Source organism: Stegodyphus dumicola, chromosome X2 (assembly GCF_044657685.1).
Source record: "Stegodyphus dumicola isolate Sdum_Otavi_A_Nest chromosome X2, ASM4465768v1".
Lineage (NCBI taxonomy): Eukaryota > Metazoa > Arthropoda > Arachnida > Araneae > Eresidae > Stegodyphus > Stegodyphus dumicola.
This window is the reverse complement of record NC_140781.1, coordinates 10,281,532-10,516,143: the sequence shown is the minus strand read 5'-3', so window position 1 is coordinate 10,516,143 and position 234,612 is coordinate 10,281,532. Positions and strand designations below refer to the sequence as shown.

At 34.4% G+C, this 234,612-nt stretch overlaps 3 protein-coding genes across 6 annotated transcripts; 1 reads left to right on the top strand and 2 right to left on the bottom strand.

Annotated features, from left to right (window-relative positions):
• Positions 1 to 35,461: 35,461 nt before the first annotated feature.
• On the bottom strand, positions 35,462 to 36,286 carry LOC146992683 (uncharacterized protein F54H12.2-like). The gene has a single exon (XM_085808775.1). The coding sequence runs from the start codon at positions 36,284 to 36,286 to the stop codon at positions 35,462 to 35,464; it is 825 nt and encodes a 274-aa protein (XP_085664901.1).
• Positions 36,287 to 41,741: 5,455 nt separating this feature from the next.
• Positions 41,742 to 69,366, top strand: LOC118180251 (uncharacterized). Of its 2 annotated transcripts, none has more exons than XM_035349372.2 (3): positions 41,742 to 42,676; positions 52,659 to 52,985; positions 69,099 to 69,366. In XM_035349372.2, exons 2-3 carry the CDS (start codon positions 52,659 to 52,661, stop codon positions 69,279 to 69,281), a joined length of 510 nt encoding a protein of 169 aa, XP_035205263.1. In that variant the 5' UTR covers positions 41,742 to 42,676; the 3' UTR covers positions 69,282 to 69,366. The 2 variants fall into 2 exon arrangements, with proteins under 2 accessions (XP_035205263.1, XP_035205262.1); XM_035349371.2 differs by lacking the exon at positions 41,742 to 42,676 and adding an exon at positions 47,332 to 47,558.
• A 53,988-nt stretch (positions 69,367 to 123,354) lies between these two features.
• Positions 123,355 to 233,073, bottom strand: LOC118195445 (RNA-binding protein FXR1-like). Of its 3 annotated transcripts, none has more exons than XM_035366764.2 (14): positions 232,969 to 233,073; positions 217,477 to 217,529; positions 213,462 to 213,561; positions 206,138 to 206,292; positions 202,890 to 202,955; positions 188,827 to 188,920; positions 172,976 to 173,092; positions 158,215 to 158,388; positions 158,014 to 158,092; positions 150,917 to 151,026; positions 150,715 to 150,795; positions 143,632 to 143,866; positions 132,315 to 132,464; positions 123,355 to 124,043 (listed from the first exon to the last, which is right to left on the bottom strand). In XM_035366764.2, the coding sequence occupies exons 1-14, from the start codon at positions 233,017 to 233,019 to the stop codon at positions 123,718 to 123,720; spliced, it is 1,791 nt and encodes a 596-aa protein (XP_035222655.2). In that variant the 5' UTR covers positions 233,020 to 233,073; the 3' UTR covers positions 123,355 to 123,717. The 3 variants fall into 3 exon arrangements, with proteins under 3 accessions (XP_035222655.2, XP_085665932.1, XP_035222658.2); XM_085809806.1 differs by lacking the exon at positions 232,969 to 233,073 and adding an exon at positions 221,109 to 221,247; XM_035366767.2 differs by lacking the exon at positions 206,138 to 206,292 and having other exon boundaries at positions 232,969 to 233,055.
• Between the last annotated feature and the right edge of the window lie 1,539 nt (positions 233,074 to 234,612).

Genomic DNA, 234,612 nt, shown 5'->3' with positions numbered 1-234,612 from the left:
ATGACTTTGGTATTTTCTATGCTACACAGTCGATATTTAAAAAAAAAAATTCCGGAAAACATTTTCAGAAATAAGGTTTGCTTCCGCTGCTGTGTCTTCCAAGGCCTCTGTTAGCACATAATTGAGCAAACTTTGAATGTCTGGAAAAGCTATATTTTTTATTAACATCGTGTTTAAATGTAATTTAGAGGGATTTTCGCACGAGCAGGGTGACTGCACCTTCCTTTCTGTAGCACCACGGAAGTAGTATGAAAGCACTGGTTCAGCGCCAGGGAGGCGGTGAGCGGTGCAAGCCCGCAGGTGGTTTGTGGGTGCATGTCCAGAGTTCAGGGCAGAGGCATAGCTAGAGTTTCCAGCGCCCGGGGGCAACTGAAGAATTTGCGCCCCTTCCTGTGTGCCAAAAATGGAAAACATTTCATTAAAAAATTTCGTAGCATCGATTTGAAGCCCCTTGGATGCTGCGCCCGGGGAGAGATGTCCCCCCTTGCCCCACCCCAGCTACGCCACTGGTTCAGGGGCAAGAGGCGGAGCAAATATACAGGACTTTTATTTGGTTTCTTTCATACCTTTTAACCTTCATAATTTCCTATAGAGTCTTAATTTTAACATAATTTATATATTTTCAGATCCTATTCCGGACTTTTATTTAATTTTAGACGCAAATTTTGACTTTTTTTTCTAATTTTAACATTTTCAATTTCCAACATACTCTGAATTTTAACTAATTTTTTATATTTCGACACTATGTACATAACTTTCACTTAATTTGTAACTACTTTCATACGTTTTTAATACGTTTCATACGAAACAAGTTAACTTGTTTCGTTCATTTTAAATCTTCGTAAATTTTAAAGTACTCTAATTTTGGATAACTCTAAAGGATGTTCAAACATAAAGGCTCTAAATTCACACCATTAAGAGTTGGATAGTATGAACTCTCGTACTTGGTGTATTGCCTGATGTGCACCACAAGCGTTCTGCGTCAATAGATAAGCATGTACATGAAACCGGATTACAACAGAAACAGGGTGATTCACATGGCTGAGGTAACAGCAGGATAATCCGAGATGATATTGCGTGATGACGTCACGAACAGAATGCAACACGTCCATGGTTGAGCCACGCGGCCGACAACGTAGCAACCCCAGGTGCTCTTCAGTAAGTTCCCCCTCCCCGCCCTGTGCGCCACACAGCCCCAGCGCCACGTAACTTCAAACCGGCCTATTTTCTCTACTAATAAATAAAAATGCGTATTATAGTAATTATACTCCTAAAATATAACAATTAAGTTAACATTAAAAGTATGGGTTAACAGTTATGACAAAAAATACGTATACGTGTGTACTACTATTATCTTTTTCATTTCCGGGGCCGAAAACAACAGAAAGTGGGTGTCCAGACGTTCTAAGAAGTTGATAACTAACCTTCTTCCCTCGAATGTCACAGCATGTTTCATAGAGGCACGTACTGTGTTTACCAGGAAGCCAATGGACCATTGGTCCGGACATTTTTGAGCGTCAGTTATAAGATTTTACTCTTTTCTCTATGATGCAAGTGGCTTAGTAGGATGCCCTGGGAACTTCTCGCACAGGCGGGAAGAGTAGCAGCACAGAAGAAGATTATAATTGTCCCTTTTATTCTCAAACTCTTTACAAAAAGGCAAGTGTGCGAGTAAATACGGTATTTGATGTTTGAACAAAAAAAGCATAATATAAGCAAAAAAAATCTTTCAAACAGACTTTAGCTCTCAGTCTTGATATTTTTCTCCTCATTCTGTCTCCTTTTATAAATTTCACCAATGAAACGAGATTTATTCCTAACTTAAGTGTTGTAATTCAAGTTTATCTTTAATATGATATCAGAGGAAAAAAAAAAAAAAAAGGTAGGACCATTCATTTAAATTTCTTTTTTTTTTCCATTGCATATTTTATATCTCAAGTCGAATTAATCATCTTGAAAATTAAACGAGCTTGCACTTTTTTATAGCCTCATACTTTATATACACTCATGTCCATAAATTAAGGATAATTCGGAGTCACGCGGAAATGGAACTCTAAAATAAATATATCACCTGTAAAATCACTACATACATCTTCAAGAATCATATGCAAATTTCAGGAAGTAACCAGATGACACCAATGGTGCGTCACAATGACGAGAGTGATGTATAAGGAATACAGGCAAAGAAGTAAAATTGTTCTCAGGCGCTTTATAAGCATTTCAGTGCGATAACCGAATAGTTATGACACAAAGGACGCATTTGGATGATTTTTTACGTGGTAGAATTATCGGCCGTCTGGAATGTGGGTCTACCCAACTGGAAGTATCAGACGAACTTGGAATTGCCTAGAGTGTCATCTCCAGGCTTTCGCAACGATTCCAAGATGATGGTAATGTGAGTAGACGTTACAGCACAGGTCGCCTCAGAGTTACAACGCCGAATGAGGACCGGTATTTGGCAGTTACTGCCAAACGAAACAGGCGGAGCACAGCCTCAGACCTGTCTCGTCAGCTCTCTTCAGCCACTGGTACGACAATTTCAAGGCAGACCGTGTACAGACGCTTAGGGCAGATTGGTCTATATGCTCGTAGACCTGTCAGATGCGTTCCATTTGCTGCAACTCACTGTCGCCTGCGGTTAGCCTAGAGTAGAGAGCATGCATTGTGGACACTGCAACAGTGGGCTTGTGTGATGTTTTCCGACGAGTCCAGGTTTAGCTTGCAGTCTGATTCTTGCCGGACTTTCATATGGAGAGCTCCAGGTACCCGTTACCACCAAGAAAAATCATTGAACGACACCGTTACGGTGGTGCAAGAGTGCTCTTTTGGGGTGGAATTATTCTGGGTTCCAGAACTGACCTGCATGTTCAAATTGGAACCATGACAAGCCCAATCTATCGGGACGTCATTCTGGAACAACATGTACGTTTGTTTCGGGGCGCCATGGGCACACAATTTGTGTTTATGGATGGCAACGCCCGTCCTCGCTGTGCAAACATCGTAAGCGAATGCCTTCAATCGGAGGATATCACCCGTATGGACTGGCCAGCATTCTCACCGGACTTGAATCCAGTAGAGCACGTGTGGGACATGCTTGGTCGACGAGTTGCAACTCCTCCTACATGTCTACCGGAACTTCAGAGAGCATTGCTTTTGGAGTGGTATAATGTCCCCTAAGATCAGATCGATAATTTGATACTCAGCATGCCTAGGCGTTGTATGGACTGTATTGCATCGTGTGGGAGACATACAATGTATTAACAATCATACCAACCATGTAATATTGGTTTTTTGTAAATAGTTTTTTTTTTTTTTTAATTTGCTCCAGGGAGAAAAAATGGCTAATTTTTTTAATAATATCAAACATATAGCATCTTTTTTTGCTCTTTACCCTTTGTTTAATAAATAAGCTTTAGAAATAAGTCAAATTTGTTTTGCTTCTCTTCCTTTGCCTGATTTTGCATTATCCTTAACTTATGAACATGAGTGTATAAAAGGATGATGGAACTGTTTTCTTCGTTAACTATTTTCTAATACTTCACTAAATTTAGTACAATTATTTTTTATAATCACGTTAATGATTAATTTTGTTCAGTCGTTGCCCTGTTTTGTAAGATAGAATTTTATTTAATATTTTTATAAGTGTAAAATAGTTTTGAGACCATTTTAGTTATTATTTCAAAGACGTTAAAGCACATAAGCTAGTAAAATAAGATTCCTTTACCTTTTCAGTGATAAATATTTCTTTAACTTATCTTGCTTTCTTAGTTCGCGTATTCGATAATCTAGTTAAAAGCGCTATAGAAGGTAACCTAAACTTACGTACAGGAATATTATTTTCCACTTGACTGTTAGCTAAGCATTTTACTCAGTTTGTGAAAGGGATAATTCCAGAGGAATAGTTTAGAAGGATATTTTGAAATTTCCTGCATATTGTTATGTAGCGAATTTAAATTATTAATATGTGTTTTAAATTATTATTATTCTAATATTTTTATTTGTATTCATGTGTATTTTAATCTGGAAAAAAAGTATTCTTAAGCTCTTAAGGTTTTATTTAACTCATTATTCTTGAGTGGGAATTGTAACAAAGGCGAGAGACGGTTGCGAGGATACACATCTGGTTTATGGCTTTTCCAACAATGAAGGTAGTAGAGTATGTATTGTCGCCTTTTAGCTTATGTGTGTGAAACGGAAATCGTTTTTCCTGTCGCTTTGGCAGTTTTCTTACTTCAAGACAGTGGGAGGTGTACTAAGTTAAATAATTGGATACTCGTAAAAGCTAGTTTCGCTTGTTAGTTGGGGGGTCTATTTTTTTTCTCACGTTATGTGAGTGCAGATGTTTTTCGGATTGCATTGTAAGATTTTCTGGTGTTTGATTCGTCATGGGTGTGTCATTTTCTCAATTTAGATAACTTAAAATTCCGGGATTGGTAAGATATAATTTTATCATTTTTTTGAAAGCCTATGAACTCACAGAGGCGGAGAAACCGAGATTTCCTGGGTGCTTGCACCAGGCTAGAGTTCATGCTGATTCTGATTTTCAAGAAGAGTAAGAGGAGAAAAAGTGGGGGGCTTGACCCTTCAGGTCTTGCTTCTCGCGAGCCGCGTGAACAGCCGGCAGAGGGTATGATTTTTCTCTCGGCTTTTAGCTGGCGAGAATTTGTGTTGGTATAAGGCATAGAGCTCAGCAGAAGAATTTCGATTTCTCTTATCCCAAGAATTGTTCGTCAGATTCGCTTGGTGATCCTGACATCCTGATGCGGTATTCCTGTTTTTTACCGGCTTTGACTTCCTGATTAGATTTTGTTCCAAAGGTGCTCTACGCTTATGGTGAGTTTCGGGGCTTCCAGAATGAAAGAGACTCGTGTAGGACCCTTCTAAGGTGTGCATTGCTGTTTATTCTGCCTGTGCCAGCTGCGTCGATTTTTTTTCATCATTCCATGCTCTGGAATTTATTTATTGTAAGGACAGCTTCAATGGTGTTGCAACCAAGTCATCTTTAAAATTCGCAAGAACTGTCTGCCTCCATTAACGATGATTTTGTGAATAAAGGACAGCAGGAATAATGTGGTGCTCGAGTAAACTTTGGACGCTGGACGATCAGTGGAGCTGTCAAATCACCTTATTAAATCAGTATACGAAGGTATTCCCGAGTAAAGTGAGTGTTGCAGATTGGACTTCACCCCGTGAGTGATTTTTTTTTAAATTTGTTTTACTTCAATAATTATCTTAATACTCAAGCAAGAGTCGTCATGTAAATGTTTGTTGAAATTTGAGCAATTACTTAATTTAATTAATCGATGTGGAATTTATCAGTGTTCTTAAAGTGAATTACCATGATAAATACTTAAAGTTAGAAGATGAAATGGGAGAAAATACTAGTGTTACACTTATGATACTGTAGAATTTGATAGTGTTAATCTTAATTAATATAAGCTGTAATTTGGTGTAGTATTATGTGTTATTTTGCTTAGAAAAAGTATGTATTGCTGATCAGTTATCCATTATTTAATTATATAATATATATTGAAGAATTTAATAAATGTGTGTTTAAAATTTAATTGCATTTGTGTATTTATGTAGCGTATAATTTACTGTGGTCTTTCATGTCCCTCCATTTGTTTGAGCCGGGAGGCTTTTAAGAAACATGGAGTTTAATTGAATTTGGAGTTATTGATTTTCCCTTTACATAGGTTACTCACAACGCAAACCTAAAAGTAAATTGTACTATACCACTATACGATTGATTGATTGATAGATATGATATATGATTGATTGATAGATTTACTATACGAATATTTATAAGAATGTCGAAATGATATATGAATATTATGAATTAGATTTTGAATTATTTGATATTTGATTTTTGATTTTTTTTTTGTTAATTTATCTGGCACCACAGTGAGTCAGTTAAGTTTAAGTTATAATGGAATAAAGTATCAAAAATACAAACATAATAATTTTCCATATAACAATATCTTAATAAAATAGGTAAATCGGTCCCCTGAAGGCTAAAAGGTATATCGAACATTTCGGCCACCTCTGGATAAAATTTAGGCGGCTTTCTTAACGTTGAAATTAGATTTAAAACTCTATAAAATTTCATAAATTTTTGTTTGATTTAAATCTCTGTTAATTATTAGACTCTCTGTTAAATATAACCTCCTGAAGAATATTCGATTATAAGAAGTTACCTGTAGCTATTAAAATTAAAACGCTTTTTGGAATCCTTTTATAACTAAGTATCTTAGATTATAAAAAGTAAGATATAGTTATTACAGGTAAGACGCTTTAAACTGTTGTTATAGTTGCTTCGATATTTAATGTATAAATATTAGCTAATAGGTCCTTTTACTTACGTCAAACGAAATATGTTATACTGCTTTTTCTCTTTTATAAAAGAAAAAAAATACGCAGGTGGCGAATTCTATTGTTTCCTGTATCTGATTCAACACCTTTTATCTGAAAACTGATTAAATTGGAGATTAAAAGGAGGACATCGGAAAGTTTCTCAGTTTTACAGAGTACATTTAATAGAAATTATAGTTATGTATTTTTGATAAAAATTTAATAATGTGAATGTAGAAGTATTTTAATAACCGGTCTTTAGATATTTCACACAAATTTGCTCAGACCCATAATGAAAGTCAGAGTCTAAGAATGTGTACTCTTCTGTGCACTAGGTAGTATATAAAACCTGAACTCCTCTTGGAAATAAAATTTTCTAGCTAAAATCTTTACTTCATTTTCCTTATTAAGTGTTACTTCAGAGTTTTTAAACCGACACATAATTAATGTTAATTTAGCTAGTATAGTTAATTTAGCTAGATAATTTAGCTAGTCTAAAAATTAGATTTTTTATACTTTACACCGTTTGTTCGTTTAATAGAATATGGTATGCTACTCAAAAGCTATCTCCTCAAGGGAGGAATTTCTAAGTTGTTCGTATTTAGGTCACACAGTAATGAAAACGGTAAAACTTACTTTTAATTTTAAAATAAATAAAAAACCGTTAGAAGTAGAAATAAAATTTAAAAACATAGATAAAAGCTGTATTATCAATCTTTTACTTTTATTTTGTCAAGAGGAGGTCAGCTATTAAGCGACAACACATTTACCCTAGCAGAAACTTTTTTTTTTTTTTTTTTGGTACACAAAAAATTAACCCAGGTAATAAATAAATAAACATTTTAACACCTACGAAAATTAAAATTGCCACCTCTACAAAAAAAAAAAAAAAAAAAAAAAAAAAGGCTCTGCTTCATATTAAAAAAAAAAAAAAAACTAAATATTTTTGTTATATACAAAAGTTACAAAGTATAACCGATCTGGAACTATTGTATTAATTTAAGTAAAAAGATTAATTTATTTAGGTAAAAAGTTTTTTTATAAAAAAAAACCTATGCAAGCGTTACAAGTTATAAACAATCTGGAGATAATTTATTAATTTAGGTAAAAAGATTAATTTATTTAGGTAAAAAAGTGTTCATAAAAACTTATACAAAAGTTACATGTTATAAACAACCTGGAGCTAATTTATTAATTTAGGTAAATAAATTAATTTATTTAGGTAAATTGGTTTTTATAAAAAAAATTACTGACTGTATTTTTTGAAAAATGTGAAGCACAGCCTTTTTTGTAGAGCAGGTACTTTTAATTTTCAAGGGTGCTAAAAACATTTATTTATTTATTTAGTACCTGGATTAATTTTTAGAGTACAGAAAAAAAAAAAGATTCTTCTAGGGAAGCACTTCTAGGGAAGAATGCATAAGCAAAACAAAACTTTCAATTTTTGTGTACCGTTGTTTGCACCACTCTAAGCAGGAATCCTCAGTAAACTAGTAGTCTCAGTAATCTCAGTGTGAACTTAACATTAGATACTAATAATAATGAACGTGATATCAGAAACTTACAGTAGCTTACATTGCCCAGTATAATTAAATCAATGATAACGTTAGAATATAGTCACAGTAGAAACAGTGATCAAATGTAGCATAAAGAATTAATGGAATTAATGGTAAAGAATTCGAAAGCCGCGAAAGAGCTATGCGGATTGAATGACGGTGGAGAAACAAAAACAAAACACCGAGCGGAAATTATTCATAACTGGAAGAATAAATCAAACGATCATCTCCTAGACCGCTCACGATGATGTAGACAACAAGCGTACTAACCAGTTTGGTAAAAGATCTCCTCAAACTTATGAATATATTGCTTCAGTCCTCAGGAATAATTGCATATATTGTTATAAAGTACACGTTTCTAAGCTCTGTGAAATTAAAACCGTGGATGACAAAAGAAATATTTTAAAAATCAGATGTGTTATTTTTTATGCCTTAAGCGTCATCATAGAATAAAAGAATGAGAATGTAAAGAAAGAAAAATGCGTTAAATATGTAATAAAAACCCAATAGATTTATTTGTTTCCAACTTGAAACAAAATGAGGTAAAATTTAAGTCATGTCGGCAATTTTGCCCTGTAAAGAAGGTATTCAGATTAGTCAGTTCAAAGCCGAATACTCCTCTGAAAACTGTTTCTTCACACCTCGCTGCATAAAGTGTTCTCTTCCACATAAAATTATGGATTGCGCTACTCCTAGACGTCTGGAAGAACCAAGGTGCAGCAACTGCAATGGTAATCACACAGCTTTTTACCGTGGTTGTGCTATGTTTCCTAAAAATAAACCAACCACTTCAAGAAAAGATAATTCTGTCAAGAATGGACTTTCATATGCTGAAATGGCAAAAAGACTACAAGATCATAGAAATTTTAAACCCACTGAAAAAAAAAAAAAAGAAAGAAAAAAAGAAAAAAAAGAAAAAGAAAAAAAAAAAAAAAAAAAACCTTCATCGTTCTCTGTTGTACAAAATGGTAAAGTTAACGAGAAATATAATGAAGAAAATACTCATGCAAAAAATACTCTATTTAACGTTAAGAATAATAGTAATATTAATGCTAATAGAAATACTAGTAGAAGATCTGAAAAAAGTCAAGTTTCTGAATAACTTTTATTAAGCATGCTACTGATCTAAATGAAATTTTTGGTGTTAATAAAATTTCTGTAATGAATAATGTTTTTAAAAAGTGCATGCTTAAACTTAAGGAGCTTTCTGATCCTGTTGACAAAATGTTTATGTTCTTTCAAATAATTAATGAAACATAAAATTATGTATCTGAGTAATCACAGTCAGTCACTCACAATAGTTACATGGAACGTAAATGGATTGTTCCCTAAAGCTTATGAGCTCAAGGAGTTTATACAAGAATACTCACCCGATATTTTACTCATACAAAAACATATGCTTGGCCCTCAATCTTTTATAGAGTCTGCAATTATGTCACACGCCGATGGGATCGATCTACAAAAGGAAGATATGCTCCCAGAGGAAAGGCACGGGGACTGCTGATTTTAATTAAGCGCTCCATTTATCATCATATTACTCCATTACCACAGCTTTTAGCTATCGAAGCCCTACCTATTACACTCGCACCAAACACTTCACAACCATTCACCATTATTACACACCCCCCGCAAATTCTGTCAGTATAGATTTGCAAACTTTATTAAATACTTCAATCGAGTCATCATAGGTGGAGATTTTAATGCACACCACCGCTAGTGGAATTGTTGGGATATTAATCAACACGGACGCATAAGTCATAAATTTGCCCAGGTGGCCAACGTAAGCCTAGTATTTCCAGTTAAACTAACACACTTTTTATTGGAAGACCATCTATTATTGATTTTTTTTACCCTAAAAAATTTCAATGCACCGAGCTATTGAAAGCTTGTCAGAAATGTCATCAGACCACAACCCTGTTATGATGGAAATCAATACCAATACCTACAGTACAGCACACAGATGAGACCTTATTACTAACTGGGCAGGATATGCCAAAGCTCTAACCAACTCTCAGTACTCATTCAATACGATACACACGAGAGACGAGTTACACGCTTTTACGAACGATTTTACTGAGGAATTATATCTCAGCCATGTCAGACACGTTCAAAATGGAATCAACCGAAAACCAATCTCAAAGTAGGATAATTATTTATCTGAAGGATAAGCAAAACTCCATGAGATGGAATTTTTCTGTCGAGCCTCTCCAATATCAGTTCACTCCAATTCCCAAATGATGTTAGACAACCGTCCAACGTAGTCCGAAATGTTTCGGTTTGAATAGACATATTTCTCTGCCTCTTGAATGGCAAAACGAACATGAGTAGAAGCGCATTGGTTAAGAGAATGCTAAGTAGTAACAGTATAATATTTCAAACTTGCTTTCGATTTGTTTCATGCAGCCTGAATGCTGCTGATGAAATTTTAAATAGATTCTGGATTAGATAAATTTGATTTAGTATTCTAATAAATTCTTCTTAAACTGGATTGAATGTTAATTTAGACAGGACCACCGCTGAACTACACATATAGAAATTTGAATGCGGTATTTAGACTCATTGTAGAACTTTGTTAGATAAGCCGCTTCACTATTGTCTGTTGTACACAGAATTTTATATTACTCTACATTCGTAATTTAAAGTAAAAACTTTTAGATGAAAAGAAAACAGATTGAGAGAAAGAATCAAATTTGGAGTAAAACTGTTGCAACTAAGGTTTAAAATTTTCATAATAATATTTGTTTGAAAGGTTGCTTAAAAATTTTCACTCATAATTAAAAGTATAAACAATTTGAATACGTGGATCAATTATTGTATATGATCAAAGCGAATTTCAAAATTTCATAATATATCTTATTTTCATTCCATTTAGCTTCATTTAAAGCAGTTTTACTGAAATTGTGCTACTGTTTATTATTAAAACATTTCTAATTTACTTATTTTGTACAAGTTGGAAGGCCACACAGCTTTCGCTAAATACTAATATATACATTTTAAGGCTAAATCCACTTGAACAAACTGTATTCTCCACCAGTGGCCAAGAGGTGCTAGGCATGTACTTCTAAAAGTTCTCCATTCTTTGTTTAAAGGCAACTGGCCTTTTGGAACAGAGCTGAAACACTCCATTTTATTAAAAAAAAAAAAAAAATTAAATTTCATTCCGTTATAAAATTAATAATCATATATGATAAAACTATTAAGTGGAAGCTCTCAAAGTTTATTTTCACTTCGTTCTTAAAATGTTAGAATATTCTCAGAATTCAAGTTTTTAAGCAATAATCTCATTATTAAAATAATTAAAAAATTTAAAATATTAATTCAAAAGTATTTGAATAATAATGCAAAAATATATTAATTATGTTAATAACCTTCCTTAAATAAAATCTTAAAATTCTTTAATTTGTTAAACAGAATTAAGAAAATTCGAATTTCCTTTAAACTTTCATATTTCTTAATGATTAGCAATTTCTTTTTGATATTTCTAGTTCTACTAATGAAAACCATTTTAGCCCAGAAGGCTATTAATTTCCTTTTGGCATTTTGAGTAGAAAACTTTAAATGTCCGTTTAACTTTTCAAGTTGTTGCCACTAAATATTATCGCCGTGTGTTATATTTAAAGAAATTAAATAATGAAGAAATTGCCTAAATGTATGTGTGTTTCTCGCGTTGTGATAGAACAACGGTACCTAAAGCCATCAAATTTAGAATAACGTAATACTCCACTGAATATGGGCATTTGGAGGCTCTACTTTGAAATTTGTTTTATTATCGATTTCACACTTTGTAACAATTTAACGAATTTTTGATTAACAAGCTCAACGATTTCAATGTGAGCAATGGCAACACTGTACGAAAAAAAAATTATCTCCAGCGCACGAAACTGTGTATCGGAAATTCTAAAGATATGCTCATTTTAAAATTATTTTACGATATTGCTGTTGAATTGAATTTTATGGCTTAAGGGCAAAGAACACGATATTTAATAATTAAAGGTAACACCCAAAACGTTAAAAAAATGCCCCTTTGGGCGTAATGTAAAATATGAAAGCTTTCAGATTTTTCATTTTTTATACATTCTAATTCATCTTTTTCTTTTCTTTTTTTTTCTAATCCATAGCACAAAACTGGATAATCAAAAGTAGATAAATAAATTGCGCAAGAAATATCAATCACATTTTTCAAATGAGCTTGGAAAAGAAATGAATTTTGGCCTTTCCTTTTAAGGCGGTTTTTGACAAATGCCTGCCTATTCTTTCAGCATAAGCACATTTAGCAGTATATTATCACACACACACACACATAAAAAAAAAATTTAAAAAAAAATGCATGAAGTATTGAAGAAGTCTGCTGCTGCATAGAAATACATCCTTAAAATTCTGTTGAATTACAAAAATGCCATACTTTATCATATTATTAATAAATATTTGCGGAATATCAGTTTTTTAATGCGTGTTTTCAATTAGTATCACTATTGTAAAATAGAGGGCGCCACAACTCCATTCAGGCAGATAGTCAATTTTCATTTTGGGGGAACATTTAATTCTACTGCATTAAAATGGTTAATTTTTTACCTCAGGAAACGAAGTAACATTTACATATTAATTCATGACACAATTCAGTCATCAAAATTTTATTTCAACAGCACAAAATGTGCATATACCTAAATTATATTCAAATCATTTGCAAACCGGTAACGGTTTGCATATTTCACAAGTGCACATCAGCGCAGCCACTGAGGGAGGGGCTTCGAAAATGGACCAATGAGCTGCTATTGCTCTTATGACGCTAAATCTTCGTGCTTGTGAGCTTATGTTGTTTACGTTTTAATTTGCATTTGTTTCGCAGTTATAAATATATGACATAATAGTAGAAATCTTGTAATACTTTCGTTTTCTGAGTTTAATTAATCGCTGACATTTCACTTTCGAGATTTTTATCACTCATTAATATTTGGATTGATGTTCACGGCATATTATGTGGATTAAGAGAATTAAGTGTATATTTTTTTAATTGAGATGAGAACGACTGAAGGTGTTACAATGAATCTACTGTCAGTGCATTCTTTTGAATTTCAGTGCATTCTTTTGATTTTTAAAGCGTAAGATTCAGAACACATACTATCTGATTATATCCATTGTTAAAATTAAAAGTTATATGTGAATAAATTGAATATATTCGTTGCGAATGAGATAAATTCACTCTGCTTGATGAGTATTTCTTGTGTAGATAGTTCACTTAAGAGGGAGCAGTTATTAAATGTGAAATTTAACACACTAAATGTATACGAATGCAAGTTAGTAGATTTCACTTTGACTAAAATTCTGCATTGGTTATTATTATAGAACGCCTTTTTCATATAGACTGCGATAGAAAGTGGCTGACTTCTATATACATATATAACTGGTGAAAATATTTTTCTCGTACGCGTAGTTTTATGTAAAGATTGCATTTGGGATTAGATGTTTATCACATATTTCTTTCTTCATCTTATTTACCACTTATTAAGTAATATTTCACATCGATATTTTTGCGAAATATCCAACATGTGTTTGTATTTATTTCAACCAGGTAGTGAAATCTTCATAATTGCCTATATTTGATCTAACTTCGCAATGAAAAGTTTCAGAAGCAATCGACGATCCTTTAATTATTTTTCACAGAAAATTGCGTGGCAGAATATTTTCAACCATCTTGCTTAAATCTCAAAGCACGCGAAAGGTCATGTGACATGACAGAAATATTACTGGAGGCTCATTCGTCCATCCTAAAAGTCACTCCCTCGGTGGCTTCACAGATGTGCACTTGTGAAATATGCTAACGGTTTTGGTAACGTCATTGCATTTTTCGCCAACTAAGAAACTTGGTGAATTTTTTTCCACACCTGTGTGTCGTCTTCAGAATTGGACAGATTTTGGATGTAGATACCGGACTCAGTGGAGCAGTGCTTTGGTACACCAGGGTACCTGGGCCGAAGGCCCTACCTCTTGTAGAACATATTAGACGTTTCGATCAAATTATTTCAATTAACCTGATTAATTAGATGTAATTTATTATTATTATTATTATTTTATTTTTTATTTATTTTTTTTTGAATTTTTCACTAAATCGTTAATCTAATTCAATTAATTTCTTATTCATAGCTGTAAAGAGCAGAAAGCTACCGCGCTGGATGTCCTGAAAGGCAAGTTGTTATTGGCAATAGGAGTGCTAAAGTATTACAAGCCCTTGATCAGTACAGAGAGGATGCAGGTAAACAATTAAAAATATATAACATGAAATATGCAATACAGTGTTAATTAATTTAAAATGAAGGTACTCAATATTTAAAATATATGCATGATAAATGAAATGCATTACTATGCTATGCTACAAAGATAAGAGAAGGAATTACATAATCCATTCATTGAGAATGGCCAGTGGTCTGCTTTTATTTTCAAGATCATATTGGTCATATGCAGGAATTTTAATGGCAGGGTTATTAATCGTAAGCTGCCTGTTATGAAATCTTTTGGCAATATTGTAATAAAAGGATTTGAGGGGGCGTACGCCCAGTCCCTCATGAATTCTGTTGTTGCGTACATACCATGGTGCACTAACAATTTGTCGCAGAGTACAGTTTTGAGCTACTTGCAGTTTTTCTCTGTATCGATTACATGAATAGGCCCAGACAGGGCATGCATAGCATAGTAATGGACGCAAAATGGATTTATAAATGAGTAGCTTTTTATCTATTGATAAAACACTGTTTCGAGCAATTAAGGGGAAGAGTTTAGCTTTACGTGCTCGAAACCTCCTAATAATTTCTGTTATGTGTGGGTTCCATGACAAAGTTTTGCTGAGGGTCACCCCAAGGTAAGGGACTTGCTTGGCCCAGGGAATTGAGTTTCCATACAGCAGCAGGTTTTTCTTGAACTTTTCCTTCCTGGTGAAGAGTATGGCCTGTGCTTTATTGATGTTAACTTGGATTTTCCATTGTACTAGCCAAGCCTCTAATGCTTGTATGTAATTTTGTAAGTGTTGGATAGCTGAACCAGCAAATGCACTTTGTGTGAGGATTGCTGTGTCATCTGCATACATAACCAGTGTTGTGTTGTGTGTTGTAGGGATACCGTTCACGTAGATATTGAAGTAAGTGGGCCCTAAAAGGGATCCCTGAGGGACCCCGGCCCTAATGGGATGCACAGTGGAATTTGTACCAGAGACGTGAACGACAAAATTTCTACCTGTTAGGTAGGACTTTGCGATGTAATCTGGGAAGCCCAGATTGTGTATTTTGTAAACGAGTGCCTCCAGCCAAACTCTATCGAAGGCTTTAGCTATGTCAATAAACAGTCCTCCAGTAACTTTGTTGTTGGTAAGTCCCTTGGAAATCATCTCCACGACTCTGTGTAGTTGATTGGTTGTTCCAAGGCCCTTTCTAAATCCGAATTGACATGGGATGAGGATGTCATTACTTTCCATGTGGCTGTTAATTATCTGCAGTAGGGTGGCCTCGAAGAGTTTGCTAAGTGAGGATATCAGACTGATCGGCCGATAGGCTTCAGGATCAGATGCAGTTTTTCCTGGTTTAAGAATTGGAATGATCTTTGCAGTTTTCCATGGACTTGGGAAATATTGCATTTGCAGAATTTTGGTGAAGACTTTGGATAGCAAGAAGACAATCTTGATTGGTATATTTTTCAGCATGGCGTTTGTGATGCTATCCAATCCTGGGCTTTTCTTCTTTTTTGGTTTATTGACATAGCCAACAACCTCTGAAGGCATAACTGGAGGGATGTTGTTTATGTTTTTTTCTGGTGTGAGACTGTTGTGAAAGGTGTAACCAAGATTTTCTGTTGTAATGTCCTGTATGTTGTTTGTGCAAAACTGAGATTCCATCTGCTGTGCTAATAATTCTGCCTCCTCAGTTTCAGTGTAGTGAATCCTCGTGGGGCCTTTAAGGGGCGGAATCTTATTGTAGCATTTTGTATACCTAGAGATTGCCTTCCACAGTGAATTATCATCTGTGGAAAGTGAGCTTAGGTAACTCGTCCAGCTGTGTTGTGCTTGTTCACGTGTAAGAGACTTGACTGCATTAGAAAGACGATCCAGCAGTTGCTTGTCATCTCTGAGCCTAGTCCTTTGAAACCTCCTTCGTGCAGCATTTCGTTGCTTGACAAGTTGTGCCAACTCTCTGTTACGTGCAGTTTTCCTTTTTGGTACTTCACATTGGGCATTGTCTCTTGCCGTAATAATTTTTTGAATGATCTGAATAAAACTATCAATGTCCTCCGCTGACTGTATCGTAGGTAGAGTGCAGTGTATGTTGTTGAGAGCTTTGGCAAATTTTTGCCAGTCAATCCGAAAGGCTCTGGTGTCTGCTGTGGTATAACCACTAATGTCCAGAATCATCTTAACCGGATTATGGTCCGATGATAATTCATCCAGCACGGAAATATCCAGTGGGACACTGGTATTTCCGAACAGGAAGAAATCGAGGATTCCAGTAGACCTAGTGGGGTACCGTGTTGGGGTTTTTGGAGCTGCTATGTGTAATCCTGCCGTTTGGGCTAAGTTTAAAATTACACGTCCAATGTCGTTTGAATTATAGCAGTTCCACGTGCGGTGTCGTGCATTTAGTTCTCCACCTAGGATAATGTGTTTGCCAAGACTAAGTAAAATTTGTAAGTCAGCCAGGACTGCTGAAACATGACGTCCTGGTGGTATGTAAGTGGAGACGAAAGTGTATGGTGTAGAAGTGTTTGTTGTGAGTGTAATAGCAGAGGCCTCTACGACCGAAACCTGCGGAATTGTGACACGAAGATGTGCGATACAGCGTTTTATCAGGAGAGCAGTGCCACCCACCCCCCCTTGGGCGGGAGATGGTAGGAGATCTGTTGGACCTGTGTACTACATAGTTCTGCACAAAAATTGGTGAGGCAGGGCCAAGCTTGTGTTCTTGTAGGAACATAACATCAGGAGTGTACTCATTGATAAAATCTCTTAATTCATGAATTTTCTGAGATAAACCATTTACGTTCCAAGTAATCACATTCAAAATATTACATACATTACTCATTATTTACAACATTAACATATCCAAAAATTTCTTCAAATAGTTCAAATAATAAGAACAGTTTGTCAACAGTATTTTCCGTGGCCTGTAACTCAGGCATTTTGCTAGTAGTTTTGCGTAAAACATTAATAAAAGAAATACCATTAAACATATTTACAATGTCCTTAATGAGCTTGGTAACCTCAAAAAGACCAGAGATGCCTACATCATTACTAGCATTCTTATTTTTGTTTACCTTATTTTCACTGTTGGTTTTAGTAATATTTACAATTTTTTCATTTGAGACTGGAGTCTCGAGTTTTTTAGTAGTTTGTCCACCAGCGACATTGGCATAAGAAATACCTGGTTTAACATAATTACTAATTTTCATTACATATTTGTTTTCAGATAAGTTAGTTTTGTATTTGATAGCCTGGTTTTTAGTACCCTGAAGAACAGGAAATTTGGGACACCCACGATAATTCGCAGGATGCCCAGTTTGTCCTCAATTGTAACATTTGACATTTTCTATAAATTTGCTAGAACAATCTTCAGTTTTATGAGTACCAGCACACTTTACACAGCGTGGTTTTAGTTTGCAGTTCAGAAGAGTGGTGGAAGTGCTGGCAGTTATGACACTGCACAACACTTCCATTCACTTGGTATGGTTTAATACTAACATAAAATCCTAAAAATTTTGTTATGTCATATATTTTTTTCAACTTCAGGCATTTTTTTCAATTTGAATTTGAAACAAGGGCATGGGGGCCTCTTGTTTTTATTCGATGCATTTGTGCCACTCGCCTGACTTTATAGAGAAGCTGCATCAGTTCCTCATGGATGTCTTCAACCGGACAGTCGATGGGCATTCCTCTTAATACCACTTTAAGTGGCTTATCCAATTTCGAGAGAATCACATAGTGATCAATTTTTCTTTCATCCAAATATCTGGTTATGTCATGATGATCGTCTTCGGTTTCAGGAAGGATCTTTAAGAAATCCCCCTGAACCTTGCCTGCAAATTCGCATTTAACATCATTTTTAAGCACCTTCATAAAATCATTAAATTTGATTTCGGGTTTGACCATGATAGGCCGTGGTTTAACAATTTTTACATTGAGAGTATCTTCCATATTTACATCATTTTCTATTATTTGGATATCATCATCATTTGTACTTAATTTTGGAATTTGTTTTCCAAAGGGATTTCAACAGTACACTTAATAAATTTACTCGGGCGGGCGGTATTCTTAGGTAGAATAAATCCGTCCTCAACCCGGTCATCATTAATTCATCGCTTGGCCAATTTTTTGGAGGGCCGCTTGGGCTTAGGTTTACTTAATACATCAGTATTTACATTTGGGGCAGCTTTCACAGAAATTTTATCATTATCTTTACACATTTCATTTGCAACAGAACATAAATGTTTAAGAAGTACATTATTTGGAGAAAATTCATTACTACTGAGATCAAGGGAAAGAACACTTTGGCACTTACCTTGTATATGGTCTTTGAGAGCCTTTCCGACACTTCGATTTTTTTCCAAGTCCTCCTGGATTGCTGCAGCACTGGTTTCGTCTTTGACAATTTTCAAGAGATTAACACAATTATTTTCACGTGAGGTCAAGTCCTTGTCGATCGTATTCCCAAAGGCGAGGGCACGGTAAACATCATCTTTAGTCCAAGGGTCTTTTACTAGAAAATCTTGCCAGTCCAGGTCGAGCGTAATATTGCCGTAATCCATGAGATCCGAAGAAAGTCCACAAATCGTTTTCTTACAAGCCGAAGTCACGATGTCCGCATTAGATTTATCATGTAGCCGGGGAAACTCGTTTCCCTCCATGTGTAACGAGCACTATCACAGCACAGTCGAAATCACTCAAAAATGTCGAAAAAACACGCACAAAAACTCTGTAAGAAGAGCACTACACAAAAATCGATAATAATCGTGTATCCAATTTCCGAAGAACCACAATAATGTAGAAAATAATCATCAAAAATCAGTCAAATCACATTCACAACCAAGATGGCGGCGAAAATGGCGCACTGGAACACGAGGTACACGGGGCTAATTCAGAATACGTCCTACACTCACCAAGTACATCAGTCGAATCAAATCCCTCCAAAAAAACTCCTGGATGTAGATACCCTCTGCCTCAAGCAATTTAGGACAAAACGTTGAATGCTTTCAACAGCCAATCAAGCCAACCAAACGCTGAATGCTTTCAACAGCCAATCAAGCCAGCAAAACTTTGAATGCGATCTGTAGAGTCTGGAAACCATAACGAGTCAGTGGATTCAACGAAAAATTTCTCAAGCGCAATATTTGGCTCTTCGCTAAATATAATTCAAACCAGGGCTTAATTTCTAAAATTAGAAGTGCCGGAGCCCTATGAAAGACTGTCAGGAAGGAAGGAAACAACAAATAACTAAAATTTAAAATAATTAAATAATTAAACTAAAAATAATTAAATAATTAAACTAAAATTAAAAGACATTTAAAGAGATAAATAGAAAATTAATAAATTATTTAATTGATTACATATAGTTAAAAAATAAACTATCGGACCTCGTCATATTTTGGGATCTAATTGGAATTACAATTTAACTCAGAAGCTAAGAAATACCTCAGACGATCTTCGTTTCAATTTAAGCCCTGATTATACATGTAATGTACTATTTCAAGAGATGATAAATATAAAAATCATTGAAAATTTTGAATGAAACACAAATGAAAAATGATAAAAAAGGTTAAAGCGTCAGAAAGGAGAATAGTGAGATTACTAGAAACAGCCTCAGGGTATGGAAGGAAGTTTTAACGGAAAAAAAAGAGGGAAGAGTCCAAGACATTCTGATCGCGATGCCCTGTCAATATAATTCTAGCTGTCAAGCAGAAATTTTCCCTGAATACTGTCCAATGACAACGTAAGAATAAACGTAAGACTCTTCTATTTCTCTATACAAGTGACAGTAGTTGAATCCAGGCGTCTGGTTATATCGTTCAAAAGTGAACAGGAACTTTGCAGCAGGAAGTCACTAGTTTGGACGTGCATTTTCAGGGAATAAAAAAATCAACCCGCTGTCATACATTTATTGCATTTCATAGAAAATAAGCCTTTGGCATGTGGGTAAAGGATTTTTTCTTTCCTTAAAAGTCTCAATATCTGTCGGGCAAAAAGTTTGTGTCAGAGGGAAAAACAGACCTTATTTAATTTTAAAACATATTTATTTTTAAAATAAAATTCGTTTGCTGAAAGTATGGTTAACTAGCATAAAAGAAGTGCCCCTTTTATTTAGGGCTTCGGTGTGCTTCTGTTAAAATTGAAACTGATTGTCGGCATCTTTATGCAAGTTGGATGAAAATCAAACTTTCATTTCATTCAGTAACTGATTCATTAAGTAAACAATGTATTATATAAATCTCTGGAATCTTTGTGAAAAATGGAGACTTTGGATAAATGTCAGCACTTTCCAGAGTCGTAGCTAGGGTTTTCAGCGCCCAGGGACAACTGAAGATTTCGCGCCCCCTACTGCTTGCCAAGGATGGAAAACATTTAATTCTAAAATGTCGTAACATCAGTTCGGCGCCCCTTGGATTCTGCGCCCGGAGACAGATGCCCCCCTTGCCCCCCTCTAGCTACGCCCCTGGCACTCTCACTAAATCGTTGAATTGTTATAAAGCTGCCGCACCTTTATAAAAAACGGTGGATCGGCATCAGAACAGTTTTTCAGGTTGTGCTTCTAGGAAGAGTATTTTCAGGTATTGTAATAAATTAAACTTTATTTTTACCGAAATAGGTTTTCACGAGAAAAATTTTAATGGAAATAATACGGGATATAAAACAAATAGATAAGTAAACTTAAAAATATTTTTTATAAGTTGATGCGAACTAGAGTTGTCACAAAAACCGTAATTTCCAGCGTCTGTTTTGATACTTCATTTTTCAAGTCTGTTAAATTATTCTATATAAAATGTTGGACAAAAGAAATCTGAGGTAACTTATACTACTAAATGGCTATTGTGCATTGGCTATGTGGCAAGATGAAAAATTCGTAATTAATTTTTTAAAAGATTATTTATATTTTGTTTCACAAGTTGGTCACTCAGATTAATAAAAACTAGCTTTCAAATCGCATTCAAGATTAAACTAAAAAAAAAAATTATTAAAATATATACAGTATTCTCTTGATTATCCGGGATTGCATTATCCGGTTTGCGGATTATCCATGCGTACCCACGCACGCACACTCAACGCTATGCGCGAGAGTATGTAAAAGAAGAAGAAGTTATGGGCATTCCCCGTTTCGAGAACTCAATCTCATTCCGGGCCACTCCCGCTTTGGGCACGTCATGGTGGTTCAACCTCCACTATTACCCTCCAGGAGAGCAGCGCACCACCTGGGGACGCACCCCAGGCAGCACTGGTCGTCTAATGCTCCTACCAGTCGCTTGGGCGAGCCCGTCGCAGCGGGACATTACCCAGCGACCCCGGGGAAAGCCCCCGGGTTACTAGAACCACGCCACGCTAGGACGTGCCAGACTCCGGGGCCGGCCAATAAGTGACCTTTCCCAGAGCCTTCAGAACCACCAAGTTCATAAATTTTATACCCCCGTGGCCGAGACTGCCTAGGTACAGATCCTAACCAGTAGCTTCGCAGAGTTCTCTACGTCGACCCCCGGGGGGGGGAGAGTATGTAAAAAAACAAACATGCGCAAAGTCGATCATGAAAAAAGATTGTTTTATATATAGGAATCGGGTATCGGTTTTATATATAGGAATCGGAAGTATCATATATGAAACATTATGTTATACATTTTTTTAAACCCCTTTGTTTTTTTCATTCGTAAAGCCAGTCAAATTTTGCTAATTTTATCAGCTTCGCTACAAGAGATCCTGGGTGTATTGTTATACATTATAAGCTATAAATATATATTTTTTCCTTGGGGGGGGGAACCACGAAAAACTCCGATACAGACAGATCATTCGCCGGATAATGAATTGGAGTTTATCTAGCTGTTTTCAGCAATTTACCGTGGGCCGCTGATGCACCTTAACAATAGTTTTAATTCTGGTAAAAATTTGAAACTAATGCATGATTTGCAACACTGCCACTTACATTCCTTATGGTACTTATCATTGGTATTATGGCACGTAGCTTAGTAACGTTTCCTATTTTAAAAAGAGTTGAATTTTCATTTTCCTATTCGAGTAAAAATTGTAAGACCTACTTCCAAGTGCTAATAAAAGGTGAGATGCAGAAATCAGAACTTATAATTTTACAATGTATTCTCATGTCTTATAATTTACAGACACATTTTTATTAATTTTCTTTGTATTTTTCTTATGCAGTTAATTAAGGCTTTTAATTATATACGAAAATTTCATCTTTATTTCTTTAATTCATTTGATGTCAGACACAGTAGCATAGCTAGAGGGGGATGGTCCGCCACGAACGACATAATCTGGAGGCGCCAATTTCATGTGAAATAATATTTGATGGAGGATAGTTCTGTGGATCATTCAGCCAAATAAAGAACAATACGATTCAGAATTATCGTATGGAATTAATTTAAGATGAAAAACAGATTTTTCTGTAGACCAGGTCTCCAAAGTAATTATTGCGAGGTTTCAACAGCTACACACTCTTATACCATTTTTATTCCTTCAAAACTTGAAAATTGCGAATATCAACTAAATTGTGATCTCGGTGCATAAAATCATTACATTTCGGGAGTAGCGATATTAATCAATTCTTTCTTCCCAAATATATGAAATATCCTGCAGACGTATATTTGTAATACGAGCTGCGTTCGTCGGCGCCCACTGCGGTGTGGAACAGGAATATAAGCTGAGCTCATTGAGAACTATCAAAAGAATTCCTAGACAGAAGTGTTTCAAAGTTTCATTTCTGTTATTATTAATCACTAGAGTTCTCTTCTCGATATATCGAAAGCTTTTGATTGTGTATGGTTACAGGGCCTCACTTAAAAACTAATCACTCTGGGTTTCCCAGATTTCATCATAAACATCATCAATTCCTATCTTTACGATAGACACTTTGTCGTTCGTTATAACAATACCCACTCTACACGTAAAGCAACCCTTGCGAGTTTGCCACAGGGAAGCTTGCTCTCACCCACTTTATTTTCAATTTATACAAACGACATTCCACACAAACCCCTCGCCACACTAGCACTTTACGCAGACGATACTGCGATCCTCCACCAAAACGCGTGTATGGCCGCAGTTGTACAAACATTACAAGAACACATCCACGCACTAGAGTCCTGGATGATAAAATGGAAAATCAAGACGAATGTGGAGAAATCAGAAGCTGTTTACTTCACCTACAAAACCAACCTGGATCTGGATATCACCCTCAAAATGTATGTTATCAGTATGCCCTGGGCCAAGCAAGTTAAATAGCTTGGTGTCATTTTAGACCAAAGACTCACATGGGCCCCACACGTTACATATACTTTAAACAAGTTTCGGGTTGTTAAAGCGTTACTCAACCCCCTAATTGCCCGAAACTCGAGTTTGTCTATTCAAAATAAAGTTCTTGTATTTCAGTCTCTTTTGCGTCCCATCATCACTTATGCCTGTCCAGTCTGCGGTTTCCTTTGTGACACAACTATGAAAAGAATTCAAAAAGTGCAAAATATGACTTTGAGACAGATGGCAAATTGTCACTGGTTCATTGGAACGATGCAATTCATCGTGAACTCAATGTAGATAAAATCAACGTCTGCTTTGCAAAAATTTCAAAAAAATTTTTCAGGAATATTTACAAAGTGAATAACAGCTCTATCCCACAGCTGGACTATAACTATCAGGATAGAGACAACAGAAAACGACCGAAAGCGGTCCTTATACATCTAAATACGGAAACTGTGATTGTTTTCTCTATTCTCCTTGGTAACTTATCTTAAAATCTCAATTGATCATCTAATAACAACTTATTCTCAATTAGTTATACTCTGCTTTATATCGCGACATAGGTGTCGCTATCTAGGATTTAATTTCAGAACTACTGCTAGAATTTGAAATATATATTTCGTTATCTGATAGAAAGCTCTGCCACATAAGTTTTGCAATTATGTAGATTAACTCAGTTATGCTGTATCTCATCCAGCTTAATATCTATCTTAATTTAATTCCATAGAAGTAACTCTTATTACATTCCATGATCCTTTTTTATTTACTTCAAAATAGACTCACACCATTCAATAATATTGTACATTATTTTATCACTTTTTTAACCCCTCCCCCCGGCCAATGCCTGTCTTGCAAGTAGATGCACTTCCTTTTCAGATTCACCATTGGTAAAGACGACCAGTAGCTCCGCCCACTTCACTAAAGTACCTCCAGAGACAACGCCTTCAACTCAGACGAGCTCTCGCATTCTGACGATAGCACGCAGCATCTGCATTTACACCGCCGGACATCTATCGAACTAGCTCAACGCCTGCTGTATTTGAAGACTCTAAAATTGCACATTCACGAGATTTTTTTAATCTCAATTACGAACTTTGTCACGTTAGGATAGAAAAAGATATGCCTTTTTCGTACGAGTTCTACACAGGATGTGGTTTTTATAACCCGGGTGCCTGCTGACAAGTGTTTCTAACACCTGAGTCTCCTCTTCCGTTATTATTGCTAAAGGAAAAGAAACAGGAATGCGAAAGGTGGGTCCTGTTGACGTTTTGTTGTTTATTCCATGGACCTTATAAGAGATAGACTAACCCAGTAGGCGGGGCGCGCGTCACCGACATGTCGGCAAGAAAGAGTAGGGACGATCTGGTTTACTTTAACACTGAAACCTATGGCGTTTGTATCACATAACTCTTTTTAATTATTAAATGTGATACGTTGTATAGTGATAAGATCATGAAAGCCACAGTTTCTTCCAAATAGGATTTAATATATCTCATTAAAGCATTTTTTACTGCATTTCGCGCATTTTTTTCACACGTAATTCTTGTACAGACATCGTTACTTTGGTAAAATGGTAAAAACGCTAGGCACAAAATTTATGCACTTAAGTTTGCCTGCAAATAACGTAAAATTAAATAAGATTGATAGTACGTGATGCTTTGAAATAAATAAGGTAAAATTAAACAAGATCTGATAACTTTTTTTTTAAAATTTAATGACCATTTTCAGGCACTGATTTTCAAAACTATAATAACATTACAAAACAATCATTTATTTGATTATATCATCATTAACTTATTGACATTAATGTGAAATATTTATTTTAGTAATTTATAAAATTCGGAGCATACAATTTTCTGAGTGTAATGAAGGGGGAAAAAAAAGGTAAAATAAAATCTAGAAGCACTCAGATTTTATATTACGCCCAAAGGGAACTTTTTTAAGGTTTTGAGTGTTACCTATATTTATTGAATATCATGTTCTTCGCCCGTAAACCACATACATTTGAAAACAGCATATCTTTAGAATTTCCGCAATGGAGATAAAACTGTATTTTTCCGTACAGTGCTTGCTCTCTCAGAACTCGTTGAGTGTGTTAACCAAAATTCGTTAAAGTTTTACAAAATATGAAATAGATTAAAACAAATTCGAAATTCAGCCGTCTAGATGCCCATGTTCGAGTGGAGAATTACATTATTCAAAATTTGAGGGCTCTAGATACTGTCGTTTTTGTCACAGTGCGAGAAACATACATGTATTCATGCAGATTCTTCATTATTTAATTTCTTTAAATATAATACAGGGTGATAGTATTTGGTATCAACAATTTGCAAGGAGACACGGACATTTATAGTAAAACAGCGCAAAATGCCGCTTCGAAACTAACAGCCTTTCTAGGCTACCGCCCTTTTGGGCTAATAAATTAAATTAACAGTAAATAAGAAAAATCTGATGCAGAACTAAAAATAAATTGAAAAAATAATCACTATAAAATACAAGCAAAATTAATTATTACGGTTAAATACAATTTTAATATTAGAATTAAATGCATAATAATTATTAAAGAGTCAAAAGTGTTTATCACTACGATGTATTATGAAATATAATTCCTTTATAGAAATAAAATTCCTTTATAGAAATTGTGCTATAATATTCATCTATAATTTTAAAAAAGCAGCACAATTTAGAATTTTAAACAAAATTTTCAAAATTTCGTTTTTAAATATTTTAGTATTTTTTACTTATTTACACCAATAAAAAGCATAAAAATTGCTGGTTTGAAATTTTCTATTAGTTCAGATTTATAATATTATTTTCTAAAAGAAGTGGTTACAAATTTCCTTACAGCATAGGAAAAGCAAAAAAAAATATCCAGCCCTGAAAGCATGCAATAGCAGTAGGTAGAAAAGGCCGGTTTGGGGCCATGTGGCGCTGTGGCGCTGGGACTGCGTGGCGCTCACAGGGGGGAGGGAGTTGAGGACGCGAGAATTGCTATGTCATCAACCACATGGCTTAACCTCGGACGTGCTGTATCCTGTTCGTGACGTCATCATGCATTGTCACCTCGGATTATCTGGCTATTGCTACGTCAGCCACATGTTTCATCCTGTTTGTGTTGTAATCCGGTTTCATGTCGACGCTTATCTATTAACCCAAATCTGCCACATGATTGCAACATGTTAGAATTTCTAGAACATTCTATTTAGTTCAGCAACGACCGCTAGAGGGAAGTAGATTCACCCATAGCGCTTTCTGATTGGTTCTCGTGGATCCTGACCAAGGCCTATATAAAGAGACCTTTCATATCATTTCCACCTGTGTTGCATGCTTCGCTCCTGCTTTTGCCCTTCCTGTTTCAATCAAGACGTGTTATTTGAGGTACGTATTGTATCATAGATTGTGATTGTATTTAGAGATTCTATGTTAATAATTAGTTTATCTTTTATTAGATAATACTATTTAGTTTATTTTCAATAGCTGTTAATATTTATTTTTTATTAGATAATACTATTTAATAGTTTATTTTCAATAGCTGTTAATATTTATTTTTTATTAGATAATTAACATTTAACTTTTCTATAGATTATTGTTTATTTCATGCATGGTTTTATAATTTTTTCTTAATTTTTGTTTCAAAATTTTCCTAAGGACCATTTTTGTTGAACCCGTTGGGTTTTAATGTAAGTCATTCATTTTCTATACCTCTTTTATATTAATTTTAATCTATATTTTTTCGCTATTATTTATAGATTACATTTCTTGAGATTATGATACCTAATGTAAATTTTCTTAGTTAAATTAACGATACTTAGTATTTTCATGTAAATATTAATCGCATTTCATAAATTATCTGTAGCATGTTTTCTCTTTCCTATTGTAATTCTTCTTAGCTAAATTAAGGATACTTCGTGTTTTTACGTGAATTTTTATGGCATTTCTGAAATTATATATAGTATGCTTTCTTTTTCCTAATGTAATTTTTCTTAGTTGAATTAGTGATACTTTGTGTTTTTATGTCAATATTATTGCATTTATTAAACTGATGATTTATATGTTGCATTAACAATCAAATATCTTTTTTTTATTAGTTTGTGTTCGTTTTACTATTATAAGTAGGTTTCTTTTAAGCTAATATTATTATTTTAACGTTCCTGGACTTGTTTAATAGTTTTTCATGAGCATTTTACATAAACATTAATTCTTTCTTTCTTTCTTTCTTTTTTCTTTTTTTTTTTTTCAGATGGAACGTACATCTGAGGCTATGCTTTCAAATCATGAGGCTGCTTTACCACAAGCCAACGTAAGTATTTTTCTTTTCAAAAATTTTATGTTTGAGAATTTTTGAATTATGATACTTAATTTTGATACTTTTATATTTTTAGATGGATCCTGAATATGTCTTCGAACATGAAGACATGCCTTTGGACGATCAAACCATTGCTATTATGGATTTTGGTGATCTTACATCATCACAGTTGGATTCGCCTTTCGTTGATACCTCAAATTTAACTTGCTCGGAGTGTAATAAAACCTTTGCACAGCAGAGAAGCTTGACAAGACATATAAAAGTGCAGCATTCAATTCCAAGAAACATTTGTGCCATATGCAAAAAGAAGTTTTCTCGCAAGGATAAATTAATGAGGCATATGAAAATGCATTCAGAACCCCAGAAATCCGTGCCATCTCACGCAGTGAAACGAGCAGCTCCCCCTGCCACTATGCCTGCCCCTAAACGACCGAGGCAAGAGCGTCCACCCTGCCTTGGTACGTTTGCTACGGAAATCATTTATCCCAATGAAGACAGCAAGAATGACTTAAAAGTATTTTTAGAGTTGTCAAAAATCGAAATCGTTGGCAAGATTCAAGAAACTGCCACACAGCATCAAGGCATTAAATGGTACTTGAATGCTTGTATGAAGATGGTCAGAAAAGTGTCAGAGACTGAGGAGGAGACATGCACGCCTTACTTTCGGTCAACATGTAGGACCACCCTCGCGGGAGAAATGCCTGATATGCAAAGAGCTATTGAGAAGGTAAGGAAATTATTTTTTTTATTTGAATTTCAATTTATTTAAAAATGTGTTTGAAATTAGTATCACTCATGAAATGTTTTATAGGTGCTGGATTCTATGGAAAAATTTCTGAAAAAAGGTTCAGGTTGGGTTTTAGACTTCGTTCAATACCTGGAACTGAAGACCGCTGTCTACAAACCCCTGGCGGCCTCTTCTTACATACCTCTGCCGAAAGCATTGGCCAGTAAAATGGCTGTTCTCAATATACAGAATGAGGATCACAAGTGTCTCGTCTGGAGTGTATTAGCAGCTCTTCACCCCATGGAAGGTCATGGAGAACATGCATATAGAGTAGGCCATTACAAACCCTATGAAGGAGAAATCCATATAGATGGGTTGTCTTTTCCCACCCCCATTCACCAGCTGGACAAATTCGAAAAGATGAACAACCTATCGATCAACGTGTTCGGTTGGTAAAGCAACGAGAGTTTACCTCTTCGGATCACCAAGTGTCGAAACGGTAATTTATCCTTATTTTATAACTTTTAATAGACATTTTCAAGTTGTTGAATTGTTTCATGGAATGATAGTTTTCCTCTTTTAGGTGATCGTCATATTAATCTGCTGCTCATTTCCGATGACGAGAAGAGACATTATTGTCTTATCAAGAACATGTCTCGTCTTCTTGCCGGACTCACGAAAGTTTAACATGCAACATTTTATTGTGACTATTGCCTTCACCGGTTCAAAAAAAAGAGACTCTCTTTGAACATTTTGTCTATAATGTCTTTTAATTTTTAATTTTTATAATGCATGTAGAAGACTGTCAAGTGCATGGAGTACAAAAATTTAAAATGCCAGAAAATAAATGGTTAAAATTTGACAAGCACCAGTTTCAGCTTCCTGTCCCTTATATTATCTACGCCGACTTCGAAGCTATTTTAGTAAAGCAAGCTACCTGTCTAATGGATCCTTCGAAGTCCTCCACCGCCCCTGTAGCCGACCATCTTCCTTGTGGATATTGTTACGTGATCGTGAGACCCGACGGTTCATTTTATAGGGAACCTCAAGTCTATAGAGGAAAAGATGCCGTCAACCATTTTCTAGAGACTTTACTGGAAGAAGAAAGGGGCATCTTTGAAATTTTGAAAACTGTAGAACCCATGATTTTCACCCAAGAAAATTAATTGGCCTATGAATCTGCCTCCGAATGTCATATTTGTGAGAAGCCATTGAATGGAGATAAGGTAAGTGTTATTCAAATATTATAACTTCATTCAGTAATGTACTTTTGTAATAATGTGTCTTTTTAAAACTAATTTTTAATTTTTCTAGGTGCGGGACCATTGCCATCTTACGGGAGTCTACAGAGGAGCAGCTCATAATGGATGCGACATTAATTTCAAATTTGCAAATTTTCTACCAGTGGTCTTCCATAATCTGAAGGGGTATGACTCTCACTTCCTGATGCAAGCAGTAGGAAAATTCAAAGACGAGGAAATTAAGTGTATTCTGCAGAATTCAAAAAAATTCATCTCTCTTTCTTTGGGTCGTCTACGATTCATTGATTCTCTGCAATTTCTGAATGCGTCTCTAGACAATCTGACGGCTAATTTGTAGCCACAACAATTCCAACTGACAAGAACCTATTTTCGGGAAAAAACAGATCTAATGCTTCGAAAAGGTAACCAGAATTTCTATAAATGTTTTATATACGATAGTGTATTATTACTTTTTTATATAGGTTATTTATTTTCATATTTTTTTAAGGTGTCTACCCCTATAAGTATCTAGACTCGTTTGAACGATTCGATGAGCCGCAATTTCCACCTCTCACTGCCTTCTACAGCCATTTAACACAGAGTGATATCAGCGGTGAGGATTACCAGCATGCGAACAGAGTCTGTGAAGAATTCGGATTACGTCATCAAGGAGACTACCACGACCTCTATGTAAAAAGCGATGTTTTGCTTCTGGCGGATATTTTTCAAAACTTCAGACGATTGTGTCTTGATTTTTACAAACTGGATCCCGCACACGTCTATACAGCCCCTGCTGTGGCCTGGCAAGCTGCATTACGCATGTCCGACATCCAACTGGAGTTACTCACCAATCCTGATATGTATCTCTTTATATAAAAGGGCATTCGAGGTGGCATCGCTATAATTTCACATCGCTTCAGCCAAGCTAATTATGACCCAACGAAGCGATCATCTTATATTATGTATTTGGATGCCAATAACCTTTACGGGTAAGTATCCTTTCCAAATGTTTAGATATAATATTTTCTCTATTATTTACTTGTGATATTCATTATTTTTATTCTATCTTTTTAGATGGGCCATGAGCCAAGCTTTACCAACCCATGACTTCCGGTGGCACGACGGACCTCTTAACTTCATGGAGATGGCTGACGATGCGGAAGAAGGATGTATCCTTGAAGTTGATCTGGAGTATCCAAGGGAACTTCACGATGATCATTCGGACTATCCTCTTGCTCCCGAACAATTCGTGGTGACTCCTGATATGTGGTCACCTTACACGCGAGTATAACGCGGCAACTAAATTCCAAATCCCACCGAGCAGTTCTACCAAACTGGTGCCAAATCTGCGACCTAAGCATCGGTACGTGAGACATTACCGAAATCTGAAGCATTATGTTTCACTGGGGCTTCACGTGACCAAGATCCATCGAGTGCTGACTTTCAAACAATCTCCTTGGCTTGCGAAATACATTGAATTCAACACTAAGCAACGTAAACTGGCTAAATCTTCATTCGAAAAAGACTTATTTAAACTCTTAAACAATTCAGTTTTCGGAAAGACGATGGAAAATCTCAGAAAACGTACCAGCATTGATCTAGTTCATCGAGAGAAACGAGCCAAGAAGTTAGTCGCTGCTCCAACATTTCATTCCTTCAAGATCATCACAGACGATCTGGCAGCCATTGAGCGACGGAAAACCAGTTTGGTTCTGAATCGTCCTATCTATGTAGGCTTCAGTATCTTGGATTTATCAAAAACGTTGATATATCAATTTCATTATGGATATATCAAGAAAACATATGCATCAAAAGCACGTTTATTATTCACAGACACCGACACTCTTTGTTACGAAATAGAAACTGATATTTTTCAAGACATGGGAAACAATCTGAACTTATTAGATACCTCAGATTATCCAGAAAATCATCCCCTCTACAGCCTTACCAATAAAAGGACGATCGATAAAATGAAAGATGAACTATCTGGACAAATTGCCCAAGAATTTGATGGACATAATCCAAAAGTGTACAGCCTACTGAGTAACTCTACTGAGGAAAAACTGCTAAGAGTGTATCGAAAACCATCCTTAAAAGACAGATTCGTCATGTGGACTACGTTAACTGTCTTTTTACAACAACAACGCGGCCTTGCCCATGAGCAACGTATTGCTAGCTACAGTCATCAGATAAAGACTGTGGCCTATACGAAAGCTACTTTGTGTCCTTTCGATACGAAACGATATCTTTTAGATGATGGGATATCGTCCTATGCATACATTATGCCATATAATTTTTAGTTTGAATAATTTTATCTCAAAATTCTATGTACAATCAATGAAAATTCTAAAAGTATTTTATTGTAGAAATTTATGATGTAAATAAGTGTAATGATATGTCTTCAAACTTTAATAAATGTTTATTTAAATATACTGTTTCTTGTTTTGTACTTTAAAAAACTAAGTCTTCAGTAAAGAGAGAGTTCCCTTAATCTTTTTAAGAAAATGTTTAACATGTTAGAATATTTTAATCAAGTTACATGTCAAGTTAGAAAAATTAATTTTAGTTTTATCAAAAAATTGAAAGTTAGAAAAATTAAAAATCTAGTGGAACAGCTATAAATAGAATTGTTTTCCGAATAAGAATTTAGTTAAGATGGAACTGTTGAAATTAAAGCATGCTTTCACGATGTTAGCTGCTGGTCCTAGTGGTAGCGGAAAAACCATGTTTATTAAAAAATTAATGGACCACCAAATGATCATTCCTTTTCCTCCTAAAATTATTTGGTGCTATGGTGCTTATCAAAGTCTTTACGATGAGATAAATTATATTGAATTTTGTGATGGTTTGCCTGAAAACATTCACACTTTATCAAATTCTGTGATTATTATTGATGATCTTATGTCGGAACTCGGAAATGATATAATATTTCTAAGTTATTTACCAAAAGATCTCATCATCGAAATCTTAGTGTTATTTTCATTGTACAAAATTTGTTTCATAAAGCTAGTCGGGAAATGTCTTTGAATGCTAATTATTTAATGCTCTTTAAAAATACAAGCGACAAGTCTCAAATTATGCATCTGGGAAGGCAGTTATATCCAGGAAAGAACAAGTTTTTTCAAGAAGTGTATCAGGATGCTACATCTAAACCTCACAGTTATTTACTGGTTGATCTCAAATCTGAAACATCTGACTCCATGCGTCTGAGAACGGGGCTTTTTCCAAACGATAAATACTACATCTATCAACCTCGCTAGCCATTTGCTGGTGAGCTGTCAACGAGTGAAGATATCTGTGGTGATCGACTTTGAAGGCTTCCAACATTCTTCAGGACAGTTTGTTATTAAAGAACTTGCAGCTTTTGCGGTAGGGGACCCAACGTATCGCGGCACATGGACTTTTCAACCTCCATGTTCCTTTGAAGATTTCAGCAAGAAAACACAACTCACGTTTTCGTGGGTATCTCGGAATATACATCATATGGACTGGACATATGGAGAAATGTCATATACAGATTTAAATTTAGTCCTTCAGATGCTGTTTCGTTCATTTAAAAAAATATATGTCAAAGGTCTGGAAAAAAAGAATTTTTTTCAAAATCATACCAGAAAAGAAGTGATTAATTTGGATGATGTAAACTGTCCCCGTTTTTGTGACTTACCTCCAAGAGAAATAGTCTTCCCTTATTTGCATGTGAAGAACTTTTCACACTGTGCTGTGCAAAAAGCCGCCGCTTATGCACTCTTCGTAGAGACTCTATAAAAGCCAAACACTTTTTTCTTTCTTGTCATTCGTGTATAAAATGTCGAACTGTTCGCAGCACCAATTAGAGCAACTGAAACTCATCTCGAAAAGTAAATTTTCAAGTGATTTGCTTCGCAAGTGTCCCAATAGTGTCATAAAAACTGTGTGTGAGTGTGCCTTAAACTTGCTTCGAGGTCATCTTGCCGTTTTCCCCAAGCGAAAGGCTCAATTAGCGCCTTATAAACGAAGTTTACGAAAACTCGCCAATAAAAAAGTACCTCTTTATAAGAAAAGAAGATTGCTTGTACAAAAAGGTGAAGGTTTTCTCAGTGTTCTCTTACCTGCGGCTATTTCTGTCATTAGTTCTCTTATTCATGGAGTTCAGTAAAAAACTTCTCATCGTACCAGAAGAGAGACGACAAACGGTGTAACATCTTACCGAACTGGATGAGAAAATGGATCGAATTTTAAAGAAAAAAGACCTTGATGAAAGTGAAAAAGCAGCTTTGTGTCTGCAAGTACTCCAGAAATATATTACCTATCAATTACCACCACCCATTGAAAAAACAGAGAAACCTATGGAAAAGAAAGAAGACACTTTGGTGAAGAAAGAAGAAATTCCTACGGAAGATCCATTTGAGAAAAAAGGTTTGAATGTGGCTCCTTTAAAATACGAGTCTCAAGCAAAAGACATTTATCATCATGTGAAGAAACATATTTCAGATGGAGGTGAACTCATTTATCGGGATCAAGTCGTTCCAGGGACTCATGTTGTGACACTCATCAATCATTTTTTAAGAAATAAGAAAAAAACCAGTCGTTGGACAAAATGAATTTTATGCTGTGTTAAAAGAATTAGGTTTACCTACTATGTATAATGTTTATAACAAATTAAATGTCATGTATGCTCGAAGAAATGTATGGATTAGATATTAAATAAAACAATGTTAACTTGATATATGTGTCTTTATTGTGTTCTTAGGAATAAGATACTTTTCCGAAATTAAAAAAAAAAAAAAAAAAAAAAAGATAAAAAGATTTTTTTCTAAGACGGAAAAAGTTTTATTTACAGTTTTTAAGATGAAAAATTTCAGTTTTTGTTAAATCGAAAAAAATTCATTTCGATTGTTTTTAGGTCGAAAAAATTTCACTTTAATTTTTTTACGGAGAAAAATTTCCACTTTTATTTTGTCTATGGCAAAACTCATGTTAATTTTAAAATGTAAGGGGGGAAAATTACACTTCGATTTTGAAAAGTCGAAAAAAATTTATTTAGATATTTTTAGGGAGAAAAATCTCCACTTTTATTTTGTCCATGGGAAAAACCTATGTTAATTTTAAAATGTAAGGTGAAAAAGGTACACTTTGTTTTTATAAAGGCGAAAAAAATTCATTTAGATTTTTTTAGGTCGAAAAAATTTCACTTTAATTTTTTGGGGGGAGAAAAATCTCTACTTTTATTTTTTTAGATCGAAAATTGTTATTTGTGTTGTTCTTCATATGAAAAAGTTTCGTTGTCATTATATTTAAAACTCAATATGCTTTTATATAAGTTGAAAAAATTTATTCAGTCAGAAAAATAAAACACAAAAGAAAAAATACATTTTAAATATTTTAATTTTCAAATATTTTATTGTTTAAAAATCATTCTTACACCATAAGTTTTTTTCACAAATTGACACAGGTTAAAATCACTCATTTTACATAAATTTTCAATAATGGCAAACATAGATTGGCCTTGGCTTCGTTTTAGTCCATAATAAATACAGTATGCTCCACATACATTAGAAGTTACACTCTGTAATGGAATATTATTCCATTTTACATTTGAACAGTGAAATCCATAAACATCTGGAGATTGTCCATAAGAATCAAAAAATTCTAATTCTTCATCTTGGAAAAAGACTACCCAATGCGCTCCGGATTCTGTGGACTTGTCTGTATTCACAACGATGGCTGATCTTCTAATTAAGGGAGGTATTTTATCTGCTGGATAAACTCCTCGAAAGACAGCTGCTGCTTCACGAGATAAAATGTTTTGTATAATACGACCATCCATCAGTTAAAGTCAAAAATGATGTTCCTCGATTTATTAATTTCAATCACGTTATCAAATTCTGCAAAGATAATCACACACACGGTTTGCTCGAGAGGTTGGCTGAACTTTAACTCAATCCGTAGATTAGAATGCTTAATGAGATTCATATGCTCTCCATCACAAAGGTCTGGTGATAATTCGAAACCAAATAACACGTTACCTTGTAAATAGTCTTCTCTCGAGATAAAAATGCCTTTATCTTGCTGGCATTTATTGAAAAACAGGCTATGATAAGCTCGAATATAATTATTGTTATCAAAATTTGGTTCCAGTGGATTGTAAGGCACAGGCTGTCCTTCGACGTACACTCCAATGAAATTCAGGTAATAATGTTTAAACTCAAATGGTGACTTGGCAAAATTTCCGTGAAAAGCGTCATTATCAACACATCCAATTATAATTCTTTGAGGCATTTGACCAACAAAAACATTGTCTTGTATCAAGGACATGCTATTTTGGGGAATGGAATAGACTTTACATAATACTCTATTAATAGGATACTTAGCATTACTCTTCTCTAATGCTTTCGCATGACCTAGGATAACTCCAGGGCTCACACGCACTTTTCTCACGAAAAGAGATACATGTTCTAAAACCGCTTTATGACCTGCTTTTCCTTGCAAACAAAACTCCGGCTTGCTTCTGATAAGAGTTAATTTAACATCCACCATATTTAATAAAAGCCTTTCTTGATGAAATAAATCAAAATAAATGCCACCAATCATATCAACAGTAGAACTCAGTTTGAAAAAGGAAGATCGCTTCTCTAGATCTTTCTCATACATTTCAGCTGTCAGTTTTGAAGTTTTACTATCATAGCCGTGATTGAGCAAAGTTTCAATATAAGCTCTATAGGGGTATGTGTTACTAGAAGAAGACACCAGTCGTTCGTTTAATGTGAATCCACCTGAGAAAATAAAGAATGCAGGAACAAATTTACTGGGCCGATGCTAGCATCTTTATCCAGAGGTGAACCATCCGTTTTTATTATTTTTGCTCTCACGTAGAGTTGTATTTGTGACAGGTCAATATAATCTTCTCCACTGCCTGAAATATGAAATTCTAAGGGACCTCCGTCAAATACATTAGATAGAGGATGAAACTGAACCCATTGACCGCTTTGAATCGCCGTTTGAGTTCCAGGTGAATGAAAAAGTTCTAATTCGGATTTAACACATTCAGGGGAATCTTTCATGATAAAAGCTATTATGAATAGAAAATATCACGTCTTCTCTGCTTCACAGCTTTCGGAGAAATGAAGTGTTTTGACTGTTTTCGCTTCCTTTTATACTTGCCACTACCAACCATGGTCTGGGCTTTACGAATAGCTTTTGCCGCTAATACTTTTCCCGCCTCTTTGGCTCTTTGTTTAGCAGCAGACTGAATGTTTTCACCTGCCAACACATCATTTGCGATGAGAGCTCCGGTGAGCAAAGCTTTTTTCCCCACCGTTTTGGCTCCTTTCACAAACAAAGGCATAGCAGAGCGAAATAGACTGCGAAAAAATTCATCGAGACCATAGCCCTTTTGATAGGGTTGACCTTGGTAATAAGGAAGCCCCGAGCCGGTTTGATAATGATTTTCATAATTTTGAGTACAACATTCGTATAGTACGAGCATCTTGATGTCTTTCTTACAAATAAAACGCTTCCTCTTCTGTTGTCATATTTATAGGATTTGTCGCCTTCGGAAATGAAGCACAAGAATTAACTTACCCCTCTCAAAAGGAACGAATGTACCCGAATTGAGTCGGATTTCCATTTCGATTGTATTAAATGAATTTCTTGCTACTGGTACATAATGTGGTCTGTCGTATTGTACATTTACGGTATCACCATCTTTTCCGGTAACTGTCACGACTTTTAAGAGGGGAGCTTGCACATTACCAACAATCTGAGGCGAAACGTCACTATACACATAAAGTACTGTGTAAGCAGAATGCAGATCCCCCACATATGGACTATTCCACGTACCTTCGACAATCTGCTGTTCGAAACCTAATAAACTTGCCAATCCCGAATCATAAAAGATTAACCGAGCTCCATTTTGCGTGACAATTTTTACTCTTTTTGTTGAACGATCATACTGTAAGGAGATTTTATCTTTAAATGATGCTAAAGTCATGGCCTTTAAGAGATCTGGGACACTTTCGTAACATCCTGGTGGTATTTTTCTATTGGAAACTTCCCTTACACCTGAAGAGTCACCCAAATCAAAGCCAAAGAGATTGTTATCTTTTGTCAATATTGTACCAGGTATGCGGGTAAATGATCTCAGAAAACCAACTTCCCATTCCCCGTTCAAAGATATGGGTACAGGCAATTGAGTAATGAAATGAGAGATAGTATTTTCTGGAAAATAACGTTGAGAGCTATCACTAGGTAACGTCATATAGAAAGACATCTTGGCAAATGACGATTCTTTATATGATGCGGAGTTTTTATATTCTTTTCACATCGGTCACCCATGCATTAAATTTTGGTGGATAACCTACGAATTTCACATAGTATTCCGTCACGCTCTTTTCTCTTTCTTTCTCGCAACACTTTTTCAACGGGATAATATCCCGAATCTGAAATTTTTTGCAGTTCCTTTTCGTAAAAGGTTCCTTCAATGACTTCTCCGGCAAGGTCTTTAAGTCGATAAACAGGTGGATTTCTAGGAAGGATTTCATGGATCGTAAATATTTCTCTTGTCCAGTTACTTTCATAGCCTTTTTCAAAAATCATTTTTAATTTGCTAACGCGCACTGTATCTCCCACTTTGAACTTAGGTTGAGGTTTAGGTAGGTCTTTATATAATTGATTCCACACTTGTTTCTCATTGTGTTTATTGACATTCGCTGGTTCAGTTTGAATAGAGCGATGCCAGGTATGATTATAACTGTGAATTAATTTATCTATTACGTCAATATAACGATATGTATTCATTTCACTGAAGTACTTCCACATTTATCTTTTGAGGGTTCTGTGGAATCGTTCGATGATGCTTGCCTTTACTGTACTGTTCTCAGTTGTGAAAAAACGAACTTTTTCTTTTTTAAGATAAGTTTGAACGATTTTATTCTTATACTCTTTACCTTTGTCAGTCTGTAACACATGTAGTTTTCTCTCGCTAAAAATATGTTCAAGAGCTGATTTGACACTCTGACCTGTTTTATCTTTGAGTGGAATAGCCCAAGCATATTTGGAAAACACATCAATACACGTTAGCGAATATTTACATCCATCGTTGTGTTTGGCAAGAGACTGCATATCTGCCAAATCAGATTGAAACTGAGCGTCGATGCCTCTGACGAGGACGCGATTGCGACGAAAATGTCGCTGGGTAGGCTTGTGCAAAGTATATGACTCTTTGCTGGTAAGCCAATTCTTGATCGTTTTGTGACTTTCTTTGCCTTTTAAAGCACGATGCAAAGCACTCACTCCACCAAAACTGGCGGGAAGGGCTGGATCGCGATACATCTGAGTCAGATTCATGGTATGTACAGCAGTGATTTTTACTAATAGAAATGTGAACCCTCATTTATAGTTTTCTCTAAATTTATAGTTTTCTCTAAAACATACAACCTCTTATTTCTACATCTATCATCATCAATCCTTCTTATGAACGGAAAGCAAATGTGTATGAGTATTTATAGTGTTCCCTTAATTTTATATATAGTTATTTTTAACTTAATGAGACAGTAAAGAGACCTTTATAAACAAATAATTTTATTTACTTTTTAAACATTCATAATATTCAATACCATAACAGTCTATAAGTTTAGGATACTTCAAATCTCCGTTTTCTTGGATCAGCTGTTCTAGTGACGTCTTTAGAATGGTTTGAAGGCATGCTCTTCCCAAAGAAATGTCGAAGGATTCTGGAAGCTTTTCCTCGTTAATAGGTTCCTCGGATACACTTTAGTAGGCTTCACAAAAGTCCATACATAGATATATGAGGTTAGTGACAATGGTACTGATACGATTCTAATTTGTGGACAATTCTTCGAACTGGGCGATTGTAAGTCTAATACTGCTTTTCTCCACTCCTTTTACTGTTAGTTGCTTTAACGTGATGTGGTAACCATCATATTCCGCACTAAAATTCTTGGGTAGTTGCAAATTCATTGTGAAAACCTCTTGTGGGCTGTGTTGAGAGAAGGTGTTCAAACACGAAGGCTCTAAATTCACACCGTTACGAGTCGGATAATATGAATTCTCGTACTTGCTGTATTGCCTGATGTGCACGGTGATCTTTCCGTTGAAAAGGATAGGTCCCACAAAGACATTGTTGCCAATATGTGTCAGCTCCTCTGGGATTGTGTCTTCAGTAAAGCGTCCATTGCGCTAAAAGAGAAAAAATAATGATTAGTCGTTTGGTACAAGAATAATAAGTCTGCGTTATAGCAAGAATAAACTCTTTTCGTAATACTTACTTTCTTCTTAGATGTATTATCTTCGTCTATTTTTCGTTTGCCATTAGTGTTCCGCGAGATGGGTGTTTCTTTGGACTTCTCATGGTGTGGGTCAGAATTACAATCAGAATCTGAAATCTTCGGCACATCCACGTTGAGAGGCTCGTTCTCGAACTGTTGTTCCAAATCCATCTGAAAAATATAAATTCAAACTATAAAGGTAATGCTACAAATGCAGATTTTCGTACTCAAATTAAATAGTAACATCAAATATACGAACACGGAAAAGATATATGATTAAAAATAAATACATACTTCAAATAACATGTCTTGATTCAAACAGGAAGAGCAAAAGCAGGAGCGAAGCACACAGCACAGACAGAAATGATATGAAAGGGTCCAGCGTCTCTCTATATAGGCCTTGGTCAGGATCCAGGAGAACCAATTAGAAAGGTCTATGGATAAGACTACTACCCTCTAGCGGTGATTGCTGAACTAAATAGAATGTACTAGAAATTCTAACATGTATCTGCATGCTGCAATCAGGTTGCGGATTAAGTATGACATCAGAGCAGCGGGAGTTCTACGTCAATGGATAAGTGCAGACGTGAAACCGGATTACAACACAAACGGGATGAAACATGTGGCTGACGTAGCACTAGCAAGATAATTCGAGGTGATAATGCGTGATGACGTCACGAACAGGATGTTTCACGTTCGTAGTTGATGACGTAGTTGATGACGTACTCAATTCCTTCCCCCCTGTGAGCGCCACGCAGTCCCAGCGCCACAGCGCCACATGGCCCCAAACCGGCCTTTACCTACTAATAGCTTTATAATTATTTGGAACGTTAATTATGCTTGATAAATATACTAAATTTTTAAAAATCAATGTCAATTTCAAAAGTAAAAATATGTAGAAATTCTAATTTGTGAAATGAGGCGTTACAACCAGCTTTTTCTTGACAATTTTGCACGCTGCAATAGGCTACCACTGTTAAATTTCTGCAAGTCGTCCCTACTTCTTCGGATGTGATCAAGGTGACATCCGGGAACGCCTCAGACGAGGGAGAAAACACGTTTGGGTTAGTCTATTTCTTATAAGGTCCATGGTTTATTCTAAAAGACAGTTCTTCGGATAATGTAATGCTGCTGAGCAATTTTTTCCCAATTGCTGCGCGTCTATTTATGATAAGAGTTTTTTAAATAAAAATCATTTTAGAACTACAAATATTTAATTTTGCATTTAAGAAATAGTTCTGTACTATCACCACAGTCCTCTCTAATAGGTGGTTTTGCAAACAAATATAATAATAACACAATTTTAAAATGATAGAATTGAAATTTTTTTTCGGAAGAAAAGGTAGATTTTTTATTTATTTTCCTCTATGTCATTATTACATTGAGACATTTGCTTATACCAAGAGAAGAGACAAGTTCAATGACTGCTCAGGCGGACACACTCAGGGTCCGCCCCCGGCAGCAAATGTTCTAATTATGAAGACATATATATATATATATAGAGAGAGAGAGAGAGAGAGATGTAAGATAAAAACTATGTGAGTCAAAATTATAATTTAAACTAACGGTAACTCTTTAATTCTCCCTCTGTGTTCTAAAGATCGTAATAACTTCTCTGGATTGCGTCATTGCTAGATCATTCCACTTTGCATGGTCTGCGCGGCGCTGATGACGTAATAATTTGGAACTGAAACTTTTAACTCAAACCAAAACCTTTCTCTTTGTGTGCTTCCATATAGCATAACTACGCACTTCAGCTTCGCTCTCTACCCTGCTAGCATGTAATTTCGCTGTCTTGCTTGCTACTGCAATAGTATCAAAAATGTAAATGTTCTGTGAATAGGCACGACTAGAGTGCCAAGTGATTTTGACCACAAATGTCAATTGCAAAGAAAACGGGAATTAAAATTGCCTCAACTGCCAAGTTTTTTATATATTACAAAGGCAACATATTAGATTACTACGCAATCGGAATGCTTCCTCTTCAATATGGATCTACGATCTATCCTATATAGCTATTACGCATCGACGCTGCTCCATTTTTTTCTTGCTATTACTACATATAATTTAGTCGCACAGGATAGTTACCAGTAGCCTGAGACCTCAATAGAAAATTTATTCAGCTCTTCAAGTCCTCGTTTTGTGATAAATTCAAAGGGAATGCGAAAGAAGGGAATCATCAAATTTGTTTCTTCAGTATTTAAAAAATAACCTGTCATCCTTCTGCTGTGGTGCTTTGCAAATGGTTCAAAAAATAATCACGTCTCGAAAATTAATTGTTTGCAGAGTGAAAGTAATCTCCCGATAAATCCGGAAGTTCGAATGCCTAGTGAAAAGGAATATTGAATTTGCTTCGGCCATGTCTATAATATTTAGAAAAAAAAAGTGCTTTAAATCATCAGTGAATTACCGCTTAAGAGATTCAGCATTACAGTGTGTTCGTCGATCTCAGTTTTGCAAGTATATGTGCTACAGAAAATTATTGTGCTTCCGCTTTTTCTACTAGTATTTCGTCAATCGACAGCTCAAAAAGTGTTATTTTCGTGTGAATTTAACTCAGGAACAAGACAAATTATTTAGTATCTTGTGGATTCTATACTTCAATTTTGCTAAAAATTTCTGCAATTTGATTGTGCTGTTTTGCGAAAAAGTGAAATTCTTGTTAATTAATTTTTCTAATTTTTATAAGTGTGTGCGAGCAAATTAAGTAACAAAGTTTAAGCTATTTGAACTATTTATAGTGAAGGATATTAAGGTAAATAATTATATTTTTGAATTTATGTTGAAAATTTTGAATTGTTGATAAGAATTTTTAAATGAATGAAATAATTACTAAAATAGTATAAAATATAATAAACAAGTAGTGTTTTGAGTAGTATTACAAGAAATATTAAATGTTTTGGTGTAGAATAGTGTAATGTATCAGGTATCTCTCCCGCTTTCCTAGCGTGCCTTTGTGGTGTAGTACTTCTGCACCCTGAGCCTGTATTCCAGAGGTCTGTGGTTCGATTCTCGGCGAAGGCGGTTGCTAATTTTTCATCTTTTTTTGCTTCCAAAATACCTAATGTCTCTACAGTGGCGCCCGAACTAAAAGGGTGTTGGATGAGGATTCTCCACACCCAGGATTTGGCGATTGGGTCCCCTAAAAACCCCAGTCGCCCTTTAAAAAGGGGAGTATATATGGTATATCTCCCGTTTTCCTAGCGTGCCTTTGTGGTGTAGTGGTTTGTGCTGCATGCTGGGCCGGTATTCCAGATGTCCGTGGTTCGATTCCCGGCGAAGGCGGTTGCTAATTTTTCATCTTTTTTTGCTTCCAAAATACCTAATGTCTCTACAGTGGCGCCCGAACTAAAAGGGTCTTGGATGAGGATTCTCCACACCCAGGATTTGGCGATTGGGTCCCCTAAAAACCCCAGTCGCCCTTTAAAAAGGGGAGTATATATGGTATATCTCCCGTTTTTCCTAGCGTGCCTTTGTGGTGTAGTGGTTCTGCACTCTGGGCCGGTATTCCAGATGTCCGTGGTTCGATTCCCGGCGAAGTCGGTTGCTAATTTTTCATCTCTCCGGCTTCCAAAAAATACCTAATGTCTCCACAAATGTATAAAAATATGAGTAATTCAAGAAACTGAATTATTATCATAAGCAGTATGAAATTATGTTAACTAATTTTAAAATTTACGGATCACAATATATTCAGATAAACTTTGAAGGCTTTCACTTTAATTTAATTTAATTTATTGTATATATAACTGTTTTTTTAATATAATGGAGTGTGGTTGTAGAGTCATTAGGATTTTTTTTTTTTTTTTTGAAAACAAGAGAGATGAAATATATGCAACCGCCTTCACCTGGAATCGAACCACTTACCTCTGGAATACCGGCCCAGCGTGTTACCGTTACACTACGAAGGCACGCTAGGGAAGGGAGAGAAATACCTTATATACTCCTCTTTTTAAAGGGCGACTAGGTTTTTAGGGGACCTAGTCGCCAAATCCTGGGTGCGGAGAATCATCATCCCCAGCCCTTTTAGTTCGGGCGCCACTGTAGAGTCATTAGGTTCATTAGATGCTGAAAAGATGAAATATATGCAACCGCCTTCGCCGGGAATCGAACCGCGGACCTCTGGAATACCGGCCCAGCGTGCTACCGTTACACCACGAAGACACACTAGGGAAGTGGGAGAAATACCTTATATGGTTAGTTTTTTTTTTCTATAATGTGAATGTTTTAGTGCAGGTCATAACGGCCAATTGACATGAAAGAAGGAACGGAGGCCTTTATAAATAACTGCGGCGAGAGTCAAGTAACCATTGGTGAGATTTCATACACTTAATTCATTATTGTGAATTTGCCCATAAGATGGAAATGTTCGTATTAAGAGAAAGCTGTGGAGTCTTCCAGTTTGTACAAAATAAATAAATTAGAAATTTCGATAATAATAATATATTATTTCAATGAGGTTTCAAATAAAAATTTAATTACATTATAATATTTTGAAAAGTTTGTAATGTTAATGGATGTGTTTGAAATTTTTATATTTGAAAGCTATTTGAACTATTTATAGTGAAGGATATTAAGGTAAATAATTATATTTTTGAATTTATGTTGAAAATTTTGAATTGTTGATAAGAATTTTTAAATGAATGAAATAATTACTAAAATAGTATAAAATATAATAAACAAGTAGTGTTTTGAGTAGTATTACAAGAAATATTAAATGTTTTGGTGTAGAATAGTGTAATGTATCAGGTATCTCTCCCGCTTTCCTAGCGTGCCTTTGTGGTGTAGTGCTTTTGCACCCTGAGCCTGTATTCCAGAGGTCTGTGGTTCGATTCTCGGCGAAGGCGGTTGCTAATTTTTCATCCTTTTTTGCTTCCAAAATACCTAATGTCTCTACAGTGGCGCCCGAACTAAAAGGGTGTAGGATGAGGATTCTCCACACCCAGGATTTGGCGATTGGGTCCCCTAAAAACCCCAGTCGCCCTTTAAAAAGGGGAGTATATATGGTATATCTCCCGTTTTCCTAGCGTGCCTTTGTGGTGTAGTGGTTTGTGCTGCATGCTGGGCCGGTATTCCAGATGTCCGTGGTTCGATTCCCGGCGAAGGCGGTTGCTAATTTTTAAAAGCCTTTCCTAAACAGATATAATTATGAAATTAATTTTCTTATTTTATATTCACAAAATTATATGGCTCATATTATTATTGTAGGGCAGTGTAGAATTTAATATAGCTTTAATTTTTGTATATTTGTTTTTCATTTCCTTTAATTAGTTTAAAGATTTTTATGGCCATAAGTTATAAGTGTAAATTTTGATAATTATACAATACTAGAGTCCAGTTTCCTTTATTAAGGGCCCGCCAACGGCCGAGCGGTAAAGTCGCTGAACACTGGTAATTCGGCCCGAGGTTCGAATCCCGCGAACGGGCTGGCTGCATGGGTGTTTTCGTGGTTATCCCCATGTGCAACGTGTATACGAGCCAGTTCCCCTTAGAAAGTCATCCACGAAGGCATCCCTCCTCTTAAGCAGATAGCCCTAGTGTGCTTTGCCATAATTAAATACACCATACACCTTTATTAAGGAATGGAGGCTTCTATGTGTAATTGTATTTAAGCATCCCACAGCCATTAGCAAATGTCACGCTGATTTGCATTGTAAAGGATTTGCCCGTTTTTATCAAAGTTTATTTTGTTATTGTACTGAATTTTTTACTTACTATGTATTAATTTCTAAATTCCATTTTACATTGGTTTATAATTAAGAAAATGTGGATTATTTTATGAATAATTAATTCAAATTTCAGGAATCTGTGGAAAAAATTTTGGTTTTATAATGGCAACATCAATTTTTATGAAAACCTTTCAAGATATAGATTGCAAAGACTTTTAAATTCCCATAGAATTTTCAATTTCAATTTATTGTTAAAAATGATATCTACAAGATTTTTTTTATTTAAAAAATTATTTATATCAAATTCTATGATTTCTTTTTCACAATTGCATTTCCTTGTTTCGCTAATTATGTAATGCTTGTTTCTAAAAAAGGCTTTTCTGTCGCCAAGCCTTTTTTTCTATGAAGGGGGAGGGGAATATGTATGATCAAAAATATGTGAATCAAAATTATAATTTAGACTAACGGTAACTCTTTAATTCTCCCTTTGCGTTCTAAAAATCGTGATAACTTCTCTGGATTACGTCATTTCTAGATCATTCCATTTTGCATGGTCTGCGCAACGTTGATGACGAAATAATGGGGAACTGAAACTTTTAAGTCAAACCAAAACCTTTCTCTTTCGTGCTTTCATATAGGATAACTACGCACTTCAGCTTCGCTCTCTACCCTGTTAGGATGTAATTTCGCTGTCTTGCTTGCTATCGTAGTTATGTCAAAAATGTAAATGTTCTGTGAATAGGCACAACCAGAGTGCCAAGTGATTGTGGCCACAAATGTCAATCGCAAATAGAAATGAAATTAAACTGCCTCGACCACCAAGTTTTTTAGACATAACGAAGTGAAAACATTAGCATACTATATATTAGCATACAATCGAAATGCTTCCTCTCAGAGCTTAAATTGTGCCGGAGCCCACCGGAGCCTAGCTCCGGTACTTCTTAGTGTTTGGGATAAATCATAATTCTAGACGGAGCGCACCGGAGCTCTACATAAGAAGGCTCTGGCACTTCTTCTAAGTAACTGAACAACAATATTAGCAGAAATCTGATCTCGAAAATTTTATTTTTAGCAATAAAATTATATTAAAGATTGCTTATTAAATTTTAATTTACTTCTGTACATTTCATGTAATTTCAATAATTTTATTATTTTAAAGAATATTAATTAATTAATTATTAATTAATTGAACAATAATTATTAATTAAATAACAATAAAAATATTGATCATTAATATTTAATTAATAATTATTATTTAATCTGGCAATATTTAACTATTTAATTTTTTAATTTTTATGGATTTTAATGGCCATTTTATTTATTTATTTACTCTTGTTCCTCTTTCTTGGCGGTCTTGCATAGGGCTCCGGCGCTTCTAATTTTAAAAATTAAGCCCTGTAACTTAAATTATTAAATATCGTTATTTGAATCCTAATGCGGTGCTGCTATGGTTACCCGGGTCATTAGCTTTAACTTTTTGGCAAAAAATTCCATTTTCACCTCCTCAAGAATCCTGCCAATGGTAGCAGAAGTCCAGTGCAACGGTCTGTGCAATCTATTGCCAAAAAGCTGCATTCATCATTCTCAAAACTTACTCTTAATGAAGAAAATTGCTGGCGCAGAATTTATACGATGGAATACATGAAGTAATAAATTTAAGTCATAAAAAGAGCGATAACATCTGCCTTTCTGCGCCGCAGCTAAATTCGGCCCTTAATCCGGTACTTAGTTTTGTGATCTGGCAACATTGTTGAGAAGTTATTTGCGATGTTTGCTATGAGCGCGTTCGTTCAAACGACAAATAGCAAATGCGTTATTATTAAATCTACAGAACAAGTGTTTAACTTGTATTTAGATGCTTAGAAAACTTATATTTGTATTTGAAATCTAATTTCTGAAAGTATGAATCCTAGTTCAGAAGAAAAGCTGACGGCTTTACAGGATTCTCCTCATATTGGTGGAAATAAAGTAATTTCTGTTTTAAAATATTTTCTCGTTCTTGTGATTAATGGCAGTTCTTTTCTCTGGCATCTTTTAAGTAAAACTTTACGATGAAATGGTAAATATGCATTTTTCACTTAAGCAGCTGAAGAAGATATATCGGAACTAGTCCTGCAAAATTTACAAACATTACCCCGATTATTGTTATTCAACTTCCCCAGGAATCGTTATCCGGCATGTTATTTTAACCTAAATATGCAATGATTAATAAAGAGATTTCTGTAACCTGTTTGAAAGAAGCTGATTTAATCCTTGTATGCGTTGCACACGGGATTTCGCGACTTTTATGATGAGCCGTAAAAACGGGACATATACGATGAGTAGTAAACGGGTCATTCAAAGAATATATATAGTTATACATATTATATACTATGTATATAGTGATAGTATATAATTTATAGTATATACATAGACGTTCTTTGGGTCATTTTTGGTGTTGGCGATAATTTTCAAAATCGCGCCAAGGCTGCACAGTATACTGGGATTTTACCAAGAAGCTTTCTTCAGTTTTTGATTAAAAGTAATTTGGAAAATTCGTAACCGTAAATAATTACATTTGTTACATTCCATCTTAAAAAGTGATTTAATTAATAAGGGTAAGGTGCAGAATTGCCCACTATATGGTGTGTATCAATGTGTACATGGACAAAGTCAAGGGAGTGTGCAATGCCTAGTTTGTGTAATTCTTTGATTTTTTTTAAAGTGAAAATAAGTTGATGTGTACATAAATACTGAATTTCTGCAGCTCTTTGACTTGTTATTTCAAGTTGATGCAGAATCGGCCACTAATATTGTGATTATCCATGTGCACATGGATAATGTCAAGGGAGTGTGCAATGCCGAGTTTGTGCAATTCTCTGATATCTTTTTTAATGAAAATAGGTTGATTTGTATATGGACACTGCGTTTGTGCAATTCTTTGACTTGTTATTTTCAACTTTACGATTTTGCGAAACACGGGAATCAGTGAGTGATTCTGCACTTTCCTCATTAATAAAATAAGTAGTAAAATTCTAGTATATGGTACTGCCTTGGTGGGATTTTGAAAATTGTCGCCAACACCAAAATGACTCACTGCTCATCATCAACACTGCGTTTACTGATCATCATAAATGTCGCCAAGTCTGTGTATACCGTATACTAGGATTAAACCAAATAAGTACAAAAATTAATTGCACAAGTATACTTTATCCAAATTTTGTTTAGTCAAATTTTTTTGGAATTGCATAATTTTCACTTTCATAACTGAAATTTTTCTGTTAGACATAAAAATGAATCTCTTTCTTTTCATATTTTTTTACTTATTGCTTTTTCAGTACTGTCTTTATGCTTGTTCTTGAAGTGAAAATGTGCACTGTGACAATTTGTCTTGCATGTTTATTGTGCATAGCTAGGTAAGCCATGGTCAGCAGTATACATGTAGAGGCAGAGGTTGGATTAAGGCCAGTACTTGTGCATCCATGTAGGCATATAGGATATTATTGGTCTTTGCTTACTTCCATCCTAATTAGAATTCCAAGAAAGAATACCCAGTCTGATGTTCTCCCATCCCTCTTTCCCATATCACTAACCTTGCTAGCCATGTATTTTGAAGGCCTTTTGCTGCACAGGCACTGTATGCTTACAAACATTAATGCCTTCTCCAGGATTCAAGCTTGGTCATTTTGATATGGCAGTCAGCATCACTAACTACTATTCTGTATGGTCAACACTGTCTATATGCAGCAGAATGTGATATTTGACATGCATAAAACTGTAAAATGGTCACATAATATTAACTATAGCAGATGAATTATTTAAGCATATCTCCTAATGAAAACAGTATTTTAGTATAAATTTGATGTAATTTAGGAGAGTTGTAATCACTATAAATTGAAATTAGAAAAAAAAAATTTATGTATCTTTTTGTGTTAATAAGAATAAAACTGTTTCATTAGAAATATAGGTGTATTATGGAACATTATGAACTGTATACATGTTTTACAATAGGAAAGAAATATGTTTTATTAGAAAATAAAAGGTTGGTGTATTATGAAATACTGTGCACTGTGAAGTAATAAATTAGTAGGAAAATACATTATTGTGGATATAAAGAAGTGATAATGTATGCATTGTTAAGCTTAATAAGCTGTTTTGCTAAAAACTGATAGGCATAATTATTTTTTTTTATTAATTTGCGAGTTAATCTCTTGGTTAAGTTATTCTTTAGGATTGCTATTGAGAACTGTGAATCAGTTGGATGATGTATCTTGAATGGGTAAAGGTATATTTTAGGGTACCTCTCAGCGAAACTTGGCGGTATATGGATACCGAGTTTGTGCAATTCTTTGACTTGTTATTTTGGCTTGCGTGGCTACACAAAGCCAAAATAAGACAAAGAATTGCACATACTTGGTATCCATGTACACATCGACCTATTTTAACTTTAAAAAAATTGCTGAATTGCACAAAAATGACATTGCATATTTCCTTGACTTTATCCATGTAAACATTGACTTATTTTCTCTTAAAAAAAAAAAAATCAGAGAATTGCACAAACTATGCCTTATGCACTCCCTGAGTTTGTCTATTTATACATCAATATATTTTCACTTAAAACGTCAAAGAAGCACCCAATTCTACAGTAGAGGCAAAGAAAAAATACATAATCTCAATAAACTACATTTTAAACCAAACAATAAAATAACATAAAAAAGGAAAAACCTGTTATGCATTCAAGCACTACACAAAACAAATATTCACTTACCATATTTAAAAATTCGTTTGTCTTCAGTCTGTGGCACACAAAATTCCTTAACAGCATCCAAAAACTTTCTAAAGTTATCTGAACTGTATATCGGCGTCACCACGTAAATTCACAAAAATAAGAATAAAAAATATACTATGTAGTTTCCGGACTGTCCGGAAAATGGTTATAAGTAAACCTTCATGTACACACCAGTCAATGCACTTTTCCTCTTTCGTTCCAAATCGTACAGAAACTTCAAATTAACCTTACTGCATTCAGCCATTGTATCGTCTAAACAATGAAACAAGCAATGCACTAAGCAACACACACCACAAAAGCCCTTGCAAAATATCTCATCATTCAAAATTTCCCGGGATAATGCAAACGATTACGTAATAATAGGGTTTCCATACATTCAACTACTCAGGTTACCATAAATGATACAACAACTTCGCGATAATATAAGGGATACCTTAAAGTCAACTCAAACCCTTGAATGAAATACACAATGCAGTAATATTAATACTTTTAAATATAGAAATAATTTCGGTAAAATATATTTCAGGGTGATCCCCTTGATGAAAACTGTTGATTTTTAGCTATTGGCCAGCAAGGCACAATTTTAAGATGGCCACTACGCAAAACCAAAATAGCAAGTCAAAGAATTGCACAAAGTCGGCATTGCACACACCCTTGACTTTGTCCACATACACATCGATCTATTTTCACTTGGAAAAAACCAGGAGAATCATAACGTCATATAATGCTAAAACGAAGTTACTCATCACTAAAATTGAACAAAATTTGTAGCCAGTCGAAGGTCAATAAACTGAATTTTAAATCACACAGTGAAATAACAAAAAACGAAATGCATGTTATTGCATATATGCACTACAAAAAGGAAATATCGACTTACTATATTTAGATATTTCTGTGTTATCAGTCTGTGGCACACAAAATAGAAATTGTGTCTAATGTATACTGCTGTCACTGCATAAATTCAAAAAAATAAGAGTAAAAAAATATCCTCTGTAGTGGCAGACTGTTGGTGGCATTTCTTGCGACAAACCTATTCAAAGCCATCTGAATATCTTTACGTTTGACCATGCGCATTTCCTTTGTACAGAAGCTCTGTTCACAACACTATGAGTACAAACTTCCTGCAGATAATTATTCCTATCTATTGCTGTTTTGTCGGCCATATGAAAACATATGGCCGACAAAATATGTACTTTCCCCCATTCAACAGATATTATTTCTCTTGACCAACTGTAAATGAAGCAGACTGCAGTCATAAATGTGTTCTCGGACCACATTGTTTTTTGAATGGATATTCTGTTGTCACAATTTTTTATATTGTATTGCCATTGTTTATCTCTTTTCAAGTAAAGCACTGTATCGTGTCTATTAAAACTTTTTTTTTTTTTTAATGATGAGATTTCATAAGTTTGAAAATAATTCACTGCTTGCTTTTCTGTAGTAGGCAAGTCCCAAAAGTTTTTATCATTTTTTCAAACTAGAAGAAAAAATGAAGTGATAATACTTAAGTACTATCCTTGTTCACAAAAAAAGTGACTTTTCAAGAATTGACCTGGGTTACATGAAGCGAAAATACAGATGTTATGCATAGGTTGTGATGTCATGCTCATCCATTAATTGGTGTTAAATCATGCTGCTTGGTCAATCGACAAGATAATACTTAAGTGCTAAAAATTGAGTCAAGGGGATTCCGAGGAAAAGATGTTGTGTTAATGGATTACTAAATAGTAGGCTCATAAGGAAAATTAGTTCATATTATGACTTAAACTTTCTATAACGCTTCAAATTTTTTTCCTGTCTTAAATGTCAAATCTTTTTTCTATCAGTTACAAAATTATAGTAAAGAACTGCATGAATTATGCAAGTAAATATTACAAATAATTGTGTTTATGAAAAATTATTTACATCTGATTCTTTTAATTTTTGAATGTCAAATTAAAGATTGTGAAGTAAAAATAAAATGCTGAATGTTAAAATATTGGTATGAATAGTAATGAATCTTTGCTATATGTCTAGAATGCAAATTAGTAAAATGAGGTATATTTATAATATGTGTCTTTAAATAATAAATAAAAAATGAAATTTATTATTTTTTACAAAACCTTTTTGCCATAGTAGAATTTTATTTTTACTTTAAAATATTTGTTTGTAATTAAAAGCATGTTTTTTTTTTTTTTTTTTTGTGTGTGTGTGTGTGTGTGTGTGTGTGAAAGCATCATATACGAAAGCAGTGGGAGTTTATATCTTAAAAAATTATATGTATGTTTTTAGTTTTTTATTACATACTTTTTCTATTTCAGATGAGTTCAAGTCTTAAGGAACGTCTGAAACGCTGTTCAAGAAGCCATTCAAGTCCTTTAACTAAATGTATTTTACCCAGTTCTCCTGTCATGTGTAAGCCACATGAATTAAGTACAAGTTTTAAATCTGATCCAGCAACAGCTGTATATCCTTCACCGAGTGATAATATATTGAATGAAACTATTGTTCCAAAATCAAAAGAAGAAATTGAAGAAGTTCAAGATAAGTGTCTGCTTCTTCAAATGTATTGTGCTTTAAATCAAAGTATAACAGCAAACAAAGAAAAGATAAGAAAATTGAAACTGGTATTGCAGCATCATAATGAGGTAAATTTTTTATAATATAATCTAATACATAACATAATTTATACAAATAACTGTTGATGTAAAAACCAAAATAAGTTTAATTATGTACTGTAAAAGTCTGTGCATATAACCCCAAGAAACAAATTTTGTTTTTGTTGGAAGGGGTCATGTGAATCAAAATACATGAGTCTGATAGTACAGGATGGTCATAAAAACGCTTCCCCTGTATATGAATTCTTGCTGGTCTATCTGCTCAACCAATAAAAATGAAATTTCAGATAGTGTTAGTTGAATGTATGCGCTTGAGATTGTCGTGATTTTATACAATAGAGCTCTCACAATTACAGTTACAGTGTAAACACTTTGAAATTTTTGAATGGCAACCCTTTTTTCCTGCACAAATTAATCAGTGCTTAAAAAACTGTAAATGGCTTTGGGATGATACACGTATGATGACAATTACTGGTGTAAAGTATCTGCAAAGAAGAGGATTACAAAGGATCAGTGATGACACAAGAGCGTAGTGGGGGAAAAAAAACCTTTTATTGAAATTTGGATGTTTTCAATCTGAACAATGTTTAAAAATAGAGTCATCTCCCATAACTTTGCAGTTTTGTGGCCACCACAATCCTCCAACCCCATTCGAATGCATTTCGAGTTCTGGGGTTATCTGAAATGTAAGATTGGTAAATTCACCTGTGTAACCAATTCAATAAATGCATGGATTAGTGAACCACTAATTCTTTTAAATCTATTTCTACCATGATGTACCTGACCTTTGTAGATTGGGAAGATCCTGAATTACTTCATTGTAGATTGGAAGACCTTATGGGGCCACCAACAAATATCTTTGTTAGTTAAATTTTACTACAACTTGACCATTATGATTAACTAAATAATACACAAACTTAACATATATCTTATTTACAATAGATTAAACAATATATAATATATTAAATTAAATAACCTTTAATTACATTTACAATAAATTATAATGTAATGTAATCTGTGTTATAACTGAAACACAGTTACATGATACATAACTATATATACATTTTTCTTGTACAAAATAATTATAATTATTTTAATAAGCTTGTCTTTAGATTATTTAATCTTATAAAACATAATGGCAATTCTTTAACAATGACAGAGAATAATATTAAGTAACATATAAAACAACTTCATTTTTAATTAAGACACAATAACACGCCGAATAAGTACTAATTCAGAAGTCAAACAACAAAAATCAGCGTTAATCCTCAAAATTTTCACAGGACTAGTTTCGATGGATTTACCGAACCACCATCCTCAGCTGCAAAACCACAAATGAACAAGATAGGAAGTAATGATTAGATAAGATAAGAAAGCCTGGACAAGAACAAGCAAGTGGCGCCATCTGTTGGTGACACCAGAACTAAAACATAATTTCTGTAAAGGCCAAAGGCAAAGATGGATTGAAATTAGAATCGTTAACAAGAACAGAAAGATTTTTTTGAATGTGAAATGCCTCTAGAAAATCCAGTTCTCCAATGGAAGATGTTTTTGAATAATTTTGGCAGCAGAAAAATTGAAGGTGTGATTTTCGGACCAACAATGTTGACCAACAATCTGCTAGCCGAATTACACTTATGCTAGAAATTTCATGGAACAAAACTGCATAATCATGTCAAATATTAACTGCAAAATTGGGGAAAAGTGCAAAATCGCAAACTCCTTGCCGCGTTTTTCAGATTTGCACATACACAGTAACCATGTACACGTCGACTTATTTTTACTTAAAAAAAAAATCCCAGAATTGCACAAAAATGGCATTGCACACACTCTTGACTTTATCCATCCACACTGCTATTTTCTCATAAATTACAAAAACTTGCACGAAAATGCAGGAAAATTTTGTGAATCTTTAAACTCGGTAAAAAGCACATATATGAAATTACCTGATCGCGAAAAAATATATACCCTTTCCAAGGATGAACATTTCCACGTATAAAATAAATAAAATATCCAAAAACTTTTACCTCTAAATTATCTATTATAAACGTCACCAACGAATTTATAACGCAAACATTAAAAATTGTTGCAAATACTTAGTGTCAAATATTTAAATTATTTTCATGCACGTTTACTTCCACTGAAACATATACCAAATTGCTACAAACATATAATTCACAAAATAACTATCATTTAATTAAAATATAATTAAACCATGTACACGTCAACGTATTTTTACTTTAAAAAAATCCCAGAATTGCACAAAAATGGCATTGCGCACACTCTTCACTATATCCATGTACACTGCTTGTTTCTCATAAATTAGAAAAATTTCACGAAAATGCATGAAAATTTTGTGAGTCTTTAAATTCGGTAAAAAGGACATATATGAAATTACTTGATCGCGAAAAAGTATATACCCTTTCCAAGGATGAACATTTGCACGTATAAAATAAATAAAATATCCAAAAACTTTTCCCTCTAAATTATCTATTATAAACCTCACCTGCCAATTTATAACGCAAACATTAAAAATGATTCCAAATACTTAGTTTCAAATATTTAAATTCTTTCCATGCACATTTACTTCTACTCAAACGTATTCCAAAATACTACAAACATATAACTCCCAAAATCACGATCATTAAATTAAAATATAATTAAATTAAAAAACACTACTTAAAATATAAATAAGCACATACATTAAATTAATAAAAATTAGCTTACAATCCTAATTACTTTAAACTAAATTGCTAATTTCAATTTTCCAATAATACCATATTAATTTATTTACTCCTTACATTTAGAACAATGCATAAAAATAATATCCTCAAATGATTAAAAATACTAACTTACCTAATCTTCTACAAAATCTTTAGTGCATGGCGGATCACAAAATGTCCATTTTCACCAAATTTCTTGCACCACCATTCAAACTTATCTGTAATATCCTTCCTTTCACACAATCTCATTTCATTCCCACATATTGGACACTCATACTTATCCGCAATTAATCCTACACTCATACACCATTCAACCAATTCTTTTGAATTATCAGATAAACGCATTAAAAATTTAGAATTCACTTTAGATAGCGCCATGCGATCCAAAAATTAAACACTCTTTCACACAACATACAATGAAGCTTAATACAAAATACTATAGTACTGCAGATATTTTTCCAAATTTACCCCCTTTTCCGATTAAAGAACTATAATTCGTCCATTAATGTCACATGACATATCTCATGATCTCTCATTTCCTTCACACAAAATAATGCGTAATCGGAACTGAGTACTTCTCACATTATTCCCAAAGTCCTAGGTAGTAACCTTTATTGCCTCCAAAATGTAGCCAAACTACCTGTTACCATATTCCAACGAAGTTCCTTCATCTTTAGTCTGTGGCACACAAAATTCCTTAACAGCATCCAAAAACTTTCTAAAATTATCTGAATTCGAATCCATATATCGGCATCGCCAAATCTAAACCTTTCTTTCTACAAACCCATTTAAATCCATCTAAATGTTTTTTACGTTAGACTAGACGCATATCCTTCCTATATACAGGACACTTATAATGGTTACTAAATAAACCTTCATTTACACACCAGTCAATTAATGATTCATACAGAAACTTCAAATTAATCTTACTACGTTCAGCCATTCTACCATCTAAACAATAAAACCAACACACACCACAAAAGCGCTTACAAAACATCCCATGATTCAAAATTTCCCAGAATCATGCACGTCACAATAGTGTTTCCATAACATTCAACTACTCGGGCTACCATAAACGAAATAACAACTTGGCGATAAATGAAATAACAACTTGGCGATAAATGAAACAACAACTTCGCCATAATACAAGGGGTACCTTAAAGTCTACTCTAACCAAATTAAATAACAGTGTTTCAGTTTTTCAAACAGAAGTTTATGCTATATTAAAAGCCTTAGAGTAGCTTGCTACAAATTCTGGTATAGAAGAAGTAAATGTTTATTCACATAGTCAAAGTGCATTACTAGCAGTAATGTCTAAAAGACGTTTTACTAATTTGGTTCATGAAACACATCAGTGGCTGATGCAAATATTTTTAAAAAGAAATATAAAATTTCACTGCATCTGAGGACATATTGGGATTCATAGTAATGAACTTGTTGATTCGAATGCAAAAATTGCTATTGAAAAGAATTAGGCAGACATAGTTATGGCCATTCCTTTTGAAAGTTTTAAAGGAATTTTTACAAGTAAATTTATTGAAATTTTGCAGAAACTATGGATAAATGAAACTAAAGGAAGACATACTTTTATAAATTTGAAGAAATTGAATTGAAAAAGGTATTGGAAATGGTTATTTAAATCAGTTTCTTACAAATCATGCACATGTTCCAGCTTATTATTATCATTTTGCAATTATGTCAATTAGTTGTAAATGTAGAAATATAAATGGCGATGTTGAACATGTTACATTATGTGACAGTTTAAGAAACATGTGGAGTGGGCTTTAATCAACTCTACAGATAACCTGCAACTTAATTAAACTATTCCAAAATGAGGAAAAAAAAATTGTCTTTAACAAGGATTTTAAAAGAGATAACCACACTGGCAAGGAGTCTTATAAAACCTGGGCTATTCATAGGATTCCTTGCCAGTGTGGTTTAATTTACATTGGCCAAACTAAGAGAGCGCGTCAAAGAACATGAGGCACATGTTAGAAAAAAGGAAACACAGAAGTCTTCTGTTGCTCAACATTGTTGGTCCGAAAATCACACTTTCAATTTTTCTGCTGCTAAAATTATTCAAAAAACATCTTCCATTGGAGAACTGGATTTTCTAGAGGCATTTCACATTCATAAAAATCTTTCTGTTCTAGTTAACGATCCTAATTCCAACCCAAATTTGCCTTCGGCTTTTAGAGAAATTATGTTTTAGTTCTGGTTTCGCCAACAGATGGTGCCACTTGCTTATTCTTGCCCAGGCTTTCTTATCTTATCTAAAGGCGAATAAATCTAAAGGTGGCGTAAAAAAAGATAGAATGTTGCTGTAGCAGAGTTGGTCGTCAAAAAATCGCCAAGTTACCATAATCCAAAGATTAACCGGAACTTCTAAATAGGGTAAGTGGATATTTGCTTTTTGTAGAAATTTATAACATGTTTTTCCTTTTTTGTTATTTTATTGTTTAGTTTAAAATGTAGTTTATTGAGATTATGTATTTTTTGTTTGCCTGTATTGTAGAATTGGATGCTCCTTTGACTTTTTAAGTGAAAATATATGGATGTGTACATGGCCAAAGTGAAGGGAGTGCATAATGCAAGTTTGTGCAATTCTTGGATTTTTTTTTTAAAGTGAAAATAGGTCGATGTGTACATGGATAAAGTCAAGGGAGTGTGCAAGGCCATTTTTGTGCAAGGCGGAGAATTTTTTTCAAGTGAAAATATGTCAATGTGTACATGGATACTGAGTTTGTGCAATTCTTTGTCTTGTTATTTTGGCTTTGTGTAGCGGCGATTTTTGGCCAAAAAATTGCTGTTATTATTACAATTTTTAAGTTCAATTAAGAACATTTCTTTTTGTGCCACGAAGAATATGGGTTCACACTCACTCAAAGCATGAAGAAGCATTAGAGACAGTCATCTTCTTATGCCTAACTTAGCCATTCTTTGTATTTGTACCAATAAATTATTCAATCTTACATTATCTCTATACCAGGCAGATCAAGCGTAAAGAATTTTATATTCTATTCCCCTTTTATAATCACAAGAAAGACCTTTAACTGCATATAATGTTTTTAAAGCCAGCAAACACCATATTTTAATTTTCTTCAGATGAGAGATAAAAGTCAGTTGATCATCAATAACGGTATCCAAATATTTAATTTCTCTTTCACTCCTTAACATTGTACATTTCTTCTTTCTCTCGGAAAAGTAATCGTTCTTACTTTCTTTGCAGTTCCCATAATAGTGCATTTCCTCAAATCAATTTAACATTCTTAGACTAGTTGTGAATTTGGTCAAATGTATAATCTACATCCATATCAATAGTGTGTCTACCACTAGCAGAAATTTACAAAATTAAGTAATTTTCGTGGTTTTCTCCATGTGTAACGTGTATACGAGCCAGTTTCCCTTAGAAAGTCCTCCACGAAGGCATCCCTCCCTTTAGGCAGATAGCCCTCGAGGCTTTGCCATAATCACACACACACAAAATTAAGTCATGGCATAAGTCTGTAGTTTTGCATTCTCTTTAAAGTCCAGTTCAAAAATACGAGTAATATCACAAATTAAATTCCATTGTAAAGGACCAGAATTTGATCCTTGAGGACATCCTTTAAAGTTATAATTCTTTTGCATGTATGTTACCTTCATTAAAAATTATACAGTCAAAAGTCGTTAATCCGGACTCGTCGGGACTTCGGTGATTCCGGATTATGGATCATCAGTTTAAATCGCGTAAGATGGCATGCAGAAATTCTAAAATTAAAAATATGAAACCATAATTTATGAAATAAAGAACAATTATGATCTAAAGGGTATCAAAATGTACAAAAAAAAAAAGCTTAATATTTATTTGTTTACTTTATTCTTCGTTTTATGTGATAATACTTTCTCTTAAATTCTATGAACAGACATAATTTTTTGTTCAGTTACAAAGTTCTGCTGTTCAAGTCCCGTTAATTGCTGTGCCGAGAATACCGACTAACTTGTCAATCGAAATTTTTTCATTTTCACTAACCTCTCTATCACCTTCTTCATGTCTTTATCCATTTTTTGCAGCAATTCCACTTTTTGTTTGATGGACATCAAATATACTTTCGTTTTGTACGATCCTTTGGGAGCTCCAGATTCGGAAATTCTATTTGACATAATCGAAAGTTCAAGTTTACTTTTATAGTATTGCTCTTACAGTGTGCAAAAAATAATAAGCCAGATCCAATTCGAAAATTAAGGAAGAACGCAATCATCAACATTAACTGAAATAGATAATTACATAATTTTAGCTTATACCGTTCGTTATACATAAAACGCTCACGCGAAAACGTATTCTGCGCTTGCGCACACGCAAATGGGCAGTCGTAAGAGGTCTTACGCCCACGCGTAAACGCCTATGCGCATGTGTCAACGCGGTGCATGCGCAGAAAGTTTTTAGCTTTGAGGTCCGGATTATGGGTGTCCGAATTAACGACTTTTGACTGTAATAGGGTCCTGAAATCTTGAAAATAAATAAAACAGATTTTTAAGACAATTAAGCTCCTTTAATTGATAAAGCACATATGGCTACAGGCATTATTGAAAGCATTACCTTTATCCAGAGATACCAAATGCTGAGTGCTTATTTAGTTTTCTATTATTTATTTCTACTAAAAAATCTGAAATTGCCAAAGTGTGCTTTTTTCCTCAAATAAAACTGTACTGATCACTATTTAAAACCTTATTACTACTTAAGTAATACCATAATCTGTTTGTCATCAGCTTATTTAAAATTCTACCAAAAATAAGCAATAAACAAATTGATCTATAAGAGGAAGGATCTTCTCGGATCTGTACCCTCTTTATTAAATAATAACAGTTAAGCTTCTTTCCATCTTCTTGGAAAAATGCCATTTGCTAACCACAAACTGTAAATTTTCCAGAAAAATGCAGAATCAATTCCTATATCCTGAATTTCATGAAGACATAGACTATAATTTCCATAAGCTTGTGCTTTATTCATTTGATGAATAACTTCTAGAAGTTCATCCACTGTCAATTCTAAATCATTAATCTCATTTGTAGTCTCTTAACATTTCTTTTTTATGTCCTTTTGATCTTCTGAGTCCAAACATGGATCGTCATTCAAAAAGTGGTAATCTATCATATATTCCACTGTTTTAAGACACAATAACACGCCGAATAAGTACTAATTCAGAAGTCAAACAACAAAAATCAGCGTTAATCCTCAAAATTTTCACAGGACTAGTTTCGATGGATTTACCGAACCACCATCCTCAGCTGCAAAACCACAAATGAACTAGATAGGAAGTAATGATTAGATAAGCTAAGAAAGCCTGGACAAGAATAAGCAAGTGGCGCCATCTGTTGGTGACACCAGAACTAAAACATAATTTCTGTAAAGGCCAAAGGCAAAGATGGATTGGAATTAGGATCGTTAACAAGAACAGAAAGATTTTTATGAATGTGAAATGCCTCTAGAAAATCCAGTTCTCCAATGGAAGATGTTTTTGAATAATTTTGGCAGCAGAAAAATTGAAGGTGTGATTTTCGGACCAACAATGTTGAGCAACAGAAGACTTCTGTGTTTCCTTTTTTCTAACATATGCCTCATGTTCCTGGACGCGAAATTTTAAGGCTCTCTTAGTTTGGCCAATGTAAATTAAACCACACTGGCAAGGAATCCTATAAATACCCCAAGAATTCATATTCGGAATGGGGTCCTTGAGTATGGAACTCGGAATTCGGATGGGAGAATAAACAACCCGAAAGTTAAATTTCTGCAAAATATGTGCAACTTTATAGCTAATTGATGGAAAGAAGGGAATGACAACAGAATTTTTATAATCTCCTAAAACAAGAGTGTGCCTTTTAGTGTGTTGAGATGAGAATTTTTTAACTGCTTGATTAATAATGTTGGGTGAAAAGCCCCTGTCAATAGCTATTGCTTTTAAATAATTTAGTTCTTCATCAAGGGCTAGTTTGGACACTTACTAAAAGAGAAATCAGAGGGATAAAAAGAAGCTTTGTTGAAAAAGTAGCATGGAGCGCAATGCGACTGAAGGCCGAAACATCCCTGTGATGGGTGTCCAGCAAGAAACATCCAGTCTTTAATAGGGGATATGATCTCCCCTGACTGCTAGGCAGGTTTCACAGCGTCTGCCCATGCTGAGAATGAGGGTGTCAATGAGTTGTTGAGGCATTGCTGCCCATTCGTCTTGCAGCGCCAATCGAAGCTCCCGAATCATTACTGGTGGTAAGGTGCGAGCTGCCAAGCGTCTGCCTAGAAAATCCCATACATGCTCGATGGGATTGAGATCCGGAGATCGTGTCGGCCAATCCATACATTCAATATCCTCACTCTCTAAGAGCTGTTCAGCAGCTGCTGTGCGATGACATGGTGCATTGTCGTCCATGAAAAGGAACTGCAGACCCATAGCGCCTCTAAAAGGACGCACATATGGAAGAAGAATCTCGTTACAATAACGGGTCCCGTTGACTGAACCTGCGTCGAAGATGTGAAGGTCTGTATGACTACCAAGCATGATGCCTTCCCAAACGAGAACACCTCCACCTCCATACCTGTCCCTTTCAATGATGTTCGAGGAATGATTGCGGCTTCCCCGCTCTCTCCAGATGAGTATGCGATGAGAATCGCTACTCAAACTGAATCTGCTCTCATCTGTAAAGAGTACTCGTCCCCATTCATTGTCTCTCCAATTCCGGTGTTCCCAGGACCACAGAGAACAGGCAGGCGTTAGAGGTACACACCGTACAGGGCGTCGTGCAAACAGGCCACCACCGTGCAGTCTTCTGGCCATGGTAAAACGTGATATCGGTTGTCCAGTCGTCTGTGTCGTGTGTCTAGCGATTTCTCCCGCTGTCTGCCGCCTGTTTCTTCTGGCCTGTAAGGCAATATACCGATCATCTGCGGGTGTGGTTCCTCGTGGACGACCACTACTAAACCCCCGGATAGCTGTTCCTGTAGTTTGAAATTGTCTCCAAAGTCGTGAAACGATGCTGTGAGCAATTCCGAACTCTGCAGCCACACTTGTCACACTGCTGCCTTCCTCCAACTTCCCAATGATTCGACCTCGGGTAAAAGCATCCAGATGTCGTCTAACAGATTGATTATTCGCCATTTCTCGCTGAGGCAGCAACTCGGTGTGATTTTAACTGCTATATGGCGTGCAATCTCTTTGCCAGAAATACTGATCTTACACCGACAACATGCTTTATACTACTCAGACACTCCCCCATTACGTCTACCTGCATATCTGCGCATGTGCTACCGTACATCACATTACTTAATCTCCTGATTGGTCTTTCTGTCCGTTCTGCCTCTTCGTTCAGCTGATATGATAATTTTTCGACTTCGTTCTTAATTTTTGCACACCAGTGTACTTTAGAGAAGGTTTTTCTCAAGCCTATTGTTCCTAGCAATTTTATATCCATTACCCTGGGGAAGTTCTTCATTAGATCGTAATTTAATATTTTGTGAAAGATACACTGAAGAGCCAGAACATTATGATCACTTACTCAATGGCATGTTGCATGACCTTGGCCGGCAAAACAGCTCCAACTCACCTTGGCATGGCTGCTACAAGTTCTTGGTAGATCTAGAAACAGGAGACAGGTTATACCAAATGTCTAAGCAGCGGTCATGCAAAGTTGAGATATTCCGACATTGTAGTGCTTGAGCTCTGAGCTGCCGCTCCATGATATCCCAAATATGCTTTATCGGGTTAAGATCTGCTGAGCTAGGTGGCCTGGACATTAAATGGAATTCATGCTTATTTTCTTCAAACCACTCCTACACAATTCGAGCCTTGTGACATGGGCCTTCTCCTGCTGGAAGATTTCATTTCCAGTTGAAAAGACAGACGCCATGTAAGAGTGAAACTGATCCGCAAATATATTCAGCTAGTACGCAGCTGTCATGGTCTATTTTACCACAACTAAGAGCCTCAAAGTTGCCCATGAGAACATTCCCCAAAGCATAATACTGCCATTACTAGCCTGTGTATTACCTGCTGTACAGGGGAGGAGCAACTGTTTGCTTGTATGGCGGAGTACCCTGACACGATCGTCAATGTGATGAATGGGAAACTGTGATTCATTTGACCAAGCACCTTTCTTCCACTCATCCATGGTCAAGTCTCGATGTTCGCAGGACTACTGTAGGTGTAGTTGAAAATGGCGCTTGGTCAAAGTATAGAGAGATAGCCTTTTACCTCAATGTTAAATAGACGTTCCCCTCTATTCTTATTTTTTCAGTGAAGCTTCATCTCTTTCATTCATTGCATGTTACATTTTACACACACACACACACACACACAAGAGTACAATTTCACATATATGTTTGCTAAAATTATTTACATATATACGAAATTCATAACAATGTTATTTGACAGCTTGTTAGTTGGCTAAGCATTTTGGATATATTGGGTTTTAATGTAATTTTTAATTATGATCGTGATTTCTGTAGACTATGCAATTGAAAATGTTTAACCATTTTGGATCTACTGCATTTTACTGTAATTTTTAATTTTTTTATTATCATCAATGTTTTTCTAGGCTATGTAATTGAATTTGCCTGGGAGAATTACTTTCCTAATTTTATAATTACCTGTTGCGGTTACAATTAAGTTGTAATTACGTTATATAATTGCAATTATATTGTTAATTCAATTGTATAATTCAAAATATTTGCATAATCTAATTGCAATTACATTTTGTCCAATATCTTCTAGACTTCCTTTGCATTCCCATCAGCAGCTGCATACATCAAATGCGTGGTCGCCTTCTGATTCATGGAACAATTCATTCTCCATGAAGTACATGGTAGAAATGGCATCGAACTTTGCCCATTTGTTTAAATAATATAAGCCCATGGCCTAGTTTGAACTGTTACTCGCTCAGTAAAGTAATGTCTGTTAAAAAGTCTCATATAGAAGCAGAGCAGGATAAATGATGGTAAACGAGAAATCAGCATTTATATGACTTTGCTGGAAAACACCCCTTATCTCTTTAACGCTTGAGTTACACTCACACATCTCATGATATAAAGTGCTTGTTTATGTTCGTTTTAACTTTTTGCATCACAACCTTGTATCGCCCAACAGCACAGTTTAGTTATTAGTTTTACTTGCGGTTATTCACTTACAGGTTTACTTACAGTTATTCTTTTATTAATCTTTATGATCATAAAACTGATTTGATGAATCCCCCAAGGATATATACAATTCCTTAAAAAACCTGAAATGCTTTCAATTTTTTAGGGAGTTGTGTATGTCCTTGTTTCATTTCTCTTATAAGCATTTTCTTGAATTTCTCTTTCGATGTCTTTTTTTTTTTTTTTTTTTAATTGTTCCTTTTCTATCAACTCATCAATAGGAAAACAGCGGCCGCAAGTACATCAGCCCAATTGAAATAAGCCATGAATATACAGCGTGCAACATTTCAAGTTATCCTTTTTCAGAGTAGAAGAACATTTTTAACAGCAGCAAATACAACTGAACGTTGTTAAATAAGTCATTAGATAAGATTCCACAACTGTCAAGGCATTGCTTACATCCGTTTCCCTAGATACATTTTCCGTAACATGATGTAGAAAGTTTTGCATAACATTCGGAGCCTTCTGATGAATAGTGCAATGTTTTTAGGCTGTTAATGCCAGGTAAAGTATGAGTGAAATTTATTATCTATGAGAAAGAGTACTATAGTATGATCCAAGGAACTGAATGGCCACTGAAAGTGGACAAACAGAGAGAGGTCACCTAGGAAATGCAGCACATGGGATGTTCATCAAAACTTGTGTTCTGTGTACTGCGAGACCATTTTGCTGAAATTACACTCACCATATTCTTGCGACACGTCAGCTCAAGAGGGAAGATATTTGGGTTAGAGGGATGCTACCATCCAACGATGTTGGTAAGAATGGGTGAACTGCCTTACAGAGCGTCAAGAAAGTAACAGTCGACTGCGAGGGACGACAGAAGGCGAGGACAGAGTATTCGTCATATCGACTCTTACAGCCCCTGATGCGTCCTTATAAAGGACACAACATGTAACCAAAGCACCAGTGGCTGCAGTGACCAGTGATACGCGACTCGGTGAACAAGCTTAGATCACGGATGCCATTGTGTTGACTCTCCCTCAATGTTGCACAGCACCAGGCACGTTTCCAGTGAAGCCGGACGCATTCGACCTGTGATCTCCCGGACTGGAGAATTGTTTTCAGCGACGAGTTTCTGCTTCAAACTGAGCCTCGATGACCAGAGAAAACATGTCTGAAGATGTCCAGGATAGTGATGGGGTACTCACCTGAACTGTCGTCCGGCACACAGGTGACAGGTGAATGCAGGGCCCGGACGGCTTAATATGACAAATCATGTGTCGTCCGGTAACCGCACCTATTTAGAACAACACAACCCTGGCGAATTCCTGAGAGGGCTGCATCGGGAATATATTAATGGAGAATATGAGGTATTGACGTGGCCAAACAAGGGTGTGTGCATATATATGCTTCAGTATACAATTAATAAAAAGTTTCATACACAGGTACATTGGTGGTATAAGTACATTGGATACATGTGTATATTGGTCTAAGTGGTTAATGACATATGCAAACAATAAACACTTATACATTAAAAGAAATGAAACACTGATAATGCAACTGGCGCATTAATGCAGAAGATGACAATTAATGAATACACGTAATTGTGTGTCATCCTGTATGACTATACATAAACTACTAGAAATGATATGCATAAACACATGCGAATGATGGCGATAAATGAAAACACATAATCACGCATTATTCTACTGGGCTATGTACTCATCAATAAAAATGATACATACACACCTATACGTTGACAGAAATGATACACTGAGAATGAAAATTGTGTATCAGTGTGAACGATGACAATTAATGGTTACATGTATTCGTGTATTACCTTACTTGGCTGTGCATATATATTAGTACAAATGATACACTTAAACACTTAAACATTAATGGAAATGAAATACTGAAAATGGCACTTGTACATTATACGATAGATGAAGAATAATGGTAACACGTAATCGTGTATCATCCTAAGTGGCTATACATACAGTAATAGAAATGATACACTTATACATTAATATACATTTATAACATGGTAAATGATGCATTTATACATTAATAGAAAGGTTACACTGACAATGAAATTTTCACATTAATACGAAGATGACAATTAATGATAACACATAATCATGTATTATCCTACTGCGCTATGTGTACATGAATAGAAATAAGACATTTTAAACACCTGTAAGTTGACTGAAATGTTGCACTGAGTGTAATGCTTGTGCATCATTGCGAGAGATGACAATTAATGTATACACATAATCGTGTAGTGTCCTACGTGGCTATACATACATTAGTAGAAGTGCTACACTTAAACATTAATACTAGAAATGACACACTGAAGATGATACTTGTGGATAAATATGAAAGATGATGATTAATAAAAATACATGAACATAAATTATCCTACATGGCTATGTATACATTATTAGAAATGAAACCTTTAACACCTATACATTAATAAAACTGATACACTGAATTGTGTATTAATGCGAAAAAGGACAATTAATGATTATACATACTCGTGTGTTATCCTACATGGCAATATAGACATTAGTAGAAATGATACGCTTAAACACTGATACATTACTACAGAAGGTGCACTGAAAATGGTACTTGTACAGTAAAACGATATATGACGATTAGTGATAACACATAATCCTGTGTTATTCTACATGGCTTTACGTACATAGACAGAGATGGTAAACTTAAACGAATGATGTGCGTTGGATACAAAAGTGCGTTGATCTAGATATTTAAAACTTAAGTAATGGTATGCAACAATTATTGATGATGCACTGGTGATTAATGAAATAATGAATGACATTGGTAAGAATGAGTGACAATTAATGAAGGCACTATACATAAGCACATTGCCATAGGTACATTGGATATAAAGGTTGGTTATGTGGAAAGGATAGAGTTGTGGTTAAGCCGAATCACACAAGTCCTGGCCTAATGCTTGCAGTCTATCCATAATACTTTTGAGTTTTTTAAGTACTCCTGGTTGGCGAATAAAGAATCTTTTATAGGCTGGATCTGTGTTGTAAAACGGCATGTGCCACTCTCGTGTTAGTGGGCAGGAAGTGACATAATGGTCCGGGCTACCTGGCCGGCCACACACACAGATCGTCCGGCACACAGCCCGACAAAAGTTATTGTATCCGGTCACGTTTAATTTGATATCCAGACCCCTTTCGTTGTCAACCGGAACATCCCTACAGCATAGCAGTATGTCAATGAGATTCTACACCGTGTAATGTTGTCCCTTTTTTTCCACGGAAACCCGGGCTTGCATTTCAAGAGGATAATGTCCAGCTGCGCACAGCGCAGAGGTGGGCCGATGTATTTATTTATGTTTGGTTTCTAGCTGTATTTCCTTAATAAAATCTTCAATTCCTGTAATATTTCTTAGCGTTTCGTTTTAACACATTTACATCACTTCTACCGAATTTCGTCCTTTAAGGAATACTCCTTCTTGGTGCATCGCTTTTTATGTTATAGAGTGTATATGACATTCATAATGAAGTCTAATAGTTACAAAGCTGTCTCCTAAATTATTAATAAGAATTCAGTTTTTTGCTCTTTTAGTGTAGAATAAATGTATAAGAAAATTTTTATCTGAATTTGTTTTACAACGCTTATGCATATTACATAATGTATCTCTGAAATGGACTTTTTTTGTTTTAAATATCTTAAAATCTTTTGCGCCTCTGTATACTGCAATTTTCGGTCTCCACGTACATTGTAATACATAGTGCGTCAATTAGTCTATAAACTTAATTTTTAAGGTACAGTATTTTTGTCTACCTAAATCGTGCGTTCTGCCGAGTGTGCGGCGGCGGGATCAAGTACACGAAGTATCGTTAAGTGCCTTTCCCTGGTTGGCTGTAGTTTCAAGCCGAATAGTATGCAGTAATTCATGTAGCTAACACAACCCTACCTGCTCATGCGGTAATCCAGCTGAAAAGGGATATGCAGGCTTCCAAACGGATGTCGACTAACTAGTAACAGGCTGGCGCCTCTGTGCCTCAATTTTTCAGGCTTCATTGCTAACGAGATTGCATTAAAGAAGTGCTCTAGATGGAAAAGTTTCCTAGGAGATTTTTTATTTTTGCTGTGTTAAAATTTTATTCATGTAAATGTTTCTATAAAATGCAATTTAATTCTTCCTTTTCAGTATAAAAGTTATATTTATTCGGCATCCACTCAAGTGTTTTTTTTTTTTTTTTTTTTTTTTTTTTTTTGTGTGTGTGTGTATGGTAGAATAGAAAATGTTATTGTGTTTTAAATATTTTTTAGAACAAACCTGAAGCACTGGAGGCATTAATTCAGCGATGGGTTATTGCTGCCCAAGAATCACTTAGCAAACTTCATGAAATACTTCCGGAACCAAAACCTCAAACTTTTCAAGGTTTGATCAGCCATTTGCAAATTGATCCTGATGTCATAAAATATAATTCTGAAAAGGACAGTTTCGCTTAATTTCCCATTTTGATGCAAGAACAGAATTTATGTATTTGTAATATTCGAGAAATATATGTTAATATTAAAATATTCTCATGTTGAATTTATTATGTTAATTTTGTTCTATTTACTTAACTTACAAAAACAACACTGACTGTAAGCTTTATATGAATTGTTAGCTAAACCTTCTGAGGTGCAGGACCGAAACTCACCGCTGTGGATTTCCGAATTATTAAATTCAACTCGCACATGATTGCCAACAACCCTAGGAAAGCTAACTGATATACGGAAATCTGATCTGCAGGTGGCGTCCACACGAGTACGCTTGCGATGTTCTTTCTTCTGTTGTTGTCTTATCCATGAATTTCATGAGAGAATGGTTGCCACAAACTCAAGAAGATTGGACTTCTATTTCCACCACCAATTTTGAGGAAGAGCACCCGAAGGAGTCTGAGAGGGTCTCCCACCCCTCTTCCTTACCACCAATCCACACGAGAGGACTTTCAGCTCGCCATATATTTAAAGTGCGTCCATGTCGCAAAGACACTATACATTTACAAACATTCATGCCTTCTCCGACATTCGAACCCGGGCCCTTCGGTACCGCAGTAGGTTTCCCTAACCACTGTAGCGTCTGGGCGGCCGTTCATTCTTCTGATATTGTAGAATAATCTCTTAATCGTTCTCCATATATTTGGAGATTATAAATAGCTATTAATTAGGTTTGAAAAGCTGTGTTTAGCTGAGGCTGCAGTAGCTTGCACAAACAAATTCCTAGTGCAGGTGACCTATTTGGGAAAATAGTATCTCACAGATTTATTTTTTCAGATATACCGATGCCAGTTGTAATTTGTTGTAACCTGGGGAATATAACTTGTCTAATGCTCTTATATCTCTCACATTTTTTGGAAGGGGGCTTGGAGCATCTGCAGTCTTTTTACAGGTATTCCTTACTTTTTAGCAAATTCTAAATGCCACAAATATCGTTGAACATATCTGAGCAATGGCATGATTGTTCAAGCCTTTCATCTCGTCGATTTAAGAATAGTGTTTGTTTCAACATTGAAAACGTTTAGTTGTAATTGATTTTCTTCCACTAAATACGGGCTCATCCATGTTTTCAGAAGACTTACTTGTTTAGACTTCTACATTTGGTACCACTAAATTGAACATTCCCTAAAGATGTAATACATTTTTTTGGTTCTTCTTTGACTTTTTCTAATTCAGTTAACTAGAACTTCTGAATAAAACCAAGCCTTCAATTTATAAGTTTCAATGTAGTGTCTAATTGCTTGCCTTCCTGTTGAATCACTTTATTGACATAAATAAGAATATTGGACCAAATCTCAAGACGTAAACAAAATTTGAATGTTGTGCTGTCTTTTAATAAACTGCTTATCTCACTAGAATATATTGGGGGGGGCATTGACATTTTCTAAGGCGTATGTTACCTTCCAAAATTCCTTAACGGCTTCAATGCTCAGTTCTCTCCTTCCGAGTGATTTCAGCCTAAAGAACGCAATATTTATCAAAACTTCTTAGCTCTCCATAGATGCAGAAAATATAATCAACAAGCTTTGCCGCCCATCAAAAAACGTTTAGTGCGATTTTTAAAGATTTAACTGCATCACATAACAAACAAATTCATGCTATGAGCAGAGCAAGGTATGTAATACGCTCTTGAGCTTTCTTGATGTGTTTTTATGTCTCACCTGTTTTACCTTTCATGTTGTTTCCATTATCGTATGATTGCCCAACTCAACGAATAGTGATATCCCAAGTACACATAATTGTATGGAGCAATAATTCAGTGAAGCGCGTTTTAATATGTTTGGTATGTCTAATTTCATAAAATTAAAAAAAGAGTTTTAGTGGTAACTAATTTAGAACACATACATACCAATCTCAAAATTACTCCCAGTTATTCTTTACTTCTAACACCATTTTCATAACATTACTGTATTTTTCATAATATATTATTCCATTCAAAATCACTGTAATTGTTTAATTTTGAATGTCTTTGCTAAGATACATAACTAATCTTGGTTTCACTATTCGTTGAGTAAGTCGTATTAGACGTCCCAGAAAAGTCTTATCATAATGACAGAAAACAGTGTCTGTAAAATTAGTTCTTATCTTTTTTATTTTTTCCATCTTAATTTGATCCCGAGTTATATGAGCCTTTAATTTTGAGTTTGAGATTCATTAATTTTGAATTTGACAAGCTTTTATCCATTTGTAGATTTGACTCGTATGTAGATTCCAGACATTTCACTAGAAAGAAGCTTAGATTGTGCTTTCCAGTTTCTGAACACACACATTTCTGTCTCACAAGAAAGCTACAATTAGAATGAATAGCTGATAACAATAAAAATACATAGCGTCTTTTTTCAGAGCATGCAAATCAATAACGATTAATGTTCTCGTCATGTGTAAGCCGACGAAAACTATGATAAACTCTGTTAACGGAGAACGGTGGCATTGTCTATTTACTACGTTAATCAGTTTTGCCCCACGTCCACAACTATTGAGTAGGAGAGCGCCCCATAGGGAAACAAGCTTCCACAGTCAGCAAGTAAAGCCCAAATTCTTTCATATATTTGGTTCGAATCCCGCGAACGGGCTGGCTGCATGGGTGTTTTCGTGGTTTTCCCCATGTGTAACGTGTATACGAGCCAGTTTCCCTTAGAAAGTCCTCCACGAAAGGCATCCCTCCTCTTAGGCAGATAGTCCTAGTGTGCTTTGCCATAATTAAATACACCAACACCTTTCTTATATTTGGACACTATATGTGCAGTTATTTTTCCATTATTCATCTAGCAGCTATAACGCTGTAGGTTACGTAACTTGAGCGGTATTAAGATAATATAAAAAGGAATATACTAACTTTGAACAGGATACAATAAAATGCAATAGAATTCACACAAACAGAGCACAATATGTGCTCCTTGATCAGTGGGAATAAGATGAGGCAGTCCAAATCGTGAATTCCGATTTTATGCTAAGAACCCTGTGACGTTTGAAATTTCTTGATCAGAGATGGCTTAAGCTCCCAGCCATTTACTAAAGTAATCACGACAACTAGCGTGTACTTGATGCCTTTTGTTGTACGAGGTGAACAAAAGTCCCAAAATGTATCAGCATAGCCGAGCAGCATTAATCCTGAGCTACAGACCACTACTTCGTGAGTTCGGACCCCCAGACCAGTGTATAAAATCTGAATGCATGACAGTTGGAGAATTACCGAAAAATTCTCCAGGCAAACAGATTGGTGTGCCGTAATAAGTTGAACAGAATAATAATGCAAATCTTCTTTAATGGCGGATCGAATGCCAGAATGAATGTTGGTGTATTTAATTATGGCAAAGCACACTAGGGCTATCTGCCTAAGGGGAGGGATTTCTAAGGAAAACGGACTCATATACACGTTACACATAGGGAAAACCACGAAACGCCCATGCAGCCAGACCGTTCGCGGGATTCGAACCTCGGACCGAACTACCAGTGTTCAGCGACTTTACCGCTCGGCTGCTGGTAGGCCCAAAAAGAATGAAAGATAGGACATCAATTGAAGAATCTGACGTTTGCGGGTGGGATTTCTGGCTGTTTTTCAAAGTTCGATGTTGTCGTTCGATTAAACCATTAGGTGTAATCGAACGCCTAGGTAATTACTCAAGGCTTGGAAGAGTTGGCTGTCAAATTGTCGACCTTGGTCAGATGTTATCTTCTCTGGAATTTCAAATCTCGAAATCCAAGTCATGTCGAGGGCATTTGCGATGGAATCTGTAGTTTGGTCTTCCATAAGTGCAGGTTTGATCCACCGAGTGAATCTATCCATGATGGTAAGCAGATACCTGAAAACTTTGTAAGTGGTAAAGAGCCAACAATATCGAAATTAAGGTGCTTGAAACTTCATTGGAAACTTTGAATTCGGCAGCTAGAGCATAGGTATGTTTGTGAACTTTGGCTCGTGTATGCCAGGCCAAATGAATCATTTTGTCATGTGCTTCCTTGTTGCACGAATCCAGGATGGGATAATTTATGCATAGAGAAAAAAACCTTTTTCGCGAAATTCTTCAGGAATGTATGGCCAGTTAAAATTAGTGGAGGTATCACAGTAAATTTTCTTATGGCTATCCGTGATAAGTCCGTTTCCACTGTCGAATTGGAATTCGGGTTGAAAGAAGTAAGGGCTTGCCATCACACCAACGATATGGGCTCGGTCAAAATACATGCTATAACAATTACCGCTGCATGAAATATGCATGACACCATTAAACGTGGGAATATACTCACAAAAAGAAGACGGCCGAGTAAGTACGCCGTATGCGGAGATAACCATATTTCGGCACGCCTTTCCAGTTAACCGTTCCTATGTTATCAAATGAAATAAGGTGTCAGAGAATCCAGGGTTGAGTATTTGCATTATATTCTGAAGATCCAGCTCAAGTGCTGCTGTAAGCTGATGCGTAAATTGCGTTAAGGGGACGGTGGACTTTAAAATGGCTAAAAATCAACCAAAATATTGAATTTGACTTTTTACTCTCGTAATATTCCATATACGTAACCACATCGTATGGAGAAAACCGAATTCAAATATTCTAATTTTTAAAGAAGTTACAAGCATTTAAAATGTGTAAACAATGTAAACTTTGCCCTTTAAATTTTGGAGAAAATGGTTAAAAAATGTATTTAAACAGTTATAATTTATATATTTGCCCAAAAGAAGGTTTTATTTCTAAAGAAAGGGGCTATAAATGTCAGTATTGACAGCTATTGATGAATTTAACTTTGATTATGTAAATGCTATACGCGTAGAGCAGGGAGAAACAAACTCGTTTTCCCTATTCGTTGGAAAAGAGCGGAATCAACGTCGCTTGAACCAAAGCAAAAAGAGAAGTTTACCTGCATGGAAAAAAACAGTAAAAAATATTGTAAAGCACTAAAAGATGATGTAAATGTGACAAATGAAGGTAAAATATATGGTGCGGGTGAATTTTAAAAGTTTCATTGGATATAATACATAAATTGTTTCTCCCTATAACTTTGAATCACATACCTATTTGAGATATGTTTATATTTGTCATATTTAATATTATGGGATTAAAAATTGTTAAATGATTCGAAAATGTTATCCAGTGTTTACAAATTCATATTTAAAGTTAATTTGCTATTTCTTATGACCATGTATTAAAAGTAAGTTTGAAGAAAAACTTTGAATTCGGTTTTTACAAAACACATTTTGTCGCAATTCGTATGTCTTTGAAAATGCTCCATGCGACTCATTTTTATTCAAAATGAATGATATTTGGAAGAAACTATCTTGTTATATGGTACAGTAGAACTGTGTATGCATTTTTGGATATAAGGTTATTAAAAATTTTAGACTTGTGATAATGTTTAACGAAAGGTGATATTTTTCCGAAAACTGGGTTTAAGTTCACAAAAATCCTTTAAAAAAATTTTTGATCCATCATATTCAATAACGGATACACAAAAACTTTTGTTAAGTCATTGTAACTAACTTAAAGGAAGAATTAGGAAAAAATATTGAAAATTAGAGCGCAAGGACCATTTTTAATGTTTAATTAAAATAACTGATATTATAACATGTATATATGTACATTTTTTGTTGAAAACACAAAAACTTAGAAAACTAATTTTTAAAGTCCACCGTCCCCTTAACCACTTGCGCTACGACTAAACTTTACGGTTGCGGTGCTGTGCGCTACAATATAACAAGCGGTAAAGTGTCTCATTTACCCGCTCCGCGTCTGCGAGTGCAATCCAGAGCTGTAACTCGAGAAATAAACAATCTCGTTGTTAGGCGACGTGTGCACCACGCTATTTTCATTTTTGCGATAAATGCCTATCAACGTGGTGTTTACGTCACTCGCGGTTTGAGACAAAAGCATCTCAACGTGCGTGGCATGTCTTTTTAGCGCAAGTGGTTAAAATCCGTAAATGCGTTTAAACCCGAAAACTTTTAAACTCAACAGGCATTTCCTTTTCTAATTTTCGTGACTTGATGTCCGTATCTTCTAGCTTTACGCTTTCATAATCAAGGCTTTATATTGTTGTTTAAGATCTTATATCAATCAGGCCATTACAAAATATACTTTAATTTTTTGACGAAAACTAATAAATATTTCTATAGAATGCCAAGATACTAGTCTATACAATACTTAAACTTCACACAGTGGCAATAATGTATACAACAATCGAGAAACGGATAAGACAAATTACAGTGACAATGAGTGGTTGGGAAAAAATTCAGGTCATTTAATTTTTTTCAGATTTTTTTTTTTTTTTTTTTTTCAGCGCAAAGAAACTAAAAATTAATATAAATTTTTTGAAAGGCTTTCGCTAACTTAAATTTTTCTGGCACACGTAATCATGATTTCTACGATATTTAATGATTAAATACTACTTTATTTAATACACTTAAAATACTATTAATAAACTTCGTGAACAATCACATAATTTTTAAATGACATCATTAACTTTTAAGTTATCAAACATAATTAAATATTATATTGGTTTACTTATACAAAATTATCTTTAATGTATTTAATTTTCAGCGCTTATCCTTAAGCATTATATTTATTTGCAACGTTTCGGATTTACATATCTTTCATTGCTAAATTGATCTCGAATGGCAAGAAAATTACAATAAGCATAGGAAACCCTGAAAAACTGTATCCTCGTATTCCAGAAGGGTCCTTACTCCCGCCTGTCTGCAGTTCCTTCAAGGGTTGGAATGGGATTTGTTTCAAATAGCAATGCAAAATGCTGAAATTACATGTTCACAATTTAATAAGTAGAGGTTATTTCTTGAAAACTTTTATATTTCATCTAATCTTTTGAGTTAGATGCTGTCAAGTAACTCGTCACATTTTTCATGTAAAAAGAAATCTAAACTCTTGAAGAAAGGTGACATTGTAGTTTTTGAAAATACATCGTTCGCTTTTAAAATTACTAGCTGTACGATGAGAAAGGCGTATAAGAAACCTAGAATTTGCAAGAAAAGTAGAGCATACTGGAATATGCAAATGAAATACATTTTAATGCATGTACTCTTTACAGGCGGAAGCAATGACACCTCAACACAGTAAAGGCCTGTTTTTCATTCCGAAAACTTGTTGAATCTTTTTTTGTTGTGTGTGTTGGCGGTTGTGTTATGCCTCGTATAAGAAAAAACACCACATTTCAGAATTCATTAGACAACAGCAGTTTACCGTTACCGCGGATTATCGTATCACGCAACTGTTGCTCGCCGTTGTCAAAATTACAAACACTTCATTTCGTCTAAAGCCACGAAGGTGCAACGACGCGATACTTTTGAACTCGTAAAGTCTTTTCTGTTAAAAGATTCTCCAGAATGCGCAAAATCCGCACTGAATTTACACTCATGTCCATAAATTAAGGATAATGCAAAATCAGGCAAAGGAAGTGTTAGAAGCAAAACAAATTTGACTTATTTCTAAAGCTTATTTATTAAACAAAAGGTAAAGAGCAAAAAAAGATGCTATATGTTTGATATTATTAAAAAATTAGCAATTTTTTCTCCCTGGAGCAAATTACAAAAAAAAACCTATTTACGAAAAACCAATATTACATGGTTGGTATGATTGTTAACACATTGTATGTCTCCCAGACGATGCAATACAGTCCGTACAACGCCTAGGCATGCTGAGTATCAAATTATCGATCTGGTCTTGGGGGATATAACACCATTCAAAAAGCAATGCTCTCCAAAGCATGTCTCCTCCTACATGTTTTGACATGTAGGAGGAGGTTGACGGGCTGCAACTCGTCGGCCAAGCATGTCCCACACGTGCTCTACTGGATTCAAGTCCGGTGAGAATGCTGGCCAGTCATTATGGGTGATATCCTCCAATTGAGGGCATTCGCTTACGATGTTTGCACGGTGAGGACGGGCGTTGTCATCCATAAACACAAATTGTGCGACCATGGCGCCCCGAAACAAACGTACATGTTGTTCCAGAATGACGTCCCGATAGATTTGGCTTGTCATGGTTCCAATTTGAACATGCAGGTCAGTTCTGGAACCCAAAATGATTCCACCCCAAACGAGCACTCCTGCACTACCGTAACGGTGTCGTTCAACGATGTTTTCTTGGTGGTAACGGGTACCTGGAGCTCACCATATGAAAGTCCGGCGAGAATCAGACTGCAAGCTAAACCTGGACTCGTCGGAAAACATCACACAAGCCCACTGTTGCGGTGTCCACAATGCATGCTCTCTATTCCAGGCTAACCTCAGGCGACAGTGAGTTGCAGTAAGTGGAACGCATCTGACAGGTCTATGAGCATATAGACCAATCTGCCCTAAGCGTCTGTACACGGTCTGCCTTGAAATTGTCGTACCAGTGGCTGAAGAGAGCTGTCGAGACAGGTCTGAGGCTGTGATCCGCCTGTTTCTTTTGGCAGTAACTGCCAAATACCGGTCCTCATTCGGCGTTGTAACTCTGGAGCGACCTGTGCTGTAACGTCTACTCACATTACCATTATCTTGGAATCGTTGCCAAAGCGTGGAGATGACACTCTGGGCAATACCAAGTTCGTCTGATACTTCCAGTTGGGTACGCCTACATTCCAGACGGCCGATAATTCTACCACATAAAAAATCATCCAAATGCGTCCTTTGTGTCATAACTATTCGGTTATTGCACTGAAATGCTTATAAAGCGCCTGAGAACAATTTTACTTCTTTGCCTGTATTCTTTATATATACACTCCCTTACACTCTCTTCATTGTGACGTACAATCGATGTCACCTGGTTACTTCCTGAAATTTGCATATGATTCTTGAAGATGTGTGTAGTGATTTTACAGGTGATATATTTATTTTAGAGTTCGATTTTCGCGTGACTCCGAATTATCCTTAATTTATGGACATGAGTATATTTTCTTTACCTCTCACACGATAGAAAGAGGTTAGTGGGTTGAATTTGGTGCATTAACCAATGTATCCGAAGGAAATCCTGCTAGGTTGGATTGCAGCCGATAAGGTACCATTTTTAGGTAGCGTTATGCCAAGTCCTGTACATAGCCCTTCAGATATTTAGGACACAAAATGCTTACCACTGTCGGAAAGTAATTTTAACGGAGCTCCGTATTTTAAGACATAAATATTTAAAAACGAACATGTTACTATTTTAGCCGAGGCTCTTCTTAGAGGGACTATTTCACCCATTTAGAAAAATGATTTCCGATAACGATTAAGTAAAGATTTTTATTTACTTCGCTGCGCGGGAATGTTTCCAACAAGTCGCTTCCAAGTAATTCGTTAGGGAATGTTGCTTTTATATTCTTTAAGTACCCTGCCGGGCTATAGTTAACGTTATTATTTAACTTGGAAGTATAGTAGGACCTGACTTAAGCGGTTATGAAATTTTGTAACTGAGGAAAATACACCGCCTCATGAACTCGTTGTACTGTGTGTCTGATTCCCAGGTGGCCATTATGTAAATCACTTAAAATACTTAACCTTAACGTCCCTTGATTAAACGGTTCAAGTTCATAATTCTGATTTGTAGACTTTGAATAAAGTAACAGATTGTCAATAACTTCGAAATTTTTGGCTGTATTTCGTATTGCAAAACTGTCTGGGTTAGTTACCTAGTTCGTTTGTTTTAGGCACTAGCTCCCAGCCTGCCATGTGACTATGAGCGGACAGGCCAATCCAACATCAACGAACGCTAAATAACGAAACATAACAAAATAAATGGTTAAAACAAAATAAATGGTTAACGAAATATGACAAACTTAATAAACGTGATAAGTTCAGATCATGCAATTACACTAAACGAACATAAGAAACTCAAAAAACGAATTATGAAAGAAATAAAATCACAACACGTAAAACAGATACATACATCCCAAACACTCTCGGTGAAATTAGCATATAGAGCTATCGTATTGAAAACAGATATGATTGATGTAAACTTTTAAATTCAAGATGAATTTTGATAATATAAGGAAAATTTTAATAATAATAATTGAAAGTAAAACTCATGAAGATTTTAAACTTAGGAAAGAACACAGAAATGGAAACGATAATGTCTGGGTATTCAGAATATTCCGCATCCTTTTAGGTAAAAACGAATATTTTAAAATTCGGGATCCCTTTTCAATTCGGCCCACCAGCGGCCGTGCGGTAAAGTCGCTGAACACTTGTACTTCGGTCCAAGGTTCGAATCTTGCGAACGGCCTGGCTGCATGGGTGTTTTCGTGGTTTTTCCCATGTGTAACGTGTATACGAGCCAGTTTCCTTAGAAAGTCCCCCACGAAGGCATCCCTCTCCTTAGGCAGATAGCCCTCGAGGCTTTGCCGTAAATAAATAACCTAACCCTTTTCAGTTCTTCAATAATTGTCTCGCGTAAGTCAAGTATTTTCGATCAAAATAAAAGTTATTAAATAAATATATGGATACAAAAATAACTATTTACAATAATAAAATCAGATTCTCTTTGCACGTTTTTTCTCTTTAACTTTTAGAATCGCCAGAGTCGAGATAAAAGTGATTAACTTAATAGCCATCGCCTTTTTATTATCTTCCATAATTAACAATAAAGTTTAAAACGAAAAGAGTGTGAGCGATACAAAATACAACACGGAAAAGCAATCGTCACTTGAAAGGAAACGTCACTTCCGCCAATCTGAGCGATAACTGATTCTTGTCTGGCTTTCAGCCTGTTTACCAAGTGAAGATGGTAACCCGATTTCTCGGAACCGCAATTCCGAGAATTGTTTCTTCTAACATTATGTTCCGGCAACAAATGGTGTATGTGATAGAAGCATGAGGAACAAGCGTCCAGCCAAACAAGCTGCGGAGGCGCCAAGAAAATTCCAGCGTGTTTGAGTGCCTGAACGGCGCAAGAGAGAACCACCGGAGAGTTCTACGAAGCAGAAGCAAACACCTGAGCCTGCCGAAAGCCCTCAGCTCGGGACGAAAATACCAAGGTTTCAGGAATAGCAAGGAAGGGGAAGTTTAACGAAGTGGAAACCTACCGTTTCCAAAGACTGCGAGTCCGCCTGTGGAAATTATTTTGATTAATTGATAGATGGCGCTAGCGTTGCATGTTAACGCGACGCGACGTGCCTTCTGAATTTCCATAGACTCTTCATCAGCAGTTTAATAGATGGATGTCTGATGCTTCGCACACTATTTGATTAGGAACACTTCGGTTCCTATTTAAAAGATTTCGATTATGAAAGCATATAGATTTGTTTGTCAACTGAACCACCATGTTTTGATCAATAATCTGTAAGCCCTCAGGGGCTCACTTTTGTGAGTACGGGTGTGGCAATCCCGAGGTACCCTAGCCCTTCAGGGGATCATCTTCTTGGTGAGACGGGTGTCACGATCCTGGAGCCCCAGTGATCTATCCTCTTTTCCGTCTCCTCTCCTCTTGGCTGGATCTTTTTCCCTTCCCTTCTCCCTTGTGGTTTCTCTCTACGGAGTTTGGGGCTTGTCACGAGAGGCTGGAACAGACCTTGTCTCTAGTTCTCGAGTGGCGAGAAAACTGCCCACGTGTTTGCCGTGCGTGGAGACCCGTGTCGCTGGAAAGGAGGGTCCTGGTAGTTGAGGGGCGAGGTACTGTCCCCAACACACTGCTTTGGCCTCTGCTTCAGCTAAACGGGAGGCACCTTAGTCGTCCTCACGGGTGTCAATCGGCTGGTCACTAGTCCTTGTGTCAGTGGCTTGGGGTCAAGCTCTCGGGAGTACCTGCTTTCGGGAAAGCCGACTGTGGGGCTTCAGTTTGCGTATAGGTCCGGCTAGCCCTAACACAGGAATCTGTGTTCCCTTGTTGGGCTCCGTGGTGGGCGGGGCCGTCGGACCCGAATCTTTTCTTATTTCAATATGGCTAATTCTCAAATTTTTCTGATCAGACTTCGAAGTCACTCCAGTCTCTCAACCTAGATCTGAAACGTCCACTACTAAACCAGTCACTCAACCTAGCTCTGAACCACCTACTAATAAACCAATCATTCAACCTAGTTCTGAAAAGTCTACTACTAAACCAGTCACTCAATCTAGTTCTGAAAATTCTGCAAAAAAATTACGGACAGATGCAAATAAAAAAAATCATAACAATAGTCCCCGTTTCCTAGTCATCTCTAGTCCTTCTGGCGAAATGCATAAGATGTCTCCTTTCGTGATTAACAAATACATCCAGTCTTGTATTGGTGAGCCGAGAAATATAAAGCGTCTCCGCTCCGGAGACTTCCTTATTGATACAATCTCAGCCACCCAGTCTGCTTCTTTACTTCAAATAACTAAACTTGGGCAAGCGAATGTCAATGTAACAGCACATAAGACACTGAATTATTGTCGTGGCGTTATATCGGAATTCGACCTTCTGTATGTTCCTGAAGAAGAGATCGCTTCCGAGCTATCCGACCAAAATGTCTGCGGTGCTAGGCGGATCAAGATGCGTAAGGAAGGTAAGTTGATCGATACGAAACACGTGATCCTTACCTTCAACACGCCTGATCTGCCTAAGAATATTAAGGCCGGATATTTAAATTGTCCCGTAAGACCTTATATTCCCAACCCTATGCGATGCTTCCAATGCCAGCGTTTCGGCCATTCTAAGACGTCTTGTCGTGGCAGCCTCACATGCGCCCGATGCTCACAGATTGGCCACGATTCTGAAAATTGTACCGCTGCGCCTCTTTGTATAAATTGCAAGGGTGAGCACCCAGCATTTTCACGCCTCTGTCCAAAATGGAAATTGGAAAAAGAAGTGCAGACTGCAAAGGTTACGAGGAACATCTCATATGCCGAAGCCAGAAGATTAGTCCAAAGCACACAGCTACGACCAAATACATATTACGTCAATGCTCTTAAAAAATCTCGCTCAGTTGCTACCCAAACATCAGTTAGTATGCAGACGCCACCAAACAAAACTCAACAGACTACAAACAACAAGAAGAAAGAAAACCCAACCCATACAGTACAAAATAAAGAAATAGTAATTCAAAGCAAACCCAAAACTACCACACGAAAAGAAACAAATAAAAATAGAAGTTCCAGCAATAGCTCTCTTGATGGAATGGTTTCTGAATCTGCGGATTCAGACGGTATGGAAGTAGAAGAGGGTCTGGAAGTTCCCAAGCATCTACTTCCACGAAAAACCAAACAAGAGCACAGAAAGAACAAAAACTATTCATAATGGTCACCCTCGTATCATGGAACTGTCGTGGTTTCCACCGAAATCTGCTCGACATCAAAGCTATAATCAATGTTCATCAACCTTTATGCTTCGCAATACAGGAAACAAATCTAAAACCGGAACAACAAGCAAAACTTCGGAGGTTTTCTTTCGTTAGGAAAGACAACATTGCAGGTGAGCGTGCCAGTGGAGGTGTAGGTCTCCTCACCTCACTGGATTATCCCTCAAATGTGCTTTCTTTGACGACATCCCTCCAAGTTGTCGCTACTCAAACAAATTTTGATTTTGTTGCTACAGTCGTTTCTCTGTATTTGCCTCCAAATGAGCATATTGATCAGCAAGATTTAAATGGTCTTTTAGAGCAGCTGCCTGAGCCTTTCATCATAATAGGAGATTTTAAACGGCCATAGTCCGCTCTGGGGTAGTAAGGATACTAATTGCCGAGGAAGACAAATTGAGCAGATGATCGAAGATCATAGCCTTTGTCTCCTCAATAATGGGCAAGATACTTACTTCCATGAGCCTTCAAAAACATTCCATGCTCTCGACCTTGCCATCTGTTCACCATCTCTGTTGCCTTTTTGCACTTTTAATGTGGGTAAAGATCTTTACAACAGTGATCATTATCCCATTCTTGTGTCTCTTGCACGAAGAGGAGCAAACCCCATGTCGAGATCCCCTCGATTCATACTGGACAGGGCAGACTGGGAACTCTTCTCTTCCACTGCAGAGCTCACAGATGAAATGGTAGAAGATGCGCATATCGATGACGCTGTTGAAGCTGTTACTAATACTATTATTCAGGCAGCTATGCTCTCCATTCCTAGAACATCAGGAAAACTACTAAAATATTCAAAACCATGGTGGAATCGCGACTGTCATGAAGCACTGAAAAAACAGAAAAAGCATGGGGTATTTTTCGTAGATATCCTACTCTGCGAAACCTCATAGCCTTTAAAAGAGCCAAAGAAAATGCACGAAAAATAAGAAGGCAGAGCCAGAGGGATTCCTGGATTTCATATGTGTCGTCAATAACATCCTCCACGCCTAGCAAGCGGGTTTGGGAAAGAGTTCGAAAAGCATGCGGCATATATAAAGACCACTCACTTTCCTTTTTGGAAAAAGATGGCCGAGTGATTAGCTCCATAGAAGAAATTGCGAATACTATCGGTGAGACATTTGCTTCCGTTTCTTCCAGCAGAAACTATACACCTGCATTTCTTTCTATGAAGCAGCACTCTGAAATAAATCCCATCGCATTCAACTCTTCCAAATCTGAGCCTTACAATAGAGACTTTACTATGCTTGAATTAAGGAGTGCTTTATTGCAGACACATAGGTCTTCTCCGGGTCTTGATGGAGTGAATTATGAAATGCTAAAGCATCTGTCCTGTAAGTCACTGAATGCCCTTCTCACTCTTTACAATAGGGTGTGGAAGGAGCATGCCTTTCCCAGTGCATGGAGGAGAGCTATTGTCATTCCTATTCCTAAGCCAGGGAAAGATCCAAGGAATCCCTCCAACTATCGGCCAATTGCCCTTACGAGTTGCCTCTGCAAACTGTTTGAAAAGATGGTAAACAGCCGCCTAGTCTACTTCTTGGAAAAGAATGATATTATATCGCCTTATCAGAGTGGTTTTCGAAAGGGAAGAACAACTGTAGATAACATGCTCCTCTTAGAGACATCTATTCGAAAAGCATTTGTAAGAAGAAGCCACCTTGTCTCGATATTCTTCGACATTGAAAAAGCTTATGATAAGGCATGGAGATACGGTATACTCCGGGATCTTCACGAGAGTGGCTTGCACGGCAACCTACCAATTTTCATTCAAAATTTCTTGAACACTAGAACTTTTCAAGTAAGAATTGGCTCTGTTTTTTCGGATGTTTTTAAACAGGAAGAGGGTGTGCCTCAAGGCTGTGTGCTCAGTGTAACCCTGTTTAGTTTAAAAATAAATTCTGTACTAAAAGAACTTCCTCCCACCATCTTGGGATCTCTATATGTTGATGATCTGCAGATTAGCTGTCGAGGAGCAGACATGAGATATGTAGAGAGGCAACTGCAGATGGCTCTGAATAAGATCCAAGAATGGTCAGACAAACAGGGATTTACATTTTCGAAACAGAAAACTGTGTGCGTGCACTTTTGTAGGAAGCGAGGTCTCCATCCTGAACCTGAGTTATATTTGAATGGTACAATTATTCCAGTTGCGCCTGAAGTAAAATTTTTAGGAGTGACGTTCGACCGAAAATTGACTTTCCTTTCTCATGTTTTAAACCTGAGAAAGAAGTGTCTAAAAACACTAAATATTTTAAAAGTGTTGGCGAACACCTCCTAGGGTGCAGAGCGTTGCTCCATGCTTCGCATTTACAGAGCGCTCGTCCGCTCTAAACTGGACTATGGCTCAGTTGTGTATGGATCCGCTCGGTCATCTGTTTTGTTAAAACTGGATCCTGTTCACCATCAAGGTCTGCGGATTTGTTCAGGAGCATTCAGGACTTCTCCTGTGCAGAGCCTATATGTTGACTGTAACGAACCATCACTTTATCTGAGGCGTGAGCAATTGTCCCTTTTACAATATTTTAATATCTTATCCCAACCTGAACATCCCAATAAGCTGTGCTTACTTGATAATGAGTGTAACACTTTATTTGAAACACGTCCATCCTGCGTTCTTACCTTTCCTTTAAGACTTCGCCCTATCATTGAGGAACTTTCCCTCTCTGATATGCGCCCCCAAGCAGTACAGAACTTTGAAATCCCACCTTGGGAAAATTCACGGATTCAGCTTCTTGATGTTTTCAAACATCACGTGAAGGCAAGCACTAACGAGATCGTTTATAGACAACTCTTTGCTGAGCACAGGCACAAATATAGCAGTTATTATCCGATATACACAGATGGATCAAAGACAAATGATCATGTTGGGATGGCTTTTGTATTTGAAAATTACATAGAGGGCAGATGCCTGCACCATGCTTTCTCAGTCCTAACATCTGAACTGACTGCTATATATTATTGTCTTTTGTATATCTCAAAGCTCTGCCACAAAAAGTTCATAGTTTACACAGACTCGTATAGTGCTCTTAAATCCTTGGAAGCTTTTCCCAACACTCAGAATCCTGTGGTAGTGGATGTTCTCAAAATTCATATAAATTTAACGATTCGAGGTTATGAAGTCCTGTACTGCTGGGTTCCTGGACATGTTGGAATAAAAGGAAATGAGCTTGCAGATATCGCAGCCAAATCTGCTGTTGAACTGTCCAGTCGCCTTATCCCTTTTAGAGATATCTGCAATGTCATCAAGGGAAAGGTCCGAAAAAAATGGCAGCAATTTTGGGATGTTCAGCATCACAACAAGTTGAGAAACGTCAAGCCTAGAATTGAGCATTGGGATATTGTTGGAAATCGTAAGGAGGACGTTCTTTTGACTCGCCTCAGAATTGGTCACACTCGAGTCACACATAACTATCTTCTCAAAGCTGAAAACAAACATTACAATTAAAATTGTTTTAATTGTAATGTTTGTTTATCTGTTCGTCATATTTTAATTGAGTGTCCATGTTTTAATAGTCTTCGCCAGAAATATTTTAATAGCTGTGACTTACCTCTCGACCGTTTAATCGGAAGAGAGGTGAATTGTAATTTATTTTATTATTTAAAAGAGATTGGCTTTTATTACCAAATGTAATTTGTTTTGAAGACTGTGTCTTGAATTTTAATATGTGCTTTTTAACTTGTGTTTATATGACTTCATCCTCTGGATTTGGTACATTTATCTACTTGTTTTTATTGATTGAATTTTAATGTCATCAATTGTAATCATCCCATCTTGTGTTTGGCGCGTCATAACCATCTCTGGTTTTTGCGCCATAATCACTCACTCACTCACTCAATAATCTGTAAATATTTTACATATTAAAAGTTACATTTTAAAAGTGGTTGATGTCGATTTATAGATCTTAGTATATTTTGAAACAGCTGGTGCATAAGGCCGTAAAGAATTGGATTTAGCACATTGCAAGTGTGCGAAGTCAGCAAAAGGCTAAATTTTCTAATTTGTAGAGTAACTATGGCGGAAGAGTGTTGGTAAATTAAAATCGAAAAGAAAAGTTATCAGGACCACCATGTCCAAGGTTCTAAAAAAAATCGAATCAGAGTTGAATAAAGAAGAAATTGATACAAGCACATTAGAAGAACATTTAGACCAATTAATCATAAAATCGAAAACTGAGTGAATTAGATGCTCAGATAGAGCGTGACTTGAAATCAGAGGCGGAAAAGTTCGAAACAAAAATTCTATCTTGTATCGAATACGAAGAGAAAATTCAGTTATGGCAATTCAGAGCAAATAAAAAATTGAAAGAATTAAATAAAGTAACAAATTCGGATAATAAAAACTCTCTTAACGAAACTAATTCTAAAATCGAAAGCAATTAATGTACGCGTCTTGTAATACATCGCTAAATTCTATGGAGATTATACCCAGTGGACAAGTTTTTGGAACTTTTTTAAAGTAGCAATCCATGATAATGAATCTTTAACAAAGATCGAAAAATTTAATTATTTAAAATCGTATTTACGCGGCAACGCTGCAAACGCGATAGAAGCTTTTTGTATTTCGGAACCAAATTACGATGAAGTTATTGAAATACTTAAAAACAGGTTTGGCAGGAAAGATATAAGTATAAACTCACACATGCAAAAACTCCTGAATCTTACCCTAGTAACCAAATCCAGTTACACTTTAAAACTTCGCAAACTTTGTGACACTACAGAAACTCAAATACGCAGCTTGAAATCATTAGAAGTCACACCGGATAAATACAGTTATATGCTGATTCCAGCCATAATGAAAACTCTACCGTCTGATATAACTTAAGAATTCAATCATAAAACGGATTCGTCATCTTTTTTTAATGTTGACGAATTATTGCAGTTTGTTCGTTCAGAATTGGAAAGTCGCGAGAGAAGCCATCTTTTGCTCTCCACTCATAAATCAGAAAGCACTTCCTGTGTTTATAAAGAGAAGGGTGGGAAAGGGAGTATCGTCCATTCCACTCAGCAGCTGCTGGCGCCGGTTAAAAAAAAACAAAACTACTAATTGCTGTCTGTTTTGTAATACATCCAAACATGTTACTGAAGACTGTGAATCACTGACAGTTGATGAGAAGAGAAATTTATTACGTAAACATGCCAAATGTTACCTTTGCCTGAAATCAAACCACCGCGTAAAGCAATGTCGAAGCGATCTCGTCTGCTCCAAGTGCAAAGGTCGACATAACCGTTCAGTATGCTTTCGCGCTGAGAAAGAACGAAATGGAAAAAATAAAAGTATAGAAGATTCGCATGTTCTTTCAGCATTCTCACGCAGCAAAATTAAAACTATTTCACTTCAAACGTGTTGCGTAACACTTCGAACAACTACGCAGTCGGTTTTAATTAGAGCTCTACTGGATTCAGGTAGGTATGCTTTCCTTCTTAAGAAAAGAAATCGCGGATAAATTGAAGCTTCCTGTTATTCGAACACAGACTTTTTCGGTATTTACGTTTGGAAATAAAACACCCATTAGAAAAACATTTGACGTTGTTAAGATAAAATAACAGAACAAGGAAACACCGAATTTGAAAATCGAAATTGAAGCTCTCGTGACTGAACAAATTCCAAGTTCTGATTTACCACCTCCTAATCTTGATAGACACATTTTAGGCAAACAGTTAGAAGTTTTACAACTCGCAGATTCTTGGGATTGCAAAGAAAAAATTACTCTTTTGATAGGAGCTGATCATTATTATGATGTAGTAACTGGGAAACTTAAGCGTTTAAACAAACATTTAGTAGCTGCTGAAACGTTATTCGGTTGGTCTCTGCTAGGTTACACTAAAGGTACAACACACACGTCCACAGCCTTTAATATCATAGTTGAGGAAGATATAATATCCGATCAGATAAAGAAATTTTGGGAGCTTGAAAGTTTAGGTATAAAACCTGAAAATGAATCATCCGACCCATTAGACAATACCATAATGGAAAAATTCGAATCGGAAATTCTATACAAAAATTCTCGTTACAAGGTTAGGCTGCCATGGAAGTCTGATAGACAATATGAGTTACATGACAATAAAGCGATTGCGCTGAAACGATTTGGGAAACTTGTAAAGCGATTTTCAGAATAACCCTGTACTCTTTTATTCGTACCAAACAGTTCTACAAGATTATTTACAACAAAACATCATTGAACCAGTTCCAGACACTGTTGATAGTGAATCTTAAATCACATTTTATTTGCCTCACAGAGAAATCGTTCGTAGTGATCGAACTACTAGTAAACTACGTATCGTATTCGACGCGTCTTCACATGGACCTGGTGAAATCTCGTTAAATAACTGCTTGCATATTGGTCCAAATTTGTATCCTGACATTTTTGAACTTCTGTTGGCCTTCAGGCTTCATCCTGTAGCATTTACAAGTGACATAAAGCAGGCTTTTCTTCAGATAAAAGTAGATGAGAAAGACAGAGTTGTAACGCGTTTTCTGTTTACTAAAAACCCATTCGATGATCCACAAAATTTTATAACTTATCGGTTCACACGTGTGTTACTTGGCGTAAATAGCAGTCCATTTTTACTGGCTGCAACCATTAAACACCATTTGAAACAATATGAGAAAACCTACACTGCCACTTGCGAATTTTTAAATGATCACATTTATGTAGATGACATCATTGGAGGACACCAAAACGTTTAACTTGCTTTCAATACCAGTTTTGAATGCGTTAACATTTTTAGAGATGCTAGTATGATTCTACATAAATGGCACACCAATTCTCAAGAACTGCGCGAATTATGGATTAAAGAAGGCACTGAATCCGAGGAATCTCCTCATGTTTCGGAAGCTAGAAATCCTCCATTGAAAGTGTTAGGAGTCGCTTGGGACAACCAAAGTGACATAATTTACTTTGATGTAAAAGATTTGATAACATTTCTATCATAACAAGTTAATACTAAACGTTTTGTCCTACAAGCAATAAGACGAATTTTTGATCCTATAGGTCTATTATCACCGTTTGTACTTAGAGTCAAAATCTTATTGCAGCAAATTTGGACACTTGCTTTAGATTGGGATGATGAACTACCAGAAAATTTATGTTTTGTTTGGAAAACATGGTGCAAAGAAGTTTCCAATTTAGACAAAATCGGTATAGTCAAAAGTCGTTAATACGGACACCCATAATCCGGAACGATCTATAATCCGGACCTCAAAGCTAAAATCTTTCTGCCGCGTTGACGCATGCTCATAGGCGTTTTACGCGTGCGCGCAAGACATTTACGACTGCGCATATGAGTCTGCGCAAGCGCAGAATACGTTTTCGCGTGCGCGTTTAATGTATAACGGACGGTATAAGCTAAAATTATCTAATTATCTATTTCAGTTAATGTTGATGATTGCGTTGTTCCTTAATCTTCGAATTGGATCCGGCTTATTATTTTTGGCAGACTGTAAGAGCAATTTTATAAAAGTAAGCTTGAACTTTCGATTATGTCAAATAGAATTTCCGATGGTGGAGCTCCCAAAGGATCTAGAAAACGAAAGTATGATTCGATGTCCATCAAACAAAAAACGAATTGCTACAAAAAATGGATAAAGGTATATCCTTTGTTTATCTAACCGTTCCGAAATCTGTTTATCAATTTCACGCTGCTCTGCGCGGGGGGGGGACGTCGCGGGGCGCAATGAACTGGAAGTTGATCTGTCACCACTATCGTTATCTTCAGGGCAGATTTTTTTTATTCGGCTTATAATTCCTTTCTAAATGTAGTACTTAATCTCGATGTACTCCGTCTTTGATATGATTTAAATCAAATTCCTCGTCATTATAAATATCACGAATACAAATCAAATAGTTTTCTGGTTGCAATTTTCTAATTTCGGCTATGCGTAAGGTACGCATGCGCGCGTTGAAAGAAATGTTTAATAAAGTAAACAAATAAATATGAAGCTTCTTTTTTTGTAAATTTTGATACCCTTTAGATCATAATTGCTCATCATTTTATAAATTACGGTTTCATATTTTTAATTTTATAATTTCTGCATGCCATCTCACCAGATTTAAACTAATGATCTATAATCCGGAAAAATCGATAATCTGGAATCGCCGAAGTCCCGACGAATCCGGATTAAAGACTATTGACTGTATTTCACGATATTATTTTTCTGCAATCGGTGACGGTGATGTGGAAAAGACTGAACTGCATTGTTTTTCTGACGCTAGCAAAAAGGCGTATGGTACAGTAGCGTATCTGCGTATAATTTCTAGCAATGAACAAATATTTACGATTTTTGTTGCTTCAAAGACTAGAGTAGCGCCTTTAAAACCGCTCACCTTACCTAGGTTGGAACTAATGGGAGCTCTTTTGTCAGCCAAATTAGGCACTAGCATCAGTAAAGTTTTGAAGTTACAACTTTTTTTTTTTTTTTTTTGACTGATTCGAAAATCAGAAAATCACACTTTTCTGATTAAAAGACTGTGCAAAGAAATCTAAGCTTTTCGTTGAAAATCGTATTCAGAAAATACAAAATTTAACATCCCTAGAAAATTGGCATTATTGCCCCGGTAAATGTAATCCCGCTGATTTGGCTTCGAGAGGAGCTACACTTCATGAGTTGAAAAACAATCCTATCTGGTTTCAAGGACCAGAATGGCTTAGAATGTCATCTGAGTTGTGGCCTCGACAGAATGAAGAGAAACCTGTCACTGAAGAAGAATTAGAATACCGCAAGAATATTAATGATATTTATGAATTTGTGTGCACAGCAGTTGAAGAAAGGCTTATAGACATCTCAAAATATAGTAATTTAAGAAAATTGTTGAGAATAACTAGTTGGATGAAGCGATTCATTGGCAAAATTAGGAAAACAAACCATTTGACAGGTCCATTAACGACTGAAGAAATAGTAGATGCCGAAAATTATTGGATTCGATCTGAACAAGAACGTTTTTATCCGAAAGAAATCGAGTCTCTGAAGAGAGCGAATAAAGTCGAAAAGAAATCATCTTTATATCTTTTAAACCCATTTTTAGACCAGAACGGGATACTGAGAGTGGGTGGAAGATTAGAACATTCTAGTTTGTCACATGATGAAAAACATCCGGCAATTCTTTCAAGAGACTCCTGGCTAACGAATTCGATAGTAGAAAGTGCACATGTTAAAATGATGTATGGAGGAGTAGCAACGACCTTAGCTGAAATTCGAAGTCGCTTTTGGATCCCAAAAGGACGTCAGTTTGTCAAGAAAATAATAAACAAATGTCTTATTTGTAAAAGATATTCATTGAAGTCTGCTGACCAGAACACTTCTGAACTTCCAGAAGACAGAATCAATGAGACACCACCATTCTACGTGTCTGGCATCGATTTTCCTGGGCCGATTTACATAAAAAACGTCGAAGGAAGTCAAAAAGCTTATGTAACATTATTTACATGCGCTATCACTAGAGCCATACATCTGGAACTTGTACCGAATCTCTCTACAGATTCTTTCTTGATGGCATTCAAAAGATTCACATCTAGGAGAGGCAACTGTCGAGTAATTTATTCGGACAACGCGAAAACTTTTAAAAAGGGAAAAAAGGAACTCGAACATTTCTCTAAATTATTGTCGAATGAGAAATTCCAAGATTTTCTGTCGAATGAAAGAATCAGTTGGAAGTTTATAATAGAACGAGGGGCTCGGTGGGGAGGCTTTTACGAGAGATTAGTAAAATCAGTAAAAGAGTGCTTAAGAAAAATTCTAGGTAAAGCTTTACTAACGTTTGAAGAATTGTAAACAGTTTTAGCACAAGTGGAAGCTGTTTTGAATTCTCGTCCTTTGACATATGTATACAATGAGCACAAGGAACCGTTGCCACTAAAGTCAGTCAATTTTTTGATTTTTGGAAACAAAGATTCTACATTACCTATCAACTTTAATTCCATTGTTAAAGATGGCTCTGCCAAGTCCTCTCTCACAAAAAGAAAGATTTATTGGTTAGGCAATTGTGGACTAAATGGAAAAAACAATATTTGATGGATCTTCGGGCAGCTCATCAATTAAAAAATCCTAACGCTTATGAAGATCTAAAAGTTGATGATCTTGTTTTAATCGAAGGCAACAATAACTGCAAACTTTTGTGGAATTGTGGTAGAGTGATAAACGTTTTTCGTGGTCGTGATAACAAAGTTCGTTCTTGTGAACTAAAAACTGCTGATGGAACAATAATAAAACGACCAGTTCAATTATTATATCCTTTGGAACATTAATTTTTTTTTATTGTTTAATAATATGAATATGATTGAATAAGTTTTATGCATCACAGAGGTGGAGGCGTGGTCATATATGTGCACTGTAAATATTCTTCATGTCTCATTTCCACGGATAGAAGCAAAGGTTACGAAATTGTGGTCACTTCCATACAACTACCCAAATTTGGAGACACTTTGTTCGCCGCCATTTACAACCCACCGACTAACAGGCTATCAGAAGAGCTTTTCAGGTGCATTATCCCAGTCTCTATGAACATTATAGTAGGAGGAGACTTAAATAGCAAACACACGGACTGGGGATGCCGCGTCACCAACCATAATGGCAAAGTTCTTAAGGAATTCCTAAGTAATCATCCTGTGGGGATCTATGCACCCAATTCGCCTACGTTCAGGCCGCATATTACAGGGCACATTCCAGATATCTTGGACATTATATTGTCGAACACTAATATTAATATGATCCTGGAAGTACATAGAATACATAGGAAGTACATAGAATATGATCCCTTAGAAAGTCCTCCACGAAGGCATCCCTCCTCTTAGGCAGATAGCCCTCGAGGCTTTGCCATAATCACACACACACACACACTTGATAGTAACGAGTTTTTGCGATTTCTCGCTGTAAATTTGCTAATGGGCGTAAAAAAGTTTCCAAATTATCCGGACTACTGGACTACTAACTATTACACGACGATTATATAGCAAACATAATGCCTGTCAACAGGTTCAGTTGGATATTGGGAAATTTTTATTTAAATGATAAATGTTCACAATCTAAGAGAGGGGAAGCTAATTTTGATAAGCTATATTCCAAAGTCCACTTATGCCGAGATTATCAAGCATTCTGCTTGATGTGTTCCGGCTGTCATCAGATGTTTGCTCTTTGGGCGCTGAAAAGAGAATAAGTTCTAAGTGTGAGTCCAGAAGGGCAGGATTTAATGGCGAAGGGGCGTGACCAGTTGTCACGTGGGCTGCAAGCTGACCCCTCTTCGAACCTAGCGACTTGGATGTTACTTGGAAGTTGGTGAGCTCTTCAATTTATGCTTTCATTTTGTATTTCTAAATCCATTTGAATTGTGACTTTATGTGTTTCATATAATTTAAGTGTTACTTCATCTAGTGTGACTTAGTATTTCTGATTTTGAGCGAAACTGGTAAAATAATTAACGTTTTTTTTGTGCTGCGCGATGCTAAGCCTAATTAGGCTTAGTAAGTGCAACATCATTTCCGAACTGTAATTTGTTCTTTTTGGTCATCCTGATTCTAAGTTGAGAGTCCGTCTCACGCGCTATAATTGCTTCTTTACGAAGACGATATGGAAACGGTAAAGGATACGCACCTTAAGGATCTGGACTTACTTCTTACCCTGGAAAAAGAAATTGCAAATTATTCGGCGAATTTCGTCGACGGCAAACCGAATAGTGAGCAACTAGCTGTGCTAAGCAATCTGAGGCAACAGTATCATAAAACCCTTAATGATACTTATAACACTCCCGAAAGCCTTGTAAAACAAGTCGAAAAATAGCCATTTCACAAAACACTAAAACCAAAGATGAATGGAAACAGGTTCTCAGAAAACGCACACGAAATAACAGTAACTCCTCGGTTGAAGAGGATTTACCCCCCTTAAAAACTCAATCAAAATTTGACTCTCTTCCTAGCGAAGAAAACTTAGATAATATGGAACAAGACACTGAAATTGATACTTCTGCGAGTTACACCACGACTACTGCAATTAACGACCACGACCACTGTATCACAGGATTTAAACAACCACGTAAATATGCTGGCAAAAATTCCACCACTTATTATCACAGACCCTAAAATAAATTGGAAAGAATTACGTAAAGAAATAAAAGAAGATTTAGGCATCGAAAAAGTTGAAGGAAAAATAGAAGGCGAAAACTTCAGGATTAAGCTGTTTTCTGCCGACGACTACCGCAAAGTTCAGGATAGGCTTGATTCTCGAAAGATTCCCTATCACACATTTTTACTGAACTCTGACAAAGTGGTTAGAAGCATAATAAAAGGGTTATCAAATGACACAGACATAAAAGAAATTGAATATGATCTTAAATCTCAAAACATTCCAGTACTAAAATGCAAACAAATACAGCGCATGCGCGATGGCATAGCTTTGAACCTACCCGTTTTTTACGTTGAAACTCCACGCACTGAAGCTGGAAAATTAATTAATCATGTACGCCACATTACTGATATTAGAGTAAAAGTGGTTTCGTACAAAAGCAGGCCCGGACCGACGCAGTGTTTCAACTGCCAACGGTACGGGCATACTCAACGTGCATGTAAAAATATGCCGCGGTGTCTCAGATGCGCCGAGAATCACAAATCCCTCCAGTGCCTTCAAAAAGGTAAAGAATTTCCTGCGAAATGTGTCCTCTGTGGAGGAGGACATGCATCCTGTAGTAAGGAATGCCCCAAAAAACCAGGAAATACAGCTATTGAAAAAATTAATGAAGAAGAAACACCAAAAGTTCCCAAAATAAGCAAGATCAACAGACTCCGGCTACTCTCAGCCAATCACGTAATTTGGGCACTGCCCCGTACAACCAATCATATGCGGCGATTACCAAGAGCAACCCGAAGACGGTTAACGACAGGAAATCCCTCAAGAATAATAAGAAATCTGTAAATAACGATAAAGAAGATCAATCCTCCAAAAATAAACGAAAATCAGTAAACACAGACACAGAAGAACAATCCTTTGAAGAATTCACCGGGTTCATCACTGAAATTTACCAAATTTACCAGCAATACAAGCAGGCTTCTAACCCCGACTCCAGGCTCAGGACTGCAATGACAGCACTAAAGATATTCATCCAGAACGAGCATGAATAATTACGTCCATACGGCTAATCCAAATACCATGCAACATATTAATTATGCCAAGTTTATGTTTTATAATAGTAATGGTATTAAAAATCAAAAAATTGAAATTCAAAACTACATCAACCAGCACAGTCTGGATGTAATTTTATTAAGTGAAACCCACCTCAAACCGAATGACAAATTAAAAATTCCCAACTACAACATCTATAGATCTGACCGTCTTCATAACCATGGTAGTGGTACAGCTATTCTCATGAAAAAATGCCTAAACAGTACCATCTTTCCTCTTCCCCTTATGAGCTTTGAAGCAAGTGCATGTATTTTGAACAGTGACATTAAAGAATATCTCGTCATTGCTGTTTATAAGCCACCCAACAATAGCCTCCACACTCAAGATCTTGACTATATTCTCAACTTAGGTTATCCAACTATTATTGCTAGGGACCTAAATTGTAAACACGCTAATTGGAACTCCAGGCGAAATAATCCAGACGGAATTGTTCTTAATAATTACATCATCAACAACCCTGATATCAACATTTATGGTCCAGATGAACCTACGCATCTTCATCAAATCTCAAATACTTCTGATGTATTAGACATCTTAATTACCTTCAATGTTCCTCAAATACCTTTTCTCCAAGTGGATAATGAACTTTCTTCAGATCACCTACCAGTACGCTTCACTTTATATGACTTAAAGCATGGTCTTCCGCCTATAAAGTGTCGCATTAATTGGGAAAACTATGCTTATCATCTTGAAGAAAACATATCTGCTACCACTTAAATGACTAATAACAGCGAAATTCATGATGCCTCAGTGTATCTTAGCAGTAAAATCAACGAAGCCATCAATCACGCCAAATTTATTCCAAAACAGACTAATTATACGCTCCCACACAATATTACACAGAAAATTACAGAGAAAAATAGACTAAGAAACATTTGTCAACGTTCCCACTCCACCCAAGACCAAAGAAGATTTAATGCTGCCAATCGAAACCTCAGAAAACTTATCCAAGAGTACAGAAACAATTGCTGGGATAGCTTCATTGAAAGTCTTTCGCACACCGACCACTCTGTGTGGAAAGTTGCTAAAGCTATCCGAAGCACTCTCTCCAATATTGGACCCATTCTAGATGATAATAATACCAAAATTTACGATCATAAGGAAATTGTCAACCTCTTCGCTGATAACTATGAACAACAGTTTAATATAAATAATTTCCCACACCCGAATGATATCAATATTATCAATCACGTGACCGATTTCCTCTGCAAAGATCCTGAAAATCAAAACAACCCGACTTCTCCCAAAGAAATACAGAAAATTATAAAGAAACTTAATCCAAAGAAAGCATCTGGATATGACAATATCACTAATAAGGCCTTGCAATACCTCCCAAGGAAAGGCATCGTTCTTATTACAAATATATTTAACGCATGTTTAAGACTTAATACATTCCCAAAAAATTGGAAACATGCCATTCTAACTGTCATTAAAAAGCCTGGCAAAGCTGGAAATCTCACAAGTAACTTTAGACCGATCAGTCTTCTGCCTGCGATTGCCAAACTTTTCGAAAGGCATATCGAGTCTCGACTCACCACTTTTATTAATGAAAATAACATCATCAAAGACCATCAATTCGGATTTCGCAAGGGATTCTCAACGACTCAGCAAATCGCCCGAATCGTAGAATTCATAGGTGAAAATTTTAATAAAAAGGAAGTAGTTGCTGCTATTTTTATGGACGTAGAGAAAGCCTTCGATAAAGTTTGGCATCACGGTCTTATCATCAAGCTGATGAACTATAATTTCCCACCTGCCATCATCCATCTAATCGCTGATTTTTTAAAGAACAGAACTTTTCAAGTTAAGATTCAAGATAATTATTCTACCACAAGAAAAATTCACGCGGGCTTACCATAGGGGTCGGTAATTTCCCCGCTTCTCTATAATTTATATATTAATGATCTTCTTAATATTGAAAATATTCTCACTGCATGCTATGCCGATGACACGGCACTTTTATGTCACTCACTTAATCCATATCATGCAAGAAATAAACTACAGAATGCCATTAATTACATTTCACCCTGGTTTAAAGGATGGAAAATTAAAATTAACCTCGAAAAATCAAAAGTGATTTACTTTAAAAAAGGAAATATCCCTCGAGACTTAGAAGAAATTACAATGGACGGACAAATCGTGTCACGTGACCACCAAGTAAAATATCTAGGTGTTTATCTCGACCTGAAGTTAACTTTCAAATTTCATGTTAATTATATCAAAGCACAACGTGCCTTAATGAGCATATACCCTCTGATGTGCAAATATTCGAAGTTAAATATCAACACTAAAAGAACACTCTATCTACAGGCAATTCGACCCATAATTCTATATGCCGCTCCGGCGTGGGCAGCTACTGCACATTCAAACCGAGCAAGGCTTCAAAGTTTTCAGAGTAAAACTCTCAGATTCCTCTCGAACTCTCCGTGGTCCGTTAGGAACACTGTCATCCATAATTCTTTAAAGATTTTACCATTAGATGCCGAATTACTAAAGATTACATTCAAATTCTACGAAAAATGTGATTCCTCCACTCACGAAGTTATTAAAAACATAGGGGAGTACGACTATCTAATCGAACAGCCGCATAAACGGCCCAGAACTATACATCATAATGTTAGATGGTAGTTCTTGTATATATTTTATTATTTTCAACTATTTAATCTAGATTTTGTTTCATCTTTATCATCCTTTTCATCTTACTATTGTACTGTGTCAAATCTACGATAATGTGTAAAAGATATGCCAAAATTTAGTTGCTATTATAGCTTATCCAACGAAGACTTCATCTGTGGCCGATATATGGCGCCACCCCTGATCAGCTTCTTCACTACTGAAGACTTTGCACTTTTATTACAAGTGCACAGGACTTTTCCAGTTTATGGAATTTAATGAACTTTTACAGGTCCTTATGGGATTGATAAACATGTAGTGGTAAAGGCCCTCGGGTCGAACACCACTTAACGAATGATGATCTCCGATCCGCAAGCTGACTTATCAGTGGTTACGAGTCTTCTGAGGAATACCTCGCTAAAATTGCAATTAAACACAGTACAAAACATATATGAAAGTAGAAATAGTAAAATTAGTTTCATAAATCAGTCTTCTATATTATTTACATATGCCTATTAGTCCAAGTTCGTCAGGAGATAAACACAAGGCACGGGAAGAAGAGCCCGTAAGTCACATGGGTGGTCACCCACCCAAGCTGAAGCTCAGACGCTTGCTGCTTGAGTCTGGTGTCACTGAAAGTAGAAACTATCGTGATCATTATTTAATAAACACTAATTAAGTGGGAAAGTCTTGATTTTCCTTAATCATGTAAGCAGCATAAGGCCTGAGAAACCTATCTTCAGCAAGTATCTCGTAGTGAAACAAGTTCATAAGATGTTCACAATTTACCGCACCATTGAAGAAACTTGCATTAATCTTGCGAATAAATTGATTGAGTGGTTCAATTTTCATGTCTCTATGCAATACTTCGTTTCTGACATAATAGTGGGCATTTTTGCTAATCCTAAGGAACTTGTTCTGCACTTTCTGAAGTTTCTCTATATCTTTTTCAGTGGCGGTAGCCCAGGCTGGCGCCGCATATGTCATAATTGGTCTGATGGTACTAAGATAAATTAGTCTTTTCTTATAAAAGTCCAATTTTGAAAATTTTCCTATAATCGCGTAGAGACATTTCATGACTCTTAGTGCATGGTTACGAACACTCTCAATATGTGCAGTCCAGGTAAGTCGATTATTGATAGTTATGCCAAGATATTTCGCTTTATTGACAATTGGTACTGGTTCATTAAACAGTAACAGTTCCTTCTTAACGGGGCCATTCCTCTTTCTTTTCTGACAATGAGGAGTTGGGATTTTTGTGCATTAATCCGGACTTTCCAGCATTTGCACCAGTTTTCAATGTATGGGACGTTTTCCTGTAGTTTTTTAATTGCATGATTAAGATTCGCTGACTTCACCGCGACAGCAGCGTCGTCAGCATAACATGCAAGTATTGCATTATTATGGCAGTGGATTTTCCGGAAATCTGCAACGTAGAACAAGTAGAGTATCGGACCTAAAACCGATCCCTGAGGAATACCACTCAGCATGATTATTTTAGTAGAGAGGGAGTTTTCAACGGAGACTTTAAAATTCCTATTTGATATCAAAGAAAGTAGCACAAGAATGAGTTCTCTTTCAAAATCAAGATCGACCAATTTGCAAATTAGTCCCTCATGCCAAACGCGGTCGAAAGCCTTTGCCACGTCTAGCATGAGGACAGCTGTATTCAAATTATTGTGAAGTGCTTGCCCCACGAAGTCAGTAATTCTCACTAATTGCTTGGTGGTCGATAGATGTTCACGGAATCCAAATTACTGCGGTGGTAGCTTTTGGAGGTGCAATTTCATACGGGCAAGTAAAATTCTTTCGTAAAGTTTAGATAGTCCAGGCAGGAGGCTGATAGGTCGGAAACCATCCGTTTGCATATGATCTTTCCCTGGTTTGAGAATCATAATAATTTTGGCCGTCTTCCATTGTTGCGGAAAGTAAGAGTGAGTCATGCAAGCGTTAAAGATAGAAGTAATCTTGCATATAACGTTGATAGGCAGGTTTTCATGGCAGTGTTTGTGATGCCGTCAAGTCCCGGGGCTTTTTTGGTCTTCAATTTTTTAATGAGGGACTGAACGACGGATGGAGTTGCAAGCTTCATTAAATTATTAGCTGTATGTGAATTAAGCCAGTCCTTTACTTTGGAGAGCGTGTGCAGTTCAAAATCAGCATCGACGGGCCAGCAATTTGGCGAAAATTGATCTTCTAGGTGAGAAGCAAACATGGCTGCCTTTTCTTGGTCTAAAGTCGCAACCTTATTATTGAAGTGCAGTGGTTGGTTACTGGCGTACATAGTTTTTAAATTTTTGATGAAATTCCAAAATGTACCATTTTTGGCATCCAAATTTTGCATTTTTCTTGCCATAATTCCTCCTTATGTTGTTTAATAAGTTTCTGTATTTCTTTACTGATCTTATTAATTTCCTTCTTGATTGGTGGAGACCAGGTCACGTGATAACGTTTTCTTAACCTATTTCGCTGCTGCATTAGCGAACGAATATTTCAGAGTAATTTATAAAGTTTCTCTCTATCATTAATTATATCACCTGCCTCTACAGTGGCGTTTTTAATTTTATTGGTTAATGAAGAAATTTCATTTTCAATATCAATAACAGTACTTAGACTTTTTAGAGGGAAAGTCCAGTCTTTCAACAAATTTTCAAAAAGCCTCCAGTCTGTGTAAGCTATACAAAATACGCCCTCTTTTAAATCATCTCTCGGAAAAGTTTATGACAGTTTTTAATCCCAACGAAACTCAGGCAATTGACGAATCAATGATTCGCTTCAAAGGGAGAAGCAGCAGCAGTATATGCCTAAAAAAATCCATCAAACGCGGTTACAAAGTATGGATGCGATGCGATGTCACTGCATTTGCATGCCAATTTGAAATTTATACTGGCAAACTCGGTGACTCCGTCGAAAAAAATCTAGGCGAGAGAGTAGTGAAAACTTTGTGCCAGCCTCTTTATGGTAAGAACCATAGAGATTTCATGGACAATTACTTCAGTAGTTATAGTTTGTTTTGCTTTTTAAAGACACAGAACATCTATGCATGTGGCACTGTAAATATGAATCGGAAGTATCTTCCCAAAAAATTAAAAGAAGACAACTTTATGTCGAGAGGCGATATAGACTTTTCAGTTAGCGATGATTCAATTTATTGCATAAAATGGAAGGATAAAAGATCCGTTTCTATCCTGTCTGGCTTGGAAAAGGCAACTGAAATGAAGGAAATTAATAGAAAGTACGAGATGGAAAAACAAAAAAAGTACTGTGCCCAAACAGCATTATTTCATATAATAAGAATATGGGATATGTCAACTTATTTGACTAACTGAAAGGACTATATGCAATAGACCGCAAAAGCAAGAAATGTTGGCACAGGATCTTTTTTTACTTTTTAGATGTGAGTATAATAAACGTATTTATTCTATTTAAGTTTGTTCGCGAACCCGATCATGATGTAAAAACAATGAAAGATTTTCGTCTCTCAGTTATAGAAGGTCTAATGGCACTTGCAGGCAAGAAAGAGCTGAAAAGAAAAACTGAAATTCCCAGTTCAAATAAAAACTAAAAAACCGTTTGTACAACCAGAAAACGGACTAAAAAATGTATGTCACGCACCAAAGAGAACGAGCAGGAGAAGATGTGCATATTGCAGCACATCGAAAGAAGAACGACGAACATTTTGGATGTGTTTAACATGTGAAGTGCCTCTATGCTTACAAAAGAATGAAACAACATGTTTTTCAAATTTTCATGAAAAAAGACTTTCCATTTTTAATCATATATAAATGCTTTTGAATCAAAAGCCAATTTTAATATTTTATTTAGTATTGTATGTACAAGTATTAAATTTTAATCTTAAAATAATATCTAAGAAAATATTTTCGTTTGTTTCTAAAATTAAAAAATATTAAATATATTGTACAAAATGCGATAGATCTTGATCATGCCGTCGTCATTAGAATGCATGTTTAATTTTGTTTATTCATTCCACATATGTTTTTTTTTCCTGCTATACGCTAATATGCTATAAGATATGTGCTAGTTGCACGGTGGGACACACGGTATCCCACCTTTCCCCCATAAAAAATAAAAGCGCAGAATTTTTTTCAAGCCTGAGAGGCACTTAAGTAAGTCCATCTGATCTTTTTAAAGATTAAAATATATTTTAAATATGCGTGTCGCAAAAGTCTACTGAACTTTTTTATAAATACATTGGTTATCATTAGTCAAGGAAAATTCAAAAAGTTGCCGATTACTCAAAACATTACGTGTAGAATTTAATGAAACTGACTCACGATATACAACACATAGTAAGATATAAAATAACACAAACAGAAATTACCAGACGCATAAAAATGAAAAAATCGGATGTATCAGTTTCGTATATGAAAACTGCCTTCAGTATGGAGTACACTCTTTCCTAGAAGCAATACAGCACATACAGCGATGTGTGATGCTGCCAATTAGGCAGTCTATGAGTTCTGTACGACGTGACAGCCGCTGCTCTTGCAAAGCTACTGCAAACATGACAAGAGTCTGAAGAGGAGAATCGAGAATAGCTGTACGGATCCGTGACACTTAGCCGACAGGACATTTAACCGACACGGACACTTAGCCGACACGGACACTTAGCCAACAGGACATTTGGGCCGACACAGAGAGTTAGCCGTCAAGACATTTAGCTACGGAACACGTAACTGTCAAGACATTTAATCAACAGGACACTAAGCCGACAGTGACGTTTAGCAGACACGTACCCAATAATTAATAAAACTTAATATCAATTACAAAATTTCTCGACTTCTCCATAAGTTCAATATTTAACTTGCATTTTTCACCTATCAGTAAAATTCATTTTTCGATTCTTAAAGATCTCATATATGCTTTTAATTTATTGTGTTAATTTAGCATTGTTTGATATGTATCGTGCTGTTTGGTATATATTGACCAAATTGAAAAAGCGCTGAAATTTTTCGTCAGGGAATATGAATTAAATTTCGAAAGGGAAAAAGAATTTTTTTAGCTAAGTACAGTGGTCACTTAATTACATTTTAATATGGGATCTTCAAAAATTTTCCGTAAAGCTTCTTGAATTAATCAATTGGGTTCTTTTGAACACTTTCACATCATTAATAATTTTTCTTGTTTAATTAACGATATTAATTTTCCAATCTCTTCCAAATGCTTTCAAATGTCTAATATCTTTACGTTTCAATACTATTTTACTCATCACATCATGTTACATTCTTTCCCTTACAAAATCGTTTGGCTTGTCCCACTAATGAAATTTCCTTTCCCTGTTATGAAAAATCTGAATAATGCAATAAAAATTATTGTTATTCTTGAATTGCACATTTTTATAGAAACATATGGAAGCTGAGGATTAGTTTGGCAAATATATTTTATTTTGTTATTAAAAACAATTAAAAAAAGTGGATTTTTAAGACAAGAAAAGGTATAAATTATTTGTGACCTCTATTATTTGCTGTTCATGCCACCATTCTTGAGATAAAAATTCTGTAACATTTTATTGACCACGTCTCCCGCATAAAATACTTACTTAGGTTAATGTTTATAGCCCTAAACAGGGGCATATTATTTAATTTAGAAGCAAACTATTCTTTAAGGTTTTGTTTTATTCATAACTGAAGCTGCAGAAGGAGGGGTACGAACCAAGTATGGCGGGGCAAAGCGAGACATCGTGAAAAGTCACCGTAATGTGGTGCCATCTATCGATGCTAGATTTAAGTAGATCAGCCATGTAAATAGATAATATTATGTACTCTGTTTTGAAAGTCGCTATGTGTAATTTTCAGTATAATATGTTATATTAATGTTTTTCTTATAAAATATAACTTTATTCAATATCTGTTAAAATTTTTTTCATTATTTTATTTATTTATTTTTTTCTCTTTCTTGTTTGTGGTTTAGTTACATAGTAATGGGAAAATTTTTGGTGCCCATTTTCCTGAATGCATTTATTAAGGCAATTTTCATTGGAAGAGACTTGTTATATATTGAGTAAAACGGTTACTCTATTTCTATTAGGCTCAGAAGCTGCAGAGCGGTAAAATCACTGAATACTGGCAGTTCGGTCCGAATTTCGAATCCCGCGAACAGACAGGCTGCATGGGTGTTTTCGTGGTTTTTCCCATGTGTAACATGTATACGAGGTCAGTTTTCCTTAGAAAGTCCTCCACGAAGGTATCCCTCCCCTTAGGCAGATAGCTCTCTGGCTTTGCCGTAATTACATAAACTAAACCCACTTCTGTTAGGTGGCCGCACTACTATGTAGCTAAACCAAAAACGAGAAAGAGAAGGAATGAATGAGGGAAAAAATAATAAAATTAATGAAAAACGAAATGAACACTTATTCATTTTTAACAGATATTCAGAAAAAGTTATATTTTATAAGAAAAACATTAATATAACATATTATATTGAAAATTACACATCGCGACTTTCAAAACAGAGTACATAATATTATCTATTTACATGACTGATCTAGATAAATCTAGCATCGATAGATTACACCACATTATGGTGACTTTTCATGATGTCTAGATTTGCTCCTCTTATGAAATTAACAAACAGAGTGATGGCTAATTAAATTTTTGAACTTTATTAACAATAAAAGTAAAAGAACTAACGTACGTCTTATTGTTTACATGACAACTTTTAGAATGACAAAAATAATAGTGATGCCAGATGCATAAAACATAATAAAACAATAAAGCCACTGAAACTGCACATTATCAATTAAATGCTCGATTCTCAACAGCCTCCTTCGAGCATGAAAATAGTCATTGTTCATATAGATTAAGCTTTACTTATTGACTGTTTTTACGCCAATCAACTTCTGGAAATGAAACTGAGGTGCTGGATGGAACATTGGATTTGTGATGTACTTGATAGTACTCTGATTATCAATTTGTAGGATAGGCAATGAGACATTATTAGCTATCTCATTGAACGAGCTCTTCGACCATATCACGTCTTTTGTAGCATCAGCTGCTGCCATGAATTTTGCCTCTGTCGTCGAATTGGATATGGCCTCCTGTAGCTTTCTTCGCCGCGTAATTGCACCTCCACCATAGAAAAAAATAACACCTGTTTGAAACCTGCGTGTTTCTGCACAGCTGTTGTTATCTGCGTCACTAAACAACATCAAACTTCTATCATATTCATTACTGTACACAATGCCGTGTCCTATGGTATTGCGAAGGTACCTTAATGTTGTCTGTATTATTTCCCAATCAATTTCTGCAGAATTGTTCAGCTTTCGAGACATCAAACTCACTGCGTAAGCAATACCCGATCGGGTCCCCATCGCCCAGTACAGCAAACTGCCATCTACTGATCGGTATGAAATTTCACTGCTGAGAGGCTTCGCCTCCTTGATCTTGATCATGCCGTCGTCATTCGGTTGACCATAGTCGACCTTGAGACTCGACTTCTTTACTGGGATGTGTGATGGCTTAGCATCTCCATATCGCTCTAATATCTTTCTTGTAAATGCTTCATGGTGCAGGAAGAGTGAGCCGTCTTTCAAACGTTCAACTTGTAGACCAAGCAAACAATTTAACGTCGTTACTCGAATGTTAAAATGTTGCTTGAGCTCGTCCATAAATGTGAAAAATGCTGCTTTGTCCTGAACAGCGACAATGCCATCATCAACATACGAGTAAATTGCCATCAGCATCTTATGTTCATAATCATTTCGTATAAACAGGCAATTGTCGGATTTACTTTGTATCATGTCATGTTTCTTCAGCACGTCAGTAAACTTGACATTCCAACATCGTCCAGCTTGTTTCAAGCTGTATAAAGGTCGAAGCATCTTGCATGCACGCTTACTTCCGTCGTTATAGCCTACGGGTTGATGCATGTAGATCTCCTTAGTTAAGTCACTGTAAAGGAATATCGTCTCCCCGTCAATTTGATATAAGTTGAGATTCTCATTGGCTGCCGTTGCAATTAGAGCTCGAATAGTGTCATAGCGACACACCGGGCTAAATGTGTCTTCGTAGTCGATATTCACCGTCTGGGTGTACCCTTTTGCTACTAAACAGGTCTTGAATCTCTCGATTCAGCCATCGGCAATTTGTCAAACTCACGACAGCCGTCTGTGACCAGTTCTTTTACATTTATACCATCTCTGTTGTTCCAAACAAGAAACTGCTTGATTTTATCCACAGCCTCGTCTTTATGTCTCAGAAATTCTACATGTCGAAATTTAGAGTAATCGTTCTTAATCACTAACATGTACTTCTTTCCACCTCTTGATAAGACTGGCGATTCGAGTAGTCTGCATGTATTATCTCACCAGACTTTTGTGTTTTGAATCCTTTGGTTTAAATGTTCGTCGACTTTGTTTACCATACGCATATGGCTCACAAAATAGTCCATCGTCGATAAAATCTATACAATTTTGGCGCAAGTACTTTTTCACGTACTGTATTCCTTGATGCCCAAGTCGTCGATGCCAAAGTGATAATGGCAATTTTGTCGTCGTCTTCATTGCCGTTTCAGGAAAAGAAGTAGTGATTTTGTTGTCAACCAAGTAGGCTGCAGCAGCAGAACCCCCCTGTGGCTTGACTGGTTTTGCACGTAGTTCAAAGAGTCCATTTGATGAACATGGGGTTTCTAAAAGTATATTATCTGGGTTCTCCTTGCGAAAGAAATGACAAATCATATCGTCTGAATCACCAGAGTTCGAGATTCTTCACTTCATTGCCTTTGAGGCTGATAACAAATTTTTGCCAATTTCTGGTGCCTATAGTACATCAGTGAGCTCAATAGAATTTTGTACGTTTCCAACCGTCACGCATATGTCAATGTCTCCACAGCTATATGCTGGTATTGTCTGTTTGTTATCAACTGTGATTTCTGCTTGTTTGTCAAAATGACGGTACGTCTCGAAATACTCGGCCTAATTTGTAATGTGTGCTGTAGCTCCATCGTATTTAAGCCACACATTTCGGCCACAATCATCTTCTTGACAACAAGCAAATGCACTGAATTGAGTGTTTGCAAAGAAGGTCTTTGTTTTGCCATTCGTCGTGGTTGGCAGTCAGGGTAAACTTGGCAAAATTTACCAAAAATGTGGCCGGATTTATTACAACGAAAACAGATGCCATTGAAACCTTTCACACCATCACTGGTCTTACTAAGTCTGTTCATCGTTTTGGCATTATTTGTTGTCAAGGGTTGGGATTGCCTGACCATCTGAGGTTTTATGACCACCCTTCTTCCATTTCTTTCCACTATGTTTTGCGCTATGATTACCATTAACCACAAATGTTATCGTACTTTCGTTTCTAAGCTCTTGATTTCTTCTTTGCAGCCGCATGTTGATCTGTCCGATCAGTTTTTCAGGTGACTTTTCCGTATTTGGCATCGAGTCCCACTGTGATTTGAACTCGATATATTCGTCATCAGGAAAAATATATAAGATTTGCGGTGCTAGCAAGTTCTGCAGCAACTTTCCTTCGCCGCTCAGCTCTTGCTCACGTTGAAGATCCACCCACAGTGTACGTAAACGTGCGAGTGATTGCATTATACTTTCGTCTTTCTCAATCAGAAAAGTGAAAAAGTGTTGAAGAAGAGTGTCCACTTTCACGCTTGACACCTTCTCAAAATTTCTTAATAACTCATTCCACTAGTGCAGAATCACCATGCATACGGATTAAATTTAACGCATTCGGTGACACATTTGTGCGAATGATCACAGCAGCTTTCACATTCGCCTTTGCATACACTTTTGCAGCTTCGTTGTACTCGCGTATTGTTTTTTCATTCGCGCTTTCTGCCGGAGCTTTCGGCTCGATAAGGGAATTATCGAAGATGCCCGCACAATCGTTGAGCACAATTAAAGAGTTTATTTCAAATTTCCAATCAGTCCAGTTGGATAAACCTTCCAATTTGGTACACTGAACAGAATTTTTAGCTTCCATATTACGTTGTCATTAACCAGGAAATATGCCAAAAAAAAAAAAAAAAAAAAAAGGCTGTCGGTACACTGTAGCGTCTACCTATACACTGTTCAGGTGGAAGTGTTGAAATTGAAAACGAAAGTAAAAAAAGAAAAAAAAATCCGTGATTCAAATACGTCAACATAGCCATTGTTAATTTATTTGCACAGTTAAACGTCGCTAAAACCCAGAACTTGTTATAAAATTAACAGAGTGATGGCTAATTGAATTTTTGGACTTTATTAACAATAAAAGTAAAGAGAACTTACGTACGTCTTATTGTTTACATGACAACTTTTAGAATGACAAAAATAATGATGCCAGATGCATAAAACATAATAAAACAATGATGGCACTGAAACTGCACATAATATCAATTAAATGCTCGATTCTTAACAGCTCCGCCCCGCTTGGTTTGTGGACCCTTTTTCTGCAGCTTCAGTTATCAATAAAACAAATCCTTAAAGAATATTTTGCTTCTAAATTAAACATTATGCACCATTTTTGGGCTATAAACATTAAACTAAGTAAGTTTTTAAGCGAGAGGCGTGGTCAATAAAATGTTACAAAATTTTTATCTCAAGAATGGTGGCATGAACAGCAAATTATAGAGGTCAGAAATAATTTATACCTTTTCTTGTCTTAAAAATTTACTTAAAAAAAATTTTTTTTTTAATAACAAAATAAAATATATATGCTAAACTAACCCTCACCACGATATGTTTCTATAAAAAAGTATAATTCAAGAATAACAATAATCTTTATTGCATTATTCAGATTTTTCAGACCGGTCCACTGGACTACGCTGAGGACTTCAGTCTAGCCTACGATATCTCTCGCAAGACGAAATGAATGATGCCACCTCACTGCGGATTCTCGCACGATATTCCTACAACCAAGTTATGTCTGAACGGTATCTGCCAAATCACTACAAATGCTTGCACTTAATGCTAGCACAGAAAAAGTTATGCTCAGTAATTTCACTTGCGATACACAGGGTAAGGCGATGGCTGGGTACCTGCATCTGCGACTGCGTCGCTTCGGAGGACAGGGAAAGGAAATTTCATTACTAAGAGGAGCCAAACGATTTTGTAAGGGAAAGAATGTAACATGATGTGATAAGTAAAATAGTAATGAAACCTAAAGATATTAAAAATTTGAAAGCATTTGAAGGAGCGAGATTGGAAAATTAATATCGTGAAGTAAACAAGAAAAATTATTAATGATGTGAAAGTCTTAAAAAAAATCCAGTAGATTTAAAGAAGAAGCTTTACGGATAATTTTTGAAGATCCCAAATGTAATAAAGTGACCGCCGTACTTAGCTAAAAAAATTCTTTTTTAATTTCGAAATTTAATTCATATTTCCTGACAAGAAATTTCAACGCTTTTTCAGTTTGGCCAATATATACCAAACAGCACGATACATATCAAACAATGCTAAATTAACACAATAATTAAAAGTACATATGAGATCTATAAGAATTGAAAAGTGAATTTTACTGATAGTGAAAAAAATAACTTAAATATTGAACTTATGGAGAAGTCGAGAAATTTTTAATTGATAGTAAGTTTGAATAATTATTGGGTACGTATCAGCTAAGTGTCACTGTCGGCTTAGTGTCCTGTTGACTAAATGTCTTGACAGTTAAGGGTCTCGTGGGCTATGTGTCCGCGACTTTAGCTATACATCTTCCTAAAGCATGCCAAAAATGCTCGATAGGATTTAGATCTGGTGATCGAGCTGGCCACTCCGATGAACTAACGGTTTGCTGCTGAAGATAATCATCCACGATGCGAGCCTTGTGCAGTCTAACGCTATCGTCCTGTAGCAGGAAATGATCACCTATTGCCTCGGCATAAGGGCGCACATAAACTTCAAGGATGTCATCTCTATAGGTCTGAGAATTCACACTTCCGCGTGGAAACGCATGGATGTCTGTGCGTCCACCCAAAGAGATACCGTACCAAATACTAACACTGTCTCCTCCGTACGTATCTCTTTTAAGGCTGTTTGATGAATAATGGGTCCGAGGTTCTCTCCAAATCGAATAATGTTGTAATATTTCATTATTTAACAAATAATTAAATTGATTATCCATGATATTGGAGTGGCAATGCCACATTCGATATCGTCTGTATTTTGTATCTGGTAACCGTTGCTAAGCAGGGTCAGAAAATGTTTAAAAATTCATTATTCTAAAAGTTTTATCAATTAGTAGATGATTCAAAAATTTATAAAGAAAGAAATAGTAAAATAAGTTAGTGTGTGATGCTGTAATGGATAAACTTGTATTTGAAGTTATCTATATCCGTGAACTAAAAATAAAATTTTTGTCTAATCATGTTTATTTTGTTAAATACTGCAAAATACGTTACAACCTACTATCGCTTTGGAGGCAATTTGGACTCATCCGTGATGGGAACAGCTCTCCACTGATCAGCTATCCAGTGGACATGTTAACGCGCCCACTTCAAACGTTTCCTTTTATGACGGGACATATAAAAATTTTCAAATTTTCAATTTGGGGCTAAAAAAATTAAGTAGCCTGAGACGATTCCAAAAATATGTAATTTATCCATGTTTAAAAATTTTAAGACTCAAATCTTTCATTAAAAAATGTAAACAAGCACTAGCAAACTCACCAGTTCAGAAGGGACAAATGTCTGGTGTGGCAACAATAAAGCCATATCAGCTGGTAAAAAGTATGTTCATAAACATTCTTTGTTAGAACCTGTTTTATTAGCTGAGAAAATGTCTTTAGAAGTCTCTTTGACAAAAAACTACTGTAAAATCGCATTCATGGAAGAAGTGAAAACCCACCGTTCAACCGGTATAGCGGTTAGCGACGCTGCCGTGCCGAAAAGCTTGTGTTCGAATCTCAGAGAAGGCTTCGGAGAGTCGAAAGTTCTCTAGAGAGGTGGATGGTAAGGGAAGAGAGGAGGGGACCACTCACCTCTCTAATGAAAGTTTTAATAATTGCATCAGGACACGCATACGAAAAACTGTTTTTGTGAGTGTCATCACATTAAAATTGAGTTTATTAGATGCGGTAATATGTTTTAATGATAGCGTAGAAAGTCGCAATAAATAATGGAATTATTGGAAATACAATCAGGGATTTATACGGTAAAGTTTTTGCGAAAATAGATTGCGATAGAATTCCTGAGGCCCATCTCGCTTACCAAAAGCTTTCTAAAATGGCTAGAAAGAAACATAAGTTAATAAAACAAAAGTAACTAGATACAGAAATGCCAGTTCAAGATGATTATAGTGCAGGAAAATGTTAAAATGATTTTTTTAGAAATTATTAGTGTTTAAATTGTTTTTTCAGTTTTTCTCAAATTTTTTTTTTTTTTTTTTTTTTTTTTTTAACTTTCGGTACACTTTTCTTAAAAACTGTTCAGCCTAGAAGGTTTAAATTTTCCACAGTTGTTTATCTTAACTATTTCTTTGAAACTAAGCAGGATATAAAATTTATGATCTTTAGTTTTGGATATATTAAAAAAATTTAATACCATTTTTTCCTGATTTTCAAAACATTTTACTAATTTATTTTTAACATTTTTTCTTTTTAAGTAAAATGTAAAATACTGCTAAGTATTCTTAAATGATATGTTTGTAACCATCATGCAAAATTTGAAGGAGTTCGATGCAGTATTTTTTAAGAAAAGTGTACCAAACTTGCACACTATCACAGTAGATTCTTTAAAGGTAAGAGAAATTAAACAACTGGTTTTTAAAAACATTAAGCTTTAAATTTACACTTTATGTGTTTCATATAATCTGCAAGCTGTCTATTTTAAATGAAAAAAGAATTTAAAGTATACATTTATTTTGAAAAGTTATACCTTAATAACCTTTGTTCCGAAATAGTTGCATTTCGCCAGTCGATATGTCACATGTGCCCTTGAGCGGCACGCAAATGGCTGGTCGCCTCACGTACAGACCTCCTTCGTAAAGCCTTCTACGTATGATTGATGTTTAGAAAGAGGGCCTCGACCAAAAAATCAATTACAGTCTCGCAAAGCTCGTCCGCTAAGGATAATTCAGTGCAACATGAAATGGAATTTCGACCAATTCGGCAAGAATGAACAGGGTTGCCACTCAAACAGGAGAATCAAATTCCCTGACTTTTCCAGGTATGTTTCGAGAAAATTCCAGTCTATCCGCGTAATGTACGTTGGCTGTGCTAAGAGGTAAATTAATTATGGTATTACTTGTACTGTGTAGCAAATTCACTTTATTATTCAATAAATCCCAGAGGACATTTATTCTTAATTATTCTTGGTACACTTTGTTTACTTTTCCACTTAAGAAACTTAATAAAATTTAAGATATATACATTGGATAACAATTGTATGTTTTATTTAATTATTACTCATGATCATCACCAGTTCAACATGAGGCTAATCCGGTTCTTATAAATCACAACGCAATGCTAAAAGTTAGGTTAGATTTTAGGTAAATTTAATTTGTGTGAGGTGTCTTCTTATAAGGCACCTTAACACTTGAAAACACAAATATAATTAATTATAACAGGAGTTGTTTTCTCCACTGAAGATTGAGATTAGAATCTGCCCAATCTGGAATAAAATAAGGCTTTTTTGCAGACATTCTGCAGCTAAATGAAAGAAAGAAATCTATTTAATGATATTTTTTTACTAAATTGAGGTATTTTATATTTATTTCGCAGCATACATAAGGAAAAAATATGTGCATTAAATTTCGTGATGTCATCATACTGCTAGAATTAATTTTAGGATTATGCCAGAGAAAATTTCCTGAAATTTGGAAATATTATTTACTAATGATAAATGAATTTAGAGGGAAGAAGCAACGTTAAATGATATGAATAACATAAAAATAAAGATAATTACTTAAAAATTGAATTAGAATAATCAACGATATTTTAGCGAATATAGTTATATTACATGGTTAGCCTAGATGACTGATTACTATTTTTTTTTATTTTACTGCAAAATGAAAGGTATTTATTAAAAAGAAAAGAAAAAAAAAAAAAAAGACTTTGCGGTAAAATCCTAGTATACGGTGCGCATATTTCACAAGTGCACATCAGCGTAGCCACTGAGGGAGGGGTTTCGAAAATGAACCAATGAGCTGCTACTGCTCTTGTGACGCGAAATCTTCGTACATGTGAGCGTATGTTGTTTACGTTTTAATTTGAATTTGTTTCGCAGTTATAAATATATGGCGTAATAGTAGAAAATCTTGCAGCGCTTCCGTTTTCTGAGTTTAAATAATCGCTGACATTTCACTTTCGAGATTTTTTATCACGCATTAATATTTAGATTGATATTCACGGCATATTATGTTGTTTCAGAGAATTCAAGTGTATATTTTTTTTAATTGAGATGAGAATGACTGAAAGTGTTACAATGAATCTAGTGTTTTCTTATTTCAGTGCATTCTTTTGATTTTTAAAGTGTAAGATTCAGAACACATATGATCTGATTGTATCCATTGTTAAAATTAAAAGTTATATGTCAATAAATTGAATATACTCGTTGTGAATAAGATAAATTCACTTTGCTTCATGAGTATTTCTTGTGTAGACAGTTCCCTTAAGAGTGAGCAGTTATTAAATGTGAAATTTAACACAATGTATACGAATGCAAATTAGTAAATTTCACTATGACTAAAATTCTGCATTGGTTAGTATTATAGAACATCTTTTTCACATAGACTGCAATAAAAAGTGCTGACTTCTATTTACATATATAAGTGGTGAAAATATTTTTCTCATACGCATAGTTTTATGTAAGATTGCATTTGGGCTCAGATGTTTATCACATATTTCTTTCTTCATCTTATTTACCACGTATTGAGTAATATTTCACATCTATATTTTTGCGAAATATCCAACATGTGTTTGCATTTATTTCAACCAGATAGTGAAATCTTCATAATTGCCTATATTTGATCTAACTTCGCAATGAAAAGTTTCAGAAGCAATCGACTATTCTTTAATTATTTTTTACAGAAAATTGCGTGGCAGAATATTTTCAATCATCTTGCTTAAATCTCAAAGCACGCGAAAGGTCATGTGACATGACAGAAATATTACTGGATGCTCATTGGTCCATCCTAGAAGCCACTCCCTCGGTGGCTACACAGATGTGCACTTGTGAAATATGCATACGGTGCGGCCTTCGCACGATATTGAAAATTGTCGCCAAGAACAAAATGACCCGTTTACTGCTCATCATCATGTCGCCAAATCCCGCTGTACCATACATGGAGATTATTCTAACCAAAGAACGTCTATGTAAAGAAGAAAAAGTTCCACACACGTAAATGCTATTACGCGGCTAGAAAGCGGAGGGAAAATTTGCCAAGGGATTTGGCGACGGAACCTGGCGGCCAGAATTTCCCTCTCCGCGATGTGTACAGGAAATTGAGAAACACGTGTTAAGAAGAAACGTTCTTTGCAGGGGCGTAGCTAGAGGGGGGCACAGAATCCGAGGGGCGCCAAACTGATGTTACGATATTTTAGAATTAAATCTTTTCTATCCTTGGCAAGCAGTAGGGGGCGCGAAATCTCCAGTTGTCCCCGGGCGCTGAAAACCCTAGCTACGACTCTGGTTCTTTGACAAAAAAGAAAACTACGAAAATCCGTTTTTAAATTATTGCGAAAAATCCAAGAAGAAACGTTTTTTTCTTGGATTTTTCGCAATAATTTTAAAGACGGATTTTCGTAGTTTCCCCCCCCCTCAAAATAACTAATCCATGAATTAATTTACTTGCGCCAAAAAATATTTTTTTTCCTTTAGAGTTTAAAGAAATTTTAAACGATATTCATTTTATGAACTCTTGATAACGTGACCTTCGAATTTCGACACCGGTTTCGAGCTTTGGCGACAGATATATCGCCCATGCACAGCTGTTTCCCTCTATGATAGAACGGAGCCACGTCTGTTGCAGAGAGGTTTTTCTTCTTTACAATCCATATTTTTTTGATTCTAACCTTCATGGTACCGTATACTAGGATTAAACCTTTTTTGCTTTATACGAGAACAGGTACTTTCTTTAGTTCATGCACTGCACATGCGATTCTTGAGGTTACTGGAAACCAAAAGTTGCGGGAAACTTGCTTTGCCTTTCTAAAAGACAATCAAATTGTAGCTGCGAAAATTGGCTCTATGCCAGCTGCCCGAATGACACTCACGTGATACACAATTCGCCAAAAAAGTGATCTCTTCCGACGTCGGCGCAAAACTCGCCTTTTTTGGCGGGATCGTTGTATGAAATTCCCTGACTTTTCCAGATTTTGACTAAAATACTTAAATTCCCTGACTTTTCCCTGAATTTTTTGGTCAATTTCCGAATTCCCCGACTTTTTCCGGTTTTCCAGGTAGCGTGGCAACCGTAAATTAAACTTGATCAGATACTGCATCTGGCTCAGGAGCACAAAGCACAAATTATTGTTCTCCAAAAACGAATTTAAAGGAAACTCATAAAATCAAAGCAAAAGGCTGTAATATTGTTAGAGAAGATAGGCATGACAGTATTGGTGGTGATCTTGCTTTTCTTATCAGGGATATCAACTTTGTCAGTAAAAGTATCTGCCCTCCAGCTAACTCAGCTGTTATGTGGAGGGGTAAACCCTAACTATTTATAAACTTACACAATCCACTCAACCGTAAAAATTAGCCCAATGGTATTGAAAATCTACTTGATGACTATTCAATAATTCTGGAGGACTTAAATGCAAAGCATCCAATATGAGTATGCTCAACCCCTAACGAGAGGGGACTAGATCTCATACATATGATAGACAATGCTGGTTTTACTTCTTCGATTGCTCTTCAACCTATTCTTCGTTTAGTTATAATACATCTGAAGCCCTCGACATCTCTATTGTAAGCCATATTGTATTTCCAAGCCGCACATGGAACTTATTGAAAAATATTGCGAACGACCACTTGCCACTCCAAATTGAAATAAACAAGAAACAGGGTACTTTTTTCAATCGTAAAAAAATACTGGAACTTTGGCAAGGAGGACTGGCATACTTTCGGTTCTCTAGTGGACACCATGATTGATTCTGAGCCCTCCACTTCTGATCTTGAGTCAAATTGGTGACCCTGCTCTTTGATGCAGCAAAAAAGACTATTCCTAGGGGACATATAAAAACTATAGTCTTCTCTTTTCTCATAATTCTCCTCTTTTACTCCCCTTGATACCGAAAAGAGAAAATCTGCATAAAGCAAAATGACCAGGTTAGAATTGAACTGAACAAAATCAAAGTAGAAATAAAGCGGACTTATGCTTTGCTTAAGAGAAGAAACTGGTTGGACCTATGTAAGACTCGATTCCAGATCTCCCAACTCGAAACTATGGAAATTGGTCAAAAATATAAGTAAAGAGCAACAGCAGACGGAGAAATGTAATTCTATCCTGGATCAGGAAGAGAAGATTCCCAGGGACGAAAAATACGCAGCTGACTTGCTTGGAGCGTACTATCAGAACTTAAGTAAATTAAATTTCACTGCTGAAGACAAGACAATAGAGAAAAATCCATGAATCTCGCCCAGCGCGGATGCAGTTCAGTATCGGGCAGTACTTTTTGGTAAAATCTTCTCTATGCATGAGCTGGAGATGGCAATAAGAGATATTGACCTGACCAAATACCCTGGACATGATGGCATCCATGGCCAGATGCTTAGTCACATCGGCATTGGTTCAAGGCAATCATGGAGTCTTGGGCGACTGCCGAGGGAATGGAAAAAAGGCCATTATATTTCCTATCAAAAAACCAGGGCAAGTGGATGGATCTCTCGAGATTTATGGGCCCATTGCTCTAACTAGTATATCATGCAAAGTTATGGAAAAATGGTCCAGAAACAATTGCTTTATCAGCTTGACAACCACGACCTTTTGCCAAAGGAACAGTATGGATACAGAAGGGTCACATCACAACAGATCAGGTTCTCTACCTCTGCCAGAAGATCAGAGATGCTCAAAACCTGCGTCCGACAAATCATACAGTGGCTGTTTTTTTGGACCTGTCAAAAGCTTTTAACACGGTCTGGAAATATAAACTGATTGTTAAACTATACAAGGATTTTGGTATTAATGGAAAGTGTTTATCTTGGATCTATGATTTCTTGAGAGACAAACTGTTCAGAGTGAAGCTCAGTACTCCCATGTCAAATAGCTTTCAGATGAGTCGGAGTAGCTGAAGGTTCAGTGTTGAGCTCTACTCTTTTCTCCTATTTGGCTGGCATTGAAAAGGTAATAATAATGGAGGGGTGTGATGTCGGTAATGTACGCAGATAATTGCTGTCCGGAGCTCTGGCTCAGAAGTGGTTAAAATCGAGTCTAATATTAATTTTATCCTAGCAGACATGTGTAGCTTTTCCAATGATCATAAGCTGACTTTTAATCCATCTAAATCTACTGTCCACTTTTTTACTACAACTGAGCAATTGTATAATTATCAACCGAAAATTGTTATGACCAATATGCCTCTGGAATTTAAGAAGCACCCTAAATATCTCGATTTTACGCTAGACCCTGAATTTACTAGCAACAAGCATGTGGAGGTAATAGTCCTGAAGAGTAGGAAACGGCTTAGTATACTGAAATATATCTCAGGACAAGACTAGGGTGCTAATGCAGGAATTTTAAGAGCTACCTATTTTTGGCTATTGTCCATCCCATTTTGAAAAACGGCCTTCCTATATATTGCTGTGTCTACAACTAACCTCCAGAATTTGGAGACAGTTCAGCTGTGCCTGTCGAGTTATAACTGGCTTATGTAACAGCTGCCCAAATGATATTGTGTTGTTTGAGACGGATTTTCAGCCTCTGAGTCTCAGATGGAGCTTGAGCCTAGTGAAGTATTACAACAAACTTTACAGCTACAGTTCCCAAAATCGTACCTCGTATTTATTGTGAAAGTGACATAATAACGATAGACTTAAGAAACACTATCTGTTTAGTCAGACTGAGCATAAAAATTTACTTGACTCTATGGTGGAAATGTGCTACTTGAAGCAGTGCATTGACCCCTCAGTAGGTCTTCCAAGGGTCAGCTGATCGAGAAATTTTTAGTGTTTTCTGCTTTTCGAAATTACTGGAAAACAATACAATGGTGGAGTTACGGTTGAAGCTAACAGTGGTCAGTTACATTGATTCAATTTCAATGCATAATACAGTGTACAGGGACTGAACTAAAATATCGCCAATTTGGCAATCTCGCCACATTACCGAGATACCCATTTTCTGAATGTTAAATGCACTTGCTACTGTATTCTTACTTTTCCATCATACCTTCTATTTACATTTTTCATGTTACGAAAGAAATACAATTGTACTTATAATTCTACTAAAATTACCTATCTAAGTACAAATTTCTTAACAATATTAACAAAGTCAGTAGTGATTTACAATGTCAGATAAAAAAAGGGAGATAGACTTTGCAGCATTCTCAATAGCACTTGATGAGAATACTGACATCATTAATTTAGCATAATCTGCCATTTTCGTATGAGGTGTTATTGATGAATTTGAAATAATTACTGCAAATAGTTATGAAAGAAAAAACTAGTGCACAGGATATTCTTTCCAGGACAAAAATTAATAAAAACATGTAAATTAAGCTGGGATAAAATGGAAAGTCATAAAATTAAGAAGCACAATGAAAAAAGAAAATTTTCAGAATAATTTTTGCACTATAAATTGAGAAGCACTTTGTGTCAGAAGTTTGCAGATGGATAATGTTATATAAATGGTGAACTTCTTCTGTGGACGATTGTTGCAAAGCTTGAAAAAAACTGAAGACGAGTGATTGCACTGATTTATTACAGCAATGGTTGAGTAGCTATGCGAAACGCAACTGGAATTAAAAAAAATTGCTTATTTCCAACATCTTAAATCATGTACTGCTCTTCAAATGAAAATTGCATTATTACACTGAAAATTATCTGTAAAAGGAAACAACTTGACTGACCAATGAACATCTACAGTTTATTATATAAATAGTTTGTAGCAATTTCCCTCCACAACTACAACCTTATTAGAAATGACACTGCATCAAGTGTCAAGTCGTAGCAAGATGAAGAAACTTTAATTATTTTACATACAAATATGTATTTTTGGTGTTAAATAAAAATTTAACAAATAAACGAATGATTAGGGTTTAACATTAGAGGGTTTATTTATTCTTACATTCCCCCCACTTGATAATTTAAGTAAGTTACTTAGTGGTTAGTTTAACATGTTAGAATTATTTGAAATAAATGTCACTTAGAAAAATTTAATATTTAGCTGTCAAGATTGAATGCAACCAATTACTGAGTGTTCTTTCATCTTACTGACCTTTAGATTTCAGAAAAAAATATAAATTTTGATTTTTGCTTTTCCATTATCATGATTGTTCATACATGTTTTGATAAAAACACATTACATGAAATTAAAAATTTAGTTGAAAATTTTTGAGTTTTTTTAAAAGACAAATTCTGGCTTGTGATCTGATTCAGCCTATGCATTCTCCCAACATGCAAATTCAGTTTGTCCACTGCTTTATGATGTAACAAATTCCTTCATTTCAGTGGTTGTGTTTATTACATAGGGTAATAAATTTTACCGAGGTGGCAGTTTCAATGATTAAGTTACTGAATTTTAGCAGATTTTTCTGAGATTATGTGAATATCAAAATTTTCCATGATGTTGAGTACAATTTCTGATTTGTTTTATAATTGAATTTATGCTAAATTGCATTTTTTTTTTATCTTTAAGTAACTTTAATACTATCTTTTATTAGAATTTCCACAAAAAATACATTGCAAAGTAATCTTTTTCCAAACATCAAACGAGAACTTTAACACTCCATTTTTTGCTACATTTATGGAATAAAAAAAAATGTTGAAGTCTCACAAAATCACTATATGTTGCCTGTCAATACTGATAAACAGTTTTGTTTGCTGAATCATCATTTTTCTAATATTATCAAGATTAGGTTCTCGTTTTAAACGGTAATTTTGATGGTTTATGAATCATGCCCCAAAACCATGAATCTACATCTTTTTCTGTTTAATTTATATCCATTCTCTGTCAGGTTTTGATAGTTATTTAATAAAATAATGCAAAAGTATGATTTTACGAGATAAGTTACAAGAATGAGTCTGTAAAAGCTGCAACTCAATTTCTCTTAAAACCACAGATGTGCCAAACATTTACGCACCTTTTTTTTTTAAACTACGGTTATCCAGATTCATGGTTTTGTGCGACACTGATGAAATGGAAGGCAGAATTTTAAAGTACAGTATAGTGTTTAGTTAGTTATGCACTAGTTCTTGTGTTACTGCTACATATCTGGCAGACTCCCCTTTGATATAATAAGGTAAATTGCTGGCCACAAACCTTTTTTGCAAAGTTGTTAATATATAGCTTATGCAAAAAAAATTTCAAAAAATTATACTATTAAAGCTTTCAAATGAAACTGACAATATTTAAGGAATGGTCACCACAAATATTGCCAGTTATACCTGAAATAAAATTACTAGCCGTGCACAAAATCAGTCTTGCATAACATAGTGCTACAGTGCCCAAAAGATAGGCTTGAAACACTGAATTTTAACATACATTAGCTGACTGATATACAGGGTGATTTTAAATTGTTTTTACAAATTAAGAGGGGTGATAGTACTCATCTAGATGAGAATAATTACCATAGAACATAGGGTCGCATTACACCCCGAGAGGCAGAGAAAGAGGAATATTAGAATTCCAGCCTGAATTTACAAGTGTTGGGAAAGCAAATTAACGAGACCAAAAGTTGCACAATCAGTTTAGGGTTTGGTTTGGTTTTGGTTTATTTAATTATGGCAAAGCACACTAGGGCTATCTGCCTAAGGGGGAGGGATGCCTTCGTGGAGGATTTTCTAAGGGAAACTGGCTCGTATACACGTCACACATGGGGAAAACCACGAAAACACCCATGCAGCCAGCCCGTTCGCGGGTTTCGAACCTCGGACCGAACTACCAGTGTTCAGCGACTTTACCGCTCGGCCGCTGGTGGGCCAATCAGTTTAGGGAAAAACTCAGAGAGTGCACAAAGTGGATAAAACCGAAAACTTGGCTTTTGAGTGTTAATTCGAACTCAGACTTTAATGGCAAACACTCAAATGCACATCTTTGGTTGGCGAGGTCTCAATCTTGCAAAGAATTGCAACAAGTTAATAATCTAAATTATTAGGGGAAAATTATTTATTAGGAGGAAAAAACTGCTACTTTGATATCAAGTATCAAGGTAGCAGTTGTTTTCCCCTTCGCCATCTTCTATCCTGTCCTCCTGGATAGAAGATGGCGTGAAGATCCTTACAGTGCTGAGATCATACTTGAAGCGCTTTTATGGGACACAAAGTTCTGATAGCCAGAATACAGGATGAACATTTTATACTGATCTCAGCATACGGCGGAAGTTTGATTAAATAATTAACTTGTTGCAATCGTTTGCGAGGTTGAGACCTTGCCAACCAAAGATGTTTATTTGAGTGTTTGCCATTAAAGTCTGAGCTTGAATTAACACTCCAACGCCAAGTTTTGGTTTCATCCATTTTGTGCACTCTGCGAGTTTTTCACCAAATTGACTGTGCAACTTTTAGTCTCATTCATTCGCTCTCCCAACACTGTTGTAAGTTCAGGTTGGAATTCTAATATTCCTCTTTTCTGCCTCACAGAGTGAAATGCAACCTTATGTTCTATGGTAATTATTGCTTGCGTGAATGAGTACTACCACCCCTCTTAATTTGTAAAAACAATTTAGAATCACCCTGTATATTGTAACCAGTAGTGGCTTTATTCCGTGAATTACTGCATATATTTAAAAAATTCATATCAAATGTAATGTGCAACACACCAATCACATTTTATCATCAGCTCTCTTACCAAATTATCTTTTTGATTACGTAGGCTAAGACTGAAAATTCATAAAGGAATAATTTATCTTACCTGGATAAGATAAATACAATGTATTTAATTAAATCAACTGAAATATATCTTCAGAGAAAATTCTTCCATTTTAGTTTATACTAAGGACATGCCATTTGATATGTTGCTTTTAATATCTCCAATTAAATACTCATTAAGCATTCTAAATTCAATACATTAAAAATATGTGCGATTACACATTGTCCTTGCCAGGTTTTGTATACATCAATAATGTACAAAGTTATATTAATAACAATATATTTAATAATAAAAATCTCACTTTATTAAGACTTGAGTATTTTTAAAGAAATTAGAATATATTACTAACAAATACTAGGACAATACAGGAAAAGTGTGACTCAATTTAACAAGAAAAGCATTAATTTCACGAAATTTAAACCAGACTGATTTTCATTTGTTAGTTTGCAGTATTTAATATCATAAACAATTTCTGGGAACATTTGGCACTCAACTTATAATTAAACTAAAAAAATTCAAAGAACAGAGATGATGTACTTAATTTCTGAATCTAGAATTAAAGCAGATTTAGTAAACTAAATATTTGCACATAAATATAAACATGTACATAAAATTTCAAAAGTGGAAATAATTTTTTGGATTGCTAAAGAGTTATTAAAAAACTGGCTACGAAAATTGTGCTAAGCTCAAGAAACAATCTTGATGGAGGTCTTTTTATCAACTCTCCACAAAATTTTTTTTATTCAATTTATATTTTAATACTCATAACAGTAACATAAAAGGCTGAATTTAGAAGAAGTGATTGCAATTTATTCATTCTATTTAAAAAAATTCTGGAAATGATAAACATTAAGCTTGTATTAATTATTACAAATTTAATGCATAAAATTTAGATTAATTCTGTGATTTATTCTTGACATTATAATAAATATACATAATGCAATCACATATGGCATATTGCTTTTTTTCGGTCTTTATATTTAATCCCACTTTTATAAACATTCTGAAATGGTTTAAAAGCATTTAATGCTTTAATATGTGGTATGGTAATATAACTAAGTATATAACTATGGTAATATAACTAAGTATTGTTGTATCTTGCAAAACTGATATAAATTCAACTAATAAAGACACAATGAAACAATAAATAATTTTATGTTAGGCGATTTATATTTACATCACAAGGCACAGTCTAAGTAGTTATCAAAGAAAACAGTTATCACACACTCCTATAAAACTTCATATATCAAATTATAAATCCTCCTAAATCAGGAATGGGTAGATAAAGCGCATAACTGACTATCAGGAATTTTTTAACAAGGAAATATTTCAAAATGACTGAATATATTCATTAAATTAATAATAACAAACACAAATCTCACAGTAGAAAATTACAAGTTAATTTGATGAAAAAAATAGCCTCTTTTTATATCAATAAAGCTTAATTCTGAAATTGCATCAGCAGTATGTGTAATAGAAAAGAACTAAGAAAATGTATTTTAAGGCGTTCCATTGATGACTGAATTTTCCTTTGAGACAGAAAGTTCAGTTTTATTAGACAAATTATTTAAGGATCTAGAAGTATGTTGCTTAGAAGTATGTAAATTATTATTCTTCAACACTTTCATATCTTCACCATTTGTGCAAGGCTCAGAGGTATTTTGAAAGCTACTACTGTGTAATCGCTCTGAAGAAGTTTGTGTAGAAGGTTCAGAAAATCCAGAGCTTCTGTAATCCTCCGTTGCATTGTTTTCTCCGTGATACCTAGATTTTTTCTTCTTCCTACGTCTACGATTTCGAGATCCTTCAACTGATGATATGCTTTCTGGGAAAAAAAAAAAAAGTTCACTTTTATTACAAAACACTGCAAATCTTATTTTTCCTCCTAATGGAGCAAGGAGTATTTTCAACCTGATTACTTTTACTCTTTAATCACTGTATAGTTAAGAATGAACAATTTTATGGTTTATTTGAATCAATAATGCACATGACAGCTATCAGCCTAGGGTCAGGCATGCCTCTGTGCAGGACTTTTGAAGAAACACTGGCTTGTACTCGCATTACACATGAGGAAAAAACACCATATGGCTGATCTGTTCAATGGGCTGTGATTCCTGGTCTAACTATCAAAGCTCAGCAGTCTTACTGTTCTATGAACAATGAAGCATATTGTGTAACACATTTTGAAACAATTAGCAATTTGTCATTCTCATAACTAACTTTATTATGCATGGTAATTAACAAAAGTATTAGCAATATAATATAGTCCATAATTGTTTTGGACTTGTATTATATGCTTGACCTGTTTCTGCTACAGTGTAATTTTTAGGAAATAAACCTTAACTTTTTTAAATTTCGTTCATGAATATTAATCATGTACTAAAATCTTTTGGAACTTCAGTTAGCATTCAGAACAGTGTCAGTTAGCATTAGAAAATAATATCCATGTGTATAAGCAGCACATATTTTAAACAAATCAGAATAGCTTTTACTTTCCATTGAATTTTTTTTTTAAATTTACATTTCTGTATTCTTTTAAAGTTACATTGGAAATTTAGAGTAATTAATAATTATTAATATAGTTTTTATTTATTATTTTAAAACTATATACAGTGGAACCTCAAGATATGAGCACCTCTATATACGAGAAATTCATGATACGAGGAAACCGAGCGAAACATTAGTCTCAGAATATGAGCAGTGACTCGAGTAATGAGCTAGGCTGTTGGTATGCGTGGCACATTTCCCAATCTGGCTCGACTCAGGGAACCCCTTGTCAGATCACTCAGTGTTCTTTGATCTACGTGTTTGTGCATTTGCGAGTTGTTTTTACATTTAAGGTGAAAATAATTATTTCACAATGCCTGCCAAGAAGATTGCTGCCTCAGATAGAGCTGCAATTAAAAAGAAAGAAGCTATGACTGTTAAAATTAAGACAGAAATCATAGATAAACATAAGTATGGTGTAAGATTGACAGACTTGGTGATGACTTATGGTCATTTGACATCGATGATATGTACTATTCTGAAGAAAGAAATTAAGAAACTTGATGTGGCCAAAGGAGTTACCGTTATTTTCAAGCACTGTCTAAAATTCCTAGAAGATGTTGAGCAGCTGTTGCTGGTGTGTGGAAGCCACGAGCTTTGATACAGCTGCTGCTGATAAATTTCAGCCAGAATTTCTACAATTTATTACTAGTGAGGGGTTTCTTCCTTAGGAAATGTGTTAAGTGTGAAGAAACAGGTCTTTTTTGAGAGAAAATGCCTAAGAAGACCTACATCACGCAAGAGAAATCTTTTCCTAGCCACAAGCCAATATGAAAGAAAGGCTTCCCCCTCTAGCTTTGCACCAATGCAATTGGAGATTGTAAAATCAAGCAGTTGCTTGCCCATCACTCAGAAAATGCATGAGCTTTCAAGAGGGGGAAGATAGAGAAAAACCAACTGAATGTGATGTGCTGGGCCAACAGCAAAGCCTGGGTAACACGGAAATTTTTTATCAAGCGGGTCAATAAAGTTTTTGGTCCCTCAGTGAAGAAATACCTTCACGAAAAAAGTTGCCACTCAAGGCTTTGCTCGTCCTTGATAATGTTCTTGCACATCCTCCAGGGCTTGAAGATGATTTGCTGATGAAATTTCAGTTCATAAAATTCAAGTTTCTACCTCCCAACACCACCTCATTTCTTCAGCCTATGGACCAGCCAGTTATTTCCAACTTTGAGAAGCTGTACATGAAGGCCTCGTTTCAAAGGTGTTCTGAAGTGACTGAAAATACAAGCCTGACTCTCAGAGAAAATTTTGGAAGGATCACTTCAATATCCTAAATAATTTTAACCTCATTGATAAGGGTTGGAAAGAAGTCTCAGTGAAAACCCTGAATTCAGCATGGAAAAATCTGTGACCTCAAGAGTATTCCTGACCTAGGTTTCGATTCTGAACCTGTGAACATCACAGTATAGCTAAAAGTAGCAGAAACTGTACCTTTGAAGAAAAGTACGGATCTGGATAAGTTAGTGGAGGAGCTTAGTGAAGAACTTAAAGAACTTCACAAGAAGCAACAGCAAGAGGTGGTAGAAGAGCTTTCATTAGGGAAGGAGGAACAAGAGATAAGACCCTCTTTTTCAGTAAGATTAAGGAAGTGTTGGCAAAGTGGAAAGAAGTGAAAATTTTCTTTGAAAAAAATCACCCTAATAAAGCAGTGTGTGTGCATACCATAAACGTATGTAATGACAATGTAGTGTTGCATTTTAGGAGCATCTTAAAAGGGAGACAGATGCAAGTATTAGATAAGTTTTTGTAAAACAACCTGCAACCAAGTGAAAGTTAAGCGATTCTAACCCAGAACCTGCTTCCAGTGGGGTAAAATTCCCAGGAAGAGAGAGAGAGCTTTCCTGAACCAGAGGGAGACTTTCCTTCCCCAGATCTCAATCGCCAGTCAGGATTCTTGAAAAAGGTAAACTATGGTTATATTAATTAGCAGTGTTATTTACTAGGAAAATTGATTGTTATGTTAATTTTGGGGGGGGGTGTGAAACGGATTAACTGGATTTCCATTATTTTCAATGGGGAAGTTTGTTTCTAGATACAAGAAATTTGATATACAAGCTCCATGCTGGAAAAAAAATTAAACTTGTATCTTGAGGTTCCACTGTGTATAAGATGATCACTTCTGAAAGTGACTAGTATTTCTCAAATAATTTAAAAGAAATATAAAAGATACATGCAGTTAAAATGAAGTTAAAAGTAAAATGTTCTAAGCAAGTTTGTGTTCTAAGTTTATATGCTGAAATCACATATAAACATTAGTAAAATAGGAGCTTTTGCCTGCTTTGTCAGCTGGAACTGGAATGAATGGCTTAATCAAATTCCCCTTGTTTTAGTGTTGATTTCTAGCACTTTTCTCATTTTAAGGCTACTTTTATACCAAGGTTGCTTATGATTTTGGCTCCGTCCCATTCAATTATTGAGTTTCGATGTTCCACGAAGTACACAACCAAAAATGTGCTAATTCTGTTGATGTACCAATTGGCACAGAGATTTTAAATTTATTTCTACTTGGCAATTCCAGTTGATAATATTCTAAATGTCAAACTGACATACTGAATTTTGTTTGTATTTTGACTGTGGATGGGGATAGTGTGTGCACCTGATCTACCAGTTGTGGAGCCATTTGATTTGTGTTTTTTCCCCAGGTGGATGTGGTTAGCATTGTGGCAAGTTCGCATCCAAATCTTTCTGAGAATGGAAATGATACATGGGTGATGAGTAGTAGGGGAATGTTCTAATGAATTCGATTTGATTCTTGCATCAATAATCCCCATCTATGATGATGATAAAAGCTTAGAAACTCAATATATTGGTTTGACATATAGAAAATTAAAATTAGAAGCATAAGAAAGATGTATGTACACTTTCTGCAAATCAGTACATCAATGAAAATAGCACATCTTTGTCAAAATACTGCTTACAGCTTCCAAAACTCAATAACTGAGTAAGAGTCAAAACCATCAAAAAATCCCAGTTTTAAAGCAGCCCTAAAAATCAGATAGCAGCTAGATATCACCATATGCAACAAAAATCTTCCTTTTAGTCTACTGTATAAGTGAATGCAATTCATGAAGTGAGCTCTCTCCTGATTGTTCAATCCAACAATAAAAAGTACTCAGGATTTTTTAGCAGTAATGAACTGAACATCTGTAAATTTTATACACACAGCAAACCTCTATTTACAGTGCAGACATTTGCAAATGTTGATGATCGCAATAATATGTCAGGCAAATCTGAGAAGAAACAATAAGATGAGCTATGTCAGTCACTGTCCAGTCAAATGACTGCTGTTGCTAGGCTCGTAGGCTGGAAAAGAAGCCAGAAATCAAGTAAGAGTGCAAAATACATTTTCACTTACCCTTAGGAGGAGACTGAATTACACCCACTAGAAAGGGAAAGTTCCATCCAATTTTGAGAGGAACACCTCTAACATAAGCCTCTGAAGAGGACTTTCAGCCACCAGTACTTTAAGAGCCTTATGCTGCAGCCACTGTGCTCTTACAAACATCTATGCCTTTCCCAAAGCTTTCGCACAGTAAAGAATGATAGTGTTTTTAATTGTATTACATCACTTATTACTAAATTTAGAACAGTCCACAGAATGAAAATGCCTCTTTTACAGTAAAAACTTTGTAATCTACTTTTTGACAAATTTGATCCCTTCCCATTCTTTTGACTGCTCATATTCTGAAAAAGAATATCACATTTTTTCCCAAAGATAAGTATAATTGTTATTTCATATAAATGATAATCTACATCATTTCAGCTTGCAAACAGGGTTCAATTAAAGCAATCGGATAACTTAAGCAGAGCACCCCTCCTCAAGAGCCTCCTCTGTTTACCTCCTGCTTTTTACATGAAGAAAATATGATTACGAGGAATTAAGATCATTTTGAGTTCCATAAAACATTGAATTTTGTAGACTGATTCAATAGTCAGGCACTGCTTGTAAAAACAGTTTTTTACTCTCTATTTAAAAATTGAATTAAAGGTCACACTTGATTGCTCCATCAACATACATATTCAACACCACAGGAACATATTGCATTTATTAAACTCCCTTTTTTATTTATTTCAGGTAACTGAAAAAGCTTTCATATGATTGTGGAAATTGAAAATATTGATACAACATGCTCTTATGTATGTTAGCTTCGTGGTGGGTATCTTGATTTGTCACGCAGGAAAATTTATCCAAATTATATCTTGATTTGTCTACCAAGATATAATTTGGCAGAACAGTACGATGTGTGAAAAGGTAGGAACAAGGTGCCTTTTTTTCCGCTCTGGCATAATGGAAGGATAAGGAAAATTGGTTGTCATATATTAAGAAGTTTGTCAAGATAAATTATACTTGGTACAAACTGAAAAAAATTGCACCAAGATAAACTTTTGAATTTCTCTGTAAATTTCACACTAAATTTTACAAAATTTAATATCTAGGCATAATTTGAGCCATAGACTCGAATTATGGAAAAAAATTGGTATGTTATTGCAGAAAAAGTCTGATTTTGTGTAAAAATACCTATGTTAGAACAATGCTAATATAAATCTAATACATATCCCAAGTCGTGCTTTCAAGACATGAAAAATGCAACTTCAATTTTGTCAATCGGCACAGTAGAACAAGAGATATAGGACTGTCTCTTTTTTTTTTTTTTTTTTTTACTCAGTGTATCCCCTGAAGAAGGGACACCTCTACTTAAGGTCAAAATATCTGGTCCGGTGAGTGTTATATGGTCCGGCATTATTTTTTTTAAATATGTAAAACTACAATTAAAAATATTATAAGAATTAGCATATTATGATTTAAATTTGATGAACATAGTTACAGATATAGTTAATACACCTGTATGTATATATATATACACACAGGGATGCACATTTAGCTTTGTGCTTCTGTAAGTAAATATGGCTCTGCTCATAATAGACAAGTTTTCTCTATTATGACGTATGGTTTTATTTAACTTGTTGAAGTCAAATAGTGAAATTAATTTTGGAAACCTTTAGACCAGCAGTTCTCAACCTTTTGACTAACGAGTACCATCTAAACAAAAATTGAAAACCTTTAGTACCACTCTTGAACACAGCTCAGATCGCATAAATTTACGAGTGTTAAGAAGAGAAAAAACTCAATCAGGATGTTGGGATTTTAATTTTTGAATTTAATACTTAAAAATAGTTTGCTTTTTTGCATACCACCTATTTTTCTCTTGCATACCACTGGTTGAAAACCCCTGCTTTAGATAGTTTTTCCTATAATTCAGTATGCATTTGCATTTCTAACACAATATTACTGCATAGCATTTTTTAAAATTCAGTAGATTTTTAAAAATTTAATGCTAAGTTTTCCTTACATATCCTAGTTTAACCCTCTGACTGTTAACTGCCCTCAGTTGAAGCGCTTCATGTGAAATTGAATTTTTCCTCCTTGTTGAGGAACGAATGAGGTACGAGTTTTCTGCGAGTGTTGGACACATATAATAGAAATAATTTTCGAACCTAAATGAGACAGCAGTAAACAGACAAAGCCTTCGCCAACAAGCATGCATTTGCGTCCATAGGCCACACAGATGGTTTCCGCTAGATGCATATATGTGCCCATAGCAGTCAAAGGGTTAATGATAAACCTAATAATTGCAAAATTTCCTTGCATCATACCATAAACTGAAAATTAATATTCCCAATGAAGTACTGTGGGAACACAATTACTAGATTTGGGCTGATTTTCAAATATCCTAACTCAGTACAGTTTCAGAGTATAGTAAGCGTATAATAGAGACAGAAGTAACAGTTCTGAGTCCAACAGGCTCCGGGTGTCATGAATCATTGGTATTAGGTGATCATGTAATAGACTGGATAAAAAGCTAAATCAAAATTTGTGAAGGATCTGCGGCTAAAAGCATCTACAGTGCAGATGAAACCGGATTATTTTATCAAATTTTGCAGAATAAAACTCTATGCTTCAAAAAAGAAAAGTGCTCTTGTGATAAAAGCTCCAATGGTCATCTCACAGTGTCACTCTGATGTAACATAGAAGGAAAGTTTGAATAAACACTTCTAATTAGAAAAGTCAAAAGTGTAAGGACCATGCAGCACTTTAATTTGATAGATGCTATATTCGAATGATCTCACTATGACAAACCACAAGTCATGAGCAAACTTGTTTTGAACCCGCGGGTATGCTCTAAATACTCCAATTTATTGCCGTCTTTTGCTATCAGGTTGTGGGGATGAGGCGCAATCATGTAGTTTGCACTAATATGCCTTTGGTTTGCATGAACATGTGGTGGTAAAATACGTGTTACGAACATGTAGTGGCAAAATGCTACCGTGACGTAGTTTTGTCTACATGCGAGGGATGGCAGTAGAATGTCCAATCATATGGTCACTACTGTGGCAGATGTGCGTGGATCATGTAGTGACTGCTCATTGATTTTGACCTCTCTGATCTCATGGCACTATTTAGAATTCATATTGTCAACCAACTGCTCCTAATCTTTCTTGTTCGATATTTTAATGGCGATGTTTGCTGATACAGGGCACTGGTGAAGTATGCGTTTGTTTATCTGACCAATCCATAGTGTCAAGGAAAGAACATGTATTCTCTTATTTTGCAGCTTGATGCTATTACACAATAAAGAGCAGTCTCTGGCATAGGTGGTAAATTAAATGTCTTCTGCAGCCACAGTGGTGTCCCTAGGATGCGAGTGGATGCTATGCTGTGACCCCTCGCACACAGCCAAAACAACTACCACAGCACTGACATGCTTCTGCAGCCAAGCCCAACCAACCAATGGCATGATAGTACCGCAAACTATAAGCTCTTGCCACACTCGCACAACCAAATAGCAACATATACTAACAAATCAAGGTCTTTTGACTACATTTATGGGCTCAAAACACTTTGCTTGTGACACTATGCGAGCACCCCCATGATAGACACATAATTTACCAATTACACTGGACACAGTTGGGTTTGGCATGAATGGTAGAAGGATGAAGTTGCAGAACAAGAGATTACAGGTGCTGTCCTTGGCAAACAATGCCATTAAAATATCAAATGAAAAAGATCAGGAGTAATTGGTTCACAATATCAATTCTAGATGATGCCACAACAACGGAGAGATCAAAATCGACTAACATAGGCAACATTCTTTGCCACAATATCATATACCACTAGTCACATTTTTTTAAAAAAAATTCCTGCATCAAGAAACATTACTGAAATTAATTACTAAAACCTTTTTAATTTAAAATTTGTTCCTATTAAATTATCTGATAAAAGACCCAAAAGAGCAGGAGGACCAATAACTAATGCCTGGTTTACTCTTTGGAGAAATAACACTGAGTACATAACAGTTTAAAATCTGTTAATTGCAAATAATATATTTTCCATACACAAAGCATAAACACTAAGAATGATTTAAATCCTACTATAAACAAATGAATCATATTATTTAAAAAATAAAAGCACATTCTTTATTCATTTCTAATAGTTCATTTCTGTTTAAAGAATTTACTGTTTTACGTGCATTTAAACTTTCTGTACCTTGGTCCATACTGGCAATACTTGAAACTTCATGGCTATCCAATACAGACTCATCTTCATCAGTTACCCTTCGACGGTCATTTCGCCCTCTTTGTCGAGATGGCAGATCATAATTTTTGTCTTCTCGATCAGTGATGTCACGACGATGACCTAAAAACAATAATAAGAATGTTGAGAGAATAAATAAAAAGTTAGAATTCAGAATATGACTGAAGAAGTGATTACAAGATAAATGTAAAACTAAATACAGAATGCACATGGAAAAAATACTCGTAATTGTACAAAAGAGAAAATTTATTTTAAATAGTCCCACAAGCTAACATATCATATTATGATCAATTAACTGAAACAAAACAAAATATTTCCTTATAATAGAAGAAATATACCTAACACTTCAGCTGAGCACGCCAAATATACATTATTTGCCAAAATTTAAGAATACTATTAGAAATAAACTTATTAAAATTAGAACAAATTGGGCATTCAGCCTTCAAATGGTTAATAATGTTGCTTATTTTGCACTTAGAAATTTTAATACCATGCATTTTATAATGTTTTTGAACCACAGAATAGGAATATTTTCCTTCAGAAAGTGCAAAAACCTATTCTTCAATCTACAGTTTGTTTACATGCAATATTTTGAAAGAATAAATTTAAAAGTAGCAAATGATATTTCTTATTTTAAATAATAAGCTGTTACCAAAATTTTTATTCCAAATATTTTTTTTTAATTCTTGTAATCTTTCTAGAAATATGAAAACACATTTTGTAGAATCCATGCTATCTATCTGGTATTGTGCAGTGGCAAAATATTTAAGGGAAATAGCACCTGACCAGTGAACACAGTTCATGTTTAGATTTCCAATTAAGGTACAATGTGCCTAGTCAACCTGAAGAATCCACTCCATTTAAGGTATAATGTGCCTAGTTAATCTGAAGAATCCCTAAAGAAAACTAATACTCCAGTTTTTGATTAAAAAATTCCTTAACAAAGGTCTGCAAAGCGTGTAATATTTTAGGCCAATGAAAGTGCTAAGAGAAAATGTTTACTGTAGAATCTAGAACTTCAGGACAGTGGTCATGAATAGATCAAAAACATTTGCAGCTATTTAGGCACCTGTTCTGTATGCTGTGTGATGCCTTCAGTCTTGAAAATATGGATTTCAACTGCACAGTTCTACTTGCATATGGATTTGTTTTTCACTGCTCCATGCAGTTGAATTCATTCACGAAAGAACAAGAGAAAACAGGAATTTCCTATTTAGACAAAACCAAAGCCTTTGAAAAGACCTGGCATGACAGGCTTATTTACAAGTTCATGGGGCTCGGCTTTTTTTGGTTCATCTCATTAAAATTATTAACCCTTACTTGTCCCCCCCCCACAGTTTACTCGGGCCTCTAATGTTTGACATTTAAATAAATGATATTCCTAGATCACTAAGTGTCAATGTAACCTTATATGCAGACAACACAGCTACTTATCACAACATTCCAAAAACCATGGTAACTTTTTCACTACAGAATTACATTTCTATTCTTGAACTCTGGCTCAGACTGTACAAAATTAAAATTAATCCCCCAAAATGTGCTGCCACTCTGTTCATTTAAAGAAATATCCCACATTTAGATAATTTATTACTCTTCGGTGAACCAATCCCCTGGGTTCAAAATTACAAGTATCTAGAAGCTATACTTATATAGCCAAATTAACTTGGCAGCCTCACATTAAAAAAAAATTACTGTAAATGTGATTGCTGTCAAAGCCACTCTGCATCCCTTTTTTGCTAGAAACACCAACCCATTCATTGATAACAAGATCTTGCTCTACAAGTCTAAATAAGGCCTGTATTTACTATGCAAATCCCATCTGGGGCTCAGCTGCACTGGCTAACAGAAACATACACAAATTTTCCAAAATAAATTCCCACAGAAAAGATGATATTCATAATGATACCCAAATTCTGCTAATTTCTCACTTTATTCAACAACATTTGAAGAACCTATTAAAAAAGATTCACTACATCGGGAATCCACTGTTACATGCCTTGCTACTTACGATCCAGCAATGGGATCTTCCATACTTCATTATAATCCTCAACTAAAGATACTTTAGAACAGGCACTTCATAGCACTAATCCCCTTCTGGCTCACATTGTACCTACCACTGCAGAAATGGCCAAGTCTTCTAATTTGCTAAAACCCCTTAATCTTCTTGGGGTAGTAATGACATAAGTGACGATTATAAATTTGGGGAGGGTCATTATTACCTTAAGATGCCTGCTTTAAAGTAACAGATTAAACTATGCACCAATATGATATGGTTAAAATCTTGTACAATCTTTGTGTTAATATTAGTTCTACACTTATATTTGCTGAGATACTAATGGCCCAATATGTATTCTCTAAAAGAATGATTATCTTTATAAAAGGCAAAAAAAAAAAAAAAAAAAAAAAGTTCTACAAATACACATGAAATAGTTTGAATACGTTTTGATGAATAAGTGTTATAATCTGCACATACTTGGGTCAATTTAAGAAGTATGCTATAGTTACATCTTAATCGCAGCATTCATAATGTGTTGTTTTCCCAATATTTAGAAAATTCTTGAATAATAACAATAGCTTGTTTCAAGATAGTAATAATGTACATCTTTATCAGTATGAAGTCCAAGATCAGGGATCATCAGGAGTTTGGTAATACCAGATTTTAGATCATGAGTGAGAGATCTAGAGAGATGACACGTAGAGTAGCACTTCACCTTACTGTTCGGTCAAATAGAAAAATGTTGATCTCTCATAGGGCCAACACCAAAGCAGATGCTGATGTACCAGGTGTCAGAATTTAGGAGCAGCAAAAATTAAAGATGGAATTTTTAGGTTTTAGGAGCGCACTGGACAGTATAATTAGAACCTGCAGGGATTGCACTAGGTGGTCAAATGAGTAGCATTAGCCTTGTCCCCTCAACCACTCAATTATTGAAAGTGTGATCCTGGCCAACATTAATATTAATTGATGCACTGCTATTAGCCATGATACAACTGCCTGATCAGCAGGTGTTTGAAAGCAACATGCAGAAATTTCAGTTAGTACATGGAAAAGTCATTTTCTGAACAACTGCTTCCTTTTGTTATTACATTTCCAAACTTTGTACACTAACTTTCCATTATTTTTTATTTATTTATTTTTGGTTGGTGGTCCCGAGGTTCGGGTATTAATTTTGTACTGTACAGTACAAAGTTCGAAACTCGGACGTCCAATATCCAGAATGATCTAAAATCCAGACCTCAAAACCTCCAACAACTTTTTTTAATTGTGTTATGCATGCACATTTGATTTTTTCCCCATAAATAAAAACATGTTGAGTCTTGCAATTCTTAATTTCCCTTAGGCACTAAGTAAATACTTCATTATTAAAGAAACAATAATTAAGCAAAAATTTGTGTGATCAATAATTTGGCTCCGCAGCTGCAAATCAACGGGTGGCAGAATTTAGGGAAGACAAGATTTTTTGGAATTTAGAGAAGCACCGAGCAACAAAATTAAGGAATGAAATTATTTTTAGAACTTAGGGATAGGTACAAGGATCCAAAATTTAGGGGCGGCAAAAACATTTCGGACTTAAGGAGGTGCTTGGTAGCCGAACTTAGGATCCGCAGAGACTGCATCAGGCGGTAAGATATCTAGCGCCAGCCACAGATAATAAGCCTTAGGTATATGTGCGAATTTATTTATTCAGGATTCAGATATGCCTGAAGCATGTGCAAGAATTGGTCGTAATTACAATAACTAAACTAATACAATCAGGTTTAACTGTCTCAGTGCATGATAGAAACAAGACAATATTTAGCAGAACAACTTGTATTTCATTGCCAATCTCAGGATACATAGCGAATAATGTATAGCAGGCGCTATTAAGCTAGGCTAAAACTATACCTTACTGATTCCAAGGAATTTCCACAAATATAGCCAAATGCACCATTCCTTAACTTTCTGATTTGATCCTGATGAATTATTTTTGCGGGCTGTTTTTATTACAGCAATTTGAAGAAAATTAAAAGTTTCAACTTTCGATCATGTCGAAAAGAGTTTCTAATTCTGGAGCTGCAACAGGATCTACAAAGCTAAAGCATGTTTCGATGCCCATTAACAAAAAGTGGAATTGCTGCAAAAAATGAATAAAAGTACATCCGTGCCAAAATTATGCTAGGAGTATGGCACTAAAAAGTCAACTGTATATGACAGAAGAAAACATAAAAAATAACTGTTTGAATTTTTTGTGAAGTCTGACACATCGCTCACAATGAATAACAGAAAATTTTTTAGTTATGTGATATCATAAAAGTGAAGATCATGACAAAGTGATAATTGAATGGGTCAGACAGCATCGCAGCGAGGGTGCACCATTAACAGGTTACATGTTAATGGAGAAAAAACTGAATGCACATATCCAATAGGTTGGTCAACCAAATTTAAAACTCACCATCGTATAAGGCAATTAAGAATTTCAGCTAAAAAAGCTTCAGCTGATACTGAAGCTCCTGAACTATTTGCAGATGAATTCATTGAACTTATTAATAGTGAAAAGTTATCTCCAGAACAAGTTTACAACACTGATGAAATTGGTCTTTTCTGGCAATATGTATCACAAAATATCTTGTCAACCTTTACAGTAAAGGCTCCAACTTGTGTCAAAGATTCCAAGGTGAGACTAACAATTTTAGCATGTGCAAATGCAGCAGGAATGCACAAGTCTGAACTTTTTGTAATCGGAAAAAATATCTACCGCGAGTATTTAAAGGAGTAAAACGTTTCCTGTTACATATTGTGCAATAAAAGAACACAGATGACACAAATGTTAATGAATGATTGGTTTGAAAATCAATTCATACCCAAGGCTCAGCAGAATTCAGTTGGTTTACCTGATCATGCAAAAAACTATATACTGATTGTAGACCACTGTTTGGCTCGTACTTCACTTAAAGTTTTAGTGAAAGATAATGTGCCTCTATTATTCTTTTCTGCAAATTGTACAACCATTCAGCGTACGGATATCGAAATAGTGCACGCTCTGAAATGCAAATATAAAGTAGAATTTTCAAAATCCATGTTAAATTTCTTGAATAATGGCAAGACTATTTAAGAATTTTTAAAATATGTTAGCGTAAAATCCCCTTTGTTGAGCATATCAAGCTTGTGCGAGGATGTGTCTACAGATACTTTAAAAAATGCTTGGAATAATTTATGGCAGCTAGCATATTTCATGGTGAGGTTGATGAATATGATGGCCGCGAATGTGAAGGTCTTCAGATATCGCAAACCAAAGGTTAGCTTTTCCAATTAACGGATTTTTTAAAGAAATATGGAGAAGCGGTAATAAATGAAGATGATAAAACAAGTTTTTCATTGCATTTTTCATTGACAATGCCCCAATTATCAATCAATTAACGGGTGGCGAAATCTGTAGTATGGTTCTAGATCCAGAAAATACCACTACCAATAGTGAAAGAAGTAACAGAGGTTACTATAAATGAAAAATTTTCGACTAATAAAGTTGGAATTCTCGACACAGCAATTACATGACTTGAACAATGGAACTTTAACTGAATAAAAAATTATGTCTGTGTGCAGAATTAAAGAGAAATTATTAGCGCAAAAATAGCAACTTAAACACCTTACATTGGAAGAAACTTTTAATAAAGTAAACAAATATTAAGGTTTTTTATATAAATTTTATTACTCTTTAGATCATAAATGCCTCATCAATTCATAAATCACGATTTCGTACACAATTTATACTTTTAATTCTACATGCCATCTTACAGGTTTTAAAAGGATGATCTAATATCTGGAAAAAATCCCAAATCCGGAATCGCCAAAGACCTGATGAGTACAGATCTCGGACTTTGTACTGCATTATCTTTTTAAATTCATGTTACAAGAAAAACACCACCAGTCTACATACAGTTACAGGGTTCGTACACATTTCTGCGCACGGAAATTAAGTACTTTTAAGGACCATTAATGAATAAAATTAAGGACCTATGAATGAATAGGAACTGAATAAATTCAATTCAAAATATTATCTATGCCTGAACTTCACTTTTTTAATACCATCCTAAAAATAAAATAGATCCATAAGTAGGATGCATTATTATTAAACATAACTTAATTAACATAATTATTATCAAGATGAGAATAAAATATATGAAATTTATCAAGGAGCATTATATATTTTACACTTATAAGAACTGAACATATTTGAAAGGAGATAAGTGACATTTTATTTACATTTTACTAACAGTTTTATGTTGATTTTATTTTATACCTCATTTTGTCACATACTTGCTCAGTCTAGAGCTTTAGTAAATAGTAAGCAGATTTTATGTCAAGCGGCATAGGTTAAAATGAGAAGTAAAATCATAATCAGCATGATGAACAACAAAAGACTAGCTGTTGTCACGGCTGCTGGTTACCTGCAGGGGTTGTGACTCAGTTAATACACTTTTAAGCTTCTAATAAGCCACTAAAGCACCACAGGTGATAAGTTGTTTTGCATTATTTTAAGTCTCACTAGATGCGAAGAATAAGTTTTACATGAATTTTTACATTTTTGTGTTTTATCTTGTGACTACGGTAAGGGTTAATGAAAGGCAATAACTCGCTTTAATATGCAGAGATAACTTTTAAGGGTGAGCAATTAGTTACAAATAGTTAAATTTAAGTAGTTAGATACTCTTAGTCATTATGGATTTACATCGTCACTATTAAATTTTGTTTATTTTTCACAGTTTGAAATACATGTAATTTACAACATTGATTCTTAAATGATATTCAGATAATTACACATAAAACATTTATATTTTATAGTAACAATACTCAACAAAATATTTATGAGTCTTTTTAATTTGAAGCGCTCCCAGACATTTTGGCTAATTTATATCAATTTCCGTCTCCTTAAGCACCTTTTTTTAACAATTAGGAATTTGTCTCAATACACAAAAGAATGTTCTCACTAATTTCTCGTGTTTTATATCCTAACCTGTCAACCTATTCATAATGTACCAATGAAGGTTTATTTGATCTGGTAAAAGTTAAATAGTCCAAAACACATCAACAGATATTAAACAAATTATCGCTATGTCTGAAAGTAACTACAATGTCCGACAAAGGTTTAAATAAGATTCTTATTTAAAAAGAACTTAAAAAATAAAGGCATGTTCTTATGCTAACAAAATCAATTACAGCTTGTAGTGATGTAATGAAACATGAGTCAAATTCAAACTAAAAATATGGATTAGTGGTCAAAGACTATACAATTTAATTTCATTTTAGGCTGGCTCAGTAACTCTATCATCATAACAAATTCAAATGTCGCCAACGGTAATCCAAGACGAATAATTACAAATTATCAGAGCGGGCAGGAACTAATGCAGTGAACAAGTGGAGGTCAGAAACACACTCCTGTCTTACACTCCAAAAATCTCGGTTTAAAAACTGTCTATGTGTTTTGCATTCTGGTGAGAAAATAGAAATTATAGTAAGAGCTGAAATTGTAAACAATAGGGTAATTTACATAATAATAACTGTACATATCTTTGAAGAATAAATTTGTTTTTCTTTATTTGTTTCTTTCTTCCACGTTTCCTCTTCATTTTAGAATATTTGGAATTTATTAGAGATATCTGATATTCTAAATAAACTAAATTCATTTAGAATGTATAGAAAAAGCTGCTAATTTTATTTCTTTAGTAATATGGACATTCAGAAGAAATATGAAATATATATATGGTAAGCTTCGGTTAGAGAGCTGATGTGGCATAATTTTTAGAATTTAGTGACACACTGAGCAATAAAGTTTAGAAATGGCAAAACGTTTAGAATTTAGAACAGGCATTGGAAGCAGAATTTAGAAAGGCACCAGGCAGCAAAATTTACGATCCACAAAAACTGCATCATATGGGAAAGTGCCTAGTGCCAGCCCTGTGTGTGATGCATTAAGACATATTAGATGAATCTTTTAAATTTTCAATTCTCAATATCTTTATTAATAAAAGAATTCCTTTCTATAATGCCTGTCCATATTATAGGATTAGAAGCGTTTTTGATATTTTCTATGTTTGTGTCTAGTGAAAAGTAGAGAAAATAAAGGGAAGATAAAAATATTAAGAAAAAGATTCTAGTATCATAAGTAAAAATTCAACTATAATGTTTTCATTGTTCTTCCAGAGAATTAAATTGCGAAGGAGCCAAGCTCTGGAGAAAACATGTACATTTTGACAATTCTGAATATTGAGACAATTACATGGGAAAAACCCTTACCATGAAACTATTAAAAATATATTTTTAATTAATTACACAGCTAGTTTGCTTTTGCTAAGAACTGTTTCATAAATGGTGCTTTATAGCACTATACCTTGCATATTTTCCACATATAATAAATGGCTGAAATGGAACTTTATTATACAGCAAAAAATAAAAAGGCTTTATTTTAATCTTATCTCATAAATAATTAAAAAATATTACCATTATTTAAATGAAATTTATCAATGTTAAAATGGTCTAAAAAAAACTGTCGAAAATATCCTAGATCTCGGAATTAAAAATTTTCTATAGAAACAGATCTTAAAATCGCCAAAATTATGATATTGCTAAACATCAAGTTCTGGAATTTTTGCCGATATTTTTATTTTATTATTAATGAGAGCTGAAGACCATCAAATATATATATATGTTACGGTGAAACACCGAAATCTGGACAATGTTGACATTCACCGGTGAATGTCAACATTGACATAGTCGCTTGGTGTATGTCCGAAATATTTTCCAAATACTCTTATTTCTGACATTCACCATGTACTAATGGTGAATGTTGAACATATAAGAATATTATTATATTTTCTTCTCCGTAATTCAGCGGCGAAAAAAATGGACTTGTCACTTGAAATAAGAACTTAAGAACATAAGAACTTAAAACACATAGTACATTCAAAATGAGAAAGGAAAATAATAGAAGTTAAAAACTTACTAAATTATGTGATTCAAATCTTATTTATTGCAATAACTTAAACTATTATGACACTTTGTATTGCACAAGTGGCCCTTGCATTTGCAATTGCATTTACTTCTGGAACACTTCCTTTTGCAATGATAGCGTGTACATATACTCCTCTCTTTTCGACCTATACCAGAGCGTATCTGTGATTGTCGACATACCCCAGTGAGGGTCCGAATGTACAAGAATGCAATGCAATATTCGATCTTTCACCGATGTATTTGGTGAATGTTGACATTCTACGGTGAAAGTTGACATTCTCGAATTTCGGTCTGCCACGGTAACATATATACATCAGGAAATTTATAATCATTTAGTTAACACTGCTGCAGACTTTTGGGCACTAGTTGGTAAATAAATTTGAGAACAAACGAAAAGAATCAGTACAACACAACAATTCTACACTACAGTATTTACTTTAGTGGACTTATGCTGTATTTTTTGCTATAACTGACACTGATATCTTACTAAATTTTTAAAACCAACTTTAAAAGTAAATTTATTGCCAGTTAGGGAATTAAATTCAACAGGTCAATAAAGCATAAAAACGATAAACATTTAAGAAAAGCGAACTACAACATAGCATGCAAGATATTTAGACCTGTGAGTTCATTCATTTTATATTCTTTTAGGACAGCCTGTTTTTCATACCTCTCTGGATTGAGTGATCTTTGCATATTCAACCGAAAATAACTATTTTCTAGAACAATGTGCACTTACAAATTTTAATATATATTTCAGTGCTAAATCAGAGCACTACAATTTTTTGAAATTTTAGTTGAACAGCAAAAATATGTCAAAGCATGGAAAGCTGTGATAGTGCAGTTTTACCTGCATAACAGTTAATGTTTGAAGTTTATAATTTTAACATGTATACAGAAATTTTTCTAACACACATTTAAAATTACTACAGAGATCACATAACAATGACATTTATCACCAACGTGATTTATCAATAAAAATTTTCCATTAGAATTTCAATGAAGAGCTTACAATAGCTTAAAATACTGTGCTATACTATTCTTCCTTAAAATTACACACAAAAAGAAAAAACAGATTAAGGCCATTTGTGACAGAAATAATTATAAAAGATACCAATTAAGAACTAAGATCACCAATAAAAAGTGAGTTAACATTTTTCTTTTAATCTTTGTTATTTGGAATAAAATACAGCTCTAATATCCTAAACAGGAATCATAGCTCATCCACTATTTGGACCTTTAAAAAATATGAATAATTAAATTGCCTTTAGCCTACATATTTAGTATGCTGCAACTGAAGGAAATTTTTTCAGTTATAACATTTAATTCAACAAATATACAGTTATAAAATATTTTTAAATTAAATAAAAAGCTTTAGATTATTTTGTTAGACAACATGATGGTAATTAAAAAAACTATGCCTCTTAGGTCAGTTATTTTGATATACAAAATTAAATAAAATGACATACTTGAAAACCTTTTTATTTTCAGAACACTGAAATCAAGATGAATGCTCTCAGAAATAAGAACACTACACTTAAAATTTAAAATAGCAAACAGCATGGCGAAGATCTGTTCAATTAGTTATTTTTTCAAATCAAAATCTCCAAAAAATAAATAAAATTAAATTCAAAGTACGATTTCACAAAGGACTTTCTTTGCTTGGCCAAATGCCATACAGATTGTCCAACAGAAAACTGCTTGATGTATGAGTTTCATATCAGAAAAAATACAAAACATTTTTGGGGAAAATTGTGCAGTAAATTAATGCTCATTTGCATAACTATACAGGTTTAATTTTTGTCACAAATATTTCAAATAAAATAAAAGAACAGACATTTTCTTTATCACACTACAGTAAAAGAAACTTTTTATCTGCATGTAACAAAACATACAATGTATTTCTCTCTAACTAAAATTAAGCTGAAACTTTACACTCACCAACACAAAATAATAAATTAATATTGCAATGCACAGTTATTATCTTTTGCATCAGAAGTTAGTAATAAGTTTACAATTCTAAACACAAAGAATCATTTAAATAAATGATATATAATAATGAAAATAAAATTAACATAAGCTCATTTCTACTTGATTTTGAAAAGAGGAAAGGTTCCAAATAACCACAGTTCTGATACCTGATATGTACTGTCAAGTGTTTTTGACTTTGTGCAAAAATCATGCAATTTCTATAAAAGGAATCAAATTTCATGCATGAACCATTTAAAAATCTAAAAGTCCATAAAATACAAATAATTAACATATCTGTGAGTAAAATACAACCTGGGTTATTTGAATATCTTGAAGAGATTCCACTCCAACGACGATTAGAATTAATTGTAGGTCCTCCACGACCTCTACCATGTGGCAAATTATTTCTCCCTCTGCCACCTTCAGTGTCAGGGTAAGATCTATCAAATCCAACACGTCTCAGAATAGGATAGTTGGGAATTGATCCTACTTGATTTCTAAGTTGTTGGTCAATTTCCATCTTATCTTGCCTTAATTTTTCAACTTCCTAAAAATTAAACTAGTTACTACAAAATCAAAGCACAATCAACTACTTGAAAATTAATATTTTAAAAAATTCATACTGCAGTTTTTATAGAACCAAGTTTCCATTTTAGTATATAAATTATGTTCAGAATTTTACTGGCTTTAACATACTTGCTTTTACTCAAGAGGTAGAGAAACTACCATAGAAAGAATTCTCTCTCTACATGTATACTGTGTGTACGAAAGTCCTAACCTGGCCACAATCATTGGTTTTAAACAATTACAAAAATGCTTTAAATTCTGAAATTATTCATGTTTTGTATTTTTAAAGACATCAAATTTATCAAAATTCAGAAATCTAATATTTTATACACACAAATTTAGGAAAATTTCATACTCGTTATGAAACACAAATGAATGGCTTGCCTCCTATATGAAAAACTGACCAAAATAATTAATTTCAAATTTTTGAATATTTTATACTATTTTCAAGCCTTGAAGAGTCTGCTAATAGATAAACTAAAATAATCCGAGGTTGATATTTCTCTCTTAGATGCCATTAGTGATAGCGTTTTGTGATTTAGAGTGTAATGGTCTTTAATTTATGAATTTGTTACTATTGGTACACCAAAAGAATTTTCTCAGTTTCAAAAGGCTCTAAATACACATTATTGATATTCCCATTCATTTCTGTTTTATTACTTTAAAATCAACCATACAAGAAACTTACAATCATAAAAGAAAAATTTATTAAACTAGAAATATTTTTAATTTATGCAAATATTATGTATTGGTTATGTGTCAATCCTGAAGCTTCATATTTCCTAGAAAATTAATTCTGTAAGAATCTGTAAAAATATCTTAAAAAAAAAGTATATTGATCAATACTTTTCAGGAAAATCTTCATAAAAATGCTTGCCTTAGAATTAGTTAACATTGGGAACTTTGTCTAAGCCGATATCTTATTTTTAGTTATGCACAAATGGAAAGTTTCCCATCTATAATTTGTGTATGGCTTACAACATTATCAACTTTGAATTGAAATAGCTGACCGTTCTTGTCATATGAGAGTCACTCTTCATATAATATTTTTTATGATTATAAAATTTTCCTAAATATATAAAAAATAATTTTCGTAGTTGCTATAAAACTGATTTTTCCAAATTTAAAAATGCAAAAATCATAAATATTTGTATAGTATACTGCATTTCTGCAACTGGAAATATATGTCTATAACAAATGGTTCCAAAACTTTTGTGAACACTGTACATATACCAATAACTATGACAGCTACACTAGACTACCCTGAACATATAAAAGCAACATAATATTTGCATTCACATCTTTTAAAGTGCAAATTTCAGTCAAAATTTTGATTCTGCATTTCTGACAGTGTTAAAATTGTATCATCTTTCTTTCAAATTCTTGTGCAACTTTACTCTCATTTGACCTTGAAACAAAGGCTAAACAAAATACAGTCAAAAGTCATTAATCCGGACTTCAGCGATTCCGGGTTATCGATTTTTCCGGATTATAGATCATCAGTTTAAATCTGGTAAGATGGCATGCCGAAATTATAAAATTAAAAATATGAAACCGTAATTTATGAAATAAAGAACAATTATGATTCCGGATTATAGATAATCAGTTTAAATCTGGTAAGATGGCATGCAGAAATTATAAAATTAAAAATATGAAACCGTAATTTATGAAATAAAGAACAATTATGATCTAAAGGGTATCAAAATTTACAAAAAGAAAAAGCTTAATATTTATTTGTTTACTTTATTAATTTAAACATTTCTTTCAATGCAAGTTGTTTAAGTTGCTTCGTTTTATGTGATAATACTTTTTCTTTAATTCTATTAAACAGACATAATTTCTTGTTCAGTTACAAAGTTCTGCTGTTCAAGTCCTATAATTGCTGTGTCGAGAATACCAACTAATTTGTCAATCGAAATTTTTCGTTTTCAATAACCTCTGTGTAACTTTCTTCACCATTGCAAGCAAATTATAATGTTGACGAATTTGATTTAAATCATATCAAAGACGGAATACATCGAGATGAAATACTACATTTAGTAAGGAATTATAAGCCAAATAAAATGAAAACATCTGCCCTGAATATAAGGATAGTGCTGACAGATCAACTTTAAATTCATTGCGCACCGTGGCGTGTCCCCCCCCCCCCCCGCAGCGCAGCGTGAAATTGATAAACAGATTTCGGAATGGTTAGGTTATTTTTTGCAGCAATTCCACTTTTGTTTAATGGACTTCGAAACATACTTTCGCTTTGTAGATCTTTTACATATTAGTAAATATATATCAGAAATTCTATTTGACATAATCGAAAGTTCAAGCTTACTTTTATAAAATTGCTCTAACAGTCTGCAAAAAATAATAAGCCAGATCCAATTTGAAGATTAAGGAACAGCGTAATCTGCAACATTAACTGAATTAGATAATTTTAGCTTAGCTTATACCGTCCGTTATACATTAAACGTGCATGCGTAAACGTATTTTGTGCATGCGCACATGCATATTTGCAGCTGTAAAGATATTACGCGCATGCGTAAAGGTCTTACGCGCATGTTTTTTGACTGCATTTGTTTACAAGTTCACTTCTTCAACCTTTGTTCTTATTTTCGATTATGTAACTGAATACACGCAGTCATCTATCACTTATGCAAATGTGAATGGATTAATGTATTGGGTTGATTATTGTATTGGGTTTTAAGCTAAAAAATAACACTTAGGATATTTACATTAATAAAATAATGCATACTATGCTACAAAATTTTATTTTTTGAAAAGTCTTCAACATCACTTTGCTTTTAAGGTGTGTACAAAAAGCCACTTTTTCTAGTTGTCAAACTATGTCACGGCATTTGGCGTTACATTTGCATTTTGAAAATGGTACATCACTAGTTCTATAGCTTCCAACACATTTTGTAAAACATTGAACGCATTGAATAGCAATTTCATCTTCATCACCAGCATGTCTTTCAACCATCTCTCTGACATTTTATCACAGATAACTTTAACATTCCTCAAATCAGCAGTTCACAGATTTTCATGAAAATCTTATAAAAAATAAAATAGCATTATATCACATTATTTCATTTTTCTTCATTAATGTTAAGATCTGTATCAACTTAACTATTATCTGATAAAATGATCTATCTGTCATTCAACCTAAAAAAAACTTTTCTTCATAGATTCAGGCTGATTTAAGTTCATCTCAAGATGAAGTCAGTCATAACAAAAACTTTTTTTATTATCACTATTTATCTCTTTTTCTTCATCGTTTTTTCTGTTCAAAGCAAAAAAAAAAAAAAAAAAAAAAAAAAAAAAACCTTTAGGCATTAAATCTTTTATAAGATACACCTTTATTGACCTTAATACAATCCTAAGATGTAATGACTGAAGCTTAGCATGGTTTGCCAGGAAGAAAATGCATGCACTCCAACCTCTATCAAAACTCTTCAGTGGCAACAAGAGGAGAAAATTTTTAGAGCTTTCAATATGCATATTTTCTTCCAGTCACCAGTATATACTTAAAACCCGTAAAGGCAAAATAAAGACTGAAAAAATGAAAATACTTATTGTGCATTACATGCATATTAAATTTTAATTTTATTACTCAAGCAGAAATATTAACCTGCTGAGAGAATCAACAACTCACAGAAAAATACTGGATTTCACCATGAAATAACTGGACAAAAATTAAACTTTAGTTCTCAACTTACTGCTAGCAACATCAGCAGGTTTTAAAATTGGATCATCGAGAATATTTATCCATTGTTGAAAAGTAAGAATGTAGATGGCACTGCTCGGCAGCAGAATGCATGTAATGTAGAAATGAAAAGGGAAACTGCATTTTGGTTCATTAGACAGTAAGATTCCCATAAGGTTGGTCCACCTTATAATTGGACATCTGTATATATGTCTATACATAAAAGATGTAATAAATGATAAAGAACCACTTGATGCATTGTATTCCTGTATGCGCTGCCATTGTTTTAATGCTGATTTAATATGATGCATCAGAACCAGAAAGTTTCAATTTGCAAAAAACAAAGAAGTGAGTTTTATGTGGAGGGCCAGACGATGCCCTAAGAATTAGGTAAGGGCATGATTAATATTAAATTTTGAAAATATTTGATTTTAATTTTGATAATTTGCAGTTTTGGGTACATTTACGAATTAACATGAAATAATGGTGAAACTAGATAGATTAACCGTTTGAGTCCCAAGCAACATGGTCGTTCTGTTGAGATTTTATGTCGAGAAAACCCAGTAAATTTCGAACATTATGGACAAAATGAGAAACACTTAATGCAAGACTATGTCTGATCACTTTGCAAACTGCAATAAATGTGATGGAGCGATGAGAAAAAGACGAGAATCGCGATACCTAACAAATACAAGAAGTGCTGTTGCTCCAATTGGGATTTATCGATCTAAAATAAACAAAGCGCTGTCACACTGCTTGGTATTTCTCGACATACAATAAACAAGTGCTGTCGCGCTGCTTGGGTCCTTTCATGCTCATTTAGAGAACGCGCGGTTGCTCTGTCTGGGATTCTTAACAGTGTTTCTTCAATACCTCCTGGGACTCAAACGGTTAAAATGGAAGAGAACCGTATTGAGAACAATAGTTTCTAAACTACAATATTAAAGGAAGTCAAGGATAAGGTTAGCAAAGAAATATACAGATGAACTATGCAAAGTGCATGAATTGTTAATAGAAAGGAAAAGTAATTTGAATGAATTAGACGAGGAAATTCATTTCATAATTGAGATCGTCTAGAAGTGGACGTAGTTAGTTCCGAGGAATATCAGGGAAAATGTTCTTGGGCTACTAAATGAATTAATTGGGCGTTAGAAGACGATAAAATAAATATTTAAGATCATAAGAAAAATTTTGTTAGACTGCAAAATGTACAAAGTACTGTAAAACTTTTAAAACTACTGTTAGAAAATTATTCAGGTCATCCCAAAATTTTTTTAAACAGAAAACAGTTAAAAAAAAAGATGCACAGTCCTGAAGAAAAACTGAATATTTACAACCAAGAAATAATACCACGAAATATATACTCAGCAGTCATCTCTAGATAAGCTTCCAGACTGCCAAAAGGAATATACCCAGTTTACTGCTCTGAAAATAGCCTACATAATAAGTCACCACTGAGCTACCTGCAGTGCAAGATGTATTTTTCATCTGTTTAATCATGTCACTAATAGCTAATTTTGTCAAGCTAATAGCTAATTTAGGGTACAACATGCCACTCCCTTTCACAAAATACCCTTTCATCCAAATATGAAAACTGTTAATTTATTCATTTATTTAAACTTCTTGCATTAGGTTTTTTGGAATTCACACTCAACAGCTCAAACATAAACAACAAAGTGAGTTTTCCCAGAAAATTTCTTGTGCAGATCTGTCCTCCCAAATTTCGCAGAGAGAAATTTTTATCTTGTAGATGATTATGCAGTCCCTTTTTTAGACTTCAGTTATTAATGTTAAGCATTTTTAACATTAAATTTCTATCAGCATAACAATCTGTTATGTATAGATTGATTGTGATTTATAATGTTCTTAGGAGTGCCCAAAGCAAAAATACTAATAAATATATCTAAGCGAGTACATACATTTAACTGTGGGTGGCTCATATATCAGCAATGTACAAAATTATTAGAATTTTCTGCTACATCATAAATTTTACAACATACATTCCCCCCTTTTGAAGGGGAAAAATACAGAAAACGAAAAGAAACTTTTCCTTAAGAGGAACCTTTGAGTTTTATTTATAAGCATGTATTTCTATATACAGAAATAATTTTCCATTATCTTAATTTCAAACAAAATCCTAAAATAGTGTAGAGATATAAAGGAAGGTATGTTATAAGATTTAAATATTATACTAAGCATTACGACCACACACACACAGGAAAAAAATAAAGCATACCTAACATTACCATTATTGCAAACTGACAAATAGATAAGCTTTGCACAAAATAAATTGCAGATGTACATATTTACCTAATAACAATGGCAAGTAAATTCGATGCACCATGATAAAACAACATGATTTTTACTAGTGGCCTCCAATAGCAAAATGTTTTATTAAGCTGGCATGTTGCATTTTCTATCTCTAATTTATGTTTTTTTAAGAAAAAATTAATTTAAAGTAAAATTAGCTGTTTTATTTTTTAAATTGTTCATAATGCTAGTTTGTTGTGTTGCCGCCAAAACAAAAAAAATCTGATGTAGACGAAATGTATGTCTGGCTTTTTGCACTTGCACACTTTTTCCGTTTATGGAGACACGCTGACCAACCACACTGTTAAAATTTTCAGCCAACGTGATCACCTGTAGTTTGAAAAAAATAGGACATATAGGAATTTCTCTACCCACTCATCTTTCAATTAAAAATTAAATACCACAAATCACATACCAAAAAAAAAAAAAAAAGGATGAAAAAAATATGCCAGCTTCATATTCAGACATCATCTTTATCATTGCTGGCATCTAGCATTTTACTTTACAGTGGTTTGATAGGAAAATATTCCATTCATTTTATCTGCTTGGCAACATTTTTGCCTTTATGGCAACATGGTTGAACATAACTGGATTTTTTAAAATTTTGGGTAAATTTTTGAATAAAAAATGCTCTCTTGGCCTATACACTGATAGCCTATATTCGGAAATATATGGTAAATTCATTTTCGGTGGCAACAAGCTTTTCATGAAAAAAATATTTCTATTTTATGTTATTCCCACTGGGTAAAAATTCTTAATACTTGAACTTAAAAAAAATGAAAATTTTCACTACCCCCACCAAAAAAAAACTTACAGGAACTTACTTTTAAATGTGCTAAATGGTATTCAAGAAGTACTTTTGCATTAGTGATGCATTCCACAGTTCCAACAAAAACAAACGGAACCTAAAATTACATAAAGTACTCAGATTTTGAAATAACTGTAACATTTACAATTTGTAATAGTAACTACAAGTAATTACATTATGCCATTCAGAAAATTCACATAACATAAAGTTAATTTCACCTCCTCTCTGGGAGTTTGGTTATCATTATCACCTTCAATCTTCACTCTTACAACACCAGACTTGTCGACCATTTCTTGTATGATTCTACCATTCTTTCCAATCACCTTTCCTACAAATAAAAAAAATTCACCCACAAAAATTTAACATTAATGTAATATTAAAGTAAAATTATTTTCAAAATAAAAAGCTTTCAATCACACAAAGTAATTTTCTGTATATCATGTACATTATTTCCCCCCCCCCTAAAAAGCACAGTGATGTAAACAACCATTTCTAATGATACAAATCATGTGTACTGTACATGTGCAGATTTTTGTCACTGGTAAACAGCAATGTAGCAGCTCAGCAAGCCTTTTAATCACACAAAGTAACTTTCTGTATATCATGTACATTATTTCCCCCCCCAAAAAAAGCACAGTGATGTAAACAACCATTTCTAATGATACAAATCATGTGTACTGTACATGTGCAGATTTTTGTCACTGGTAAACAGCAATGTAGCAGCTCAGCAAGCCTTTTGGGGCCATTGCACATTATTAGATGGCTCTGCAATGAGACACCAAAGACCTGATGACATTCTACCTAAGATTTGCTGTACCTTCTGCAGCTGCTGCTACAGTTTTAAATATTCTAAGAATTTGATGGTTGTCCATAAGGTTCACAATGTGTCTGACTGGTAAGAGGTCTAAGAATCATGGTGGCAAATAAGGATTTGCAGAATATAAAGGCACTGCAAAAAATGTGTGATATATGATAAAAGATGTTATCCCCCCTGAAAAATGGTGCCCAGGAGCCATGGCATGGAATGGTAACAGCACTTGCAAACAACCATTTACATATTACTTGGCTGTTAAGGGGATATGAACTGAAACTAAGAGGGCTTATTATTATTAGAGATTGCAGGCACCCACAATATTATTGCATGGAGATAAAAACTTGAACCAAAAGTTGCAAAACAGTTATGTTGGGCATCATTGCCCTGTTCTCTGCACTGAGATATAATCATTATTCACATACATATTCTAGTAGAGGATGATGCAATCGTCAACATTTATCCATATAACTTGGACATAGCACCAATCCAAGATGATGCTGTAAATGGATGGCACTTGATAGGAGACACGATAAAAGCAAATTCCAGCTCGCTTCCATCCGACAGTATGAAATGATGCAAGAGGCCACAGGTGCATCTGCGCATGCATACACAAAATGGCAGTGCACCGTGTTTTGGATAATAACATTGCTAGCATGATGATGACCTGCAGCACAACAGTGATACTGCCTAGTAACTATAACTCTTGTTCATCCCAAATGCTCTCAATGTTCAAGCTAATAATCGCATACAACAACCTGGTCCAAGGATGCTGCACTGAACCGCAGTAGCATTCATATAAGTCCACCAAAACAAATATCAGGCAAAATAACAGGCCAATACTCAGAGTGACAAGCCTACTTGATACATCGCAATTGTATACTCTCACTTCCTCAGATGTGTCCAAATACCTGTGCAATCTCCATCTGCATTGCAACAGTATTCTCAGTCTCAAATACAGTTAGATTTAACAGCAACCAGAATGATCATGTTGACTCTGGTACATTTTATAGGGTATGATTTTAAAATTTAGTTTGGTTTATTATTGCCAAGAATGAGGACTATTAGCACAATGGGAGGGATGAATTTGTGGAGGAACATGTTTGTATCCATGTCACATATAGGGAAAACGCCCCACATGGTACAATGGTTAGGGGAACGCAGGTTCAAATCCCGGAGAAGGCATGGCTGCAAATTATCTGTTCCCTATAGGAGGTAATGGTGGCCACCTATTAGGTGTTTCCATAAAAAAATGGCCACCATTTCTGGCATTAAGAGTGGCCAATGCTGTTATAGGCAAGTGCCTGCCATTGGGGGTGGAACAAAAAGAAAACCATTAAAACACCCATGCAGGCTGTCCATCTGATGTGAGTTGACCCCTCTTCGAACTACCACTGTTTGGCGACATCCCCCTTGGCCGCTAGAGAGCACAAATAATATGGTTGGAATGCACATTGTCTATAATTTATGTTGAATTATCACTTAATCTTTTCCATTTTGTATTGCAAGAAATTCCTCTACTAAATTGTTTCTGCCAAGCTACATTATTCAGGTGACTTATTTATTTTTTGTAAAAGAGTGCATTAACAAAAATACAGGGTGTTTCATACTGAATGCGACATAAAGCATACCTGTGAACACTTTAATAACTTTATTTCGATAAATCAAACCCAGAGTAAAACATTCAAGTTTCTAAAGATGTTCTACGTAAACCCCTCTGGTGACACAGCAAATATCTATGCGATATTCCAGTTCCTGCCACACTCATCATTAATATCCTTTGTTAACGATTTGAGCACTTCAGTTATCCATTGCTTCAACTGTTGTAAGTCTGGGTAAACGCAGGCATGAACATTTTGTCTGTAACAAACCCCATAGGGTTAGATCTGAGGATCTTGGCAGCCGATAAAGCAATGGCATACTTTTTAACCCTTTGAAGGACACTGGTATATAATATATACCGGTTATTTGTCAATTTTTTAACCTCACCAAAAAATGCTAATTTTTCTACACCAAAAGCTGTAATCGTGTGTTTCAAGTGTTTCCTTTTGATTCTAAAAATGGCAGCACTGTCCAATGAATGCTCAGCATTTTGCAGTTACGAAATTAATTCACCTTATTCAAAGGTGTCATGTTTCAATATTAATTAATTCCATTGTAGGGGAGAAAAAATTCAAAATCTTCAAATATATGATGCACACATTCTGAACCTTATATATTTAATGCATTTCAATTAAAACTAATAATTAAGAGAAGATTATTTATACTTTTTTTTAATGCTGGTGTATATTATATACAGGCACCCCTACTGAGGGTACCTTGCCAATAAATGGCAGCACCTGGCTTCTCTTTCTCTACTCTGTGAGATGACAGGATTTCTTTATATTTTAAGAGTATATAATGTAGTAACTTGTTTATGATTAATTTACAAGTTGTTTAGTATTCAATATTATGCTCGGAGTGGATGGGGTGTTTAATAACCCTGTGCTAGCACTGAATACAAGTATATTATTTTGTGTTTATTCTGTCTACTCCACTCAAGTTTTTCATTCGTTTGTTTAGCTAAAATTTTTATTTCAGCACTTCGCCCGTTCCCACAAGAAAAGACTCATCAATTTGAATAATTCTCGTCTGGCATCAAAACATTAAACAACTGTTGGAAGTTGAGTGTGGCAAGTTAGACCCTAAAGACACCCGTCGTTTCATGTTTTCCAAAATCCTACAATGAAGCTAAAATGAAAAGATGTGATTGACGTGCAGGTGTCACACCATCTTCGCAAAGGAACTGTGATAACATCACACAAAGGGTGTGCGTGTGTGTGTGATTATGGCAAAGCCTCGAGGGCTATCTGCCTAAGGGGAGGGATGCCTTCGTGGAGGACTTTCTAAGGGGAACTGGCTCGTATACACGTTACACATGGGGAAAACCACGAAAACGCCCATGCAGCCAGCCCGTTTGCGGGATTCGAACCTCGGATCGAACTACCAGTGTTCAGCGACTTTACCGCTCGGCTGCTGGTGGGCTCTCACACAAAGGGAAAGCTCACTTAAAAATACGGGATATTGGAAATGCACTTTAGCTCCATCTCTTAGTGTAATGGAAAAACTGCTGATTTGAAAGCATGCTTTTATTCATTAGGGTATTTTCTTTCTTACTTTCAGATAAGAGACTAGGGAACACAAAGGAAATTGGGTTAGCATACAAATAGGTGGTTTTCGAAATAAATTGTCACAGTCGGTGAAAGGACGGAAAATATTTCTAAGGCCAGCTTTAGATGCAAAACATTTACCTTTGGAAGGAATGGGCAAATTTTTTAATATTTTAGAACAGTGAAGTTTCGTAGAAAATGCTTAAAAGAGGACTCTCTGTGGAGGAAGCATTTACTCTGAAGAGATTCCTTCTGATGGCTCACATATTGCCGTTCTAATACTTCTAATGAAGAATATTCAGCATAAAATAAAGAAGTGTATGTCTCAAATGAATCAGACTCAGATGAGAACCAAAGAAAATCTGGCAACCAACCCTGCTACAGAAACCTGCTAGTTTTTTTGGGGCGACGCCATTTTGTTTTCACGAAGTAAAGGCACGTTTTTTTTTACTCGACATTTTTTTCCAACAATCTACTAGCCGAATTACGCTTATGCTAGAACTTTTATGAAACAAAAGTGCTTAATCATGACGAACATTAGGTTCGAAATTGGAAGAAAGTGCAGAATCGCCCACTGCTTGCCGCGTTTTTAAGAATTACACATACACGATATCCATGTACACGTCAACCTATTTTTACTTAAAAAAAATCCCAGAATTGCACAAAAATGGCATTGCGCAACATTCTTGACTTTATCCATGAACACTGTTAAAGTCCTAGCTAGTAACCTTTATTGCCTTACCAAAATGTCGCCAAACTACCTGTTACCATATTCCAAAGATCAGCCAGTTAGTCGTTGTATGAGAGTTTTTGAAATAAGGAAGAACACAACAAGGGAAAACATCTGTATAACATATTTAGAATTGTTTTGATGTTATTAGTTATATAAATTTTCTTTGAAAAAAGATTATGAAAAAGTCTAACATTTCTTTTTTTTTCCATTACAAATATATTATTATTATTTGTTTCATTATACACTTCTTTTTAAAGTATATCAAAATTTTAAAAATTTTCTATGGTAATATTAACAAAATAATATAACCTGTGCTTGTGAAAAAGGTTGAAAGATGGTTCCGCAGGATACATGGCCCTGATAATCGAAAAAAAGGGGGCTTCGAGGTGTACTAGTACTTTACTTCAATTGCAGAGATATTCTTCCTCAACTAAATTATATATTACTACCTTATTTATTCAAAAGTTGAAAAGGGGCCCTTAGGAGGCCAAAGGGGCTGAAAATCTAAATAAAAGCTTCGAGGTGTATAAAATAATAAAATTGTTTAACAGCATTTCTCCCTAACAACATAATATATTACAACCTATATTTACAAAAAATTAAAAAAGGGGCCCTTACGGGCCTTGATAGTCAAAGATGTGTGTATGCGGGGTGGGGAGATTTTTTGTTTCATAGCATAAAGGGTGCTCTTCTTTATATGTTATCTAAAGCATAAAATATAATAATTTTTAAAATGCAAGTCATTTTTTAAATAGACATGTCAGAGGATTAATAAACTTGACATGTCAGAGTCATAGAATTTCATTTTTCAATTTTGGGCTGAGTTACACCTCCTTATAACATTATAATAGCTCAGTTACAGCATGATAGGCTTACACATGCAGTGTTATATTTACTAAATTTTTTCAAAAATAATTATATTGAATTTAAATCAATTTCAACATCTTTTTACCCATATTTTACATAAATATGTTCAGCTGGATTGCATCATCAAAATACATAAAAACCTTAATTTATAAAATTTTAAATTTCTAGTTAAATTTTAAGTTTTTGTCTTCAGATCTGCCTAACTATATTCAAGCACCCATCTTTACAGACGCACATCAAAAGCACGCAAAGTTAAATTAAAAAACAAAAATTAACAATTGGTAGCTACCGGGGAAAAAAATATCTTAGAGGGGCACCAGCATAAAATATATACCAGCTCACAAAATTCAGGATTTCGCTCCAGATTTTTTTTTTTTTTTTTTTTTTTTTTTTTTTTTTTTTTTAAGTCTCAATTTTATGTTCTTAGGGTCCATAAGTTACAATTCATGCAAAGTTTTACCACAATTTAAATTATTTTATATACTTCCCGTCAAAGGGTTAACATAGCATAACCAATCCAGCGATGGGCTAGACTAATGTTTAAATACTGCCTAATGTTTTTATGCCAACGTGATTCAGCACAATCTTGACGCAGAATGAAGTTGAGAACCACTTCCTCCAAGTGAGAGCACAATACTCTGAAAGTGTTGGAAAGTGTTGGATAAAAAAAGTGTTGGATATGATGCAGAAAACATTCATTTTTGGAGAATCATGTTCTTTTATAACACATGCATACTTGATGCTTATTGGGGAAGTGGTACATGATGTTTTCGAATTGTGTGCTCTCACACACAAAGCATAAGCGTGCGTGCTATAATGTCTCACTAATGAAACAACTTTTGTTTTCTTTATATGTTACTTAGAGAAAAACTGCGCTCTTTTAGATGACAAAAATACCTTTTTTAAAATTAATAATGAAGCATTAGGTCAAGCTACATAAAAATCGTGAGAGATTTTTCAGAATAAGAGAAAGTCCGCAGAGATATATTGTAAATTGGGTTAACTGGAGTACAGTTGGAAATCGGAAGAGTTGACAACTCTGAATGTGGATTCTTCAGATCCCCAAATCCTAAATTATAGTGATTACTTTTGCCATAAACATGAAGAGGGAATTCAACCGTAAATATACTATTCACAAAACCATCCACCTCCAGCTTGTTTCACAAATTCTAAAGGAAAGCTTTGCACAACAGTTTATTGGAAGGTTTTAATGCCTGCACTAGCTGAAAGGTATATGGCCGGAACTGTAGATGTTTCCATAACACTGTTACATGAGGCACATTGAGTTCAGAACTCGCACATCTTGATTTTGTGGGACTTTGTAAAAAAATATGAATTATTTTCAACCACTTCAGTTTTGGCTGCTGTTCATTCGGGGCTGGTTTTCTTATAGAAACAGCTGAAACTGCTTTAACTACTGTTCGATGTTGTCAAAATAAGGTGGTTCTTTAACCTATTCTGTGCAAAATTGTCATTGAACAATGGTTAATGATGGTATTTTCATGTATTCTAACACTCAGCATGCTTTCTCCTGCACGGATGGCTTCATTTTGATTAATGGTGCCTCTAGTGGCGATTTTGCAACCGGAAGATTTTTTGCTGTTAAATAAAACTTGTATATTTGTAGGTTCAAAATTAATTTGTTTCAGCTTTAAAGCAATTAAAAGTATTTGTACTATGATATTTTTTGTTCCATTCAATATGAAACACCCTGCATAAGCCCTAACTAATAAAATTAAATGTAAAACTTATTACCAACTAATGAACGAGGAACTTGCACAAGTTCTTCAGAATATTCTAGCATATTTCTAGCTTTACGAACAGCCTCTTCAGACTAAAAGAAAAAATTAATACGAAAAATTAAAATAATAAAATTTTAAAATAGGATTTTATTTCACTCTACACTTTGAGTTCAAAGATTTAAAACAAATCAGGAATTAGTAAAAGTCAGCTTACATCACCATAGATTTTAAAAGTGCATGTAGCTTCTTCTAAATCAATTCCTGTCACACCTTCAAGTTTTCTAGCATTTTGGATGTTAGCTCCATGAGCACCTATAGCTAAACCCATTAAGTCTTCTCTTACTTGAAATTCTTCTACATAGCCTGAATTTGAATTCAACCGAGTATTCTAAAAAAAAAAAAAAAAAAAAAAAAAAAAAAAAAAACAGGAATAAAATTCAAGTGGTAATATCATGAACATATATACACAAGGAACACACACAAACGCAAGACCAAAACCTCCCAAACAGTTTATACCAATTCTTTATGAGAAATGACAATATGAATGTATTAAAAAGCTTTCATATTAAAAAGCTATGCTTGCTTAACTACTGTCCACTAATCTATCCTAGATATCTCTTCAAGAAAAATGGATCTTCTGCTTCATTCGTCAGCATTACAACAGGTTTTGTATCCAAGGACCACAGGAGCCACTAAATAGTCTGGATAGCAGAGAATGTCTCTTAAAACATACACGCACAGTAGTTACCTGGCAGAGCAGCTCTAAAGGTGGTAGAAGTGTCATGCTGCATGTAATTGACAGAGACTAACTGTCCACTAACTGCTCAGAAGTATAGAGAGATCTTAGAGCCCTATATGTAATTTTTCAGCACAGTTTTTATGAATAACAATGTTTTTTCATATAGCGGAGGATGAATATCTTCAAAATAAGGATATCTGGTGAATGGACTACCCAACCAAATCTTCAGACCTGAATCTAATTGAAGCTGTGTCAAACGTATTCAGAAAGCAACTGCCTACGAGGACCATTCTGGAGCTAAGAATCACTTTGTTGCAAGAGTGGTCGTGGCTGCAAATGACACATGAATGCCTTATTAAGCCCTTAACTGCCACAGGCATATATATATGCCTTGCTCAGCTGATGCATTAACTGCCCCAGGGGTATATATACACCCTTCCAAAATGCTATCATTTGCTTTGCACTGTTACCAGTTAAATAGTTCGCAATGCTTTTGGAGGGGGGACGTTTCTGAAACGGTAAAAGTAATGACTGCGTGATTCTTGGTAGTGTTTCTGTTTTCCTTTACTGTTTGTATTAGGTACATTTTTTACGAATATGTCTGATAGTGATCACTAATTACTGCAGTTATTGCTCGTGTTTCTGTTTGCATAAAACATACTTCTTTTATTCTGTGTCTTTCGTTCCATTTTTACGAATGTGCATGACAGTGAAACAGATTATTACTTTCCGTCACCTGCAGGATCGGTAGATGGTAGAATTCAGGTATTATCATTAGGAGTTTCACGTGTAGAAACCTTGCTTGGCTGAACCATTCTAGTTTTTTTGGATGAAAACAGAAGTAGTTACCTGCATTACACTTGGCCTAAAACTTTCAGGTACAAGAAGAGATGTGGGAGTTAGAAACTTCGGACATTCATGATCAAAGTGAACAGAAAAACAAAAGGATGACGAAGATGAAACTAATGCATTTAAAGGAAATTTTAACTTTTACCAGTGAGAATTGTTATGAGGTGGAATTACCTAGGATAGTGCTGCATCCTCCTCTCCAGGATACCTATGACATTGCTGAAACAAGGCTGCAATCTGTCATGAAACAGTTACAAAGATATCATTAACAAATATGAAATGTTTTGTGCATTGGGAGAAAGAAGGCATAACAGAAGTAGAGCCATTTGCTATTAAGAGTACCATTCATTATTTACCTTGCAGACCGGTAATTAAGTTACCAAGTACAATCACAAAGATCCCCACCTCTCTTCAATGCCTTGGTAAAGGTTCCTGGCTGTGTTTCCTTAAATGATTGTCTGAGAACAGCACCTACATAGCAGGACTATTCTTATATAGCCGGTTCCCACACTATTGAACAGATTCCTACTGCATGCTGTAGGAATAATAACAGGCATCAAACAAGTTTTCATGCAGCTTAGTGTACAACCAGATCAAGACACACTTCAATTTTTATGGTAGAACGCTCCTAGAAAATTAAAAGAATACAGACATTGTTCTATAGTGTTCGACATCATAACAAGCTCTTTCTTGCTAAATGTGACTATTTCACATCACATAAGTTTAGAAAAATATCAAACAAAAGATTGAAATTTAGCATTGAGAAGCTAAAAGGTTTTTATACTGACAATAGTTACAAGTGCAGATGAAGAGGAATTACATCTACTCCAAAAACAGGCTAAAAACTTAATGCAAGAGGGATGTTTTAATTTATGTTGCTGGTCTCGCATAGGAACTCAGGATGAGAATCAAAACATACTTCTCCTTAACCTATGATAAATTGAACTGTGCTCTGCTAGAGACTTAAGTAAAATTACAAGAGTTACAAAAAGAAATTTACTTTCCATGACACCCCCCATCAGTTTTACATCAAGTACTGCTGCTGCTGAAGCTACTGTAGCAAGAAACCTGGAAAAGAAAACTTAGTAGGGACAAACCACCTCTTCTAATGAAACACAATGAATGATCAAACCATCTATCCCTTGATGACATATTTCTATTCCCCGACAGATGTCCACAGGATAAAGTGAAGCTGCAGCACTGCATATCTTTTTCAGACGGATCTGCAAATGTGTATGTTTGTTGTGCATTCTTAAGTCGTGAAGAGGAAGCTGCAGCATTTCTACATTTAATACCAGCAAAAGCCCCAATGAACTAGTCTAGTATACCTAGAATGGAACTTCTTGAAGCTACCAGTGCAGCACAATTAGCAAAGTCTATTTTGGGACATTTAAATTTACCTTCAGACTCTATGGTAGTACTGGCATGGAGAGCTATGAGGAAGATCTGAAATAACTTTGTTGGTAACAGAGTTAAAGAAATTCGAGAACTGCTGCTGGAGATATCTACCTCACAAACTTAGTCCAGCAGATATCTCAATCTTGTACTTGGCATGAATTGCTGAAAATGAGATGGTGGGATGGTCCTTCATAATTAAGGAAACCTGGAATTACACTGCCTATAGCTACTATGTTTGCCCAGAATAAGCTTTACCAAAGAACAAAAAACATACTGAGTACCACAAATATTAGTTATCGATGGCTGTATTTCCTGAAATATCCTAAACTATTATGCATGGTTGTTTGGATAATTACATTTCGTTACTACATAAGAAAAGAGAAGACATATGTTTCTACGCCTATTACCAGTGATGAAGTTGAAGGGGCCGAAACTTATCAAGTTAATTTAGAGGGAATGGTCCATACAATACAAGACAAAATACGAAGAATCAATAAAATTCTATGAAGATGAAGGACTATTAAGGATGCAATTTGGCTCATCTCTGCAGAAGGCACTGATGATTTTAAGTGTCGTGTAGATCTACCTGATCATCTAATTGTTCAATGTTTGAGTATATGCACAGGTCTTTCAGTCATTCAATCTTTTCACGGTTACTACAAGAAAGGTTTTGGATACCTCGTGTGTGAAGGATTATTCATTAGGTTATATCTGGTTGCATTCCTTGTAGGAGACATTCATCTGAAGCCACAGTTACACAAACAGCTCCACTTCCACCTGAAAGATTGCACAGAGTGACTCCTTTTCAACTAGCAGGTGCAGATCTAGCCAGTGCTATTTTCCTTTGGGAAGGGGTGTAGGCCTGGATTGTTCTTTTCACCTGTGCTGCATACCATGCAGTACATTAAGTAACTGCATTGACTACAGAACTTTTTATCCCATCTTTGCAAAGATTCATTGCAAGAAGAGGCAGAGTTTTGGTCATCTACACTGAAAATGGAACAATCTCTGTGTGGACATAAGAGGCTCTTCAAACAATACCTTGGAATATTATTAAAGAATAGAATACACTAAAGAAGATAAAAGGAAATTTTAACCCACCAAGCACACTGTGGTACATTAGAACATGGGAACATATGATACGTAGTATGAAAGATCTACTGAAAAGAATTCTTGGCACAACTGGTCTAAATTATAAGGAAATGTCAATAGTTTTATGTGATTGTGAAAATACAATCAATAAGAGACCATCAACTTATCAGACATTACTATTAAGACTGGCACTTTCCTATGTGAAAACTCCCAAATTTTACTGATTGTGATACTCTTGATTTTAAAAAAATTGCTTCATCTAAAAAAAAAAAAAAAAAAAGATACAATACTTGCAAGGTGTTCAAGATTGTTTTGGGAACCGATTCAAAAAAGAATAGGTGTCTGAGCTTGTAAGGCATCTGACCATTAAGGCAAGATGAAATATTCAAGTAGATATGCTTGTAGGATCTAATAATTCCAAGCCTTTAGCTAGAGTAATGGAATTATTTACAGGATGAGATGGGAAAACAGTAATTAGCTTGAGTGTAATTAGCAAATGCAAAAATTATCTGTTCTCTTCAGCAGTTACATCCCTTAGAGATTGCATCATCAGATTTCACCCCTCAGGACAAAGTTGGAAGTTCTTCCATTAAAGGGCCAAGATTACGCCTTTAAAGGAAAGGAGGAGTTTCATTATCTAGTCAAAATGACTCAAATTTTATCCTTCAGGATTGACATTACACAGCGATAGAATTATTTCAAGCCCTGAAATAATATGTACTTAAAGCGCACAACAAAGAAGTTGTTGGTTTTTAAGACTGACATATACATCTCAAAGAATCATCCACTTCTAACAAAAACATATTATGGCAATATGCAAAAAGAAAATTTTATTAAAGAAAATCAGTCATAAGAAATCTTACCACACTCTACCAAACCATAACAAAACTCTCTCAATTCCAGATACATTTTTTAACTCATTCCTTTTACAATTTAATATCAATGTTGTCAAAATATTAAAACTTAAAATTATACTTTATAAACAAATACTATCAATTCCCCCCTTATTTGTATTTAAAGATTTAATTTTAATCAGTCAGTCATGTCCATACTTTAATAGTTCATCTTTCAATTTCCCCCTAGGTAGATACTTTGTTAAAATATCCGCTTCCTGATTTTGTGAACACACAAACTGAGAAATGATTTGATTCATTTCATATTCATCCTTTACAAAGAAATATTTTTTATTAATGTGCCTTGAACTGCTACTTTGTTTTGGTTTTTTTAATCCAATCTATTATGCTTGACAGTTTGTTTTAATTTCTATTGATTTGTCAATTAGATCCTCTTGACCCAATTCTTCAAGTAAAAAGATGTACCATTTAACTTCACATGCACATTCACAGAATGCTAAAAGTTCAGCTTCCATTGTAGATAGAGCAACTATTCTTTGTGTTGCACTTCCAATTTATGAAATTTTTACCTAATTTAATGAAATAACATCCAAATGATTTTTTCATCTTCAGTGGTACACCAACTTGCATCTCATTTAGCATTTAATTTCCCATTGTCTGAAGTATACACTAAACAAGCATTTTGTGTTCCTTTAATATATCTAAATATCCTCTTTACAGCTTTCCAGTGTTTCTCTCTGGTATCTTGATTATATCTTGACAAATTACTTACTGCAAAAGTTAAGTCTGGCCTTGTGCCTGTTGCTAAGTACATCAACGAACCTAATGCTTCTTGACATTTTGCCTTCGACATGGGTGGCGAAGATGCTATGTCATCGAGATTTTCACCCAATATTCCTGGAGTCCTGACAGGTCTACATTCATCCATTTCAATTTTTTTAAAGATTTTAGTTATATAGTTTTCTTGACTGAGTATAAGTTTTCTAGATTCTTGCCGGATCTCTATTCCTAAAATTTTTTGTGTTTTAGTGACTTCTCATAATGTGAATGATCTAGACAGTTGAGAGATGATGTCATTTATCTCAGAATTTGAATTTCCAATCACCATTAAGTCATCCACATATACTGCTATGATAAGATAGTTGATCTTATCTTTATAAAAATAAACACACGAATCTGACTTTAGTTAAATTCTTTTCTTTAAGAACTTTACATAATTCATTATACCAGCATTTTTCTCATTGTGGTAATCCATATATACTTTTGTTTACAAGATATACTTTGTTCGGATCTGATATAAATCCAAGTGGTTGTTCCATGTAAATTGGTTTATTCAAGTATCCATTTAAATATGCAGTTTTTACATCGAAAAATCTTATTTTGTAGTTTTTGTAAACTGCAATCGATAGCAATGTTCTAAAGGTTGCAAGTCTCATTACTGGGCTAAAATCCATCTTCATAATCAATTCCTTTTCTTTGATTAAATCTGGTTACTACTAGTCTTGCTTTGTAAATTATTTCTAAATTACCCTTTTCATCCCTTTTTGAGAATATCCAGCAGTTTTTAATAACTTTCTTATCGATGGGTCTTTCAACTAATTCCCAGACTTCATTAGCCTCCATTGAACTCAGTTCTACTGTCATTGCATGCAGCCAGAATTCACTTTCAGCAGATTCTACAGCTTCGTCATACATCTTAGGTAATTCTTCATTTATATTGTATACTATATAATCTTTCAATTTTTCTGGAGGTTTCGTCATTGGCGCTGGTCTTTTCTGTACAAAATTTCCATGACTATCATTTCCAGGTTCTTTATTTATTTGTGGATACTCGGTTGGCTTTTCTAATGAATTGTTATCGTCGTGTTCATCATCACTGTTGGATGGCAAAATTTTCTTAGCTTCTTCATCTGTTGTATTATCATCTCTATAGTATCTGTCAGTTATTTCTGAATTGTTTACATTTCCATTAGTTTGTTCCTTATAAAAATAATAAGTTCTTCTAATATTTGATTTTTATTGAATTTAAATAATTTCTTTTTAGTAAAAATGATCCGAGTTTCTGTTCATCAAATTTTACATCTCTCACTTTTTGAATTTTATTTAGTTCAGGGATATAAATTTTGTATGGTTTTCATTTCATGCTATAGCCTATCATAATTCCTTTTTGAGCTTTTAGATCCATCTTTCTACATTTTCTCGTCTTACATGAACATATGCTTCACATCCAAATCTTTTAAGATAAGCAATGTTAAGCTTGCGTCCTTCATATAGTTCATATGGTGTAAACCTTTTATCATTTTTGTGACTCCTGTTATTCACATGTACAGCTACTTTAACACTTTCAGAACAAAAGTTTATCGGTAATTCTGCATCAATTAACATAGTTCTAGCAGATTCAATTATAGTACAATTAAAACGCTCAGCTTTTCCATTACTTTCCGGACTATAAGGGGTTGTAAGTTCATTTTTAATTCTCATTTTTTCAAAAAACTCTTATACTTTTAGCTAAAAACTCACTACCATTATAACTATGAATTCTTTTTAGTTTCTTTCCTGTTTGTCTTTCTTCTTGAATAAGTTTGATTATAGCTTCTGAAGTTTCACTCTTCTTCTCAATTGTTATCACAAATATGAAATTACTGTAATCATCTACGACTGTTAAAAAATAACAGCTTCCATCTATTGATTTCTCAATTGGTTCAACTAAATCTATGTGCCATAATTCTAAAATATCTTCAGATTGCTTAAATTTCACACTTTTATAAGATGTTCGTGTTATTTTTCCTAATCTACAAGGTTCACAATTGTTTTGAGAAATTTTTACATTTTCTAATCCAATGACCGATGAGTGATTTTTCATTTCTATCAGCTTTTGATAATTTATATGATTTAGTCTCTAATGCTATAGTACATCACTAACATAACTAATTTTAGTTTCTTCAACAATATTTCCTTCAAATTCAAATTTATTTCCATTTCTATTAGCTATATATAGAATGTTTCCCTGTTTATTGATCACTTCTGCTTTATTTTTGGTAAAAACTACTTTTAAATCATGATCTACAATTTTTGATACTGACAGCAGATTTTCACTTAAATTCGGTACTTGCAGAACATTTTCTACTCTCAAGATGTTCTTATTTCTATCAGTTTGCATTTTAATGTTACCAATACCAACTGATTTGATCATAGCCCCTTTTTCAGCTGTTATTATTTGTCACTCTTCAACTTTAAAATTAGTAAATATTTCTTTACTAGTTGCCATGTGAGATGTGGCTCCTGAATCAATAATCCATTTAATTTTTCTATTCTCTTGTTCATTTATTTTATTATTTCCATCATTTCTATCTTGATTAAGAAATGAGCTTTCTATTTTCTTAGATACTTCAAATAAGCATGTAGCTGATTCATATTCTCTTTCCTTGCTTGACATTCTACAAATTGTATTTGTTAAATTTCTATGCTTTTGATGTTCTTGTTTATTTTTCATTTTACATTCAGTTGATTTGTGGGCAAATTTTCCACAGAAAAAGCACTTTATACTATTATTATTTTGACATTCTTTTGTTAAATGTCCTAATTTTCCACAATTAAAGCATCTTCTTTCATATTTCGATTTTATCCAGTTTTCTTTTGCCTTAGAACTTGCTTCTATTTCTTTTCCTCCTTGTTTATTTTAAAGCTTGTCTAATTGAAGCTAGATCTTTCTCTTTATTGCTTTTAATAATTTTAACATCAAATTCAAATTCCTTTTAAGTCCTTCTAGTAAATTAATTCTTTACCTATTTCATCTCCAACTTGAATTACTTTTACTTTTCAGAATTACAGCTCTATTCATATAATCATCTACTGATTCATTTTGACTCATTTTCAGTTGAGCTAATTCTATTCTACATTTGATTTGAATATCTTCTGTTCTTGTTGCCATTTCAATTTTTATTTTCTCCCATAACATTTTTGCATTCTTTTCATTTGCATATTTTAACGCTTGCGGAGCTGTCATAGCTTGATTCATTATATTTCTTGCTATCGCGTTATTATCATCCCATATTTCCCAAGTTTTTATTTCATTTTCGAAATTAACATCATCCTTTTTATATGGTTTTGGTGGTTCATCAGCTTCTTCACACTTCTCCGTGTTTTTAAACTTCTTAATTCACTTTCAATTCTATTTTTCTATGACTCAAATTTATCAGATTATATGCCATATTTTCTAATTTATATTCACTAATTATAATACCAGTCTAATTTATCTCTTAGAGAAATTGGCGATTTTGTTAAGCCTAAACAACATCAATGTTCTATCTGAAAGTTTATTAACAGAGGGAGCAACAACGCTCTGGTACCAAATGTTAGTTTTTAAGATTGGCATATACATAACATTCTCAAAAGAATCATCCACTTCTAACAAAAACACATTATGGCAATATACAAAAAGAAAACTTTATTAAAGAAAATCAGTCATAAGAAAACTTACCACATTCTACCAAACCATAACAAAAATAAACTCTCTCAATTCCAGATACATTTTTTAATTCATTCTTTTTACAATTTAATATCAATGTTGTCAAAATATTAAAACTTAAAATTATACTTTATAAACAAATACTATCAGAAGTCTACCTTTATGAACACCGACTAAAATTTCTATGTTAGATTACAGGTTTTGAGGAATAAATAAATTTTCTCTTGTAATAGCCAGATATACAGGACAAAAGACAAGAGGATGCTGCATATCAATATTACCAGTTATCATTTTTAGAATATGGTTTTTAGTTTCTATGTAACCATAATAACGAGACATGGTTTCATACAGAAAAAATGTTTTAGGGGTAACTTGTGATAGTAAGAATAACTAAGCCTTTTAAGTTAGTAAAAGTGTTTTAGTACTGCTAGAAGTATGAATTTATATGCTAAAAGGAAAATTTTAGCATGAAAAAAAAAGACTTATTTTATACGTTTTTGTACTGGACATTTAGCGAAATTTTGTAAACTGAAAAATATTTGTTCGCATTGTAACACCAAAACTCATAACAGTTTGATGTGCACTCAGTGTAAAAGTAATAATGAAAAAGAATATGCCAGAAGTGGTTGAAAGTGAAGAAAAATGTGAATCAGTTTAGTCTAACACATTAAACTTTAGATATGAAATTGTACATTTAATGCCTGAATGTTAAAGCTAAATCATGTAATAAAGAGGTAATTTTAAGGTGCATCCTTGACACCAGATCTCTAGATTCTTATATAAGCAAATTCGCAACACATAAATTAAACATACAACACAACGAAAAGCAAGATGATGCATAGTTTGTTTGGAGGGAGGGAAACAGAGCAAGCGGAACATGATTTTCTTCCTCTTTTGAAATAAAAGCATTTTCAGAATAAACAAAAAATTGCAATACAATGCCCATAGTCACTGATATGAGTGTTTTGAATGAATTCAAAGAGAAAAGAATATGTTTATCAGATCTGAAACTACAGGAGACTGTGATTAATTTGTTTATTTGCTAAATACTTGCCTAGGAATGGTTTAATTGGAAAATGCAATGCTTCTCAAACTAAGAAGAGAAGACTTGATTTATAATGTTACAGCTTTGGAAGTGAATATTTCTCAGTTAGAGAATTATGGAGGTTAGAAACTACTGGGATTTCAGATCCAGTGGAAAATTAAAAAAAAAAAAAAATTGCAGAATTTAAAAAATAGCCTAAAAGTCCTACCAGGCGGTAGATACGAACTGCACATGCCTTTTAAATCAGAAAGAACAGAACTGCCTTCTAATAAAGAATTAACTTTAAAGTGTCACCACAGAATGTGCTGGAGAACAAAATATAAATTAATTTTGGATGAATATAAACACGTATTTCAGGAGTGGGAGAGGGTTACAGATGATACTGAAAGAGGTCCTTTATTATTTCACTAGCCTATCACTAAAAGTGATAGCGCAACAAAAAATTAGACCCCTATTTAATGCATCTGCAAGACAAAATGAAAAATGTTCTTTAAATAATCTGCCTAATTTGACACAGCTCATTCCTGATGTTATTAATAGATTTTGAAGTTATTCAACTGGACTTTCATTTGACATAGAAAGTGCTTTTTACAGTTGGCTACAGTGCCTGAACATTTGAGATTTTTTAGAATTTTTCTACCCTTCTGAAAATGAGAAATTTTCTAGTCATTTTAGTGTTCAGAGTCATATCAAGCCCATTTCTATTGGCAGGCATAGTTTTGCATTTCCTAGATCACATGCCAATTTGAACTAGAATTTGCTCAAAAACTTAAAATCATTTTATGTAGAAAATTGTGTCACAGGTGTTCGATATGCGAATGGACAAGAAGCATTTGTTGAAAAGGATCAATAGATTATGTCTCAAGGTTGTTTTAAGAAACTGGGAAGCAATGTAGATAGTAAATTTGTATCTAAAAATAAGATATGACAACATTCTTAGGTACTGTATGGGATTTAGATAAGGATGCAAAATGCATTTTGAAAAATTTAGTGATGAGCTAATTTTCACAAAAACAATTATATTAGCTTTGATACAGAAAATGTTTTGATCCTATTGGTTTATTGAGTATGGTAACTTTGCTCTGAAAATTACATTAAAAGAAGCCTGTAATTTGAAGTTGGGAAGCTCCTCTGCTAAATAGCCTTGTAAAAGTTTTCAAAGCTTGGCTTAATGAAACGTCTGCTTTAGAAGATGCTAAAACACCATCCTTCATAGACATAAATGAAACCAGTAAAATGCATGTTTTTGTGGATGCATGCAAAGAGGCTTATTCTGCATACATATTTTTTAGAAAAGTCACAACTCAATAAAGAATTCAATTACAGCAAAATCAAAAGTAGCTTCTATAAAGCAAAAGTTGATATCTAAACTTGAATTGTTGGTGTGTACTACTTGGGCCAGATGGCACATTCTATGCAACAAGCACTTAGCATCTCTGATATGGCCAATTTTTGTTTCAAATAGAGTGAAAGAAGTAACCCTGCGACCTAATAGTACAGTCAAAAGTCGTTAATCCGGACTCGTCGGGACTTCGGCGATTCTGGATTATAGATCATTAGTTTAAATCTGGTAAGATGGCATGCAGAAATTATAAAATTAAAAATATGAAACCGTAATTTATGAAATAAAGAACATTTATGATGTAAAGGGTATCAAAATTTACAAAAAAAAAGCTCAATATTTATTTGGTTACTTTATTAAACATGTCTTTCAATGTAAGTTGTTTAAGTTGCTTAATTTTTTATGTGATAATACTTTCTCTTTCATTCTATAAACAGACATAATTTCTTGTTCAGTTACAAAGTTCCGCTGTTCAAGTCCTATAATTGCTGTGTCTACCAACTAATTTGTCAATCGAAATTTTTTCGTTTTCAATAACCTCTGTCACTTTCTTCGCTATTGGAAGCGAATTATAATGACGAGGAATTTGATTTAAATCATATCAAAGACGGAGTACATCGAGATGCAATACTACATTTAATAAGGATTTATAAGCCAAATAAAATAAAAACATCTGCCCTGAAGATAAGGATAGTGCTGACAGATCAACTTCCAATTCATTGCGCTCCACGGCGTTAAGGATAAACAAAGTTTAGATAAACAAAGGATATGCCTTTATCCATTTTTTGAGCAGTTCCACTTTTTGTTTAATAAACTTTGAAACATACTTTCGCTTTGTAGATCCTTTACATATTAATAAATATGTATCAGAAATTCTATTTGACATAATCGAAAGTTCAAACTTACTTTTATAAAATTGCTCTAAATGTCTGCAAAAAATAATAAGCCGGATACAATTCGAAGATTAAGGAACAATGCAATCTGCAACATTAACTGAAATAGATAATTAGATAATTTTAGCTTAGCTTATGCTGTCCGTTATACATTAAACGCACACTCGTAAACGTATTTTGTGCACGCGCAGAAGCATATTCGCAGCCGTAGACGCATGCACAGAAATTTTGTAGCTTTGAGGTCCGGATTATAGATCATTCTGGATTATGGGTGTCCGAATTAACGACTTTTGACTGTATTACTATCACATGATCAATTTACTATGATACTATTACTAGTCATGTGCAAGGAAAAATGAATTTAGCTAATCTCTTTTTCAAGGTTTTCTTAAACATTTATTTGATCCGAACTTGTGAAAGGACTATCTCGGCTTAGAGAATCGTCTCAATGTTGGTACCTGGGTGAAATAATAATCAATGAAACTCCTAAAATTGCTTTTAGTCAAATTTATCAATAGATCAAATGCCATGGTAGGCACAAAAATTCTCCAATTTTTATTCAAACCTTAGGTTAGTAGCTTCGATATCAAGATTTGTTAGTAATCAATCATAAGAACAGAAAACAGGGGATTTAATGTTACAATGGATTAAGGATGCTGAGATCATATATTAATAGGATGAGAAATGTAGAAGGAATGGTTTCCTCCTGAAAGAGAAATTGCATACGTATGTACATTCAAAGATAAAGGAATTATTTGCGTAAAAAGTCATATAATGAAAAAAATTTATAAACTAGAAGTTCAATATATTATTTAGAAGTTTCTTCCTCCCTCAGCAGCCTTGTGGCAGAGACTTGTTAGAACTGTTAAAGAGCTTCTGAGACGATCTTTAGGAAATGCTGTCATAACTTACGAAGAGTTAGTGGCAATAATATGCAATTGTGAAAAAGTCATAAATTCCTGATCTTCAAAAAATTTATCAGAAGACATGAAAGATCTGATTCCATTAACTCCAGCCATGTTCTTTATCAACAGACCAAATTCAAAAGTTGCAGACATCGACAAAGTTATGAATTACAAGAAAAGAACAAAACATCATGCTAAGTTAAAGATTTGAGATTATGCTTTAGCAAGAAATATATAGGGCAACTTACCCAAAGGCATTGAAAAAATTCTCAAATATATTGTATTCAAATTGGTCACATCATCCTTGTGAGAGATGATTTCAAAGTCTTTAGATTGGCATATAACCAGAGTTACTGATTTATTTCCAGGTAAAGATGGTAAAGTAACAACTGACTCGATCCAATCCTGCTCTTGAGAAACTGCAAGGACTGAAGTTTTATGTGACTGTTTTGAGTAGTTATATCAACTACTTCAAAAGGGAAGGCTATTATGCAAATGACATCATTTCAAATGTCAACTTGCACAAGTCAAAAACTGATGTTGTGTAATTAAATCGTGATTTGAATCTTTAGAATGAGGTACCAAGATGTAATTTCCTTAACAACCAGGTGTAGTCAGAAAAATGTAGGTTTTCATGTAATTAAACTCGTTTTGTTATGTGTCATACTATCCCTTCATAACAGGAGTTACCAAAGTAATGTCGAGTAGATGTTATTTACTGCGTTTCTTTTTCAGACCTGGCCTTCACTGTGAGATGTGCAACATAATAAAATGAAAAGAGCTTGTTCAATCATGTTCTAGCACCACTTAAAGTTATGACACATGGTTTTGAATCACCTTGTATAAAGCGTATATGTATGGTTCTGATTATTTTTATAACATATGCATATTTATAAGGTATAGATTACATACCTGAAAGAGAGTGATTATATAGATTTCAAACATAAGTAAAAAATGGATACTACCAAATGCATTTTGCATAAAAATACCACTTAAGAAATGTGCTTTTATTCACAGCAGTGATCAAAGTATTTACATGCTTCATATTCTTACGGGATGTAATGGTCCAGAGAGATTGCTGAGAATATATACTTAACAATGTTTCCTTTTAATTCCATTCAATGCTCTGTAATTGCATTCCTTCGATAACTTAAAATGTAAAATTCACATCTTAGTATATGTTTGAAAGAATCACAAAAGTCTTTAAGTTTTCATTAAAAATCCTAAGAAGAATTTAAAAATTAATTTTTATGAATATGTTAACAAATACCTCACAAATTAATTTTTAAAGTTCACTATGCATACATGGACCTCTAACAGGTGAAAACAGAGAAAGCAATGAGTAAACTTGGGACACAAGTTTTATAATAAAAATTATAGTACAACATACTTCTAATTGCCTTGCTGCTTCTTCAGTTCTACTTAGGAGCAGGACTTTCTGCCTTAGATTTCGAAAATGCATTTCACATAACATTGAAGCACGTTTTTTGGCTGTATCTGACTTGGCCTATAAAATATAAGAACACAAGTCAGGGAAATTTAATACAGTAATCATAAACAATTATTCTTCCATAAAAATTTTAAATAAAATCTAACAGCATGTTGCTTTAGATGGAATACAATTAACTTCAGTAATGCAATGAATGCATCCTTTTATCACAAAACAAACAGTAAAGCAACATTCTGCATTTTTCTATCGAAACCCTTTTTTGATACATCTGCAATACTTGGATCACAGCTGACTGTGATCTAAAGAGATGCCAAGCATATTATGCATTTTGTTTCTTACTAATACTTACACCAACCTAACATTATTTGCCTACTTACTCTTGCACTACTCGTGCTATTTCAAATTTTTAACTGTGTAATTGCTCAATTATAAATTCATGTATAATCTTCTATGATATTAGCCAATTGGTCATGTTAGCAGTTATCTATCATGATATACATATAATGCAGTGCTTATTAATATGAAGAAAAATATGAAACCACATAAGAAGTTGGTGAAATATGGAGTATTTTCACTGTACATCTATTCACTTTTCTGTTTGTCAGATTTAAAAGGTGGGCTATTTGGCAGATATAAGCTGAGTAATGGTGTATTTTCAGGAGGGGAGTATCAAGACTAGCATAAAGCAAACAATGAAATATTTGGAACAATATTTTATCTTCTTTACAAGACAATACAAGCCAAACAGAAATTTCAACCTGCCTTTATATTATAAAAAAAAAAAAAAAAAAGGTCTGGTTGATATTTAATGATAATGAGGTGACTCAATATGCATTTTACTTAACTGCTAATATAATTTTAAATAACCACAAAGGTTTACAAACTTTCAACATGCAAGGTTTCTATTTTGGTAATGACAATCAGAATACCTCTTAAATGGCAATATGTAATGCTACACCAAGTGAAGGGAAACCAATTCTGCTTCAAACCAAATAATTCTTCAATACAGTACAAAGTCCGAAATCCGTACTCATCGGGACATCGGCGATTCCAGATTTGGGGTTTTTTCTGGATATTAGATCCTCAGTTTAAATCTAATAAGATGGCATGTAGAAATTATAAAATTAAAAATATAAATTGTGATTTATGAAATAATGAAGCATTTATGATCTAAAGGGTATCAAAATTTGCAAAAAAAAAAAAAGCTTAATATGTGTTTACCTTATTAATCCTTTGCGGCGCACTATACGTTAACGTCGGAATTTCAACAAAAAAATTTGTATGCAGTTTATTTAGTTCTAACGGAGTATGCAGGTAAAATTTTGTACAAATTGCACTTACTGTTTTAATTCTGTGGCTGTTCCATGAGGTGAAACACTGCGCCGCCAGAGCTTTTAAAAGTGTGACTAAGCGAGTATTGCAGTGAAGCATGAAAATGAGTAGAAGCGTTTGTATAAGAATGAAAAAAAAACTTTGTATTATGGCTGTACACATGGTTTCCTGGATATACACAATATTCTTGAATATATACGAATAAATGAGATAAATATCTATATACACAAGTCCTATATACAAAAATATTTACAAATTTTTGGAAAGAGTTAGACATCTCCGTGCCATTTATGGAAAATTAATAATAAAAAAATTAACTAAGATTAATATTAACAATAAAGAAAAATAAGCCTATAATATATACATACACGAAAAATATCTACTCAATTATTGAAAATAAACGGGAATGAGACTACAATGCGACAGCAAAAAATTTGCGCAGGTCTAAGTAAAGATGAATCAAGCTACTAAATAAAATTCACGCCTAAAAACTACTCCAAAAAAATTTGAGATGCCAATATTAGGGCTTTCATAACACAAAACACACTTCACCCCTCAATACTGCTTTGTTTCAATTCATCCCCCCCAAAAAAACAACGGAAACAGAAAACGTAAACAACGGATGTTCTCTTTTAAACACAGATGTTCCGATTCGTAACAGCATGAGATCGCTACAGGCGCAGTGTTCCCGCTAATAGAACACCTGGTTTAATTCAATGATTCTTCGTATGGTTTTTGAATGAAAGATTCAAAAAATATAGAACAAATAATTTGGAGTACAGCCAGCAAAATTATGCCTAATTTTTTTTCCAAATAAAATTTTTATATCATTAAAAAAAGAGAGAAAATTACTTGAAAAAAAGTGGATTTTAATAACACATAATAAATGAAAATTCTGTGTCTCCTTGTGATTAGCTGCTATCTACTCTTTAAAAAGAAAATTTCAAAGTATATTATAAAGGCATTTTTATCTATTTACGGTTGAATTTAAAGGTTTCAGAAGCGATTCAATTTGGGTGTTCCATGTAGTGGAACACTGAGCCGAAAAAGGTTAAACATTTCTTTCAATGTAAGTTCTTTAAGTTGCTTCGTTTTTTTGTGCTAATACTTTCTCTTTAGACATAATCTTCTTGTTTAGTTACATTGTTGAAGTACTGTGACTGCTGTGTCAAGAACTCCAACTAACTTGTCAATTGAAATTTTTTCATTAGCTTCTCTGTTACTTTCTTCGCTATCAGCGGCATTTCCTGGATCTAGAACCATACTACAGATTTTGCCATTCATTAATTGATTGATGATTGAGAAGCATTGTTGTCAGAATGAAAAACTTCTTTTATATCATCTTCATTTATTACCACTTTTCCACACTTCTTTACAAAATCCATTAATTGGAAAATGTCAGCTTTGTTTTGTGATATCTGGAAACCTTTAAAATTAGTGGCTATCATCATCAAATTTAGCTATCCTTCACGATACATATTTGGCTATGCATCCTGAGCTTGGCGACTAACGACAAATTGTTCTGATAATTTTTATCTTGCTTCTATCGTGCACTGAGACAATTAAGCCTGAATTGTATTAGTTATTTATTATACTTATGTCTAATTCTTGCACATGCTTAAGGCTTATGAAAGTTCTGAATAAATAAATTCTCACATATACTTAAGCCTTATTGACGGCTGGTGCTAAGTATCTTACCGCCTCTGTGGGTCCTAAATTCTGAGACTCCGTATGGCGATTATGGCGCTGGTTCTGGAATTATGTGAATAATAAATCAGTTATTCTTAATTCAAATAATCCAAAACGTAATCTTTGGGTCTATGAGTATCATCAACAAAATTCATTTTTAGCATATGGAAAGAAATTTTTGGTAAATTTTTTGTCAACATTTTTTAGCACATTTAACTTAAATCTGAAATCATCGCCAAGCGTAATGTCGACATAAAAGGTTACCATACTCTTCAACTGTACCTCGTATGGTGGTGGTGTGTATTTAATTATGGCAAAGCACACTACAGCTATCTACCTAAGGAAAGAGATGGCTTCGTGGAGGACTTTCTAAGGGAAACTGGCTCCATACCTCGTACGGAGAACTTCATCATATGTCAGGCTCAGTCGGAATTCTCTGAGGATACTTGGCAAGAGCAGTAACGAATCCTCCTGCTGAGTGACAGGAAAAACACTAAAGTATCAAAGTATTATTATTCAATTACTAAAATAAAAATGTTTTGGCATCGCTACATGAGTCATTACTCAAGTTGTCACGTTTTGATAAGCATGTGGTGATGAAAGTAAAGTATAATAAATAATGATTTGCTAGGTTTGCATCAGGTCAACGATGTATCTATGTGGAATGTTTCGGCTTGAGATGTGTGTCAAAAAACAGATACGCAGCAACGGAGCCAAATTACTGATTGTACAAATTTATGCTAAAATGCTTGTAATAACTAGGTATGTTATTTAGTGTTGAAGTGAAATTAAGAATCGAGACTCTCCAGATGTTTTATTATACGCGGAGGGGAATCAAATGCGCATGCATAAAGCCTAGGAGAAAAACATTGTTGGTGGTTTTGAGGTCCGGTTTCTAGATCATTATGGATAATGGACGTCCAAATTTTGGACTTTGTACTGTACTGAAATTAAATACTTATTTAGTGATACTGAAAAAAACTTATTAAAATGTAACAGTTTCATTCTTTTAGCATTTCATATGGAATATCTGATTATGCACTAGTCTCAGTCTGTAAATAATAGTTCACAAATATTTTGGTTTCCTTTTTCTTTATAATAGAAGATTATTATCATAGCTTGTCATTATTAACCTTTTACACGCCAAACTAAGATGCGAAAGTAAAATAAATGTTGTGAAAAATCGATTTAAAACTCAAATATAAGAATTATGAAAAAAGAAAAAAATTTAAAACTTTTATTTAATGATTTATAACATGTTCCATAAATGGAACATTGGCGGGAAAGAGTTTTTTTTTACGGTTTTTGTAAAACATGATTATCGACATTCTAATTCGAAGCTTCATTTTTGTCTGCATTTTTTTCCAGCATTAGCAAGTGAATTTGTCAATATTATTCGGAATTAACATAGATTAAGCAGAAAAATAGGGAGCCTACACCTTTATAACCGTAAAGCTACTTCACCAAAATTTCTTAGAAGATATGAAGCTTCCACAGAAAAAAGCTTTCGTAATAAATTAAAACAAAAATTACATAGTTGATAAACAAGAATTTATAAAATAATTTTACATTAATTCAGGGTTCGTACACATTTCCTCTGAGCAAATGGGAACTGGATAAATTCAATTAAAAATATTATATCTATGCCTGAACGTGAGTAGGACGCATTATTATTAAACATAACTTAACATAATTATTAATATGTTTGAGAATATAATTAATTTTATGAAATTTATCAAATAGCATTAAATATTTTACACTCATAATAACTGGACATATTTGAAAGAAGATAAGTGACATTTTAGTTACATTTTACTAACAATTAGCCTTTTTTTTTTAATGTCTCGTTTTGTCACATACTTGCTCAGTCTAGAGGTTCAGTAAATAGTAAGTAGATTTTATGTCAAGCAGCATAGATTAAAATGAGCATTAAATCATAATCAGCATGATTTATAACAAAAGACTAGCTGTTGTCACCGCTCCTGCTTGCCTATAGAGAAACCTGCTGATCAGAACAAACTTGAAAGGCCTGATGTAGGCACAGTTAGCAAGTTTTGAAAGTTAGCTGACATCTGTCTGACGCTGTTAGTGTCATAGCTTCGTGTAGAGTTCCAGGGTTGTAACTCAGTTAATATACTTTAAGGTTATATTAAGCCACTAAAGCATTAGTGGTGATAAGTTGTTTTCAATTAAGTCTCACTAGATGCAAAGAATAAGTTTCACAAGAATTTTTATATTTTTGTGTTTTACCTTGTGACCACGGTAAAGGTTTAACACGTTGAGCCCAGCGCCGAATTTGCTGTCCTTTCCGTTCAGCCGTCGGCAATATTGCGATCAAGCGGTGCAATATTGCTGACTTAAATTATACAAAAAGGAAGGAAATGTACATAAAGTCTGAAAGTATTGTTCGAAATGTTATGATGACAATTCAAAACTATTTGGGCGCAAGATAGCCAAAAATGTTACCAAAATAGTTGTTTCGTATTATAATATGTGTAAAACTAAGCCGTATTTTTGTTTAGAATGTTTCAATAAATTTCATTAAAACTACATTTGATCACATTTCATTGAGACTACACTTATTTAACTTTAATACTGTCGGTTCCACGAACTGACGCCAGCCAAACGAATTTCCAGTGCCGGTTGCCAGGCACCGACTGCGGGCTCAGAAAAGCAATAACTTACTTTAATATAGAGAGATAATTTTTAAAAGAATGCATTTAGTTATAATTAAATTAGATATTAGATAACCTTAGTCATTATGGATTTACATTAGCCAGTATTAAATTAAACTTTTTTAATAATATTTGTTAAAAAAACCTATTAATATCACAATCTCATAAAATTTCACAGTTTAAAATACATGCAATTTATGACATTGATTTTTAAACAATATTAGGATAATTACACATTAAAAGATACAAAACATAAAACTCAACAAAATAATTATGCATCTTTTTAATTTGAAGGCCTGCCCAGACATTTTGGCTAATTTATATCAATTTCCTTCTCCTTAAGCATGTTTTCTGACAACTAGAAATTTGTTTCAATATGCAAAACAATGTTCTCATTAGTTTCTGCATGTTTTATCTCCTAACTGCCAACCTCTCCACAATATACTACCTATGAGGGCTTACTTGATCTGGTAAAAGTTAAATAGTTTGACCCTCCTCCTCCCCTGACAGACGTGAAACAAATTATCACTATGTCTGAAAGTAACTATAAATCAGATAATAAATTTAAATAAAGGTTTAAATAAGCTTCTTATTCAAAAAGAACTTGGAACATATAGGCCTGTTCTTATGCTAACAAAATCAATTACAGTTTGTGTTGATATAATTAAACAAGAGTCAAATTAAAACTAAAAATATGGACTAGGGGTCAAAGACTATACAATTTAATTTCAATTTAATCTGGTTCAGCAACTCTATTGTCATAATAAACTCAAATGTCAGCAACAGTAATGGAAAGACTAATAATTACAAATTATCAGAGCTGACAGAACTAATGCAGGGAGCAAGTAGAGGTCAGAAACACACTCGTCTTACACTTCAAAAACTGTCTAAATGATTTGCATTCTGGTGAGGAAATAGAAATGAGAAATTATAGTAAAGGCTGAAACTGTAAATAACTAAGTAATTTACATAATAATAACTGTACATATCTTTGAAGAATAATTTTCCTTCTCTTTACAGTTTCTTTTTTCAAAACGTTTCCTTTTCACTTTAAATTTTTGGGATTTAATTAGACTTCTGTTATTCTAAAAGACTAAATGCATTTAGAAGGTATGGAAAAAGCTTCTAATTTTATTTCTTTAGTAATACAAGCATTCAGAAGAAATATGAAATATATATGATAAGGTCTGGTCACAGAGCTGGCGTGGCATAATTTTTAGAATTTAGGGACACACTGAGCAACAAAATCTAGAAATGGCAAAACTTTTAGAATTTAGAGCAGGCATTGGAAGCAGAATTTAGAAAGGCACCAAGCAGCAGAATTTAGGAGCTGCAGAGACTGCGTCAGGTGGCAAAATGCCTAGCGCCAGCTCTGTGTATGACACAATAAGATATATTAGATGAATCTTTTGAATAGTCAGTTTTCAATTTCTTTATTAATAAAAAAATTCTTTTCTATAATGCCTGTCCATATGATAAAATTAGAAGTACTTTTGATATTTTCCATACTTGTATCTAGTGAAAAGTAGAGAAAATAAAGGGAAGATGTTAAAAATGTTAAGACAGCAATTCTAGAATCAGAAGTAAAACATTCAACTATTATGCTTCCATTGTTCTTCCAGATGTTCTCCAAAATGTAAGAAACTGCGTGTTACTACATGGAGACATTTTTCATTTTATCACATTTTTCTAGAATCCTTTAAGAATCGTGGGTCTATAAATTTGCCTTAAAATCTTTCTAAACTTTTTAAGCTTCAATGTCTAAAATCCTAAAGAAATATTAGACCTACCAATTCTGTAACAGCAAAAAGGCAGAAATGTTTTTTAAAAAAATCGGAGGAAAAAAGTGCGAAATTAATTTTATAGAGAAAATTGATGCATTTCCTAAGAATTCTGATCATTCTGAGAAATTGTAAAAATTCTTACCATGAAAAAATTTAAAAGACATTTTTAATTAATTACATAACTATTTTGCTTTTCCTAAAAACTGTTTTGTAAACTGTGCTTTACAGCATTATTCCTTGCTCATTTTTCAGATTCAAAAAATTGTATAATATGTGGCCAAAATGGAACTTTATAATATGACAGTGAAAAATAAAAATGCTTTATTTTAATGTTATTTCTTAAGTATAATTCCAATATATTTAATGAAATATTATTTTAATGAAATTTTTCAATGTTGGAATGTTTTAAAAAAATCGTCAAAAATTTCCAGATCTCGGAATTAAAATTTTCTATAGAAACCGATCATAAGATCGTCAAAATGTTGATAATCGCCAAATTTAGAACCGTTTAATAAAAGAATTCACATTCCCAAAAGAGGAAAGTTGTTTGAGAGCTCTTCATTACAAAAAATGAAATAATTTTGAAATGCTTATGTTTCACTTCTTGCTCAGAAACTCGAGTATCCCACCATTATTTATATTACAAATAGGAACAAATTATATCTCATGAACCCATTCAAAAAATAGCCATATTTGTCAGTGAATCGCCCAAAATATTCCTGCAATATGCTAATTCACACCAAAAATGGCAGTCGTAAAAACAAACAGAAATTTCAGATGATTAAAATTAAGGACCTTCTGCCGATTTTGGCCAAAATTAAGGACTTTTAAGAACCAAAAATCGATTCCAAAAAACTTAAGGACTTTTAAGGACTCTTAAGGACCATACGAACCCTGTTAATTGTTAGCAGTTTATACCGAAACAAGGAAAAGAGTTGTAGAATAAAAAGTAACAAATAATCTCCATACAAAAATTCACCCTGCAGGAATCATATGAATAAAAAGTTAAATAATACAAGTAAAAATAGAAACTTACCAACATTTTTTGAACAAGAAATAAAGACAAAAAATATTTGTTTCTATAATTCTGAGTCTTTTTCTACTTTTCACGATAGTTAGGAAAGCATTTCTGATGCAGTCTTTTCTAGCACTCAAAACATTTGTTTTTAGTGTTCTTCTGGCATACAGCGCAACGTCCTTGTGTTGATGGCACACGGTAATGTGAATCTGATTTTCTCAAAGATTCAGAGTTCCATGTGCATGAGGTCCAGGAACTGAATAGACTTTTGGTTTCATGTGAAGTAGACATAAAGTTACTTTTCTCCTGAAATTGAGATGTGACAGTTCAGCTTCTGTACCTTTGTGCAAATGTGAATGTAAAATCCACTCGTCAACAACAGTCATGCTTAATGCATTGCTAAATAGATTCCAGTACCATTTTTTGCTTCTAAACATAGGTCGATATGATGCAAAAAGTCTATCTAGCAAGCTAACTCCTCCCATTCCTTCATTGTACATTTTTAAAAGATACGGCTGAGGAATATCAATTTTCTTTTTTTGGACTCGGCAGAATCTCTTAGCTTTACTGACAGCTTGATGCGTTAAATAATTGGGTGCTATAGTTACTACAGCAATGTCTTTCCAACGGCAAATATAAACTTGTCCGTCACTTCGGTAATCGAAATTTCCTCTTTGCCATTTTAAAGCTTCATTTAGAAATTTGAAAGGGTCTGAAAATCCCGAATTGTGCCAGCTGCTCAAAATTCTTTTCAGATAAATCTGTGAACAGTTTATGGGATCAAAAAAGTTATAAAAAAGAAGCTAAAACAATTTCCTTCTGCATTGCGTAAAGACCTGTCTTAGCAAATATTCTGTAGTTAGGAACTTGTGAAAAATCTTAACTGGAGATAAAGTAACTAGTTCAGAAAGAAAACACTTCGCAAATATTTTCAATGCTGCCAGTTTTTAGAATTTGTTAAAATTTAAATTTTTCCCCCAATGACATTCAATGTTTTTCTCTTTCACCTTTAGTTTCGCTTCAAATTCTTCCTTCCCTTTGAAGATGAAAGTTCTTGGGGATCGAATGAAATTGAGATATTTCATCATCATCTATTTTATTATAAATTTCGATTTTTTCACATACATCCAAATATCAATACACTCTTCATCATCCGACAATGCATAAAAATATTCCAATGTCTCTTCAGCCTGAAATGGTTTTGAATTAAACATTTTATCAGCGTAGCGCATCTTTACAAACTGACGAAAAATGCAAACATTGAAAAATTATGAAATCCACACTCCAAAATATACGCCTTTTTCACTGAGTCATAAACAACCTCTAGCGTCTAGCCTATTAAGAAACGCCAAGTGCTTTTCTCTAGCAGCTGTGAGTAACTCCAAACCCTTATGGAAATGTGTGAAGGGAGAGGAGGGGGGATATACGGGTGTCGAAGACAGATTAACAATCGTAAACATCTATTTTCCACACTTACTGGAACTTTTCACATTTGAAAAATTTTTCTCCATGACTCTCTATTCACGGCAATCAAAGTAATCTCATCATGTTAAAAAATATACCTTTACACGCCAATGTTCCCTTTCTGGAACATCCACATTTTTTAACCCCATAGCAAAAAATAATAATCATCTTACTATGATAACTTACTGTCTATGCATAAAATGATCCTTTTTAAACATCCTCGTTGATTTTTAAAAACATTTGTTGAATTTTTAATTTTATATGAATTTTTTAATTTTGCTCTTAGAAAAGTAGGAAAAAAGGCAAAATAATGAATTTTTTTATCAAGATACTATTTCTTTTAGAAGCATTATATTGCTACTAAAAAATCAATCCATATTTACTTTTTATGTAATAATTTATACAAAGCAATATTAATAAAATTCTGTTTTTTTATGAAATTTTAAATTCGATGTTCCATTTATGGAACATTGCCGTGTAAAAGGTTAATTACGTTAATCATCTGAGAGCTATCTGCATAGAAGGGATGACTTTGTGGTAGGTTTTCTACAGAAGAGAAACTAGAAATTAATTTACACATACAAATCATGAAGAACCTGTCAGTTTTGCCATTATGTGTTGCAATATGCTACTTGTCTGTCATTTACAGCTCAGGTCACCAGAAAGCACTTTTAGTTTAAAAAATTTCACTCATCTATTCTTTATTTCTTAATGGACTGCGATAAGCTGCTACACTAAAGATACAAATTTTGTACATTTCAGGAATCTATGAAAAAGAACAAAAGCCCGGGCTACGACAAAATCAATAACTGTATGATCAAACAAAGTCATCCTGTTCATGATAATAGTAATCTGATCCTGAAGTGGCAACACTTCGCTGAATGCTGGAAGATCGCAAAAATCACTCCCATCCTCAAGCTTCAAAAGCCTCCAAGTGCTCCAGAATCTTATTACCCAATCATCCTACTTTCATCTCTGAGCAAAATTGTTGAGGCTATCATATTATTAAGAGTTGACCAACACATCGTGAGTAACAATCTACTAATTCCATATCAATTCAGTTTCATGAGTCAACACTTGACTACTCACCAGCTCTACAGGGTTAAGAGAATGATTAGCGAAGGACTCCTGCACAAGGTCACTGGTGGCTTATGTCTAAAGGTAGCAAAAGTTTTCGACTGTGTATGGCTAGATGCCCTCATATACAAGTTACACATTCTTGGGTTTGGTTTCCCACAGTGCATCACTAACATAATTAAATCCTACCTAGCTGGTAGACACTTTTTCCTTTACGTTACAGGCTCACTCTACTCACTGGACCATCCAGGCCAGGGTCCCTTTTTAATATTTATGCAAATGACATCCCCATTACACTCAACACAACACTTGCAATTTATGCTGATGACATTGCGATCCTCTCACAAAGTGCATATGTTAGTCCAGTTATACAACGATTACAAGATTACATACACACACTTGAGACTTGGCTCAACAAGTGGAAAATCAAAGTGAACATAGAAAGAACACAAGCTATCCTCTTCACTAAGAACAAGTTCAAGAAAAATCTGCAACTTTACAGAGTTTCAACCCCCTGGAGCAAACAAGTCTTTTTATCTTGGAGTGATCCTCAGTAAAACTTTCTCATGTTCCCCACACATTATATCTACTATCAGAAAGTTTCGAGTGAGTAAACATACACTATTCCTCTTAATAGCTTGAAACAGTATTCTTTGTATAGACAACAAGTTACTCATTTATATGTCCATGTTATGTTCCATATTATGTATGCTATACCTGCCTGGTATGGGCTTATTCATGTAAATCTCTTAGGAAAAAGCTACAAGCTCCCCAAATTAGTGTTTTGAGGCAAATCACTGACACTCTATATGTGAGGAACCACAAGTTACATGAAGAACTACATATTGAGCTGTTAAGAACTTTCCACTGTCGTACTGCTCAGCAGTTTTATAATGATAAAAAATTAATTCAAAAGTGTATATAATTACAATGTCAATGATCCCAATTATAGTAAATGGAATATGGCCATTCTTAATAATCAGATTAATTACTGTGTACTGCATCTATGTATAACTGTTCTCTTATGTTTACTTCTCATTTGTTTAATTATTCATGTTATGACATACCGTAATGTATATTTATTTATATATGTTTAGTGTGATGTAACAGGTGTTATCACCGGCTCGATATGTATCTTGCTTTCCCAGTTGGCATTTCTCAGATAATTTATCAAATTCTTGTACACTTTAATCTATTCAGATTCATAATCTAGATAATTACAATTTTTATCTCAACTTTTATATATAAAAAAAACTTATGTACATATGTACTCTATTTTTACGTGCAGCAATTTGAAACATATTTATTCAATTAGGAGTAGGGCTTTTAGGCCCAGGCGCCCTGGTGCTACATCATACAGTACAAAGGGAACATGGTTAAATTAAACAAGGTACAATGTTACTGATTTAAACTGATAGAATTCTCTCAGTTTTCATGTTTGATGTGGTTAAATGGTTAAACAGAATGATATAAAGCAGTTTAAACTGAAAGCATTCTCTGAATTTCATGTAAAAAAGACAACTAATATTAAAGTTCATTTTAATTTTATACATTACATTTTAAGCTCAAGTAGAAGCATGTGCGGGGGCTTGTTCATGTGTCTCAATGGGAAGTACTGTGTGAGCGGTTTGAAATTCGGTGTAACCGTTCCGGGGCTATTCGCGGCCGCAATGTGTCAAATTTGTGAACTTTGACCCTATGAAAGTCGGGTCCTATTGGGCCTAGAGAGAAACTTTTTTTTAAAATTGATGTACTCTTCGAGTGCAACATTTTGGCTGTCTCGGATTTTTAAAATTCGCGAATGGATTTTCTGTAGGGAATTTCCATTCGATTTATGGGCTATTTTTTAAACTTTCAAAAATTCGCAAAAAAAAAAAAAAACCACGGAAGCTAGGACAGGATGGTCAGTTCTACCCATTAGTGGGCGCTGAAGAAATTTAAGGTTATTATTACTTGAAGGTTAAGAAATTAAGTGTTTTTAATCCAAGGCAAATTTAGGGAGTGCTGAGGACCAACTGCTACCCTTTGGGCAAGACTCGAAAAATGTGCTGAAAACGTTTTATTACTACAAAAAAAAAAAAAAAAAAAATCACTGAATGCATGTTTTAATATATAATTCTAAATGTCTTTTAACCCTTAGAAAGGCAGCTTGTTTACTAACCTGTATGCTTAAAATAGCAAATGCTTGAACTTCTATGAGATCCATAACAATTTCCTCCCCCATCCATTAACAAAAAGGCTGGATTCAAATGATATTTTTTTTAGTCACATTAAATATTGCATATTCTAATAGGATAGAAAACAGACCATGGCTATCTTGACTGTTTGGGTGGTTATGCTCATAATTCTCTTCGTAATATTTTTTTAACTATTACAGGGTTCGTAGCCACATTTTAGTTAAAAAATAAGCACCTATAAACACTTTTCAAGCACATTTTAAGGAAAAAATAAGCACCTGTCTAATTACATTATACACAACTGCATAACCTTAAAAGAAAAATTAGACTTGTAATTTATAATATGAGCAATGCAATATTTATTAAGGAATGAGCAATACCTCAACCATGGAAAACAACTTCTTTTTTTAAATTTTAAATGACAGTTCAATTTACAGAATTAGTTTACAATGAGAGGAAAAAAACTATGCAGAACTAAACTATATTACAAGATTTAATGATGAAATTTCAGTTCAAAATATAGAAAATAAATAATAATAAGCCATATTAATTGTATTCGTTTAGCACCTAATACAATTTATTTTTCCACTCATATTAATATTTAAATAATTTAACTTAAATCAAAATTCTGAACATTTTCTAAATTTTCATTGCATAACAGTTTTCCCTTAACATATATTCCAAACAAAGTAATTTAAGTAAAAAAGAGGCACATTTCTGAAATCAGAAGACGGGAAAATGCTTCATGCAGTCATCCTTTAACAGTAAAAGCTTAACTAACCCGCATACTCGGAAATTGCAGAATATTCCGGACAGTAACTGGAAAAAGAGGAGTTGGGGGAGTTGTAGCCGTTCTTTAGATTTCTCGGCTAAATAAATGATTTTGATATTTCGATATGTGCATCATATAAAAATAGACCAACGGAACTGAGAAATATTCTGCTTAGAAAGCACAGTAAAACTCTTTTAAGTGTTCATAAACAAATCTCAGACCGAACATCAAAATTAATTGTCTCTGCAAAATAACGCAAACGTTATTGCGCAATACGTACAGCGTAATTCTTCCATATGTGATATATTACGCAATCGGAATCAACAGCTGCCGGTATTCGGAGAATAAAGAACTAAATAAAGCAAAAGAAAGAGACTTACTAATCTGGGGTGTTTTTGATTTTAATTTTCAACAGACTGCGTTAAATTTCCGAAATAGAATCAATCTTCGCTTGGGTTGGGTAGACCACAAAACTTTTAGTCCTATTTAATCCAGGTTGGACAGTGACAAAAAAAAAGTCCACTACTTCAATATTAGAGATTTTGCAGAGAAAGGGGAGAACCTCCCAACCTCCGTACTGTATAATGTATTTGGGGGGGGGAATATTTTGACTATTCGATTACTTTCCTTTTATTTAAAGCCATTCCAAATATTTTTACTCAGAAAGCTAATCTGTGTAAAAACACACCCATTTTTGGAAGTTTATCTATACTTCAACAATTACTGCAACTATATTATTATAAATATTCATACATATGCTCATAATATAAGCATAACGATCATAATAAACACGAATATGAATTGACCACGCGGAACGAGAATGCAAATTATTATAATCTTGATCGAAATTCAAATGTGTGTAGTATTTGGGTGGTAGAAAAAGAACACCGAATGTACCGTAATTTTTTACCATTTTCATAATTCTTTGACCAATAAAACGACGTGCACCTGTCTGTACTCTCGCACGGACCATAGGTTATGTTAATGCAGAGAAAGGGGGAAAAGCAATTTCCGGGAGTACGATTCACCATCTGACGTTGCATATAAGGAAGAAAAGTTGTTTATTTAGTTTCGGTTTGGTACTGGAGGGGCGGGGGGAAATGCACGTTCATTAAAAAAAGTATTTAAAAAAAGCACTAAAAACAAAAAATAAGGGCTTTAAAGAAAACATAAGCACCTATAAGGGCCTTTATATTTCATTTTCAAATATAAGGACTTATAAGCACTTGTAAGGACCACTACGAACCCTGTATTATATGAGTAATATGCAGCATGAGGTACACCTCTGTATGCATGTCAATTTGCAACATGGCAATTTAAGATTGTTGAGGACAAATATGGCACCAAAAATTGAAAAATTAGAGTCATTACACAAAGTCAGCCCTCACCTTAGTAACATTATATTAACTCTTTTCATAATATACATTTTAAATCAAACTTTGAGCAATACATCAATGTTAGTATCGTTTAATAAAATAATTTAAAAAGTCTGTCACAGTTTCACAATACGGTATACTTAACCTAAGAGACACCCTCAAATCACTGTTTGAAAAAGGTTGATTACGACCCAGAAAAGCTAGAAAACTATAGATTACATTATTGATTTCAAGAACAAGCATCCCCCTTAAAAAAGGAATAGTGATTTTTTCCCCTTAAATGCAGGCACTAGGCCAAAAACAGTTGGGAACCTATGATGTATACTATTTGTAAAACATTCAACAATACTTAAAAACTGGAATTCATTAAAACCATGAATTCATTTCTACTCTTTCCCAGGATTAAAATTAAAAAAAAAAAACTTACTATTATAGTTAAACAATTTTTCTCAGGATCAAAACGGCATATTGCAGCTCCTATGGCTTTCTTGAACTCTTTGTGAGCTGATTCCACTTTGGCACTACAAACACAAAAATTTTCAAAGAAGTTTTTATATTAAAACATATACAAGTTAAGAAAAGCAAGATTTTAGGTCTATGTGCTTATGGGAATTAAGCAGAATACTGATACACTGGCATTCAAAAATTTAGCATGAAATGGAAAAGTAAAACTTTAACACTAAATTGCATGTGAAAGTAGCAATTGTGTTTATGCAAGGGGGAAAAATAACTATTACGTACAGAGATGAAAAATATATATAATTTTTATACATTAGATGAAGTTACAATTGGGTCATGATTGACAAATTGATGTTAAAAGATGATATGAAAAACTTACATTTAAGAAGGTATGTACCCACCCCGGACTTTCACACAAGCTTTACAGCAAATTTCCCATGCTTTCTACAAAGTGATCAATTAAAGATGATAGCAATGGCCATTCTTTTATTAGAGCTGTTCTCAACAGCCTGATACTAGCCATAGGATGTAGAGTGCAAAGGCAGCACCACCAAATACATCCCACAGATTTTCAATAGCATTAATGTCAAGGGAACACAAATGCCACTCCACATGAGAAATGCCATTCTTCTACTAGAGCGGTTTTGAACAGCTTGAGACTAGCTGTAAGATGTAAAGTGCAAAGACAGCACAACCAAATACATCCCATAGCTTTTCAATAGCATTAATGTCAAGGGAATACAAGCACCACTCCACATGAGAAATGCTCTCTCTCTTCTGGTACTTGTTAACAATGCTGGCTTGATGGGAATAGGCATTATCATCCATAAGGATGAAGACCAACTGCTGCAATGTTAAATCTCACAATGCAGTGTAGGATTTCATCCTGATACTGTGCAGCCATCACAGAATCATCTTTAAAGAAGTGCAGCTAGTGTGACACCCTAACCACACCATGATGTGGTCCCTTCTGAATGCATGATGCCTGATGTTCTGGGAATAATTCTTTTTGTCTTATTTTCTCCAGACTCTTACATGCTTATTATCTGATTCCAGGGTAAATATGGAATAGTCCATGTCACATTAATGACACCACTTTAATCCTGCCTTTCTGAACTCAGCAGTTAGTGGAATATATACACTTGGTACCCAGGCATACAGTTTTTTCACGTGAAGGCTTTGGCGCATAGTACGGCAGACATTATCTTACAAAATGACACTGCAACTGTGCGTATAACAGTTGTGGAGGTTGCTTGGCTAGTATTGCAATATACTGATCTTCAGAAAACATGGTAACCCTTTGTCAATGAGGCACAGGTCTGTGGACAACAGTCTTGTTTGGAAATGCTTCCACATTAAAAAAATTATTGAATGGTCAATGCCAAAGAAAACAGTAATATTTTATACTAACAGTCCTGCTTCAATGCATCCAACAATACACCAGCATTGGCTATCTCCTGTTTATCTTCTTTCGGTCACAAAAACATGAATATATTTAATTATCCTATGCAAGTTAAAAACACTTTGTTTAAAGCTTTAAATGACATTCCTTGAAAGCATTGTGAATGCTTGTGACTGTCTAATTATGTTTGGACAGTCAATTATAATTGGCATAATATATAATATTTATGTACTGCCATCTGCATCTGCAGCAATCAAATTTAACTATACTTTTGAAAATTATATACATTTTGTACCTAACTTTTGGAAGTCAGGGTAATTAAAAAAAAAGTAGTCAACTTGATATTTCTTTGAAAAACTTTGTAACCTGCAAACAGAAATCACCGAGTAGTCAAAGTAAATGTACATAGTACAAAAACCTTGGGTTATATAACAGAGTTAGAATGACCATTGTTATCTGCTATAAGGTATAGTTCAAATAAATAAAAACTTTAAAAAATATTGATTAGTACACTGCCTTTGAAAGCAATATGCTATCTCAAAAGAAAAAAAAAGAAGAAGAAAAACTTGACATGGTCATATTTAGGCATGGTGAATGGATTCATGATACAGTTATTAACCCTTAAATGCATGCAGTTGCCATTTGGCACCATATTCATATTTAGTCATGTAAATCAAATGGAAACACAAATTTTAGCTTACTGCATAGTGTAACCAACTGGATACATACTGTTTACGTATTTTGAAAGTTTCAGTGTGGTGGTGCCATTAAAGGTGTAACAGTCATCATTATTGCACATTGATGCGTAGGGTGTGGACATCATTTGTATTATGAATTTTTATTTTGTGTTTGTTGTTATTTTGATGTATTCTAAGTTTTAAAATTGTTTGAACAAATTTATTTGATATGTATTAGATAAAATTGTCATTACCTATTTGCCTATCATATATTTTTTGTAAAAGTTAATATTATTTTTTCAGAAACTGGAATAAAAACTTAGATTTTTTTAGTATTTTTCCTATTTAATTTGATGTCAATTCTAATGTATTTTTGAACTAACTAATATTAATATTATAAACCAAATTACTCTTCAGTTAAGACCTATGCATTGATAAAACTGAGTACACCAGTTTCAGCTTACTATTATGCTGTACAATACAATTTACCCAAGGTGCTTTAGATAAAGCAAACAGATCAATCTCAAACCCTCCAGAACATAACCGATACATTTCTATTGGAAACAAGAATGTTATCACAACATGTTATTCAGGAATTCTACAATAAAAATCCATAAAACTTAGGCAAATGTGCCAAATTTTTCTTTACAATTTTAAATCAAGATATTCAGGATCTCAAGCAGCAAATGAAATAATATTGCATTATGTAAAATAGCAGCTACCAAAAAGACCATAAGCTATTCATTACTACCCACAGTTGGAGTCAGTAATGCAGATCAATGAAGAGAAGTGTTAATCGACTTTCCTTCCTTAACTTGGGTGGAACCATCAGTGTTTAATGGTAGTTAACACTAGTGGTTGACCAACTTGATTGCTGATTAGCCACTATATATATGTATGTAATGATAGCAAAATTTTGAAAGCACTGGTGTAAGAACACTGAGACATAAAGAAAGTACTAGAACTTTTAACAACTTTCGATACTCGAGTGGACAGATGATGCTGACACAAACGGATTTGAAGGATTTGCAATCTATTTTTATGCATATCAAATCATCATCTTGCAGATTATCAATTTTTCAATCGTACTTGAATGCAATAATTTCCATGTACACGGGTTTTACGGTACGGCATCATTTTAGGCAAATAATGCCTCAGCGGGAGTGAGGAGCATCTTCCCAAGAAGAAAGCTTAAGCGAAAAAGGGGTGCCGCAATTCAAGGGCATAGGGAAGGGAGTCATTCAGTTCCAAGTTAAAAAGTTTTGGTTTACGATTATTTGATTGGGCAAGAGGTATCTGCATTAAGTGTTATGTAGGATCACATGATTAATTTCAATGATGCAGTTTAGACTTAGCATTATTTTTAAGACAGAGAAAGGAAGTCCCCAAATTAAAAAAAAAAAAAAAAAAGATTATAGCCAATGAAAATTAGAAGTTTGCTTTCATATATTTTATCTTGCACATTCCTCCTTTTAAAAAGAAACAGGTGGAGCAATACAGAAGCCTTGTTAAGGAAAAAAGCATTAGAGCAGCAAAATATCAGATATAATTTTGAAAATGCAGAAAACTTAAAACATAAAATTAACTTCTGAACAACTGAAGATTTATAAATCGAAAATTTTGAATTCCATAATAACATTTTAAGCACTATACTTTTTTTCAAATAATTGCAAACTTTTAGAATCCTATTAAGATGGAGTCCTTCATTGAGTCCAATCTGTAAAAAGGTCTTGTTTCTGGAACATTCAATCACAATCTGATATTTCAGGGAAGGATTTCCAAAACATTTTGCACACAATATTACAACTAATTTTATCATTTGTAATATCATTACTGAAATTATGGTTTTTACTTTTAATATTACATTTTGCAATTTTCTTATTTTACAACAAACTAGAAGACCGCTCCCCTCCAGTTCTAGTATACAAATATCCAGCTATTTGGGCATCACCACTTTAACGAACTCGTGTACTAAATTTTCATGAGTGGTTAAGGGTTGCTTTGGCAGTTACTTATAAAGGTCTCCATTCCTTGTTTTAAGGCAACTGGCTTTCTGAACTGCACATTCCATTTATTTTTTATAAAATTATCCATTATACTCCATTATATGAATACACACTCCATTATATATATTAAAAAAGTCCTATATAAAAAATTAAAGTAGGAGCCTTCAAAGTTCATACTGAAAACATTAAAGAAATTTCTACAATTTAAAATTTTCAGACAATAATTTCACTTTTAAAATACAGCAAAAATTCAAAAATATAAATTCAGACACATTAAAACAATCGTACAAAAACATTAATCGTATTAGGAATCTTCCCTAAGTGAAATCCTCAAATTTCTTTAATTTTTGTCAAATTCAGTATTTTTTAACTCAAATACACCAAACTGCATTATAAATAAGTCAAATTTTTATATTATTAACTTTCATCTTAAAATGATTTAAGCAAAATATAACCCTCAATAAATCATAAAACAATACAATTATTTATAAATGCAAAATTACTTATAATGCAAAGTTATTTTAAAACATAATTTACTCAATTAAAAACTGGCTTTGTTAACTTAATACCACTTCAATATCACTTCTGATGACTTTGGATAATATTCCATCCCTTGAATGAAAATAGCACCGAAATAGCACAACGAAGCACTGAAAATGCAAAAGAGCACAGAACACTATTTCATTTTTCACATTTTACTGATAACGGTTGTTGAACTTCAAAGAACTTTGAATGTTTAATTTACTTTTACGCAATGATCGGAAAAGCATAAACACTGTGAATAATTGAAGAGAGCAGGAATCATTAACCCTCAGCTGGAGGGACTAGCATATGGTACAATTTTAGAGGGGTGGCATATGAAGTACGCCAGGTTGTTTTTCGAGCCTCTGCTTCATGTTTGAAACTATTTAATCTTATACATGGCATTAATAAGGTGATTTGTCATAGTAAAAATGATATAAGAAAAAGAATAACAGGAAAAAAAATCAGTAAAGATGGAAATTACGAATTTTTAATTAATTCAAAAAATGGAATGCACTGGAAATATAGTTTAAAGTTTCTATAGTATTCTGTATTATTTTCTGTATGAAAATTATAAGATCATAAATCAAATTTACAAATTATAAATATTCCGTAAAGTTCAGTAAGTAATAAATTTCACAAATGAAAAAAATTAAACATTTTGTTACTTTAATCCTCTTCAGATTGTCCGTTCACAGCAGCAGGGTTTGCAGTTGTACTGTCTTGCCCAAATGATTTTTGCAGGTAAACTTAGAACACTCAGAACATTTTATGGTAGTGCAATTATTCTTCATTCTACCGCACTCAGCGCAGCGTCCTTTGATCTTTTTTGCAGGTGGTTCCACGTCCCTTTCGGCCATCTTGTCCGCTTCTGTTATTACCAGCCTTCTATTAATAGCTTTGGAATGCGACAGGAGAAATGGCATTTTCAGACGATTCTGAAGATGTGGTTTCATCAAAGATGTAGCTAGATTTTAAAAAAATATCTTCTAAACTTGATGGTTGCATCAGGTTTGGCGAAGTTGAAGAGCACTTGTGAATTTATGCCCGCTACATTTAGCAGTACAAAAAATATTGCAATTGTCCACCTCTTGGTTTTTCGGGCGACAGTGGAAGTACTACAAAGTTGGTCTACAATGTCAACTCCGCCTTTATATTTGTTAAAATCCAGGATTATGTGAAGTTTATTCGTTTCCTGGTCAATTTTGTCATCATCGTGAAAAGTAATGAGCAGTATTACACACTTATTTTTTTCCGTTGCATATGAAACAATTGTCTGAAACAATTGTCATATCCTTGAAAACCAAACAGTGAACTGCCGACTTCTCTTGTTTTTGATGGCTGGAATTCATTTGGAATTTCTTTATTATTTTTTTGAGAGTGCCCACAAGTGTTGTTATACCTTTGGTAAGAAGATATTGAGCTAGTGGGTAGCTTGCATACCAATTATCGGTCGTCGTTGGAAACTTCGTACGCACCAATTAGCCTTTTGACAATGTCAATACTTGAATTAGGAGCCTCGTAAGGTCCTGGGGGTTGACTGCCACAATAAACTTCAAACTTCATTGTATAAAATGTTCATGAGTCAAACAAGGCAAATATTTTCAGACCATACTTTGCGGGCTTGTTGGGGATGAATTGAATAAACGAGGCTCTCCAGCGAAAGGGTTCCAACTTCTTCTCGATTAAGAGTTCATCGTCTGGTGTATAAAAATTTTGACAGTTCTGATTGAAAGATTCAAAAAATTCTCTTAGTGCAGCAAGCTTATCAGTTTTTCTTCGCACATACCTTGTGCCTTTATCGTCGAATCTAATAGCAGCACACAGGTTTCCGAATCGCTTGAGACCCACGACCCCTTGCAAAATTTCAATTCCAGTACCGTCTTTCGCCCATGCTTCCTCCAAATTGAGTTTTGACATTTTTTTACACCCTAATAAGAATAAAATTCCTAAAAAGCCCAACATTTCTGCTCTATTAGTATCATACATGCTTCCCTTTCTGGAGATGATCAGCAGTCCTGTTACATTCAAGATAAATATTTGTATACTGTACGATAGTATCAATCATACTTGTATTTATGACGTTCTGGAAAGCGGAAAGCTCAGCATTTATATTGTCACAAGTTTTGGCACTTGGGAATATTTTTTTCATCAAATTTTTTTGAGGCATTCTGCCCAATTGAGGGGAACTTTATTCCATGTGTAAGTTTTCTCAGAAACTTTCCTCCATCTTTCTTCTTTTTGTAAATTGTTTTTACAAAAAAAGTCCTCATATTTTAAATCACTCATGTCATTTTCAACATCACTAAAATCGTCATTTGCTGGGGAAACATCATTTGAGGAAGGAAAATGAGGATGTTTAGAAACATTTCTCTCAGTTTCTGAGTCACTTTCATGATCAGAATGTTCAATGAATCGTTGGAGTTTTCATCAAACGAGACTTCTTCTAAGACGCACAAATAATCTTCAGGAGGTACAACATTCATTCCGTGCATACTTGGAGGAGCGGCGTACTGTGTTCACTTACGCTACATGTTCAAAATAACTGCTTTTGGAAGGAAAGCGAAAACTAGACTGACCAGAAATACCAGATGCATTGCACTCATGGAATGTTTCTAGGAGGGTAGAGGAAGGGAGGAAGCTCAGGAAAGGGTTGTCTAAAAAGTACAGACCAAAAGATGGCATTGTCGTATTCTATACGTCGGCTCCTCCATTGCAGGGTTAAGCATATTTCATTGCGACACTGATTTAATGACCTTGATTCGAAACTTTTTCTTCTCTTTCAGATTTTTGAACCCGCAGATACTCGATGACTTCTTGAACACATTGTTCAATCTTTTTTTTTTTTTCTTTTTTTTACCGGCTGAAATGAATTAGATGATTCACTGGAGTTAAGGCAACAGGGTTTCAAACCCATTGGTGAATCTTTCACCAGGTTGATCCTGTCAAGACTTTATTAAAATGTCATGTTTTAAACCACAGAAGAAGGAATCCAGTACTTTTTAACAGCTTTAAATATTAGTCATGGCCAAGAAGACAGTAGTGACTGAAGGTAAAAGCTACGATGACGCATTTTAGCACAACTGAGCTTAAAGCATCACAATCTCTATTTTTACACGTATCAAATCATTCCTTTTGCAGATATTTTTCAATCACGATTAAATGCAATAATTTCCATGTACATGGGTTTTACAGTATGACGTTATTTTAGGCAAATAAGCAGCAGCGGGGACGAGGAGCGTCTTGTGAAGATGAAAGCTTAAGCAAAAAAGGGATGCCGCAATTTAAAGGAAAAAGGGAGGGAGCCAGAGTTTCAGTTCCAAGTTAAAAAGTTTTGGTTTACAATTATTTGATTGGTATCTGCATGAAGTGTTACGTAGGATTGCATGATTAATTTCAATGGCACAATTTAGACTTATAAGCTCTATTTTTAGGATAGAAAGATGAAGTTCCCAAATAAAATAAAAAATAAGAGGTTACAGCCAATTAAAGTTTGCTTTCATATTTTTTACCTTGCATGTATATATACGTAGGGGAGTCAACTCAAAACCATAAAAGTAGAAATAAAAATCCGCATATGGCGCCACTGAGCTGTAAGTTGGCATGCCTGTTTGTGATAGTATGCCGGATGTCTCTTAGGTGGCAGCAGCCGGCAGATGCACAAAAACCGGCGCAACAACAGTTCCAAAATGGCAGCCCCACTAGCCACATGCACCAGCGAGGAGCAGCGTTCTGTGATTCGGTTTTTGCGAAGTGAACGTGTGAAACCGATTGACATTTTCCGGCAAATGAAGGTTCAGTATGGAGATGCGTGTTTGTCACAGCCACAAATGTATGAATGGTGCCGGAAATTTGCAAATGTGTTACGTCCGTGGCCGATGCTCCACGCCCCGGCCAGGCTCAGCGCGTAGTGTCTCCAGAGACCATTTCAGCCATTGAAGCCATCGTTTTGGAAAACCGCCGTCTGACAATACACGAAATTGCAGCATGTGTACACATGAGTCTTGGATCGGCACATCACATTGTGCATGATGTTCTCCAGTTTTCATAAGGTGTCTGCAAGATGGGTGCCCCGACAACTGAACTGAAACAGCGACGTGTTGATGCGTGCGAAGACCTTTTGTGGCGTGCTGAACGTGACAGTAATGCCTTCCTGTCACGAATCCTCACTGGTGACGAAACATGGGTGCATTACCATCAGCCTGAAACAAAGCGAGCGAGCAAGGAGTGGTGCCACTCCTCATCACCGAAACCCAAAAAGTTTCAGACACAGCCGTCTGCAGGGAAGGTTATGCGGACCCTCTTTTCATCTTGGATTGCTGTCAGCCGGTGTGCTGCTGCAACACGACAATGCACGGCCCCAGCCTCATACGGTGCGCGCAACGGTTGCGACCATCACAGACCTGAAATTTGAATGCCTCCTATATCCCCCTTACTCGTTAGACCTCACACCGAGCGATTTCCATCTGTTTAGTCCACTCAAGCAATGGGCAGCAGGAAGTTCCACTCCGATGAAGAGGTACGCAACGCGGTGCACGAGTGGTTGCGCCGTCGCCCAAAAGACTTCTTTCTGCAGGTATTCAGGCTCTTCTGAAGCGCTGGTGGACTTGCATTGAACAAGGAGGGGACTATGTTGAAAAGTGACTTACTTCTGTACCCTGTGTGACCAATAAATAATATTTAAAAAAATAATTATGGTTTTCATTTGACACCCCCTCGTATATGTGTGTGTGTGTTTAGAAAAACACAAATATGACCAAAATCAATGGGCTCTAAAAAGCATGTTAAACAAAATGAATACTATAAAGTGGAATTTTAAATGAGGATAGATCTGAAAAACTAACATTTAAAATCTTCTAGATCTCCTGCCAGGCCTCCTTCAACTGTTACTGGCCTTCATTGGTAGCTGCAAGCAGCTTCGTTGCTTTCTGCTACTCACCAAAATCACTAAATCAAGGTATTTGTGTTTTAAAAAAAGATAAAAACCTAGTAGATCCATCATCCCATCCCTGAATCTACCAGTGGCTGGACAGTAAAACAAAAAATGCTCAACAGAGCTAATTACAAAAAGATTCAAATTCTAGAGAATAAATTAGCTACACAGGATTTTTCATGGTCTTCCCACTGCATTGAAAAATCAGACAATTTCTCTGATATAGCCTTCATAAAGGCATTCCTCCCTTTAGGCAGGGACAGGGAAAAGTGGTTGGAGCACCAGAACTTCGTCAGTGACTTTTACAGGTGTTGCCCCGCCGCACTACTGTACCCCGCTGGGCTTTTAGTTGGCCCGCATCGGATGCATCTTTAGGCAGATGGCCCTAGAATGTTATAATCTAATTCTAATCCAGGCGAGATCATAGAACAAATTAAACTCCAGAGGTTAGTCTAAAGAGATGGCTCACAGACTATATATCAAATTATATGGTTTCAAGAAACACTGGGTACTCAATAGATCATACCCTTAACAATCTACTCTCAGGCATGCAACTGATGATAGTAATACAACTGTGAAACCATTTCTGCAGACTTCCAGTACAGGAATTTGATTCTCTCTTATGTTCTGAACAATCTGATGACCTCTTTGTCTTAAAATAAGCTATCACCAGTCACATCAGAATGGTACAGGACATGATGAATAATGTGGTGCACACCAGACATATCCAGGAGAGCCTGTCACATAAGATGTCTGCAAGAATCTAGAAAACACTCAAGGTACTTGTGTATTAGTACCTGCCAATACATTGCCAAATATACCGCATAACTTTTGATTCTTGCAAGCACTAAAGAGCATGCCTAAAAAGTTACACTCTTCAAATATTACACACAGGTAATATATATAGTAAAACAAAAATTTTTGTTTTTCTTTTCTTTCTTGTTAACATTCTTCCCATGCTCATCCCAGGCTAAGAGAAAGTGAGAACTGTTTCTATTTTTATTTCAATGCACAGATCAATTAAAGGAAGTATATATATCAGCACTGCTTCTGCTTTTTTTGCTTCCTTGTATAAAGTAAAAAGGAAGTATTGTAATCGCGAAAAGTTTCAGGCAGCATATTTCAACGAAAATATCCATTTTGACCGCTATCGAATGCAATTTAACGATGTTTTTGCGTGATATCTGTACGTAAGGACAGAATAAAATACTCTTTTCCTTCAAAAAAATTATAAAACTGTTTTAAAATTTATTCTAAAGAGAATTTTTCGTGGCATCCGTACGAACGTATGTACGTCGCATAACTCAAAAACAAGTAGCCTCAGAACGTTGAAATTTTGTATATAGGACTGCTATAACATGTAGATGTGCACCTCGTATTTTGGTTGCAATCGGCCGCACCAAACATATATAAATATATTTATATATGTATATCCACTCTGTTACCCGGCTCAGTGATCTCAGTTTCTTTACTCTTATATGTTGGTAAATTATACATTTTTTGCTTTAAAAATGATTGAATTATGTTGTTTTTATCTTCCGGTTAAGGATTTTATGCCTTTAGTAAATCTGTGTGCAATATTTTTAGAATTATCAGCAATTTTAAAGTTGTTTAATTGCCGCTAAGCCTTTTTTAATGGCGGCCATTTATGTTTACATTTAAAACAGGGACTAGTGGATTTGTTGCCAATCTAGAGAAACTTAGCTTTGCAACAACAAAGATAACGCATTCATTTATTATTGCCAATTAAATCATGCTTAATTCTTTCGAGAATTTTTTCGAGGAAATAAGCGTTTGAGATTTACTTCGTAATGTTTAATATAGATATTTTGAGTTTTTATGTATTTTTGCTTTCTCGCAAAGTGAGAAATGAATTAATTAAATGAGAAATACTCAATTGTCTGTGAAAAACTGTTTCTTTTTTTGTTTTGTTTGCTTAATTTCTTTTATACATCATTCTAGCTTTATTATAGTATTTAAATAGAACATGTGGCAACGATTAGATAATTCTATTCTTTAAATGATATAAATTTTGTGCATTATGAGTTATAATATGAACGAAATATAATACTGAAGTGGAGTCATCACTTTTGTGCAATATAAAAAGTGAGAATTTTAGCTGATTTTCGAGTTTTAATAAGTCAAATTGTTTTTGTCATACATATATGAAATTTTCAGCGTGTCATCTTTATACATAGGTGATTATCTTTATTTATTTTACTTAATAGTGTATAACAATTTGCTTTATAAAGAAAAAACTAACAGTATTTACCGAAAATTTAAAATTTGTACTGAAGCAGTGTGCGCAAACTGACCGTAATACAAATTTAGTTACAGTAATAATTTTTAAGTGAATCTAGCGCCAGAGTGTCGCTATGGTCACCAAATACTAGAGTGAATTTTAAAGAATGCATTTATTCTATGGTGGTTTATGCGCTGTCGGCGAAGTAGATTTAATTCAATCCAATAAATTTAAATGAAATGCATATAATTTAATATTCCGTACAAGGAAGTCATGTGGTGTACACATCAGATTTTTTAACCACCTTCTCCATGAAAAAATTTTCCTGGATATTGTTCATATCTTGTTAATTTCTACTGCATTTCCCATGAACTGAAGCAGAAGTAATATATTAATGTTCCAATTCTTATGCAATGAAACCATTCATGATAGAAGATATGTAATGAAAATGCAATGTCACTTATATCTCACAAAGTGTTACATTAAAAATTGGAAATCAGTTCAACAGACATCACTCGCTTTCTGATTTAGTAGGGCTCCAACAGAGGTCAAATGGTTAAGGCTTCTGAATTCTGGAAGGTTGACCTGAATTTAATCCCAGGCAAATGTGCTGGCTGCAAGGTTGATTATCCCATGTGTAACATGAATACAAGCCAGTTAGTTTTTTTTTAATTCCTCCACAAAGGCATCCTTACCCTCAGGTAGATAGCCATTGTGTGCTTTGCCTTATTCAAATAACCCAACCAATATCTTATTGGGCAGTGTTAATATGGAGATAAAAATTTTCATCAATCTGCTGACATAAATTTTTTGTAAAAAACCTGACTGCACTACATGACAGACTGCACGACAGAATCATACATACTCCAGAAAGCTATGCATGCGTTATGGTTCATGATATTAGTCCATCAAGTTAAAAAATAATACTGTAGAACAAGCATAACAAACTCCGTTCCTCAAATAGGCCAAATACTCATTAGTGTACAATAATCTACAGTGGAAGGGGGCAGTTTTCATATTTGATAATGTATTTAAAATGGCAGCAACTACATAAAAACTTTTCTATAATTCTTTAAAAAATTGAAGCAGCACACAGAAATCCTGGTAGTAGACTGATACTTATTATTTTTCTACAAACACCCAATATCATTTTCCTGCAACCAGCTTTCAGATGTCTGGAGAATCACTTTTCTGACTCTGGTAATTTTCAGAATAGGAGTCGGATGTCTGCCTACTGATCTGGATCTTATTGGAGACTTGTTCCATTCCATAAGTGAGAAAAGTTTTTCACACTGGTATGTATTACTGAACATGGAAATTATATACTATGCAATGGCTTTCTGAGAACTGCACAAAGGAATTACTTGTAAAATTTGAGGGTGCTCACTTCACTGAATTTTTGTTTTAACAGCTTAACCACACTGAATATCTATTAATTCTGTTTGTAAACATGCTAGCACATTCTCAACATTGGTTAAGAAAATAATTTTGTACAAAGACCATCTCAAGAGTACTTTTTTAGCACCTGAGGTTTTATATACGCCTCAATATTATATAGAATTCAAATTCTTATAGCTATACTATAATTATACATTTCTTGCTATCTTCTGAGGATGAATTGAGCGCTGAAAAAAAAAAGAGGAGAGTGGGTCACAGGCTCCAACTGTGGCACATCTAGTGTAGAACATGATTCTTACTTTCCATCAACCAATTCAGAGCTGGATAAAACACTTTAAAGTGACAAGCAATGTTTTACACCGTGAAGCAGCTAGTAGGCCTACCGTGAATAGCGCGATGGCTGACTATGAGCATGACAGTTATCATTGTATCCTAAGGAAATCAATTCATGATACAAGAGGGGAGCTGTGCTTTTATAAACTAACAGTACACAACATCTTTCACAAGAAATTAACCTTTATTGAAATAAACTGCGTTTAATAAAGAAATATGTATTTATCATCTTTAGCTTGTATATGTACTTATCATCTTTAGATAAGTTGACTAGGAAGTCAAAGTCAGCTTATCTACAAGTTAATATCTTTTACATTTAAAATATTACATTAGTAAAAAATACATCTAAAACTATTCAAGTATTTTTCTTTTCTCATAAAGTTATCCTAAACAGAGCTTCAGTATTAAGCCTTATTATTATAAGAAGCTGAGAAGACTAGTTTTGTAATAAATATTCAATAAAGATTTAAATTAGAAAGATCTGTGTTTGTGAAATTACTAGATTAAGAAGTACTTACTATTCACGCAAGTCTTCAGGTACTTCTAGTTCAAACACCTTAAAGGTGTTTTTAGTAATTGGAGGGCTGTAAAAAAAATGAAAACTGTAAACCACACAACAAAAAAATTCAGATACATCTTCTTATCAACTCTTTTAAGCTACAAAACAAATCCAACAAAACTTGGAAGACTATTAACAGTAATCATTACATATTGGGTTGCTGCAAATGAAATGACCAATAAATGGCATCAGGTTCGTAGTGGTTAAAAAAGAAAGCAAGCATTAAAGTTTATACATTTTTTTGTCATGTGTCATATGCATTTATATATTTGTTTTCATTAATAAGCATTAAACCTTGAATACTCCCGACAAAGTCAATCATGAAGCCAGTCAATTTAGATTGCTATACTCCACCAGTTTAAAATTCTTCAGTGGAGGAAGAGCTAATGAGAGATTCAATCAGCTAGATTGCAAAATCTCAAATATCTGAGAGCACAAAATTAACCCCTTGACCACCCTTGCCCCCCCATTGGTTGAATGAAGCGGATTGTTCGAATCAGATCCACTACAAACTGCACAACAAATTTGCCCAGACACTACACACATTTCTGCTGTTTCAGGGCAACTGGCAATAACAGAAAAAGCAAAGAATCTCAACATATACCTCACACATTCACTGATAAAAACAAAGAGCATTTGCAAGTACGGAAATCTAAGAAAGGCTCCTGCAACCACCTGTGACAGTGAGAATTAAGTCAATATTCTACAACAATTACACATTTGCTGCAGTGATAGGGTAAAAGACTCTCCAGAAAGGTCTCCAAAGACTGCTTTGCATCTAATGACTTTTCCCCATGTTGATCTGCCATTGGTATTATTCACTACTCAAACCTTGCCCCGAGATGAAATGAAAATGTAGATTGATAGTGGACGGATTTGTGGCAAAGAAATGAATGACAAATTGTACATACTTTAACCAATCAGCACTCGTGAATAGACTTGGAAACCTATAGCTAACTTACGACTACATTTGGCAATCTCAAAAATATAGGCAAATGAATAATTTGGGATACAAAACTGGATCTCGCTTTCCAAATATTCTCCTGACATTTCCCCCAACAGATTATGCTTTTCCCTGGCATCTGAGCCATTTTTGAAGAACACATGCTTTTCCAATTATGCATTAATTAACTGGGCTCATTTTTACAAACGTGGTATTAAGGCCTTGCCATATATTGGTAACAATGCACTGATGCCACCAGAAATCACTTAAACAGCTATTCCTCTTTTTAATTTCCTTTTCTACAATCATACTTAAAACTGGATATTTCATTTGCAACAACCTTATGCATATCTAAGAAGTGCCAAATAAGTATAATAATTTTCATCAACAAAATTAATCTTGTAGAGAGATATGCAGCTAGATATTTCTAATTTAAAATGAAAGTATTAATTTTATTAGGACAATCTCATGAGGTAAATTGCCGATTAGAGTGAACTTGATAGCCCTGAATGCTAGCTACTGTGAAATGAAGATTTTGCAAAGCCCTAAATGTACCTAGTAATTATGTAGAAAATATTCATTGTGCTGAGTTAAACTCAACTTATGACAAAGTCTTAAGAGCATTACAGCCTATTTTAATGTGAATGAAAATTAAAAACTTCATAAAAAGATTAAATGCATTCACTTTCTAACCTTAGAATAAAGTAAATTTTACAGCTTATAACACATACTCAAGTTGACAATCTCAATTTCCAAGTTTCCACTCATATTACAGTTTATTTAACCTTCACTCCAAAAAAGTAAAGATCATGTTAAACAAGACATCATTTCACAACTTGCCCAAATACAGAGAAGTTTAACCTTTTGAGTGTTATGGGTTTAGCCCTGAAATTTCAAGTTCCTTAAAATGTCATGAATAAATAGTATTTTTTTTATAATACTTAAAACACGACTCTCACTTTGTACATTGATTTTTCTTCCAATATACATTCAACACAAAATCGGATACATTAAAAGCTGGGAGAAATTTCCATGTGTGAATATAAAAGCCACCCTTCTATATGGAATTTTCCATCCATAGTGCTGAGAGGAAAGTTTTTCAAATATTTTGAAAAACAATACACTGTACAATGAAATTAAGATCTACAGATTTTATTATACATCAGATGCATTTATACTACATTCCAAGTAAATGTGGTCATTATACAAGTTTTTAACAGCTCTGATGAATATTAAATCAGGTTGTTGTTCTGCTAAATAAAGCTTCCTACAAATCTGCTTTCTATAATGCAGCCTGAAAGTTTGCATCACAAAGGTTATATTAACTCTCCATCCTACACACATACGTTTATCAATATTTGTTCCAATAGTTTTAAGCATGTACAAATACATATACTCATCTTGAAAAGTGCTTAAGTCATCATCACGAGAAAAGAAATCCAGGTATAAACTGGCAAAGGTATTCGGAATTTAAAAAAAAAAAGAACTTTGGTAATTTAAGCCAAAATCTTGCATTACAATTTACATACATTGCATAAACTACACAGATTGCTCTTTAGTAACCAGACTGGCTCTGGAACATTGTGCAGGTAGAGTAGGTGAGAAAACTTGCTGTGGGAGGAATGTAGTGGGAAGTCTTAGCAACATACCACAATCACCCATGAGCCCAGTATCCAACACACTTCAAAGAAATATCCAAACACTTTAAAGAAATTTTTTTCAATCCTTACATAGTGGAAGATATTGAGTGTTCATATAATTTCTATAAAGATTATCGGGAAATAAAGTATAACAACATTAACTTTAGTTTCCTTTTAGCAAATGTTTGAAGGGCCTTTTTTTATTTCTTTAATCTTTTTACCTTTTTTTCCTTACGTGTTGCAATGTTCAGTTTCCAGCAATATCAAGAAACATTTACCATACAATAAATATAAGGACAAAAATAGCACAAAATGCCAGACTCCGAAGCACAGCTTGTACGCAAACAACAAAACTTTAATACTAGCTGAACTGTAGGAAAACTTTTATAACAAATAAAGTAATCATATAGTATTCCTGGGAACATTTTTAATAAATCTGCTGAAATAGTATATGTGTGTATATATAGAGATAGATAGATGTACATATATATTTACATTATTTTTTTTAATTCTTAAGAGATTAAAACAACATACATTAAATTCATTGCATAATAATGATAAGGATATATGAATCATTAGACATTCTGTAAATTTTTTCAACAAATACACCTTTTTTGAACTAACTTCGTATTTTTTGTTCTAAGTCTGTCACTTGGAACAATTTCAGTACATGTAGTTTCCCAACCAACGTATTCCACAACATGAAAACCTCCTTTGGACATTTTAACTAGAGCTTTCCACCAACCACAAGCTTCTTGATCATTGGAACGAGAAAAAACCTATATGCACACACAAAAAAGGATTAAAATACAGTAAAATTACAAAAAAATTATTACTTAGAGTCCTGAAAAAGAATTTTAAATTCTGCAAAGACTTAAATTAGTTCCCCTTTACAAGGATGCAATTATTAATATTGTTGATGAAATTTATTAATGTCACTTCTTGGTCTTTGTGAAAAATTAGTTCTAAATTTCTTACTTTATGTCTTTAATGATAATTTTTTTGCAGCTTAATGTGAGAAATTTTATTTTCAAAAGAATTGTTTTGTAATTATAAAATACAAGAAGCAGCTATTAGTGCTTATACTATTTTAATAGTTTTACAAATTTAGGGATTAGAACTAACATCACAAAGACAAGGGTTAAAGATTTCATCTGTAAACTTTACTGTAATTTAGGCTAGCACCCTAATTATTTTTAAGTCTTTCTCATAAAAAAGAATATTGTAATAAAGGAATGCAAGAGTTCCAACTGATTAACATGATACTTCTCTCAGCCCTACAGCAACTAAACAACAGACACTCTGGAAAACATTTAATTGCATTTACTCTATTACACGTAATACAGTCAAAAGCCTTTAATCCGGACTCGTCGGGACTTCGGCGATTCCGGATTATCGATTTTTCCAGATTATAGATCATCAGTTTAAATCTGGAAAGATGGCATGGAGATATTATAAAATTAAAAATATGAAACCGTAATTTATGAAATAAAGAGCAATTATCATCTAAAGAGTATCAAAATTTACAAAAAAAAAAAAAAAAGCTTGATATTTATTTGTTTACTTTATTAAACATTTCTTTCATGCGTAAAGCATACATTACACATATTCGAAATTAGAAAATTGCAACCAGAAAACTATTTGATTTGTATTCGTGATACTTATAATGATGAGGCATTTGATTTAAATTATATCAAAGATGGAGTACACCGAGATGAAATACTACATTTAGTAAGGAATTATAAGCCAAATAAAATAAAAACATCTGCCCTAAAGATAAGGATAGTGCTGACAGATCAACTTCCAGTTCATTGCACGCCGTGATACCCCACCCCTTGCGCAGAGCAGCGTGAAATTGATCGACAGATTTCGGAATGGTTAGAGAAACAAAGGAGCCTTTATCAATTTTTCGCAGCAATTCCACTTTTTGTTTGATGGACATCGAAACATGCTTTCCCTTTGTAGATCCAGCATCGTAAATTCTATTTGACATAATGGAAAGTTCCAACTTACTTTTATAAAATTACTCTAACAGTCTGCAAAAAATAATAAGCCGGATCCAATTCGAAGATTAAGGAACAACGCAATCTGCAACATTAACTGAAATAGATATTTAGATAATTTTAGCTTAGCTTATACCGTCCGTTATACATTAAACACGCATGCGTAAACATATTATGCATAGCGTAAACGTATTATGCATAGCGTAAACGTATTATGCGCTTGCGTACACGCATATGTGCATGCGTAAAGGTATTACGCGCAGGTGTGCAGAAAGTTTCCAGCTTTGAGGTATGGATTATAGATCATTCCAGATTATGGGTGTCCAGATTAACAACTTTTGATTGTACATGAAATCTAGTTAAAAAAGGACAAACTAACAATCATCTTAATATTAGAATTAACAACCATAGATCTCACATCAAAATATTTTTAAACAGCAGAAATAGTAATAATTCCAATATCAAAGAACTTGAATATTTTAAAATTCACGACTTTAATAATACTACTATCAAAATTTTAGATATAGTACTTAATCTTGAAAATAGGCATTTTAAGGAATATCTATATATTTTGCAGTTAAGGACGCTTTACCCCTATGGATTAAACTCTTGAATTAATAGTAAATTTGCCTTTTATGCTACCGTTTACGAACAATTCAGTCTTTTTATTATAAAAAAACGCAAAGATGTACGTACCAGAAGAAATAGGAAAATTTCAAGATTTACTTGAAGAACAACATTTCAAGAAAAACATTCTTAACTACCTTCACAGACATCTTATTATCATTCAAAATTTTGTCAAAGATAAATTCAAAGGAAATAATCTCAATAAAGATTTAGTACTTGATTTCATAAAATCCAAATTCAAATGTGCTTCTTCCAAAAATTTTTAAAAAAATTCTGTACCATTAACTTTCTACATAAAAATTATTATGATCTTCCTAAGATTTTTAAACAAGCACAACAAAAATTTCCTGCAGTACATTCTAAAATTTTGGTTTGTTTCAAGTACAACAAAAAATTAAGTACCGTAATTTCACACGCATAGTCCGCACCATCGTATAGTCCGCAAACACGATTTTATATAAAAAAAAATTTTTAAATTGTCAGATAGTCCGCGGACTATACGTCCGAAATTACGTTTTTTTAATACGGCAATATTCCCATGCTTTTTAAACACATCCTTTTCTTTGCGCCAATTTCTCACCGCTTTTTCGTCTACTTCAAAATAACAGAGTAAAATCCTAGTATATGGTGCAGCCTCGGTGTGACTTTGAAAATTATCGCCAACACCAAAAATGCTCCAAAGAATGTCTATATATATATACTATACACGCATAGTATATATATACTATATACATAGTATATACTATGTTTAACTATATATTTTCTTTGAATGACCCGTTAACTACTCATCTTATATGTCCCATTTTCCCTGCTCATCATAAAGTCACCAAAAGTAGTCAAATCCCGTGTGCACCGGATACTAGGATTGAACCAATAACGGCCCGCTTCTCTATTTCCATCTTTTTCAGTTTTCTCAACTACCTCTCAGCAGTAAATCTCCGGCGATGTTTCATCAACGTTATCGAAGATGAAAGACAAAATACGAAAACAAAATACTGTGCAACGTGCTATCCTTGTGATAAGTGGTGATGAAATGTGACCTTCGACCCCACTCACTCGGTGTTGCCAAACCACGCTTATAAGTAAACGAATCACACTTTTTTTTCATACTCCAGGTACTTGCTACTATGGCTCCTAAAAACTGAGCTGACGCATGAACTACTTTTCCCCCTCCCTGCAGTTGTGCTAAAGCAGTGCGAAGGATACTGGGATACAAGACTCTGGTTGCGCTGAGTGCTCATACAAGACTTTCTTTGGCTCATATCCCGGCATCGCTTGATGTGCCAGCCTGGATTTTAGGAGCTCTACTTGCTACTACTCATTCGTTCTGCACTATGGTCTATGGTTTGCTATCGATACGATACATACGAATGTTTTCTTGGAATTTCGCGCTTTTTTTATATTTGATCATCGGCAGTTCACGACAGCGTGTTTTTTAAATTTCAACAATTTTAACCGTGAACAACCAGCGTATTATCCGCACCTTCAAAAATTCGCATTTTAAACACAGATAGTCCGCGGACTATACGCGTGAAATTACGGTAGTTTTATTTCCAACCACAATGAAGATTTTGCAGCACCAGGATTATGTGATGAAGAAAAATTTCTACCATTTGTTCACGAAGAGAATAAGCCTATTATAACAGGAAATCTGGACATTACCCAAGATCAAGAAATTAGATTGCTAATGAAAAAAGGAAACAATGGAAAGGAAAGGGAAAAAAGGAAAACATTCTACAATGATATAATTGAAAATGAACTAAAAAATTCTACCTACAGTACCTGCAAAAGTAAAGAAAGAACTGTTATTAATAAATTTCAGCTTTTTACAAAAAATGGAAAATTTCCCTCTTCACTACAAATAACTGATTTTCCAATCTATGAAATTTTGCAGAATTTAGATTTATAACCAATAGTACCAGAAACTTCAAGAAGAATTTTGATAATATTTTTACCAATCTACTTTTAGAATTTGGACAGTTTTAAGTAGTTTTTGGACAAGTTAAAGAAGATAAAACTTCTGCTGGATTATTTATGACAACTTGAAAATCACTAAAGAAGTTAAAAATCTTAAAATTTACAATAAACTACTATGACTTTGAAAACCTCTACACTACCCTGCCACTCCAAAAAAATCCATGAAAGTCTTTCAGATACGACAGAATTTTTTCCTGAAATACTTAATATTCTGAATTTACAAAAATGGAGAGAATTTCTAAATTTTTCGCTATACAATAACTATATTAAACATTCAAACTTTCTTTACTTGCAAAAATAGGGAATTCCAATGGGAAGTTCATATTCCATTACTAATATTTTCATATTAGTAACCTATTTCTATTTCCTAAAGAATTTAAATCAGAAAGAGCCTTTCTGATAATGATTTCAGTCCATTTAAACATACTAATATATTGATGACATTACTACTTTCAACAATTTAATCTCATCGAAAACAGCAACATCTAACCAAATTGTCTAAAACTTAAAACCAATAAAAACCAAACAGAAATAGTTTATCTTGATCTAAGTATTCATAAACTAAAGAAAATTAAACTTCTTGATAAAAGAAAAGATTTTTAGTTTTCTACTAATAAGCTTATAAATTGGAATTCTAACATATCTAAAAAAAAGTTACAGCAAATACTATTTTTAACCAAATTAGTAGAATTAAAAACGTTTACACTAAAACAGAAACACACAAAAAGAGAAATTCTAATTATCACCAAAATTTTAAAAGAAAATGAAATATCTTTAAAATTCATTAATAGTATATTAAAGAAATCTGGAGTAGTCTAGACCCTATAATATTTTTAAAAGTATGAATTTTTTTATCTGAAAGCTCCAAAAGAAGGATAACAAAGGATGTTTTAAAGAGTATATAGGATTTTTATTTTTTATCATTTTTTATTTTAATCACTATTCTGTTACTAACCATTGCCTTGTATATATTCGAAGTCGTCATGATAAGCCTATGACGTGAAGACTTTTTACTTTTCTAATAGTTCCTTCACTTCCTTTTTCAACTTGTTTTGTAATTTTAAATTGCAAAATTAAAAAACAAAAATTCAACTTCACAGATTTTTTTTACTCATATCTACAAACAATTATCAAAACTTTTTTATCACTTTTTGTGCAAATTTTTGAGTGTCTATTTTTAAGGATTAATTAGTTTTAAAATATAATTTAAGTTTTTCACTAAATGATATTCTTTATTCACATTTTAGTTTTAACAATCTGATTTTACTTTAATTTCTTTAAATTAATATGCAATCTTTTTCTTTAACTAAAATTAAAAATAAATTTTCATTGAAATAATTAAAAGTTTTTCTTTTTGTTTCAAACTTGCATCTTTCGTACCAGATTTTAGGCTTTTGAACGATTACCTTCTTGACAAGGTTTTTTTAGTTTTGCCAGTGAAGCCAAAATGGATACGTACCTTCAGTTATGCATCTCATAGTGTAGATTGGTGTCTAATGATAGTGCTTAAAGTTCTTAATTAATTCTTGTGCATTGTACAGTGTTTAAGTTTTTTTTAACTACGTTTCTTAATTTCACTCACATTTTAGTCTTTGGATTACCTGCTGAAAGGTAAAAATTTGGATTTAAATTTTTCACTGAAGTATTTTGTTTTTTCACTTTCATTTTCAATTCTTTTAATAAAATAGAATTCTCTTTATTTAAAAATACTCTAATAAGAATTTATTTTTTCCTTGCTTGAATTTTCGGGTTGGCTGATTCTGGATACAGAAAAGCAAGGATTTTTGTAGAAGAGAGATTTCAATTGATTTCAATGTTCCTCCTCCCTGAAGAAGTAGCACTGAAGTTGATTGAATTCCTGTTCTGTTTTTGTTCATTTTTCTTTAAATTTTATTGATTTTTTGAAATGGGATTTTGCTTGTTTGAAAAGTTTTGATTTTAACTTTTTTAAATTCTTTGTTGCATTTATAAGATATATGAAATTTATTAATTATGAATTTCACTTTCTAGTCTTTGTGAAAAATCAGTTCTAAATTTCTTACTTTATATGCCTGATAATTTTTCTGCAGCTTAATGTGCGAAAATACTAGGCATGTTTAAATTTTGTTTTCAAAAGAATTGTTTTGTATTTATATATATATTATAAACAAAATAGTAACAAATTTAGAACCTAATTCACAAAGACACGAAAGAAATGAAATTCAAAACCAGTAAAATCCCAAAATTTCTCAAAAAACAAAAAAAAATATCAACTAAGTGTTTTCAAACTAGAATTCCCCAAACAAGCAGAAATATATAAAATACATCAATTAGGATGAGAAATACAATTAAAATCTGATTCACCATTATCAAGAGGGGGTAGCTCAGATTCAATTGAATTCCTACTCCCAAAAAATATATATATTTATCAGAAACATACAAATTTTAAAAAAATAATAAACATCTAAGAGTAAAATCCTTAACAATATTTAGATTAAGTAGTAATAGAACTTTTAAAATTTTCCAAATAAATGTGAAGTACTACTAAAAAAACTTGCAATTATGTCCTAACTATGCTGCAAACTATAAGCATGGTGACCCATCTTTAAATAATCATTCCAAATTAGCAGAATGAAATCCATAATTTATTGCAATTAAAAAGAGTACACAATAAAAATAGTAGCTGTTAATAACTCAAGAAGGCAAATTAAAGAAAATCTTTCTTAAAACATGAGAAATATCACAGATTATTAATATTACTTACAGAAAAATTTTAAATGTAATTCACGTGATTAACTCTGAACTGTACTTTGAAGCATTCAACATTGAAACCGACTACTGGCTGCCACAGCCATATTTACATGGCAATATCCGATCTTTAGAAAGTTTAGGGAAGAACAGCTAAACTACTACAAAAACTACTAAACACTACAAAAAGGTGTTTTTCCAAAACGCCCAGAAAATTGCCAAACTAGGAAGAAATCATCAAAAGTCTCCAAACTGGTGATAAAATTTGCCACTAAATCTCATCAGGAGAGTTCTTGCCTGTATCTTGCATGCTAATCGAGCTATTTCCAGAATTTATATATCATTGAATTCATAATTGAAAGATGTATTTTGTACAAAGCGTGAGCAATTATATACAAGATTCATGTAGGCTAATTTAATTACACAAAAGTACACCCTAAAATGATTACCTAGAATGCAATAAATAAATAAAAATAATACAATATAATACACAAAAGCAAAAATGCATTCAAATATTTACAGATATTCATAACAATAGCATTAAAAGAATCATTTAAGTGTCTCATGGTTACATTACACAAACTACAAATTAAGCAAACAGATGCATGCAATACCTCAACTTCCTGTCTTTCTGCAAAGTCTTTTTTCTCATCCTCTTTTTGTGAAGGAGGTAATCGAACTCGGCGAAAGGGAAACTTTGTTTGTGGCTGCCAGCTGAAATAACACATAACTATAAAAAATATATAATTCTATAATTAACATTAACACAACACTGTCATTAACATAAATCTACAATCCTTTATATATACACCAAAGTGCCATTACATTATCCCCCCTCTGTTAATAACATGTAGGACTACCTCTAGCCCTCAAAACTACCAGCACCCAGTGTGGCATTGACTCCACAAGGGGCTATATGGTACAAAGTACTCACCAACTGGTCCTAGAATTCCCCCACATTGCGAGCAGGGGGGCATGGCAGCATGAATTTGGTTTTCCAGGTGAGACCACAAATGCTCTATTGGATAATGTCGGGTGAATTTGAAGGCCAAGACATAATTTGAAAAGGTCATTAGAATGTTCTTCGAACCACTCCCTAACGATTCAACCCTTATGACATGGTGTATTATTCTGTTGGTAAACACCATCCTCCGGCAGAAATATTATTGTCATAAGTGGGTAAACCTGGTTTGTAACGATGTTCACGTAGCACACAGATGTCAGGGACCGTTCTATGGGAATTATGGGTCCCAATAACCAATGTGCTCCATGAAACCATTGTGCACACCATAATACCTCCGCCAGTGGCTTGTGTGCGTCCAACTGTGCATCCGGGTGCCAGGGTTTCTTTTGAAAATCAGCATACTAGCCCACGCCCATCGATGTGATGGATCAGAAATGTGATCTGTCGAACTATGCAACTTTCTTCCATTCTTCTATGTACAATTCCAATGTTTCTTGGCCAATTGCAGAAGCAGATGGCGATAACATGCCATCAGTGCAGGGACATGCATCAACCTCTGCTGCGTAGGCCCATACACAGACAGCAATGTAGGCTGCACAAAGTGTTGAAAAACACTGTCTGGGTTGCCACTTGTAGCTCCTGGTGATTTCGTCTGCTGAGGCTCTTCAGTCAACAATGAGTAGCAACCTCTGCTGTATTCTGGAATCAATGTGCCATCGATGACACACTGCTGACTGGCGACTTGTCATTTCCCCATCCATATAGCACTTTCGATGTGTGCTCACAACAGCTGCATGTGAACAGCCCAATAGAAGCGCCATTTCTGATATTGATGTTCCTAGTTGCCGAGGCATAATGATCTGCTTTTCCCATTATGTCACTAATCAAGTTATGTTTGGAAAGACAATGCATAGCCACTTCATGTACTCCAACATCAGCCGCACACGCGCAGTGGTTTTGTTTCTGGATGAATCCATTGTTATAGATGGAGGATGGTCATAATGTAATGGCTCCTTGGTGTATATGTTCCTTGCTATTTACTCCCCTTTCAAAATGTCCAAAGAAGCTGTTTTCCACTGCTATAGTTTAATGCATACTTGCCAACCTATGACACTCAAAAATAAGGAGATTTTTCACAATCTTAAAAAGACTTTTTAAATGATAAAAATATAGTTTTAATAATGAATTAACTTTATATAGTTACTAAGCCTTAAATGCAAGCAACAAAAAAATACCTTACACATAAAAAATATTTTTATTACTTGCATAGGGGGAAAAAAAAAAGATTCTTTAATCAGTTTTCGTACAAATGTTATGGAACAGTGGCAAATTTTGCTTTCGTTAAGAAAGAAACTTCATAATTTTGTTCTAAGCAATTGTCACGTAGGTCGGCTTTCACTAATAAAAGTTTTTATAATGTGTCATCGCTAATATTAGATCTAAATTTAGTCCTCGTTTTCGCAACACTGAAAATCCTCTCACACTCCGCATTATTATGAGGAACTGTCAAGGTGGCCAACATAATTCTAGACAGTTCACTATATTTTAAAATTCCATCAGCACCTTTCAGTTTTACAATTAAACTCCACTGGGTGTCAATCCTAGTTGATCTTTATAACTTCATCAAGTTTTCTAATTGTAAACTGCAAAATTAACAAGTAAACAAATATATATTAAGCTTTTTTATAAAAAGTAAACAAATATATATTAAGTTTTTTTTTTTGTAAATTTTGATACCCTTTAGATCATAATTGCTCTTTATTTCATAAATTACAGTTTCCTATTTTTCATTTTATAATTTCTGCATGCCATCTTACCAGATTTAAATTGATGATCTATAATCCGGAAAAACCCCTAATCCGGAATCGCCGAAGACCCGACGAGTCCGGATTAAACACTTTGTACTGTACTAGCCGGTTAAAAATAAAGGTTATCCTATTTTAAGTACTTTTCATTACTGGGTGGGGGGGCCTTATAAGGAAGAAAAGGACATTATTGGAGTGAATAAATAATTGCAATTTCATAAAATTTCTTTCAATTCAAAATTTGTGCAAAATAATTTGCTCATACATACATACATGTTTAAACAAAAATTTTAGCCTTCTTTAAAAAAAGTCAATTTCACCTTTTTGAATGAATATGAAATTAATGAATAGAATAGAAATCCGAGATACCCATCAACAAAATTTCATGTGATAGTCACTATTATCGGTTACGAAAGATTTTGAAAAAAGCAATTTTTAGACATCAGCACTGTTTTCTCCAACATTGTTTTCTGCATAAGGGGTGTTTTTCCCCCCCCCAGCTGTTCCTTTATTCTAATAATACACTGACGTTTATGCAGAGAAGTAGTGCAATTAAGTGCTCCAATATTTTTCTCTTTATATGCCCTTTGTCGAAGTCAGATAAATCCTAACCTTTCCCCATACTGCAGCAATATGAACCTACTGCTTCAGACAGCATAGAGACAAGCATTTATACATCAACCTCAAAACTCTCCCTTTCCATTTGACTGGCCATGCAAACAACTTCATCTGTGTAATGCACAGGTGGTTTTGATGTATACATGGGAAGTGTGCATAAAAGTCATTCAAAAGTAGGAAAATATTTCTAAAATGAAATATGAAACTCAGGGGCAGGAAAACTTTTCATTCTACAAAATCTATAACAGCACCTCATTCATAACAAATATCATTCCTTTAGAGTTTCAAAATAAAAGAAAATAGCTCAGAATGACATATCATTCAAAACGTGTTTCTTATAATTCTTCATTATACAATACAATCACAAACCGAAATGACTTCTTAGTTCTAATACTTTTCGAAGGGCAATTACACTTCTAAAAAGAGAGAGATAACACATTTCTTAAGACAGTAAATATTCACTAATAAACAGTGTAATAGCATCCCTCTGCAACAGATAAGCACAGCATAATTTCTGTGTGTACACTTTTATGTGTCACAGAAAATGAAGTTCAACATTATTAGGAGGCTTATGTAACCATGCTGTATTTCTAATTATTTGCATTTCAGCCTGGCATGCACTTTCACGGCAAGTTTCATTACAATCTGACAGTATTTCTTAAAATGTTTTCTGGCAATGAGTGTAAAAGGTTCACTTCTATTTACCTGTCTTTTTCACAACTAATTTACATTCCACAAGTTTTCATCTTTAATGTCACTCAGAATTTCTTCCTTATTTTCAATACTAACCAAAGAATAAAAATTATTTCAAATATCATTATTAGTACAGTGATAAAAATAATAAACCATTATTTCAAATTCTAATATTTTCATCAGTAAACCCTTCGAAGTGAATTCAACAATAGGAATGTGGCCATGCTGACAAATCTATGAAGGGAGATGTTCTTTCATAAGTTATCGTTTGCAAAACATTTTTAGGTGACCTTGAAGATTAAGGTGAATAAACTACTACATCCTCCATTTTACACAGTCCATACAGTAGCATAAAGAGCTGAAAGTATGCTTAGAAAAATTACTTGGTGAATTTGGACCATCATCATTCAGATTTTATTCTGTGCCAACCAGTATTCATGCCTGCAAACTGGAGCATTAATTTCAGTTTAAACCAAACATTTTCTAGCATCAGAACTACTATGCACATGGTACATAATTTTCTTTACATATATTATATTAGTAACTTACTCATTTTCAAATGCTACTGACACTCCATCTTCATGAAAATCAACCATAAAAGCCTAGGATAAAAAATATTATTTAATGATCTGACAACAAATACTAAACTTTAATGCAAATTAAAACTTACTTTACATACTGAATGAATGCACATATCAAACATTTGTTCATGCAGGATTGAAAGATAATATGTAAAAATAATTCACACATTCAGCTACACAAACAATTTCATACAACACTGTATTTTATATAGTGATATTCAGATCATTTTAAACAAGTAAATCCTTCACATTTATAATGTGAATTCTAGAAATAAAAAATAGTAAAAAGTATAATAGCTTCATTCATTCACAAATCTTACATCACCTTCAACATAAACATTTCATGAATTCTACTACTGAATCCAAAATCTCAAATTGTCACTATCATTATTTTATGAATTGAATTATTCAGTAAAGACTAGTGGTACATGAATAATTTATTAACAAATGAAATTACTGGTTTTTCCCTTTAATGTCTCCCTCTCCACTGCAATGTAGCTGCCAGTTTTACACACATCACTATATAATTTTCCAACCTTCGATAGGCTATAAGGAAAAGACGGGTGAATAAACAAAAAAGATTTTGTTACCAAAAGTAATGTACAATACATGTTATTTCTCTAGATAATCACCCTGATGATTGAAGCATTTGCCGTATCTGTGAACAAGCTGTGTAATACCCTCTTCATAAAATGTTCCCGCCACTGATTGGAAGTGAGTTGTGACGGTTTCTTTGAGCTCCACGTCATTTTGGAATTGCTGCCTCCCAAACCACTGCTTCAGTTTAGGTGAAAGACAAAAGTGACTCGGCGCTAGGTTGGTAGTATATGGTGAGTGTTTGAAAATGTCCTAACGAAATTGCTGAAGGAGTCATTCGTTTACACGAGCACTGTGAGGAAGGGCACTGTTGTGGATCAGAACAATTCCAGAAGTCAGCATGCCTCTTTCTTTGTTGTTCTGAATAGCTCTCCGTAAGCATCGCAAAGTTTCACAACATGAATCTGCATTAATTGTTGTTCCAAGCTGCACAAAGTCCACAAGCAACACACCTTATTGGTCCCAAAAAACAGTTGCTATAACCTTACAGCTGTTGAAGGTTCATTTGAATTTTGCGAGTCTCTTTGAGAACTTGTGTGTATCTATTGTTGCGATTGTCGTTTCATTTCGGGCATGTCATATTGAACCCATGTCTTATCACCTGTCACAATGGATTTTAAAAAATCTTCTCCACCAATGCAGCAGTTCTTTGGCGAGTTTTGAGGTTGTCAGTCAACATCCTTGGGACACAGCGAGCACAAACTTTTCTCTAGCACAACTGTTCAGTAACGATAGAGTACAGGGAAGATCTTGAAACTTCCGGAAATTTAATCGATAATTCACTTATAGTGAACCTTCAATTTTCTTTAACTGCTTAGTCAACTCATTGAACAATATTGTTTGTAGCGACAGACTTGCGCCCTTAACCCTTTCATCATGCACCATCTGTTCGGCCATCTTTAAACTTTCGACACCATTCAGAAACAATGCCATCACTCATAAAGCTATCTCCATACAATCAACTCATTCTTCGATGAATTTCTGCTACACTCTTCCCTTTTGCCTGCAAGAAACGAATAACAACTTGCAATTCACACTTGACAGGAGAATCAATAGCGACAGCCATGTTTACATGACTGCAACTCAACAGGAAATGGTGTGTTGAACTCGCCAGTGACAAAGCATGTGGAGGGGAAGATGCACAGTCACCTATGATGCACACCAACCACCTGCTGCATGCCTGGCTATCATACTGTGCCATTTGAAGTTGAAAAAAAAAAAAAAAAACCTCGCACATTTACATATGCACATACACTTAAATAGTACTTTGTCCATGCTTCCATCTAGTATCTCCTAGAAAATTAGACTTCATTCAACAGATTTGTTTAGGCAATACATATTTATGTAAATATTGGGTTTGGAAAAACTTCAAAACTCGTGATGTTCAACACTGAAACCGATGAAATACCCTGCCCAAATAGATTTAAATAATAGGTATTGTAACCATATACCATCAAACTACTACAGTTACACAGCAGTTCCTTTGCTTTCTTCTTAACTCTACAAACTGCTCCTTGGCTTTATGATGCAAAGATTGTTTCAGTAAGTAATTATTATTAAGCCTTATTATCATTTTCGATTTGGAGCAAAATGTATTCCAGAAAAATGCCGGCCTCCGTGTGCTTGGGTAAACAACGATTCCAAAAAACCAGGAAAACTCGAATCTGCAGAAGGTTCAGCGCAGAAAATATGAAGGATTGTCGCAAATTTCGTTTATTCGTTCGTGACCGAAGATCAAATTTGCACTTTCTTATTGATAGCGGAGCTGACGTAAGCATAATTCCTGCTACTTCACAGAATAAATGTAAAACTGAATACAAACTATATGCAGCTAATGGCCCAGATATTTCCACTTATGGAATAAAAATGCTAACTCTTGATTTGGGATTACGTCGTGATTTTCAGTTTCCATTCATAATTGCTGATGTTACAAAAGGTATTTTAGGAGCTAACTTTCTTCACAAATATAATTTGCTTATCGATGTAAATAAGAAAAAATTAACTGATTGCGTGATTACGCAGTAACCACATTAAATAAATCCATAAAAATTTTCAATTTACTGTCAAAATATCCCGAAATTTCTAAACCTAACCTTTTTCCTACACAAATTAAACATGGTGTTACACATTTTATTACGACTCATGGTCAACCTGTTTATTCAAAGGCTCGACAGCTCGATCCAAAACGCTTAGCTATAGCTAAAGAGGAATTTAAATTTATGCTTGACAATGGAACAATTCTTCCATCAAACTTCCAGTGGTCAAGCCCCTTGCACCTTGTTACGAAAATGGATGGTTCATATCGTCCTTGCAGAGACTACCGACGATTGAATGCGCAGACGGTACCTGATCGATACCCAATTCCTCGCATTGAAGATTTTCATCATATTTTAAGAGGTAAAAATATTTTTTCTAAAATTAATTTATTCAAAGCTTATTTTTAAATTCCCATTGCAGAAGAAGACAAATGTAAAACGGCCATCATCACTCCTTTTGGTTTATACGAATTTAATGTAATGAGTTTCGGTTTAAAAAAATGCTCCTGCAATGTTCCAAAGATTTATTCACGAAGTCTTTAGAGGATTAGAATTTGTTTTTCCCTTTTTAGACGATATACTCATTGCATCCGGTACCCATGAAGAACACGAAAATCACCTTAAATTAGTTTTCGAAAGATTACATACATTTGGGTTAAGAATTAATGTTTCAAAATCTGTATTTGCTGTTCCACAAATCGAGTTTCTAGAGTACCTAATTACACCTAAGGGTTCCCGTCCTTTGCCAGAAAGATTTCAAGCTATTACTAACTACAAACGACCAGAAACAATTCATGAACTTAGAACTTTTCTTGGAATATTTAACTTTTATCGTCGTTATATAAAGGATGCAGCGAAGAATCAAGCATTGTTGCATGCGTATTTTAAGGGAGCTAAAAAGAGGGACAAACATAAAATCGAATGGACTGAAGAAGCTGAAAAGCAATTTGAAAAGTGCAAGAATGACCTGGTGAACACGGCACTGTTGTCTTTTCTCAATTCTGAACTACCTCTGGCGTTATTTACAGATGCTTCAGATACGGCGATTGGCTCAGTGTTGCAACAATACGAAAACTCCTCGTGGAAAAGCCAACAGCATTTTTTTTCTAAAAAATTAAATGACACTTAGCAAAAATATAGCACCTATGATAAAGAACTATTAAACATATATCTTTCAGTTAGACACTTTAAGCATTATCTAGAAGGAAGAGTATTTACAATTTATACAGATTACAAGCCCTTAATATTCGCCTTTCGTCAAAAACTTGACAAAGCAGCACCTAGACAGGCTCGCCAACTTCAATACATCTCCCAGTTTTCGACTGATATCAAATATGTAAAAGGTGAGAATAATATTGTGATGGATACACTATCTAGAGTTAATGAAACTTCATCGATAGATTATGATAAAATAGCTGATGAACAAACTCAAGATGAAGAACTGAAGAGTTCGCAAACCACTACTTCCTCGAATTTAAAGCAATGTTCTCTACCTTCGGGGAAATATTTGTGGTGTGATACATCAACTAAACATATTCGACCGTATATTCCTCAGGCTTTCAGAAAACACGTCTTTCAGCGAATTCATGGTTTATCACATCCAGGAATAAAATCGACTATGAAATTAATGACATCAAAATTCATTTGGCCTAACATAAAAAAAGATGTACAGTTGTAGACAAGAACCTGCATTCCTTGCCAAAGAGCTAAAACCAGTCGGCATACCAAAACAAAATTAGGTGAATTTGAAGTACCACCAGGAAGATTTTCTGTCATCCATATCGATCTCATAGGACCACTTCCACCATCTAAAGGGAATATTTATCGTCTTACTTGCATAGATAGATTTTCGAATTGGATGGAAGCAATTCCTTTAGAAAATATTTCCGCTGAGAACGTTGCAAGAGCCTTTTATAGCAACTGGATTGCGCGGTTCGGAACGCCAAGTAAATTCATTAGTGATCGTGGATCCCAATTTAAAAGTGATACATTACGAGCTTTGTCCCAAATCTGTGGCATCAATTTACAACACACTACTGCCTACCACCCCTCGTGTATTGGCAAAGTTGAGCGCCTTCATCGAACATTAAAAACAGCATTGAAAGCCCACAACAACATATCTTGGACGGACACATTACCAACAGTACTTTTGGGTTTGTGTACTGCTATTCAAGAAGATACAAATCATTCTATTGTGCAAGTAGTTTATGGCCAGAGTCTCAGACTTCCTGGAGAGTTTTTCAGCGAACCAAGTATCCAAACAGCATCAGAGACTTTTGCTAATAACCTCCAGACACAGATGGAAGTAGTTAGGCCTAGAATAATTCGTAAAAATTCATCTGAACGGATATTTGTACATAAAGACTTAAAAAATTGTTCGCATGTGTTTCAGCGAATAGATTGGGTAAGAAAACCTCTGGAACCTCCATTTCTTGCTATTGATCGCAAGGACAAATATTTTACTATTAGCATAAAAGGAAAACATGTAAATGTATCCCTGGATCGCTTGAAACCAGCATATATTTTAGCTGAGGAAAATTCCCAGTTGATACAACCTGATTACAGTAACTTGCAGAGACCGGATTCAAATTCAGATGTGAATCAAACATTCTTGTACAGGCAGAACTATACGTTTACCTGTTAGATTCCAGAACTGACTCTAAATTCTTCTGATATTGTTTAACAATGCAATGCTAGTTACTATTTATTTCTCCATCTTCGTAACGTAACTTAGTTACTGGTGGGGGAGTAGTGTAGTGGCTTAGTTATTGCATGAGAAATAATTATTTTTTATTTCATATATTTGTTCATGTGTTTAATTATTTTATAAAATTAACTTTAATATTTTGTTAATATTCATATTTATATTTCTTTTATGCTGAATGGCAACAAGTAGTTCATATTTATATTTAAATTTCTTTATGCTGAATAGCAACTAGTTCTGATTCATGATTGCTGGGTTTTGGTTTCAAAACGTTGCTCGTAGCGTCATACATCTTTTTTTATGTTCAAAACGTTGCTCTTAGCTCGCATTTCAATAGCTGGAAAATAAAATGCAATAAACTTAGCTATTTGTTTATAATTCATGCTGTTCCTAATCATAAATTAATTTTAAACATTAGTAGCCAAGGCTACAGCCTTTACACCACAATTCTATTTTACCTTCACTTTTTCAATGAACTATAAATCTCTCTGTATTTGTGTTACATGTTTAAAAGAAATTTTTCATGCCTGCAGAGTCTAAAAAAAAATAATCTTTCTCCCCTACTTTAAGTAAAAGTTAAAATTACTGGGTCACTACATGTACTGTTCCACACATCTTCAAACTGGGTAACTTCTCTTCCATTGACTAGTACCTTGATCCATTTATAATAACCTCTGTTGAAACTATATCTAAACATTCTCCTGCCAATGTCTTATGATTTGGTAGATTACATCAAAAATACAAAGTTGAAACTAACTCTTAACTCAATGTGTGCATTCAATAAATTCAAATTTTCAATAACTTGTTTTCAAAACATGGGACTCCCAAATATTTTTTAATGCCACCCCAAATGGACTTTCATTAACTTTGCTATAATATACAATTTCTGCATGTTTTCATTTCCATTATTACATATTTTACAGTTTTGCAAGGGAAAATGTTTTGTCAATTCAAACAAAAACTGTCACCAAACAGTATGATTGAGTGAGAATAATGGATAAGTGTGGCATAACACTTTACATTTATGTAGATCTGATTAATCGTTTGCCTAATTATTCCGAGTTAACTCGGTCATCAAGAATTTTCTGAAAATATTTATCACGAGTTTACTTGTGATTAACAGACTTTTCTTATTTACTCCAAATAAACTCGCAATATGTTTTGCAGCTATGCTAGTGACCTTTACAATGTTTTGTTACGAAAATATGCGAGTTTCATGCCACACCTCTTTCTACTCATCATTAATTTCATAATTTATTTCCCACTTATTTTGCAACATAAAATTGTTCAAAAATTTGGGAAAAGTATTTGTAGAATCTTTTATGTCTTGTTGCATTAATTGAAAGTACACAGTTAAAAAAAAGGGATCATTTTTACATGCAAATTGAAAAACACAGGATTAGTAAAGGGATTAATTTTCAATAAATCAGTTTAATTTTTATAAAAATGATATAAATTAACTGCGATTTCTCTTTTTTTCAGTCACATTATGAAAATGATTTAAATTTAGGATTTGTCTTCAACAGAACAGCAATAGTTTTTTCAAAATTAGGGGATTTTGGCATCAAGAAAAATGCAACTTGTATAAATACTGGCTGTGCAATGTGAAAAAACAGAGTGCTGTATCTGCAACTTCTATATATTGATTAAACTAAATGAAGAACTATTGGTTCCTTCAAACGTCTGCTGGAATGACAGTCACAAGTTTGGCGAGATTTCCACTAATTTTCATGATCGATGGAACTTTGTAATTAAATATTATGTTTTATTTCAGCATTTATGTCTGAAATGTTGGCAGTGGCAATAAAGGCAAAGCATATTTTGCTTCCCTTAAATAAAGCTAAGACTAATTTAAATAAAATTCATGCTTTATTCCGTAAATTAAAATAAGTTAACACTGTAGCATTTACATTTAAAACCATTTGAAGGAAAGAAAACTAGCACTCATAATACACATTTGACGATACCAGCATACATATATATAATACTCGGCCAACCCGCCGATCTTGATGTCATCGACCAATCAGCGGCAACCCCGTTAGCTTCTCAGCAGTATTTGAGAGAAAATGCCTTTCTATTGAGTTTTTCAGAGAGTATTTTTTTTCTTGCATTGGAGAGGGGATAGAATAATTTTCTCATAATACACAAATATTAAATTATAAGCTGACCATTGTGGCCCAATGCTTTTTACTATATTTATGGTAGTAGCATTACGCTACACTTATACAAGTTCTGACCTTAGTCGAAAAAAAACTAACCCAAGTGATTTTTGACATCCTCCTTTGAAGTAAATGTTTTACAATTTAATTTTAAAAAACTGGCATAAGTAAAAATCTGAAGGTGCCAGAACTGGCGAATATGATGGATGCGGAAACATATCCAAGCTGTAAAAGCTTCTGACAAGTTACCAAATTTGTACAATGTCTGGCATTAACATGATGAAAACCTTTTCTGTTCACCAATTCTGGCATTTTCTTTTTCTTGGTATCACTCAATTTATTCAGCTGGTAGCAATATGCTTTCAAATGATTTGTGGTATCGTCTGGAAGAAGACAAAAAAAATTTCATTAAAATCCCCCCAAACAGAAACCATCAATTGTTTAATAAGCAATAGGTTTTGAAACCAGCTCATTTCTTTCACTCCATGATTACTTACATTTGATACAGTTAAATACCGAAAATCCGCAGACCTGAGATTCACGTTGCCTCTCAAAATATAAACATTCAGTTTATAGATTCTGGAAACCTCAACACTGAGTACGAAATATTGAAGAAAAAATACTTACCGAATAATGACGTCGCAATTACTGAATAATAATGAATCATAACGGAAATACCAAAATATTGACATCATGATAAATGTTTCTTACCCTCTAATCTCCATCGAGGTAAAAAAGCAGACGATTCACTTAAGTTCACAATTCCTGTTGTATTTTCTGAGCTTTCTTATTTCACGAGATTATTTAGTGCTGCCTTTTTTTTCATCTGGATATTTTGTGGATAAATTAAGAATATTTGGCTAATCTTTGGAATATGGTAACAGGTAGTTTGGCGACATTTTGGTAAGGCGATAAAGGTTACTAGCTAGGACTTTAACAGTGTACATGGATAAAGTCAAGAGTGTGCAAAATGCCATTTTTATGCAATTCTGGGATTTTTTTTAAGTGAAAATGGGTCGACGTGTACATGGATGACACAGTGTATGTGCAATTCTTAAAAACGCGGCAAGCAGTTTGCGATTCTGCACTTTCTCCCAATTTCGCACCTAATCCTCGTCACGATTAAGCATTTTTGTTCCATAAAAGTTCTACAGTCAAAAGTCGTTAATTCGGACACCCATAATCCGGTATGATCTATAATCCGGACCTCAAAGCTACAAACTTTCTGCGCATGCGCGTAAGACCTTTACGGTTGCGAATTTGCGGGTGCGCAAAATACGTTTACGAATGTGCATTTAATGTATAACGGACGGGATAAGCTAAGCTAAAATTATCTAATTATCTATTTCAGTCAATGTTGCAGATTGCGTTGTTCCTTAATCTTCGAATTGGATCCGGCTTATTATTTTTTGCACACTGTTAGAGCAATTTTATAAAAGTAAGCTTGAACTTTCGATTACTTCAAATAGAATTTCCGATATATATTTACTAATATGTAAAGGATATACAAAGCGAAAGTATCTTTCGGAGTCCATTAAACAAAAAATGGAATTGCTGCAAAAAATGGATAAAGGCATATCCTTTCTTTATATAAACTTTAACGTTTGTTTATCTAAACTTTGTTTATCTTTAATGCCGTGGAGTGCAATAAATTGGAAGTTGATCTGTCAATACTATCCTTATCTTAAATGCAGATGTTTTTATTTTATTTGGCTTATAATTGCTTACTAAATGTGGTATTTCCTCTCGATGTACTCCGTCTTTGATATGATTTAAATCAAATGCCTCATCATTATAATTCGCTTCCGATAGCAAAGAAAGTAACAGAGGTTATTGAAATTAATTGGAAGTTGATCTGTCAACACTATCCTTATCTTAAGGGCAGATGTTTTTATTTTATTTGGCTTATAATTGCTTACTAAATGTGGCATTTCCTCTCGATGTACTCCGTCTTTGATATGATTTAAATCAAATGCCTCATCATTATAATTCGCTTCTGATAGCAAAGAAAGTGACAGAGGTTACTGAAAACGAAAAAATTTCGATTGACAAATTAGTTGGTATTCTCGACACAGCAACTTGAACAGCAGAACTTTGTAACTGAACAAGAAATTATGTCTGTTTATGGAATTAAAGAGAATGTATTATCACATAAAAAACGAAGCAACTTAAACAACTTACATTACTTTATTTTTAAAATTTTGATATCCTTTAGATCATAATTGTTCTTTATTTTGTAAATTATGGTTTCATATTTTTAATTTTATAATTTCTGCATGCCATTTCACCAGATTTAAACTGATGATCTATAATCTGTAAAAATCGATAATCCGGAATTGCCGAAGTCCCGACGAGTCCAGATTAACGACTTTTGACTGTAGTATAAGCGTAATTCGACTAGCAGATTGTTGGAAAAAATGTTGAGTAAAAAAAAAAAGCCTTTAGTTCGTGAAAACAAAATGGCGTCAAAAACAAAACTAGCAGGTTGCTGTAGCTGGTTTGGTCGCCAAATTTTCGCCAAGTTACCATAATCCAAAGTTTAACCGAATATTTTTAATTTCAGCCTTTTTTAATACAATTACAGATAAGAAACGCACTCATGATTTTACTGATTGCAACGTTGAAAAACGTTGCATTGACAATAATGCAAAAAGTGCAAATCTGCAAGAGATGGAGGCAGGTGCTACTCCTCGGTTTACAACAGAATCGTATGGAATTGCGACACAACTGGGTATGATATACGGAAAAATAAAGAAAAGCTGTTGAAATTTTACAGCAACAGTGATTCTAACACCAGAATCCAAAACCGGAAATCTGCATGTGGTGAAATCGGCAAACCTCGATGCTGCATACATATAACACAATGAATAATATAATCAATTTATATATGTAATAATAATTTAATGCGTATGATAAGTTATTGTAATAACATATATAATAATTTAATTAAATGTATCTATAATACGCTTTATTTATTTTGCACTTTTAGTCAGAATATTATGTCTTTTCTGTTCTGAAATCCGCACAACATCTGGTTCCCAAGCTTTGTGGATTTCTGGACTTCTACTGTCTTATTGTAAACAATTCATTTCTAATCCCAGGTGTTATGATTCATTATTTTGACGTTTGAGAAGTAAAATCACAGACGTTAATGTAGCACAGCAAATCTTGAAAAACATCTGGAATTCATACATCAAGCTTTGAAATGAAACCACATGACCATAAATGGTTGAATTCGATAAATTTAATCTTTAAACAATTTCTCATGTTGTTGTTTGGCAGTTTGCTTCAATCAATACCTATATTTTGTCTTCATCAGCTTCAGCTGGCCTTCTGGGATGTGGTAAATATTCAAATCTTCAGAATGAAATTTTGCAAACCAATTTTGGTAATGGTCTATCAGCTGATCTTTTTTTTTTTTTTTTTTTTTTTTTTTTTTTTTTTTTTGTTCTGCTTGAACATTATTCTTACCTTTTTGGTTATAACAAAAGCAAAATATGCCAAAAATTCTGCTTCTGATTTTGTATATTTGATAGGACACGCAAGGGAGAAGAAAAACACAACTGGCACAGAATCAAACAATTTTTTTTTTACAAATGGGCCTTGAAATATCAGCTATAAAAATATATAATGACAATATAGTTTAAAATGAAGTTGGTTGTTAAAAATGCAACTGATCTGTCTGGTGATTAACTGCTTTCCTTAAAATTTTTTTTGAAAAAAATTGCAAAAAATCATAACTTTTTTATTTTATTATTAAATACAAGAAAATGAAACAAAACAAAATATAGAGGTTTTAAGGTTGATCTTCGGATTATGGTAACTTGGCGATTTTTGGCGAAAATCTGGCAACCAACCCTGCTACAGAAACCTGCTAGTTTTTTTGGGGGGGACGCCATTTTTTGTTTTCACGAAGTAAAGGCATGTTTTTTTTTACTCGACATTTTTTTCCAACAATCTACTAGCCGAATTACGCTTATGCTAGAACTTTTATGAAACAAAAGTGCTTAATCATGACGAACATTAGGTTCGAAATTGGAAGAAAGTGCAGAATCGCCCACTGCTTGCCGCGTTTTTAAGAATTACACATACACGATATCCATGTACACGTCAACCTATTTTTACTTAAAAAAAATCCCAGAATTGCACAAAAATGGCATTGCGCAACATTCTTGACTTTATCCATGAACACTGTTAAAGTCCTAGCTAGTAACCTTTATTGCCTTACCAAAATGTCGCCAAACTACCTGTTACCATATTCCAAAGATCAGCCGGTTAGTCGTTGTATGAGAGTTTTTGAAATAAGGAAGAACACAACAAGGGAAAACAAGGGAGGGAGTGATACCTGACATTCTATACACTGGTATCTGGTCTCTTTTATTACTGGCTCAACTCTGGAATTTCTTTTACGGGAGCACAGAGAAAACTCTCGTTGGATTTGGGTTTTTTTCAGTATCAGAAATAACATCTGGAAAATGCCTTGAAGTTATAATCGCTATCTGAAAAATCATCGCTTTCGCTACCTTGCATCATTGGCATTATTTTACTTTTTTCAATGCAAATTTCATTCTTTACAAATTACTAATCCACAAGCCGACATATACAAGACAACGGGGAAAACATGTGACCAGTCCCGCCAAAAGAACCGCAAAACCAACAAAACTTGCCGAACTGCCAATAAAAGCTGAATATTTCCTTTCATTTCCTCCAGCCCGAGTAAAACCGTGATAAAACAAATCGTACTGACAAATTCTGCTTTGCCCAAGTTTTCTCGGGATAATAATTAACAGCAATATATACAAACCCAGGATAACTCGGGATAATCAGGCAAGCGGTTAAAAAGAAAATGACATTACTTTCTGAACAACCAGATAATTCTGATAAGCAATGTGACTGGAAACACTTTACATTTTGATAACTCTTCAATTACACTTTTCTGGACACAGTGAAAAAATATATACCCGAATTTCATCAAAAGTCGTTAATCCGGACTCGTCGGGACTTCGGCGATTCCAGATTATCGATTTTTCCGGATTATAGATCATCAGTTTAAATCTGGTAAGATGGCATGCAGAAATTCTAAAATTAAAAATATGAAACCGTAATTTATGAAATAAAGAACAATTATGATCTAAAGGGTATCAAAATTTACAAAAAAAAAAAAAAAAGCTTAATATTTATTTGTTTACTTTATTAAACATTTCTTTCAATGTAAGTTGTTTAAGTTGCTTCGTTTTATGTGATAATACTTTCTCTTTAATTCTATAAACAGACATAATTTCTCATTCAGTTACAAAGTTCCGTTGTTCAAGTCCCGTTAAATGCTGTGCCGAGAATACCGACTAACTTGTCAATCGAAATTTTTTCGTTTTCACTAACCTCTCTGTCACCTTCTTCATGTCTTTATCCATTTTTTGCAACAATTCCACTTTTTGTTTGATGGACATCGAAACATACTTTCGTTTTGTACGATCCTTTAGGAGCTCCAGAATCGGAAATTCTATTTGACATAATCGAAAGTTCAAGTTTACTTTTATAGTATTGCTCTTACAGTCTGCAAAAAATAATAATCTGGATCCAATTCAAAGATTAAGGAACAACGCAATCATCAACATTAACTGAAATAGATAATTAGATAATTTTAGCTTATACCGGACGTTATACATAAAACGCGCACGCGAAAACGTATTCTGCACTTGTGCACACGCATATGTGCAGTCGTAAAAGGTCTTATGCGCACGCGTAAACGCCTATGCGCATGTGTTGATGCGGCGCATGCACAGAAAGTTTTTAGCTTTGAGGTCCGGATTATAGATCATTCTGGATTATGGGTGTCCGAATTAACGACTTTTGACTAATTATTCTACAACTTCTACAATCTGGTGAGCTCTTATCCTCCCACATTTTCACAGAAATGAGCTAATACTTCTCAATAATGTTCTTTCATAGTATTAGACCAGACATACTACAAACAAAGATAACCTAGAGTCTTGGCTCACCCATTTGCTGGATCATGAAATAAATGCTTTCTTCAAGAGATAGTTAAAAACTGAGTAAAAGTTTACAATTGGGTTCCCCTTGTCTTTTTAGTGATTCTTTTTCGATGCCAAGATCAGCACCAGGAAGCCACAATTTCAAGATGGCCACTACACAAAGCCAAAATAAGTCCAATAATTGCACAACTCGGTGTCCATGTGCACATTGATCTAATTTCACTTAAAAAAATTACAGAATTGCACAAACTACACATTACGCACTGCCTTTGCCCATGTACACATAGATTTATTTTCACTTAAGAAAACAAATCAGGAAGCTAAAACAAAGTTAAAACTATCACGGTAACCAGAAATGGGGTTTCATTGCCAAAATTAGTCACTAATCGAAGGGGAGATACCACTAAAGCCAAAAACTGCATTTATGTACCACCACTGATCACATACTTTCACGAGATTTATGACTGGATAATACATGTACTACAGGTCATGACAATGGACAAAATGCACCGATTTTGACACAAATTTGAATATTGTGCAGACATATGACCCAGAATATATGCTCTAAAATCTGTAATCAAAATATGACAAAAGTGGAGAGTTACTGTTTCTAATAGTATATGCTATGTCCTTGTACAGGTGAAAAACAAATTTCCTATTAAGTTTTGAAACTGTATCATTCTTTAGTGTACACTCTGCAGCTGCCCGGGCATATATTTGATAGTGACTCGGTCAGATGAACACATGGGCCCAAGTTTGAATCCTGCAAAAGGCATGAATGTGTGTAAGCATACAGTGTCTCTGCAGCATGGGCGCACTCAAAATATAGTGCAAGGCAAAAGCCCTCTCTAGAGTCTGGTGTGGATGGAAAGAAGAGTGAGAAACCTTTGGATTGCCCTTTCTTAGGATATTCTCCCTGAATATTAGGATGGAGCTGCACAATTAGTACTATACCTGTAAAACCAATTGTAAAATTCTGTTATCCTACTCACTTCTATCTGCAACTGCACACACTGTACAAGGCTTTAACAAAATGAAAAATGTATCCAATGTTGTAGCTTGTCTTGTGTTTGAAGCGAAATTTATATATTACTTCCAATTTAGAGATTACGAACTCAAACATAAAAAAGAAAAAGGAACATTGAATAAAAAGAAATATTTAAAATCCAATGAATCTGCAGATGGCATATTAAACAATTACCTGTTTAACTATATATACTAAATGTTACATGAATTTATTCAGACATAGGAAGCAACAATACATGCATTTCCAGATAAAAATTTTGCATACTAAAAAATGCCAACATAGATACAATGCAATTATAATTTTCTTTGCTACAAAAGCCAAACATTATCAGTTAGAGCATTTTATGTGCAATTTTAATTCTTTAACTCCCAAAACTGATTAAATATTATTTTCAGTGTCTATTCATTATACCTAGCATGAAAAATTCAGCAATACTGTTCAAACGGTATATTAATATGCAGTTATATCCAAGTACGATACATAAAAGCACTTTTACCTTAATTAGATACGATATTAAAAGAAATGTAAATTAGTATTTGATAAAAGAAAATTAGAATTTAATATTTCTGCTACGGTGAAAAATCTTAAAATCTGACTCCATACCACACACCATGCATTTCGGGAGAAATTACATGAAAAAAGCATCGGTTTCGCTATTAAAGCACAAAATCCCGAAGATTTTTATTTAATATTATGAACAGTTTGCAACGGAACTATGCCTGACAATGCATCAGTGCTATTACTGTTGCAACATTTAAACAGTTTCTTAATGTGTTATTTTTCATTTTTAGCACATGCGAAACTGCTTTATAATTTAACATTAAATAGTAGTAGGATAGTTTTCTCGCTAAGAACATAAGCTCGCTGATATACATAACATATTTGAAAAAACACTAAAAAACGTATGTATAAGTATTAAACAACTATGTCAGCAAGTTCGGTACCTTGTAGTACGCGCCGTTTTCACCGCATACTTCGATTGCTAAATCGTCCATCTTGTCAATGCTGCACAGCACAAGAACTTATTCGACAGACAGACAGACAAATAAGACAGATGTCTTGTTTTGCACTCATTAAGACTTCCTGCCCGCAGGAAGAAAAATCAAACTTCGACACACACAGATTGTATTTTATTCTCGAGTGTCAAGATGTAGAAACATCTTTTTACTCGGCTTCTGATAAAGATCGTGTGGGGTGAGAAAGAGAAGGGTGAAAGGAGTGTGGGAGGCGGATGAAAGAGAGTGACGTCCGCACTAGCGGCGGCGAAAAAAGGAGGGGTGTCAAGTTCAGTGTCGTTATAAGATGTAGCCGCGAATGGTAAAACCGCAGAGTCAGTTTAGCGTGAATGAGTCAATTAAGGTTGTGATTCGATTCTTATGTGGGAAGGATGTCACAAGGGTAACAATGTTTTTCTCTGGGACGCGAGGAGTGTCTGAGAGTGCTAATAAGGCTATTACTGTGGGTTTGTGCTGAATAAAAGAAGTTGACCGCTAATCGTTTAATACACTCTTGAATAAGTTCGATTCGAAAGTCTCTGTGAAGACAGATGTTGGGAATATACCAAGGAGCTTTGATAATTTCTTGTAGAATTTTATTTTGTAGAATTCCTAAATGTTTAATATTGGTTTTAGCTGCATGTCCCCAGATCGGTGCTGCATACAGGAGAGCTGGGCACAGTATGGAGCGATATAGAATTAATTTGTTTGTAGTAGATAAGTTGCTTTTTCTACCAAGAAAAGGTCGCATAGTAGCTTTGGTGATTTTAAATTTTTGTACTACGGACCGGAAATGGGTTCTGAAGGTAAGTTTTTGGTCAAGGGTGACTCCAAGGTATTTGGTTTCATTAATCCAGTCTATTTCTTCGTCAAATACCTCAGGGGGTGGAGGATAGTATTTCATGTTTCCTTTACGGAAAATTATTGCCTTAGTTTTATCAGTGTTAATTTTAATCATCCAAAGGGTAAGCCATTTTTCCAGTTTTATGAGATAGCTTTGGAGTTGGTTTCTTACGGCGATAACTGTGCAGGCTTTAGCAAGTATGGCGGTGTCATCGGCAAAGAGTGCAAGATGAACAGAACGGTCTTTAGGAATGTCTTGTGCATAAATGTTAAAAAGGTACGGCGAAAGTGCCGATCCCTGTGGCACACCAGCATTGATTACTCTGGTGGTAGAGTAAGCAGTACCGATTTTGATTCTGAATGTTCTGTTGCTGAGAAAAAGGTTATTAAGCGAATAAAATGATCTGGAAAATTGAGAGTGATTAGTTTGTAAATAAGGCCTCGATGCCATACCCTGTCAAAAGCTTTCGCGATATCGAGAAATATAGCACCGGTCGGAAGCTTGCAGTTGTAGCCTTCATTGATAATGTTGATAACTCTAAGAAGTTGGTGGCAAGTGCTATGATGATTACGAAAACCGAATTGTTCTTCTGGGAGAAAATTCATGGAAGGGTGAATTTTTTGGATGTGGAAAAGTAGGATTTTCTCAGTAACTTTAGACAGGTGGCTAAGTAAACTGATAGGGCGATAGTTCTGTGGGAGAGTTGGATTTTGTTGCGGTTTAGCAAAAACAATTATTATAGCTTGCTT

Coding starts and splice junctions, on each gene's coding strand:
- LOC146992683 (XM_085808775.1), bottom strand. CDS start 36,286: ATGTATGAGAAAGATCTAGAGAAGCGATCTTCCTTTTTCAAACTGAGT.
- LOC118195445 (XM_035366764.2), bottom strand. CDS start 233,019: ATGGACGATTTAGCAATCGAAGTATGCGGTGAAAACGGCGCGTACTAC. Junction 206,293..213,461: donor CAGAAAGACAGGAAGTTGAG/GTATTGCATGCA, acceptor GTGTGCATATAG/GTTTTTTCTCGTTCCAATGA. Junction 151,027..158,013: donor AGTTCCTCGTTCATTAGTTG/GTAATAAGTTTT, acceptor TTTTATTTGTAG/GAAAGGTGATTGGAAAGAAT.
- LOC118180251 (XM_035349371.2), top strand. CDS start 47,493: ATGAATCCTAGTTCAGAAGAAAAGCTGACGGCTTTACAGGATTCTCCT. Junction 47,559..52,658: donor CTCATATTGGTGGAAATAAA/GTAATTTCTGTT, acceptor TTTCTATTTCAG/ATGAGTTCAAGTCTTAAGGA. Junction 52,986..69,098: donor TATTGCAGCATCATAATGAG/GTAAATTTTTTA, acceptor AATATTTTTTAG/AACAAACCTGAAGCACTGGA.